Here is a 288,358-nt window from a genome sequence, read left to right as displayed (position 1 = left end):
GTCATGATGGTCTCTTCCTGGTTTGTTTTAGTTACTGACAACTATGCCTTCATTTACCATTAAAAGGATAATGGATAAAAGAATAGCAATATTCCCGCATTCATCCATTTTATTCTGGGATTAATTTTATATATTAACTCACCACGTAGTTAACATTCAGTAGTCACCACACATTTTTTTCTGAATGTGATGTTAGGGTGACCAGATTTTCAAAATTCCAAATTGGGACACACCCGGGTTGGGATAGTCGGTATAAATAAAATTGTCAAAAGAGCTTGTAACATTGTGCATTCTCGTGTCAGTCATAATCTGAGGGACTTCTGTCATGTCGTTTGCAAACATGGTTTTCTGTATTTTGGCAAAACAAATAACAATTTATGCTCCTGTTGGCTGGGATCAGATTGGTCAAATATTGTGATAGTCCTGTTTTAGTCCTGGTTTAGACCTGATGTAGTCCTGGTTTAATCTTAGGTTAGTCCTGGTATAGACTTGGGTTAGATCAAATTGGTCAAAAATAGGGACACCTGGGACATTTCTTGTATAAAACTGGGACAAATCACTGCTTTTGTACAAATCTAATGGGACAGGGGACACAGGGCTCAAAACTAGAGCTGTCCCGCGTAAATAGGGACGTCTGGTCACCCTAGTTTACGGGGAAAATGGGACATTTCCAGGACCAGTGGTGTTGGCAGTCACTGTTGAACTCTTTAAGAGTTCACATGAGGAGTGCATGAAACTTTGTGTTCTTATGATAACATCACAACTGGAGGACAGATCCGTATTTGATTCCAGACTCTTCTGCATTAAAACAGGATATAAGAGTGCATGATCATGCAATAGATTTTTAAGTAAACATGATTCATTCAGTTGAAATTCACCTGTTGGTGTCTGAGATCATGGCACACTCTTATGGTTCCTTCATGGCCTCCAGTGAAATCTCAGACAGGATGACAGCTCTCTACCTCCTGTAAAAACACTTCATTATAAAAGGCATCATCAATTGCAATAAGATATTTTATCTATGTTATGTTAGTAAAAATCAGGGGTTCTGAGTTCAGTACCCAGAGGCGAGTGGTGCAGTCAGAGGAGCAGCTCAAGAAGTGTGTCACTGAGGCAGAAGCGAGCGGCTGTGATGGTGTCTGTGTGAGCCGAGTGTCTTCACTGGGACCTGAATGACAAAAACAAATAGACTATATATTACAGAAGTGTCAATGAACGTCTGATTTTGAAGAATTTGCTTAAGGTGTTGACGAAATCCCAGGCCAAAACTATATAGCCTGTATCTTTGTAACTTTAACAACACACTAAATTTCACCTAGCCTTAAAAACCACATCTAGCATACACCTGATCAGAACATCAAATTAAGTAATTACTTATTTTTAACCTTGCCTCATAACTTTTTATCAGACATTTACTTATTTTTAGCAGTGCCTCAAAACATTTATCCAAATTCAGCATTGCATCAAACATTGTAGATATTTACTTATTTTTAGCAGTGCCTCAAAACATTCATCCAAATTCAGCATTGCATCAAACATTGCATCAAAATATTGCATCAGAAAAATCCCCAACATTGCATTTTGTCAGATAACTCACCTATGATGCCTGGACTTGCTCGTAGTAGGAATATATATTAAAGGGAGACTCAACAAAAGATTTGCCTTTGTCTTATTTTTCGGCTTTGTATTAAGATTTTAATGTGCCATTCATGTGGCTGAGACCACAGGCTAGTTGTCGTGCAAAAGTTTGCTTGCTCGAGGGTAACTTAATAACTTCATCTGAATATCAAGAACCTCTCAATGAAACTAGCACCAAAACCTTCACTTTCTCTTCAGCCGATCTGGGTGAGTCCAGCTGAGGCCGGGGAGGGGTTCACAACAGGTGTGTTAAATTTTCTGGACTGGAGTCCGCCACCTGCTGAATAGAGACATTATTACGTTGCATTTGGTGACAAAATACCTTTAAAAACATTGATTCTAACTGAGCGGGCTCGCTTGGCCTTATTTTCTCCATGGAGACTGATGATCTTCTGCCAGAAAAAGTTACTTTAAGGGATTTTTCATTTTATGCCAAATTTACTAAACTAAAAAACGAAAAATACACTACCACAAGTTTATTATGTAAATAAGGCCGTTTAAAGAAAATTAACTGAAACCAGTTTTATTCTTTGTTATTATGGTCCAGTAGCAAAATTGCAATCAGTTATTTTCATCGATTTTAAAATTCGTCGAACGTAAAAATACGTTTCGTAAAAAACACGAAATGCATCTGTATTTTAAACTATTATTTTAAATACGTATATGTCAAACATGTGGAGTAATTTCTAAATGGATTTTTCGAGATTCTCCAGAGCCCGTGCAAAGATAACTTTTATGTCGAAAGCGCCGCTGCTGCCACCTTTGGACTGAGCACGCACTCGCGCGGCACGGCGCTGACGGTCCTTCCGTACAGGAGTCTTGGATACCAGATGTGTGCACGATTTGCCCGAAGTAGACTCCACTAACAAAAATCGAGACGAAAGAAAATGAAGAACAAACGGAAACATGCCGTACTGTTGTGGATGCTGGTGTGCTCTGGCTTGGCAGAAGCTATTGAGCCCATAAGTACCAGCATAGCCGTGGGCATGGCAGCGGCTCTCACTGGTTTTTTGGCCAGCTACCCCAATATTCTCTACTATTTCCATGAATGCTGTCGACCAGAGTGGATTTCTTTCAACAAAACAGGTTTGTTTTCACAAATAAGAGCTGTTGCCAGTACCACCAAGGAGTACTAGGCTGCGTGTTTTATAACTCCCGTGTGACCTTACTTACGCACAGTGAGCTGCGTTATAAAATAAGTTGTTTATTTGGTGTAATCCCTGTTTACAGCCATTTAGACGTAACATTTGTAAAGTGAAATACTCCGACAGCTAAACTAGCCAAACTCAGGTGTGTCACGTGACCGACTGATGTCAGCAATACGGAAGTTTTGCCTTGGCGGTTAGCTTACTTGGTTAGGTTAGCATTAGCTAGCAACTGTAGCGGTATATCGTAATAATATATGTCTGAACAACTTGAGTCCGATGTTACACCTTCACGACGATGAAAATAGAACGTATATATCTACTCTTTTACGGTATTTCGTTTATCAGTGCACACGTAAACGCGTTTGACCCAATCACAACAACATTAGCAGTGGGGATTGGTGCTACACTTGGGTCTATTTTTAAATACTTTCAGGAACATTGCTCTTCTAAATGGATTTCCTTCAATTCTACGGGTAAGAAAGTCACAAACTGACCCATGAAACAAGAAAACTGCTCGTTTTGTATGCAGAGTTAGTTGTTTTAGTAAATGTTGCATCTTTTTGTTTTGCTCTTGTAACTGTGGTTTTATTCATCCATCACACCAATTAGTGCTATTTTTGTTTTGTTTTGTTTTGACGTTATTTTGTAGGTCTTGAGGTGGACCTAGAAAACAAACTGTTTGGTCAGCATATTGCATCGCGAATCATCTCAAAAGCTGTAAATGGGTTCATGAATAACGACAACCCAAAGAAGCCCCTGGTTCTCTCGCTGCACGGATGGACTGGGACGGGAAAGAACTTTGTCAGTAAAATGATTGCAGAAAATATCTACAAGGAGGGAATGCACAGCAGTTTTGTGCACGTTTTCACATCTGAACTGCATTTCCCACACGCCAGTCAAATTGAGATTTACAAGGTGCGCTAAATGGCATTATTTCTATCCAAGTTTGATAAAAGATTAACTCTGATTTGTTTCACCTTTAGTCGCAGCTACAGCAATGGATCAAAGGCAATGTCACCAACTGTGCCCAGTCCATGTTTATTTTTGATGAGATGGATAAAATGCACCCCGGTTTAATTGACAGCATTAAGCCTTACCTGGATTATTATGACAAACTGGATGGAGTGTCCTACCGAAAAGCTATCTTTATCTTTCTCAGGTGTGTAGTTTAATGCGATCTCGATTGTTGGGAATGCAGTTTGTCACTTGGGTTTCCCTGTAATGTGGGAGGTCACCAGTTCATCCCAATAACCCAGTTGATGAAATCAGTCATAATATGAAAACATGACATAATACCTGTTCTCATTTTATAGCAATGCTGGCGGGGAGAGCATAATACAGACAGCCTTAGATTTCTGGAAGGCTGGTCGTGACAGAGAAGAGATTGGGCTTAGTGATGTAGAAACTGCGCTCTCTTTGTCTGTGTTTAATAACAAGAAAAGTAAGTAATCTGGCTTTTATTGTTGTAAATGACAATACTTTTAGATCATACTAACATGATCTTTTTCTTCAACCAGGTGGCCTGTGGCATACAAGTTTGATTGACAAGAACTTGGTGGATTTCTTTGTTCCTTTTCTTCCATTGGAATACAAACACGTGGTTCAGTGCGCCTTGGCAGAGATGGAAGCCAGAGATCTAGAACCAGACATGTCTATCGCAGACCAAGTGGCTAGAGATTTAATTTACTTTCCCAAGTCTGAGAGAGTGTTCTCAGTCACAGGCTGCAAGACAATAATTAGTAAACTGGACTACTATGTGTGAGTGTCTGGGGGATGCCAAAAGTCACTACATGCACTTTTAAATAGGAGAGGCTTTCTGCCACAGCATCACAAGCCAGTGGACACTTCTGTTCATTGTGTTGAGAACAACGGGTTTTTACTGAACCTTTTTCTTAAGTCTTAGAGCTGATGAAAGAGCACAGTGGCTCATTTTACAGGATCTGTATCTGGGTTACAGTTTCTTAAAGTCTTGTAGACAGCCTTGTTTTTACTGTTATACATTTTTGGTTTACTGGAGAAAAAAACCCTGCATTGTTAAAATTTTTAATCTACTGAATAGTTTTTCGCCAACTACTGACTTGTGGTTGTAACAGAAAATTGTTTATCATTTTGTGTAATAATTTAAATGTGATTGGAGATGAATTACATTTTAAAGCTGATATTTTGTGACAAAATTGTTGATTTTAAAACAGTGGTCTGCATTTTACTCTTCTACACTTGTACATTGTCTTTTTGATACAATTGTCATGTATGTAAAATGCTATTGGCCTTTTATACCATTTTATACAAGAGGGGCCTTGAGAAATAAAAACTATTTTGTGGATGTTAATGTGAACAAGAACCTGTGATGTCCACAAATGAAAATAACATTAAAAAAGTTAACTGTAAACGTTTGATTCTTGATTAAATAAGATTTTTACTATATGGCATTTTATCCTATTAAATGGCTTCACATTCTTGGTTAAAAAAAAAACTCCACAGCAGAAGACCCTGAGCTGCCCTGGCTTCAAATTGAGGACCTTCTTGCTGTGAGGAAAGAGCACTAACCACTGTGCAAAGTGAATTCAGTTTACAGTGATAACAGATCAGTCTGACCTCCTGTCAAGAGAATTCTGAGCTGCTACTGCAAAGCTAAGACTAGTATGTTCACATGCTTCTCATGCAAAAAATAGGACATTAAAGATACCACAAATGCCTGTGTGAATAAATTTTAATAAAATATTAATCACATTTAAGTAATTTTGTGTGTTTCAAACTTCCTCTTAAAAAGACCAACAGTTTGTAAACATGAACAGCCAGTCAACCACAAACACCGATTTTATCTCATGAGTTGTTACAGTCTTTGAGGTGGCAATGGTTACGGTTAGACCAGCAGAACTGCATTAATGCAGCCGTCATTCTCAGGGTTATTCGTCACCTGGGCAAATTTACCTAAAAAAATGAAAAGATTACTGAAGCACAATATAACAGAATCAATGAGATTTTATGTCCATAGTATTTATAACAAAATACATGCTTAGACTGTTATTGCGTTATGAAAATGGAAGATTTTCACATTTCTTTTAATATGAACTTGCATGAGAATAAACTCACCCCAGACCACTTTCCCTCCTTGTGTTACTAATCCCAGCTCGCTGACATTAACCTCTATGACTGTTCCTTTTGTGATCACTCCCAGAGATGTGTAGAGAGGAGACGAGGGGTTCTTCTTTACACCAAGAATGGGAAGGCAGAATGTGGCTTTCAGCTCTGGATGTGTAACGTGAGCCTTTTTAAAGCGCAGACCCTACAATGACGAATGAGAGTGTAAATATCAAATATGCTGATTTCTTTTCTGTCGCAGTTAAATATATAAAATCTTACCATAGGTCTAATAAAACGTTCGTATTTTGGTGGTTTACGTGTGAATCCATCACCAACAAAACACACTTTGGTGACCATTCTCTTCCATGCCTTCTTCTGTCTTTTTCCAGTTTTGATGACTTTGAGAACTTCTGTTTCTCCCTGTGCTCGTACTTTGGGCAAAGGCACTTCCCATTTGCCCTAAAAAGGTTTAAAACAACAGTTCAAGTTCACAAAAATGATGAGAAATGATAATAATAGTATGTACTCACAGCTTTTTCTTTTCTTTTCTGTTTGATCATGTTGGAAAGAACTTTAGCACGAGACTGTCCCTCTCTGTCAAGGAGGTAGGCGGGTACAGCACCTTCTGGAGTCTTGTCATCATTTTTCTGCTTTGTCTTCCTCTGTTCATGCATTTTGATGCTAAAAAATATGATGTCAGTCAAGGAAAGATAGGTTAGGTTAATGCCTAGGGAATATATTGATTTTTTTTCTTTCTTTTTTTTTAACATACGTTTTCTTCATCTGGATCTTCTCTGCATGCCTCTGTTTGTGGTACAGTTTGGCCTTCAGACCTATAAGCTTCCTGGCTTTATGGGATCTTTCATGGGCTTCACGGCTCTCCTTCTTTCGTTTCCTCTCATGGTGGTCAAGGCGGTAACCGTGTCGTTTGCGGTGCAACTCAATGTGCTCATTCTGCGGCTGTAAAAAGGAAAATAATTAAGTCACTACACATCTGCATCATCAAAAGCGCTTCTGCCCTGTTTTTCTGTGTTGAGAACAAGCTTTATCATAAATATTACTACTGAACCTTTTTCTTAAGTCTTAGAGTTGAAAGAGCACAGTGGTTCATTTAAAAGGATCTGAATCTGGGGGGGATTTTACTCTTCTACACTTATACATTCTTTATGATACATTTTTCACGCATGTAAAATGTAAAAAGGAAAATAATAATGTACAATTTCAAGCTGTATGTACAAGGGAGATACAACAGCAAACAAACTAAACAGACAGGAATTAAATACACAAAACACAAAAATTTGATTATAACGTTTTGCTGCATTTACTAAAACTAATGAACAAAGGTGGGACCATCAAGTCATTGTTTTGCAAGTCTCAAGTAACTCTCAATTCTTTGACCTCAAGTCCGAGTCAAGTCCCAAGTCAAATACAGGAAAGACCAAGTTGAGTCTCAAGTCACTGGCCCTTAAGTCCCAGTCAAACCCAAGTCGTCTGCTTTGAGCTTCAAGTAATTTAAAATCTTTAAACCAAAATACCAAATATAGCTTAGATTTTTGCAATTTATGACTTTTAAGCTAAATTGTACTTAAAAATTATATTTATATATTGCTGTAGTATATTTGATGATACCATCTCACAGTACTTCAGTTCCATCCAAAGTAACAAACAGAAGTGGAATTTTTTTAGGAGAAGCATCAAGTCTTCTTAAGTAACAGACCTCAAGTTCGAGTCAAGTTCCCAGTAATAGACTCTCAGGTCCAAGTCGAGTCCAAAGTCTTAGACCATTTTATCAAGTCAAGTCTCAAGTCCTAAAAATAGTGACTCAAGTCTGACTCGAGTCCAAGTTACGACTTGCAAGTCCCCACATCTGCTAATGAAGATAATAAGACTACGTTTTATGACATGGATCATACCCAAGTAACAATAGGAGTAACAAGGATAAAAAAAAAAAAAACTTCAATATCTAATAATAATTGTTTTGCCAGTTATTTGCAACCCACGGCATGAAGTGTCAATGTAAACAAGAAAGTTAGCACATTCAACAAATCACACAAAACGCAGCACGTGAGCCACGCTAAAAGCAAGATGCTAACAACTTTAAACCGTTCCAGTTGTTGTATATGTAAATAAAACAGTAAAAATCTCACCATTTTGTCTTTAACTTGATATTACACGTTTTTCTTGTCTGTTTTTTTTGGTTGCACTGGTGGATAAAGGCGTAGTTTTATGAATTTTCGTAGGGGCTTGGGCTATTCAGATGTTTTTTTTCCAAGGCCAACACTTTAGAGGAAGTACGTCATTGCAGGGAAGGAAGTTCCTCTGTAATATATAAATAATATAGAAATACCATGAAAAATAATGATTACAACAATAAAAAAAATCATCACAGTTTCAGCTATGCATTTTGGATAACACATCACAAAGTCACACTGTAAGGATAATCAATTTATTTTACTAAATACGTTTGTGGTGGAACCAATCTCTGGGGGTGTATTTTGAAGCAGGACCATATGAACACGTGACTATTTGTCTTTTACAACAATATGCACTTAATGCGCTTATTTTCTAATAATTACTTTATTCTGACAAACAGTCTTATGGTGACTATGGTATGGTATTAACGTTCAACTTGTGAGTGTCTTCCCAAAATGTCTTTTATTTAGCTAAATACAGAGTGAACTAGGACCATTTCGACAAATAGCAAAATGATTTTGGTAAGCATTACTCTAAACAAACCTTGCACTGTGCTACTGTGCTTAGTTTTATTTAACAGCTTTTAATGTATCACAGGCAAAGTATCTTTTTACTGCTGGATCTCAGCATAGATTCAGAGTGATCTGGTTTATCAGAAGACATTACAGCTTTCTTTCTGGTGAGTATTGATATCTGCTGTGCTATTTTTTCTCCATAAACTACATGTGTTTTTTTTTTTGTTTTGTTTTTTTTACAATTGTTATGTTATAATCCTAGCTAACCCTCTATGGTATTTTTCTCTAATAGATGATGTTAAATCTGTGAGGACTGTTGTCTCCCCAGACATATCCAAGTGAGAACAAAGTCCATGAATAAAAAACAAATACTTTTTTTTTAAATACGTGTGTTGTTTGGCAGGATCAGAAATATCGGCATTATGGCTCATATTGATGCCGGCAAGACTACCACAACAGAGAGAATGCTTTTTTACTCTGGATATATAAGAGCATTAGGGGGTGAGGCTATTTAAAATGCAGAACCAAATAGACATCTTACTTATAGAATATTACATATTTTTTGTTATTGCTTTCAGATGTAGATGATGGGGACACAGTTACAGATTTCATGGCCCAAGAACGTGAGCGAGGCATAACTATACAGTCCGCAGCTGTTACATTTGATTGGAAAACCCACAGAATAAATCTCATAGATACACCAGGTAGGCTTATTGTAAATCAATGCTTCTAAGTTGTAAATTATGTCTGCATGTTTTTACAGGACATGTTGACTTCACTCTGGAAGTAGAAAGGTCTCTTCGTGTCCTGGATGGGGCAGTTGCAGTGTTTGATGCCTCTGCTGGTGTTGAGGTTTGTTACTGCTACTGAGATTTTAGCATGTCTTAAGATTTCCATTTCACCATGTTAATTGTGTAGTCCACATCTCATAAAGTGTTGGTAATACAGGCCCAGACACTAACTGTGTGGAGACAAGCAGAGAAACATCATGTTCCCTGTATAGGTTTTCTAAATAAGATGGATAAACCTATGGCAAAGTAAGCAAAAAAAAAAAAAAAAGACAAGCTTATAGCATGACAACCTATTATATACTTCACTGCTGGACGATTAATTGCTTGTATTCTCATTACAGTTTAGATCTTTGCATTGAAAGTATTAGAGAAAAGATGCAAACTACACCAGTCCTTATACAGGTAGGCTTAAATAAACAAATACCTTTGCTTGTTCTTTATTTATATTAATCTACATTATATTTTATAGATCCCAGTTGGTTGTGGGAAGAGCTTTTCAGGCATTGTTGATTTATTAACTAATCAGAAACTAATATGGACAATAAAATCAAATGAAGATGACGGACGTTGTTACAAAATTCAGTCTTTAGACCAGTCAGATGAACCAGAGTTGGTGCAGGCTGCCAAAGAGGCCAGATGCAATTTAATTGAACAGGTAAACAAGACACAAATGCACAGATAACATTTTATAACTGCCATAATCATAGTCAGAATTATAATTCTACTTTAATATACAGGTTGCAGATTTAGATGATGAATTTGCTGAACTGTTGCTAACAGACTTCAGTGATAATTTTGATGCAGTTCCTTCCATTAAAGTAAGTTTTTGGATGCCACATAAACAGAAATGTACAGTTGTTTGGGACAATGGTTTGTTATTTCCTAGATTAAAGAAGCTTTGAGACGAGTGACACTTGCACGTAAAGGTGTTCCCATCCTCTGTGGAAGCTCTTTGAAAAACAAAGGTGTTCAACCTCTCCTAGATGCCATCATTGCATACTTGCCTAACCCCAGTGAACGCCACCATGACATCATGTAAATATACCTCAACCACATCTTGTAATGTTTTTATTATCTCTGCTTTTAGGCTGTTCACAATTAAGTTGTCTGTATTGTCTTCTTGCAGACAATGGTATAAAGATGACTTATGTGCGTTGGCTTTTAAAGTTATACATGACAAACAGCGGGGTCCTTTGGTGTTTGTCAGAATATACTCTGGGACTCTCAAAGCACAGACAGCTGTTCACAACATCAACAGGGACAGCATGTAAGCTTTTTGGATTTATATACTACATACTTATATTATAATATTATTATTGCAATTGGAAAGAATACAATACATTTAAAATGCATTTTGGCAGTGAGAGGATGAGCAGACTCCTAGTGCCATTTGCTGATCAATATGTGGAAATCCCTTCAATTATGGCAGGAAACATTGCTTTGACTGTTGGCCTTAAGCAGGTACCTCTTTCTTACATATTACACTGCTAATATTTTCAAATTTGCCTCTCAATCAAAATAATTCTTTAATATTCTGAATGTTTTAATTATCTATGTTTCTCACTTTAGACAGTCACGGGAGACACCATTGTTTCATCCAAGGCCTCAGCTGCAGCTGCTCTTCACCGAGCTCAAAACAAAACTGGGAAAACAGGAGACAGTGTAAAAGTTATTCTGTCTGGAGTGGAAGTGCCTGATCCTGTATTTTTCTGCACAATAGAGCCTCCTTCCATGGCCAAACAGGGAGGTTTGTGGTGTTAAGCTAATGTGTATTTTTATGCTATGCAAAATATTTAATTTAAATGCAATTTATGTTTCCTTTTCAAAGACTTGGAGAATGCACTTTGTTGCCTCCAGAGAGAAGACCCTAGTCTAAAAGTCCGGGTTGACCCGGATTCTGGGCAGGTAAAACCATCATTGGATTAACTTGAGCCTTTCTTAGTCAGTGCATCTGCTGCTGCCACTCACCTAATTATCATCTGCTTTCAATCCATAGACCATTTTATGTGGGATGGGAGAGTTACACATTGAGATAATCCATGACAGAATAAGAAGAGAGTATGGCATTGAAACTCACCTTGGCCCTTTACAAGTGGCTTACCGAGAGACAATTATCCAAAAGGCCAAAACCACAGGTATTATAAACCATATTGGAGCTTCTTTTAAATTGATCATTATATTTTAACACAAAACATTGACATTGTTTGTGGTCTAGATAACCTGGACAGAATAATAGGAGATCGAAGACATTTTGTGACAGTGGAGCTCACTGTAGGACCAACAGATGATATTGGCACCTCTAGTCAATTTAAAATTCAAAAAGAATTACACAATCAACTCACTCCTGATTTTAAAGAAGCAGTTGAAAATGGAGTTTATAGTTCATATCTTCAAGGTCAAAGAATTTAAATAGAATTTAATAATAAATGTTGTGTTTACTGTTAATAATTTAATATTTTCTTTTATTACTTTGATGTTTCACGCAGGTCCCCTGCTAGGTTATCCAGTGCAAGGCGTAAACACTGAAATTGAAAGTATCAATTTAGAGCCAGGAACATCTCCAGCCATGGTGTCAGCATGTGTATCTCGCTGCTTGCAAAAGGTGATTGACTTACACAGGCCCTGATGTTACAAATTATTAACATAAGTTCATTACCCTTTTTAACATTGTCAGGCCATGAAAGCTGCAGGGCCACAGGTGCTTGAGCCAGTCATGTCTCTGGAGGTTACAGTAGGAGAGGATTACCTGAGCTTTGTGCTTGGAGACCTTGCCCAAAGAAGAGGAACAGTCCGTGACATCCAAAGCCGTCATAACAACAAAGTGCTTATAGCAACGGTCCCCCTGGCTGAAATGATGGTTGGTTTCAATATAACCAACAATCATTATTCCGATGGAAAAATGAATAACCAAGATCTTTGTTTCACTACAGGGTTATTCAACAATCCTGCGTTCATTAACATCTGGAACTGCAACTTTTTCTCTTGAGCTGGACACTTACGAAGCCATGAACCCACAAGATCAAAACATCTTACTCAAAAGAGTGGCTGGTCTGCTCTGATTACTACAGTATATCTGATCAAGAAATAAATGTACTTTTTCTTATTGTGTTGTGCGCTTTTATTTTGAATACAAATATTTTTGTAAAATCAAACACTTAAAAATGTAAAATAAGACAAAGTGCAATCAAGAAGTCAGAGTACTCAGAGTAGTATGATCAACCTATTGTACAGATAATGTACAATAACCCGAAAAAATTGCAAAATTTATGAAGTTATTTGAGCATTCAGAATATACAAATCAATAAAAATGCATTTCCCTTTAAGATGAGAGTCCAGTAGGTTCTTTTCTTAAATCCCTTTGTACTCATGAGGGCAATAACTGGTAAATAGTGGTTCTGCTGGGATTCCACGCCTTTGATGAAAAAGATAATGATAATACATATTTTTACTTGGGCACAATGCTACAATTTGTAAAGCTATAGTATATACAGTTAAAATACTCACTCCACCATACGACAACGATGGCTTGACAGTCTGCTATAAGCATCGTTCAGGTCTCTCACATCTTTTGCACTCCACAGACGCTCAGCCACAGCACTAGCACGAGGCCTACAGTCCAAGTAGTTAGAAGCAATTATGAAATGTCCCCAGAAAAAGTTACACAATATCGTTTTAAAAACATACCAGAGTCTTGGTGTCAGGTTGGTGCCATCTACATACTCGCCCCATAGACAGGCTTCTCCACCAATCACAAGCTCCTTTTGCTTATCAGTTCCTGTATTTAAACAACAAACATTTATAAAAATTACCAGTAACAATGATCTTGCGATGCTAAGCAGAAATCAAAAGTTCAACAGGCTTACTCATATTTGCACAGAAATAAGACTGAGGATTGAAGGAGAAACACAACAAAACTAAACTAAATAAAGGATGGATTGAAACTTTATAAGAAACCAAATATGAGTAAATAGCCACATGCACATTAGTCATCAGCAATAAACCAACCCTGAAAATCTTGAGGGTCAGCCTTGTAATGGGTATGCCAGTCCTGGCCATAGGAGATATAATTCAGGTACCATGGAGTGGACAGCAAGGTGTGGTAACCAGCTGATGTAATTTGCGCCATCTCATTCTGGTATTGCTGTTGGTTTCCTTTCCAAACGTGGATAATTGTGTCTGGTTTTAGCTATAAATGTACATACATAATACATAAAACAATAATAATAATTTAATTAATGATATTTTAAATTTAATCTTACATAAATCCTAAGAGTTAAACCCCATATGGCTATCAAATTATCAAACTGTTCATGAAATCTAGACTGTTAATATGTTGGAAATTAATCAAAACACAGGGGCAATTTAGAACAACACCAGACACCCCGCGCCCACGATGGTGCTCATGTTTCATACTGTGCAGTTAGGAGCAAGCCTGCTGAGCAAAAGTGTTGTGTTCCAAATTTAACTAATGGATATGTAAAGATGTTCAAAACTGACCGTCAAAGTTTAATGGCTCAACTTTGTAGTAGTTCTGCCAGTCCTGGCCGTAGCTAATGTAATCTAAGTACCATGGGGCGGAGAGGATGGTGGTGTATCCAGCTGCTGTCACTTTGTGCATTTCTTCCTGCTGCCCGTTGCCCATCCAAACATGCACTACAGTGTCTGGCTTTATCTAGAATAGTTACAGTCCATCCTAATGCAGTTAGTGTTGAAATTTAGCAAGCAATGTATCAAGTAGCTAGTAGCTAATTACCCACACCCACCCACAAACTGAGAAAGTTTTACTAAAATGTTACCTTCACACCATTATCAAACACCTCTTGCCAGATCATGTAGCCTTTATTGGTCTGGCCAACAATATCCAAAAGTCTATCAAAAAAGGATTTTACTTTTAGCAGTGACAAATGTGCAACTCTTTATGTCCTGATGCAAAACCAACCTTTGAATATAAAAGGACTCCAGCTTTGTGAAGTCTTCTCCAAAACCTTGCTGCTTCATAAAAGCCTGAATGTCTGGGTTGGACTTCCTGCAATGTAAAATCAGATTAGCATAGTTACCATTTAGTATCATGCTAAAGCTCTAGATCTAGATCTAGATTTGGAGACTGAACTGTCTCACCAGCAGGTAAAATCCACCTCATCACCTCCGAGATGCACATAGGTATCAGGAAACACAGAGCTGATTTCTTTGAAGAACTGTGTCATGAAATCATAAGTAGTGTTCACAATGGGGTTGACAGGTCCAAAGGTGCCAGACGGAGAAGAGCCAGAGTAACAAGGTGTAAGAAGATCTGGCTGACCTAAAAAGACATTTTTGTAAACAGATTGCAATAACAATTGACACTTTCATTTATGATATAATTACCTCTTCCCCAAGAAAGTGTGTGCCCTGGAGTGTCAAACTCTGGGATGACACGAATTCCCCTGAGACGGGCAAACTCAATGATCATCTTCACATCAGCTGGGGTGTACACGTGTGTGTAAGGATGGTAAGCTCCCTAAACAAAAGCATGGTTAAAGTAGTACTGTGGGGGCAAAAAAGTTAATTATTTCATATGTCAATCAAAATTAACTAATGCATCATACCTTCTGACTTAGTTGAGGGAAGGTCTTGCTTATGTAAGGGAAGGAAGGGTCATCTACTATATGCCAGTGAAAGACATTGAATTTGTTCATTGCCATTGTTTCCTAAAATTAGACAATAAAGTTTATGATGTGCATTCCGAAATTTCTGGATAAACTGTGTTTATTTACCAGGTTGGCCAAGATGACTTTAATTGGTAAAAAGTGTCGTGACGTATCCAGCAGGATACCTCTGTGTGCAAATCTGGGGAAATCGCTGACTGTAGTCGCATTGATGTTCCTCTAAAAATAGTTAGACAGATAAGTGATATGTGAAAAACATAATGTATTGTGTTGAACCTTGTTAAATGTGCACTTACACTCCCAAATTCATCTTTAAACACCAACTGGCTGAATGTTTCTAAACCTGATGAATATAAAGCATGACAACAGCTGAAAATCTGGAACTGCTGCAAATTTTTACTTAACAGTAACAAAGGTTTGAGTCCTACCATGCAAAGCTCCCCAAACCTTTGGTGCCTTTAGCACAGCAACAGGTTGGTCCACGTTTAGTTCATCTGTAATTAGAAAGGAGTTATTTAAATTATGCTGTAATACATAGTTTTACAGAATGTTACTGGCACTGACATTTTAGAGTTTCTACGCTATTAGCCTTGAATTGCTGTGAGCTAACCTTGTTAGTGCTACTAACCTAATAGAGTTAATCTCTACTCTTCACTGGCAACAGAACCGTGTTATGTGTTCCTTTAATTAATGAGACAGTAACAGTAGCTTACACGATCAGTAGATAAGAATGAGGAAAGGACACTCACATGACTCGTCCGTAGACACACTGGGGTAAGCGTCGCACTCCGAGTCAGTTGACGTGATCCACACCTGCAGCTCCCCCAGCTCAGAGGCACCTGTGCGCCTGCTTTTACCTGGCCACTGCTTTTTGGAGCCCTCAAAAATGTAGTCAAAATACCTGTGCCAGGAGTGCACCGATTATTACTGTCCACCAAATTCAAAACACAGACAAATATTTTACTGTACGCACCTTCTATAGGCATTTTGCAGCAAACCACAACTTGCTCCAGCAGATGATTCTTTGGCGTCGACTATCCTAAAGCTGGCGCTGCTCAACTTGAATGAAACATCTGAGAAATTCACCTTTTGTGGAAGAGGCCAGAGAGAGCCATACTTCGAGTTCGCATTTACAAACTCAGTCTCCTCTTCAATGTTATTGAACTGGAGTCCTTGACTTGAATAAAAGGACAACAGAAGAGCGATAAATTGGAGAGAACAGCGCATGTTGATGGAGAGCACCAGAGTCACAAGACCACAGCACAGACGCGGAATCAAAAGCGAGGGGGGCGGGACTTCCCATGCGGAAGTCACTAAAACACACACAACAGCCAATCAAATATGACTGTTGTTTATGCATTTTATACATTTTAATTATATTTGGACTTTGACAGCATTTATCTGGGTTGTTTATGCTATCGCAACAGTTTAGCCAACTTTCAGTAATAGAATAGAAATGTTATGCTGTGGTGCAAATTGCTGTGTGTTGTTATAAACCAATGCCCATTTACCCAGATGTTAAAGGTCTTATATTACACTGAATTGACTCTTGTGAGCTTTTAGCCATGTTAGAATGCTGTTATCTCCCCCAAAACATAAATGGAGTTGTGTTTTGTTTCATTCACACATGTTTGAGTAATTCTTTATTCTTAGTTTGTCTACATGCTCAAAGCTGTAAATGCTCTTTTCCACCTGATGTCATGTAGTGGTAGTTTTCAAGTTAACAGTTACATTTTACCTTTAGTTCAGTAGAGATGGGCAATTCCAGGGCTGAAATTATCCAAATTATTCTAGTGAAGGTGTATGGAGTTTAAAAGCACAGTGGAGTACTTCCTATTACCAACTGACATCAGAAAGTGGAACAGGGCATTTTCTGCTTGAGCAAAGAACCTATCTTAAATATGCAGGGTTTGTGTAAAATGCATGAATGAAACAACTCCCAATATGTTTGTGATGAGGAAACAGCATGATAACAAAGGTCAGAAAATATTATGGGATTAATGCATTAAATTGAATTATTATTATATTTATTCTTAATACATCTTTGATTAATCTTTACTGGACACCTTAAAGATGTGTACCAAAAATCATAAATCTAGGTTACATTTACAGATGTTTTTGTTGTGTAACAATAATACTGTGAAGGAAAACACAATCTATTAAACAGACAGTAGGTTAGTAGGTTATAAGTTTCGCATCTACATCTAGCTCTGCAGTAGTTTTTTCCTAACCACCAAGACCGCTAGATGTCGCTTTTGTACCACGTTCGAGCGGCATCCTTGAGCTTGATAGTAATTACAAGGCGCATGTAGTCTATGATGTACTGGTTATTTGAAAACAAAGGTGTGTGTGAGGAAGATTCTTAAGTTGTTGCCTTTTGTAGACTATTCATAAGAGTTTAATAATTTAAATGATAAGATATATAATACAAAGAAAGTTCTCTCCAGGTCACACGAAAAGTAGTCTCTCTCTCTCTCCCTCTCTCTCCCTCTCTCTCTCTCTCTCTCTCTCTCTCTCTCTCTCTCTCCTCTCTCTCTCTCTCTCTCTCTCTCTCTCTCTCTCTCTCTCTCTCTCTCTCTCTCTCTCTCTCTCTCTCTCTCTCTCTCTCTCTCTCTCTCTCTCCTCTCTCTCTCTCTCTCTCTCTCTCTCTCTCTCTCTCTCTCTCTCTCTCTCTCTCTCTCTCTCTCTCTCTCTCTCTCTCTCTCTCTCTCTCTCTCTCTCTCTCTCTCTCCTCTCTCTCTCTCTCTCTCTCTCTCTCTCTCTCTCTCTCTCTCTCTCTCTCTCTCTCTCTCTCTCTCTCTCTCTCTCTCTCTCTCTCTCTCTCTCTCTCTCTCTCTCTCTCTCTCCTCTCTCTCCTCTCTCTCTCTCTCTCTCTCTCTCTCTCTCTCTCTCTCTCTCTCTCTCTCTCTCTCTCTCTCTCTCTCTCTCTCTCTCTCTCTCTCTCTCTCTCTCTCTCTCTCTCTCTCTCTCTCTCTCTCTCTCTCTCTCTCCTCTCTCTCTCTCTCTCTCTCTCTCTCTCTCTCTCTCTCTCTCTCTCTCTCTCTCTCCTCTCTCTTCTCTCCCTCTCTCTCTCTCTCTCCTCTCTCTCTCTCTCTCTCTCTCTCTCTCTCCTCTCTCTCTCTCTCTCGCTCTCTCTCTCTCTCCCTCTCTCTCTCTCTCTCTCCCTCTCTTTCTCTCCCTCTCTTTCTCTTCCTCTCTCCCTCTCTCTCTCTCTCTCTAGTGCCTGTTCCCTGCACGAGGTGACGAGGTGACTGCCCAGCTCCTCCTCCTCCTCGCTGTAAACACACCCAACGCGCTCTCTCACAGTTGAGACTCAGAGCGCTGCATGAGCACTCGCATATCCAGCGTCTCTGCTCCAGCGAGAATCATCGACAGATAAAGACTCCTGCTTATCATCTCTATCTTTGTTTATGTTAGCCCTTTCTTTGTGGAGCCTTTACCATAGACGCTTCTGTTAGGCTGCGTCTTCCAGTACCGAGCGGTCGTCTGGTGCGTTATCTGAAGAAGAAAACGACTCTGGAGCAATTGGACTGGTCATTACGCGGCGAGGAGTTGTCTGTCTGACTCCAGTGCGCTTCGGTTGCATCGTGGCTCTTTCACAACTGGCATGTTCGAGGGGGACTACGGGCACAGTTGAACTCTTCAGTTCACACAAAGAGGTAACTTAACATTGTGCTGTGAGATTTAGGCTATAGCAACAGGGCAGCGGCAGCCTGTGGTCCATCACCATATTAGCCCAGTGTGCAGCCATTTAAAAAGCCAACATTTATTGAAGACAGGTTAGTCTATTACCATGACATTTTCCCAGTGCCTTCTCCATTTGCGCGCGTGCATGCTTAAGATGCTTTAAATGGTTTAAGGGTGACATCAGGTGTGACAATCTTCTCTCAGCCTTATAAATAGACAGTCAGCCAGTAGCTTACAACCAGCTCACATAGGATGGTTTTGTGTGTTTGGCTTCACCATTCTTATCCCCAAGACTAATGCAGATGTTGACAATAACTGGTTCCTCCTGGTCCTCATCTCTCCCTTTGTTTCCATGCAGAGTAGTGCTTGTGTGATGGGAGGCTGTTGATGTGGTGTGTAGTGGTGCTGTTTACTTTGAACTTAATGGTAGACTGTGGACACCTGGCAATGATTTTAAGCAGATTACATCCAGACCATGCTCAGATCCAAGACTCATACAGTACAGGGAGCACGGAGTTTTATACAGTGTGAGTTATGCACTGACTGGCTCATTATAATCTAGCTCTTCATGACTGGTTATGGGGAACCGTTTTCTGTAGTGGTCAAGGATAGCTGCTTTCCATATGCAGCAATTGTATTAACAAAACTATCAGTTCCATATAGGGTACGTTATAGATAATACATATTTCAGTATGCTTGTAAGCAAAAGCCTTTCCTGTTGTATAACTGAGTACACATGGTGCATCTTTGGTCATATCAGCTACAACATAAACATCCATCAGAACCAGGCCCTACATCTCCAGAGGGAATGGAAGTTATTTCAAAACAGTCCTGGCCAACTACAAAACATAACTTATAATTGTCAGAAACCTTTCATGTTCACAAAGGTTTGAAACATAAAACTTGAGTGCTTCCCTGATGGTCAGAAAGGATTTCATGCCAGTGCTTTACTCCCCGGATATTTACATCATTGCAGCTGTTGTTGACTGCAGCCATGCAGATTAAATAAAGACCTGCCATAATGTTTTGCTTTAACCAGATTTGTGAGATTTCTGTCTGTGACTGATGTTTACAAAATGTCCAAAGAGTGAGGAGGTAGTCTGAGCGTGGACCAATTTTATCAACAGGCTACACAGCTAACAAAGTTCATCTTAAAATGTGTCTGAAGGTGTTGGCCCATTGTTTAATCTATAACAATTTTGTATGAATAAAACATCATGAACAACTATAACTCCCAGTTAATAAAGTGTGGAGTTGCAGGTGAGAAAGCTAGTTCAAGATTCTCATTAAAGCAGAGCCAAAAGCTTCACAGTGATGGCTTACCAGTTTTGTCATTACTGGAATGCAACAAAGCCAGTTAAACCAAGGTTACTGTTGCTCTTGGATCTCATCAGGTTCTAATAACACCCCTGAACTTACTACGCTAGAGAATGACTAGAGGGAAACATTTTAAAGTTTGTCCTTGTGTGTTATATTTATTTAATAAGAATCCAGTACTTAGCATGCAGACATGTTTTAATCTGCTTTACAAAACAACAATAATCGTTAAATAATTAAACAGAGTGAATTTAAAAATCCACATGCTCACTAAATGTTATGGTGCACATCAGGCATTAAAATTTCAGTTTTAGAAACCATGAAAATTATTAGCTAAAGGAAATCCTTTTTAAACTTTTTTGTAAGAAAATAGCATATGGAGAAACTATTTATCCAAAGAATGTACCAAATGTTTTGTTAGTATCGATACAAATTCCCCTTCAAAGTGGCCTGAGTTAAGAATGCATGGCAGGCACTTTGAATACATTAGGCAAACACATGCAGCAGGTTGTGTCATCTACACTGATGTCCCTGCGCAGAATCCACTGTGTCTGTGAGGCTACAGCAGGGCGCAGTAGCCCAAATTGAACTTTGTAATCAGGTTTCATGAGGAAATATCTATATTATTCATTCATTTAGGGGATTTTGTGCCATTGTTCTGTTTACTATTGTATATTTTCATTAAGACAGTGCCACTTTATAAAGATGTGAAAAGCTCACTGAGAGATTTCAAGTTCTAATTCACCAAAAATCCATTTACAATTTCAGAAACTAGCTTTCAGGTGATTTCAAATGACTTTGACTCAACTATGGGAATTTTAGATTATTATATTATTATTATATTAAGGAAAGCTAGTGTATGGCAACCTATTCACTGTTCATAGACCACAGAGCCAAGATGGAAGAAATAACAGTAAGAGGCAGGGATAGTTCTTGACTTATTATCAGCTGAGCTTGTGTAATGGTATTTTATGCTTTAAGCTGTTTTATAAACTCTCAAATAACAATGGAATTCACTTCTGTGTATTCCTTTTGTATTTTCAAATAAAGATAGACTTTATTTTTCTTTGTAGTGCCGTCTTTTCTCTCAAAGCCTTTAAGCCCTGCAGGAAGTTTTGTGCTGCCTATTTTTGAAACCTGCAGAGAAGAGGGAGAGATAGAAAACTTGTTTGTTGTCTGAAGGATTTTTTTATTGTTGTTGCGAATATTAATTACATATGTGCGGTGGAAATTCAAGTTAGAGAGTTCAAATGTTCAGATTATCTTTGTTAGGTAGACTTTGAAGTAGACATAGAACAGCAAGGGCTCTTTATAGGCCAGATGGGGACTGTGCAGGCCTAGAAATTGAGAGCGGGGTGTACTTGACATCTTGAAATAGTATGAAATGAAAGTCAGTTCCCAGTGAAGACAGAACAAGGACAGTTGAAACTTTTTGAAGACTAAAAGAATACATTCTGTGTCTTTTTCTTTTTTACACAGGATTGCAGAGGAATCTCTTGTCTGTCATTTTCTGAACTCTGCAAGGAGCTTTTACTTGCAAATTACGTTTCTAAGTTTCGAAAGCTCTTTTCAGAGATGAAAGTGGGAAAGTTGCATGTTTTCTCTCAGGAGGGAGACAGTCATTATTATCTACCTGACCTTCATAAATCCTTGGCTTAAGCTGTCTGGAAATATGTAATTACTGGATTGATTCCTAAATACTGGTGTATATATCAGGAACTGTTGTGGTGGATTGTAATAGTCAGATAAAGCAAGAATAGTATTATATTTATCCATGGGTTTCAGAATGACACAATATTGGGACCGTTGTCATAGAAATCAGATTTGGTTATTTGATTTTATACATAAAGCAACTGGACTCACTCTTGCCTCTTTCTCTCCTCAGGATTCAATGAAAATGTCCGTGTGCGTCCATGAGAACCGCAAATCCCGGGCCAGCACCGGCTCCATGAACATCTACCTGTTCCACAAGTCCTCTTATGCCGACAGTGTCCTCATGCACCTCAACTCTCTCCGGCAGCAACGTCTCTTCACAGACGTCCTGCTGCATGCTGGCAGCCGCTCCTTCCCCTGTCACCGGGCCGTGCTAGCCGCCTGTAGCCGCTACTTCGAGGCTATGTTCAGCGGCGGTCTTCGGGAAAGCCAGGCTAGTGAGGTGGACTTCCATGACTCTATCCACCCAGAGGTGCTGGAGCTTCTGTTGGACTATGCCTACTCATCTCGAGTCGTCATCAATGAGGAGAATGCAGAGTCCTTGCTTGAGGCAGGGGACATGTTGGAATTTCAAGACATCCGTGACGCATGTGCAGAGTTCCTAGAGAGAAATCTGCATCCCTCAAATTGTTTGGGCATGTTGTTGTTATCGGATGCCCACCAGTGCACCAAGCTGTCAGAATTGTCCTGGGGCATGTGTCTCAGCAACTTCCCTGCCATCTGCAAGACCGAGGACTTCCTCCAACTGCCAAAAGACATGGTTGTTCAGCTTTTGTCCCATGAAGAGCTGGAGACGGAGGACGAGAGGCTAGTCTATGAAGCTGCCCTCAACTGGGTCAACTACGACTTAGAAAAGAGGCACTGTCACCTCCCTGAGCTCCTCCAAACAGTGAGACTTGCTTTGCTGCCTGCTATATTTCTAATGGAGAATGTTTCCACAGAGGAGCTGATCAACACCCAGACAAAGAGCAAAGAGTTGGTCGATGAGGCTATTCGTTGTAAGCTCAAGATCCTACAAAATGATGGAGTGGTTAATAGCCCATGTGCGCGGCCTAGAAAAACTAGCCACGCCTTGTTCCTTTTAGGAGGGCAGACTTTTATGTGTGATAAGTTATATCTAGTAGATCAGAAGGCCAAAGAGATAATCCCAAAAGCAGACATTCCAAGTCCAAGAAAAGAGTTCAGCGCATGCGCCATTGGTTGTAAGGTGTATATCACAGGTGGAAGAGGCTCAGAGAATGGGGTATCCAAAGACGTGTGGGTCTATGATACGGTTCATGAAGAATGGTCCAAAGCAGCGCCCATGCTCATTGCCCGGTTCGGCCATGGTTCTGCAGAGCTCAAACACTGCCTCTATGTAGTTGGAGGTCACACTGCAGCAACTGGCTGTCTCCCCGCCTCTCCGTCTGTGTCCCTCAAACAAGTGGAACAATATGACCCAGTAGCAAACAAATGGACCATGGTAGCCCCACTTAGAGAGGGTGTTAGCAACGCAGCAGTGGTCAGTGTGAAGCTTAAGCTCTTTGCCTTTGGTGGCACTAGTGTTACTCATGATAAGCTCCCCAAAGTGCAGTGCTATGACCCCCAAGAGAACCGATGGACTGTCCCTGCCTCGTGCCCGCAGCCATGGCGATACACAGCTGCAGCTGTGTTAGGAAATCAAATTTTTGTAATGGGTGGTGACACTGAGTTTTCTGCCTGTTCTGCATACAAGTTTAGCAGTGAGAGCTACCAGTGGACTAAAGTAGGCGATGTGACAGCCAAGCGCATGAGCTGCCAAGCTGTTGCATCAGGAAACAAACTATATGTAGTGGGAGGGTACTTTGGGACACAGAGGTGTAAAACTCTGGACTGTTACGACCCAACACTGGATGCATGGAACAGCATAACAACAGTGCCATACTCACTCATACCAACGGCTTTTGTCAGCACCTGGAAGCACCTGCCAGCCTAAGAAGAGCAATCCTCCTGCTTTTTAAGGAGGTGGGTACATTTTTCACTATAAAATGTTATGGTATATGTATATAGCCTATATATACTATACTTTTGACTACAGCCAGTGCAACTTTCTAACACTGTGGCTCAATTTTATATTCTTTGTCCAAATTAGGGCTGCCCAATTAATCACAATAGGATCTAAACCACAATGAGTCAGTGCAATTATCAAATCTCAACAGAATGTCTTCTGTAAAGAATATCCTGTCTTTATTTGGAAACAATCCTGAACCTATAGTCTGGGCCTCTACAAGTCTCTGGAATGTATGGGATTCTTGAAGTAGTTTATCAGTTCATATTTCAGTCTTTTCTCAAATGTCAATGTCCCTGGAGTTGTTTACAATGGGCACCCTGAGAAGAACCCTACTTTTTAAACATGTATCACAAGTGCTTTTCAGAGCTTATGTATGAAAAATCACAATTTGATTTTTCCTAAATATATACATGCATTTCATTAGTAACTCATATTTTCTGTTAAGGTTGGATAGACCATAAACTGTAATTAGCTGGAGACTATAGAATTGAAAAAATCCCTGAAACAGCAAAATAGAAAAGAGTGGTCCTTTTATAACAAGTCATGTCTCCGAAAAATAAAGAAAGGATTCACTGATTAATGCAAACACTGCTGAATGCTCTACTTTAAGCTTTAGCTGACAGGATGTTTGGAGTTATTCCTGGTTTAAGAGGGGGAGGCTTGGGGGAATTCATGGGGTTCCATGCCTTAGTTAAGTGAGTTATGGCTGTGGGGATGGGCCGAAGGACACAGAGGCTAATTGAAAGAGAATAGGATACTTTTATTGCTCCTGCGGGGGAAATCTTTCTAAGAAGGGAGAGGGGCTCTGCCAATTAGACAAGCCACACAGCAGCAGGCTACAACATCTAGGCGAGGCTAATCCACTCTGTGTCACCTCACTTTGATGAGGTTATGGTCTTTTAGGCCAGGGCAGGAGCGGCCATCCCAGACACTCATGTGAAGCTGGAAACTATCTTCAGTTGGGAGAGAAAAGAGGCAGGAGAGAGGGAAGGGGACCATGTTCTGTCCTTCGTGGCTTTTTTTTTTACATGATCCTTCAGAAGTAGCAGGGTAGTTGAGGATTTGTGTGTTGTCTGCGTCAGTGTGAGTCTTTATGGACCATTTCTAACTCTTGTTCTCCCCCCTCATGTTAAGTAATCCTGACACATTTAGAGCATGGGCAGTCAGTTGGCAAATAGCCATGGCAGATTACAGGCTTACAGGCAAATAATTCACGTATTCTACACATAGTGTGTTGCTCATGCAAGACAGTATAAAATGAATGATGCAAATACATACATAAATGTTTGCTTGATTATTGTCGAAAAGAAAATCTGTTTCTGTAGAGACAGGCCTGCTGCTGGACTGAATTGTAAAGGGACTGGTTGTGGAGTAGTGAGAGGAAGGAAGCATGTTAGACCTCACAGAAGGAGAAAAAAATTCCCAGGGGAATAATTCAGATTTAAATTTTTTTTTTCCAATGCCGACATTAGCAAAACCACACGAAAAAATCGAATTGCTTCTCCCTACACTGTTGAGGATAACTGCATAATAATGTTTTTAAACTTTTATTAAATTAATTATGTATTTCTCTATTCATCAAAAATAGTGCCATTTCAAAATGTCTTCTTTCCTCTTCCACAGATTGCTTTTGGATCATCCACTGGACACGAGCTGTGAAGAATGAGACATGCTTTACTCCTGAGCTGCGTTGGACTGTACAGATGTCTGTGCTGTTCTCGTCATGTTGTGACAATTCACAAACAGAATCGCGTACGACTGAATGGACTCTTCGCTGAAACGATATCATCCATCTTCTCTGAGAGCAGACTTGACTTACAGCCACAAAAAAAAAAAAAAAAAAAAACTGTGTTCACGGCTTGCTGCATACCTTTAAAACCCATATCATGCTTTTATTGTGATAAAAGATTTATGACTTGGTTTCTTCAGTGTATTAAAATAATGAGTATTCTTTAAACAGAGTGCCATGTACCACATGAAGGATTTATATAACAGGAGGATGAGTGCATTGCTTGCGCGCTTCTGTTTAAAGTACAGCTAATTTCTCAAAAGCACAATGAAGGATCGAGTCTGCCCTCTATGTTTTTTAATAAGCTCCCTTGTATCCCGTTTTTGTCCTGCAGTGGGACAGGGTGGTTAGTGTTCCTCCCATGATGCTTTGGTGTGACGGTGTACCACACCAGCTGAGTGGAGGGGGAGGGGTGTCATGCTGCCCCCCCAGGTCGAGGTGCCTCAGGGTCACGACCTTTCACATATTTGCTGTTTGGCGGCTCAGTTGAAATGCCTGTAGAGCACTGTTTTAATGCTCAGAGTGCACAAAATGACATGTCTGAATTTAGGACTGTTCAGTAAAACAAGACTAAGTGTTGACTAATTGTGTAAACAGTGGCTCATGCTTGGACTCATTACTGAAGCATGTCCGCTCATTACAAAAACTGGCATGATTTCTAATATGTGCTTACAAAAATATTATAAACTAAGAATGAATAAGTTACATTTTCTTGCGATGTACTTTTCTTAATTAATTTATATGACAGTAGTTATTCTGTTCTAATTTATTTCTTCTTGCCTGCATTCATATGTAAATGAATGTGCTGTTGGAGGGTGTCATGCATGATAAGACACTTTTTTTTTGTTGTGTTGCATTTTGCACAGTTCAGTCTTTTCTGCCTGAAATAACATTTTAAGAACGAGACAGGAGACGTACTAGGTTTTTAGTTAGTTGTGGATGATAAAGGAAGAGTCTCGGGTTACTAACTAAAGCTGTTAAACATATGGTCAAGGCTCTCACAAAAGCAGTAGATCAGTGTTAGACAATACTAGTCTATAGCTGCCTGATACAGATTCCATCTCAACCAACTGTGAGAGCGATGACTCAGAGGGACCAATTCACAGTCAGTGCAGCTGGATATTCTTTAATATGGCAGACCACAGTTAACATGCAGTTTTCTTTACCTTTATACTTTAGAAATGTGGATTCCTCTTGATAAGGGCAGACCGCAGTGCTTTTCACCATGACGTCTCTAAAAATAAGTATAAGAACGAATACATTTCTTGAGACCAAAAATGAAAAAATGTCTTAAACTTGTTCTGATAAAGAAGTCAGTGTTTTTAGTGTTCCTGTCTGTCTCTTGTCTTGTTAATAGAACAATGAGGAATAACAGAATTTACCCAAAATTTTAGGCAATGTTTTGGTAAATTTGTTAAATCATATTGTCTTTCTGCATTTGTGATGCAAGTCTAATCTCCTTAGTCTAACTTCAGTTAAGCCTGAGAAAACCTCTAGACAAAAAATAAATAAATAAAAACTCCTGAGGCAGACCTCTTGCCATAATGACCTCTTCAGCTCCTGCTCATTGCACAGAGCACCACCAATCAGATAGGAGCATTTGTCCCCACAGAATTTACATTTCCTTGGCAATGTAGAATTGAAATGACACTTCAATTTGGATCTAATTCCTAACATTTCCAAATTTTTTACCCACACCCTCCCTTTCCTCTGTTTACTGTTACTTTAAAGTGCTTCATATCAATGTAAATTTAGACAACACTGTCTCTGTGCATTGGTTATTGATTATTTTGTCATGTTAAACTTTATTTTTTATTTTTATGACATTATTTTGTACATGCATTTTTTCACAATGTGAAATTCATGGCTAATAAACATAAGAGTTTTTTCCTCTTGACTGTAAAACTGCCTCTGTGTCCTTTTAAACACATAGAGCTATGATACACACGTGTGCATGTTTAAAGAGAAGGAAGCCTGTGTGCTTTCTCATTATTCTGTTGCACGTATCACATATTTAGACAGCCTTGGAATGAACAGAGCAGCCAGGAGTGTCCTGGGGTATTTAAGGCAGCATATCATACGTAGAGCTTTTGTTCTGTGAAGGAGGGACTGAAATCATCTTATCTCTGCCTCTGGCTTCTGAAGCCTCCTGCACAAGCACAAGACAACACAACCAGATACTTCTCATTCTCTGTCAAGTCACCTTGGCAACTGCAACCTTTATCCGCAAACTGTGGGGGCTGGAGCAGAACATGAAATCTTTAAAAGCCACTATTCTGCAGTTTTGCCCCTCCCCTTTCACTTCCTATAGTCCCAGCACACAGCCTCACTCACTCTTCCTCACTGGAACACTCCGTGCAGCCCCAGGCAGGCACAGCCCCCCCTGTGGACACCGCTGCCTGCTCTGTAACAGCTCCACGTCTCATTAGAGCCAGAGTAGAGTTGCTGTCACACACTGCATTCCTGCACTCTCACAGTGGTCTCTGTTTACACCGTGCACTCACATGACTCCTGCAGGCTGAGGGAAACTGGGGAACACCACTTTTACAGCATGAGACCTGACATTTATGCCAACAATATATGTTTGTAACTGTAGTGTAAAATTGTACAAAGATGAAAAAAAAGCTTTTGCGTAGCTCTACAAGCAAACACCACTAAAATGGCAAGAGCATTCCCATGCGTACAACATTTTGATTTAGATTTCGTTTATAGCACTTCTCTAGACACTCATAGTTTCTTACAATTTCATGCATTTTCCCCTGCCCCCCATACTGGATTCTGATAAGTTACTTTAGGCCTTGGGGTACAGTTTATGGGGTAGACAGAAGTGAAGCAACTAAATCTGTGTGATTCAGCTCCTCCAGCCACAGTATATTTATGGCTGAGATCAAAGCCATTGATTCATTTTGAGCATTTTTTTTTGCTATTGGTTAAATTGTTTGTTCATGTCATCTCATCATAAATACAAATATATATACTGGTTGATCACACTGTTTTTTGTTTTTTTTGTTTTGTTTTGTTTTGTTTTTTGTTTTTTTGTTTTAACATATTTCCCTTCCAAGTCCTTTTTCATGTGAACCACAAATAAGTCCTGTGTCTACAAGGCCCCTCAGGTCCCTTGTGACAGTCTTCCATTAATCGAGACAGGATGTTGAATTTCCTGTCAGCCAGGAAATAGTCTTACCCCCAACAATGACCCCCTCTCCACGGAAACATAGTAGTGGTGTGACCCTTCCACACTGTGAATCTTGTGGGTGCTGTGAGCTTATGCAGAGCTGGGATTACAGGACTTAAAATGGTTAAGATGATCGTTTTGTGTGGGCAGTCTGCATGTGAGGCCAAGTGTGATAAAAACAATGATTTTACATGTCACAGTTGCCCAGCAACCAAGGCTTTGTTTAAACTCCTTCATGTGCATGCTTACAGGCAGGACAGGGAACAACTGCTAAGCATTTCTGCGCTTTTTACATTATTAATTAATTAGGTTACATTTAAACACAAATGCTGGATTATTTCATCTAAATTGTACATTTAAGCTAGGAGTCAAAATAAAAATAAATAAATAAATAAAATGTGTTATATTTTTTCCTTTTAATCATTGAGACAGTCTACAATTGACAATATTTAAAATATGTATGACCAAATTACACTGATATTTTTCCTTTTTTTTCCTTATAAAAATTGAGATGATAGAACTCACAACTGACTCAACATGGTTATATAAAATGAACATACGAAACAAAATTTAAAGTGTAGTGGCCTTTCAATTCCACGTAATCCATAATTAACATCCTAGCAACCCAAATCCTAACGGTGGTTCACGTGGAGTTTCACACGATTTCATCAGCCAGCTGGAGGTGTGAGAAGGTGGCTTTGTTAATGTTACACGCAGTCTCCCTTGTTAGGGTGGAGCTGCCATATATGCTCCCAGACAAGCTCACTAAAACCTCAAGGAAAAGCCTGGACTTTTATATGAACAATGTCATTATAACAGAAAAACAAAAAAAATCAGAACAATGCTCCTTTTGCTTGAACTTTATAGTTATTAGTTAGTATATAAATAGTGGCCGTCCTCTCACACTTTGTAATCATGGAGGAGATGTTTTTGGTCCACTGGGTCATACTTGCTGTGACCTTTGGCTTACATCAGCAAAGACAGGCAAGAGGCTATTGCCTAAAGTAAGTCCAATCAAGTGTCAAGGGCCACTGTGTCAGATTCACATGCAGTCTGTTCAAGTGTCAGGACGACTCTTCATAGGCCCATGAAAATACTATGTTGTAGCTTTATATGCAGTAAATTTTCTTTACTATATTCTGCTATTTTTTGATTTATGTTATAATGTTGTTTCTTTATCAAAGTTGTATTTTGTTTCATTCACACAAATCCTGTAAATTTAGGTTGTGTTCTTCTTTCAAACAGAAAACACCTTGATGTCATAATACAAAAAGTGCTCAGCTGTGTTTTAAAATGCCATATGCCGTCACTAAAAATATTTCTATAATTTCACCTTTGGAATTGCCAGTCTCTATTGAACAAAAGTTAAAAGGTAGTTGTTGAAATGTACCACTTCAAGGTGGGACAGAGTATTTTGAGCTTTGAAGATGTACACAGGCTAATAATGCAGCAGTACTCAAACATGTGTGAATGAAACAAACACAACTCTGGGTATGTTTGGATAAAGTAACAACACTATAACATGGCTAAAAACTCACAGGGGTCCATTTTGATTATTTAGGACCTTTAATAATCTTATGTTTTGCAAATTGGTAGTCTGTTACCGTTAAACTTAAACAAGGCTCACAAATGAGTAAGTTACCCACTCCAGTCAGGCAAACCAGTCCAGAATTTGATGTCTAATTGATCAATATGTTTATGACCTGAATTTACTCACCTAGAATCTTCACTCACATTCTTAAGCCTGATGTGTAATTAAACCACCGTGAGACTGTGCCTGAGTTTGTCTCCTCATATGTTAACCACTAAACCTACAAATGCCTTCTCCACTGTTGAGTCACACAATGTATTTTGTGCTAAGCCTCATGATGCATATTGGATTTTAAATGCTCTCTTCCTAAAACCTCCTTATATTTATGATTCATTTCTCAAAGTAAATGAGGTTTTCTTTGTGAGTCAGTGTCCAACATGCATTTGCAGCCCCTTCCCTCATTGTTGCATCCAGATCCTCTCTAAAAAATAAAAATAAGTCTTGTCTTTGTTCTTGATCCATAATCATTATTTTAACAGAAAAAATAACATTTTTGAGTTATTCAGTTCCCCAGTGGCCACAGACAAATTTCCTACTCAAACATCTCAAGTGATTTGCGGTAGAAACAAGGTCATTTGAAGAGGTGTAATTAATCAAACTCTAGGGGGCAATAATTATGTGTCTGACCTTCACTACCTACCCGGGGTACAATTACGATGCTGGTCTGTTTGACTGTAGTGGTGATGGCAGGTTCAAAATTAAGAACAAAGCTGCTTTCACCCCTTTCTTTTTTTCCTTTGCAAAATCTCAGCTGAAATCCAAAGTGGGAGACAAAAAGCTATAGCCTAACTCCACCCAGTGCTTTGTACTTAATTGTGATTATTCAAAAAATTCCTACTCCATGTCATATAGAGTTCAGAACTAGCAATTTTTCAAGAATAAACACAAGTAAATGAAAAACTACTGCTTGTTACAATGAAGTGCCCCTACATGGAGGCTACTACAGTTTAAAACAAATAGTCTACAACAACAAATAATGCTTTTCCACCTTCAAGGCATCATGGAGCTCACCAGTTCACACACATACACACACACACACACGCATGCACACACATTCACACATCAGTGTACACAGACACTGGGGGAAAGGTGGACTAAGTGTCTTGCCCAAGAACACAATGACAGTTTTCATCTGTGGGAGCTAAAATTGCACCTCCAGCCTGTGGGTCAGTGGATCTGACCATTCAATCAACAATGTTTATGTGGAGAGCGAGATTTGAACTTCCAGCCTTCAGATGATCGGACAAACACTCTACCAACTGAGCTACAGGCATCTAAAACAAGAAAATCATGTTAACAGTTAATGAAATATCAGGGACACTGCAGACTACATGTACATTTATCACTGATACAGACTTTAGGATCAGACACAGGTCTGACTTCTTCTCCTTTAATAAGATGCTTCAGAGTCTGTATGTTATTGGGCAAGTTGAAGTTGAAGCAGACCAGTCATAGTCTTAATATTTTATTAAACTATTTTTTTGTTGCTGTGAATCTCAAAATATTTGTTTTATATGTGCGTGCCTCCCTCTCTCTGAAGAAACACTCCTTTGTGTGTATCGGCCTCTCCACTTGTTGATAAGATGTGTTATGAGGCCATTAGTACACACTTATTAAGCGCTCTGGGATGCTTTTAAAGGCCACTTAGCTTGCCTCAGCCATCTCAGGCTTATCTCACTGAAACCACCACAAGATGAATCGCCGTCCGCATGGTCTCGTAAGGTACACGTAATAACAGTTTGCGGTTGAGTCACTACAGGCTCTTAGCTCATAACATTGTTTACGTTCTCTTTGAAATTGGCCAGCGGTCTTTTAATCAGTGCAGCGCAGAAGCATTTACCCTGCAATTTCTGCTCTTCTATGGATTTTACATGGGTGTGGTTTGAGGGTTGCATGATGGGGTTAGGCCTCTTCACTTAAAAGGAAAAATGTTGGTGTAAGATCTAGCACAGAGTAAACAGTTTTTGAGATAATGTGAAATACAAGACAAGCAACCAATGAACACAAAGCTTATAATTATGATTATGAAAACAGTTTCAGACAACTGCCCCGTGTCAGTTGTCAGCTGGCCTTTTCAAGCAAAGTGTAGACATGTCAGTGGTGACCTATTTGAGACAAGTGAAATCTTTTCGAATAATCTTAGTAAATAGCACACATTGTCTTACAATTTATTGAGAGGTATATATTTAAGCACTTTTCTGTTTGGTCACAACAGATACTGTGCAATGTGCATTCTAAAAGATGTCCAGAACTGTTTAGGAGGACCCTTGTTGAGGACCCTTTGATTAATGTCAGTTATATATAATTGGCAATAAAGGTCTTTGGTATGTAAATGAAGCAAAAACGCCATATACCAATACCAAGCTAAGATTACAATTAGGCAATAAAAAAAAAAAACATATATTCATAATGTAATGTCTGCAGATAAATTTTGAAAACTAGAATGAACAAGACAGCATAAAATGATATGTATTAATGAGGAGGGGAAGAGTGCTTGTCTTGACCACTTAATGTGGTGCACATGCATGAAGCCTGAAGCTGAATCCTATTCTCATTAGCATGGTTCTGAACACAGTGACCCCTGCCTCTCTGAAAATGGCTGTCAGATAAAGGTTATCGGGGCTCACATTCTGAAAGGCATGTCTGTGCAAACAAGCCCTGGTTAAGACCTTAATCCGCCAAGGAAAACAACCTGGCTCAGGGAAAAAACAAGAAAACAAGAAAGAAAAAAGCTGATAGAATGGAAAGAGTATGTTTACAGAGGCATGCCTGCAATTATGATACATTAAATCATGCCTATGTAAGGTGGACTAACCACAGCAAATGAACAAGCACTAGCCTTGCCCAGAACACACACTTCTCTGGAATTTTTATGAGGAGTTGGGCTGTGGTTTGAAGTTTCTTTGTGTTTTGTTAATTAGGGAAGCCTGCCTGATTAAACAGCATGCCTACACATGGAGCAGAGGTGAGGCTGGGAGTGTGGTGGCTATTTGGTTTGGACAGGGAGCAGACCAGGAAACCCACTGAGTTTGTAATCAGCACATAATGCATGACATGTGGCTGCTGGGGAGGATTGTGACTGTTTTTTTTGGTTTTTTTTTTTATCTCGTCTTCTTCCCCCACGGCCGGGAGTATCTTAAAGTCCTATGCCCCGTGACCCCCTGGGGTGCTCTATAGCCACATCGCAGCACAGACAGTGGGGGACTCCTAAACTTTTAGTATTAATGACACAAAGGATTCCTCCTCAACCCCAGCCTGTGGTCCCACAGGTTTAAAGATGAAAGGTTTCTGAGTTGTGTCCGCTTTTGTTTAGCGCAGCCTGGAGGACCACACACATGTAAACGTCTATAAACACAGGGAGACACACGTGGGCTTAACCACAGACACTCAATGTGCTGTGAAAACTTTAAACTGCCACAGCCCTCTCTCTCTCTCTCTCTCTCTCTCTGTAGCTGATGAAAAGTGTCTGGCACATTTCAGCAGTTAACCAATCGCCCGTTATTGTCCCCATCAGTGTTTTCTCTCACCATATGCACAAAATAATAACATACAGATGGCAAAGTATATGGAGCTGAGTGGTCTAATGCTGCACAATGAAAACTTCATGGCTTTCGAAAACAAACGTGTAATATTCTAATAGTACTAATAGTACCTGATAGAGAAATTGCACTGCTGTGCCTTGTTATCTGCCCTATGTCGTCAGAGGTTATAATACTCCCTACAAAGGAAGCATAAACTTCTCCAGCTACAGTTCCAGCTCTTGGGATTCTTCATTTATTCTACAGATTTCTTATACATTGTGTTTTTACTTTTTATTTTAAGTTTTTGCAGTTTTTGCTGCAACAAATCCATAGTATAGTTTTGAAATGGTTGTAATTATGTACAGTGACTGAATAAATATGGGACCTGTCAACCCTGTATAGTTGTTAAGTAGTTAACATGAACAAATTCAACTTGAAATTTGCAACATTAAAATACAACAATTCTGTAGGAGAACTTTTACTTTCTGTAATAATTAAAAATATCCACATATGCTTTTAAAGTTCTGGGTGAATTGCAAAATCCAGAGTGAGGGAATTAGCTAAATAACACTCTGAGAGCACAGTCAATCCAAACACCAGTCCCACAGTGACGGGATTAGCTGGTCCACTTTGTGTTAGCCCAGTAATTATAATTGGCCTATGCCAGCTACTTCTCAATCCCCAACCCTTGTCATCTTAATCTCTGCTAATCCTCCTTTGTGTTGGTAAAAATTAGTTTGTGAAGTGGGCTCAATCTAGGTCAGTCCTTGAGGTATTTTGAGCTTGGCAGTTTTGCGCATGCACTGTGTTTGTGCCCTCTTCATGACAAGTTTGATTGAGATTGCTAAATTGAGAGCCAACTGAATATAGAGTCATACAAGCACAATGCACATTTTGAATGTCAGGTCAAAGGTTAAAGATATATTTTCACCTAGGTTAATTACCCATATATGTATAGTGCCCCTGTTATAGTGTTATCTCATGTGCGCAGTACGTGATATGTAGTACTGTCATAGAAGGAGGCGATTCGGTTCAGTGCTGTGTGTTAATATTGCATGGCACATAACCTTGGCCACAGTGTGCTGCAGTATGATAACACTGTGGAGGAGCCAGTGCTGTGGGTAATAGCACAGGGCAGAGGGGATCCACTGTGATATACTGAAGCTTATCGGGTTAATGTTCTTGAGAGAATGTTCTTTTATCTTGCTTATTTGGCTCTTTTTCCCACCACTGGTTTGACTCATGAGGTTTTCCACTTCCCAGGTCCTCATTTCTCACTGTCCTCCCACAAAAAGCCATTTCAGAACTAACTTATTTATGCCCCCGTGTTTGATGGCTTTAAGACTTCCAAAACTGTATTTGAAAAAAGTTGCTGGGTAGTATATTTGCAAAAACAGTCTGAAATTTGAAAGTCTCTACAATAACTCAGGTGCAGCCAAATCTACACGAAACAAATAAACAAAACCTAGAGAAATACTTTTTTTTTTTTTTAAAGACCACATTCAAAAGATACTACATTAATGCAACTGGAGCATATCTGTACAAGCAATTATAAAAAAGAAAGTTTTTGTTTTATTTTTTTATTTATTTATTTTTTTTAGCAAAAGTTACAAAGGATTTCACAAAATTTCACAGCATTAGCAAAAATCACATTGCAATCAAATGTTATTCACCCACTTCTAATGCATGTAAGCACTGTATTGTTTTTGAATGAGTGAATGATTACTTGAGCTAAAGGTCTTCCGTGTACAGTGAAAACACACATGTTCAGTAGACCTGAAGCCCTTCCTATCCATCTCAGACTGTCTTTCTGCATTTACATGACCCACTTTTCACCCCTTCTTGGCTGAAGACTTCCATAGCAGCAGAAGCAGAAGCAGAAGCAGCAGCAGACCTTCACACAGGGAGGCTCAACAGATCAGTCCTCCCTGACTAATCAGCTGCAACGCTGCCCCCGGTGCACACACATCTCCTCAGTCATGGTGTAACCCTGAAAAAATGCTACAAACATATATGGGTTATTTCGACAGTATTTCAGTGGAGTTTCAAATATCTTATACATTTCAAGATACCATTTAAAAATAATCTTATATAATGTATAATTTGCTATTTACATAATTTTTTTCCATGTATTTGAGCAAATTCTGTCTGGTCCCAGTACAGACATATTGTATAAGTAGTTCCTGAGGTCAAAATAAGTACTGTATGTTTAATTCTACACTGAAAAAACGGTCCGAGAGGGGTTGCTCAAATTGCAAAAACAAATTTGACAACAATAACATCACTTTTTTACGTTTCTCTGTCAAGCATGTTTAAATCTTACAAACATCGCTTGATTGTGGCCGATGTGAGACCTGCAGGTTTTAATCAGGTTGAGGAAACATTAATTTATTATAATTTCTGGTGAGGCTCCTCCCTCTGGAATTCTCCTCCCCAAAACTTTTGGAGGGAAAATTCAAATGTAACAGGACACAGGACAGTGACAGGAGCAGAGGACACACAGTGTGAAGCAGGAGGATTATGAGAACTGATCTGGAGGTGAGACTTTTCAAAGATTTTATTATGTGCTTCTCCGGCCTAGAATGATGTCATTGTTAAAACATGTTTGTGTTGTTTTATTTGAAATTTGAGTTAATGTAAGGACAGCTTGAAACAAATTGTTTTTGACTGTCCATCTACAAGAGTGTGACACTTGTACTAAGATTTGAATGTGTTGCTTCCAGAGTCGTCTACAAAGAGTGACGTCCAGAGCTCTGCTGGAGCTGTGGGAAGTTCATGAATGTTATAGTTGATGTTTCAGAAAAAAGGAAGATGTTTGAGAACCAACAAAACACAGACCACAGATGAACAAAGTAAGTAAACCAACTAAAATTATTTAAAAAAATTTCAAAATGAACTTCCTATTGAAACAGTTTTCGCATTTCTAAAGGGTGATGTGGCACTAGGAGACTTTATACCAGATGCCCTCCCTGTTACTGTGTTTAGAGGAAGAAAAGCAGCACATGGTGAGTTTTGTTTCTGCAGATACAGTTCTAATGTTCTTGTGATTCTGTTCTGGTCCATTATTGTAGTAATAAGTGCTATACGTGTATTTAAACATGTACAACAGAGTAGATCATCAGAATGTGATCATCATGTGTTATTCTGTGTCCACAGGCAGAGACCAGAGCGTCTTCACTGGAATAAATCTTCACACTGTCCAGCTCCAAATTGTGTTTCTCTGTCCCTGTGCTCTCTGTGTGTTTGATTCTGTTTAAGACAATACAGAACTGTGGAAAACTGAAGACTGTTTTTGTATTATTTTACAGTATTAGATCAATTAAATTAAATTATACATACTTATACATTTCATGATAAGGTACCATAAGATAAATATGCATATTCAGCATGATTTGTTCAAATTTCATCAACATGAAAAAGTGATGTTCATGTTCCGAGAAAAATATGTGTAGAGGGGTTCGAAAAAAGTTTCAAAGCCTAAACATAATTTTATTGCGTGCAACCGCTGTCCATAACTTTTTTACGCAAATCCAGCAACTTTTTTTTTTCAGTGTAAAGCATTTTATTGTCTGATACTCAGGAAGTGCGTGCTCTTCATGCTAATTGTTAGCAATACCACGAATTACTCCACTCTGGCCTCTGAAAGTTGTGACAAGTGCTTATGAACTCATTGGGATGAATAATTAGGATGCTCAGAATGCATAAATTAGGTGAGGAATAAGTCTGGACCACTGCAAACCGTGTAAAATGAACTATTTTTGTATTTCATGTTTTAAAACAGGAAAATCTAATACATTACCAGACTGATGTTGAAGTGTTTTCAAAATAGATTAAGGTAAGCAGTACACAATACCTCATTTTAGGCTATGTGACATTGCTAATTAATAAACTAACACTAATGGGTATATACAGGCACTTGGAAATGTTGGCTGATCTTAGTGCTTTGTATTTGTTTCTATTCTCTACACATTGTCAGTTTATGTAATGGAGTAAAAGTCAAGGTCACGATGCCTCTGTCCTTTCTAAGGTCCCCCACTTTTTCTTTGTCTGGGCTACATTTCAACACACAAACATTATTATTTGTGATATTGCACCACAGTCAGAGAGCTCTTTAGTATGCTGTGTGATCTGTGCGTTATCCTACAATGCCCCTGGGGTCTGCCATTCTCTGTGAAATGATGCTAGCATGCTAAATGACCTAGAAATGTGTTTAGCAGTGTCTTCTAAGGGCGTCTATATGCACCTCCAATAAAGATTAAGGCATTAACATCCATTTATTTAAAGTAATTAAATCAGACTCTAGGGAACTGCAAGTCTATGCACTGTTTGCACTTGTGATTACAGTAATTCATTTGAGAATCATTAGCTCACTTACAGAACATTTTATGGGGTATTTAGTGTTAAAGCAACATATTTATACATCATTTGTCCCTGTCACAATAACACATTTTGAAGTACGATATATTGCTGAAGAAAATATAAAAACGATAACGCAAGATAATCCACGTAAACCATTTTTAAATATACTGTACCATTAAAAGAGATGAAATGCAACAAATAATTAGCAGAATTAAAATAATTAGCCATAGAAGTTATTCAATCCTCTACTGTGCAAATCTTACGCTATATTACATTAAAAAAAATAGCTGAAACTTTCACATTTTGAAGTCAGTTTTATAGTCATAATATGTTCTGTTTAAATGCTTTTTGTGTCCAAAAAGGTTGAGGGCATCCCAATATAAAAGTAATTTACGCTGCGATAACTTTCATATAGGAAAACCAATGAGTCAAAGCATAATCCTCAATGATGAGTAAGTATTTGGATTTCTGTCACACACCCTTTAAAGGAATGTGTACCTGATAGTGTATATGCTAGTGTGACTTATACAACAGATCACCTTCAGAAGAATACTGGAACTCTATTCTCCAACACATACCACTATGAACAATGGCACAGTTTCGAATGAACCTGACTAAATTATGAGTCATCTGTGCCAGGGAACAAACAAACATTTTAAAATCGTGTGAATACCTGCCAGCACGAGCTGCATTTCCAGCATGCAAATGAGCTTGTGTTGTAAGGACAGCACTTATCACAGGTTACATTTTAACTCCCTTTACTAAAACGACTGGGTTCTGGCAAAGCAGTTAGCAGCATTACTCCCCCTCTGTGCTACATTTCCACACTAAAATCCTAACAAGCCTATTGCCATTCAGGAGAAGGCGTTTAATTTGCCCCTAAGGCAACATTTTTCCAGCCCGTGTACACTGTAATGAGATTTCCACTGCATTTCTCCGAGGTCTCAAACCATTCTCACCACATTTAAATAAAAAGTAAACTTTATGGTGAATAACAATAGGCTCTGCTGGTTTTGCGTCACTCTGCCAATATTTCGCTCCCAGGACCCAGAAAAGGCTTGGTAGCACAGTCTTGTTTACTCATTACTTGAATCCTCTGCTGAGCTGAAGTAATGCGATTCAGTAAGACACATTGAGACTGTGTGGGCTGAGCGGCTTATTGTCAGAGCCTGTTTATTGTCCTTGTTTTCTTTTTAGAGTAGTGCTAAATCCTTTTCACAGCTAGAGCAGGATATTAGACAACTCAATCAAGATTAGTCACATGAATAAACGCTCACACTGTAACTCACAAGGGTACTGCTAAAATAGTATAAATGAAAATATACTCCAAAGATTTAGCTGTCCACATATGGAAAATTTAAGATTTGGAAAGACCAAGTTTGTTTTATGATCAAGAATTATATATGAGATTTATCAATGAAAAACATACAGTACACCTGTCTTGTGACTGGCTCTTCAGTGCACATAATGGGGGTGATCGGACCGTGTAATTAGAGTAACATTTAAGTAAAGTCAAAACCATTACTATGTCACTGCAGTCCTGAATCTCTTTACATCATTAGAGATCTTTATGTGTGACCCTTATAAAGCAACCCTTTAGCTGGGTATATGCACGTTGCAATCTGCAATCTGGATGCTATCGTTTTTTTCCAAGCACTGAAACCATTCAACAAGAGAATAATAATTAACGCAGATGATTGCAGCTAAAGGTGTTAAGAGCCACTGGCAGTGTCTTCAATGACAATCACATGGTGTCTTACAAAATAACAGTGCCAGATGTGTGTTAGAACTGGACTAGAAGTGAAAGAGAGAAAAAATATATATACAAAAGAAGGCTTGAAAGAATAACACACTATAATAATATATTGACTTGCAATTGAAATGATTTGCTTTTTCTAGACATTAATTAATATCCTAATAAAACTCAGAATTTGAAAGTAGGACAATGTGCAGAATTTATCTCTGTTAATGTTCTTTGGTTGCTCACTCTCCTCCAGCACACCCATTTGAAGAAATTGATGTGCAAAATTCTCCTTCACTTATTTTTTATAGATATTAAATAATTCAAATTTTAAAAAGTGATTTAAATAGTGTCAACATTTCATTTTTTGAGTAGTAGTCAGTATCTCAAAGCTGTAGAAATAAAAACTAAGTAATAATATATGTACAGTAGGTTACTTTTTCTGTAGTGTGTGCAAGGTCCCTCTGTGCATGCTACAGATACAACAAAAACATGATCACTAATGTCACTGGAGTACTAATTATATCATGTAGAATAGCCTATATAGCTTATCATTGGCATACAAACCAAGATATAACAAGGTTTTATAACAATTGATAGTCTATTTCTTTAAATGGGCTCTTGTTGCCTACAGCATCAGATTGGATCTGCTGACACAGCTGCAGAAACGACACTGGGAGAGGTGAGATGCAAAACACCTCACAGAACCTCAGTGTGGCACTAGAAAGAAAAAGGCACAGGAAGACTTCATTCAATCTGATGATGGTAATGATAATATCTATGTGTGGTCCTGAAAGCAGTAGTCTTCCACTGCCAATCTATATGTTTTCAAACCAGTATTAAATTAATTCCTCACACATGTCCTTTGATTCTTAGGACATAGTTGCAAAATTACCTCTAGTCTTCTCTCTGCCCCTACCTCCAGATGTGACCACCAGTGACCCAGCACTGAAATATCTATAGCAGTGTGTCTTTTGATTAATTATTGAGCAAATGTGCCTTATTTGAAATTGGAACAGAAACGCTAGACCCTCTACTTCTCCAATTAATCCAACCGATGGGTTGGATTAATTCTGTGGGTTTCAGGTGAAGGATTTCTTCTTGATTTGATGAAGGATTTTACATGGCATTGGACCTCCATTATAGAAATAGATTTAAAAAAAAAAAAAAAAAAAGAAGATATCTTTTAAATGGGAAAAGGTTCTCACAAAATCCTTCAAATCAGAAATGAATTATTAGACTGAATCCTACTTAACTGGAAAGATATTCAGTTCTGATACAGTGATCATAGATCATTACATTCAAGCACAGTACAGCAAAAAGGAAAAAAGAAAACAATTCAAAAAGGCCAGCTTTGAATCAGTGTTGCAGTTTCCTGTGTCTTATTCTTGTACATTGTGACTGAACTGAATAAACCACATGCACTTGGGAGCCCTGTCTGTAATGAGCTCCCCAACCTCCAGCGGCAGAGGGCGGAGTGAGTCCTCTCCAGCCTCGGTCCGGGTCCATCTGTCACGATCACTCACATGTGTTTTGGGGAAAGGCCTTGGGCTTGTCTTGTAACCCAAGCAGTCTCATCCCAGCTCTGATTAACTCCCTAAAGATATGGTGAGGCGTCACAAACATTATGCTATTAAAGTGTTGATGGGACCAGGGATAGGAAGAGCAGCTCCACCTCTAACCATATGGCTCATTCATAAAAATCAACATGTCTCTCATAAGGTGCTAATAGACTACATACCAAGTGTGAAGAATTAATGTTTACACCATTGATACATTTTACCATTTCCCTTAAGGGGCACTATGTAACTTTTTTCTGGGAAAGAGTCAATCACTGGCTTATCTCCATGGAGATATGTTTGCATTTAACATATGTTATACTGTGAGCGGCGTCACTGCTCGTCAAATCCAACTTGTAATTTGGCCTGGTGGCATCACCTCTTTGTCTCCAGGGAGATAGGCAAGCTTAATGCCATACTGTGGAACATACCAGGTCAAGAAATAACGTCTTCCTGAATGCAAGCAGGTGACAGACCTGCCCCACATGTAAAGCTGGTGTGAGCAGTCAGAAAGATCATGATCAGAAAGAAATTAGGTGATTTTGCTGGGTCATTTAGTCTTGATAACTCAGATGATAATCTTTTTAATTCTGAGCTGGTGTCTAACTGCTGTCAATGATTTCCTTAACTTTTACTGACACAACTTCTAAAAAGACATTTAATTCTTCCACCAATAATACAATAAGTGATTCTGTTTTGCCCATAATAATATACTATACACTTCTCCATCTCCAGTCAGTATGACCTTCCTGTCATTTCTTCCTTTGACAATAGCCAATATTGCCCAAGAACTCAATTAGGGACCTAATCAGTCAAAACATAAACAATTCATTACAGAGCCCGTAGCATTCTGAAGTTTAACACTCAGGTGAATCTTATTGAAAGCCAAACTGTTTGTGACTTCAGCTCTTGTGAGGTACACATATTTGAAGAGCCTTTGAAGCTGGGGTCAGATTTCCCATTGACAGTAATGAGTCAGTGTGGGCAGTGCTTACTCCAATGTCTTCCTGTAAATATGACGTGTTGTGAGTAAAGAGAGCTTTTGTTTCTTTCTCTAGTTGTAAAGTTAATTTATTCAAAAATAACATTATGGTGCCTCAAATGAAATACCAGCATGTATATGGAAAATAGCATTTGATTTGGTGCCCAAATGTCAAAAGGGCAAACTACAGCTACAAAATGCAACAGTACTGATTGACAATCTACAACAGTCACCGTCATCATTGTTTTTATACATTGTAGTTCCTAACATTTCTACACATGGTCTAGGAACGCATTTCTTGGATCCAGAAAGTGCACTTAAATCTAAATGAATGTCAGAATCATAGAATGAAGTGAATAAAATGTCTAAACTCATTTGAAAGAACAGCTCTTTTCAGTTAGAGCATGCTTGTGATTGTGCCTGTGTTGATTAGGAATGTAATAAAAAGAGCTATTGCGTCTCCTCACTTCATTAATTAAGTTGTAACTTGTGTTTACTCTCATTTGGGAAGCCCATAGAGATAACTGTCTCTAATTAAGCATCACCAATTCATCATTTAGGACAGAACGCCCACAGTGTAAAAGTGGAGATTTATTTTTTAAGCTTGCTTGTCCTCATCTTTACTCTAGAAGTGAAATACCTCACCAGATTAAAAATGCATGGATTAGTTGAATATGTGCCATGGCATACTAAGTAATAGACTTAGGAGAGTATTAATTATTTATTTAATTATTTATTTATTTATTTTTAATGGCAAGCAGGCATTGTTTTTTTCTAATGAATTTTGTCGGTGTAAACCAATTATTACTCTGTTTATAACATCCATATATTTCAGAGGCGTGAATTAACACTTCAAAATTAATTTGTCTTTTGACTGATGTTAAAAGACTTCTATGAACTGGCTCAGTTAAAAGGTAGCTTTTCATACTGGTTTGAGGCTTTACATTCTGCAGTGTCATAGGAAGTGGGGCACAAGCCAAAACCATTAACCATTAACCACTCTGGATGAACATCATCTGATAACAGACAAGTCACTGAGGCCAGTAAAAGTTTTTTTTTTCTTTTCCATTTGTACTGAACTACATGTTTTTGGCTACTCTGTTCATAGCTGCTTCTCATGTTGTTTCAAATACTGTAGGAGAATGTTAAATTTTGTTGCCATCAGGTTCAGGTTGTTGCAGCTGATTTATGTGTTCAAATTAGACTGGTGGCAGTTCATCAGGCAAACAGGAAGATAATCCGACAGTGATGCTGACAAAAATCCAAATCTCATTATTCAAAAACCTTTACCGCTCCGACAGCCATTAGTCATGGAGAAAATGTTATGGTCTACATAAAACATTTTAACAAGGTACTTAATATTGTCAAGAAGCATTTTACATCTCTCATAAATCTGATTTTAAATATTACCCAACAGAGGAACATTTATTCACTATATGCCAAAAACAAGCCACTTTTCCATCTTTATTTCCAACAGCAACATCCAGAGTGAGCGTGGCAGGTCCCTGTGCCGAGTGGGCGACACAGCGACTGATGGTCCACTGTCAGGAGTCTTTTGTTGTGGGACGGGCCGGCCAGGTGATTAAGTGGGCTGTGGTGCTTCTTGGGGCTTTAGGAAATTGCTTAGAGGGTTTGAGGCTGACCGGTGACACTTCATTTATCAACCACATCCTCATGGCAGCAAATCACATGGGCTTAGAGCAATGCAGACAAAGCTTAAGGTTCCATCAACAAAGGTGCATGGGACTACGAACTCATAGCCAAAGTGAAACAAAGTGCACTGTTTGACACAAAACAATATGAAGACATTGCATTTTCTTTCTAAATTGATCTTTTAGAATTTTGTATTGTATTTGTCATAAAACTTTAATCAAACAACCATATCCCTGTTCTTTTGAGAAATTTTAAATAGTTCTTTACTAAACTAAACTATGAACATAAATGTGTGCAATGGTAGAATAGAAGTGAATAAATAAAATAGAATAAAAGAGCAATAGGTATTTCAGAACTCAAGTATTGAAACTGATAAATTATTATAATATGTTTTTGTAATGAACTACTGTAATCCATAATTCATGCTAAATCCTGATGGTTTGTTTGGCTGCTACCCTGAGCAGGTTGTTGGAATAAAGTGGGCTCTGTTAGGTCTGTCAGCACCTGTTTACAGCTCGCAGACAGCAGAGTGCAGCTCATTTAGAAGGTGTCATGTCTCCATGTTAACACATCGAGATGAATGGAGATGAACACATGCAGTGTTTAACATCTGATGCAGAAATGCCACTACCGGCAGTGAGACAGGTGCATAGAAATAACTCTGAAGGAAATGGTACAATAGCTCTCTGTGGTTCTTATATTGTAAGGTAAACAGTTTTCAGATTTGGAGATGTCTTTATTTAAAGGTGCACTCAGTTTTCTGTGGCTCTTGCTTGTCTCCATGGAGATGTTATTGCTTTGCCTGGATAGGATAATAAAGCATTTAAACATATCTGTCTTGTAAATATTACATGTCATTGTAATGCTAAAAAGTACCTTGTAAAAATGCATTCTTACTGGGAGGGGGGTTGCCTCTCTACAGATATGACCTGTGGGTTGTTCCATACAAATGAATATGTTTAATGACATGTTGTGGAGCATTTCAACCAAAGCAGTTGCATCTATGGACACAAGCAGGTGGTCAACCCTCTATCAGAAAAGTTACATTGTGCACCTTTAACAGACATTTCTTTTACATTATAAGCAGGCGTGTTTCTTGTTGTATCTATTTGTCCAAATAACAATCAAAACAAAATTGTCAAAATATTGTCCATGACTGATTATACAACTGGAAATCCCTTTAAAGGGCCACTACCTGATTTCAAACCATATGTGAGAAACATGTTTTTGTTAAGATTGTTTAGCCCCACCCAGTTAGTCCTTTCTGCCACTGTCATATTGCACCATGACACAGAAACAACTGGGATATTGTCATTTTCAAGTTCTACAATCATTGCTTTCATTATATTCTTTTTTCACTCTTTGAAATGCACCATGATAGAGAGTCATGTGTCTTGGTTAGTGTCAAGCTACTGGTTTTTGTAGTTTTATAGTAACAATGACTGAAAACATATGGCCGGTAGCATCCGCATTAGTTATTACCGGAGTTGGAAAGAGCATTTATCTTGACAAAAATTAATTAAACCAGGTATGGGCTTTAAAAATGCTGCCACATATCCTCTAAAACAGGCATGTCCAAACTATAGCCCGTGGGCCAAATGCGGCCCTCAGACAATTTTTTCTTGGAACTCAGGCTTCAGGGAGTATTGGCCCAAATTACATTGCATCAATGAAAAATTTACTTTTTAATGCAAGTTTTTTGAAAATCTACCTTGATAAAGCCAATATTTATTATTTAGTGTGTGGTTTTGAGGATCTTAGCATGAATAAAGGACTGATGGCTCATTCTTAAGTGTTAAACATGCACACATTTCAATTATTCACTGTAATGAGTGCTAGTCTACGGCCCTTGATCAGCTCTCTGCTTCATCTCTGTTTAGGTATGTGGCCCTTGATGAAAAAAGTTTTGACACCCCTGCTCTAAAACAAATGACTACATTACAAAAATGATATACAAAACTGCCACAGCTTCCAAAATAAATAAAAAAAACAGTCAGGATTAAACAGCCATTTAGTGAGTAACAGATAAACCACCAAACTGAGGCAAAAAGAAGAAAGTGTGTATGAAGACCACAGTGTCCCAATGTAATCTCTTTCCTTAGCTGGAAATAAAGTGAATCCTCCACCAGCCATTGCGCCACAACCAAGAAGGATCATGCTATAAAAATGACACAGGGCCGGGACAGTGCCCATGGTCAGAGGCATATACATTAAACATACACAAGGCGGCTTCATTACACCTCACAGCACCTCTCTGCACCCCTCTTTATTGCCTCTATATCTCAACCAGAGAATTCATTAGAGATGGAGTGTGTGACAAGTGTGCTGAGCTTAACACCACTTAATGGAAGACACAGATAATGGACAGTGTGTTAGCGGGTTGTAAGGCCAGGAGTTTCTGCTTGTGTTGATTCTTCTATGGACAGGGTCACTTTGTTAGCTCACGTTTTTACACTTTATTTGCACACAGCTCCTCTTCATTCTGTGCTTGTTTTCTCAGCAAACATTGGAAAGGTAGAAACAGACACACCTGCCTCCGATGCCAGAGTGTTCTGATAAGAAAGTTTGAACTATATGGCCTTATCTGGCGTCCACACAGCATCTCTCTGTGCCAACATGTCACATAAAATGACAATTTCCTCATGAAGGGAAAGCTGATGCTGAGATTAAGCTGGGGAATCATTTGTACAAACTTCGAAGCTGCTTGTTAACATTAAGTGCGGTAGCTCTACACATCGGTATAGTGAAGTCCCATTGTGTAACATCCCCCCTGCATTTCTCTATCTGGCCCACTCCCTGGCAGAGCAATTTTGAGCAACAAAACCAAATAAAGGGTTGGTTGACATGGAAGATTCCTGTTGAATTCCACTGTAAATAATATTCTTATTACAGTACAATCTCACTATTGTAGCATTTATGTCAAGCTGCTGCAACACCCTGTTACTAACAATGGCTTTTTCATTAGTTCTCATAGTGTCACAGACCAAGTCAAACACACCCAGTGGTAATTATGCTGTAAAACTGATGCAAAATGCCAAAGGAATGGTGTCAACTCAAGCTCAAATCTGTCATTATATACTACCAAGACACTTTAATCATGTTATCAGTGCACTGCTAACAGTGTTTAATTTTATTACATGTGATTTATATGGAATTTGAAGTCTGTATGTCAGATGGGGCCTGAGGTAAAGCATTAGATTAATGAAGAGTGAGGATGTGTCTGAGGAGGCAGCTCTAAAGTCACAGAGAGCTGAGGTCATTTCTGAGGATGGGAGGAGCAGCTGATAGAACACAAGATTATTTCATCAAAAGTTTTGTCATTTTGGATTTGGTTGCATGGCTACAGCTAAGGTGATAAGTACGTTTAATGTTTCATTAGAAACAATTTAGTGTTATAAACATTCCATTAGGGTCACTCTTGAGGCACCCAACAGGTGACAGACAAGCTGATACTAGTCTCTGATGGTTTATACAACTTTCATGGTCCTGAAGAAGGAACTCGTAGGCAAGTCCCACTCAATAAAGGACTTTTAATGCAGTTGGAGTGCCATAGATGCTTGTTTTAACTGAGATCCAATGGAATACCTGAGCTGACAATAGATCGACCCATTGAATCTTTCTAATCCAAAACAATGTTCATGTTACAATTAGTGTGTCACTATTGGCTTTGTTTTCCATTACTGATTATTTACAAAAGGCATGTCTGCATGAACTGTATGAACCCCTCACTCACATCTTTAAAACATGTTTGTCAGAGCCACTTGAACAGAGCCTCTCTGTGATTTTTATCAGTGGAAAATCCACACACTTCTTACACACACGCAGGGTCCTACAGGGTCCTTTCCTTCATGTTGAGGAATACTATGAAGTTTTCATTGGCAGTGAGCCCGGGATGACCTCTGTGGGTATGCAGCCGGGCGGAGACACTGCCCTAATCCAACATGATGAAGTCCTGAGGTTTCCCAGTGTTGGACTCACACAGACAGGGAGGGCCAGACGCAGCGGAACTAAAGTCATCCTCTGTGATGACGTGTGCCTCTGCAGAGCTCTGAGGTCACCCACTCCTACCAGAGGTTACATCTGGTTTAACAAAACAGTCTCAGAAGATAAAGCATTTAAGACACAGTGTAAAAGAATGACTGCAAAAAGCAAGATATATTTAAATTATATTTTATATTATATTTTAATTTAGGGCTGCAATATATCCAATGCATTTTTCAGTGCACTCTCAAGACAAACCTGAGTGACTGCTTCAGTTGTATATATTTTTATAATTTTCCAACATCTATTGGGGCAGTTGCTGTTTATCACCCATTACTCATGTTTCTCATTTCCATCCACACAACACTGTCAGTAAGACCACATATTTGTTTTGGCATTCTGTAAGGACTCAGCCAGCAGGCCACACACAAGTGTTTCTCTAAAGCACAAATCGCTGATGATTAATGCTCAACCATTACAGCCATTAATATCAAAAAGATGTTATCCTGAAATGTTTTTTGTTACAAGGCACTGACGCAAGAACCCAGGAGACAAAGAGGCGAAGCTTTCCCAAGAAATTCCAATGTTTTTACACAACTAAAAGACCTAAAGTATGGCAAACTTGTGTACATTAAGTGGAAGATGATTTATACATTATTTAAGTGTAGAAATGCAGTGGAGTGTGCCTGGGTGTGCAGACCGATGGCTGCACACTGCTGGAGTTCAAGAGTATAAGCATGCTGTGATTTATGGGGCCTGGGCGAGACACTGCTCTGTGGGGTAATGCATTAAACTCTTATCTATCTCCTGTAGGAGGAAAGCCTCATATCATTTAGGTGTGCTAGAGCCCCATAGAGATTCATACACCCCCAGAGTCCAGGAGAAAAGTGGAACACTGTAAAAATACAAATTGTTTTTGAAAGTACAGAAGAGTGTGTGCATGGATGACCTGTGAAAAGGAAAAGTAACTGAAAAATGGTTTGACACAAAAATAAATATAGATACATACAGTACAATAACTCCACTGGGAGACCCCTGGAAGGAGGCAGACAAATGTGCCTTAACAAATGAGAGAAAAAAAAAGTTGAGAGCTGAACAGTGTGCTGACACAACTGAATCATATTAGCCACTATCAATGGATATTATAAATAAACATAAAAAGGTTTGTATTTATGTGGAAAGTAAACTAACACATGATATTTTTTCCATCTGGAAGAATTGTGTCCAATGGAACAAACAGACATAAAGCATGAGATCCCATGTAGCATGTGTGTTGATCCATAATGTTTGGGAATTGTGTAGGGTTTGTTACATCTATCTTTGTCATGTCTGCTATTTATTTCATTTCCTGTCTCTACCACAGACTTCATACAACCCTCACCACCTCTTCTTGGGCCCTCAGATGTTCTGTATGTATAAACACACACACACACACACACACACACACACACGTGGAAACAGGCTTATATTTAGAGCAGTGTGTCCATCCCTTATGTGCACTGGGGACACTGCTCCTGACCTGGCTGTGTTTCCTCAGAGTGGAGCAGATGTGCAGATGGTGGGCTGTACCTTGTTGCCACAGAATCTGGGTAAACACAGACACAGCAGATGCACACTGGCCTGGAAGGAAATCTATAGTCACAAGTGATCACATCTCACAGCACAAATGCATAGGAGGAGGAGCCGTTGTTTTATTTGCAGGTCATCTATTTCTGACCTCCTTAGTGTGTTATACAGCTGAAAATGCAAATAATAATAAAAATTCAGTTGAACTTGTGCAATAAAATCATTTGCTTTGAAATGCACCTTTTATGTTCAAGTCTGGTTTCAATTCCAGTGGTGAGAAGCAATACAGTTTCTTAGAATGGTGAAGAATCAGCGGATTACCTTGCTCAAACAGAATTTGTTCCAATGTACCAATAGATGAAACTGTCTGACTCTAATGTAAACAGCTTGACTCAGTTGTCTACTGCTGGTATGAAAAGGTATTTTGTTCTAAAATAGAGCAATAATTGTTTCCCGTGTGACCAGTTGTGTTACTTGAATTGTACAATTACTTCTATTGAGAATTTCTAAGCAGGTGAATTCTTCAACAAAGCCAGAGGTATCAAGAGCTTATGCAAACAAAAGCAGCACATGCAGGGTGCTTACATATTTCAGAAGGGCAGAAAATGCTTCTATTGAAGTTTGTGTGAGTAATTCATCATCACATCTGACAAATGTTGTTCTATTTGTTAATCCCATTTCAAAATTCTCACACTCAGTATTTTAGACTCTCTCTCTCTCTCTCTCTCTCTCTCTCTCTCTCTCTTATATATATATATATATATATATATATATATATATATATATATATATATATATATATATATATATATATATATATATATATATATATATATATATATATATATATATATATATATACATGAGTTTTGATATGTGTTATGCTCAATGACGCTGACACTTTCTGAACACAGTCTCACTTTATGCTGTGGTATTTTTGTGGAATGTGCACGAGAAACTCAGATGCTCCCAATGCGTGCAGGGATTTAACTGTGGACTTTAAGAGTGTATTCAGCCATTGTGGTGAGTCACAATCACATGACTCAGCTATGCCTGGAATTTCTTTGTTTTTGTTTAGAGCCTTTTATTCCCAGGGCCACCTTATTCACAGCTTGAACGATTAAAGGAGCGCATCTCTGCATTCAGGCGAGACCATCCATCAAACATCCACAATGCACACGTCTCTTCAAAGTTTACTTTTTAACTTTCTTCAGCAGGTTTTGCTTGCCAAGATTTCACTGTCACATTTTTAAAGTGATAAAATGAGCTGTCTCATTTGTAAAGTAGAAAAGGGACACAAGAGGAACAAGGAAAGATGTGAATACGACCCTTCAAAACACAAAGGAAATGTGATACCTGTGGAATACTAGAAGCTAATGCAATAAACATGAAGGGCTGCCACAGGACATCTAATGAAGATTGGGGCCAAGGTAGATAAATATAGGCATCAGTTAGTATATAGGTTCTCAGCATGGTAATTATTGAGGTTATAGTTAAGGTATGGGTTAAGGTATGGGCTAAGATACACTTTATTGCCCCTCTAGGGTAATATCTGTATTTGACCCATTCTTCAGTCCTGCTGGGGAAACCTGTCAGAAGCAGTGGGCCCTATACTGTAGCGCCTGGGGACCCATCTCCATTTTTTGAGCCTTGGTCAGGACGACCTTAGCTGGAGGACTTTTACCTATTTTGCATGTTTTAGCATAGTACTATTGTGTCTTGCAGTTACATAATTCAACATTGAATACCAGGTGGACTATATTTGACTTCAGGACAATGGTCATCCTTGTTTATTTGCTTCGACTTGTTTGAGTGGAATGATGATGCTACTCCAGTAAACAAATATTTTAGTAGTAGTAGTAGTTTGAGAAGTATTGTGCATAAATAGCTCCCCCCAACACCCTTACTCGTAGTGTTTGAATTTGATAAGTGATATTACACACAGAGAGTTGGCGGTGTTCTTAAGCTAAACTATTTTTATGGAATATTGATGAGAAGAGATAAAACCCAGTTGTTGTATTGTAGCTGCACTGTTTGTTGTGTCTGAGTCGGCTCTGAGTTTATTGTTACTGTGTGTAATGGGTCCCACAGGGAAACAGGAGACACTGCTGCGATCACCTTACTGCTATTATGTATACGGGAATACTGTTTCAGACAAATGCCAACGTCAGGCCTGGACAAAGAAGGGAGATAATACAAGCTTGGCCACATGACGACCTAATGACTTTTATTATTTTTCTCATTTTGGCTGTTCAGTGATCCTAATGTGTCACCCGTATATGAAGCAAATAAATGTGAATGAAAGGATGGGCAAATTATACCTCTGTTACACCCATCTATATAATTAGCGTGAAAGTAAAGTTGGTCTCACACGATTTTCCAGTCTCATTGCTTGGAATTAATAAGCCTTTCCAAATAGTAGGCCACACATATTGTCTGATATATTAAGGTTATATAACTTGTTTTAAATCTCTCTTTCTCTTTCTCTCTCTCCCTTTTTTTTTTTTTTTTTTTAGTAAAATTGTAATCTAAAATGTTAAATTAAAGGGCCCACATTATGCTGTTATTTAAATCTGTTATAATGTTTTTTGCTCATCAAAAATATACCCAAATTTGTGTTTTATTTCATTCACACATATTTAACACACAAACCCTGCATATTTAGGCTGAGTTCTTCTCTCAAACAGAAAACACTCTGTTACACCTTGTGATGTCATGTGGTAAAACAGGAAGTGCTCCACTGTGTTTTTAAACTCCACACACCTTTTGTCAATTTTGCGTAATGTAGGACCTTTAAACTATAACTGTAATGCAATACCAAGTTGTTTTGTCTCTCCTTATTGGCTCCATTATTTATTGTTATGTCTTTTTCACACTAAAACACAGAAATCCCAGGAAACCATCTTATATATTATGGGAAATCTCTCATTTTAATGACATTTAAGCATTTACCTCATCTGTTTTTTCATGAGACTTTCACCAAGGCAGTCTGGTGTATATGTGTATATCATAGTGGTATATTGATTTATTCTGGGGTGACCCATTTTTGCTTGCTAATATGTGTCTGCAGCTGTTCACAGTGAGCAGAGGAGCAGAGGCTCATAAAGTGCAGCCCAGGTGCTTTCTGATGAGTATCACTGCTCATTTATCTCTGTCACTGCACGGCTCCTGCCTCGCAACAGCTCACACAGGCCAGGTGAAACTATTTCAAATTACAATTACATGAGGCAGTTATGGAGCTGCCATTGGACTCTCTAATATCTTTACTCGTGAAGGCGTTTTTTTTTTTATTAAAATTTAACCCATGCTACCCCATAATGATAATAATAATGCACAAGGAAAGCATTTACATCCCTACTACTCCATTAAAGGGACTTACCAATAACACATCATAGGGGCATGCTAATCATGAACTAGTAATGGATTAATAATAAACTGAATATTCATTTCTGTTAGCATATTATTGATTTACTGGAAAATGATGTACAATTTAGAGACTATTAACGTTAATTATCATGACACATTAAAGGGCCTATATTACACTACTGTTTTCTGATCTATGTTATAATGTTGTTCCTTATCAAAAACATACTAAAAGTTGTGTAAATATGCAGCTCTGCATATTTAACTTAGATAGTGTAAAAAGTGGACTAAATGAGTGTGACTTCACCCATAGTGTTCGGCTCCACTCAAATGAACTCAGACAGCAAGAAGTTACAGGGGCTAATTTGCAGCCAGGCTCTGTATTAGGAATAGGATTTTTCTAATAGACAAAATAGCAAAGTAAAATCACCAGAATCATGTAGAGAGGATTAATACAAACATTTTAAGACCAAAATGATGAGGACACAGTTACAATGAGAGGGACCACAATATTCTGATGTAAGTCAATGAGAGCCAGGGTCAGAAGGAGCCAGAAGAGCCCGTATATGAACCTCCTATTTGGAATGTGCCGGCTAGCAGGTTAACTACGTCCACTTATATATACAGTCTATGATATTTCTTCTCTCAAACTAAACATATCCGGTTCCACCTTGAGATGTCATGTGATTGTAAAGGAAGTGCTCCACTGAGTTTTCAAACTCAATACACCTTCACTAGAATAATTTGGATAATTTCAGCCCTGGAACTGCCAATACTGAAGGTAAATGTAACCTTTAATTTAAAAACTACCACTTCATGACATCACAATGTGGAACACTGAGCATTTTGAACTTTGGAGATACAGACAGACTAATAATAAAGGCTTACTCAATCATGAATTAATCAAACAAAGCACAACTCCAGGTATGTTTTTAAGGAGGTAACAGCATTATAACATGACTAAAAGCTCACAGGAGTCAGTTTTGTCACTTGTAAATCTGTATGTTTTCTTTTAAGTAGGTTGCATCAAATGAGTGGTAGATCAATGAAAGTATCTATAATAAATATAAATGACACAAATTACTCATGAACTGATTTTGAATTAATTATGAAATACCCCTTTATGAATTTTAGCCAACAAAGAGCTAATTGTACTTTAAGTTTCTGTTTAGAGGGTTTAAAATGAAGTCAAAGTTTGATTTGATGTAAGTGTGCATTGTATAGATATTAATCAACTTTGTGCGTGGCATCTTATAACAGTGGCATTGTACATGACTGGCTGATGGAAGTAATATAGAGCAGGGTGCCAGATAAAACGCCCTTGACAGCAGATGTGGCACTATCTCCACTCTTCTCTGAGCCATGGAGCATCACATGTGAGCAGTGAGCTGGAAGAGCTATAGGACAAGACAAGGTCAGCGCTTCAGACAGGAGCAGCTCTGCAGGCAACTGTGCACTCCCTGTCAAGTTTACTGGGGAAAGGATTCAAGAGAAACACACATTTCTTATATAAGAAATCTGAATGAAGATAGACAGTGGACTTAGACTTCATTTTGTTTGATACTGACTCAAGTTGTTATGTTTGAGAGGAGAAGAGAAAACACTATGCATTTTTCCTAGAGTTAAAATCATTGACAATACTTAAGTTGACCTAGATCTTTGTATACAGTAGTACTTGATGCACATCTGACAATATTTAGTAGTCCATAATCTCCACAGTGTTTTATAGCCCATACTGTCACCAATTTGGTCCTGATTTGATTATGCTGCTTCACTCTGCAGTGCACTAGCTGCTGCATTCCTTACACCCCCTGCTGACATTTCTGATACATTAGTCCATGTTTATGCACTTCTAAAAGCCTGAATACTTGAATCACTTTAAACTGTAATTGAAATAAGCAGTCTGTTAATGCTTGTTCCTTGTCTATTCTCTTACAGACGTGTGATGAACAACTGTCAGTGTCTCAGTTTACTTTGTGGCTTTATGCTCCAATCTCCTTTAAAGGTGGATTAGACTGTGTTTAAACATAACTTAGCCCTGGGGAAAACAGCAATGAAGTACATTTGGTTAATGGGAATCTGTCCATCATCATATCTCACTCACTGTACATTCAATTACAACACTGCCTGCCTGACTGCCTACAATTATTTACTGATCTAGCCCAGAGAGCCGCACAGTTCAAATTCATGTGACAGAGAGGCACTGCAGAACAAGTGGGTTAGGCACACACTAAATCTTTTGTACTAACTTTTATAAAGAAATTTAATATGACCTTTATCCTATTTATCATCCAGAGGTTTTTTTTTTGTTTTGTTTTTTTTGTTTTTTTTTTTACATTTTCATTAAATCAATGTTATTGAAACATTCAACAGGACCTCAGACTTAACCCACATAGCAAAGAGTATTTCACCTTGTGACTACAGTAGAAAAAAAACATGTATATTTTTATCCCATAGATTTGTCTGTAAGGCAAAAATATTAAACTTTCTTTCCCCATAAAATACATCCTTTCCATTTGAGCCATCTTCCAGTGCTATCTTGACAAACCTGTCAGGAGCAGTGTACTCAACCAGCACCAGTCCAGTACTTTGGACATTTCGCCGCATTTGTAAGGTCTGTCAAATACTGTAACTTATTCACATTGTGTGGTCATGGGGTTTAAACTCTATGACCACAAGATTTATCCCTTAGTGTGTTTTATTGTTTCTTGTGATCTTGTCTTTGGAATTTGTCTTCATCTCTCTCAGTCTTCGTCGCGTCTGGCCCTTGACTGGTCTGGGCTCGTGTGGTTTCTACTCACGACCAGTAAATATGACTTTTTTGTGTGGGGACTTTTGGCACCAGGAGCAGGATTTTGAGGCGGCAGTTGTTTAAATGAAGACAGACACTTTTGACCACACAGTCACCACCCTCTGGTCAGCCTGTCAGCATCAATCAGTCTGGATAATATTTTAATAGACCAGGGTAATGTATAGCCACTAATCTGGAGACCGCTGACATCTCCCTGGCACTGGCCCAAGTGGAGTTTCCCTCGCAAACTCCAGACTTGCCCTGGTCATTCGTAGTCACTTTTTTCTTCGGCTCCCTTCTCTATAGCTTCTCTGTCTTTCAGCTCTCATTTCAATCTTATCATAACTATTAATCTAGCACAAGTAGTTCACTCAGCAAGTCTTATTGTGAGAGCCACCTGCCCAGAAGTACAGGGTAATGAATACGACCCCCATTGGGCTGCTCTCCCATCTCAGCTCCTATTTTCACTTAAGATGATTTATGTCGTGTTCCATGTTCATTTTCCACAGGCTGACCCCAGACCCGAGAGTTGGCAGTACACAGAGGTGACATCATTGTAGTCGCAGTTGTGATGGAGTACACTTTAGAGTTTGTAGGTAATGTAACGTGACTGAGTTTGTCATAACAACGCATGCCTCTTCCAGTCTAACAGATGGTGATGTGAGATACCTTCAAAACTTTAAACAAACAACAATAATCTTAAGAATTCAAAGATGGTCATATTTTACTTTGCCATGGAATAAAAGGTAAATACACTAACATTGAACCTGATCCAGTTTCTATTATTATCTAGACCTAAGAACTCACTGTATAACAACAGTAATATACATTTTAACTATATTTAGCTGCCCTAAACAACTCTAACCCTAACCTGTATTAAAGGGCTTACGTTATTTTCTGATCTATGTTATAATGTTGTTTCCTCATTATAAACTTATCAGAGCATTTTGAGCTTTGGAAATATAGACAGACTAATAATAAAGGGTTATTCAGACATGTGCAAATGAAACAAAACATAACTTCAGGTATGTTTTTGATGAGGTAACAACATTCTAAGATGGCTTAAAGCTCAGAAGAGTATATTTTGCATAATATAGGACATTTAAATATAATTGCTCTGTAAAATGTTGTTATGTAACCTGAAACCTAGCAACAGGCACAACTTTACTATTACTAGGCACCAAGTTTTTGATAGAAGAAAGCAAAATAGAAACTGTGAGGATTTGAGCAAGTCTGAAATGGATTTAGTGAATAAGAAGCAGCAGTTATTGAATATTGCTCAGGTGTGGTTGTCTACTTTAATACTGTACTAACTACCATACAGAAGATGGACACATATGATCGAAGAGGGATAATCATGTTGAGATTCCAGCTGCCTATAAGTTGGTAGAGGTTAAGAAGAAATAGATGTAATGCTAGAGGACATAAAAAGTGTTTATAAAAAGTGTTAAACAGTGAATGTAGAGTGTAGGTTCAGATTTGCTTTAAAAAATAAATGTTTATGTTTTTAACACAGTTCGAATGCAATCTGACACTTTATTAACCCACTTCTTTCAAAAACTGTCAATTTCTCTCTATTTTTCTTACCTGTTTTCATAACATCTCTGATCTCTGACATTTGCTTTAACAAATACCACCCACCGCCAGAGCTTCAAGGCAGATGGCAAACATGTTTTTCTCTTTTGCTGTATTAAAAAGGACACTGGACCTTCATAAAAGCTGTATGAGAACCCTCAGGGTGCAGGTGTTCATTGCCCTGAACAGCAAACAGTAGCACAGAGTTTTAATGCCTTGCTTTTACCTAACTTTGTGTGTATTGTTATATGAGACCTTCAGAAGCGTAATTACCCAAATCTACTCAGGGAGGTCCATAAACAGACTACTGCATATCTTTGTATACTGCAGTTACACTGACTACAGAGGGCATAAACAGAACTGACAGCAGGTATGAGTAAATCTTTTGCAGAGGAAATAAAGTAAGATTTGAGGAAGCTGAGCTTGAAAAACATTGAAATACATGCCTCATTAACTCAAGCATTTTATTTTATTTTATTTTTTTGCATATCTGAGTAGCTTACAGAATTTGTTTTCTTTGCAACCTGAAAAAGAATTATGTATTCTCTGATATGTCTATATTTTATTATTGGACAGTGATAATGCTAGATAACAGTCACCTTTTATTATTATTATTTTGGTGTCTATAGAAAGCCATGCATTAAAAATATGTATTATATTTCAGTATTCAATTGCTCAAATGTCATTCCGCTTTTTCAACTGCATATAAAAACACTAATATTAAGGAACCTGGGCTTTAATTCCTGCCATATCCTGTGGTATTTGCTTTTGTATTTGCATATTAAGCATTGTGTGAAAATGGGTGACCTTTTCCTTTTGACCTGAGGGTAATCGTTTACATTCCAAATTCACAAGACACAGGAGGCACTGAAGAGAACACAAGGAGGAAAAAAGGAGAATTAAAGAGAGGGGGAGGAGCGCTCAAAGTGTTGTAGCAATATATCACTGTCATCTTCAAATCATGCGCACAATATGATGACCTGGACTTTTTTTTCATAGGGATTTGTACAACAATAGAATGGAATGAGTGTTTTGTTTCATAGGAACTGATAGTTGAAGCGTGAGAAACTGCCAAACACTTCCTCATGAGAAAAAAAGCAGGATAAACCAGTTGTTATTAGCACTAAATAAATCACCAAACCTTCAAAGCCAAGACAAAGAGGTGAACAATAATCTCAGTGTAACTCACAGGTAAAGGTATTTACTTTATTATTTTTAATTTCAAAGGCATGACGCTCATTTAAATGGTTATGCTCTCACCACAGAAAAACGCAACCCGTGGGAAGGATTTGCATTTATGAACTACTGGATTGAAAAACAGGCCCTGACCTACTACTGCAGTTCCTCATTCTTCTCAAATCAGCCCTTTCACTCATGCTGTCTGTGTGGGCATGTTAAGCTCCAGCTGCTTTAAACTGCAGCTGAGAGAGGTGATATAAGGTTGTTGGAGTTTGAAAGAAAACCTTTTAATGGTTAGTAGGCAAATTTGATTTCATTTCATTTTGGTAGTTTTAGTAATATATTGTTATAAATAATTACTTAAATGCCATTTGTTTTTTGACTAATTAGGTCAGTTTGTAAACGTTCAACTCAGTGTACTGCGTGCAGACAATTAATGACATTTTCTTACATCTGTTTTACAATGTGTTTGCTTTTACATGTTACTATAAACGTGATTCAGTATGTCAATAGGCCTATAAAGCATTAACATCCTTCAAACATTGTAAAAAATTAGCAAAATGCAGAAAACTATAATGCCTATTTTCACAAAATCTTCAGAAATCTTCAGAAATCTTATTTTGTTTAACTTGGGTAAAATAATATACATAACATATACAAATGTAGCTAAAGCTGTCAGTCCCACCCCAGTGCTTTATATGAACTGCATCGCTGACCTGAGGCAACACATGCCATTTAAAGGGTGAGGCCCCAAACACACGTTACACACTGAAACCTGCAAAAAAGCAAGAGAAGGTCTGCAGACAAAACTGCAAATACACTCATTCACGTACGGATGCATGCTGTGAAGTCAAAAAAGGCAAAAAAGCTATTAACAATATTTTTTTCCATATAATATTATATATGCAAGCATTTACCTTTGAAAGCTTCAGCTCTCTGTTTCCTTTGCTGTGTAACAGTTTGATGTAGCTATATGAAAGGCACTATATGAACACATTTGCAAAAACACATTTAATTGGATGTGTTGTTTTTGCCCCTACAGCAATAACATCCAATTACTTCACAATTAGATTTGACATTAAAACCATATATATGAAAGTATGCTGTTCCTGAAGCACATTATTGATTATTCGTCATGAATGTAAATGGTATGACTTTTATTTGTAGTCAGACTGATTAGGCTTGATCGACTGCATATTCAGTTGCTTCTCTCTGCAGCTTTCTCTTCTATTATTGCCTACATACAAGAGATATCATGTATTTTTTGTGACTGAATTAAAATTTTGCTTATTTTGTGAAGGGAAACAATTTCCAGTGCACTTGTTATATTCACTGTTTTGATGATTAAAATAGATGTATTTCATATTAACTTTGCCCAAGTAATGGTTCAACCAAAAATAGAGTAGAAAATAAAACAGCCACATATCACAGAGTATTGTGTGCAATATATTGATTATTACATGTATCTAATATTATTATTATTATTATTATTATTATTATTATTATTATTATTATTATTATTATTATTATTATTATTATTATTATTATTATTAATATTATAATAATAATAATAATAATAATAATAATAATATCATATTGTGAGCCATTTATTGTGTATTGTATCGAATCTTAAGGGATCCTGCTTCCCAGCCCTACTATATACATCTAGGTTTATGTTGTTTCCACACCTCTGCGTTGATGCATCTTTATTCCACCGTGAGCAGTTATAGCAGTGACCTTTGACCTCTAAAATCCGTCATGTTGCAAGCAGAGTGTGACTGATCCCGCTCTGGTCTACCCTCTGAAGACAACCTGACAGCAGCCGCCCATCGCTCATGTCTTGATGTGGGATCCCTGGTTTAAGTGGTGTGTGCATTAGCATTCCTGCACATTCCTCCTCCGGACCTGTCATGGCTGTGGACCCATACAAGTTCAACCATGTCCAAGGTGCTTATTTTCTCCCACAGATAATTTCCTTGGTAAATAAACAAAAGCTGCATTCCGAAATATCTGGTTAGTAAATCACACCCACCTAAATCTCAAAAAGGCACCTGGTGGATTTTGGAGTGAAATGCATGCTCCTTTTTAAAGTCCAAAGAATGAGGAGTCAGGTTTAACATGGCTTTGTAAGGTTATACTGTGAACAATTAGTTTAATAAATGCCTTGATGTCCAGTTGTCATTGTTTAAGCAATACAAGAATGTAATTGTCTGGTAAAATGATCTGTCTGTACTTGCGGAAGCATGCAACTACAAACAATGCCTAAAGCTAGACTAGGATGTTTTATGTTTAACACAATGAATCAAAAATATTTCCTTCTTTCATGACTGTTTATCTTTCATGACACCAGAAAACCAAACAACATTGTGATCAACAAGATATAGGCAGATGACATGAAGATGGCTATAAATGGACATGAAGGGACTCTACGTAACTTCTCTAGTCCGAGTCACAGGTTAGATCTATGGAGAGGCAACTCCTGTCTCTGTAAGAATGCATGTTTTACAATGAATTTTTGGAGCAATAAAATGAGTTTAATGCCATATTGTGGTAGCCTGATTTATCAGCCGGTTTCACTTCGTAGAAACTGACTGACCTTGCAGCGTTGGAAGTCGTTCATTCAATGCAGGTATTTTTTGTCATTTAACCAATCGCTGCTATTTGGTAGTTACGTACGTAATGCGCCACTAATGGGGCTAACGGTATATTTAGCTTTTCCCAAATCCCATAGGAAGAAGTACAATAACGTCTTTCCCCTTGATGAAATTCACCAAACATTCTCTTTGTTCCGACTTTAAATCTTCAATCTTGGGAATCGTTGACAACACTGAATATATGGCTCTTCGCTAACTGGCTGGTGCCCGAACTTGCACTTCTGGGGTTTTTGCAAACCGTCTATTGTATTCCTGACCTAGTTGCTGGAGAGAAATGAAATTGAGCTAAGGCACACGGTGGCGCCAGCCTGGCTAATATCGGGGAACATTACAAGCAAAACAAGCCTAGGAAACAAGTAGATGGCGGACCCCTAATAGAAAAGTTCCATATTGCATCTTTAAGCATGCTTTTTCTGACCTGCAGCAGGAAAAAGAGAAACGAAACCATAACAAAAGCAAGGGTCAAATGTGTGAAAAATAAACAGAGCTGTGTCCCTCCTGAGCACCCAAAGGAGGAGCGGGCTGACAGAGTGTGCGGAGTGTGTGAGGAGCTGTTGACATTCAGACAGGAGCACAGTGCACAAGGCTGCTCTGTGTGAGGATGCAGAGGGGAGGGAGCAGCTGTCCCACCAGGGAGCACCCCCAGCTGTCAGAGCCCCGCACACAGACTATACATTCACACTCAGGACATTGGCGCAGTGTTCAAGGACCCACTGAGGTTGTGTGTTCCCCCATGGCACGCGTCAAACAGGTAGGGTCAATATGTATGCAAAATAGAGGGTGCAAAACAAGCACAAGGCACATCAATATCAACAAGTGTTTCTCTTTCTTTCAGCTCATCGTTGAAGCATGAGACTCCAACTGTGGGTCTTGTAAAGTAGGCTATACTATACAAAATTGTAGAGAGAAGACTAATTTGTTCATGTAATCCCAAATATGATAAGAGTACACATCTGGTAAACAGAGCTTTTCCACCTTCAAGGCACTCACAGCGCTTTACACCCATTCATTCACACATTCATACACCAGCGGGTTAAATGTCTCGCCCAAGGACACAACGACAACATTCATCTGTGAGAGTTGGATTCACACCGCCAACCTTCAAATCAGTGGACAAATGCTCTACCTGTTGAGCTACTATCATCCCGTGTGTTTACTTTTCCGTTTAATTAGATGATTGGTTCTATAACAGATAAGTGATAAGCACAAAGGAAAGTGAAATGCAATTAACATCACCAATAAAATCAAAGCTTTTCATGGTCGTTAGTGATTTACACTTACTCCGAACAGCCATTCCCATGTTGTTGTCATAGAAACTGTAGTTCATTGACATGTAACAGATTTTTGGACAGTTCCTTTTGGAGGTAGCCTACTGTTACTGTGGTTGATGTAAGATAACAAGAAGCTCATTGATTGTGACAGACAGCTTGGCAGGGTTAGGTTAGGACTGTGGGCAGCATTTTTTACAGAATGTCTGTTAGAAATATATTGCTGACTCAACTATACATTTATTTGTACATATCTTTATTATAGGCCAGGGCATTTTCAGAGGGGTATACACAATACACAAATCTATGCAAATTGCTGCTACTTCCCAGTATGAAGATAAATTAGTTGCAACAGGTACAAGCAGTTAGCTCATTACATATTAGCCCATAAAGCAATTACATTATTGTGCAAATTATGACAAATTTTAGAAATCAGACCTATTCTGCCTCTTGCATCTCTACATTATGTTGTGTGGTCTCTAGCTAAGAAGTATCAAGTGCCCTGTTCAAATTGTGTATCCAGAGAGTAGAATATATGAAGATGAATAACTTGATGATGTCTGTGTTATGAGTTTCCTCCTACATTCGTTATTAGTTGTTTGATTTTGAGAAAAATGGCTATGGTGAAAACTTAAACAAATGTGAGCTGCTACTGAAAAAGTAAATTAGGTAATCTATCTACAGGGTGCAAGAACATCAAAACCCACTGACATATTTAGGTTAAGGATATTTGTCTGTATCAGCAGGTATCACCATGGTAACACAAAAAATAAAATCAACAACCACAAATGAGAAATGTACTGTGGAAGGCATCCCAGTAGAAGGAGACATTAGTTTTAGGAAGACTTTGGCAAAGAAGCACATTTTGCGTCAGGGAAGAGAAGTTATTAAACAACAGAGAGAAAAATGTAGCTGCCAGGGACAGAAAGATGAACGGCTGAGGTCTGGAAATCTGCTTAAAGTCAAACACCAATTAAGCTCCGGCGCATTGTAAAGTTGGGCTTAACAGCTGCCTCAACAGAAGGCAAAACTTTCTTATGAGAAAGTCACAGATGGAAGCGAAATGAAAAATGCAAGTCTTCTGAATAAACATAACATATAAGTCACTCTGTAAAAACAACAAAACATGCATTAAACTGTGGGGCATATCTGCACAGAGCATGCAGGTGTGGGTTTTTTATTACACTGGTACTGGTCTGAGGGAAAATGCCTCTGTGTTGTCATCCCTCCAGGAACATAAAACTCAGGATTTAGCTCAACAAAATACTTCTGCTTTTATCATACATCACACTTTTATTGCTATTTTGCTAAATGCCTTTAGCCTTTGCATTATGAGTCCCCAGCTGTCAAAATAGGAAATAACTATATATTGACACAGAAGTGCCATATTTGAGAAAAGCAGTTGTATTTTATTTAATGTACTTTCTTGATCAATCTCCAGCTATGGGACAAAAGTCAATAAAGTACTTTTTAATACAATTTACATTCAAGTATACTGTAGAGTTATTGTAAAGTGTGTCTATCTCTGTTTGGGTTCATGTTTTTCTGTTTTGTTTTGTTTTTTGTTTTTTTAATCACAGGTTTGTGTATGTGAATTAAATATCCAATAATGTATTTCTGAAACAGGGAGTTTGACAGTTTTACTTCAAAAAAGTTTTGGCTGCCCTTTGTTGCACTGAAAAGTTCACCTGCCTGTCATTATCTGTGCACAGTGAAGTGGTAAATAATGGACAATGGGAAGCCTTAAAACTGAAGCCTTAAAACTGATGCCTCGGGCACAATCTGCCAAAAGAGGTTCTGGGGCCAGCAGGAGATCTAAATGTGAGCGCAGTGCACTCAGTGTACACAGCAGCGCTGGTATGCTGCAGCCTGGCTTTGTGGTTGAAAGGGAAATGCTTCTAGCAAGTCCACCAATGCCCAAAAGGTCTGATAAGAACAGACAACAACTGTCGAAGTTTCCTCCAAAGTCCACCACTTTGGACCAGTGCGCTAAATTACTCATGGAATTGGAAGACAAGCTCCTCTCATTCACTAAACCACTGTAACATCTGTCACCCAGGCACATGTGCAGATGTCAGCAAAAATACTGGTGATTACAGCACGGCTTTATAATTTATTGTAGAACGTTTTCAGGGTTAAAATTAAATTATTTAGCATATTTATGTATAAACAAGGGCAAATACAACTTTATAAGATCCTGCGTGTAAACAACAATGCCTATATTACATTCATAAACATATAGTTTGGGAAACTTTAATTAGCAAACTGACAAAACCAATTCAGGCTGTGTTATCTGGTATATCTTAAAGACATGTTGTTGCCCATTTGTTGACAAAAACACATATTACATATTTTGAATACATTTATATGAATATATATATAATTTGGTTGTATTGTGTAGGATTTTTTACATTATTCCAAGTCTCATAAAATATTTGTTCCAACATAAGACACATATACACATACACAGCTCATGGTATGACCAAAGAATTCTGCAGTTGTTTGGAAAGTGCAAGACAAGGCAAGTTGGCATGAGCCAGTGTCAGTAGTGCGGGGGAACTCCTGCTACATTCTTCAATCAGAGTGGCCATAGTGTCCCAGCTGCTGATGGAGACATACAGGTAAATGCACAAGTGCATCTAGAAATGAAAGAGGAAGGATGTGTGCTGAAACAGGGTTTGTGTGGACACATTTATAACTCTTATCTCACATCAGCACATTAGAGGATTCAAAGGGTGCAGGAGTCTTTTTGAAATCTTCTCACTGTGTTTATTTATGTCAAGCACTCACATGCTTCTGGGATTACATCTTTTCTTTTCCATTCCTGAACTCCCCGTTCTCTACTTCAAAAAAAAATTCACAGCTGACGCCCAGTATTCCCTACAGTTTTACTTAAGTCTGTCGGCATTGTTGAACAGATTATTTCTGGGTGAAGCGCATTCAATACAAAACACTTGTTCTACAAGTTTGAACTGGAAGTGTAATTGATCTGGTTTACAATATGTAATAATGATCTATGTCATCAAAAGCATGTGTTTTCATTACCATTTTATAAAAACCTCAACTTAATTACAATAGAAGTATGAACAAAAACTTGAAGGACCCATATTACTCTCCACACACCTTCACTAGAATCATTTTAGCTCTGGAATTGAACAACAGGTAAAAGGTAGGTGTTAACTTGAAAACTAACACTAAATGAGATCACAAGGTGGAATAGAGCATTTTAAGCTTTGGAGACATGTGGATGTGGACAGACTAAATAATAAAAAAGTTATTCAAGTATGTGTGAATGAAACAAAGCACAATTCAGGAAACACAACTGGTATGCAACAACATTAAAACATGGCTTAAAAGCTCACAAGAGTCCATTTTGTGTAATATAGGACCTTTAATTTATAATAAGAAAATACTTAGGGTTTAGGGTTAGGAGTTAGGCTTAAGATATTTATTAAATATACTTAGTTATTAAGCCTGAATCATTCCTAATGAAGTATTTGTTCATTTCAAATATATGGAGTTCAAGAAGCTACTAAATATACTGGGGCAGACGTTCAAGAACCTACTGAACAAAAAGTTCATTTCATTTTTTAAATAATCTTTGCTCATGGTTTATACAGTAATACAATGTAGGTATAATAAAGTGTTACCGTAAAGTTCAGTCAATAAAAATAAGTGAATGAGGGTAAAATGCTTGTTCTCTCCTCTCCTTGGTATTATGGTGTGTTGCCTAAGTGCTGCAGTCATGTGCTGGACCTAATGGTCAGGCTAATGAGGTCTACAGGGAGAAAAGTGTTGTCAAAACTGTCACACTCGTCACTGCAGGCTGACCCACAGAGACCATGATTGATGCCTGCAGACACTCACTGCTCGATTGTTCATGTGAGACTCTCACAGCAGCATGGAGGCTTGTGTTAGCACAGGTTTCCACTGCCTCACCTCTGCTATGAAGTATGTGGCATTTCAGCTGAGATCAATATAACTCCAACTGCACTGGGAGTATGTTTATTTATTACACTTACACATGCAGGTAGTAAGGATCCTGCAAATATGTTCTTTGCATTTTTTGGTAAATGTTCAAATCAGAATGTATAGCACTAAATGTCTATTTACTATTCAAAACCAACCCTTTCTTGAGTGTTGATATTCACACAGCCTTTCAATGAGTAGCTAGTTCTTAAGATGCAATTTTGCCATTGAGCAGTGTCCTTCTCATAGATGAAACCTCTTTTGATCAATGTTTCTCTGCGTGTGTATTAATATTCAACCTGAATACAAAGCAGAACAAAAAGAAAAGAAAACAAAAGAAAAAAAACGTAAAACTCTTACAGCATATAAGTTCCAATGGAAACCTGACTATCTTGTCATTATGTTTCCCATTAAAGCAATAAGTCAGTGGGCATAAGAGAGGATAATGTAAAATGATCTAACAGACAGTGAGTGTGCAGCGCTGCTGTCCTCACTGACTGGACCTGGGGAGATATTGAGCAGATGATGACGCACTCTGACTCATGCTGTAAGTCATCAGAGGTTAGATATGGAGCTCTGAGCCTTTTCTAAAATGTTCTATATTTCAGCGATCTGCATCTCTTCAGATCTCTAGGTCATGTGGAGGATAATAACCCTGTCTGCTGTGATGAATGCTCTGTTATATTTGGTGAATAAACAATAGTGCAGATTTTTGGACTATTTTCATCTTTTATGTACATGCAATCAACTATTAAATTTTATTCTTAATTAACATGGACATTAATCATTTTTGACATTTTGTTTATGTATTCTAAACATATTTAAACATTCACTTTTAATTTTAAAACATGAAAAACGGTTACTCCTCAGTTACGTTTTGCATTTAGAGCAGCCCAGTTATTCACCACAGAGCAAAGACCAAATGTTGCTTAAATACATGCAAAAATCAGGTACAGGTACACACGAGTCCTAAACCATTGTCTGACCAGCCAGTCCCTTCCACATCCTGTTCAAATCCAGAAGGAACTGGAACTGGACAACAGAGTGTGAAAAACCTCTGTCCAAACCTGAGACGATCCAACTGCAGCTGCTAATCTGTAGTACGTGTCTCTCAAATGTGAGACATATCATTTTGAACATTCTTATAACATTCAAAACAAAATGTAAAATCTCTTTTACGTGAAATAAGTAACAGTTTGGTGTTTCCTTTGTTGAGTCTGCAAAAATATATACTGTTTCTAACTCCTTTGATCTTTTTTATGTGTATGTTTGGTTTTGACAGGAACGGAGCGTGCATCATGATTGGTAAATCCGCCTGTCAATCATACCTTATAAAATCAGGGAGACAGGATGTGGCTCCAGATCCACTTGTCTTTGTAAAGCTTTTTCAAAGTGTGTGGATTTGCCTGGTCTGAGAAACTGTACCACACTTGCAGTGGATGTAAATCCGGCATTACAAGCGTATGGGCCATACAGACAAAATATTTATGTCGCAATATATATTTTTGTATGCCTTAATATTATATCAGTCCAACAGAAATGTATTAAAACATGTCTTTAAACATATTAGCTGAGGTTTAAGAGGTATATTGGTCCTCTAGAGATCTGGATATTAGCACTGCAAGAAGATATTACATTTACAGCTCTGATTATTGAGTCTATGCTTCTCTAAAGGGAGCATTTTCTAACTCTGACTAAGGGAAAAAGTAATTTTTGATTACTTTTTCAGTAGGCTTTACAATACAGTTCAGAAATTGATTTAGTTCTCAATCAATAGTTCTCAAAAATGCATTAATGTTGTGCTATATATAAGAAGATGATCTCAAGTCACCCTGCAGGCGATCTGGGCCAACAGACTCCAAGCAGCAGCAAGGAAAATCTATAAACCATACAAACACACTCTGAAATGATAATGTGACAATCGCTCAATGCATACCCCATAGGTAGCCATTAAAATGAAATACTGCTTTTCTTCTCTTAGTAAAACACTTCCACTAGACAGTAGTAGAAAGGGTGGTGAATATAATTGTTTGTTAGAGCCTGGAGAGAAAGCTGGTTATTTCGTTCAATAGTTGCTGTGAATAAGAATTTATTTCCCTTGCCAAATAACTGCAGGTCTCCTCTGTGCACTCTTCCAAGCTCATTATGGTAACAAGCAGCTCCCAAATCTGAATATATTTAAATACGAGACAGCACTTTTGGGGAAAACAGTCAAAAGAGCAAAACTATTAAACCAATTTAAAAATCACCACTTGAACGAATGCAGTAGATAAAACTTGCTTATGGCTGTGGTATGTTTTCCTGATATAAAATTGGATCTCTTGTTGGTTGTATGTTCTGACAGAGCATCTTGACCTGTAGCTGAGGCTAGCAATCTTGGGAAAAAACAACAAATGGTCAGATAGGGTCACACACAAAACACACACATTTTATGCGTTGGTTAAACCCAAAGCGCTTGTGAAAGAAACGCCAAGTGACATCAGGAAAACCCAGAAGGCAGTTGAGCTATTGATTGCTTTCTTAAAGCTCCTGAAGAGGAATGTATTTTTGGCCATAAATTATAGGTTGACCGCATAAACCTACATCTCAGAGCTATATGGACAGAATCATTTTGAGTTTCACTTGGTCATTAAATTCTGTGTTATCCGCTGTAGTGCAGTAACAAATACAATACATTGTTGAACTGACAGTTACATTTTAATATCAACTTTTTTTTACATCTAAAATTCAGTTGTTGTTTCATTTTTTGATGGTTGTTGTTTGCCATAAAAAGAAAGCGCCAATTCCAGTGAAAGAGAACTTTCATTACTATGCCAACCTACCGAAAAAATATATAAATATTTTTAGGAGCATGCGATCAACTCTCCAAAAATATTAGAAGTGTGTTTCAGTCAGTTTAAAATGGAGAATAGCATGTAGCAATTGCCTTTGTAATTGTTGTATAATTTCTCACACTGCCACTAAAGGTATTGGTATTCATGATGCACCTTGAGCCAAGACTGAATCAGCTATTCATCTGCTTCAAGCATAAGGATTCCTTTCTGATTTGAAGGATTTGGCATGGTAACAGTCCTGCATTGTTATAGCGATTACGCAACTCAAATCATATCTTTTGAATAGGGAAAGGTCCTCAAAAAATCCTTCAAATCAGGAAAAAATAATTTGCCTGAAATCTGAGAAACCATACCCTCTGCAGTGAGAGCAAAAGATAAGAGACATTGTATTGAAATTGTTGCAATATTTCACAAAACTTTATTAGGGAAAAAAAAAAACTCTAAAAGTTGACAACATTTTCTTGGCCATCGCAAAGTCATCTTTTTTGTTGTTATGATAAAAAAAAAAAAAAAACACAACTCAAACACATATCTTTTTTCCCCTGGTGCATTCATGTTGATTCCTATAGTGCTTTCGCAGCCAATATTAGCAGGGATAGAGAGATTTTCTGACACAAAACACTGAACAATGTGACATGTCCCTAAAGCCCGCTCTCTATTTCTGCAAAGGTAATGGGAAACTGTACGTCAAGTCCTCTGCTAATAAAGATACTTGTGCGTTCTCATGTTGTACGCTTATTTAGCTCAAGAGAGGAACTGCTTGCTTTTCTAGGAATCTGGATAGAATTAGTGTCCGACAGTATAGCATGATAGAGTTGATTTGGTTCCTTTAGTGCATACTGAGTCCATATGCAATGTTCGTGATGTCTCCAAATTATGTTGAGGAAAAGTAAGCTCAAATGTCTCTAGTACTAATCTCACATCAATAAACAGCTGCTGGCTATGACTGGGCTGCACAGAAAACCTTCACACAGCATCCCCACCCATGTGCCTTCAGTGTGTTCTCAAGGTTCCATAGTGAGAGAAGCAATAGGAGTTATTTAGACAATAGTGCATGCTCTTTCAATGGTTATTCATGCATTGTTAAATGGGATTTAGTTTGGATTTATATTTGACTTTAGGTGCAGCCACTACACCATGACACATTGGCCATTTTAGAACAACAATGCCCTGAACTCGGACACAATACCATCCGCTTAATGCAACTCCAACAAAAAGAATGGGCTTGGGACCTGTATAAATAATTAAATGGGATTATCAGATCGTCCCTATTATATTTTTTGTTTTACTTGACATAAAGATTTCCAGTATTGTTGTTTACAATTGATTCCTCTAGCTTTTCATTTAAGTCACAATTTGTCTTGCATTGACAAAAAGCTATCCAAATCTCTGCTAATGTGGTGAATTTATATTTGTATTTATAGTTTATAACTGTATGTATGTGTATGAAAAAAAATAAAAATCACGCTGTATATCTAACTATTTTTAAACCAACACGGTCAGTGCTATAAATTACAGCTAGACGCTTCCCCTGACCAAGGTCTACAATATTTCTTGTGCTGAAACCTTGAATTTATCCTCTCACATATCAGCACAAGTCAACTGTCAGAAGTACTCCAAGACATAGCCTGCAAAGCATCACTTTTTGCACATTTTAAACTGTGTTGATATTCATATTTCATATGTAAATCCAGGAAATTGAATAATTGTTATGGAGAATTTTGAGGCAAAATTAATAATGGCTATTGGCTCCATCCTTAACAAGTTGAATGAAATACAGGGATACTGGCGATGCAATTATGCAGGCAGGAAGTGGACAAAATGAACCATGATAAAGAATATCAGTCAATTGCCTAGTTATCGCTGCAGTGATTGAATAGGTGCTCAGCCCGTTGCAATAAATGTTTTCCTTATTTCACATTGTCATTTAGATTAAGAAAATGTATCCATCCTCCACAACTGAGAACTAGCTGCTAATTCACTTGACTACTTGGAACCAATGCAGTGTGGCTGGAATGGGATAGATTGATTTATAGACTTATTTGTGTGAAGCATATTGAATCGTAAAACCCTGTCCGCCATTTGTAATGCAAACACAATGATGCATCCTGTGTTTTATCCCCAGATCAATATTTCCTCTCAGCTGGATTTCTGCTGACAGAGATTCGCTTCCTAAATAGGCTGGTGCAAAGGCAAAACAACTGTAAATCACAACACACGATAAACTGTGCAGGCAATATGTTATGAAACGCTATTTTTATAGAAAGTTATTGTTTAGTCTTTTGTGTGGAAGCGTGCATCATTTAAGATTGATTTCATTATTTCTGATAAAATTATGGCAAAACATTAGACAAACAGCCCCTGTGTGTTTGTTTCCATAGTAACAGCAGCCCCAAAACAGCAGGCCTTCCCGGTGGTCAGCTGATGAGCGTTTTCATCGCACCAACACAGACACTCCCATGTTTACATCAGCCTAATGTCACATCACACGTCTCCTTTAATGACAGGGTTTCACTCGCTTTATGGGCCATTGCACTGGACCGAGCAGCAGAGAACACTACGCAAAAATACCTCTGGTGGTTTCCTGCTACAAAGTACAAAATGCCTCAGTAGTTGGACAGACTTCATTGGCAAAGTAATTAGTCATATGAGAGAAACAAAACAAAGTGAGCATTGCCAAGGAGACTGCTGATTGTATTAATTAATGTATTATAAGGGACATTTTTTACAAGTGTGTTTGGATGGGTAATGTATCTCAGCTAACCAAATGGAAGGGAAGAAGTCAACATAGAAAGAAGGTGTCACATCCCACAAGTATGAGGCATTTGTGAAGTTACAACTGCACAAGTGTATGTCCCTGTGCTGGTCCACATGTTCCTTCCAGTGTCCTTCACTCCTGTGTGTTAGGTGTACATGACTTTGTTTACACTTCTTTGTTTAACACTTGAGGGTTTGTGTGCACAACACACAACACAAATGGATATGTGAACACTGCTAACCAGTATTATTTGTAGAGGTGTTATGTTTACAAACAGCTTCTTCTCTTTACTGTATTATGATCAATCAGTAAAAACAAGTTGGTGAAGTCTTTTTTCATCTTCCATGGTGGTTATTTTATTGATAAGTGGAAACAAGCAATTTTACTAATTTTTGTAAAGGTATACTGAATTTTATTTGTTAACAATTTAACTTAACTGGACAATTAAAGAGAGAGAGGGAAACTGAACAAATGATTGTTGTGGTCAGCAGATGTTGGCCACTCTTATTAATCAAACTCTTTCTAAACATGGTTTTACAATAATAATAATTAATAATAATAATAAAGAACACTATCAACAGTGAGATACTATGGAACACCTCTGTACTGCTGTCGGAGGTGCACCACTGTAAGTGTATGTGCATCATTAGCATGTGCCTCCCAGTTGTTTCGGGATGAAGTTAAGGAATTCAGAATGTGGGTGTGATATTTTCACAGCCTGTGTCAAACCAGTACAAAGTGATTCCTGGAACAGCAACAGCACTGAGATGATGTTGAGCTGGTCTCCATGGCAACATAGTGTATTTTGAGCTGGTCCCAGTGACATATATGAGAGTATATAACCTCCAAGCTCTTGTATTCCTATAAACAAACAAACAAACAATAAACTCAAGCTCTAAAATGATGGTATCAAAAGTAAACTATTTAATCAGGGGGGCAAAAAGGATAATTGAATGTGGACACCATCCAATGCAAAATAAGCACAAGCAGTGTATCTTTATCACATCGTTGAACTGCAAAACAACGGGAACAGGATACAGTTTTTCACGTGTTACTCACCAGAATCTACAGACTAATCTACAACTGCATCTTATAAAGAGAAAATGTATTAAGTGTTACATGAGTACAACCAGTGCTCTGATTTATTTTATGTTTATGTGTAGAGTTAACAGCAGACTTTTCCAAGCTTCTACCATCCTCTCTTTAACCTAATTTAACTAACTAATTGCGCCCCGTAAAAAAACCTAGGCATCCCTAAACAAGTTCTGAGCCCTGGTTAAATAAGGCCACTCGCACTACTACGAGAATGGAGTTGAAAAAAGAATAAGCTTCATGTTTAACATCAAATGTTAGAGAATTTGCTGGTACAACTATCAGAAAATTGTAAAACCTGACAGAAATTTTTATTTTGCTGATATGGTGACAACTGACAGACACGAACCACATGTGCTTTTTAGAAGGGTGAATGCAGCTCTAAATGTCCCCCAATCTGATAGCTTTGAAGCTTCCCCTTTGGTGTGAACATTTTTTGAACTTCTTTATAAACAAGGCTGAGACAAGTAGGGCTCTTATCGGCACTTCACCTGTGGTCCAGTCTGATGTTGTCACATGTCTAGTTTGTTTCAGACACTATCTTGTTTGGAAAAAATGGTCGGGGAAATTAAGCCTTCTGGTTCACCCAATGACCCTATTCCTCCTTACCTGTTTAAAGATATTTTTAAACTACGTTTTTTTTAAGACGTTCCACCATAGTGCCCTTTGTACAGTATTATATTAATTGCAGTCTGCCTGCTAGCCTTAAACATGCAGTCGTCCAGCCATTAATTAAAAAGTCTGGCCTTGATCCTAATGAACCTTCAAATTTTCTCCCATTTTTGTAAAAAACTTTGGAAAAAAAATTGTTTCTAATCAGATGAAGGCATTTTTAGAAAAGCATGAAATCCATGAGGTTTTTCAGTCTGGTTTTAAAAATCTTCTTTTTTCACTGTACCTACTTCCCTAGGATCTGTTCCCTAAGCATGGGGTTTCATGGTATCTGAATGTTGATGACAGCCAAATTTATGTGCCCCTTAAGTGTCACAGTGTATATTGTGCCACTGTTGGATTGTATTGATGATGTTAAAACTTGGACGTCTGCGATTTTTTTGCATTTTAATTATCAGAAAACTGAAGTTCTTTTAATTGGTCCAAGTTGTGCTGGTAGTAAAAAGTGCCCTCAACTACTATAAATTTACCAAACAGACAAAAATGTTCTCAAAGTTTTCACTGTGACAAATGTAATTCCAAAAGAACCCAAATCAGTCAGCACTAGGGCAAAATTGATAAAATGCATCTCAAAGGAACCTAGGATCCTTGGCACAGTTTGTCAAACCCACTGTCACAAACCTGGGAGTGAAAATTGATCAAGAGTTTAAACTTTACCAACAAATTAGTGCTGTGGACAAGCCCTTTCCATTTGAGGCAATTGGCAAAGATAAAGTCATTACTTTCAAGACACCATTTTGAGATTTTGATGCACACTTTTGTGACAACAAGACTGGATTACTGCAATGCCCTCTATGTTGGAATAACAAGCTTGCAGCTAGTACAAAACGGAGCTGCTCGTCTTTTAACTGGTTCACAGAAATATGACCATGTGTCCCCAATCCTGTCTGTCCTTCACTGGCACCCTGTTTGTTTCAGAGTGGATTTTAAAATACTTTTATTTGTTTTTAAATGCCTTAATGGCCTTGCCCCATAACACCTTGCTGTCCTTCTGGTGCCATACTCTCCAATGCGCTCCCTCAGATCTACTCACCAAGCACTGCCCATAGTTCCTCAGTCCAGGATAAAGCTTAGAGAAGAAAGAGCATTCTGTTGTTGGGCTTAAACTATGGAATGAGTTGCCTATTCACATAAAATGACTCTCTTCTTGTCTTTAACATGACTTCTTACACACACACATGTCTTCTTTGGCTTTTAACTAGTTTTGATGTCTTTCACTGTTCAATAATTGGATATATTTTTTCATTGTATTATATTTTATCTGTGTGTACAGAACTTTGGTCAACTTTGTTGTCTTTAATAGTGCTTTATAAATAAATTGGATTTGGACTTGGATTTGGAACTAATTCCTGCAACTTTAGCCTTATGATGGTGTACTGAACATAACAACTGATCTTTAGTAATTTCTCTTTGCAAGAAGATACTATTCTATTTTTGGACAACCAGGCAGAAAATCAAACCTACAATAGATATACTTTTTAAATAATTGTTTTTGTACATCATACAATCCCACATTATAAACAACATTCTAATTCCATTATGTGGGATTTTACCAAGAGTTACACAATATAATTGTGTTTGGAGATCTATTTGATATGGCTTTTAATCACGATTAAAGGTGATTGTGATTTACAATGCTCTGAGGATAGTGAATATTGCAAGGTTTGACCTGCTGCTTCCATAATAAAGCACTTATTCAAGCAGCTGCCAAGAGACTGCAAGGTCAAGGTAAGCCTTACAGTCAAGGTGAATGCATTTATTGTCACCCAGAAGGACAAACACAGTAGACATATATGGCATCAGTCCTCTGCAATGCATAACAGAAAGTAATAACATTTTAATATTCAATATAAGGATGCTGTTACAGATGTAACAATTACAACATTTACCCCAGAACTACAACAGATCTTTGTTCCAGGCACTATTTGCATATACTATATGCATACTATATAATATTTACCATTCCAGCAAGGGGTCAGTACCTATCAATTAATGTTTAACCATGTCCTCTTGTTAATATTTGCTCCTAAATTGTTACAATATAGCTAAATGGCAATTATCAATCACCATTCAGAGCTTCACATTATGTACTAGTGTCCAGTCAGCACTCTGTTTTCCCTCATTCATCAGATCAATCAACTCTCTTCCTCTGAGAACTAGTGCCTGGCCCTGAAATAAATGGCATTTATGGATAAACAAAGGGTCACTACTGGGGGCCATAGAGTGCACAAGAACAGGGGCCAGAGGGGGCTTGATAAATAGCTTTGTGTAGAGCCACTTGTCTGTGACCCTAAAGGTTGTCAAGTAAAGACCCTAGTTAGCATCTACTGTATTCAGAAAATGACCAATGCTGGGAACAAATCCCACTGGTGATTAGAACAAAAGGGCTACTGTATATAGATTTTTTAAATAATGGTCAAGACAAAGGCATGGAATATTATCTAAAGGCACATAGCCTTTGGATAATATTGTGAATGTTGTTTTGAGCTGCTCTCTGTGATTTAATTTGTTGCACATCTTGATAAAACTTGAGGTTAAGTCAGATCTAGTCAGTCCACTTCCATCCACCGCCTTGCACAAGCTAAATGGTCACAGTTGGCAAGCTAGCCATGCACAATCTAGGACAAATTATTTGTTAAAAAACACATACTTTTACATTTTATCCATGTTGCAGTATTACATTGATACATGTTATGTATCCCACTTTAAGTAGCTTTATATCTAGCTTTTATGTCCTTTACAAATGAAGCAATATAAATCGAGTTTTGCAAACTGGTTGTTAACACGCAAGTGTGTACTTCTTCACCAGGGGCGATTCAACAAAAGTCAGAATGTAACATTTTAAATGTTTGTTTTTATATATATTTTAATTGAAACTGTCATGTTACAAGTTTGGCTATAGTAGTTGATGCCTTTATTTATACAAAAATGTCAACTGCTCTCTCTAGCTATTGAGTCTGGAGAATAGTTTGAGTGACAATCCATTAAGCTTTTCCTTGAGGTATTGTCAAAACTGGGAAACCTTTGACCCTGTAGGTTTTTTCTTTCTGACAGTAAATGCAGTGACCAGTGATGTGGAATGCAGTCATCTGAGTGTGATATAAGCTCGTGGTGATTCATGCAGTGGATCCAGGCAAACAACTCAGTGCAGGGAACGATCTGATTACATCATGAAGCAGTACACATCATCCTCACTTTCCTCTCTCCTCTCGGTCTGCATGTGTTAATTTGTCGCAACTGACAGTAAACAGTTAACATTTCAGAAAATGTGTGCCATATTCCAGTAAATTACTTCAGCTGCTAGCATCAGAGCTTATTGCTGGAAACTTGATAATGAAGTCATTATTGGACTAGATTTGATTTAGAGTGGGGGAAAACATGACAGCATCCACAGTCAAAGCAGATTAAAATATGTTTTCCAATAAAGTCATTTTTTAAAAACCCGGTGCATCATGTCTCAGCTAAGGTCATTTTAATTTATAAATCTTATATATTACTGTAATATGTGTGCAAATATGTTTTCTCAATAAATTCAAAGCAAACTTCAGAACCATCAATTATTATGCCATAGCAGCAGGGAAAGACTAACAGCTCACCTCCAACTTGTTTAATTCAGGCATAAACCAGAACAATTCCGACAATGTGCAGCACAACAAATGCATGAGAGCTTAATTCACACATCTTTGTTTTCATTTTGAAATCCACTCACTGTTGGAATCACACAACCTTTTTATTACAAACCTGTGGTGACAAGCATGATAAATAAGACTGCATGTGGGACACCCTCTGCATCAAGTAAGAGGATCATTTCTCAGGCGGTTCCTAAGACCTCTGTCCACCCTGCAGAATAGAACTGTCAGAGGCCAGTATAAAAGTAGAATTACCCAGATATATCCCTGCACTGTGCTCTCAATGATGTGTGAAACTGTAAAGCTCCAGGTCCATAATAACTTAAACTCTGGTGCAAGGCACAGACACCACTCAAAGAATGCCATCTGGTGCAATTTTGATTTTACCATGATGTTATGACAGGGGACAATTTTATACAGTTGTATAGTATTAGTTTAAAAGAAAATACATACAGTAAAATCCCAAATGGACCACATGCACTAGTGTCTCCAGCCAGCACTGACAGGCATCATGTGTGGGTGGATTTGTTATTGTTTGATGAAACTCATTTGAATATGTGGTTGCTGTTTGTGCTTCATCCAAACAGTAACAAGGTCATTTGTTTATGTCTGAGACAGAATGAGTCTGAGCATTCATACTTGTCACTTCAGAGCAGATAATGAAGAGTCACATGTTCACAAGCAGAACCTGTTCACACTGAATATTTTCTAATTAACCACTTCACCTAAGCCATTTAATCCTGCAGAGCTCTCTTATGTAGTGTTGAAATGTGTATTTGGTTTGGGTGCAACTGCTTGTGTCATGGCATGTAATATAAATTACTGTCTATGTTCCCATGCCCTGCCTTTAGTTCTGCAACACAGCTTAATCTAATATAATTAACTTTTTTTTTTCCAGTACTAAGAAAGTAATCTGTTAGCATTAAGTTATTATACTATATTTTAGCATATAAATGTGCTTCACAGCACAGAAACTGAACATGAAACTTAATACAACCTCCTACTCTAATTATTTGCCTATGGAATTCTTTGAGATGCATTTTATCAGTTTTACCCTGGTGCTGACTGATTTGGGTTCTTTTGGAAAAAATAAGATTTGTCACAGTGAAAACTTTGGGAATATTTTTGTCTGTTTGATAAATTTACAGTAGTTGAGGGCACTGTTTATGGCTCTTGTTTATGTTACTTGTGTAAAATAGAGTGTTAATCGCCATACATTTTTTCATTTGGTCAAATAAAAAAATATATAATAAAAACTTACTTGGACTGGACTCCAACCGTAGTGTTGTATTGTAAAGTGTATTTATCTTAACATGGCAACAGTATGTAGTTTGTTTGAGAAGGGTTTGGCGAATCCTCTAAACACTGAACTGAGTTACCACTGCAGTAGTAATGGTATGGTTATATGTGCACCATGGAGTACAAATAACAGCAGCAATTGTCTAAACTCAGTGGTTACTGCATCAAATGTATGTATTTTCCTCATGTTGGATCAATAAAGTATACCTTAAAATGTTTTCAGTTATATTTAATTACACAATGACAACATATTTTTGAGAGGGATTGTATTGAAGTAACTTTCACTTGACAGCATCACTCTAACACCTCCTCCACCTGAGATTTTATCAGATAGAACATTACATACTGAACCAGCCACCACAATTTCCTCATTCTCCACAGACACGTGCACCTGAGCCTTCTTATTGAGCTGCACATTGCTCACACACCTGCTGACATTGTTCAGCAGTTGAGTTTCACAATATTTTCTCATGCTCTGTATGTTTCACTGATCTTCTGTTGACTGTTGACTATTGATAGGAATCAGGCAGTATGGGGACTAAGGTTTCCGTTTAGGCACATTCCTGCTCAGGGCTACATTCCCCATCTGTGTGCCCGCTTGACAAGTCTGACCTCCCTTTCACAGTCAGGAAGCCATGCAGGGATTAGAGGAATCAAATCACAGCCAGGCTTGTTGTGTTGCCTCGCCCGGAGAACCATTTGCCTGTGGGTTAATGATAGAGTCCTTTATGTGCTACTCAATAGTGAGGTGTATTGTTACAGAGAGCTGGTAGGCTTGTTGATATAAAGTTTAGCCATAGCATTTGTCCTTCTTTTAGCAGCACAGTCATAGCCCACAGGTTTTTTCATTGTGTGTTGACTCCTGACCTCAGATCATATTAAAGGACATTTAAAAACAGTCCTGAGGATTTCCTGTGGAATGTGCACACAAGGCTTGAGAAAGAAAGTGAGAATGTAGTAGGACCTATAGTGCAAATTTAATGCCCTGATTTTTTTTTTAAACTGGAAATTGATTTGTAAGATACAAGTGGTCTTTGTATTTAATATTGTACTGATAAGTAATATTTTTTTGTAGAAGAGAACATTTATATGTAAATGGGAATAGTAATAGTCTAATAATTATTTGTATTATTAAGTTATACACTTTTTAAAGAACAGCGATCAGGACAGAGGCAACACCACTGTAATTCTGACAGCCCCAGTATGTGAAAAGAAATGGATTTTAATGGATTATTTTTATGCAATCCTAACTGATCAATTCTAATGCACTGGAGTGTATCAAGTGAGTTTTTACTTTGTTTTATTTGTCTAAGTGCACTAAGTAATGCTATGAATTTGTGTTAAATTTAAACAAATACTAGAGTTTCTTTCTAAATTAACAAACCTAAGGGCTGCTTTGTCCTGAGCCTTTTCCAAATAATGCTTTTGGAAGTTCCATTTATTAGATATCGTACATCTATGTTTTATTTATTTAAACTGGTTACATAAATGCATTATGGGACATAACACCATCTGGGCAAGATTTGAACCAGCAACTATCTGGTCAATTAGCACACTGTGCTACTGTTGCCCAGCTGAGAGTGCAGAAATATTTTTCTACATCTAAACCATAGGCATGCTGAGCAAATTTTACTTGAGTTAACTTTTCACATTCTGCAAGTTACGGTGGATTTATGTAGATTGTTCCGTAGTACAAGTATTAGTTTTAAAGGTTGATGTAGATACTTCAGAAACAATGTGTGTACCATTGAAAATATATGTGTAAATTTACTGTATATTTCTCCATTTACCTCAGCAGTAAAGTAGCCCTGCCAAGTGCACACAAACACTGAAGGTTAGCCAAGGACCGGGCACTATCTGATGCCCACATGCTGTGATTTTTCTTACCTCGATGCTGATTTAACATTGTTTATATGAGAACAAACAGTACACTGGGGGGACATACCGTAAACCTCATCTTATCGCTATGTCAATCCAACATAATTACAAAAACAAATTTATCTCCAAATCAGTGATGTATACTTCAGAAGATATAACTACATTGATCTGAAGCAAGGAATGTCAATTTTTATTCACATGCTTAGTCAGGAGTCACAAAGCTATGGACTGTGCTCACTAAATAACTTTGCCCTGCTTGAACTGCACAGATCCCTCAGATAGACTTTTATTATTAGATAACATAAAACAGAGGCTGAATTACATTTCAACTTTTATATTGCCTTTGTTTTGACTTTGCAGACCCAATAGCCACACTAAACTTTAAATGTGAAACTTTATGACCTCCTCCATATTGGTCTGGCCCCGAGCACTGTAAAAGATGATTCAGGTGTCGAGTGAGAGAATATAAAAACATTTGTCTCTGTCCCCATGAATTGAATTTTAGAGTTGTTCATGTCTTCACAAACTTCACAAACGGTACACAGTTCTAACTCACATTTACTTGGGTAACATTCTGAAGAAATAGTACTTTTCAGAACAGTTTTCAGGCATCATAGAGTATTCTCTTACTTTATTAAAAGTTTAGATTACTCTTCCCATTTTGAGTATTTAAATAGCTTTAAAAAAAATAAAAATAGCTATACACAACAATGATTTTAACATTGTGCTTCCTCAGTCTTACCTTCAGGTACATTTCTGTATTTTTTGTAAATACCATAATCTGTGTATTATTGAATGTGTTGTCTTCCCGGTTATATAAATTCATAAACTCATATTTTAAATACATTTTACGCCCAAACTATATATAAAATGTAGTTTTCCAAGTAGTTTTTTCTCTTCATTTGGTGATTATTTGGGACACATTTTACATCTAATTGACCAATATTATTAATAGAGGATGAAGAAGATAAAACGAGAGAGAGGTCTTTTCAAAGGGTGACAGGTCCAGCCCGGCTCTGTAGGGACAGGTTTGCTGCTGCACCACTAAATTGGTTGTTAGACCTGCCATGGCTGGCCTCCATCGCCGTCTCCTCATATTTCTGCTGTAATATGAACTGGGAGAGAGAAAGGCAATTACAGCTCTGCTTTGGCATGTCATTTCTGTCATGTATGAGGCTAAAACACAGAGCCTCTTGTTACAGTGACTCCCCCCAAACTCATTTTCCACTTCCACATAAGACGGGTGTGTAAGATCCTATTACCCCAACCACTGAAGACTGTCAGAAAGCCCCTGTGTTAGAGGTTATTACTCTCCACTCTGTGTAGGTTTTAATAAAGGCATCTCAAAATGTTGCCTCCGTCTTTAGGCTGCAGGGGTGGAATCAAATCACCAACTTAATGTGTAAATACAGTATAGGTCTGCATATACTGCCAGCATATGCTTGTTATTGCACCAAACAGATGAAAGAGAATAGAATGGCTAAGGTACAGATATATTGTTTTATTTGTATGAGAGGACTCTTTAGTTCACCCTGCCTACCTACCGACTGGGGGTGCTTTCCACATTCTCTGGCCTTTGTTTACTTCCGGGTGCTGTTTTGCCTTGGATTCATGCTTCGTGTTAGCAGATACAAACAATAATCACTAAACTAATATCCGAATTGGCCTTAATGCAAAATCAATTGAAAAGTCAACAAATACTGCTGTGAGCTGCTCAGCTGGTTAGTCGGTATCCAAAGAAACTGTTTTTTCTCTTTTCTAAAACAAGGCAGCGATGGTTCAAGTCATGTCAGGCTGTGCAAAGGAGTCACTGTGTGGGAGCACACATTGGCCACAGCATTCTGGGTGTCCATGTGTACTGTATCAGGTGACCTACAGTGGTGACTCCAGGCCCTAAGCAGCAGTGCAGTATCCATATATGACCTGCCACGCTTAGTTAGTCCAATGTTCTGCAGCACTTCATTTCTTCTATCCGTTCTATCCTCCCGATTCATTTTAGAATAGATTTTAAAATTGCATTGTTTGTTTTTAAAGCATTTCATGGACTTAACACAACACTCCCTACACTCACATTAAGACTGCCCCTTCAGTTGATGCTTTTAAGTCTTGTTTAAAAACACACTAACTGTAACCTGTGATGAGAATTGTGCAGTCCTCTGATTGTTTTTTATATTGATTTTCTTTTCTATTTTTCTATTTCCTATTTTTAGTATTTTTTAATGTTTTTTATTGACTTATTTATTTTTTATGCTTTTAAAATTCATATTGTACTCTGTGCAGCACTTTGGAGACTTTGTGCTGGTAAAATGTGCTATACAAATAAAGTTGGATTGGATTGCAGATGTGGGATTCCTCAGTCACTACATGGTAGATGTATATGTAGAAATGCCATTCAAACACAAATTTGTTATGTTCATATTCAAGGCAACTGCATTTGGTGATAAGGAGATGGACCATGTAGCAAGATTGACCTTGGATCAACAAACTGATATACTACTGTATAAAAAAATACAGGGAGATTTTGGATTTGCCGGGAAACCAATGTGTTTCTGTATACCATCTCTATACCAAATCAATAAAACATGCCAACAGGACTTTAATATACAGTACCTACACAAGGTCTACTGATTTGCATGGAAAGAGACGATTTGAATTGAGAGAAGACAACCATTATATAAAAAGTAATTTAAATCTGACAGGGACACTTATATGCTCTGGATAACAAAGTGATGAATGCACTGTAACATTGTAGGTGTGATAATTACCTTTCCCCAAACAATAAATCTGTTGAGACTGACAGGTGCTAGAGGAGAATGACTGCTTCCCTCAGCCTGTCTGTTTCGCTCATTAAACGCACCACCAAGAGACAGCACAGGTGATGGATGGCACTGTCCTCCACTGAAGCGATTTATCATTTACCCTCGTCTCCAACTTTACCATAAGTCACAGACACACACAGACGCGGCTCTCTCCTTGCTTTTGGCCTATGCCTTCATTTAGATGTACATTTTTATAGCTACAAATGGACAAAGAATATATAGAAGGAAACTGCGTTGTGGTGATCAACCTTTATTGAAGTAAATGGTGCTTGCTAACGTAGTTGTAACATTTTCTCACCAAAAAGGTCCTGATCAGTTCATGGCAGGTGAGTTTTCTATAGGTACTCTGGCTTCCTACTCTGGAGAGATTAAACATATATCAAAGGAGACTATACACTATAGGCTACATTACAGGTCAGATCTGTGGAGAGGCAAGCCTATTCACAGAGAGAGTTACTGTATTTTTGAGCAATAGAAACACCCATAATGAATAAATACTAGATAGATATTTAACGTCATACCATATAGAGGTAATTAATGACATATCATGGAACTTTCCAGGCAAAGCAATAACATCTCCATGGAGACAAGCAGGTGATGGACCTCCCACCAGAAAAGTTGCACAATTCACCTTTAAAACGTGCAAAATAAACAACTTCTGGTAATGTATGGCATTACACTGTGTAATGTAGAAATTACACAGTGAGAGAAACAGAGGTCACACAGTGCACCTAACATATAAAGATTGAATGTCCTATTTCTCCACTTTTTAAGACATTACATTTCAACTTAACCCACTCAACACAGAATTGAACCTGCAACTTCCTGAGAAACTTTATAGCTCTGATCTATCACTTCACCTTTAATCTTATTTTCCAATATAAGCCTTCTCTCAGCGCTTCCACTCTATCTATCTTAAAGTAGACTTGGGTCTGTCACTCATTCTGTCTCCAGTGCATGCCATTCAAGTATCAGGGACATGTTGCTCTCTGCAAGACAGCCTCTTGTGTCAGGTCTTCATGAATACATTACCTTTTCTGGGCAACAGTATCCAATGCTTGCTGCTGTCCCAGGTAAACTCGAAGACATTAATAGAGACAATGGAATCCAGGGCACACTCGTAGCACATGCTGTATACAGAGTTGGCACGATATTTGCTGCTTCCCTTAATGACAATGGCCAGTACAAACACATAATGTGTGCCAGGTGTGTATTTGCATCACATCAAAGCACACAGACATCCAGAAGCCCATGTAAAAGAGTGTACATGCTCTGAGGCACAGCTGCGATTGGATTTCCTTGTTCTCCTTCTCTGTGTAATGAAATGCAGATGCTTTTTGTGCACCTCATCTCTGGCTTGCAGACACTGGATTACATTGTAGGGAAAGGTGATACTGCTGCCAAGTATGCTAACAGAACCATGGAGCTTTGTATGCAGTTTGCACTATTTAAGCAAACATTAGATGATTACTAACGAAACATACAGCTATAACATGACTTATGTTCTTCTGTATTTTCAGTATATAACTCACAGATAGCAAGCTAATTTGTTCTGCCACTGCCAGGCAATGATACAAATTATATTTTAAGGGCTGCTGATGTATTCATGGCACAAATTTTACCCTTTTTTGTAATACATGAGCCTGCTTTGATTTTATTTTTTCAGGTGCACTACTGTGGAACATTTATATAGTGTACCTTAAAATGTAAAGAGTAAAACAAATAGCTGTTTTCAGATCATTCACTTCATTTCCATTCAACAATTATTCGAGTTCATTTTGACAAAGATGACAACAGCAGACTTGAAAACATATGAAATGTTAGAGCAACCACATATTCCATTTGCTGACTGATGTCATGAAATGATGCAGTGCTCTTCCTGATGATAATAGGGCCTGGAAACCTTTACAGCTAATAGTGCTGTCTGATTTTGCACTTCACCGATTTGCCCAAATGTAATTAAACTTTGCTCTGGGCCAGAGGGCTATGAGTGCAGTCACAGTAATTGGTCTATGGCTCTCACTGTTGGCTTCACTGCCTGTTAATTAGAACAAAGCAAGGCCAAGTATTATAACAACATACTGTATTATATATATGTAGTAGTAGCAGCAAACAGATAAAAAGTATGAGCACATCATGTTTAATTGGCAACAATGCATATTAACTCTTTTAAACAGTTCTAATTATTATTCTTAAATGGTTAATTTGGGGGATCAAGCAAAGCCCATGATGCCAGTTACAGAGAAAATATTACTGAAAGTATGATACCAAGTGCAAAGAGTACGCATGCACATTTTAAAGCAAAATGAATGACACAGCCACACCCGCATAGTTATTGTTTAACTATTCTCTGGTTTTATTTCACAGAAGACTGAATTATTGCTTATGAGTATTTATGAGTTTCAAAGCATTGTAGGTTTAATAACACAAATATTAAGCTTTAATCTTTGAATCCCCTAAAATCTCCCAGGTCTGTTTACGGTGGGAGAAAACACTGAGTGACAAAGAATGTGAATCATTAGTGAAAATCCTCTGATGGGAGATGCCAGAACAAGTATTTAAAGCCCACTTTCAAAGCCATGAAGCTTTGAAATCTGTTTTTAATTTCCGAGACATTTTATGATTGCCTCCAAGCACAGCACACCAACATCAATCAGCGTGTACAACAAATACCTGTCAGTAGCAGAAGGAGGGGAGGCAAACACAAGACAGGCTGCAATGGTGAGACTGAAGCTCGGGGCTAAAAAAATACAGTTAAATACTCTTCAAATCTTTTAATGAGACCAAATCATCTAAACTAATACCAGTTCATCTGTGCAAGTGCGTGTGTCTCTCAGGGAGACCAGAAGGAGAAGAAATAACTTCAAAAGGCATGAACAGAGGCAAAATATAGGGAGATGAATATAATTTTTAGGTCAACTCCAGTGAACCATTATAAGCTCTTATTTATTTGAAAAGGGATATTGCACAATAATCAACAATGTATGATTTTTGCACCTGAGATAGCTGATTTGTGCTACAGTTCAATCTGTACTCTCTTTGCTTTTTTTGCATTCTTTCTTAGATACTTTCTTTCTTACATTCAAGTTTAAACTTATCTGTTATTGCTATCTGGATATGCACTTGAGCCGTTACGGTAACACAAAATCAATCCTCTGATCCACTATTACATAGACTTAAGATACAAATAAACCTCCTTACAATAGCATACTAGATGTGCAAGTGACTTGCTAAAACAAATAATGAGCAGGTTATTAGTGTAGTTCTAATTGTGTTCTTTCATCGACTAATTTCTAACGTCAACAATTATGAGACGAGATGTATTTATGGCTTTTCTGGAAAACTTTGTCTCGCTCCTCCTCTCTTCTAATTTCAGACTAATGAGCGTGTTCATTGGACTGCTGGCTGTAATGATGCGTGATGACCCATTTAAGCTAAGGGGGGGCATAACCTGTAAAACATGCCTGATGCACTGATCACAAAGCAGGGGTCCGTGTTGAGTTCATGACTAATAGTAAATGACCCCTGAAAGCTTTAATTGCTTCTCCTCTGAGCACAGATGGACAGAGGTGTGGTGCGACCTTGTTTTAATGAGTGAATGAGGGCCAATGTCTGCCAAGGGTCAAGGAGAAAATATCAGTTCATTTTTCTTGTAATACTAAATGTGCTTTATGTAACTTTTACGGTGGAGGGTCTCCGTGGAGATGTTATTCATTTCCCTGGAAAGTTAGATGTACAACAAGACTTTTCTATCTTTCATTTATTGAATTACAAGTATTTTATTGTTCAGAAATTGCATGAAAAACACACTTTATTACTGAGTGAGGGCGCCTCTCCACAGATCTATTCTATAATGTGACATCACCTGCTTGTCTCCATGAAAATAGACGGGTTTAATGCCATACTGTAGAACCTTCAAGGGAAAGCACTAATATCCATCTTCCCATCACATGCAACATTTTAAGACTTTTTCTTATTCAGAAGATGATGATATTTTGTCTGTTTGTAAATTCTTAATCTCCATGGCAACTGTCCTAATTTGTGATCATTGTGAAACTGTTACCATTTGGGAGAACAACAATCACAGAGCTAACCATCACATCAAAATAAGATATCCCAAAGAACTTCAAAACCTTGGGTATGACTGCATGTTTATGAACTAAAAAAAATCTGAAAAAGTCTTATCTAGTCTAACTGTAACTTACCTTGTATAATGACAAAGGAAAGCATTACTCATATTTACTACTTTCAGACATTTCCACAAAACATCACGTCAAAAGCCCTATAATAAGTTACTTAGCTCCTCACACACACACCCCCACACACCCTCACACACCCTCACACACACACATGCACACACACACACACATGCACACACACACACACACACACACACACACACACCTGGCTATACAGAATTCAAAGGACAAAAGGACAAAATGAGGGTCTTGCAAAGAGACAGCTGGTGGGTGAGGCTAATGAGTGATGTTATTGTTGGGGAATACTCCTGTCATGGTGCAAGATCACAGTGCACAGCTCATCACAACATCGTGTCACGGTCCCATGTGCGTGCACCGCAGCTCTTTAGCTCACTGAGTGCATAACCTCATCAAAAGCTATTAAAAGTGGCTCTACACTGTTTCAAGTCCCTCTTCTTTTTTGTGTTGATCCTCTAATGATACAGTTCTTTCACAGACACAAAAACACATGTGCCCACAGCACAATGGCAGACAACACCACACAAAAGACTGATAACATTGACGACAGAATGAATGGAGCGGTGCTGACAGGCGCTGAGCATGTTTCCACCAGGACAACACATGAAAAATGATACAGCGTCAATGCCCACAACACCCCTGACAGTTGACAGGCGTTCAACAACACAAGGCAAGACAAAACATTCAAAAGACATGGATGGAGGAAAACAGCTGTGTTAAGCACTGCAGTAGATTGGGTTAACATCCAAGTTTAACTATGACAAAAACATACTGACATCATTTTTGTCAAATCATTTTGCTATTAAAAGTGAAAAAATATTTTTCTTATGTGTAAGTAGTTTAGTTTACATATGGGTACATAGCTACAGGAGATCAGTGTTATTTTTAACATCCAATATTCATTCACTATCCACATTCAGTGGTGGCAATTGTCTAACGAAAACCTGGCTACTTTAATAATGACCATTAAAAGAGAGATATAAGGGGGGCTGAGGTAAATGTTAATTTAACGGTTGTTAATATAAGTTAAATATAACATGGTTTAGGAGTTTATACGATTACTATCTTGAGTTTTTCTCTGTCCTGGTTGTTTGATAGGACTAATATATCATGCGGAAAGACCAACTCTGTCCAGCACTGTAAAGACCCTTCAATGATCTATAATGCTTATTACAGCTAGAGTTAAACTTGAGATTACACTTTTCCTTGTCAGCTCTTTTCACATATAAAATGCCATTGGAGATAATCCATTTGAAAACACGGCATCCACTTCTTTGCTTGGTGGCTCTTAACCACAGTTTTATGGGCCATATATCCACATTGAATCTAAATGTTCCAGGATTTTATGTGCCTTTGCTGCTGATAGAAGAGTTCAGCTCAGGAGGGAGTTTATGAGCTGAGCTGCAACATTTCACTGGACAAGAAAATACAAAAGGATTTAATAAAAGTCAAATAGGGTCAAAGGCTTTTGTGTCATCATGAAGGTGTATTTGTTGAAGCTTAAATGACAACTTACAGTTCATACCAAAAGGTTGATAGTAAGCAACACTAATCAGGATCACATAGCTGTTTTTTTGTGTTTTGTTTTTTATTTTATTTTAGTTTATTTTAATGTAACATTTAGTATATTTAATAAATATAGTGCCAGAAACTGTACATTTACAACAACAGCAACTATGGAGAATGTTAAATACACAATGGAGAAACTAAAAGAAATGAAAGTTGTTTGAATATATACAACAATATTATTTAAAGCAACCAAGTGTTTCATTGAAAATGATCTTGTGATTTTTCTAATATACACAAATGTACAAATGAAAGACAAAATTTACACAAAGCTAACCTTGAATCTCTAAGTGCTTAGATGTTTGTCCTTCTTTAGAGATACACAATAGTCTCCTCCTTGGGCTCCTCCCCACTGCTGTCTGCATCAGCAGAAAACAGGTCCAGAGGGTCACTGTGATGTGGAAGCATGAAGCAAGAGTCGGCTGTGGACGACCAAGCCTCTCGGATGGAGCCTTCTCTGTGATCTGTGTGGGTAAAAGGAAAACAACCACAAATTGTATTATGAAAATGTATGAGTTTCAAAAGGAAATTAGAACAGAAACCCAGAACAACATTGGGAGTTTTCTGTTTAATTTAATTTATACATATACAATCTATGCTTCTGTTGTATGGACAATATGGAGTCTTTGGAATCATGTAGTCTTTGGAATAATACAGCAAACTACATTATTTTAATATTATTCAGTGCTAAATAAAATAAATGCCTGAAATAAATAAACACCAACAAATACAAATAAGAACTACTTGTATGGGCTAAGAAATAAGATTCATGAGAATAAAAAAAATAATATTACATCTTATGTTAAACTGCACTTCATGGACATGGCAACAAAGTAGATTTGGTCCTTAGAGTGTTTTCCCTGCAGCATATTATCATTGGTATGCTATACAAACCATATAGCAACATGCAGCATTTTTCCTAGTCTGCAAGGAGCTTGTGTCCTTTATATGGACACAACAATTACCTGGTATTAGTCATCAGATAAAATTTCCTTTCAGAAGATTCTTTCCAACTGGTTCAGCAGTTAGATGACCAAGTACAAGAAGATCACATGAAAAATGAGTGCACATGCATTCATACATGAGAAGCCAATCTGCACACACTTGAGTAGGAATATGCCGAGGTCATTTTCGTTGTCTCTGAACTGCAACACAATGGTGCATTTGCATTTGAAAAGCATTCCTTTTAAGGTCAAAAAGAGAGATTGGCCTGCATACCAGGCTATTTCAAATTAATTTAACAGAATTACTTTGTACATTTTTTGTATCATTATGCATTTCTCTTCTGTATCACTTTACAGGTCAGGTAAGGAACACTGGCCTCAAGACACATGTACACCCCTGCCTGTTATTGGCTGACGTGAGTTGCACTGAGGGCAGAGTGCATTCAATAACAAAGAAAGGTTAATAAGATGATCATTGACACAGAGACTGCACTGTCTACTGTCATTAGTAAACACAAACTCTACATCAGCTGCAGTTAACACTAACCCTATTTTATGTGAGTGAGGGATGGAGAGATCAGTCATACGAAATACTGACTGAGAATGGGGAGATTAGATGGAGGTCTGACACATCTGGGGTTAAATACAGATTAATAAGAGTCGACATTTATCATTTACACCCCCTGCCTTCGCCTGTGTCTTATGTGATGACAAGTAATGCTATAATGAGTTTTATAAAGATTTTTGAAGATCGATGTTGCATCAGGCCATCGATGTCACGTGCTGCTGTCTGCCCTGCCACTCCACAGATAGAGAAACTATTGATTTCTTTACTGTGGCACGCGGCAGCTGAGGACCAGTACTGTGACAGTTTGGGGAATGTTTCTTTTGGAATTAGACACTGATTAACTATCACAGAATCACACTACAGGCCCTGGTTTGTTTGTTTTTCTCACAGGTAGCAGCATGAATTAATGTCTGGAGATGAAGTCCAGACAGTAATTATGACTAAAGGGGATTTGTGAAAGATAATGCAACTACAGAAATAACCTTTACATTAAAGACCAATTAGCACTAAGCTCTTGGATATTAAAGATAACAAAGATTACCTCACTTATCACGCAGCTCCAAGCATTCATTTCATTGCCAACAAGCGTTTAAACAGTTGTTCTTATTATGTGTCACAAATACTTATCTGTTGCAACTTAATCTTGAGACCAAGAAAACAATTATAAATATTTAATTCATGCTAAGTCTGATCAAACACAGATTCTAAAAAGATGGACTAGCATGGGCAGAGTTGTGTTTTAGTTTTGTCACTGTCTGTGTGAATGTTCATATATGTTAAAAAAAAAGAAGAAGAAAAAACAGGCTAAAGGTTTTGTGGCAGAAAAGTTTGCTAAAAGATCATCTAAAAACCTATAAAACACTCATGAAATATAAGTAAAAAATTGAAGTATTTCTTACCAGTGGGTGTGTGCCCATTTCCTTGGCTTCCCGTAGGGGAATAGAAGTATCCAGGGCCCATTACCCAGGCTGCGCTGTCTGACTCTGGGCTGGTTGTACTCAGACCACTGGAGGACCGTCTGCTGTTGGACCGAGCCAGCAGGGCATTCAGGCAGTTATGTGTAGAGGGGTCATTTTCTCTGTGGTGGACATGACGGTTGTTGATGCTGGTATTGGCCTCATTCACAAATACAGAGCCATTATCGTTAGGATCTGCAGACTGAGTCATTGCAGGGGTCTGTGGAAATAAACAAGACAGATAAATTGGAGTGAAATGCTACAGATAAAACAAAGTAAAATGTGTTGATGTGAAAATAATATCAACACTGTATATAATAGCCACAAACTGAGATTTATAGTTCATATTCAAACAAACATAGTGACATTGTTTGTGTGGTAGTGACTGATGTAGGTGCATCACTGCACCAGGACCTTCTTGTATCCTCTTTGTTCCACCTGTCCCATTACTCACCTCAGCGTGGCCTCTCTGTGCTTAGCTGAGGCAGCACAACTAATTAGCATGTACCTCTGTTTGTGTGAGTGTGCGCATGTCATTCGATCTGTCTCTGACCCTGTGAACTCACGCCTTTGGCAACAACATTAGATTACCTTACATTAGAGCACCAGGACCTTAAATGCCTCGGCTGGCTTCTGTTCAGCCATACTGCTCTTGTAATAGAAAGATAAGAGCATGTTGTCTGTATGATATTTGAATCATAATGACCATCAAAAATCCGATATCACTATTCGTGATACATTATGAATTTCAAAAGAGTATGTAGATATAATGTAAATGAGGGAATTAGTACAAAGCAGCAAAGTGTTTATTGCATAGCTGTGGGGCTAGTGGTGCACATTTCAAACAAAGCAGCAATGACTTAAATAATTGCGTTAAAACACAATTGATTGGTCCTGAGACACATGCCTCTGGTTTTAATTATTCTGCTGGAGCAATCATTTGCACTGGTTTCATTATCATCAATCAGTACAATGTCTATTGGGGGTGGAAGTGCTGAAGCTCTAAGACAAATGATGTTGCAACTGCTCTCATTATAGCAGGCTGTACATCATCGAACTGTGTCGTTTTGTGTGTGAGAGAAAGTGCTGACAGTTAGCTGTTTGTATAAAATAAAAACAAACATTTGCTTGCACACTAACAGATTAAACATGAGCATGTTGCTAATTGCTCTATTCTTTTTTTTTTCTTACCTGATGTGTGTCTAATGGTATGACCATGTGTTGTATCCCAGTATTTCTCTGCTGGCTGTGTCTCCAGACATGGACCCTCTTGTTCTGGGCCTCCAGACGTTCACGTTCCTTCTCCACACTCTTTTGGCCTTCTCTGAGCCTCTCTAAGCTCTGCTGGTACTCCTCCAATTGTGTATCCAACTCTTCTCTCTCACGCTTCAGTCTTTCTGCCTCTAGGTGGCATTGTTTCTCTCTTTCTTGTAGCCGCCTCTCTAGCTCCTCCTGCTGGTTCTCTCTTGTTTGGCATTCTCGTTCCCAACGCTCTTTTTCCTGCCGTAGATGATCCTGAAGTCTTTGAGCAGTGGCCACTTCTTCTTTTCGTTTCTCCAAGTTTCTCTGTTTCTCCTGTTCTTGCAGTGTGTTTCCCCGGAGACTTGTGAAGTGAGGGCGGGACTGTGGGCGAGGTGATGGGCGCTCAATTTCTGATGCTAATAGCTTCTGAACTTCGTACCAGCTGTCCTGAAGGGTCACTGCAGCCTGGTACAGCGATGACAAGCAAATACAGCATCTCAACAAGTCTTTAACATCAATAACTTTTTTCTGAATCTAAGATGATACAGACATATCATAGAGTACTAAAACAGAAGCACTATGCAAATGTCATACATACAGTGCACTTCATTTCCCTTTGATTTGCATTCATAATTCAAAACAATGTGTGAACTGTAAGACTGGTGTTAAGTTCCTGAATCTCTGGTTGGTATTGAAAACATTTCAGTAACAAAGGGTAATATTTCAATATGTAATAAGAAATAAATACATAAATAATGTACCTTGAGACTGTAGAGTAACTGTGTTAGACTTAGAACACTTTGAGAAACCTGTAAATAGAAAAAACACATTTATTTTTATTTATTAGCATTAACTGTCATGTGCTCACAGTCAGATGATTTTGTTTTGTGTCCTCTTCCCACCGTATTTCTTCTCCTTTACCTCCCCCTAGTGGACGTTTTAATCTTTGCAATACTGTGCAGTAAAGTTAGAGAATATTTCTGAGGCCAAATGCATTTGCCTCAAATTTAGTAGGAAACTGCAGTGCCCATTCAGCCCAGTGTACTGTGTAAAGTTCCCCCTTTAACCACACCAGGAGAAGTAATTTAACCTCTCTTTTTATTATTACTCAACTATTCATTTCCATAAGTTTGAAATATAATTTACACAATATGTATTGCATTATTCATACCAACCCTGCAACACTTAGAAGATGAGAATGGTTCAAACAAGGTTTAGAGTGAGGCGGCTAGTAGTTTGTAATACATTGAGCATCACTATCAGATGTTTTGCTTTGTATAAATGTTCATTAAATTAAACAGTACATTTAAATGTTCATGACAAAATAATGTACCTTTAAATATATGTCTTTTTTCTGCATTTCCATCATAGAATGAAAATCAGAATCTTCTTTGGACCAGCCCTCCTCATTTTCCTCAGGGTAAGTCACAGATGAGTAAGACTCCAAATGTGAAGAGGGACTGACAGAAAACATGGAATCAACATCGTACTCAAGGTTGCCCCCTGGCAACCGTGAAGATGTCTTTGCTGAGAGAATGGTTTTCAACGTCTCAGCTAAAGATAAAACAAGAAGTTAGAACTACAGACATATCATGTTATTTGTTCAGAGAGGTAAAATAAAATGTCAGTATGAATATTAAAAAGATGTCAATTTAACATCACTAGAGAAAGAGGCTTACCTTCCTGTAGAGCGGCACTCAACAGTAAAGCTGCATGTGGCACATCTTCCTGCTGTTTTCGAACCAACAATCTTGGCTCAGCAATAGAGCTGTCGCTCTTTCCAGTGACAGCAGAAAGCTCAGCATAGATCTGCAGCTTTTCCTCTAAACTTGTGCAAATCTGCTGATCATGGCTCATAAGACTTTCTAAAACAAGGACACCAAACATTTAGTCCATGGTATGATAACTATTTTGATGTATATTTTTTCTTATTTTTTAACCTTGTAATCTATGGATTTTTTGCAAACGAGCATCAGCCGCTCGTCTCTCCTCCTCCGATTCACTTGTGTAATCTTGCTCTTCTTCTGGACAGCTGTTCAAACAAATACAAATAAGATTAGGAATGAAAATCAGCTACCATTTTAACTATGCACAAGCCAACATGCTATTCCAACCTCTCCACTGCCTCTCGGATCAGTCTCATCCAGATGTTTCGTTCATCTTTAGAGCTTGTGTGGACCTCATACATCTCTGGCCCTGCTATGGAAGCACTGATCAAAAACATCCCTCTCTCCTCATTGGCCACTTCTCGCACTATTAGTTTCTGGAGTGCAATGACTGGGGGTTTCTGGTCCTGTTATAAAAAAAATATAAATACATGTTTAATAAGTGAAAGCTTGCTTGTGTGCTACAGGTTAATGGAATGTGCTTACCACGGCAGCAAAGACAAACTTCTGATCTTTTTCTTGTAAGAAGATTAATGTGTCCGTAAGAAGAAGGGCCAAAACATCTGTGAAAACATATACTGTAAACATAACATAACCTAAATAATAACATTAGATTTAATGTAAAAAAGAAAAAAAGCTCCATAAAACTGCAGTAAAATGTCACTAAAAGCAATGAGTATGGGTGTAGATATTGAGCTCTACATTTCTGAACACACCTAATCAACACTGCTTATGGAAAGTGAAACGTGAATAATTAAAAATAACAATAACAATTCTCTGAACTAAGATCTTCCTAATTATATATATTATTTATTCTTGCTTATTAAGTTGCTCTTACTACTGGATAAAGGCTAATAGAGCTACTGTATGGACACTCTCACATTATACCAAATTCAATTACTGCTTGCTAGCACTAATGGGGCTTAGCAGAAGCAAAGCATAGGGGTGTCATTTTTAAAGATTGTTTAGACAAATTTCCATTACCCATTTAAAGAATATGTGCAAAATTCTGTTTTTGGCCCATTTAGGTTTGCCTATTTAGGTGTAATTCAAGAGAATATATCAAGTATATAAAATATTAAAGATTCACATAGATTCACTGTGGGTTTACATGTCAATAGAGTATTCCAAGATTATTCATGTGATATTTCATTGTCTCACCTTTAAGTCGTCCTGTGGCAGACTTCCAGAGGAGCACCCCCTCATGTAAGAGTGTTTGTCCTGGCCTCATCATGTCCTGCTTGCGGAAAGTATGTCCATTCTTCAGTTTAGCAGAACTACGATTCTCCATCCGTGTCCACACCTCCTGTAACTTTCGCTGCCGTTCATATTTACAAACTCTTTGATCTACTGCTATTATCACATCTCGAATCAGAGCAAGTGCTTTTGTAAGATCCCTATGCTCCTCTGTGCCAGCTGAGAAAGAGTGGAAGTGATCAGAGCACTGGAACATAAATAGCAATTCGTCCAACAGATGGCAGCATAGAACCTACCTTGAGTGTATTGCAAAATCCTCTCCAGCAGAACTGGGTACTTAGTAATCCTTTGGGTTACTAGCAAGATGCACTCTGGAATTTCCCTTCTTCGTGCCAAGTAATTATTTCCTTGTTGCTTGAAAAAAAACAATCAAATCACGACCATTATAAAACAAAACAAACAAAACTGCTCACAGTGTTGTCCCCAGACTAACAAACTCCTGCATTTTACCTTGATAAAATTTAGAAATTTCTTGTTATTTAACTGCAGTTCTTTGAAGAAGCTGACTGCTTCCATATGATGACTGCAAAACTCCCCATATAAATGAGTCATTTTCTTTCCATTTTCATCTGAAAACTGCACAGAAAGCACGTGTATATTTTAGTATGAGATAATAACCCTTTGAACAGGTTGGTAGAGCAATCCCAAACCTGTTGAAGTAACACATCTCCAATCCGCTGAATAAGGTAGTTGTTCTGTCCCTGAGACTGTGAGTTCTGGCGTCGTTCCTTCAAAGCTGAGAAGAAGCCATGGTGGAAAAGCAGCAGCTGGTCCAGACAGGGGAAGAGGCGCTCCACTGCCTCTGCATCCAGCTGGACCTCCTCTTTCACACCTCTCCTGAACACCTCGGCCATCACATGCAGGGTCTGGAGGTGGTGGATCTCCGTCTGCATCAGCTCTGGTTTTTAAAGAGAACATAACCAATATTATAGTTGGTTTCAGATATTCAAATGTATGATAAACCTCATTCATCTTACCATAAATAATGTCCTGTCTTTTGACACATTTTTTGTCCTGTTTTCTACAAAATCTGTGGTCTACAGAAGAACTCCATGACTCAGCCTCATAATGTGCCGCATCCACCAAGATGTCTTTGAAAATATATGCATCTACACAATCTAATCAAGAAGGAAGGAGAGATGTAAATTTATATATTTATATTTATATTTACATGTATTTTAAAACATTTCACAGGCAAAAATGTGATAAAAGCTATATAAATGTAATATTACCTTCTCCTGATGAGAAGTCAGTGGTTGACACTGGAGTTATTATGGGGTCTTCTGTTGAGCTGGTCACTTTAGAATGATCAGATTCTGATTCTGAATTTTCACTCTCAAGTCTAAAAAGAGAAGAATTTTACAGTTTGTCACACTAGTATACAAGAAACAAACTTTAAACGACACATGTAATGCATTGTTTTCACCTTTCAGCACTTTTGAAAAGAGGGCATGGCAGTGTTCCAATGTCTTTTTTTTCGTCAGGGGGTATACATGTTGGAACAGGGATAAACTGAGGTGGACTCTCCCGGATTATAAAATCTACAAACAATAATAAAATCTGAGTAATATGCCAAAATCTAGGTACTACAACTAAAATCCAATGATTTTGTGAGTACAAATTTGAAACTCCAGCTGTATGGAGTGCAAAGTAACAATAATGTAAATAACAATAAAGTAATTTATGGGTCCACCGAAAGTAATTTTGAGTAAATTCTGTCAGTCTGTCTGTCAAGTACTGTCATTATATAATTGTCAAAATTTCCTGAACCTTTGTATGAACTTACTCTGTGGGAGAGATGCTGTCTTATTCTTTACCATGGGAACAGCATACTTATTCTGTAAAGTAATGAACGAGATGACAGTGGTATAAAGTATAGTATAGTATACTGCACATACAAAGATGGCAAAGTTGAAAGTAAATCACTTTGAAAGTGACTTACCTTTAAACATGGGGGGATAGAGTCTTTACAGTTTTTATGAACAATGGTAGTGCAAACTGAAACACAATGAACAATCCTTAGATTTTGATACATTGACTTTTAGCTTCACACAAAGTTTTACATGATAAATAAGCAGTGATTTTGCACAAGACACAATTGTTTACAAACTATAGTTTGGTGAAGGCTTAAGAATGAAATGTGAAAATGACCAAAGTCAAAACTTACCAGAGCAATGCAAAATAGCCTTTCCAGTGGCTGGTTTGTCACAAACCATACACATGGTAGGGCCCAAACACGGGCCAGAGGAAAACTGATGTCCATTCAATTGTCTGTCTTTAGCCTCTCTGTCTTTCTTTCCCTTTGAAAAAAATGCCATAAGTATTATGAAGATGACCACTCTTCACAGACAGGTGAAACTGTGTGCCAAAGCTAGGCTTTGTCATTCCACTACAAAGCAGAAGTGATCTTTGTCTAGTTTCTATTTGCAAAGTAAACACGCCTCAATTTCAGGGGATATACTGATTATGAGGATCCTCCGCCTTTTTGTACAAAAAAACTCAGACTTCCATGGAAGGCTGAGCTTCCCACTGGGGATTAATCATTAAAAGGGAATCTATGTTTGGACTGACATTCTGACCTTGAGATCTTTCCAAAAAACATTTCCTCATTTTGTCCCACCACATACATGGATAAAAGCACCAAATGCAATCTACTAATGCTTATTATTGAGAGTGTAGGAGGAAAGGGCTCTTTCTACACAACTTTTTACCTTGGATTTAATGCGTGTGGTAGACATCCTGTTCTTAAGAAAACTGAAAGTACGAATCACTTTATGTTTCTCTGACTCCACCTTCACTGGGGCGTTATACTTGTCCTGCTCCTCCTCTTCAATTCTGTGTAAAAATCACAGCAGTTTGTCAGTGCATTGTATGTTGTATACTCAAATCAACGTTAGAGTTTGTGTTAGTTTAAACAGCGCATCTCTAGAACCTTGAGTGTTAAATGTATGCACAAATTAACCCAAGTCACAAAAGGTGGTGAAAGCATTTTTTAGAACTTCACTGTTTTTGTTAGTGCCATATTTTGTGCAAACTGTTAGTAAAACATGTCACACTTAGTTGAACGAGCAGTTCAAGTTGAACAAGCAATTGATGGATGTTAAGACATTTCTGCGAAGGATTAGTGATAACGGCCAGTTTTAAACCATCACATACTCTTTGAGGAACTCGGACAGGGTGAGATGTTGGAGGGACTGAACCAGCTCAAGGCTGCACTCATCTTCAGCAGACTGAGCACGTTTGCAGAAACTAACCTCCCTGTAAAAACACTCTACAAGTAAATTACATGCAGTAGGCTTAGATGATTGTTTACTCCAGGTGAATGCAATAACGAATTGTGGGAAATAATACACACAGTGTGAAATGGGTTTCAAAAAGTACATCGAATGCCCTTTTTTGACTAATGTTTTGTATTTTAGTATCTCAATGTTTAAGGTATTTCTTAGTGTGCTTGCTACTCTCCACCAGGGGGAGCTGTTAAACTTCTATGGAAATAAAAAGATTAATTACTACATTTTTACATTGTGCAAAAACATTTTGCATTACACAGTACAAATGGCTGAAGAAGGTAAGGAGAAATTGTACTTCTCCTCAGACACAGTGGTTCAGTAGTAAAAAGTCTAAACAAAAGCCATGACTAAATAAAACCTGCTCTGCGCCTCACAAACAAAAGGGCTTCATAAAAACAGCATCAAACTACAAGGAGGTGCTTTGATAACCTAGCAACGTGGTAGCCATGGTGACACACATGTTACTCTCCAGCATTGTGATTCACACATTTTAATTTAATAATAACAGCGTACCTTTTCTCATGTGACTGTTCGGATATAGAGGTTTTTTGCTCTGTGAACAAAACAAAAAGTGGTTAAAATGCAAAGGTAGCCAAAACAGAATACTCATGCAGCAGCAGACATTGTGAGGTCAACAGGCCTATTGTCCAGAAGTAATTAGTGATTTCATAAAAGAAGAATAATTATGATAATATTGCAAGCAACACAATCACATTGCTATTATACACATAAAAGCAGCATGGTTGTGGTATGCTCAGCCAGACGCTTACATATTGATGCACTACTGATGCCCTTGATAAGTTATTAGTACTTACTATAAGGGTGTAGAAGAGACAAAGATTTAGACAAAGAGAGGGCCTGAAGAAGTGATCGGCCATAACTGACGCTGTCCGTGCGATCTACAAAGTTGGAGAATGGGAAATATCAAGTACATATAGAGTACCACTATGTACAGTCAATTTTGTTTCATATATATATATATATATATATATATATATATATATATATATATATATATATATATATATATATATATATACATACATACATACATACATACACACACACACGCACGCACGCACACACACATATATATACATAAAAAACAGAATTTGACTGTATTTAATGGTAGACTGGTACATGCAAAGTAAAACTGAGGGGAAAATCGGTGACTACTACACGCCAAACAGGTTGAGTTAGTTTATGTTAGCTCTAGGCTTAAACGTGAGCTGATGCATACTGACCAGGACTGATGTCTCGGGTGGACTGATCTTGACAGAAACCAATTTTGGAGGAAGAATATGAATAGGAGCGCAGTCTGACGTCCTGTTTTGGTTCCTACACAGTATCACAATATAAGTATATCACAATATAAAAGGATTAATAAGAAATAATAAAAAAAAAAAAAATGATGCTATAGAAAATAGGGTACTTTACTTTTGAGGTGTGTTCACATGAGGAGGCAGATAGACTGCGAGTGCAACTTAATGTAGAAAACGGACTAAAATCTTTTAATTTCACATCGTTTTCTTCAACGTCAGGTAGGAATGGGGACAATAGTGACATTGCATCAGTGCTGTCATCCTCACTGTTCAACTCCAGAGCCACTAGACTGGGACTAGAAAACAACATTGTAGCATGTTTTGGTTTTTTTCAGTTAAAACAAATCTTTGAACATTACATTATGCATACCTTAGATCCATATTATCCATATTCATCAGGGCTTGAGCTGTGTCCTCTACGTCCCATAACTGACTGTCTGTTCTAGTGCTGTTACTTGTCACTCCAGAAATGTGAACTTTGTGAACAGCAGTGTCACCCTAAGATGAAATAGATATAGATCAGTATAATTAATTAAGAAAACATATACAGACATATTTTGGTTATCTCTGGTGTAACTATGACTAACCTCAGATGTGCCCTCTAGGTCATTTTGGATGTTCATCAAACTGTACTTTCCATCAAATCGTAGAGATGTATTTACTGAAAAGACACATACATTTGCAAGTTTAATTACTACAATTAAATACAACTAAGATCATTTCTATTGAAGATTGTGAAGGACTAATCAGCATCTAATCTAAATAACATAATTGTGACAACACAAGGTAAATGCACATCACACATTGACTACAGCCTTCTGTTCTAGGTTGTTCTGTTCTGTGCCTTTCCTTGTATCAATTGATTTTTCATTTCTCATGCTAAGGTTAACTGAAGAAAAGTAACTGGTTGTCATTCTTATTCATTGACCTTTGACATACACCCCATTGAATTCACAGCTGATATAATCAATATATACGGGCTTGTCTGTTCATGGGTTTTAAGTTAGACAACTGTCCTCCGTGATCAAAGCAATTAAGCAATTCAAATTAAAATATTGCTTGCCTGGAATGTTCCACAGTACAGCATTAAACTGGTCCATCTTGCATTTTTCAATTACAGGTTCTTTTACAGCTCAAAAAACACCTTGCATTCTTACTGTGAATGTGGTCAGCTTCCTCCTGATATGACCAGTAACTTGACTTAGTGGCATAATCTGCTTCTCTTCATGGAGATGAACATGTTTAATACTGTGAAACATTTCAGACAAAGCAAAAACCTCTCCATGGAAACTAACAGGTGGTGGACCCATCACCAAAAAAGTTGCAAAGTACAACTTTATGCATAGATTATGAAAAGTGCTTTACCTGTGCTTGCATTAGCTGTAGACTACAATGGGGCACAGTAAAACAATAAAGAAAACCACTTTCTGAGCACTCTACACTGTAAACTTTTCAGCCAGACTTTGATGTCTGCTCCAGCCATGCCTGCAGTAATGTAAGGGAAATCCTGGGCATTGCACAGGCATTTCCTCTCCACTGCTCTCACACAGTGAAGATGTTAACATGGGGCCGTGCATGGCGCACACTCAAGACTTATTTATCAAGGCTCATTTAATATGATGCGTTTCTTCATGCCACTCTCTGGCTTCTGGACAAAATAAGAAATTCATTTCTTTTTTAATTAACAGTTCACAACACTATCATTTACATCAATGAAATGTTAAGAGGTTAAAAAATAACATTTTAAGTAGGGAAATGTAGGAGTGCAATTCATCACCACTTTAACTTTATAGGATCCTCTCAGCAGGCGAGATACTTGCCTTTAAGCGCTTCCTTCCTCACAAACACACACTAAAATACTAGTAACTATGGCAACACTTGAAACATTTAAGAAATCTCCAAGTTTTTACGAGCACTCACAAATGCCACTGTGCATTTTTAAAGTTACGGTATGAGGCCCAACAAAAAATTTCACCTTTTGACAAACTACGACATTGGGGCTTGTTAATGTTCAGCCCATTCAGTCCAGATACAGAGCTCCACTGTCCCACCACAGAAGGGGGGAGGGGCGGCGCTGGGACGACAAGAGGACAGAGAGAGGGCATCTCCACAAATCAGACATTGGAAAGTGGGACAGGCCTGACCCCATTCCAAAGTTTTAGTACCAGTGACGGGGCAGATTACAGCACAACACCACTTAGAGCCTGACTGGTGAAATATTAGTACTAGTAACACCTTTTATGAAAAATGCAAAAACAAATCAGGTTAAAAACTGTTTAGAGGAACATGGGTGTCTGCAATGTTGAACTCAGTTGAATAAGCCTTCCTTTGTAAATTTATATTACATACTAACTTGACAAAGAAGTGCAGATAACCTTATTGCATTGGTCAGACACTGATGCAAACGATATACTATTTGCTATTGCAATAATATAACACAGATTAAGTGATACCTGATAATGAGGATGGGCAAACTTCACAGCTGTCATCATCCAAAGAAAGAACAAGATGCTCTTCAAAACCCTAACAAAACAAGATCAAAGTTTTTGCTTTAAAGATACACATTGTAATTTTTGAGGTGGAGGGTCCACCACCTGGTAGTCTTCATGCACTTTTGCTTTGCCTGAAATGTTTTACAGTATCCATCTCCATGGAGACAAGAAAGTGACAGCAAGTTACAGGTCAGGTCTGTGGGGAGCTAACCAAGCTCAAATTAAGAATGTATATTTTTCATGGTATATGTGAGCAGTAAAAGCACTGTAATTGAATAAGTGCAAGATAGATCAGTAATGCCATACTGTGGAACATTCTAAGCAAGTATGTATAACATCTCAGTAGAGACAAGCAGTGGACAAGCGGTGGACCCTCCACTTGAAACGTTACATAGTGCACCTTTAACAAAACTAGTATAGAAGAAAATCTGTGTACTTACATTGTTTGTCTGGGTCTCTTCCATGCACAACTTCTTTTTCAAATCTGTAAATATTACAGTTGGGTCATTATTCAAAACAGTGTGCTTCACCAGCTTCAACTAAATGTCTTCACTTCCATTTGTTCTCTATACTGAAAACAGGCCAACAAAACTGGCCAGTGAGTTGTTATTCTTTTCCAAAGCAGCAGGCTCACAACAAGCGTGCATACTGCCCACTGTGAACCACCATTTCTCTGAGAGTAAACGGACAGAGGCTAGAGTTAAGGTCAATACTAAGACACACACTTCCTGTTCCCTCCAAACAAGTCGATATGAGCCTGCCATCACCATAGTTACCATAAACTCAGCTCCAGTTTAGGAGACGAATAATGTGTGTGAATGAAGCAGGTAGTTACTTGAGCTAAGGACAGAAAAGGGTTGTCTGACTAAAAGCTATGGTTGCTATGATCTTTATCTGTGTTTGGTTGCATGCCAGATAGTGTATGTCACAAGCTAAACATTCTTCCATTTAGTGTTACAGAGTACAAAGCGCAAGTACCAAGGCATAAAACCTTTTATGGATTGCACTGGACATGCTTCTGGCTTTTATGGTTTTTAAAACTGCAACAGCATTTGTAGGCTAAATCGGTTTGGTTGTTTACTTGAGGTAGTGTGAGCATAGAGATGTGGTTAAAGCCATCAATTATTGAATGAACCTAAGACACTGCAGAACTCCACATAAAAAGAAAGATTTCTGGAGCTGAGTACGAAAGCTTTTAAAGATAACAGGCTGATGCAGTGGTGTGCACCTTACACGTGAAGATATAAACAACAAAAGCACTGAAAAAGATGTTGTTTGGCATTCATTACAACATTTACCTCTTATCTGAGAGAAATAAATCTCACCTTTGTCATTCAAATACTGTTTTTGGTGAACCTCACTGTAGGATTTAAATGCAGTGACCTGAGAAAAGAAATAAATAAAATAATAATAAAACATTTCTAAAAGTAAAGAATGCTATCATGCTATGAGTGTCACTATTGCGACTGTTGTAGTAGACATGTTTTTGTACTTAAGTACCTGACTGTCGTTTGATTTACAATGAATTTTATGGCATTAATATGACCTTTTCTTCACTTCACTAATTAACTAATAAAATGTGTGAACATCTGTGTATATATAGCATATGACACAAATACACTGAAATGTTTACAGATGTCTCAATAACAATAATGCTTTTTAATTAAACGAGTGATGATGGTTTTATTAATAACTTGTACTTCTGAACAAACCAGTTTGAAAGTAGAAGGATCCTTTAGGCGTTCTCGGAGTGTCTGAATGATTGTCTGATGGGAGCTTTGGCCCAGTGAGTGTTGCACAGTGAGAAACAAAGAGTTTAATGCAAGACAGAACCTCAACATGCTTGAACTGTCAGACCACAGGCACCACACACCTGCAGCTGGGTCTGCAGAGCTAAAAGGGAGAGGAAAAGAGAGCTAATAAAAGGCCTGAGTAATACATAATAATCAATGTTTAGAATCTACAGAACATGTTGACTGTTCATTCTTAGATGCAGTAAAGATAGAGGAAGCTTGATGCATACTTTAATAACTAATATAAACAGAGAATGTAATTCAGTTAAAACCATATCCTTATGAAAGCATTGTTAAACTTACTGCTCTTCTCCTTTCTGAACAATCGGAGGAGTGTCCACATCCTGACTGGGTAGAATAAGTGGCCTTTGATTTTTATGTTGATAAGTAAGAAAATGAGAAAGATGAACCAAACCCAAGTGTACAGCAAGGTGCAGAATGGGTTTACTGTTCTGCGGATCAGAATCTGTAAAAAAAACAAAAAAAACAAAAACATATAAAAGCAATATAACTAAAAGTCAAATATAAATGTAGTACTGACACTACATTCAAGTTTAGGGCAACCATTTACTTCTCCCAATTAAGTACTTATTATTGTAGTAGGTTTAAAATATGTTTAAATATGATTTAGACAATACCAGGAAGCACAGGCAGGTCACAAGAACTACATCTACAGACAGGAAGAGGAATAAGAGTAATAGTGGCAGCATACCCTCAACCCAAATGATAGAGTAAGAGAGCAGAGGAAGAATCACATTTGGTGAGCACTAGCTGATTTCACAAGCAGAGTCTACAGACACTCTGATCTGAGGGAGGAGGAATAATGTCAGTAATTGCTTTGTCTTTGTCTCCATGGGCTTGGCTGGTTCAACACATCATGTGATGGGAAAAGAGCAGAGTGGAGACAGATCCTTTAATGAGTTTATAAACACAAACTGACAGGAAATCATAACCTAAAACACGGATGTGATGAATTTCTGAACATAGTTGTTCCAAATCCAATTCTGATTTAGATTCATTTGCAATATATTGTGCAGCCCTATGGCAGATCACAATGTCTTGGGCTTAGACAGCCTTACAAAGAGTACAGGCCCTGTCAGTCACTCACCGGTTTCATTATGTTGCCTAGTTTGAAAGTCTGAATTTGTCCACTCCAAAGGGTAAACAAGGTTTGACATAGCACATGTTATTTTCTCATCCAACAACCTCAGATCTTCTTTAATGTCAGGAAACTCTTCATTTCTCTGGGTCGATTTGCAAAAGATCTTCTGAATGTGAAGGTAACTGTGGGGTCCAAGCTGGTTACTGCTTGATTTTAAGTATTCTGCAATGTCTTGAGCCACATCCTTAATATACTGGAACGAGAATTCTATTCCACAAGGCTCAACATGGTCCTCGGATAATCTGTAGGGTGTAACCAACACACCTTCTGGAAGATCATGGCCTAAGAAAAAAATGACTATTCTTAAGTAAAGATCTTCAGTATCAAATCTGACAATCCTGGTTTACTGATAGAACCTACCTGGAACCACAAAGCTCAATGTGTGACCATCGTCTCCCAGTTTTGCTGCTGTCACATGAGTGAGCCGAGACCCTTGAACAACCACATAAAACTCTGAATCTTCAGAACAGGAGTGCAGTTGAACATGGTGCTCTCTCAGTCCCTAGAGTAAAAAAAAAGTACAATACAATAAATCCATAACATTACAGGGTTGAATAAACTTTTCAGGCAAACTAAAAAGCATTTTGCTTGTCACTCTGCAGTCAGTCAGGACAGTCAACATAAATTACCTAATTTTTTAAATATATCTTTTCAGTTCCCTTTGAATGTCTTAATTGAAACTAATTTCCCTTATAATGGTATGTCATACCATGGATAAAAGTTAGCTTAGTTTTTGACAGTGATCTCTGGCCTCTCCTGCCAGGCTGTGTCTTTGACACAGACTGATCCAGTAACAATAAAATATTCACAAGCTTGTGCTTGAGCTTCATGCCTTCCATATGGGCAGGTGTTAAGTCCCATATTAAGTCTTGTGTTACTCCTGCAAGTTCAAATGTAGCTTTTACTTTCTTCCCTTCTCTGAAATGTATGTAAGGAAACAAACAGTATTACAGTATGAGTCTAGAGGGAAAAAACACAACAAAAGTGCTGCTGATGGTCTCCAGGAAACCAGCAATCATCAGCCCTCCGGTCTCTTGCCATGATCTCCTGAGTACACCGCACAAGTGACGTCAGGGGGCCAGATTACTGTTAGAGCAACAACAACAAAAGAAGCTCGCCTAACACACACTTATCCTACATGAGCTACAGCTTGACAGCAAGATAGGCAAAGATCATTTTATTAGTATTTAGTAGTTGTTTAAGTCATCTTTACTGTACACTGCTTTACACACAAAAAGGCATCTGTGGCTCACATTCACACTTACATTCTTGTCACTTTCCCAAGACTTTACTAGAGACAAATTTAAAGTAAGGTAGCAGCAGCATGTTAAAACATTTTCTCATAGTCAGTAAGCGCATGCCTCTGACCTAATCTACTGTACAAATGAGACACTAATAACTAGTCTCACTGCCAGCTCAACAAGTAGTGGCCACAAGCATGTCTTTTTGAAGAACACACCTGGCAAATACTCCAATGTAGTTACATAATGAAAGAGAGGAAACAAGGAGAGTCTGCTGAAAGCCTGCTACATCTGACCTCACTATTGAATACAGTGTATAGGTCTAGACTTGCTCAAACATGTTTTTCTTTTATATTCTATTTGCCATTGATAAGAACACTAAGTGATATTTAAATAGTAAAAAGCAGAGCAAACAGCTATACTTTCACACAGATATAGGCTTTGGTACATACTGTGTAGCTTATCTGACTCCATTAGTGATGATAAGAACTCGTTTAGTTTATGAGTGCACTTTTTTTAGAACATGAACATGAGTATTGCAAAAAAGTATAGCAAAATCATATCAGCCTGTGGAGTATAATCAAAATGTATCAAAGTCTAAAATGTATTGTGTAGGTATCACTGGATCTGTCAATCTTAACATATCCCCAATGATTAAACATCAACTTTTAAAACTTGGTATGTCAATGTCAAAAATCCAATTTGTGATTATTGTGAGATGAAACATACAATTATAGTTACTCATAATCACTAACACCACACTAATTCACCAGCACCAAACAACATTCCTTTCTCCATTTTCATTCCAGCTTTCTAATAGATCACTCTTCTTCTCGTATGTGACAAGCTTTTTGAAATCTTTTTTTTTTTTTTTAAAGATAAATTCAAGTTATCACATAAAAAGACAGATTAAGAAGCACATATATTGATGTTTACTTTTCTGAAGTACTGATTGAAGTAAAATTACTTATTTTTGCTTCTAAAACTTTTGATTATATATTTCTTTTTTATAACATCTCATCAGTTTTTTTCTTAATTTTCATTTCTTGCATTTGTTCTAGGCTTTCCCTCAGATTTATTTATCCCAATTTAATTTAGTCTGAATTAACAAAGAAAACATTGTCAATATAAATTTTCCATGCATAAATAATAGAAACTTAAAATGATTGCCTTTTCACATTAAAAATGGTCAAATTTGCCTCCCTAAAGTCTGAACTCTAATCACTATTCACAATCTAGTCACCCTATTCACAAACATATTTTTTAAATTTAAGGTAGGCACATGAACCTTTTACACCCCTTTTCTAATTGTAAGATACATCTCTGCACAAACTTGGGGAAAAAACATAGGGTCACAAAAACCCACCTTCTCAATGCACCCATTTATCATGCGATTTCACCAAAACAGGGTCTGGTTTGAGAGTGACACACGCAGCATTTGTGTTGGTTTATCGTTTAAGTGTCTAACAATAACTGTATTCATAAGTTAGCGTGCCTACACAAAGAACAGCATTGAAATCTGGATCTCATTGAGTAGTGAGAGTGCCTCCTATTTGGGCAATGACCTCTGAGGGCGGAGACAAACACTTCCTCCTTATGGTGAGTAGAAGTGACCAGGCAATAGACTGGGAATAGTCTGGGTCTGTCTGCATGATGTAGTATCCACCTCTGTTATTGGTGGAAAAGTGTTTTGTTTTGTTTTTTTCTTACCCCTCCCTTTTTCCCCCAACAAAATCTGGTGGCACAGCAAAATAAGCAGACATTGTGCTTACTTGAAATCTGGCAACACTTGACAAGCCCACCCACGTTTGCACATATACATACTGTATATAAACTAGAATGAAAATGGGAAAATTATAGTTATTCAAGAAAAGGATTATTTAAAAAAATATCCTTATAATAAGATTATTTAAACTACCATTGGACACAAGTGTATTTGAATTCCAAACATTGTACAACAACAATGAGGCGGGAAACATGAACAGTTAGCCTTGATTTTTGTGCATACAAACCAACACTGTTGAGTGAAGCAGTTAATTCTAGGTAATGAAGCATGAGATGCATCAGTATGGGCAATTTGAGCTCTGAAAGAACAGAGTCTGATGAGAGGGTATGGGCTTTAAAAACATGGAGGAGAATTTCCGACATCATTAAAAGATCCAAAGCCTGATTAGCATAATGATTAGGACCTGTAGGACATGTGAGCTAGTAAAAGAAAGATCCTAAAATCTATATTTTGGTTGAGACATGACAGCAGTTATGGCATAGAGCCATAAAGCTTTTATGTTGTAACAGTTTGGTTACCTGAAATGACTTTAACAGCACCAAATATTTAGCAATACAATATAATAACTTACATAAAGAGGGACAAGGTGCACTTTTTCTCCCTCATCCATTGGAGTCCTGCAGAAAAGATTCATTTCAGAACAAAACATAAAATATAGAGATTTACTAAAAATGCCCTAACCAATTAATATGATACTAATATACGTCTTATTTGCTCTATAGGTCTAGACACATAGAACCAACAGAACTAGATCTGCACACACCTGGTCCACACTGGCATCATGTGATGTCACTTTCTTCCACTGTACTTGACTAAATGAATACTGTAGTAGATACTGCAGTCTTTTCTGTCTTTTAATTCAGTTAAATGTATATGGATTAAACTAATCCACAGCACATAGAAATGAGGAGTCTGGCAGATACAAAGCATTGCGTGTCTACAGTGTGGGGCATCCAAACACTTTATCCGTGAGACACAAATATCCATATCATATTTTTTATTCTAAGTTCAAGTTCAAAGGATATTTAACAAATAGGACAGGGGAAGCCACAGGCTTGGGTGTCTCTGTTTAATCCATTCACCTCTGTGGGGCATTGAAATATGTAAAGTGATACCGTTTGTGTTGTCATGTAGTCCAATGTTGTTATAGTAGGAGAGAACATCCCTCTAGGTCTACAAGATGTGAATATAGTGCTCTGTTCATAACTATGATCTCACACACACATCTGTAGCTCATAGCTTCTAGAATAAATCAGTATAGCCTCTGTGGACAAGCTGTCACTGTCTATAGGCATAGGCGCTATGATTCTTCTACCAAAGTGCAAAATGAAGTGTGCCATATACATGGGAATGGAGCGTGTGAAAAAAAAGTTACACCTAACCCACACCCAACCTACACCAAATATAAACACAGCAGTAGGCTAGGTCAGTATACACAGATTAATGTAATTAGAGTGACATTTCAACTTTTATAGACTTCACATTGTACAAGCAAGTACATGACTGAAATTCAAGTTTAGACACAATTTTGGTAAGCCTATACAGTCAGGGTGCATTTTATATACAGGCCTACAGCACAATACTTGGGTAACATAGCAATAAGAATTGAGTCTAGTAGATCATGCAGCCCGGGTGAGGTTTCTGACGCATTTTTTTTAGCTTTATTGAATAATAACCTAATTTTGTTCTACAGTAGATACTTTAACGATGCTAAAGGTCTTTTCAGAGTCTAAGAGTATTAGGCTGGTCTACACCGTAACATGAGTGAACAAGTTAACACAAATCAGTAAGCGTAACAGTTTACTTGCAACAGTTAAACTAGGCCTCCATTTCAGCATTTAATATATTTAAACAGAGTATTTAGTGGCTCTAAAGCAAACTGTGTTTTTCTTGCTTATTGTAAGTCATGTGTACGCGCGCTATTACCTGCTTTTGGCTCTTCTCCCTCGCGGTGTATGAAACTCACAGCTCAAACTTTTCACCTTGAATCCATTTGCAGTTATTCACACTTTAGTGCAGTCCACAGTGTCGCTCGTACACTGCTCAGTCCATGGAGAATGGGAGTTGCAGGTGTCGCAGGAGCCTCTCAACACACACACGCGCGGGCGCACACACACACTCACACGCACGCACACACACACAGACAGCCTTTAGTCCAACCCCTTTTCTAACCATTTCTGTGAACTCAGTAGACTACACGTTCTGCATGGCATCTATAGGTTTAATATATTACCCATACATTTTCATATTTATGTGTGGTGCAAGCAAGCGTTACTTTTCTGCACATTTTTCACTATAGGCAAATCTTTTCAACTTAGAGCTGGGTCACCCATTGCTCTAGATTAGAATCATTAACTGCAAAACAAAACAGATTTTTTATTGTTTTTTTTAAAATATCATATATGTATCATTTGTTATAACTCATTACTTTTGAATGTTTGATAATAGTCTTGTTAATGCACTGGATTGTATTACAATATTGCCCTCTGGTGGACAACAAATATTTAATTTAATTTTTATTGAGGAACATTCCAAGCAAAGCAAAAACAAGCGGGGCCCCTCTCTTTAACCAAAAAAGTGACATACTGCATTTTTACTGTTTTGCCTTGTAACTTGGCTCTGTGGAGATAAATAAGTTTAGAGCCATATGGAGGAACATTCCAGGAAAAGCAATAACATCATCGAGATGAGCCACCCTCCACCAAAAAAGTTAATGTGCAAATGAAAAGTCCTATATTCTGAAAAATGTACTCTTGTGAGCTTTAAGCCAAGTCACACATGTTTGAGTCACACTTTATTATTAGTCTGTCTACATCTCCAAAGCTCAAAATGCTGTTTCACCTTGTGATGTAATACAAAACACTGCTCCCAAGTATGTGATGAGGAAACGACATTAAAACATAGATCAGAAAACAGTGTAATGTGGGCCCTTTAAAACAAACTGGACAAACATTGTGTTTTCTTGAACATATACTACAATATTGCCATGGATTGTCAACTGAAACACAGAAATGTTGCACAATACACTGTTAAAGAGCTTTTTATTTTCCACAGGTTAAATCTCAAACAAGTAATTATGTACAAAATCTGGAATGTTGATAAATGCATATCATTTCACTCACGGTGGATGTGGTCAGACACACCTTTAGCCTACATTAAAACAGGTGCCTCTGCATTTTAATTTATTGCTGGTTTTACAATCGCAAGTCACCAACGCATTAATCTTTTTTTAAATTTTTCAATGTACAATTGGATTAGTAATATCCGATAACTCAGAAGACCACTAAATAAATTAAAATACAAACAAATAAGTTTTAAGACACACTGACATGAATGTTGAGAATGTGATTTTGATCTCCCTCTAGATTGTCAGCTTTTCCAATGTGTAAAACAACAACAAAAGCAAAACAAAACAAAGAAGTACACAACATAGAGAATATAATTTGAGAAACACACAGTTTAGTGATGGTGCAAAACATTTTGGGTGAACAATAACATCAGTGAAGTATTTTGAAACTACCTTTTCCAAATACTAAATAATTCATAGTTTATTTTCCACAGTGTCTTCTTCATTTCTATAATAAACATTGTTGCTACATGTCAAATTAATGGAATGAACAACTACTTTGTTTTCAGACAAAATGCTGGTATGGAAAGACTTGAATGAAGGACTTATTCAAAATAACACAATTGTTTCTCTATTATTTTAAATTATTTAGGGGTATTGTGGAAAACCTATCACTTCCATGGCTTCTGTAAACTCCGATAGCAATTCTGTATGTGTATAAATATTTGTAATTCATGCAACTGACACACATTATAAAAAAAAAAAAAAAATCACATCAAATGGACTTAATATCACCTTTAAAACAGACATTTTTGTTATCCCAACGGTTTAGACGCAGCAGTGAACCGCATAGGGAAAAGTGACCCAAACATTCACTTTAACACAATGCACATTACCATATCATTTAGCACTTTGTCAAACATTGTCAGTGCTATCTCATTGCAAAAGGATTAAAAAACACATTTAAAATCAGGTCTTAATAAAATGTTGTGTTTTCAAAATGTGATTGTATGAGTGAATGGTAGTAATAAAAAAGACTTTACATATTGCTTTTAAACCAGTGCTGGGAAATGTATATGAAATGTGAGTATTGCTTGATTTCTGGGGTTGATCAGTGCCCCTTTCTCAAACAGTTCAAGGTCTATGGCACTTACTCTTCTTCTCCCAATCTCCATTTCTCTGTACAGCACAACAACAAAACAAGAAAATAACTACAACAGTGCTTTAAAGTGGTGAGTAAAAGATACATACAAGGCAGAATGTGGTCATCTATCAAAGAAGTATGTTAGATGATTTAAAAACAAAACAAAAAAACAACAAAGACCTATAGCCTCAGTCCGAAAGATGAAGCCCTTATAAAACGAGGCTTGTTCTTTCTGCTGTAATCTCATACATAGGCAGGTTTTTTCATTTCCTAGCTTGCTTTGGTTAACTAGCATAACCGCCACATTTTATCTATATGATAATAAAACACGTCTGATGAAACTAAAACGAGGCCAAACAAACAAAAAACATCTCTCGGATTTCACAGATATTTGAATTCCATCCCATTGTACTTGTCTTTGTAATAGATCACATACAAGATACTCCTCTTGCACTTTTTGTATCAAGTTTCAGGTATTTTCTGATGAATCTGTCCGTGCAATGTAGCAGCCCAGGAAGGCGGTCCGGCAGATTTTGTGCGGGTAATGAGGATTCACCGAGGACCACAAGTGATCACAGAATAGATGATAAAGGTGGATGATTTCTTCTTGTTGCAATCTCCCAACACCACCTTGATCTACATTCATTTTCACATAAAATGCACATAACACTGTCCTTTGCAGAGTATTGTGTGGCCGACCAAACAATGTCATTGTTAAATTAAAAAGTAAAATAGTGGCTAAGTGAACTAAAAAGAGGGTACCCTGCCCTCTAGTGGTCAGATTTAATCATAGTTCATTTGAAAGTTAAAATCATGCAAAGATGGGATGAAAACTAGAGCAAAAGATATGTCTGTACAGAGACCACAGTAACAATTTGCATTTCATCTGTTCATATTTCACCTATTATTTGTTTAAAAAAAATATCAATATATATACCACAGTGATGGCCTTTAAGGTCTTATACTTGCAGTGTCCATCTCCGTTTCACTTTATCCACTACATCCAGTGGTTCTCCCATCAACTCTTGGCTCTTTAAAAGCTACTATAAATAGTTCAAAGTATCTCGAACCAGGCTGTTAAATGTATAAAAATATTGATGCCAACATCATCAGTCTCATCTCCATGTTAAATGTAAAGTCTATGCTTGCATCTCTCTGACAATAGTCAATTCCACAGTGCTTGGAAAAGTCTTCAGCAGGGAGACAGCATTTCCATGGTCAATGTTCACAAAGCTGTAGCCATTTGCCTACAAAAAACATGCACCATAGTTTAGCAAAAGCATTGCTAATTGTGGAATATGTTACATATGAACAAATCTTAAAAGGTACCTGGAGTATTTTATCCCCTGGCTGAAGAATCTTGGAAGCAGGTCCTTCTGGTTGAACCCTTGTTACAAAGATACCCTATAATAGTGTGAAGGAGAGGTAAAAAAAAAAAAAAAAAAAAAAAAAGAGAGAAAAACTTTAAGTGATAGTGAAGTGAAGTTAAATATTTACACATAGCATACACATTGTGGAGGAAATGGGTCTTGCTCAAGATGTGTATATAAAGGTCAGACAAAGTCAGGGAAATACAAGTCCACAAGGCCACTGGACAACAAATGTAAGAAAACACATCAGTTTTTCATGAAAATGTCATTCTATATGAGAACTCAATTGCAGGTTAAAAGTAAGAAATATAGTCTGCCTTGTAGGTGTGTCTGTGATCTAAATTCATTAGGCCTCATTCATGACACATTTTAATGTAAGAAAAAAATAATATCTTAAAAAAATATTCATCCACAACAATTGTAGAAATTAAAAAACAAAAACTAATGCCCAGGTATATCATAAACCCCTAACTGAAGCTGCACTGCAAAGCAGTAGCTTATTTCAATGTTAGTGACTTGTTTTGATAAATGAGGATCATTGATTTTAAGTGTCACAGTGAGTGAATGTTTACATGCATGTGAATTTACATTGTCATCTGGTCGAAAGGGGTTTCCTCGACCACCTACTCCTCCAGATATGCTGAACCCCAGCTCTGGATTCTTCTCCACTTTCACATGAAACTGAAGGACAGACAAAAATATATTTACATAGCAAATTTTTACTATAGTATAAGACACCAATAGGAAAAAAACAGCAACCTCTTGGTGCAAAGTCTCATGGGGAATACGTGGGTGTCCTTGTGGCTGGTGTGAAACCTTGAGCATTAAGAAATCAATGAGCTGCTCTCGTGAAGGGTGACGGGCCACAGACGCCTGGCTCATCTGAGGACGACCAGGGGGACCCACCTGACCATTTATCAAAGGCACCTACAAGAGAGACATCATGTATAACACTTATAAAATTATATTATAGTATTAAATCCCCTTTGAGAAAAATGAATTAAGCCTAGTCTCAGTTTCAGTTGTTGCATTTGCTTTACATACTTTTCTGTGAGGGTCCATGGTGAAGCTCTGCTGACCTTGGGGAACAAACACTTCATCCTGAAAGGGAACAGGTAAACATCACAGGTTAGAATAGTCTTCAGATCCTTGTAATTTGATAAACAAAAACAAAAACACACTTAAATAAACAGAAATAAAGTGAAATTAGTGAAATATGAACACAGTTACACCTTACATGCTACTTCTGCTTACCTTTAAGCCCCACACACACTTTGAGTGATTATGAATGACCTCTGAAGATGAAGTGAATGTAATGAAATAAAGAATAAATTAAGAAAGGTCTTTATGGAATAGTATGAAGTAGATTAGGGGAACTTGCATACCGCAAATTTGATGGAAGGTCTTGTACCATTTTAAGCTGTATAGTTTTAATTTTATAACATCCAAATCCTTTTGTTCGGAAATTTTGCAGTAGCAAAAGATGGTACAAAACTCACCTCATTTACTAAAACTACAGTAAACACCACATCAACACCAGCACAGGGAGCATTTCAGATATCACATGACAGTTTAAAGAAAAACATAGGAGGAGAGACTTTAGTCTGTCAGTGATCACTTCGACATCAGGGCAAAAAGGAAACAGACATTTCCTTGTAGTCTAAAAGGATGTGAAACTATCAGGAGTGGGCTTAGTACAAGCAGTTACCTAAACTACAGGCAGTACTCACACATGGGCCCAGAGCTGTGTAGGGGTGTCCGTCTCTGACACTTAAGACCAGAGAACCTTGGCTTGCATGCAAATCCCTACAGCTGCTGTAGTGAGACCAGCTCAGTGGAGCATTATGGGAATTATAGGAGCGAGACAGCATGCTCTGAACAGAGGAACCACACCGAGTGGTCATGCAAGTTGTAGCAATTGTGATGACAAAAAAATAAAAAACAGAAAAAATGAACCAATAACAAACAACAAAGAAGAACATGCTGTTGAGTATGTCAAATAGAATACACAGAATATATTTTATGGTTAGTAAGTTTTGGAGAGTAGACTTGAAGAATATTTTCTTTTTGCTTCATTGATTTAAATAATGTGTGAATGTGTCCATGAATGTTTCTATAGCTAATGGTTCTTACAAGGTGTTTTATTGCACTAAAAATGTAATGCAAAATTTTCATTGAAGTATGTATTACCTTTTCCATTTTCTTAGCTTCAATATGCCGCATCACTTGATCTCTCCAGTCCACTGGTACCCGGCCTGGTCCAGTCACTGGTCCATCCAGAAGAGAGTGCTCAGACTTGACTCGGGTGTTGGGCCCTTTACTGGGGCTGCTGTGCTGATAGTTAAAGTCGCTCACGGACATGGTCCTCTCTGGAAGCTCATGAGTCTGTGGTCTGGCACTATATGGTCTAGCACCTCCAGGGACATCTATGCTGTAAGTGCGGGCGGAGAGAGGTCTCTGCATGGCATGGCTCATTGCCAGAGGACCCCTTGCAAATGTGGTGTGAATATCTCTGTAGGTCATGTAGTCCCCCTCGGGCAGCTGTATACGTCTGGGCTCTCCTGTGGACAGAGTAGAAGCACTGCTGCTTTGTCGTTGGAGAGTGTTGCTCCTTGGCTGTCCACCTGTGGATGGAAGTCTGTCTTTGGACCACATGTCCCCGGGGAGTTTGGAGGCCATGGGGAGTGCCTTGTGCTGGGGCGGCAGAGGGTAGGGAGGCACCTGATTGCGATTGGAGTAGTTTGTGTTGGCTAAAGAATGAGGCGGGGGAGGTAGATAACCTTGATGCTCTGGAGGCATACCTGGGGCATTGGGCGGCCTTTGACCCCACATGCCATCTTTTGGCACTGCACTGCTTGTATACTGCACATTGTACTGTGGAGGGGGGGCACCCATGGTCACATTGGAGGACACAGGGTACCTGCTGGAGCTGGCACAGGGTTTGGATGAACACAGCAGATCGGAGGAGGACACTGAAGTGTTTGGGTAGACCTGGAGAGACTGATCATTCAACAGTGAGGCTGATTTACTCCTCACTATGCTCTGACCCTGAGCCCCAGGGCCCACCCCCGGGCCCCTGCTCACAGCAGGACCGTCATAGTGGTCTCCATCTCCATCAAAGGAGTAAAGCTTCATGCCACCTGCTTCTATGTTACTGATACTGTGGGACTTCATGACCTGCGGAGGGTAGCATCGCTTTTCTGGGGAAAGCTCCTCAGTGCTGCGAGACAGATCACTGCTGACTGCCACACCTGTATCAGCTCTCAAGTCAATGACCTGCTGGTTTCCATTCTGTAAGAAGTCCACGTTGTTATTTCTAGATTCATGCATACTATTAAAATCATCTTGAGCATGTCCATTTCTGTCTGTTTCTAACTCATCCATCTTAACAATTTTATTAGCGGTGGAGATATTCATATTGATCTGGTCCCACTTGTTGTATGAGTCCCTCAAGCCGTTATCTATCTCCTTCTCAATAATGGTGAGTCTTGCTTCCACTGACAGATCGTAGTCTCCTGCTTTCTGTGGCTGACTTGACTGAGTTTTTAATAGGGCTGGGAGGGAAGTTTCAGAGCCGTTGCCATTATGGAGAAATGGTGTAGTTTCTGTCGGTTGGTTCATGTTCTCATCTTCTCGCCTAAGGCAAAAATTATTATTATTACTTCCACAAAATATAAAAGATAATCAAATTCCCCCCAACACTTACAGTTTTGGCAGAAAGGCCATCTTAGCTTCTCTTTCTGGTGTGCAAAGAGAGTTGTCCTGACTGCTGTCTGTGGTCAGAGAGACAGAGTCCGACATGCGTGAAGGTGATGAGCAATTACTGTTGTTTTGGTTACTGTTAACAACCGTGTCATCCAGGAGGGAGTCTGCATCCCTGGAGTCATCTGTGAACAATAAATTACTGTTATCCTATGGCTGTTTGGTTCTAAGTTTCTAGTATATGGTCACAATCTTACCTTTTTTATCCTTACTTAATGTCACCACTTTTGGTTGGTTTAGAGAAATTTCAATAAGTGGGGGTCTCATCTCTGCAATTTTCATCTCCTCTTCATCAAAAAGCTCCTCAGAATCCTAGAGGTATTATTACACAGTTCATTTCAAACAAACTTTTTTTTAATTTTATTTTGTTAAATAGAAAGTAGTTACCTCGAGTGTGTCTTCGTGGTTTGTCAGTGAAGCCTCAGAAGATTTAAATTGACCTTTGTAGGATGTGTATGATTCTGAATTGTCCTGAGACTCTGGTGTAGACGCATCTTCGTGTGATGTTTGTTCTTGCTCTGCAGTCATACCATTCGGACAAGGAGCCTCAATCACCTTCACAAAAAACAATATAAGTAAAGTAAATATGTCAGCAAACTAATAAGAGCTAATCACTGTTAAATATTTTTAAGCAGACCTTAACACCAACGTCCTGCAGTCCTATATGGTTCCTCTCCACATGTTTAGCCTCTTTCATACAATTGTCACTTGATTCCTCTTCTTTAAGTCGGTGTGCCACAGACTGAGCTGTCTTCACCATGTTCTTCAGCTCGTCTGGATAAGGTGTAGGGTAGCGCTTCAAGTTTCCCTCCTTTCAAACAAACAATGTTAATTATAGTTATTCATTTTTAAAATTAATTCTGACAAATACTTTTCACTGAACATAGCAATAATGTGTATTAATACAAACCCGTGGTGGAGTTTCTCTCTCATCCTTATCCTCATCACACTCAAATGCCACCTGAGCTCGATGCTTACGTTGCTCTTCCCAAAGAGCAGGGTTGAAGCTCTCAGAATCAGAGTTGGGAATGTCTGAAACAACAGTTAAAATCAAAAGCTGGTAAATTTACCCTTTTGGGAAATAGCCACAAGGGGGCGCATCAAGATAATGACAAATAGTATCCTAAAATGTATGTTTGTTTTTAATGGTTGAAAAATGACAGTAAAAATTACACTTTTGCAGGACACTTAGCTTACTAGTTAAGCAACTAACTACCACAAACTAATATCTGTGACACTAGAAGCTATGCTGTCACCTTTTATGATGCATGTTTCCTCTTTAATAAATGTCATAGTGGTAAGCACACTGTTCCCCAATAAATAAAAATACACTGCAACATTCTCTTTGTAAAGTATTTTCTGACAGTCAATTAATGAGTATGCCTGGATAACAGTTCAAATTGTTCATTCATTTTACACCTGCTATCTACATACTCGATGCACAATATTTACTGTACATATCGTGATCAATCAATCAATCAAACTTTAAATAGAGTGCTTTTCATACAAAAAATGAAACACAAAGTGCTCAGTGACGATTGTAAAATTAAAATGCAAGGTTAGTAGAAGACTAGTGAAATAAGAAACCAAACAAAACAGTTGCTCTACAAGAGGTTAGATGAACACTAGTGTTTCTTGTGTCTCAGGTAACAAGGTCACTTATAAAATATGCACTAAGGGACTCTTGTAGGTCACATGCAAGACAAACTTTCTGCTACGATAAGAGTATTAGTTGTGTTTTGGTGAAGAAATACAGTAAGTGTGAATGTTTATACATCGGTAATAGATCACCAAACTTACAGTCTTCAGCCTTGGTCTGCTGGGGAAACATGTAGTTTGTAAGGACAGTCTTGTGCGTCTCCAGATCCTCTTCTTTCTGAAGTGGAATCAAGGCCTTTGACTGTAAAAGAAAGGATAATATGGAGTATCCTTTAATAAAAAAAAAAAGCCTCAAAATTAGGCGCATGTCATGGGTTCCAAAATGTAGGTGATTTGCATAACTCCTGTGAGACCCATTTGGTTATAAAAACAGACAGAATGGGCACTCTATTAAAGTAATGGAAGTCTGAGTTTACTTTAGCACGTCACAGAGTCTTTGTCTTTTGGCACATTTCGATCAGGTATCGGGGAAGTGGTTTACTGCATTTTAAATGTGTTTTCCTTTCTAGTTGCATCTATTTACACAGTAACCTGTGATACCCTTGAGGTCAGTGAACAAAGTGTGCAGTTCAGACTCAGTGTAAAATTACCCCTAACCCACTTGAACTATGTATACTTTACTGTCTGAACATAATGCAGGATATAAGGATTACCTGATTTTCAGAGAGCCACATAGCAGTCATCTGGTTCAGTTTAGTGAAACTATAGGGAAGATTTTTTAACCTGAAACAAAAAGTATGAAAAAGAACATGTGTATCACCAATGTCAACAGATTGAGAGAATACGCCACTATTGAAATAAACTATTTAGATCATATGATGTCATAATTTTACTCACTTGTTGTTACTAAGATTAATGACCTTCAGCCTCTGCATGTCGCCCAGCTCCTCTGGCAAAGACTCCAATTTGTTTGAATGGAGGAACAGCACAGTTGCATTCTTCCAGTTGCCCATCTGAATTTAGGAGGAAAACCAAGGGGTCAGGATTACAGGTAAAACTACTATAACACTTACAGACAAAGCTGGAAATAGTCACCTCAGGAGGAAGCTGACTCAGGAAGTTGTGATCAGCTGCAAAAGTGCGGATGCTGACACACTGGCCAATGGAGGAGGGCAAGGCTTCAATCTCATTAAAACTGCAGTCAAGTTCTTCCAGGGACACCATTCTGGCAACAAATATTTGAAGCTTAAGATAGGCAAGAATTGTCCAGCAGTAAAATAAACCAAGTACTATTGGCAAATCCATGTGTGGGATTAAGATAAACCAAGGAATTTTAACAAATGGGTTAATAATTATGTTTTGAAAACATCAGTTAGACCAATAACTACAAAATGGCATGAAAGATAAAACTTAATGCTGTAACACAAACTACACAAAAAAGACGTTGTTAACATGATAATCTTAGAAACTATATTCAGTTGCTTACCCTCCAACAGAGTCTGGTAGTTGCACAAGCTGATTTTCATCCACTTTCAATGCAGTTAATTTCTTTAGTGAGCCTAGAGTATAGCAAAGACAGAAGTGGTTTACTACTTATGGCTGTTTATTGATTAAAACTTATAATTGCACCAGCAAACAGAATATTCATTGCATTGGTGAATGGTCATAGTAAATGGTCTGAGATTTTTTAAGAACTTTTTGAGAAGTTTTAAAAACAAACACATGCATGGGGACATGGGTAGAAGCATGCTCTAAAGTCATGTTTTTGGCATACTTCAGCATATTTGTTTAAATAACATTGGACGTAATATATTAAGTGATTAAATCAGATGATAAAACAATTGTGTGTATGGATTTACCAATTGATCCTGGAAGTTGGACGAGGGCATTATTGGAAATCAGAAGATCTTGCAGATTCTCACATCCAGAAATTTGTTCATCAACCATTTCTATATTATTCTTGGATACATCCAGATATGTCAGTTGTTTGAGCATTCCCAGCATCTGGAAAAAGACATGTTTCTTATGAGCATTAATTGTGGAGGGATTAGAGGAAGCTTCAAACAGCAGATGGCTATCATATAGCAGAGTTTTATGATATGGCGTTTTTTCCAAAACAAATTGCAACTAATTGAAACTGTGGCTGATACAGATAAAGCCTTTTGCAATTAGAGCATGAAATACATTAATGGCTTTCACTGCTTGATTATTTTGTCCCATAATTAAAAAAACACATTTCAGCTTAATTCATTAATAGGTCAATTGAGGTTGCAGCCTATCCCTGTAAATACGAGGCAGTGAGCCATTTGTTTTTCATTTGTATTTTAAATTCTTAAGGCTATTTAAGGTCTATAAAATATAAAACATATTAATAAAACATTGCATCACTATAAAGATTCAAGTAATTCTTCTGGAAGTGAATCGAACACATCTCTGTCCTTGACATAAGAAATAATGGGAAGGATATTGTTCTTGTCAAATCCTTAAAATGGTGCACATTATAAAACATGATATTAACTGTAATAAACAAAAATACCCCAGGTAAAAATGTCAGTCTATTTCCATCCATCCAAAGCTCCTTGATTGAAGTCAGCTGCTCTAACACTTCAGGCTGTCAAAGACATTTGGGAGAGAATTTAGAGAGAAGAACAAATACTCAACACACCCTTCATAGTTCTACGTATACATCAAGTCATTTTACGAAAAACTAAGACTAAGAAGGAAAGGTGTGAATTTGATAAGTTGTCAAAGCATGTCAAAATTGATACTCACCACTTCAGTGAATTCATTGCTTCCCAGGTCAAGCCTCTCTAGCTGTGTGAGCTTCTGCATGCTTCTGTCAAAACAAAAAAACAGCACAACAGTTCAACAAGGACAAACTGTTATGAGATTAGGAAGGTCAGTATAATCTAACATAAAGCTATACGAGGAGAAATTATATAGCCCTAACTTTAGTTTCTATGGTTTTCCATGTATTTAAAAAGACCTAATCCAAGATGTGGTCAGCTGGTCGGTAGGTTAGTCGCTAAGTAGGTAAGTAAGTAAGTAAAATTGATTTATATAGTGCTTAGGTCACAGCACTATATCCTCCTTCAAACTAGCGAAAATCTGACAGCTCTCTGTAGTGTGGTTTTAGTTTTATTTGTCATGTTATTGGTGTTTGTGTAAAAGTGTAGAGTGTACATAATAAGCCCTTTGGTTATTTTGCGAGTGTTGGTGCATTTAATTTTAAGTATCTGAGGATTAGCCAGCTTTGTCACATTCTTACCTCATAATTGGCAAGAGTACAAGTGACCCCCATTTGAGCTAAACTAGGGAGCATTGATATGTCCCGTCACTGTACAAAAACAAATAACCGAAAAACTAAAATAAAGAAAGTAAATATGAGCATCAAATTAGTGTTTGTTATCTTATAGTAGTGTTTGTTAGTGGCCTTTAAGAGCTCTGGCCTATGTTACATAAAAAGGAGAAACAAAAACATTTTCTGAGCACCAGTCACAGTAGCACACCTCATTGTCGGCAATCAATTGTGTTTACATGTATAGATTTAATAGGAAAGTTAGTCTTTCTATATAGACAAATAACGATGACTGTCTCTGAGGAGGGTTATAAAACCAATCACAGAAAGCAGCAGAGAAAAGATAGCTCTTATGTAACAATGTGAAACTGAATACTAGTGAGGTGTAGGGAGTTTAGAGCTAAAGGGGAGGAATGAGCACACAGAAGAGATGATGTAGTGGAGCTGGTGTAGGACAGTGAGAAATATGATTTTCACACAGAATGTTCCGTTCATTTGTTCATTAGAATCATCTACCAGACACTTACTTTGGCAACATCTTTAATTGATTTTCTCTCAGTTCAAGGATTTGGAGTTTGGTCAGCCTATAACAATAGAGAAAATAAAAGGAAATATAGCAAGCACATAAAAAAACAACTTTAATTTCAACAATATGGAGGTAGTGCACTCTTGGAACGACATAAACTGACCTGCCAAAGCTAGCTGGTAAGAACTCCAGAAAGGCATCATTCAGGTAGAGCTGCGTCAGACTCAGGAGTTGGGTGAAACCTTCTGGGAGCCTGTCAAAAACCAAAATATCAAATTCAGGGGCTCTAAATGATGCAAGTGGAAAAATTAGGGGAACAGGCATAGTAAACTTACTTTGATATTGGGTTCACACTAGCTTCTACAACAGTTAGGACTTTGCAGTTTTTTATGTTCTCTGGAAACTCCTGTATACCTGAAAAACACATTTTGAAGGGATAAGAGTCAACTATAGTCATACAAATAGAATAACAAGGAGAAAATAGATCACAAAAAAGGGTTGGTACTTGCTGTCCTCTATTAATTTGGGGTCGAATCATAATTTTTTGAAAGCAAAGCTTATAAATATGACTAAATTAACTTAAATTACTTAGCACTATTAGCAAGGACACAGAAATAATTTGATCTAGCTCAGGTTTTATTATCTCATGATACAGATTATAGAATTTTCACATTTCCCACACCGCCTCGCTCTAGCTGCCGCTGTCACTATATATCCACAATGTGTTACATTTAAGTAATGACCAACTGATTAAATCTCATGTTTTATCTCTAGTCTTCTTTGTGTCCAAAACACTTGCTGCTTAGTGAAGACAGATGAGCTGCTTTTACTGTTAACACATGTTTGCCTGCTTCAGAATAACCCCATTTATTCTAAAACATGACTTGATCCTATGGTTTCTGCAGGGTCAAATCCATGCTTTTGAAACATCTCTTTATGCCACTAGTGCGTAGGAGTAACTAACATTAAGAATGTAATGGAAAAATAATAAAAATATTTAAATGTTATTCAAGAGGTTTTAGAGTCAAGTCTCCAATTTCAAGCAGCGAGAGTGCACACATCTCCCTAGAACCTGTCTAGTTTTGCACTGACTATAAACCAGCTCCCTTCTATAGATAGCTTGCTTGTTGAGTCCTGTCTGTTTCTTTCATCAAATACATTTTACCAAATTGTGTAAAAACAAGACGTGGCGAGAACAATTATTTTTATATTTATTTAGGCCATTCTTAGGCACATGAAATATAAAACCATATGCTTAACAATCCTTATGATTTGGTTTAATAGAGCCCTATTAACCTCTGTTTAGGTTAGATTATCAGTCACAGATATCTTGGGCATATTTCTTACTGTTTTTGCTGACGTCGAGCTCCCTGAGATTGATGAGGTTTGCTATTCCAGCTGGCAACACTGTTAGGTCATTATCTGGCAGGCTCAGTCGATGGAGTAGCTGGCAGTTAAACAGTTGCTGTACAGGGGGAAGAGATAAAAAAGCTCAAAATGTATTGTGTAAATTGGCTGAATGTTGCAGGACTTCAAAATTTAAAAAAATAAAATAAAGATACTTACTTTGGGCAGCTCCTCGATCTGGTTAGCATCGAGGTAGAGTTCCTGCAAGGTCTTTTCAAAGCTAAAAATCTCCTTAGGAACAGTCTCCAGGCTGCAGTGAGAGTAGTCCAGCGATGTTATCGTCTCCTCCTCACCCCGCAAGCAGCGGCACGGCACCAGCCGCACAAACAAGCTCCGCTTGGACATACTCAGGCACTGAAAGGGCACAGAAGGGTAGAGAAAATAAAATAACAGTCATTTATGTAAGAAGGAATGACAGCTTTAAAATACGTATGAAATAGCTTAGCATGTTGTATGCATATGTCTTTAAAAAGAGGATGTGTAGGCACAGTCATTACAGTTCTGGGACGACAAGAGAACACATCCCTTTTTATTTATTCTTAGCAACAAGATACGTGTAATGTTGTGATCAAATTACCACATTTATTCAGAAAATAAATCAAATATAAGTTATTCTTTGGGGAGCTACAATTCCTTTCTATGGTAGAATACTCATTAAGTATAGGGTATACTATATTACCTATAATCATAATATAATAATATGGTAAAAGATAATTAAAATATCCCTCAAGTGTTCAATATAACAAAAAAAAAAACAACTATTTTGTCTGATTACCATTTGCTGTCAGCTAGAGCTGGAACCTTCTAAATGTTAACAGTAGGTATTCTGACATGTTGCAAATTTTGTTTATATTGAGATAAGCTAATGAGGGCTTTATCACATACAGCATACTCTATGGAATGTGCTCCGGTCAATAGAAGCATGTAAAGAATGTAACTTCACCTCCCTTCTGGACATTATTTTTACAGTGCTCTCCATAATCTCAATATCGGAATTTTGTAACTCTAACTACAAATAGCCTTGGTCAACTCATTAAGAAGGCATGTTTGGGGAAGTTACTTTGAATGATCTCTGGTGACTTTCAAGATGGGTCTTTTGAATATTTTAATGCCATGGTATTTTGACGTAATTTGTATGGTGAACTGCAGATTATGATGACATTCCAGTTCTCCTGATGAGGGCAGTCAACCGGCATTGTACCGAAACCACAAAATGACTTTGTGTTGTATACGCCCACACATGCATGAGGTATGCACTATCGAGGGGCTGTGAACCTCCCACTTACAGCAGCGCATAAATACTAGGCGTAGGTTATTCATATCAGGTCTATCACCAGAGGGGATGACAGAGGGCTTGGCACTAGTTTCTCCTCATAACAAGCACCGGCTGTCTGATGACGCATGTCAGTGAGGAGCTCTTCAACAAGTACAAGCCTGATATATGGGTTCCCTCACAAGAGAGAAAAAATGTTTAAATGGAAGCAAGGGACCAATTAAAAAAAAGAACTGCAGATTTTACTATGGACCAACAACTATGGGAAAATAATCAATCACTGAAATATATTAACAACACAGAAAAGCAAACTGTTTTATAGTTTAGCAAATGAGAGATGGCAGTGACAGCAATATCAACTCTAAACATCTTTAAATGTACAAAAGTGGCTGAATGACTATTTCAGGCTATTTGACGAAGGTCTGCATCTGTAAGGCACTGACTGCACTAATACAGCATTGCCTAGTGCCAACAACACAGGCTTACATCCACTGACCTAGATGTTACTGGAATGATTGCTGCTCAGCATTAGTACATCAAGAGCCATTCATTTCTGAAGCAAGACATGCTAAGCTCTTGTCTGAGATTTTCTCAGTCTACTCACTTGACAACACACTGACTCACAGCTACACGAGAGTTTTGAAAGACTTGGAAATGAGACAAATGCTATCTTTATTTGCAGACATTTCATGCTGTGTGGGCTTGTGTGAATGGTGGACATGTGACTCCAGCCTGGCAGTGCTCCTTGTGGCCTCTTGTGTGCAGCAGTGAATGAAACAGGCCAGTCCTCGCTGCCAGAGCCAGGAAAGCACTTTGTGTCACAACCCTCAGCTGCAAGTGCCTCCTGCTCTCCTCCTGTCCTCCTCCTGACATATAAACAACAGAGAGACAAGTATGTGTCCCCCAGTCACATGCACTTGTTTAACTGCTAGAACAGTAGAAATGAGGATGACTGTTCTGTTGCAAGTTCTGCAATTCAATTTTGAATTGTGATCATTATATGGATTCCATCTTTATTTGTATTTTGAGTATACCACAATTGTAACCAAATAGAAAAATCTGCATTCTGCCGAGTTTACACTATGGTTGGTTCAATCTGTTGCTCATTCACTCAGAGTAAAACTGAACTTAAATAGGCCATGGAGGAGTAGGTGGGGAGCATAGAGCACATTTAATTTTTACAAATTCACATACCGGTAAACATAAAATAATTCTGAAACACACACCAACACCTTATGTCACTCTGAATTCAGCACTTGATCTTATAACTTATTATATTGCATACATTGACTTGGCTTGTGTAATATTTTAAAACTGAGAATATTTCATATTTCATGAGCGTATAGATCTATGTGCCAGAGGTTAGGTACAGACTTTGACAGTATCAAGCAGGCTGTGTTATTTATAGCAAACGGTAAGTCTGTTGGAAGTGGCAGAATGTGATTAGTTAGGGCTTGCTCTATGAAAGACACTTTTTGATCCACCTTGCAGAGCATGGTTACAGATTTGCAGGGTCATAGCTAAAATCTTTCAGATTAGCTCAAAAAAACAAAAAACAACTGTGGGAATATTTGAAATGATAGGTAAATGAATGTATTTAGTAACATTGCAGAAGGCCAGTATAGTAATTTGTATACACATAGATGTTATTGAGATTTTTCCTATGGGTGAAATTGTTAAGAACAGCGCATTAGTGTCTGGGCCTGTATGCTCCACTGTTTGTTTGGGGTAATCTCCAAAACCACTCTTATACTTTTAGTTGACTGTGCTATGAGCCTGAACATGCCTGGAGTTTTTAGGGTACACATACAATTTTTTAAGTCTGCTAAAAGAGAACATAAATTCTGGACCACAATTAGATCCATCCTGTTCATCCATTTGTACAGACCTGTAGTATGAACAAAAATAAGAATTTCTTCTATTGCTACCAGTCTTTTCCCCATTTTCATGGGCAAACAACAACAAAAAAACAATACACAGTACTACACAAAACTGTGTACACAGGAACTGATGTCTTGGATTACTTCTGAATGAGAGAAAACAAGAAGGTGTCTGTAACAGGCAGCCACTTCGTAGAACCTGAAGTTCCAGTTTCGATTCTCACCAGTGTTTTTTGGGTCTCAGTGGTCTTGCGTGACTGTAGATAACAAAACAATGATTGTTTTCTTTGAATCCACAGTGAAATGAGGGAGAGTAATCTGATCAGTGACATAGACAAAGTGCCTTTGACACAACCAGAAACTTTCAGCCTAAAGCATTACATTCAAAAGACTAGGCTCAAAATAACAGCCAAACAGGAGAGTTTCAACATCCGCATTCCACTATACGGTCTTATCACCAGTTATGCAACAAGATTGTCCAAGCTCATACCTGAAAATAAATATGTACACAACTAAAGCCCCGCACCACGAGCAACAAAACCAAAACAGATTGATGGACAGACAGACAGTTAGACCAGAATTACTACAGTAATACACAGAACTGTCATCATGTCTGAGAAAAGCACACATTTTAAATCACTCATCCATCACCATGAAACACCACAAACCCACACACGCAGACACTAGTTGTAATGCTACTTGTATGTGGTGTGTTCCTCCCTTTGACATTTTGACATGACATTACAGAATAAATCCCATGCAATATAAAACCAAATGGGATATTCAGCACGTCAGAGCTCTGTAAGGTCACAGAGGTCTTCAGAGAAACAAAATGTAAAAAGGGAACAGTGAATGAGTTCAAAAGTTCATGTCCACTAATACCTCATAACTAATATTCTACACACATTTTATTCATATAGGTTCGGGTTCAGTGTATGCATCACACTTTCATCAAGCTATATTACTTTTCCAACTTAAATGTGCTTCTGTAGCATGTCCTATATTTTTATTTGATCATATTACTGTATGTATTTAACATATTTTAGAGAGTCGGATAAGAGGAGACTGTGTTACGTGTAAAAGCCACATCCTGGCTACAGAAAGACCGACAGAAAATTCTGCCGTGGGTTGCAAATGCAAGCACATGATCATTACCTTTCACACACCAAATCTGTATGTTTGATTTGGGGTGTTTTAACAGGCTGCATCAGTTATAGGTCTAGCAGTAAATGTACTTCAATAATTGTAACTCACTTAAAAAAATTGTATTTGATTGCAGACAGGAACCCTCTGGTGAATGTGAATGATACAGATTTTCTGTAGCATGTTTTGACACAGGCCTTTCTTGAAGAGATTTGGGGTCTAGTTCACAACTCGGTTTTCTTAACACACACGTATGGCATTAGCAGGTGATTTTTGTTGTGCTCTTTGTCCAACATTCCCAAGAATTTGAAATCTCAGCACCAAAAAGCTATTATTCAAGTCAAACATATATTAGTGCTGAATCACTGCAGATTAATCACACATTTGCCAGACACATCTAACATATGAAGCCTACCTGTGCTGGAAAGTGCAGATTTAGGAATGACTCATTATGGAAAAATATGGAAAAATGTATGACTGTCAAAGGAAAGAGTTGCTTCTTATCATCTGCTAAGGTTGTTCTGTGCTGCTCATGTCACAAGATATGTTTTTTTCTAGGGTCACTGACAGACTGACTTTGTGCTTCATTCAGTCTAGACTTCAAGAAATGTCTGAGCCGAGTTGTGGTGATTGATAAATACTAAGTGATGAACATTTGATTTGGCTAGAAATAATGTTATAGCCTGAGCTAGGGTACAAATAGAAAAAACTTGTATCAGTAGTAGATACTAATTAGACAATAGAAGTACTGACGCTGAAAAGATCTGACATATAAAATGGACCTAACCTGCTAGCCACTGTGTGTGTGTGTGTGTGTGTGTGTGTGTGTGTGTGTGTGTGTGTGTGTGTGTGGTGGTGGTGGTGGTGGTGGTGGTGGTGGTGGGGGGGGGGGGGGGGGGGGGTGCTCCATCGACTTTGGTTCAAATCCACTTCATCTGGTTGTAGTTGAATTCTATGTGTGACGTCACACTCTATGATCTTGACCTTTATCAGAATTACTAACTACTACATTCACTAAACCTACCGCTTTATTTGTATTATTAGGCTTAGAGCAAGTTAGCTGGTGTTTGGCGAGTTCATATTACATATATGGCATTGATTTTGTGTAAGCTGCCATGAATTTGTGATCTTAGTTTGACCAGACACATGGCAAAATCATTGAGCGTTTTTGTCTGCACCATGGCATGCCCCCTCTGTCTTTGGTCAGACAAGTGTATCTTTAGCTTCCTTATGGACAGATATTGAAATACGCATTGGCTAGTATTCTGTGACATCAGTTCAATAAGCATACTTGTTCCGATCAAAGAAACCAAATATGATTTCAACAAGTTCAATGATTTCAACCCCTCCTGCCGATACTGACGCCGAAGCATTAAGATGCTGTAAGATGTTTTAACTTAGGCTAAGTAATTTGTGTTGATTAAGCTGGAAGTGCACTTTAGCTTGCCTTGTACAATTTGTTGTTATTTAATTATTCTTCGTTGACTGTTACATGTACATGTTTTGTTGATACTTTTCATTATTTTTAGGAAAATATAATGCTTGCCGTTTCTGAATATTATAGGCACAAGCTACAAAATAATTCTTAATTAGTCAAGGTAATACTGTATACCTTGATAAAATGCTGAGAAGGTTAAACAGTATCAAAATTTGGATACTGCCCAAACCTAGTCTGACCATTACATTTCTACACTTATCAGTGAGTATACAATAATTTAGAAGCAGCCTTGGGGGCCAGGGCATGTATGATGATGCTTTTATTTTACATACCTTGTCATTTAGGATTCAAGAGCTTGGATCCCAAAAGATTGTGACGAGAGGTGGCTCCACCAAAATGATTTTCTTTATCTAAATAAAAACAAGGAAACACTGTCAGCGCTTATGTTTGGGCTGTTTCAGAAGAAATCACCCCCATTTCAGTTATGCACAGCTTAATATGATTTTCTTAATGTTTGTTAATAGCCAGTTTAGCTATATATTCTTAAAGACAGCAACACATTAAATATGAAGACCTCACATGCAGCACATCATTTTGCATAGAGACAATACTTCATGCTTGCTATACTGCTAGAAAAGGCATTGGATATAGCTGCTGAAGTAAAAAAAAAAAAAAAAAAGATAGCATTATTGCTCTACAATCATCCCAGAGCACAATGAGGCCAATGACACACAGAAGAGAAAAGAAGAGCAGAGAAAAGGGAGAAGAGAGATTTGACTTATTCATCGGAGCTCCCAATCAGCTGCAAACACACAGCTCATTAGTTTCTGCCCCACTTCCTCCTGTACCCTTTATCTTCATCTCATCAACTGTTTGGGCACACAGATTTTTAGCACACATAACCCAGAAGGAACAGTCAATTTTCACATCCAGGGTGTCAACAATGGGGGATGGGGTTCTAGTGAATTTAGAGCAGACAGATTAAGGGGACTAAGAATCAGCTGAAGTGTAAGAATCAGTGACTTAATAAGTTAATTTCTGGTGTTACTTCCTGTTTTAAAGTTTTAAAAAGCATTGTCAAAAGCAAAACATTTTAATTAAATCAGAGGGATTGGACTATGTTTCTTTTTTTTTATTTTAATAGCTGTATTCCCGTTAGTGTATCTTTCCATTTTTAAATAACCAAGCAATATAAATTTAGTAGCACGATAAGCGTCAAAGATTGGGCACCAAAACTTATCACATGTAGTGCAATTCTAGGTCACGTGTACTGTATGTGCATCACTAAATGGGTCAGAAAACCTAAACTAACTAGATGGGGCACAGGAGCAAGATTTGAGCCCAGTCATTATTTGCTCCACCATCACTCTGTCTGTATTGTGTTACCTTGTGTCAGTGTCCCGTCATTGAGCACACAGGAAAGTGAGCACAAGTCCGAAAGATAATAAATAACAACATAAATAACAACAACAAAAACTGGACAATATTGGGGTTGTTGCTCTGGAGACGCAAAATTAGAGAACCCTGAATGAGCACATACTGACCGTAAACTATTTTTGAAAAAACGTAAAAGTGCATTGTGGTGGCAAATTAACAGTCCTATTGCGTTTTGTGCAAGGATTGAACTTCTAACAAAGACATACAGGTTTTAGATTTCTGGATTGGCATAATATCAGCTGAATATTTACATCTACATAGTCCAAAACATAAGGAAAAAAATGTCAATATTGCTCACCACTAAAACGGGTCAGTGTGAGAGACATAAACTCAGCATCAACAGGCATCATATGAACTGAGTAACTGGAGATTTGAAGGTGAGCGAGAACAAGATCTGGGACAGTGAGCTGGGGAAGGGCAGCAATAAATTTGGTGACAGGAGACTGTTAAGTATTACAAGGAACCTCTCAATACAGGGTATATGATATGTATTCAGATGCATATTCTTTACAAGGTGCACTTTGTAACTTGTAAGGTGGAAGATCCGCTACTTGCTTGTCTCCATGAAGATGTTATGTCTTTGCCTGGAATGTTCAACAGTAGGGTATTAAACATATCTCCCTTGCATTTGTTCAACTGCAGGTGTTTTATAGCTCATAAAGACCTTAAAAACTAAAATTGTTACCATGTGCAGGGTTGCTTCTCCATAGATCTGACAAGAACCTGTCTCCATTGTGATTACCAAGTTTTTTTCCATATCGTAAAATAATCAAAGCAAAACAGTAATATCTCAGTAATATCGAGACAAGCTGTTGACGGATCCTCCCCCGGAAAAGTTACATAGTGCACCTTTAAAACGTGCCTTAAAGAATTTGCCAAGTGTATGTATCATGCACAATTACAAAATGCACTGGAATTTCATGTTCCCAACATCCATTTCAGAAGAACACACTTGATTTATGAATAATTAACTTTTTCAGCCTAGCAGCATAGCCCTAAATGCAGAAGCCAGCAGGTAGTTTGTAACTTGGCAAATCATGATGAATTTTGATTGATTGATAGCATTTATATAGTGCCTTTCAAGATACCCAAAGCGCTTTACAGTTCATTATTCAGTCACTCCACACTCAGTGGTGGTAAGCTACTACTGTAGCCACAGCTACCCTGGGGCAGACTGACAGAAGCGAGGCTGCCAATCTGTGCCATCGGCCCCTCCGACCACCACAATCACACACGCTCACAGCACTTTCATACGAGGCAATGTGGGTGAAGTGTCTTGCCTAGGTACACAACGACAGGTTTTTGCCACTGGCGCCCCACTGTGGCACCTGGAATTCCTAGCGGTCTCCCATCCAAGTACTACCCAGGCCCAGCCTGCTTAGCTTCTGAGATCTGACGGGATCAGGCTTTTACAAGCCGGTATGGCCAAATACACATTTGTGTTGATTAAAAGTATAGCAATACAGCATCATGTATTGATGTAGAGCCCTACTGAGGGATGCTACAACCAAAAGATTTAAAATGTAAAGATGTTGTTATGTGACCTGAATAATAATAGTTATTGATTATGCTAATTTTAAAAGAATACTTTTTGCATTACATAGTGAAGAATATGGCATGTTGCAATATACCAATCATTTCTGGCTTTGTGAATATCTGCTGCCACTTGTGAGACAGGAGGAGGCAGAGACAGATGCTCTACAAACTGGGTCACAGAAACGTTAACACCAAGAGAGAGAAACTCCATCCAAGAATGTTGATCAATTGCACACTGTCTGGATGACAGAAATCAAACACAGCACAGTTACAGTCATTAGGTATGAGCTACAATTGGGGAAGCAACATTGTATAGCATAATAATCACCATTTCAGTGTTAAAATGTTCTTGTCTGTCTCTCTCCTTAATGCTTGAATCCAAAGTTCTGTCTGAGAGAGTCAGCGCACTTGCGTAAAGTGTGTGCTTTACTAATGGTTTAAACAAAGCTGCAGCAGTAGTTCAAACACTGTAACTGTTTGTTGATAGAGCAACTGAAACTGAAAAAGTCTACTCCACGTCTGTGATGTACTGATGTTGCCAAACAGGAATGGATCTGACATACACCAGAACTCATGGGCTGCTTCTTGGAAACATTAAAAACAAAGTTGAGGTATGCCCATACAGAGGACAGGTCTAGTATTCTTGGGTAAGAGTAAATGAGAAGGTTGGGAAGAAAAAAAAGCCTTTGTTCAAAGTCATCTTATCTGACACTAGATAAGTGTGTTGTAAATTATCTCACAAGGAAATGGACACATTTATTCCACACCTTCATAGATACAAGCCAGTGTGCACCTTTGAGTGTGAGAAGACTTCCTAATGCCTATTAATGTCAGTGAATTTGACAATATAATATGAAACCACTGACAACAATGGCTTTATCAGGTTAATCAGGTTTGAAGGCAGTTCTACACGTACTGCAAACTGGACCGAGACGACTGTTTGTCGGACCCATTATAATAAAGCTAAAAGTTTAATTCAAATATTGACGTCAACCGTGTACACCTATTAGAGAAAAAGAGGAGTGAGATCAATAAATACCAATACAGAGTGGGTGCAAGCCCAACCTTCTCTCAGCCTACTGACCAAGGTGTACCTGCTGCTTTTTAAAAACAACAGCTTTGCATCCCATAAACAGGTACATGGATGGATAGATATGTTTATCCCCACATCAAACAATTCTTTAATAAATTAGCTGAACAAAACTTGCACAAATGCACAAACCATAACACAATCACCATCCCCTCAAAATTTTGTGAAAATCTGAAGGGAAATGTACGCTGACAATTACATTGTTAAGGTACAAAGTTCACAATTACATAGCTTTGCGTAAAAATTTATACCAATATTTTGGGGGATTTCTTTTGTTCATAAAATTAACTTAATGTACGAAAATTATTTACCCAAAACATGACCTTATCCTTTAGCGCTAGACGGCTGCTAACATTAGCATCCTCTTTGGGGCCCCACATTTTGAAAGTTGTGAAAAGAAAGACTTACCACTTTGCTTCTTGGCCTGATGAATAATAAGATGGGTTCCCTTATGTGTGGCAAGTTACTATCCCGAGGATGTTTCTGTGAGAGGTATATTTATTTACTGATCTTTCAACTGGGTTGTGCTACTGTTAGCAGCTAGCTACAAGAGCCATCTGAAGCTGGCCCATTACGCACATTCTCCACGGTAGCTGTTCTCAGCTTGATAAACGCTGTACGCTGCGGTTACATCCATAAACATAAGTCTCCGAAATGTCGCGTACAGTAAAATCCAACGGCGTACTTGGAGCAAAGGGGTTCCAGATATTGCAAGATTTTACAAGACACATTTAAAAATCCAAAATGTCCACGACATTCATCAAGGAAATACAAAAGACAAAAATGCACTCGACCTCCGTGAGAACGAAGGGTTTTTCTCACGCATAAGCCGCACCCAGAAGTATATTGTCATTATTTCCTATCTCTTGATGGCGTGTAAATCCAGGTCTGGGTCAAAGAAAGCTACACGGATGCTCAATAACACGGTCGCACAGTGCTGGTGGACCTCTTCATCGCCCTGTGACTGCACTGCATTACCTTTGGAGAGTAGGCTGTCCTACATTAAGCTGATGCTTCACTGCCCCACTCCTTTCTGTACAGCATAACCGTGCTCTCACAATAACCAAGTAGTCTAGTCATTTAGTGGCACTAGAAGATAAATACAGTATTACAGAACAGAAGGTCTGTAGATTATTTGCCCAAAATGTTAAAGGATCAAGCAAAAGCATTATGCCATATTTGTGGGGACGCCTAGCAGGCGTCTGTTATAGGCTTATTTGTCCTCTTTCCTTGCTTAATTTATTTTATTTATTTATTTATTTGTTTTACTGGCGGCAACTGAATACAGTACCCTTTAAGTGCGAAATAGAATAATTTTGTCCATGGTATATGGTCTATGTCTATTGCCTATATGGTATATAGCGGCATTAGAGTAGGCCTACAGTATATTATTGTTTTACTTTACTAAGCTTTCAATTTGGGTTGACGAAACCCTTTTGTTGTTAAATATATTTTTAAGTTATAAACTATGGTGCCATGTATTTCATGTATTTCTTTCATTATAAAAGAAATGTGACAAATGTGTTTAGTCCATCAATACTATCTCATTAAGGGTTTATGTCCAAATAGTTGTGCTCCAGCCAAGAGCTGTATTTTCTCAAATTACGTTTTCGCCCAACGCTGCTTTGGTAGGCTAATTCTTGGATCACTTTTTGCTTGAGTTTTGTTTTGTCTCCCACTACACCCACCCACAAAGCAGCCAACCTCAACACACATTATCCATACCATAGCGCCCCCTTGCGAAAATATCTTCTGACCACATTATTTACCATTCACTTCTAGTCCAGTAGGGGCACAGTCTATCCAGTTCATCCTACATACACTGGACAAACGGCTCTCCATCATGGACACTCCTGCTCACCCACTGCACCAGACTACTTATGGACAGAGGAGCTTGTTCTCCAACAGGCTCCTACAGCTTTGCTTAAACAGTGGGAGATACAGGACTACATTCATGTCATACTCCCTACAACTTTTTTTTTTTTTAATTACTTTTTCTTTTTTTTTTTTTTAAATGAACATAAACATTCATATAATTATGCCTTATTTGACACCTGTCTCTTGCTATCTTTTTTGGTACTTTATAATGTATTATTACCATTTGTATTTTTTACTCTCTGTTATTAAGTTATATAGTGATATGTGAGCTACTGTGTTCAAATAATTTCTCTTGTGGATCAATAGTTAGTCTAAGTCTAAATGCAGTGTTTTTATAGGATTAACCTTCAGAAAAGAACATTTAAAATACAAATAATTATAAACAGTTTCATTAGATGTTCTTTATTTCTACAAAACCTACAAAAAATATACATTACATAATAAAATAAGAACATTTCCAAATATATTAACAAAAACAAAGAAATAGAACAAAGCCATGGTGGTGGTCATTGCAATACCAAATGATGGTAATATCAGGAAAATGGAACATGAGAAACTGGAGAAGTACCAGGGGCTCAAGAGCTGGAGAAAGCCTGGAAGGTGAAGGCATGTGCGCATGGTGATCAGAGCACTCGGGGCTGTAAGCCCCAAACTAGAGGAGTGGTTACAGCAGATTCCAGGAAAAATATCAGACATCTCAATTCAGAAGAGTGCAGTACTACGAAGACACTAAACAGCCCCCATGAGGGTGAGAGGGACCAACCAACATGAAAGCTGAGGAACCCTTTTTGTCTATATCTGCATCTATATATGCATATACAAGCTTCTCTGGAAAATACTTAAATATTGTTAATACTATTTCATGGCAGATGTTTTATGATGTCACAAAGATGGCACAAGACCTTTACACTGGAAAAATGCATCTTGACAAGGAGCACGTCCAAGAAATGTTTTCAGCATATCCATCCCATCCACAGAACCACCAGCTTCCAAAATAATCCTTCTGTACTCTTCACCAACCTGTAACATGTGACAACATGTGATTGGCGTGCCTTACCTTTCACAAAACCAATAATGTGTACCTTTGAATTCATGATTCCTTCTTTTTTAAAACGACTGAAGTATATATCCATGGAGTAGACCTCACTCCACAGGTAGCTGTAATATTGAGCATCATAGCCTCCAGCCAAGTGGCTAAAACTGGCTGTCATGTTAGTACCTGTAAAAAACACAGCAAATGCTATTTATATGTACTTCTGACATTTACAAAACATAATTAAATTATTTATAATTACCTGGTGTTGCTGGAACACCAAGAATCTCCTGGCAGTACTTTGCAAAGACATCTGCAGTTTTTGCACCAGGGTTATGGTGAAGATACTGATCCACCTTACTCAAAACAACCTGACGTAGATTCATCAATCCTATAATAAAGGCAATGAACAATTTTGTTTACAGCATGTGCAGCCCAAATCAGATATTTAAAAGAACATTTTAATATCTGGTAAGAGATACCGACCAGTGTTTGCTACTCTAGAAGAAATAAGTTTATCCAGTAAATTATCTGGGATTGGGCTTCCATCTTTGTAATGGCGAGACAATCTTCTCAGAGGCTCCTTCTCCCACACCCAGTTCTCGAGCATTTGTGAAGGTACCTCTACAAAATCCATCTCCACTTGCGTCCCACTAAATTCTGAAAACTTGGTCTGTTGCATAAATTACAGTTTAGCAATCTCTTACAGTAAGAAACTGCTTGCTCAAGCATAATGACCAATACTATAATAATAAATGTTTTACCTTAGAGCATAATTCATGCATAACATGGCCAAACTCATGGAAGTATGTCTCCACTTCGTGATGTTGAAGGAGCGAGGGCCAGCCTCTTCTGGGTTTGGTAAAGTTAGCAATCATGGCTGCCACTGGAATCTGCCGTTTGTCATCAGGTCTCGTACAACCCGGCCTCAAGCCAAAGCAGGCTGCATGTCCATACTTCCCTTCTCTGGTGGAAGATGTGTTTTAATTAATGAACACAGACAGCAGCTGGATCATCTTTAGATTTTGTACCTTGGATGCAGGTCCAAGTAAAACTGACCAATCTCCTCTCCACTCTGAGTGTCTTGTGCTGAAAAGAGCTTGACATTTTCATGCCACACATGTGCATGTTGGATCTCAGTGAATGTGAGGCCCAGAAGCTCCTGGTAAATACCAAACAGTCCTTCTGTCACCACATCTAGTGGGAAATATTCAATTAACTTGTCCTTGTTCACAGCAAACTTGAACTCTTCCACTTGATTCATATAATAGGGCAGGTCCCATGCATTAATTTGTCCATCGTAGTTGTAGCCCTTCATTAAACACTCCCTTTTCTTTAATGAAAGAATATATTTTCTCTCTTTGTTTCCGATGGGCTTCACCATTTCATAGAATGCATCTGTAATAAACAAAGTTTTAGATTTGGAAGCAAACAATCTTGTGTAAAAATGTATCAGTCATGGCTAAAATACGAAACACATAATTCATTGCATTCTTAATTACATATGTGTATTATCTTGTTACCACTTCAGTGAGATTATGGTGTCCGAAGCCATATAATTTAACATGACAGACATGATATATGGCGGTTGCACATGTACAGTATGTGTGCGTGTGCCGTGTTGGTGAACTTTTCATACCAAGAAAGTCAGACACATTGCTGGCATTCTTGGCCATGTTCATTTCCAGCACAAAGTTTACGTGGCTACTATATCCAAGTAAGCCTGCTGCCTTAGCTCTTAGTTTGATTAATTCTTCAAGGATCTCTGTATTCATCTGGAAAAAGTAAGATTTTATGTAAATGCGATGTACATTGCAGTAATGTTATGCACTATGAAAACTCTTGTTTAAAGAAGAAAGCTTAAGTTAATGAAATTATTTTGCTAAGAATAATAGTTACCTCCTTACACCTACTATGGAACGCTGTCTCCATCCTTCGACGTGTCTCAGGAATGTGACACCTTTTCATTAGGGGGAAATAATGAGGATATTTAAGTGTGACTATATACCGCCCATCTACCGTCTTTTCCAGTCCATTGATATATGTTTCTGCAAGGCCACCTTAAGACATAAAAGTCATAACTCACTTCTCAGCCAATCCTCACACTCAAATAGAGTAAATTATAAATAAACTTACTTAATTCTCGCTCAGTAAATACAAGAAAGGTGTTGTCCTCATTCAGATTCTTGTTAAATTCAATTGAAAGTTCACTAATCCTTTTAGAAATTATTTTAATATTCTTGAAAGGTAAATTAACAATTAATAAAAGACATTACATTTTAAAGACACTGGTGTAAATTTTACAGTATGTGATAAATACTTGAGCTTACTACCTCTTGAATATCTTTAGCCAAGTGTAACCCACTGCGTTTGCCAAGTGTAACAAGTCTATCCACAAACCGTTTTTCCTCAAGGCCGAGATCATTTTGGAACTTGGTCTGCAAAGGATTAAAAAATTAATAATAATAACTGTTTTTATTTATCCTATAGATCGTCACTAAATTGTTGTTTTAAGTGGGTCAGCCAAAGGCTCTTAAGCAGTAACATTTGGCATCTATAAATGATGGCCTCTTAAATTTCTTCTGCAGTCTATATGTGAACTAATGGAGGGATCAAATGAGGTGACACGATGTATCTACAAAAACATGTAGCAATATGAGTGACATAAAAATGTCAAATATATACTACATCATTGATTATGAGTTACGTCAACATGGATGGTGGTAAGTAATTAAAACTGTACCTGCAAGACAATAAGTCTGTTAAAAACATCTTCCCTCATATTTATCTCCACATCAAACTTGGACAGCCTCTTGTCAGCTTGTGTGCTTGCATCTCTGATGTCTTTAGAAGGACACACATATTGAGGGAAATCAAGGACATGCCGGGAGGCTAGAGGAGGAAATTATAATTATAAAGACAAACATGTTTAAAGATTTGGCAAGTAAATAGTATTTACTTACATGCTAAATCAAATTTAGCCATAGCTAATGGTTTCAAGGTGTTCTCAATACACACATCTTCGATCTTAAGAGATCCAATTTCATTGTAAATCTTGCTTATTCTTGTGATTATGTCATCAGTTTGTTTTTTAATCTGTTCAGGCGAGAGGTCCCATCTCATTGTGTACAAGTTTTGTATCTGGGAACAAGTTCGGGCAGGCATCACACATTTACTTTGGATGGTCATTTTGGAAAGAGGTTTGGAGAACCTGCAAAAAATAATACACTAATTATACATGTGTACAGCCTAACTATTACTCTTTTCAGATTAAATTAAACTACTCCTCTGCAAAACAGGTGGAAGCTTAAGTTGTAAATTCTTCAAGACATACTCGGTCACAGGGCATTCTTTCCTTCCTAAGCAGTGACCTTTCTCATGACCACTCAGTATACGGTTTCAATGCAACAGCAGCCTTTCAAAACACCTTTATAGAGCTGTAACTGAAGCTGCAAAGCCACTACATTAAAAAAACACAGCAATTTTGGCTGCTTAAAACGCTTTTAGATAAACACATTAAAATTAGCACTATAATATACATGAACGCTTTTAGTAAGAATAATTTAACCACAACAACAGAAAGATACGCAAAAAAGTGCATCATTAGTAGACTCCACTCACCTGTGTAATTTGTAAAAAGCTCGCAACGCACACATGCTAGCACAGCCATGCATTTCATCCAGTCCTCTTTCTTACTCTAGTGAAGTCTCTTCAGCAAAAGCTAGTACCTAGCACCCTCAGCAGTTGTTTTGGTCTGACTGACCGGTGTGGAAAATGCTTCTTATTTCCGCCGTTTGTGCGCAGTCGCAGAGGATGCACTTCTGGTCCATGATCTGGCTCCAGACTTGAACGAGCGCTCATGACGCGGTAAATGGCAAAGGCAGAGAAGCACTTAGGTAGGTGGGCGGGGGACAAAAGGGCGTCTTTAAGCAACATGCGATTCTTTAGGTATTGTGGTGGTGTGGCGCGCATTGCGTCCATCCTTTCCTCACCATTTAACTCTTTCAAGTGTCTGTTCTGTGCCATCACCAGGCTGCACCATCACCACTGCGCGGATGCAGAGGGATGACTGTATCTTGGCGATTTTACGGACAAGAATACATATGCGCGACCAGGAGCGTTAGTCTTTTCATTTGTCGATGTTTATTTAACATTTTGTGAGCGAATTTCTTTCCACTTTGGATGATGTTTTGACAGCCTATTACATCACGGTTGTGTATCACTGCATTTACGTGTGGCCAAACACACGCCGAGGGAGGAGTAAACTGTGCCAGCTTGGTCCTTGAGCATAACAACGCATGACATGAGCACGTGATGCTAAAATTTGTAGTTTATTTTTATTTTTGTGTGTGTGTACATATATATATTTATATATATATATATATAGAGAGAGAGAGAGAGAGAGAGAGAGAGAATTGCACTGTGCAACTTTTTTATGAGCCTATGGAAATGTTTTTGGATTGCCCGGTCTGCAGTATCTATCTAGCTTTTTTTTTTCAGTTGCAGGTGTTTATTATATTACTACTATATTACTGCAAAAATTGCCTGAACAGGAATCTCTCAACATACTTGCTTTGTAAATTAGCACCAATTTCTCACTATGGAGACTGACATGTGGAGCATAGCGGGAAAGCAATAACATTTCCATGGGGACAAGAGGATGACCCAACCTCAAAATAGTAATCTACTACCTACTGTCACTTTGTAGGTGAAAATGGCTGTGGAAAAGCGTCTGGCTTACTCAATTGTGCAATTTTTACGAGATCAAACCCATTCTGGAACCTTGAATTCTGATGAGCAAGAAAGCCTTGAAGGTCGATAGGTCTACTTATGTTCTTCAAATCTCCATTATTATTTAATAAATGACATGTGTACTTTTACAACAGTGGCAATACAATGTTTGGAGACTACGTTTAAGATCAGCTCTAGAGACAGTCACCTTGCTGTGTCTGAGCCCCTCAGAGAGATTTTTCATAACGCTTTGCTGAAGGTAGTGATGTCAACTCACTTATTAGCCAATAGTAAAATTCTTGGAATCAACATTAAAATATGTTCTTGTTTCCAATAGAATGACAATGTCACTATTCCAGAGACTTCTCCATCTCCAGAAGATATTGAGAAAGCAGAACAACTAAAAAATGAAGGTAATAGAAAAAGATATATGATCATTATTTTACAAGCCTGTATTGATATTATATTCACTAAACCTTATGCATTTAGGAAACAACCACATGAAAGAGGAGAACTACCACTGTGCATTGGAGTGTTACACAAAGGCCATTGATCTGGATTTGAGGAATGCTGTATACTACTCCAATAGGTACGTCCAATTACAATGTCTTTTCTCTCATTTTGTGTATATACTTATTTGTGACAATTGTATGTAAAAGGTGTTTTTCCACATTTCTGGCCACAGCTTTGTCTTGATCCTCCAATATATAAATAAAAAAATTATAATTGTATTGTAATTAAATATATGTATGTTGTTATCCATTTTCAGAGCTGCTGCTCACAGCAAGTTGGGTAACTACATAGAGGCAACTGGCGACTGCGAGAGAGCCATTAAGATTGACCCTACATATAGTAAAGCATATGGAAGGATGGGGTATGTACTTTTTTTTTTCTTGCGTAAGTACAGACCTTATATTGACTGAGTAGTTTATTTTGTTGTATTCATTTCATTTCTTTGGGTGTAGCTTGGCATTGACAGCAATGAACAAATATCCAGAAGCTATTTCATATTTTAAGAAAGCTTTGGTTTTGGATCCAGAGAATGATACATATAAATCCAACCTGAAAATTGCTGAACAGAAACACAAAGAAGCAACTAGTCCAGTAAGTAGAAACATTTAAAATACAATTTTGACTATGACTATTTATTTTTCTATTTCTTTGTGTGACACAGATAGCTGCAGGATTGGGCTTTGATATGGCCAGTTTGATTAATAACCCTGCCTTTATCAGCATGGTAAGTTCTTTAATTTTTGTTCAAACAAGAGGTTATAATATTTAAGATAACCCATTTTTAGGTTGTATGTTTTATGTAAGGTCTAATTTGTGTCTTGTTTGTATCTTACATATTGGCACTATAGTGTCTACACCATTTGGTATGAAGCATGTTTCTTTTCAACAATCCTGACCAGTTTGTTTGTACAGTTTTATAGATGCACATAGCACAGACCTGGGCAAGACTGTGGTCTGTTTTAATGCAGCCATGCACAATTTTTTAAATATTGCTATAGTGTTACGAACTGGTTCAGGGTTCGAACAAGGGAGAGTCCACACATGTTTAAAAAGAATACAAAAATAGATATTTATTTAAAAGCAAGGTGCAAATAAAGTCATGTCCGCGTGGTGGAGAGGAGAGAAGAGAGCGAGCAGTTTCCAGCAGCCAGTTTTTAAAGGTGGTGGGCCACACCCATAATCAGGTGCAGCTCGTTGGTTGGCCCTCCCACTTTGGAATCTGGAAGGGAGGAGGGAGAGAGAGCCCGCAGCAGCACAAACATGCACCCACAAATACTGGGTCATAACTAGGGGTGTCAAATTATCGCGTTAATTGCGATTAATTAATTACAGTCATATTTAGCGCGTTATGTTTTTTAATCGCGTTAATCTCATTTTTAATCTCTAACTTTAGTGTTTCTGTATGTGAGTTGCTTTATTATAAAACCTGTTTTTATGTGTTGTTGGGACAACAACACACACACGCACAAACAAAAAACACATTTATACATTTTTTAATTTCGGCAATTCCACTCATTATCGGAAACCCACACAAAACACGCGCAGTAAGAGCGACGTTTACGGCGTCAGTTGCACAATGGACGAGGTCGAAGAGCCAGTAGAACAGTGGCAGCAGTGCACAGGTAAAAACGCATTCGTGTCTTGGAAATTATTCTCCCGACGTGAAATATAAAAGAAAATAACAAATATAATATCGCCTACAACTTAAATGTCACTGGTGAAAACAACCTGCATAGACTCATGATGTCTGCACTACTGACCTATAGTGACCTGCCACATGAGGGGACACGCACACACGCACGCAAACACACACAAACACACACAAACACACACCTTCATCATCGTCATTAACCTGAGAACGCGCGGACCACGTTTCCTTCCGTAGACACTGCGCGGACACCGACGTGCTGCCGTGAGCCGCGTGTGGATCGTGTTTTCTCGCGTACGCTGCATAAACCGCGCTTCCTCCTGTGCGCCTCTAAACCAGAACTAACACCAAGACTAAAACCAGGACTAATTCAGTCCAGGACTAAACCAGGACTAAACCAGGTCTAAACCAGGACTAAACCAGAACTAAAACCAGAACTAAAACCAGGACGAAACCAGGACTAAACCAGAACTAACACCCAGGACTAAAACCAGGATTAATCCATTCCAGGACTAAACTAGGACTAAAGTAGGACTAAAGCAGGTCTAAACCAGGACTAAAACAAGGACTAAAACCAGTGATCTCATATATAAAGCATTTCTCTATCAATAATATTTTTAATATGGTTAAGGAAAGACTGGACTTTTTATTGTCTTTAAGTAGACAAAAGTTCAGATTTCCTCGTCTTTGCTACTTTACAGCAAACAGTTTCTTATTCATGGAGACTTGGGCTCAACAGCCAATTTGGAGAGATTTGTTAAACAATAAATGACTTTATAAAGTCACTTTTTTTAATCTATATCAGTCTTTTGATCTGCCACAATAATGTAATAATGAATTTAAATGAAAATACCTCAAATTGAAGGCTTTTCTCAGCAATTTTTAGGTGAGATTAAAATGAGATTAATTAGATTAATTAATTACAGATCATAATTAATTAATCTCTCAATTTTTTTAATCGCATGACAGCACTAGTCATAACATATAGTATAACACATTATGACAGTGTTTCCATAAAATACATGATAAAAAAGCCCGAATTAGCCAAGATTCTTTCTTTTTTTAAATTTCTAGTCCCCTGGATTTGTTACACCAATGATCACATTGGTCCAGCCCTTTGGCACATGCCTGGATTCGAATATGGCCCTATGGGAAAAAATAATTGCCCACCACTAATGTAGGCTTTTAGTATTAAGAGTTGGCCAAAGAGAGACTAGACAGATTTCTGTTTGTGTTCATAGGCTGCCAGTGTGATGCAGAACCAGCAGGTGCAACAGCTGTGAGTGGTCTCCTTTGTTTCACTGTACTAATGACCTAGCTTTTCTGTGGACAGACTTGAGTAACTATAAACATGTCACTGTGGGCAGTATGTCTGGAATGATGACCAATGCAGTTGGTAGGCCAGCCGCTGGAGTTGGAGGACTGTCAGACATTTCCAGCTTGATTGAAGCGTAAGTTTATTGTAAATGTTTTTATTGGTTTTAAAGTGTCAGTATTATTCAATTCCTTTGGTTTCATTTGACCCTGTCTGTGGTGCAAAGCATAATAATACATTAATTCATTTGTGCCCTGTCTCTGTCAGAGGGCAACAGTTTGCACAGCAGATTCAGCAGCAGAACCCAGAGCTAATTGAACAGCTGAGGAACCACATCCGCAGCCGCTCATTTAGTGGCAGTGCAGAAGAGCACTCGTGAGCAAAGTATGTATAGTAACTGAGATTAATTCAACCATTATTCTAATTTACAAATTTAACTATATCCTGTCCACAGCAGTCCACTACCTTTAAAGGCAACCCTATGGCGAGGATACAATCTGTAGACCCATTTGTTATTGACAACTTCACTGGAATGAAGAGAGGCATGAAGTTGAAGGCACTTTATTTAATGTGTATAAGTCATAGTGGTCAAGTGAAACTGGACCAGAAGAGACCACATCCCACTTGTATTCTCTTTCTGAGGAAAAGTGGTACATCTGCAAAATTTTCTTTTTCATTAAGCTATTATGCTTCAATGGTTCTTTTTATTGTGTAGACCCGGAAGCTTGTCATAATCTGTGAAATCTGAGGAATATCCTTATCATTAGGAAATATTTCTAATGGCATACGACATTTTAAAAGCATAACTGTTTATATAGTCTGATATTATTTTTGTAAATCTCAATTTGTCAATAGATTTTATTCAATGTCATGTACTGCTCATCAACAAATTTGTTTTAATTTCGTTTTTAGAATTGTACAGCCGAAACCATTCATATTATATTGCACCTTAGTAGAGAAAACTGCTCCTAAACCTAATCTGTCTTTACACTAGTGACAAGAGTATTGGTATTATTTATTTTGCATGCTCTAAAATCTAGTGTTTCAGATAGCAGTAATAACAAGAGTCATGTATGTCGGGATAAATCTTTTGACTTTGTGTAAATAAACATCTTGAAGTCTCATTTCATGGCAATCCAGTACCAAGAAGAGCATAGAAAAGCAAATATACAACACAAATTAGTGGGGACTCCGTCTTATGTGGGGACAAATTTCAAATGTATGTGTGAGAGAGAGAGAAGAGATATATGCACATGTCTGAAGGACAGCACAGAGGCACTGATCCTGGCTGCTCAGGAGCAGGCCCTGGGCACTCGAGCAATAGAGGCCCAGATCTACCAGACAAGACCCACGGTGTAGGCTGTGCAGAGAGGCTCCTGAGACAGTCCAGCACATAACTGCAGGGTGTAAGATGCTGGCAGGGAAAGCATACATGGAGCGACATAACCAAGTGGCGGGCATAGTGTACAGAAACATCTGTGCAGCGTACGGGCTGGAAACCCCAGGATCAAGGTGGGAAACACCTCCAAAGGTTGACCGAGCCAAGATCCTGTGGGACTTCCAGATACAGACGGACAGGATGGTGATGGCGAACCAACCAGACATAGTAGTGGTGGATAAGAAACTGAGCAGAGCCGTGTTGGTGGACATCGCAATACCAAGCGATGGTAATATCAGGAAAAAGGAACATGAGAAACTAGAGAAATACCAGGGGCTCAAGGAGGAGCTGGAGAGAGCCTGGAAAGTAAAGGCATCAGTGGTGCCTGTGGTGATCGGAGCACTCGGGGCTGTAACCACCAAACTGGAAGAGTGGCTACAACATATACCGGAAAAAACAACCACATCTCAGTCCAGAAAAGTGCAGTCCTGGGAACAGCAAAGATACCGCGCAGAACTCTCAAGCTCCCAGGCCTCTGGTAGAGGACCCGAGCTGAATGAGGGTGAGAGAGACCTACCTACCACTGTGGAAGGTGAGAAACACAGTTTATCTATCTATCTATCTAATTATATATATATATACATACATATATATATATATATATACACATACATACATATACATATATATATATATATATATATATATATATATATATATATATATATATATATATATATAAAATATAATATAATCTTTTTTTTTTTTATTAACTGAGACTAAAGTCTATGACATGTAGCAAGATCTATTTTTGCATCTTGCCTGTAAATAATCTTAAAAACATCCAGAAATCAAATAACAAGATTTTGGTGTGCGCAAAACTAACATTTCTTCAGGAGTGCAAAATCAGATCTGAAATACTGCACCAATGCAGCCCCAATTATAAGACACTGACAAATGTACATATAAAATCGGGAACTTTGTCTGATTGCTTTAGATATATTTTAAAAGCAATAGTGAAAACAGATTTTTATTATTTTTACACATACATAATCAATATTTTAAAACAGTATTTGTATTATTCACACTTCATTTTAAAATACAGTGGTAAGAATCCAAAGCGAAACATACATACTCGGTTATATTACTGGTCCTTCAAAATCTAAAATGCAACAAAATAAAATTCTAGCTCTCACTGCCTAAATATGGACAGACCACACATACTTGTGCAATATCATCATATTCATAGGTCCTCTTCAGAAATGTATCAGTAAGCCTCAATCCGGAAATACTCTAAAACAGACATAATAATGCAGGTAGAAGATATTTGTCCATGATAATTGTAAAAAAAAGTATTAGTAATAACCACTATTTTACCTGCAGTCCCTGTGCAGATGTGAGGAGTGCAAGAGGTAGAGACAAGGAGGCTCCAGGGCTCAGTTTGCCGAGCTGTCGTCCAGAAATACCACACCAGTGAATTGTTCTTGTATTGCACATTTCAAGCACCAAGTCCATTGTTCTTTCACTGAAGAATGCAAAGTTAAATATGATTATATATATATATATATATATATATATATATATATATATATATATATACACATACATACATATACATACACACACACACATATATACATACATACATATATACATACATATATACATACATATACACATTATATATCAATATATATATTTATATATATTTTTATATTAAAAATATACACACACAGACACATATATATTGTATTCTTGTATTTACCTGCAGTTAGTCACTTTACAGATAATGTCAAAAGGTTTCTCAAGATTCACTGTGTCAGGAATCATTTCCATTGATAATCTTATATCACCATACCCGGGGGCCTAGAGTCAATTGAGAATATTACTGAACAATAAGATAAAGCTCTAAAACTGTTTAAAAAAAAAAGAGAGAGAGAAAGTTTACAGACTATCTTCATAGAAAAGTCTTGAAATACCATTCTTTGCAGCTGGCTGGTCTGGAGTCTTCCCCTCTCACCGAGATTAGTCTTCCAAACAATATCAAGTTTTCCTATTACAGTCACTCCCTTTATTACTCCAGCCTTCTCAGCATACTCTGGCTTTGGCTTGAGACAATAAAGATACTGCCTTGTATCCATAGGCTGCAAGTATGACATCTTTCCAAATGTAGACTCTCTGGCAGTTGAATAAAGATGTTGGGCATCACCAAATTCACCAAAAACATGTATGTTGCAAGTATGCACAAAATGCATGTACCTGTGGTCACCGTTAGCAACAGTGTTGAGTTCTGTGACATTGTACATAATGGACGGCTCCAAAGAGACCTTCTCCATAAACATGGGCGAGGTGGTGATGTTCTGTATCTGAGCTTCCAGAAATACCTCATCTGTCTTAAAAGGTAAGGTGCTTTGTCATTTAACATGACATCTTATCTGAGGTGCATTGAGCAAATGTTAAGTTTGTTACCCATAAAATTCATTCCAGAGATGTACTATTAGTAACATAGTATTCAAGAGAAAACCAATGATAAAAGGCAAAACTGTTTTGCTCAGTGTACCTTTTAGGACACAGTGTTAATATAGAAGCAAAGTTGAGACTATATTGTGTATAGTGGCAGTTGTAAATCTCCCAGAACATTAAGAAACAATTTTAAAACAATTTAAACATTATAACCAACTATATATCAGATGAAATACAACATTCATTACATGTGTTCATTTGCTTATAAATGTGTGAGCTTCAAATTGTGTGGTTCAAAAAATGTGAGCTTTTTATTTATTTATAGCAACATAAATTGCCTATAAATTTGCATGAATATGGCTACCACGCAGTAATGTACAACCTCCAATATACACAAATACAGCTGGAAAAGCAATGAATCAAACATGCTTTTCATTTTCATCATTGCATTTGAGAATCAGATCAGCAATTCTTGCTCAGAACCATGCAAAGCCAACCATTTTAACTCAATCGCCATTTTCAAAAATAATGCAAAGCATAACATCGTGGTTATTTATCAAATTTTTGCCTGATTACATTATTCTTTTCCACCACAAATTATTATGAACAAAAATACTGAAAAGTGAGTTAATCATGAGTTGGCAAGTGTGGGCATCAAAGAAAGGACAAAATAAAAATTGTGGGAAATGCATTGTCATTTAAATGTTAATGATCTCTGTACTGATTTAAAATAATGCCAAGATAAAACTATAGAGAAGTTCCTCCAATTTTTACTTTGCACTTTTCATTTGACCATGAAGTAGGCAAAGAATGAAAAGAAGCTTATGTTGAATATTGACACAAAATTCAATTACCACAGAACTGAGGTCACTCTAATGGAAATGGAAATGAAATGGAGAAAAACAAAATAAACAAATGTTGTTACATGCCAAACTAATGGACAATGGACTAATTGACAACTACAACATTTTTCAGACGATAAGTCACACTTTTTTCATGGTTTGGGTGGTCTTAAATGGCAGTGCAACTTAATTTTCACACTGACAGCCAAGAGAGGGAACTTTCTAGGCTTCTGCTACTCCTATTACTCCTCATAGAACTATCATAAAATCTGGAAGATAAATCCAAGATTGTGTTCAATGGCCGTGGCGCATGGGCCCAAAAAAAAATTTCACTTCTGCATTTACTTCCTCAAAAGCGGCTAGCACCTCCTGCCCGTGTGACGTCTGTACCATGCACAGCATGAAGCGTTTGAACCAATCAGAGTGAGAGCTGCTGAGCACGGGCTCAGAGCGGGCTCAGAGCGGGCTCAGAGCGGGCTCAGAGCGGGCTCAGAGCGGGCTCAGAGCGGGCTCAGAGCGGGCTCAGAGCGGGCTCAGAGCGGGGCTAGGCTAACTCTTGAAAAGCAAAATTTTCGGCACTTTGAGGATTTCAAAATTTTAAAGTTTAGATTGTGAAAATAGAAAAGAATCCCTACAAAATCTGACCTTTGTGAAAGTTGTCAATGCCCTGTCAGCCGAACACAGGCAGCTTGAATTCCCAAAAAATGCATTACGTTTCTTATGTAAGAATTCTTTCTAGGCCCAAGCTCCTGGGAGCTGTAGTACCAATGGAGCGGCCACTAGTTGGTCTCGAGCCAGGAAAGAGGGGGAATGCCTAATCTAGTTATTATTATAGATCCATGTTACTCCTGTACCACTGTCACTTCGTGCTCTTCGCATATCTCCTGCAGAAAGAGCCACTGAAAATTCGAAGTGAGCGAGATACTTCTGACAACCAGGAGGTTGTACTATGCAACATTCCTGGAAGTCATTGGATGGATCGACAAAACATGGACCATCCTGTCGGGATTCAGAAAGGCCAGAATAATTCTCACTGGAACTGATGTCGAGTCTGATGACAGCTAGACAGTAGAGGCAGTGGCACTCCGTTTACCTCTGGAGGTCGCAGAGTTGCTCAGAAGTGACACCAAGGATGAAGAATTCGATGGATTTAGTGATTTGGAGTGAGATTAAGAGTTTGGTAAACCTGTTATCTTATGTCATTTATGCTATAGTTATCTGAATAACTGTTAGAATGTTACTAGACGCCTACTCAGCCTGTTGTTCTCTATTCTGTTGTTATTACTATAACTTGCCTTTCAAGATGAAATGTCGGTTCCTGGTCACTGATTTTATAAAATAAATTTCCCCCAAAAAGTGTGACTTGATATATATTTTTTTTCTTCTTCATTACTCAATTTTTGGCTGGTGCGACTTATAGTCCGAAAAGTACAGTACTAAAGTAAAACGAAAACAGGAAAAGCCCAATGAGATTTGCAGCTATAAAAAAACAATCTAAATGTTTTTAATGGATACTGGGGGTGTCCAAAGATAAAAACATATGTATTTTATCCCATAGTAAAATTCATCCAAAACACTGCTACAAACTACAAATGACAAAAAGCAATTAAATCATTAGCTTACCTCTGCATTGTAGAACTTTGTTTTAACATCAAGTGGTTTCAAAACCTGGTTAAAAATAGATGGCATACTGAATACTGGTGTTTTGTCTGACTGTCTCTCCATTAGGAAAATAGCTCACAACATAGAAAAACAAAAAGAAGAAAAGAGTGCACTGGGCAAGAGGAAGAGAATGGGGTTTTAAAGCTAACTACTAAATGACTTGCACTTAGGCTTGTGCTGTTATACACGTGTGGCATTTCTCACAGTTATACAAAGTTTCTAACTCTGTTGTTTGTTTATTGTGTATGTATAGCTCACCTGAAATTTAAAAAACTTCCGAAAATAGAGTTTCTCCCCATACTGCGTGGTATAGCTTACAGCACAGACTAGGCTGGAAATTAAAAAGGCACAGAAAGATGAAAAGTTGAAGTAGCATCATGAAGCAAATATTCATGTAATGTAATGTAGAAGATGGATCTCACATGTGTGTTCCAATTTCCTTTACTTCATGATGAATGACATCATCAATACAACATTCTGGTTTGAGTTCTGCCACTGTAGAGTTGGATGCAGAGAGGTTAAGCCTCTGTGAACTGGTTTGTAGATCCGCCTGTAAACAATAGTGAACTGTAAACAGGAAGTAAAAATGTGTTTTATTTAATCACTAACCACATCTAACTTCAACATACCTTCACAAGTATATCCTTTACTACTTGATTACTGTCATTGTGCACACTTATGTAACTGGAAAAGGTCTCTCCCAGGAAGATATTGCTGATAAGTGCAAATGTACAAAAGTAAATAACACATTACAATATTCAACAAAATATAATATTAAGCATTACCCAAAGTTTTGTGGTAGGGTAAGCATCTCTCCCAGCATCAATGTCTCTGCTCCTCTAATAGTTGAGGGGTCATCTCTCATAAGCTGGCTAAACAAATCTCCTATTGAAATTTAAAGAGTGAATTTTTAGTATTATGTTTTACTGTAAAACAAGAATCAAGATTAGAAATCAGCCAGACCCAGACATGTCACTAAAAAGTCAAAACTATGATCAAAGTAAGGTTGCTACAGTTAAGCCCTTAAGTTTTACGATATCTCTTACTTAATTTGACAACAACACTACAGTTGTATAAATAACTATTACTCGGAAATGTTACTGTGATTTATGGCCTGCATGGAGCTCAGTTACCTCTGCAGCCAGCATGTTGGTGTGTTATGTGCTTGGGCCAGAAAAAACAACAAACACTGAAATCTTAGAGTAGGCTTGACTTGATTTGGAAACTCTAAAATCAGCAGAAACCTCCAGTTAAAGGACCGCCTAAAATCCTGTGTGAATTTTTCTAAACACCTCAAAATTGTAATAATAAAATATTATTATTGGGTTCGTATGGTTCTTGGCTATTTGATCTAGGTACCTAACAAGCAGCATGAAAGCCTTCCAATGTCTAGAGAAGTAGTAACCAAATCTCCCCTGATGGCAGGGGGCTAGCCATCTTTAATAGTATACCAGAAATGCCTTCCATGTTATCCGCTTGCCCTGCTATGCTCGCACTGAAGACAGACAAGACAAGATAGACAAGTGCTTGATTTATATTTGGAGACTCACCAGGCAGATCACGCTCCTCACATGTGACTGGTAAATTTGTGAATAGTGTTGGTTTTGTTAAACGCATTACTGAAATATGGAGAAAGTGACAGGAGTAAAGTTAATGTTATGATACAGGTATTTGTACGGCAATATGAGTAATACTGAACCTTGTTTACCATCTACGTTTTTATTATCACCTAATCAATAACTGTTCTACAGGAAGATTAGATCTTATTCTAACAGTAAGACAAAGCACGGGCATTGCCACAAGAATGTTTGTTCATGTTTGCAGCTTGCAGCTTTATGATTTCCATCTGAAGGGTGAGTAAAATGCTGGCTGATGGACTATCACAGCAATAACATTCAAATCCTACGGTCGATCCACTTTTAAAAATATAAAAAATACTAGTCTATCACCATTATCTATTAAGAATAGCAACGTGATGTCGTTATACCTTTTAATGCGAGTAAGTGTTCCTGTTTCGTTTGATTTACATCCATTTTGAAGGAATATCGGCTATCTAGCTAAAATGCTAGTTTGATATGTAGCTTGACTGTACACTTTGACCTTTACCGGAAGTACATTATCTTTTCCTCCTTTTTTCCTTATAGTACAACTATGGATCTGCTACAACTTGCATCTCCCTGATTGGTTTACTTAGGATTGTATTTAGTTTGAGTAAAAATTATTAGTAATTGAACACAATTTATTTTTAATAAAAAGCATTATGTAGAACACGATCCATGCCATACACTCACAACACTGACCTCATGTGGCTAATTGCGGCATTACCAAAAAAGGGTAGACGACGTCAAGTAAATAAAGGCTTTTTTATTAAATTGTACAGAATTATTCTTTGTTTTACATGATGGGCTAGAATATGTGTAAGTGTAAACTTCTTGAAAGTGTTTTTCTTGGTGTCTTGTTCTTTCATATGATGAAAAGGGTGGAGATGTTCATGGGGTGTCTTCACTAAGAAGAAGCTGCAACATTAACACATATTAATTGGGGAATTAAGAAACAGTAAATCTAGACTTACATTGGTAACTTACGTAGGCGTTTTCTGGGCCTTCGTCTTCTGGTCGCTGCCATTTCTTAACAAACAGAATTCCAAAGATTGCCATTCCAAAAGCCATAATCAGTATCCCCAGGAAATTCACAAACACTGCTTCCACGGGCAGTGCATTGTACAGGGCTGCACTTATCCCATTTCTACACCAGGGAAATCAAATTTAGGATTATGAAGTTTTGTATTCAGATATTCAAAAGCTGGTTTGCATACAGAGTTAGGAGCAGTTTCTCATTGATGCCACTGATGCAGGAGGCCAGGCTGAATACCAGAATAATTCTTCCCATCCAAATATGCACAGGTTTCAGAAAACTTCGCATCCATGGTGGAGAACAAGGTAACAAGAAACCAATCGAGCCAAGTATCCACTGAATAATACACACATATGTTAATACTTTTCAGAAGATTGTGTAATGCTATCATAAACATGTGCTTGTTTACCATAGCCTACCTGAGACGCAAACAGGAGCACAGTGCTGATGCCCACCCAGCTGTGCAGGGAGTACATGTGTGGGATGTTGAATCCTCGATGGAAGTCAAAGACAGCACTCAGACCAAGTATTGACAGGAGGAGGGCCACAAACATCATTCCAGCATGGACCAATTTACAAACTAGTTTCCTCTGCTTCCAGGTGAATGGTATGCGATACACAACTGCAGCTGTAATACACACAATAATCAACAGTTGCTGAAACTAATGACTATAATTTCTATTTCTGTAAGAACAGTATATCTTTTTGTCTCACTCTAGGGCCCATGTAATGACATTATGCTAAATGTTTAAAGTTGAAACTATTTTCATCCATTAATCTCATACTTACCATTTCCATAGAGAATGACTAGTCCAGACACCATCAGCACAGGATGCCAGTTAAAGTGTAGTAGTGATCTATCCCAGGCAAACCCACCTCTCCAGTGAAGATTCCAGATGACCACAAAAAGTGCACAGAGCAGGCTAAGACACAGACAGAATCCATAGAAAAAATAGAAAATATGGGTCATTTTCATCCGAATTCTTTGTTAGCAATGATTGGGAACCCGACACTATCTTCTGTCTTCTTCTGTCTAAAGATGTTGTTACACAAGGAGCCATTCTTCTACATTAAAGAAATGTCATTAGTCACAGTTTTGTGTCATTATGAAATCCCAAAAGATGCTTTCATAACAAAAAGAACTCAGATCTTTCATGTAAAATATTGTATTAATTTATAGTAAAGGCATTTGCAAACTTTCTGCTATGTTTTGATAAATTATAGGTGACCCAAATTATCATTAAACTTTTGTAATATGCAAAATAGCTGTTTTATAGTCATCTTTTGTACATTCTTGCTAAGAGACAGCAAACAAACTTAAATGGACACTTTTTATTGCCTTGATGCTGAGTTTAATACAAATATGGGTACTAAACATTGTAAACCAATACACACATGGGAGAAGGCAGAGTCATGTTTTGTATGAGTTGTTTGTAGCAGATTTCTTCATCATCATCATCTTCCACAAAGACCGACACAAAGTGGTTTCGGACCCAGGGCACTTCCAGTGTCTGAGAGGCCTGAACACGGGTGCACTTCATCTCTTTCCTAAAGATGAACTTCTTGCCCCCTGGATACGCCACTGCCTCAGCACTGTCTGACGGAACGTTTGCTGTTGATACAAAGGCATCCATCTCCAGGTTGGTTTCAGTTACATAAACACGCACATTAAATTGGCTCTTGTTGATAATCTGGCAGGAGTCTGTGACATTTCCCATTTTGTACAGATGCTAAGGTCAAGGGAGGACTGTAAGAGAAGGCAGATTACAAACATGATCTATTACAGGCTGATGTGAGTAAAACATTTCTCATATCTAGTTAAGAAGTCTAAAACATTTTCTTGGCAAAGCAGTCACTCCTATTATGTATGTACAAGTTTATGGTGTTGGCTGTCCAGGCAAAAAAAATATATTAAATATTAGAGGTGCCCTACATAACTTTTCTGGAGGAGGCTTCCCCCGTCTGCTTGTCTTCGTGAAGATGTTATTGCTTTACCTAGATAGTTTAATAATGCCATTCTATAACACAATCTCTATTTATGACGACAAGCAGGCAACAAGTTACAGGTCAGATCTGTTGAAAGGAGACTCTGCTCAAGGTATTATTTAGCTGCTAAAACACCTGTAATTGAAAAAAATGCAACATAGATAAGTTTGCTACCATACTGTGAAACATTTCAAGCAAAACAAGACAATTTCCTATAGCACTGCTGGACTTAACAGTGAAATTTTCCATACCTGCTCCTGCTGAACGATTAGTGAGTTGATTATAGCCCAGCCTGTGTACCTGCCTTTAGCCAGCTAAGTTTTAAAGATAACATGCAAAGAGAGCAGGGCCATATACTTTATTGAAGAGCTCAATAATGTCGAGGCAAATGGATGTTTCCTAAAAAAATACCTACCACATTAAAGTCTACTGTACTTAACTTATGAAATAAAACATTAATGATTCATGTATTGATTTATTAAACATTAATGAAATAACAATATGGGGATTTCAGGAGTTAAAAATAACATAACTTAATTATTTTCTACTTTTTAGACAACTTTTTGACACTTTTGTCGCCTGAAGTTCAGGGTAATTTAATGCCCTCCCTTTGTAATACAGCCTATAACACACAAACATATACTGTTTATAATTTTTTTAGGTTGTGAGATCAATACAAAATACAGCCAGAGGATCCTTGGTAAATGTTAATCTTTTTACACATTTGTTTCACTAAATTGTGATTTTCTATAACCCTCTACCTTTGCTCTGCTGTTCAAACACTGTGTTTAATCAGTTTATTTTTGGTGTTACTTAACATGCATGTCCTACTTTTGCATATAATCCAGTGAGGATTTCCCATTCATTATAATAAACACATGGGGCTTTTAAAAGACATCTTTCCTGCTTTGGGCCCTGGTTTACCCCTCAGTCCGACACTTTTTAGCATCCACTGTATTTCTGCATATTCAAAGTACAATGATAAAGAAGAGAAAAGATAAAACAGTCACTCTGTACTGCCACTCTTGTAACTAGCTGCACTATGGCGCTATACTTCCTGCTTCTCTCTGTGCTGTTTCCCAGCCCAAATCCCCAGAAAGACGTCAGATTGGACCAGAGTCACTTCAGCTGTAGACTGTGGAGAAGACCCCACAACGGATATGGTTTTCATACACTTTGGTTGCAGGTTTTTATGGGTTGTACATATGGAGTACAGGAAATGCCAAAGACTTACATAATACATAAAGGGAGAAGAGACATCTGGAAGCCTGATCCATTACAGGTATTTAAACTACTGAAAGCATTATAATAAACAATGTACATGTATTTATTTATTTTTATTTTTTTTTTCAGATTATTTGTAGTATAAAAGGGCATGGAAGTGTAATTGCTGATGCAAACCTAGACTTCAACCCTCATCTCGGTGATGGATTATGGTCAGTCATGTTTAATACCAAAGGAAAATTTAGAGTGGATTGTAAGCAACAAAAGTCTGTTGTATTAAAAAGAAACATGGTATTACCAATTAAAAAACTATTTGGAGTGAAAGAAAAGAAAGAAGCAACAAACATATTACAATTCAAGAAAGTAAACACCAGTAAACATTTTCATGAACAAGAAGTTTCAATGATTCAAAGAAAAGATTCATTTCAGAAAAAGAAAATACATTCAGTTGCTATGATTAAAAATCAAATTAAACAATTTGTACCCATGACACTATTGAAGACCAAAACAAAGGTCAATGAAAATTTGCTAAACAAATATAAAATGCCAATCATGCATATTCAAGCAAAAAGGCAAACAGATCCTCATCAGAAAATACAAACTACAAAGACTATGTATGTAATTGAAAAACCAGCCTCACACAAGGAGAGCATCAAAGCAAAAAGTTTGCTAAGTGTGACCAAACAGAAGGGAAGTGTATTTTATTCAATGAGAGATGTCAGTAAAGCATTGAAAATAAGACATCTACCCAAACATAATATTGTGTCGGACAATATATATAATTTCAAAAAACTGTCAGACAAAACTCCAACTCTGGTCACAACTGCAACTGCATTACAAAAAATAAAGAGTGCTGCAACAAATCTGAAGATGCAGACTGCAGTAATTACAGAAGACTATAATGGTGAATGGGACACACAACCTGAGCACCAAAGCACCAAAACAGAACTGGAGATTGACCCTGAGCTGAGATTTATAACAAAGGAACAAACAATAACGCCTCAATCTACATCTCAAACGCTTGGACTGAGAATGAGAGAAGAATCATCAGATGAAAAAACTGTAGAAGAGGAGGGAAAAGGCGAGGTTGAACTAAAAAATGTAAGAATTGTTTGACTTGTGATTCAGAAATTGGTATGAATGTCTGAGTTTCCTAATGTTTATTGCAGGCTGGAGACAACCCACTTTGTAAAGGACTAATACATCAGACAGAAGCTGGACTGGTGCACTGCAAAGACAGACTGGAAAAATCTAACAGGAAATCTATACACAGAGGTCTTGGTGGTAGAGAATCACAGAGTTTCCACACTGATGAGAGTGATGGTGCAGAGTACGATCACTTCTACTATTTTGACGGAGTCCTGAAGAGAGTGAAAAATAACCCCATAAATCAGCAGTTCTGAGTTGTCTTCAATTTTATGTCCCCCATAATTGTGATAGTCTGTGGGTTGTATTTTGACAGTTTAAGTCAGAAAAAGCTCGAACAAGAGAAGCAACTAGAACTAGAAAAAACAAACACAGACTCATTTGTACAAAATATTTATTAGAAATGGACATAAACAGATTGGATGGCATAATTTATATCTGAACCCAATGAAGCCAGCTTTAACTGAGAGAAATGTGTAGTGGATGTAAAATTGACTTGAATAGCTCAGGACACACAATTGAATTGGCTACAACACAGAAATCTTACAAAAACAATCAAACGTCAAGTGCCACAGAGTAAAAGAAAAATGTGCTATAAAGCTGACTCACTGAATTGCTTCTACTACATCAGGACAGATCAAGAGCATTTCATAGTATAGTGCAATCGATGAGTTACAGAGAAATGGTCAGTGAGACTGAAGTTTGAACATCTCTAAAATATGATGCAGGCTGCATTTTCATAGTCTGTCAATAGATGGCAGTGCCAGCACTGTTGCATCATTCCAATATATATTTTAAACTCTTTTAAACTCTGTACATTACTGCAGAACAATGGGCTCAACACAAGATACAAAAACAAAAGAATTGGCAGACACTCTGGCTGGTGTATCTGTTGTTCTTAATAACTTCATCAGTCACTAAATAAATTCTGGTTTGTTAATAGCCTTGTTTCATATATACAAATACACTTTGCAAAGATGTACACAAATGTTGGGGCAATATGTTTTAGCTTTGTTTATCCAGAAAAGTTTTCCTTCATCTTAGTCTATTCTAACCAAGACAAAATGGTCAGTACCTGCATCATACTTGGTCAGTCGGCTTGCTACAGACATTGCGATTTTTGAAATGACATATTGTGCATTGCTAGGCTGTGTAACTTTCTGATATTTCTGATTATTACCATCTTAAAGAAAATTTAGCATGTAACAAACACAACGATAATAAATGGCACATTTTAACCACACATCTGATCTCAGTCAATTTAGCCTTGATCTAAAAAGCATAATAGGTCACCTTATTTGTGTTGTTCAGGGTGTATAGGTTGGCAATCTTATAAATAATGTTCATTATTATTCACTGCAATAAATATATGAATAAATAAATTGACCTTTGAACTCTAGACCACACATCATTATAACAGAAGTTATCAGGAGAGAGACACAGCTTGTAAAAAAAAAAAAAATCCTTCTCATAGGGCTTCTTATCTTAACATAATTTGGATGTGATTTTTTTCTGAAATGAATAAAAATTTCCAAAAATCTCTTTTAAATGTAATGTTACCATTACTTTGACACTTGGTCTCGATTTGCCACCATTTTCATTAAACAGAAACACCTAAATATACAAACATTGTGGCTTGAATGTAGTTGACATCCTACATGTGCCAGAGGTCAGTGCATTGAGAAGGCACTGTATTCGTGACAAAATCGTGCCACTCCTACAAACCAGTGTATATCCTTGTCCTTAGGTCATGTATAATGTTCTGGAAAGAGAACCAGATACGTGACACACGCCCAGAGACGTCTCAACTTTCAGTATTTTTCGGCTACTGTTGCTAGTACAGTACAACCAAAGTTTTAGCTTGTAGATGTGGCTAGCTTCATACTCAATAACTTTCAAAAAGCATATCAGTCTCTTTAAAAGCAATATGGACCACAATACTTATATTTCATTGTCTTATGGTCCACGCACACTGAGCACTCATCCATATGGCTTCCCCTTTTTTCTTTTTGAAACTACTGGCTTTGAAATATATGGCTGTTTAGCCATAGAGAGGTAAGCCTGTTTTTCAGACACAATATCACATTCTGACAGTGTCTGTGTGCTTTTAGATTTGCTAGTATTCAGTATGCTTGAGTCTTTTTCATGGTGTGTCTGCATGCTTGTAGTAGCCCCTCCTGAGTGCGGCTGATGCAATGTTTTCAGCTGATCGCCGCTGGTCCATGCTGAGCAAAGCGTCCAGCAAGTCATTGATGTCTGCCTTGAGTCCCTGCCTCTGCATCCAGTTCTTGAGCAGTTCATAGACTTTGTCACCAGGGGGCCCATTCTCAGCAATGCGAATGTGGTTGTCACTGACACCAATCATCCTAAAAAACTTGTTGTGAATCCGCACGTCCAAGTATTCGTCAAACAAATCAAAGCTCTTCTTGAGGGATTTTTCCGACCCTGCAAAAACAATGGACTGTTATGCACAGCAATTTACAAACACTGATACAGTACACACTTTTCTAGTTGTATGACAAAGAACAAAAGTCATTATTTTAACAAAGCCACATTCTGTAAAATAATCGAATACAAGAAACATTATGTTTCTATCTTATTACCATGTAAAATAATACTGAACAATTGACTTCAGGGAATGTACAGATAAAATTGTATTGGGGGATTGAAATAACTTTGTTAAGCCACGTGGTCTCTAATTTAGCATGAAGCACAACAAAAAGCAAAAAAGGGAGCATCTTCCAGTCGCCTGAGGGCTTGTGGATGGCCTGACTGTCATGAGATTATTAATCTATCATGCAGTTAATTTGAGATCTGCAGTACAGATTGCTTGAACTGTTTGTGTACTGAGTTGAACCAAGAAAACTCTGCTTTTTCCATGTACACATTGATTTTGGGCACTTTGAATTTTGGCACAGTGAATAACTGCCTAATTCATTGTGGTAAATTGCTTTATCACTATGTATAAATAACAACAAATGAATAAACTTACCTTGTAGAGGCACAAGTCGTTGCTCCAGAGGATTGTCCTGTAAAAATGAAATAGAAGTGTTTAACAGTTTTGACTGTTTTAAAATAAAAAAGAAAAACAAATGACTAAATGAATTTGCCTAACACACCAGGTTTATCTGAAAATATCAAAAGTGACCAGACCAAGCTCAAAACTAGGACAAATAACACACTACACTTGAGTCAAAACAGGACTAAACCAAGGTCAAGGCTGAGAAAAAACTTCAAACTTATGCCCCAAGGAAAATAAAACAGCCACCAGTGATTACTTTGGGAAGCATTTTTTATTAATGGATTAATTAGATTAACATGACAGATGTTAAGAACAGTTCATGAGTCAACAGTAATTGCTCTTACAATGGCAGCAGCTGTGAGCCTGGGAGGAGAGGGGCTTGGATGTGGTGAGCTCCCAGACGAGGCACCTGTGGGCAGGCCTGGCAGGCTGGTTTGAGAAGAGCTAGTAGTGTTGGGTAAACTGTCCCCAAGTCCACGATCCTCATCCTCCAGGGGCGGAGAGGCTTTGCTCAGCCCAGACTGGGTCTCCTGCAGCAGCGGCCGAGACTCAGGACGGGGTTCCTCTCCCTCCAAACCTGCATTCTGGTTGTTTTGTCTCTCCTCTGTAGTGTCCCCACTCTCATCCTGATCCCAGTAACAAGCATTGATTACACACAGATTCAAATTTTATGGAGAAAAAATTAAACAATATAACCTAGGATTCAAACAACAGGAAAAAACTGTTCACTCACAATTGGAATCTTCACAATCTCACTGGATTCACAGTGACTCCCAGAACCTATTAAAAGCAGAGAGCCTTAGTCATGAGCCTAAGCTATTACATAATACAGAATGTAATGAATCAAAACTTACATGGTTTTTCACATGACTGCTGTCTCATTAGAAACCACCAAAGAGCAACTCCAATTATAGCTATGACAATGATCACAAGGATGATAAAAATGGGAATAACTGCAAAACAAGCATTGCACGTGAGGTCCACAACAAATGCAATCACTGATAACATATCAACAACTGTCAGGTGAAGGATTTACCAATAGATGATGGAGAGGTGGTAGTAGGAATAGGGGCAGATGGGGATTTCGGAGTGGGAAATGGGTCCCGTTTTCGGCAAACTGTGTTGGAGAAGGGAGTGCATTGTTTCACTTCTTCTTCTCCTGGTTTGCATCTACAAACACAATATGTGTTATTTAAAAAAACAGGGTACTTGAAAAGGACATGATTAAAGTGATTAAAGGCACTCACTTTGCACAGCGTTTGCAGACCTCACAGGCCTGGTCCGGGACACAGAATGTGCCTGGTTTACACTGACATCTGGTGTCAGTTGTGGTGGTGCAAGAGGCAGTTTCAATCTCATCTGTGGCAAGACAAGAAATAAATAACTCAGTTAACAAAAGAATATTTAGTGTTTTACTCCAAGTAAACATAAGCTATAATTGAAAAAGTTAGACATGCACCTACATTTACAGACATTTGGGAAAAAAATGGCATCAATGACTAAACCAGACGTCCTTTACACCAGGAAGTCCTTTAACAGACTCCACTTCCAATTAGGAAATGCCTGAATGGGCTTTTTCTGTACTGTTATAACTTTTCTTTTTTTAAATTATAATAACTTAACCCTTCTGACATGTAACCGCTACGGGACAAATAAAAGTTTGTATTAGTATTATTTAGTTTAGAGACATATGGATCCAGTTTTTTCAGTTTCAATACCAATTTCAATATTATAGCTTTAAACCAAATATCAACCAATACCAGTGCAAAGGCTGAAAACATAATTTATTACCAAGTGTATTATGTAATTGTTATCTCAGAAATATCTACTGAACAGTTAAGTGTAAATAGTTGCTAGTTGCATGAATGTATATGTTCAACCAGGATATCGGCTGAATCGACATTAACAAGCCAAAATTTTTCAGTAACTGTTCCGATATCCGATACCAATGTCTAATTTAGTTATTATGGAAGACATTGAAACATAGTAGAAGATCAAGCAGTTTCTTGAACAATAAATACAATTTAATTCTGAATAAAAACATAGCAAACATAATTATAAAATGCTCTGAGTTTGTGTATTGGGACCTAATTTGTTTAATAGTTTTAATAGTCAGTGTTGTGGCCTACGGCACACAAGTGTCTTGGGCAATTTTAGAAAACACTATTTCCATTTATAAGAAATTATAAACTTATTAACTGTGAAAGGATGTAACACAAAATGGTTTTAGTTTTAATACAAAGATTCTATTGATTCCTCTCCCTCTCTGAATCATAAAACTAAGCTATCATAAATTAAAAGTCTTATATTTTAGCTTGACAGTGCTAATCTACCATGATTGTCCAAAAAAACTTGTTAAATATGTTGATAGTTAAATGTGACTAATTGTGGTGTTATTCTTCTGTACAGCATAGATACTTGGTTCTAGTCTCTGCTTGGCTGCTGCTGCACATTGAGGAAGCCCTCTCACTCATTCCTTACATATCAGATCCATGAGCTCAGCCAGTGCATAAGTACTGTGACCTTGACCTTTACAAACCAAATCTATCTGTGCCAAGAACTGTCAAATGGAATTCTATTATGGCATTTCTCAGATATCTATTGTTTGATGATAGAAGTGTGGAGGAATCATTCTACAACAGTGTGAAGACTTGATGAGCCTTTGAAACTTTATAAGATTGAGGGAGAATTGTTTTCAACATTGTTTTTGTTATATGACAAACATACAATTCTTAGTAGATATTGTTCTTTTGAAAACATCATGAAACAGTCAGGCAGATGTCCATTTAAAAATACAGTAAAATTTGTTTTTGACTTGAAGCTCTAAGGTTCTATTGCCTGGGGCACAAAGTACTTGTTTACAAAAAGCTTAAGCATTCAAACTCAAATTCAAGTCAATATGTAAATCTCCGAACTCTGTATAAACACGCTTTCTCTGCATCCTGTCTATTTGAATAATTCATGCAGTTTTCGTTCTCCAACGCAATATGAAAAGTACTGCAGCTAAAAAGAAAGGGCACAGATTAGATTTCCTGTTTGTGCACAAGAAAATAATAAATATTAAATAATCCAAATGGACAATGTAGCTAAAGTGCTTTTTCTTTGGGCTGAATAATAATTAAGAAGATGTCAAAAAGTCAGAACTAGCACACAAAGCTCTTTTTTAAGAAAACACAGGACAGGGCTCCAAAACACATCCTATGTAACAGTAGTCTCTTTTCTGTGGCTCCAGCCTTTCACAAGGGCACAAAGACGCCCCAGTGTGGAGACAATGGGACAGCGCCACACCCTGTGCAGCCAGGTAAGACACACACAGCAGCAACTCTACAGGGACAGCTAACATGCTCGCGCAGCGCACTGAGAACAAAACAACAAAGACACTCCCTGCTACTCCGTGTAACATCATAAGATCACATTTTCATGAGTGGGTCCGGCAAGGCGGGGGCACACACAAAAAGGTATTGACTTTCCCAAACAATATAGTATCTTTGGCAAACTGGTTTGAGGAGCAGTCTTTATTGATACCATTTTAAAAGCGCTGGATTGAATTATAGGACAATTCAGTTAGAGAGCTTTTATTTAATTTTGCTCCTGTCTGAACCTGGTGTGTACAACTTTGTAGTGTTTCATTAAAAATGGATCAGGGTCTGATTGTTGTGATTATACCTTTGCTAATTCTCACTGCATGGTCAAAGAGATGCAACATCTTTTAATATCACCAATGTGCAGAGTTAATCACAGGGTGAGTCCCTAGATTATAAACTTTTGGATAAGCTAGCAATACCCACAAAAAATAATAAAATACTGTGGTGTACCTAAGCGGCAGTGAGTACAAGGCAAACAGCGGTTCATCCCATTGGAGTGCTCCGTGTAGGTCTGTCCATGTTCACAAGGGAGGCATGTGCCCTGTTCCTGGTCCCGTTCACAGGCCTTCTGCACAAACGTTCCTGAAAAAACAGTCATGGGTGCCATTGTGTCAGAGTCAAATTAAAGGAATACTGTATACTGATGTTAAGTTAAAATATGCTCAAAATACAAGTGCAGTATTGTTTTGGGAAAGTTTGAAATAATATAAATACTATTGCCAGGAGTTTAGCCATTTCATACAGACTCAATACTAACTGTATAACTACGCATCTATAGTTGTCCAACACTATACACTATACACACACTATAACATTTATTTTGTCTGTTTTGGTGGTTTCAGAATTCTACTATTAATTTGCCCAGGCTGTTTCTGAGTATTCAGTCCTCATGACAATAAGGGCCATTTGATTGTACTTGATTGAGGAGAGTCAAGGCAAGTTGTGATTTTGTCCTCACATACTCCAGTAGTCTGAGTAATTTTAGTTGTAGCAGGCGACCTATCCAATGCCCTGAAATCTGACCTCTTTCACTGGCTTTGTATCATGCTTTCAGACCCCTTGATTGTCATGTGAAGAATGCTACTGAGGGCAAACACACATTTGGTTGAACTTACAAATAAAAGGTTACTATGATTCTCTGCTTAATAAATGGTACAATAAATTTTTTCAACATGCTTTTAGGCAATTTTCTTAGATAAAATACCAACACTGTTATACACTTACTTTGCAACAGTTGAAACATAAAGCAAGATTCAAATATATACCTTAGAGATATTTGTTTCTTGTGTGGCACAATGTATACTCTATAAATGTATATGGAACTGGGTAGGTATGGAATTAGATTTTATTTTGTGATATTATATTATATTGTTTTTTCTTAAAATTTTACTGAAGTTGTTCCATCAGTATTAATCTCACCAGCATGGCAGTTGAGGCAGCACAGTCCCAGGTGAAGATACTGCTCATTCTCTACACATGCACGAGGCCTCTTCAGGGTTAAGTTTGTGAAGTCTTCACTGGACCACTGAGCCACTGGTGCCATCTCTGCTGCATAACCTCCAAACAGCAGTACCATCAGCACCTGGAAGAAAGAAGAAAGCTTTTTAAGATTCAGTATTTACTACACAGAGTCTCTCATTATATGGACAGTAAAAGACAAGAGTCTATCTTCATAAGAAACCTTGTGTGAGCAATCTCTGGTTAATTTGAACCATCTGATTTGAACATCTGCTGTGGGAAAGCAATTAGAGTAGCCAGACACAACCAGCGGCACACAGCAGCTATGTATGTATGTATTTTGGAAGTAAACTATACATTAACAAATAAGAGCAGAAAAAGATGATTTGTGTGTTTTCTTCACTGTGTAGTGCTTCAAGTCCTGATCAATTACTGCAGCATGGTGGCATATCAAATGTGATTCCAGCGCGCGATTTCTCCGACAGATAATAAACGGCTTGTGTAGGTGGGGTACAGAGAAGAATACAGCTGAACACTTTAGTATGGCCCCCAGGCGCTGGTGTTTATTCACACGCTTTTCACCATGTCAATGTGAGAAGGCCCTATTCACAGGCAAACAACACACTTTAGTGGCTCTACTTCAAATGACCCACATTCTTAAACCCCATAGCTTTGAATGCAATGACATGCGACACCACCATGGAGCGCCCTGGTACGCAACACAACACCTCCTGGGTAGAGGAGAGGCCTACATTTGGAGGTTTTGTCTCCACTGCACCCGCCCCCTCTCCACTAAAGCAGCAGATAATGGGACAGGTTGAGAGGACGAAAGGGAAGGGTTTTAAAAGTGAGAAATCGAAGACAGGGCGATGAAGGTGGGGATGATCTACAGGGAATTACTGGTCAAAAAACAAAGTGTGGGAGAATTAGGAGAAGAATGAACACAGAATAAGGGACAGGCTTTAACCCAGGCCGCTTTTGACGCTGCATTGGGCTCTCTGGAGGTCCGCCATGCCTTGTTGTTCAAAAGAACTTTCCCCTCTGCCTTTTCCTTTCTTCCTCTTGCACTGCTCACGTCAGAATTTCCAAAGACGCTGAGAAGCAGGCAGACGGCAGCTAGCGCAGTCACAATCACACCATTTATATCTATCCAAATATTCTGGGGAGGCAGAGGAGAGGCAAGCAGAGCAGAGACTGAGGGGGCTCACAGCTTGTTTGACACAGACTACACTTGAATACTTCATGTGTGTAACTACAGGCCAGGGATACTGGGCCATAGAAATGGCACTAAGCACAAGGCCGTGTGAAAAGCCAAGCTAGGAATCTGTGAGGAACTTGTTCACAATGCAGCGTTTAAATAGATGCAAAAGACATAAACATTCCAAATGAGTTATTATTTGAAAAACATACACTGTAAAAATAATAACAATACTCAAATCTTAAACATTAATTAATTATTTATTGTTTAATTGTTAATTATCTACTGTTTCAGATGCGCAAAGAAAGTGTCAACGCATAGGAGGCACACTGTGACATCATTTCCTGTCTTTGTTTAAGTCAGGATTTGTGATTCAAAACAGTGTCAGGTGCAGCTGCTCTTGTGCCTCTTGAGCGGAACACTCAAACACAAAGTTACATAAAGTACAGCATAATCGCAGCCCAAGGCAACATCAACATTCAAATTTAAAGTGTACAGTATTGTACATTTTTATGAAACTGCAAGAATAATAAGGTTTAGACAAAGTTTGAGACTGCTGATGATATAATCACTCCAGTCCTCAGATCACACCTGTCGACTCATTCTGGCAGACACACCTGAGGGGTTAGAGACCCCACCCACAGTGACCCGCCAAGCCCTTGTTTAGCTGCGAGGCATTGTGTTCACAACAAAGGGTTCTGAAGTCAAAGAGTCCTGTAGGGATGATATTCTCCTTTGTCCCAAACTAATAGTTATGCCTATTTCTGTTGAAACTGCATGTTTGTTACAATGTTTGTGACAAAAAATATATTAACAAAATATCTTATATGTGCTGTAATTCATCTTAACACTTTTCTAACATAAAAACATGAGATAACAGCATGAGATGTCCAGACCAAAATCTTAGAGCTGTGTAAGTGTCTAAAGACTATGGGCAGCCACAATGTGGTGAGATTTTACCTCGAGAAACATTTGAGGAAAAACAGAGTGACCATAACCTCAGTGTACACAGCCCTCTAAAGCCACATGTCCTGGAAAGCCTCCAGCACAGATTCAGTGCTGTCTATTCATTGTACAATGAGAGTTTAGCAACAGATTATTAGCCAAAACAGTATGCTTTTGTCCTCCAATGAGTATTAGAGTGAAGCCCTTTGCCTGTGTGGATGCAAGTTAAACTAATAAACATGACAATAGAATAACGAGGGACTTTCTCTGTATTTGACAGTAGTTCCTCTCCACTTCCTCCAAAGACCTTGGGTTCTTCCCAAGCGCTGTGGCACAATCCCTACACATGCTGGGTACACTAAGAATGCATTTAGGACTAAATAACTGGACATCCTCTCAGTAGACCTATGTTATCAATGGGCCATTTACACTGTTGCACTTTATATGCTTAAGGCTAATTACAGTGCACAGAAACAAATAGTTTAAGTACAGGGTACACAATATAATGCAGGGAAGATCCAAACTGAACATTGAACATTTTATTCCAATCATAGTTGACTGATAAGCCATGGCATAAAGTACTTCATTACATTGCATCTAGTGCAACCTGGCCCTAATACCATGCCTCACTCATGTTTTTGTTTTGTTTTTGTTTCTTTTTTTATAGCAGAGGCTTATTCCAGTGATAGCATAACATCTCTGTATAATGTATTTTCTCTATTAATGATTGCTACATTTATTAATACTACTGCTAATAGAAAAACATAAAAGGAGTATAACCAAATCAGGTACAGAGAGTAGCAGAGAACATTGGATCTGTGAGCTGTATACCAGGCCTAACAACTTTATTTCCATGTAATGTGGAGGAATTTCAGCATTTCATCCTGGTGATATTTAAGGCTGGAGCACATGACAGAGGAGGATTAGAGCAAACATGATTTCCCACTGCTGTTGCTCCTGTGAAACACTGATTTGAACCATACCTGCAATTGAGTTTAAATGTGCCATGTGTCTCTCTGACATGAACATAGATTCATCTTAATGGTACAAGGTCTCACTGAACCACAAGAAAGACACTTCCCCCCTGCACATTTCATACACAGGCATCTGTGCTACAGCTGCCATGACAAGTAGCATTATCATTCCTAGCACTGGGTTTCTGAAATGCACCAGTCAATGTAAAGGTTTACCTTTAAAATTATAATAATAAATAATACTATTATAAATAAACCAATATCCTTAGGCCAATATGGAAAAAGCACAAAAAAGCTCCAGTCTGTTTTAATACAGAATGGTGAACTATAATCTTGTAAGTACTAACATGCCATATACAGCATCATAATTTGCCCAATAGGCATCAACAAATGAAAATATGTCTTAATTAATTTTAAAAAATGTGTCTTATTTTTTTCACAGGATATTATTACTATTTACCCTTTACTGAAAAAGTTTGATCATAGTCTAATTTTAGCACTATTGTGTAGAAACAGTGGGACAATTGAACAGCCCTGTTTACACAGAAGCTTTCTATTATGAGGAGGACAACTTGGTGTACTAAATACTACAGACAAAGACTTGTATATCACTGTCAAACACTTGCACTTACAGTGTGAAAACCGCAACCTTGTGACACTAAAAGTTGATGTGCATACTTGAAGGAACGTGTTCTGCGTACACACAAAATGCCGACACACAACTTACATGTGGGAGCGTGTGAAAAGCACTCGCCCCCTCCTCTCAGGGAGCACAGGAAGCTCAAGACAATACGAGGGCTTCATGCAGGGTTCAGCTCCAAACGGTCCCCCCTTCAGCAGCAGCAGCGTGCCTCAGAGCGGAGCGCTCGGCACCCATTTGAGCCACAACATATCCGCTCACTCGCCCGGATATTTATAACTCAGGGAAGCAGCACACAAATTCTTCAGTTTCCTCGGGAGGTATGCTTCACTGATTAGATGAGTGTGACACCATGTCACAAGCAGGTTCAGTCACATTCAATGTTCTATGTGAAGACAACACACAAACAACATTCGCTTTGACGTCAACAGGAACCACTAACAGTTCCCTCTACATCTTTTTTGGTGAAATAAAGCTGTTGTCAGGTGGCTGACACACACGCTTTCTCTTTTGTTTGTTATGGGAGGTTAAAGTGGTCTTCGTGGTTTCTCAGGGTGATATCACACATTCATCAGGTGAGTCATAGTGTGCTATTGAAGGGGCAGGATTTGAATGTCACAAGCTGAGAGTCTTCAGTGTAAAAGTCTTTAGGTGAGCCTTTTCAAATTCTGATCAGAGAATTTGCACAGCAGCAGGAGCAGCTCACAAGATCGGGGCAAAAACAGTGGAAATGAATGACTAACAGATTCAACTATGCACAGGAATCCATTACCTCGCTTCACAGACAATCGCATTAGCTCCATAAAAGCTCCACTTTGTGTCAAAGTGAAAAGGGCCCTGACGAACAGGCGGTTTACAGCTTTCTCTATAAACACTCGGCAGCAAAAATGTAGAATATGTGGCTCGGAGAGGATCAACAAGAGCCTAAGTGGCCATCAAAAGCTGGATTCTCTATGGGATTTATAGCTTTATAAACATCTATCCATTGTTGTGACAAAGGTTGAGTTTGTTCTAAGACATGCTCATATGACCATTTCATTCCCTTTGAAAGCAGCAAGAAAAGACACATGGAAAAAAATTAAGGTAAGGTGCTACATAGGGAGAGTGATACAAACAAAAATAATATTTCAATATTTTTATATCATACCAATGACCAATGATATTAGGAGTTGTTATGGTAACCAATCAGAAGTGTGCAAAAATATGCAAACCTACGGCAAATATCCTGGTAAAGGTTCAATTCTACTATTCTATTCTTTTTACTTTTAAAAATCTGTTTTGCATACTTCACAGACGGTAAAGTCAATCATTGAATTTTACATGTCTCCAAAAAATAATAGACATATATTTTTATATATCTCCCACCTCATCTTAAACTGTATCATAAACTACATTATGACATCTACAGTAATATATGCACTGAATGTGAGAGTGCAGACACCTGTTCCCACAAAACCCCCACTGGACAATAAAAAGACTTAGAGCTGCTTAGTCTTGCAAGATCTGCAGCTGTGACAGTAATCATACATAATATAGACATGAATTCAGCATGACAATGTTCTGATGGCTTATTAAGTGGCCTACAACACTGAAGATAAGGTAAAGAACTAAAAAAAACAACAACAATATGTTTGTGTTTATCAGACAGGGCTAAGACGTGGGCTCTCTTATTTTATCAGCAAGCATCCTCTGGTAATACTCAATGGTCTTATGCAGTTATAAGTAAAATTTTACTTCAGTTATACTCACAGACTTCAGTTTGGCTAAAAGGTTAAGAATAACTGGTTTTCATTGTAGTGACTTTGAAATTTTATGTTTATTAATGGCTTAAACTGGTGGTACAATAACAGTTTACAGCTCATCTCTCTTTGAAAGTTGTGAGAAACTAATAAAAATGTTAAGTTAAAATTCCCAAACACACTGGAAACACTCCTTATCTTATATTATTAACTTTCCACATCAAATACTTTAGAATGAGTGTTAAAAAAAAAAAAAAAAATCCTGAGGCAGGCCTTGAGAAAACGGTGTCCACCCGCAATCAAATGTCCTTAAAGAAAACTCATGTGATTGACCTATCAGATGACTCAGTGCACGCCAGAGCAATGCATGCTGCAACAACTTCAGCTATTCCTCATCAGATCTCATGAGACCTGTAACTTGTATCTTCACAAACAATTTGGAAAATAAGGAATGGTCTCAACTACATTTGTTTTCTTCACATCCTACATCCCTGTAAAGTTGTCTTGTTGGAAAACTTGTAATGCCAATTAATTGTAATTAAGATGGGCAATATTAACAGAAAATATAACAACTTTTTTTTTTTTTTCAATTCAGATGATTTTTTTAACCATGCAGCAGAAATGTGCTGTAAATGTCTTGGTTGAGGTTCAAGTCATGCACAAAATGTGAATGGCCCATAAAATTAAAAGTGCAGAAATGCAGAAATAGCTTCAATAGCTCTCTTGTTTGGGAGATGACACTTTCGGTTTCTTTTTGAGGGAACTGGTAAAAAGGCATATTCTGAATATTATTATTTTTTTTAATGATTTCCAAAACAATAATTGCTATATTATTAAGTTTTCAATATATCTCCCACCTGCAATTGTAATATAGTTTAAAATAAGGGCAATATGGTTTCTATTCCAATGACTTACAGCAGATACATTGACATCATCCCTGGTCTTATCTCAGCACTGTACCAGGGTGATCTATGGTCTCTGACTGCTCTGCTCAGGTATGCATTACACCTGAACAGGTGGCGCTCCCTTTGTGAGTCAGCACTCTCTAAATACTGACAACACCAGGGGCTCAATATGCTACTAAACAGTACTGAACAAACTAGGCAAAATTATTATAATTAGTTAATTAATTATATGTCTAACAGTTCTCCATGCAGAAAAGCACAGTATAAGAAACTTTGAGTTCAATTTCACCTAATTAAAGGTGATCAATTTCATTATTTATGCAAACAAGAGAACAGTACACAGAACTACAATTATAGCATGATTTTTGCCATCACAATTATCGAAATCACATTTACTTAAATACTGTCACAATTGACCTGTAGAGAAAGTATAGTATACATAGTAACATATAACTCATATAACTTTTTGGTAATGGTCTGTATGTATTTGTGTGTTTGCTTTAAGAGCATACAGTACACATAGTATAATAGTTGCTTTGCCCCAAGTTGGATGGTATAACAAGCACTTACACATTATTAGGAACAAAAGTTAATTAATTGTATTTTTGATTGCAACATATTGTAAGTGAATAGAGTAATAACTGAAACCCTCATTTTAAGTAAGATTTATTGTACAAGAGCAGCCTAACTTGTGCCATCTATCCACTCTGAAGAATCTCATGGACTGAAACGTTGAATACGTCTAATCCAATGTATCACACTGCTCCTGGCAACCTGCTGTCCTGTCTTTCTGTTGCACTATGGTTGCATCAGACAGACAGATGCCACAGACAGGGTCCCACTAAGTTCACATGGTCTCTGTGCAGAATACAAGTCACTGCAACACTCATGAGGGGTTTGTTTGCTGACCACTACTCTCTATCCCCAGTGACATACTTAGGATTGAGCCCGTCCCCAATGTTCGTCCTGCCCTCAGCCTTGTCCAGTGGGACTAAGGGGGATATTTCCTGTGTGAACCAACACCCAAACATACTGTAAGCAACAACAGATTACCATCTAGTGTACATTTGTGCAGCCATGATAAATCTCAGAGGCTGCCTGATGCCACTAATATCAGCCTATCTGTGTACACTAGACAGGAAGTTTACTGGACAGCCCGGCACGTACACTCCAGCAATTTCAAGGGGTGTATGTGTGTGTGTTAGGAGACTGAGTTTGATGGGGGGACAAGTTTCCTCACAGCCTCATAGCAACAGAGCCTTCTGGTGAGGCCCCCAGAATGCACTGTGGTTTACAGAGGAGATAAACATTGACTTTGCCACCCGACGAAGAAAATCTGATTTCAGTAATGGAACACTGCATGACTTAAAAAGCATGTCTGACAATGGCAAAAACAAACAGGAAAGCTCCAGGCACATCAGGAGATGAGGACTGTTTAGTTGTGTGGAGATCAAAACAACTAGCTTCACTGTGGAAAGAAAGAGTTGATAGATAAAACTAGCAACAAGTCCTCCATTTTGTTTTAGTAGAAGTAATATAGGCATATTACTTATTTTGGAACTCTTTCCAAGAGAATTTTGCTGGCTGCACCCGAGTTGTCATACACATTAAAACATAGCGTCAGGATTGGCTACTGCACCATTGGAAAAAAACAGCAGCCACAGAATGAAAAGAAGTCTGAGTATGGAATTAACTTTATTGGAAAAAAACTGTTAAGGGAATTTGCAGCTTTGCTTGGCTAAGTAGGAAGGTGGCAGTAAGCGTTTGAGGGTCAAACTCTTGATTATTACTTGAAAACGGGTTGTTTCCAGAAATCCCAAATTTTTTGCAAATGCACAATTTGTGTCATGTTAAAATACTAAAAGTCCCATTTAGTCATCTTACATCCGCTGTGCCACACAAAAGCCATCCTTAGCTGAATGTCTGAACAGTCTCTGACCACATGATGTCCAACGCAGATGGTGAATGTAAAGTTGAGTGAATGATACAACATATGCAGCTCATACTTCTCTTAGGACAGAGCACACTAACACAAGCGCCAGCTGCCTCACGTCAGTTTGTCTGGAGTCTTCTGCTGCACTGAAATAAACACTAACCTTATTCATCATCAATAACAAACACAATGTTGCTTCCTGTGTTCGAGGTCTTGTGGGACAATGGGCTGCTGTTTCATCTTCACATGGACGTGCATAGGCCTGGGCTGTGATTTGAGCTTCCCATGTGTCCCAACATTGAAATAGGCCTGCCTACTTAAATAAATACAGATCTGCCCAAGTCTATAAAACCAACCTTCATATGTCCTATATAAACTTCTAATGTTGACAGGGCCTACGAGAGCCTATTAAATTTGACGTTTAAAAAGCATGTTTTGTCACCACTTTAACACGTCGCATACATGTTAGAACAAGATTTAACAGGATAGAAAATGTAACTTTACTTCTGTAGGCTACATGTTTGAAACTTTACTTACAACAAGTTTCCCGACCACCGGACCGAAGTTCATCTTGGGAACTTCGAGATGAAATCCCAGACTTGGACTTCGCGTAACGAACCAGTCTTTTAGATCTCCAAAATCGCGTTACATTAAAAATCAACCTGCTAATGTTGTCCCAAAACGTGAAGCTATCCGTTATCCAGCTTCTTTTAAGTACCTAATGATCTTGCGGAGAAAGTTTGGTGGCTTTTTTTCATTGGAAGAGCAGCACGCACTGAAGTGGAGTGAAGTCACTTCTTCAGCTCAGAGAAGTGATACGTGCGTCATGCGTCACAACATCCAATCAGAGCGCGCTATTGGAAATAATACTCCAGCATGTGTAGCCTACCCGTAAAAGTTGATACAGATTTTTAATTGAAGTTAACACGGACTGAAGTCGGGCAACTTTAAATTTGCAAATGTTGCTATGGCTTAATGGCGTTATGCTACTGCTGCTTCACCACTTTATAGAACAAAAACAGAAAAGGCTAGCCGTGTGTAATGTGTAACTAACTAGTAATGGCTGATTAATAAGCAACAAATGGGTCAATAAGTGATCTCTAGCTATGACAAGACTGGATAAACATTCGTTAGACTCTGCAGTGCAGTTAGGCTTGTTTCATTTAAATTAACCTACATTTATTGTGGGATAACCTGGCAAAATTTCTGATATAACGTGGCCCACTCCCCAAAAGGTGGAGGGAATTTGGGTGGAAGTGTCTTATACGATTTTTTATTATTCCCCAAATTAATATTTGATTGTTCGATTGTCATTGTTGGAGACAGTGTAGCCTCTCAAACACCAACCACTCTCATATTTTTTGGACATGTACAAAAGTAAAATCATTCTGGGACAACGTGTTTGGAAAAACAGATACGATCGTGACTTATGTCGTCCCCAAGGACCCAAAGATATTTTTGTTAGGCCTTCTGCATGGAGAGGTGATCGAAAAAGCGGACATTTATCCTTTTTAAGATTCTGACACTGGCATCAAAAAAGCAATAACAAGAAGCTGGTTTAAAAAGGACCCACCTTCAATGAATCAGTGGCTAGACATTATAGAAGAAATATATTCCATGGAACGAGTGCGTTTTTTTCTACGACTCAAAGGACATTTCTTCATTAAACACTGGACAAAATGGTTGAGATATAAACAAAAAGATACTTGATCCGCCCTTCTACATCCTTAATGCAGTGGAACAGTGCCCCAAGCTTTGTATTGGTTGTATTTGTTTGTTTGTTTACTACCCAAAACTTGAAAAACTGAATAAATAAAAAGTATTTAAAAATGGCCCACTCCAGTTGGATTAAAGGTAACTAGATTATTTTGAATTTTTTGAACTCTTAACTATTACTGAACACGTTGTCATCTTACTAGGCCTACACGTTTTCTTCTACTAGTAATCGTGCTGCTGTATATTTGACACCTGAGACTCCCTGAGGCAAGTTTCATGCTAAACACCTTAGTTGACATAAAAATGAAAGCAAGTATTTTAGTTTAATTTACTTATATTTATATTACTTAAGATAGGCTATATAAAAAGGTGAGTTTTAGAAGTTGGTCAAAGGAATAGCGCTCAAACCTGAACAAGCAGTGAATAATTTGAGACAGGAAAAAATGATCAGAGGGAGAAGCAAACACATACAGGAGATCATTTTTAGCCTACTTTATTTTACAGTGTTGGTCAATAAATAATACAGGTACAATATAGAACTACATTTGCCATACTTCACCACTGTACAATTCACCCTTATGTAATAGATAACCTATATCTTGTCAAAATCACAATTTCTTTACATCTTTTTTCTAACCCCACCATTATGTATAGGGATAGCTTATATATTTTATAATTTGTATATTTTATATAATTGTACATGTCTTCTACATATATTCCTGACATTTGTATTGTAATGTGCATGAGCTACTGTGTCCAAGCAATTTTCCTTGTGGATCAATAAAATTTGTCTAAGTATAAGGTACAATCACTGGCCCATAGACTTTTGATTACTGATACTGTTTTTTAAACATACATTGCACTTCTAATTAGGCATCTGCTTAAATAGTTCCTGAAGACAACATCTTATCTGAAATGGCTTGGCTGTGCAAATCCTGTGTCAAGCAGGGGAGGAGATATAGGGAAATGTTTGGCCAGAGGCAGGGCTCCATTCCAGGGTCATTTACAAAACAAACAATCAAAAAACAAACAGGGAGCTGAGCTAAACAAGCAGGACTGGACTTGGCCCCATGTCAGACAAAGAGGCGGTGAAAGACAAAAAGTTACATTTTGAGTCAGTGCTGTCTGTGTCACTGGTTTTGGTTATCAAAAGTATCAAAAACTAGTCATTTGAACAAGTAGCCATACTAAAGATAAAATTGTATAAAGAAAATTTGACATTCTGTGTTTTAAAATGATTTTGAGCTTTATTGAAACTCCTCTAAGAGCACATTACAGTGAGTGTTACATGTTGAAAATGGCATTCTATTGTTTAAAAAAGAGCATTTTTTAATGCTCCATGTGTATGTACATCATCAGTTACATCATGTGCATCAGTTTAGACAGCTGCTGATGTTAAAGGAACTAGACAAAAAGAGGGTTACTGCAGTGTTCTTGTAACAAAATGACTCTAAAGTTAAATATTCACTCATCAGTGCTGTGGCTACATGTTTTTGGGTTGACAGGAAGTAAGAAGACAGAAGAAAAGGTCAACATAAGGGAAGATGAATCGATGACCGGTCTTTAACACGTGTCAAATAAACAACATTATTTTGGATACATCCCAGAAGTTCCTGACAAAGTGAAGTGTCGTTTGAGTTAAATCTATCGAGGAAATTTGTGTCTTCTATTTGGACATCCTGTGCTCCTCCTTCTGAGGTCACCAACTACGTGCTTAAAAACAGGAAATGTATGATTGAGTTATTTGGAGGCTTATCCTGAGACTGTCTGTATTTATGGCAGTTGGGTTGATTAGTTTACAAAAAAATAAAAGAAGAAAAAGAAAAAACATCTCTGATTGGTTAAAGCATTGCACTCATTTTGGATATGAAACATGTTTACTCTTAATTTGCATCTGTTTTGGCTACTCATTATGTAGAGGCTAAGTTGTATTTTTGTGGACTGATGGAATAATTCAACTCAAGACCCTTGATCTTAACGAGAAAGTGATAATATTTGTTGTTGTAGAATATAATTTAATATTGGGAATTAAGTGGTTGTAGTTGTTGAAATTCCCTTTTGACAGACGATGGTTATGAAGTTTAAAGTTTGAATGTTTTTTGAATGTACACACATGTAATTTCACATGTTCAATCTTATGTTTATAATTATCTAGATCTTGTATTAAACCTTCAGAACTGGTGCCACGTCTGGAGTCGACCTGTTGCAGGAAAGGCAGGCGAGATAAAAGGAAGAGAAACTTCGTGACCACCACTGACTTTATCTTGTGACGCTGCTGGCTATTGTTTCGCTTGTTACTCATAGGAACAAACTGCAATCTTTGTAAATATACAGTATAATTGATGTTCCTTTGTTTGGAGTTCTTTACATTAAGAATAATGCAACAGCATCATAAGAAAATACAGGACTGTGTTTGTGGAGCATACTTCAAAGTAATTCATTTTCATTTGATTTTGGAATTATAAATGCATATTTATGGTAGAATATAAGCGCATTATTCCTCAGCTAGCAGTCTACTGTTGTGCTGGGTTCAATTACAATATCATTCCAACATAATTTGAAGGAGAGTAGGCTATTCCTGTATAATAATAATAATGAAGAAATACAATCTACTTTTAACAGCTATTGACCATGTAATATTAGCTATCCCTCATCATTACTTTACAGATTATATATGATGTGATACATACGTGATTGTGTAGTATTTATAAAACACTAAAAAACACACTTTTATTCCCTAGGTTGAAGTGCCCATATATATTATGCTATATTCTGATCTATGTTATAATGTTATCTTCTATTTTGTCTTTTGTCTTGATTTGGATAATTTCAGCCCTGGAATTGTCCATCAATACTGAACTAAAATTAAAAGGTAAAAGGCTGTTAATATGAAAACTACTCCTTCATGACATCACAAGGTATTTTGAGCTTTGGAGATATAGACAAACATTTCTGAATGAACCAAAACACAACTCTAGGTATGTTTTTGATGAGGTAACAACATTCTAACAAGGCTTAAAGCTCACAAGAATCAGTTTGGTGTAGTATAAGATCTTTAAAATGAAATTAAATATAGAATTTGTAGAGTAAAAGTTAAAATGATTTGTTGCTTGTTATATAACAGCAACTAAGTACTATATAAACTAAAACTACTATTAAATATTCAGCATTTAAAAAAAAAAAATTCTTTCCACAAATTAATGATTAATGTGTAAATGGGTTTGTAGGGATCACGAACCTCTGAAGATGAGATTGCTATAAGAAAAACAACAGCAGCAGCAGCAGAAGTAGGGTCATTGCTCTCAAGGTTCACAAGAAAAGTTTAAAAATAAATAAGAAAGCTCTCACCCCTGAACATTAGGAATTAAGAAACTAGTACATTTTCCATGTTTATATTGAGTATGGTTTTATTTATTGTTTTTCCAATCGATATTCTTTATTGGTCAATGTTTAAACATCACTTTTACGTATGTACTTTGGAAAATGGTAAAGAACATGATGAGATCCTATCTGTGCACTGTTCTCATGTTGTAGTGACACCAATGGGAAAAATCTAATTGTTTGACAAAAGCTCAATACAAATGATGCTGCAGTTCCTGGCAAAAATAAGATGGAAACACATTGTCAAGTGTCGTATTGTCTTTGCGACTTCCTCTACTAAACAAAGATACCCCCTCCCACCCCACACACACATGTTGGGTTTCCATGCTTTTTGGAGACATGTTAACATTTGTCCTGGTTTGGTCTTGGTTTAGTCCTCATATTGAATTGGTTTGTCCTCATATAGACTTGGTTTATCCTCATATAGACTTGATGCTGTTTTAATTCTGGTTTATTTCTGGTCTAGTCTAGGTTTAGTTCAAGGTTTAGTGTTAGTATAGTCCCGATTTTCATGTATAGTGTATGTGCAAGTTTAAATGCACCCCTTTTCATCTCCTGGATACTAATCATAACCTTAACCTAGCTACTTATACCTAACCTGTAATTAAATAGCCATAACCTAGCTGAACCCAAAACTTTAAATCATGTTGTTGATCTAATATTAAAGGATTTACATCACAGGGAACTGATTCTTGTCCCCATAAAGTAGACAGATTTCCATAATGTGAGTACATAAACAGATTTTAGTCCCCACGCTGTGATAAATACCAACCTCACACACATACACAGGTGAAGGGTCACAATCAAAGCCCCATCCCTGTTTGCCTGTGCCCTGTGAAAAAGAGGTTAACCTGCAGTTTGCTGAGAGATCGGCTGTTGACTGGTGCTGTCTGGTTGAAGTGGGCTGTACATTAACACGCAGGATTACAATAGAGAGAGGAATGCTGCTCTTTGTTGCACTCTCTGTGATGGCATGTGCAGTACTTTCCCCTGGCACCTGGGCAGAGCCCTGTGCTGCTGTAATGAGGTCTGATTCATCACCTGAGCCTGTGTGTTTCAGGGGGCACTTTAAAAGACAGGCTTCACTCAGCAGAGGAGATTAGGCTGTCGGACTGTGTACTGTGCAGATAACACTGAAGTGATGGCGAAAGGCAAACAAGAAGAAGATTTGACTGGCATTCATAAGCTCTAGTAAAGTTTGCAACATGAATGAAGCTGACAAGTCGCACAATGTCACACATTTTCTTGCAGCAACTACTGAAACTTATTTATAAACCAACTTTAACACGTAAACCCAAGCCTATACAGTGTCCCATTTATTTGCACAAGTGATCTGACTTGGAATCTGAAGAAGTGGAGTAGCTCCTCCATTTCACTTAACTCTCTTAATTATTAAAATAAAATACAAATGAAATCATAAGATAGAATTCTAACAGCATCTATTTTCTTGTGTGAACTGTAAGTCTTTTTTTCTGAGTTGTTTGGGTAAATGTGATGTATTTGTTATGTGTTGTCAGTAGCCTTCTCAGAAATCAGTGTGTGAACCTGATAGAGGAATGTAAGTGGGTGTCAGTGTGTGAGATTCTTCTATGTGAGTTTGGGCAAAATCATAAGGATAAGAAGAAATGAGTGAGGAAGATAAATGGAGTATTTGTGCATTAAAAGCAGCAGACAGAGCGAGTGTGGAGAGAGCGGCCAAGAGTTGGAAAAAACAGGGAATTAGAGCCAGTCTCATGGCAGAGCCCACAGTGCTGATGCTAGCTGTCTGATCCACACAGAGACAGTTGGCAGCAGACGCTCCACCAGCCACAAATGTACAGTAATTCAAAGCATGCGACGTGACGCCGCTGTGTGCTAGCTGAGGCTGCAGCCACCCACTCACTGGATCTGCCACAGTCACAAATGCACCAGTACCCTTTCCACGTGATGCAATTATTCACAGTTCCATGGCAAATTTGGGCTCAAGCTAATCTCAGCTAAATGGCATGGCGCCTCTTGCAGAAAGTCTGAAGTGAAATCAACTAACAAATGGCAAAAGTTTTGCTGGAATTCAGCAAATGCCATATCAACCACCCTAAAGTTGAAATAATCAGTTTATGATAATGAATACAGCAATATGTTTGTTTGCCTCAAGTTGGTATTGACATAATTGAGATTTTGTCTATATCACTATCACACAGTACAGAGGACTATTTTGTTCTTTGCCCCATCTCATGCCAAAAAAATTGCCTCCAAAATAAAAGCCTCTAGTCTCCATGGAAACAGGAAAAGAAGAGATAAGATTAAGAATGTGTCTGTGATTGGAAGGAGGAGCAAACAGACAACAGTAACAGGCCGGAAAAAGAAAAACAAGATTCTAGCTTTTGTAGGTTAGTTCTCATGAGCTTCACATGACTTGCATTTGCCCCCCTCCTCCCCTCCCTCTATACCCCCCTCTACTTCCCCCTCCCTGCCCTCTCCCCTTTGCACAGCACATAGACTTCCTGTGTGTCCTGGCCTGAATGGTATGTGCATGGAGTGGGTGTCTGGGAGGCCTTTCATCCGCCATGGAAAGAAAAGATGTGGAGAGAGAGAGGGTGGGGGGTGGGGGGGTGGGGGTTAGGGGGTAGGATGGAGGGGGGGTTAAAAAAAAGAAAGTGAGAGAAGAGAGTCATCTTTAATCTGCTATGAGTCAGAGCAGTTGTCCAGTGGGCAGGGTTAGAGGGCTCTGTTTATGCGTGTGTGCATGTGCATGGTTTTGCACGCAAGTGTGTGTGTGTGTGTGTGTGTGTGTGTGTGTGTGTGTGTGTGTGTGTGTGTGTGTGTGTGTGTGTGTGTGTGTGTGTGTGTGTGTGTGCGCGTGCGTGCGTGCTGTCTGGAGGGGAAGAGGGAGGCATAGAGCATGCTGGGAAAAGCTGCTGCTGCCTGTTTGGCAGAGTGGGACAGATGACATCCGGCTGGGACACATTTTGCATAGCTGAAAAACATTACTTTAAGCAATGAGAGGACACACAGTGTGCACCCACAAATACATGAAGAACAGGGATAAAGTAATTGTGACAGGAACAATAAAGAAGAATGTGTTCCGCACACGTGTGTGTCTGTGTGTGCGTGTGTACACACACAGAAGAAGTATAAGGAAGCCTTTCACATGTCATGGAAAAATCTGCAGAGCCACAAGTGTGAACAGAACACAAGGTGCACAACACAGTACAAACATCTATCTTTCTATCAAGGAAAGAAAAATAGCCCCCTCTGGTGGTTAAACAATGCTATCATTAAAGTTCAGAATAACAACAAAATAAACTATTAAGTCATTAATAAAATAGATCAATACAGTCTATGTGAAATGAGTTGTTCTTGCAAGATCAGTTTCATTGCCAAAATAATTAAACATCCAGAAATTATTTAATTAAACAAATCCATAAATAATAAAAAAAAAATGTCACAAGCAAGGGCATTTTCATTTCAGCCCACAGGCTATAAATTGGCAATAATGGTGAACAGCTTTAAAATAAAAGAATGGTCCATGGTCTAAAAAGTAATATTTTCCATAGTAACTTAAACTGCCTGAGAATTAAAACAAAACTAGAACTCCCCCAAACAGCCTTGGAGTAGCCTCTATAGGAGAATAGCGGGAGATTTGAAGGACATATCCACAAGTCACTTTGACACACACGCACTCGAATGACAGATCTTATCTTGCCCTTGTTTCTGCAGTAACTCTTAATCTCATTAACAGTTTCAGTAAAGAAATGTAACATTGTTACAATTCAGAAGTTGGTATTTAAAATACATATGATAGGTTAGACTACCAACTAAAACATAGTTATCATTATATTCAAGATTTTGCAAAAGAAACATGCCACATAGCAGATATGACAGTTACCTAGCATGGCATATGATAACACCTTAATTTTATTAAATTAAAACTTGAAAATGTGTTCCTTGTGAGCAAATTGTTCTAAGGTGGATGGAATTCTCTGTGCTGATGACATAGGTATTCTATTACTTCTTTTTTCCCACTTGACTGATGTAAAACTGATAAATATTTACAACAAGTAGTAGGCTCACCAAACCTTGTAATAATCAGAATAGTCATATGCACTTTAAATTGTATAAATCAAACCTCATTTTATTCAAATAAGGAACACAGCAGCTTTAAAGCATCACACACATTCAGATATTCTTACTTGCATCCAAAGGAGACTATAGTTTAGGCTTTATAAAAGAATTAATCAACCTGCATCACTTTAATTAGTAATCAAAGGAGGCACTTTTGCCCACTCTTTGTTCCACAATGTTAAATCAGCATCACAGTCGAGAAACAGTCTTAGTCATAACAAAGATATTTCACCTTAACAAATGAGACATTGTTGGGGGCTTGTGACTTTGATGATAAATGTGTGAAGTAGTTAAAAAGGGAACCACGCAGAGTTTAACACAAAGTCATTTTATTAGCTTAAGGGACAGGTGGAACAACTCATTAGATGGATAACCAAATCCTAACTTTTCTGTTCAAGCATATGCCAACCCTTCTAGAAATGAATAATGACTGTCTGAGTGACTGTGTCCAATGTATTTCTGTTTTTAAATCAACTCACAGAGTAAAAAATAAACCAGTGGAATACAGTGGTTGTATGATTCCTTGGTTTAAATTCAACACCCCCAACGTGTTATTATGTCTTGGTTTTTGCATCAAATTATTACTTCAAAAAATGTGATGAATGTCACTATGTCTTTGCCGTAAGGCAAGTGCCTGATATTTCCGAGCAGTTTGGCAGCCTCTATCCAATATGTTTTCCACCAACAGTAATCTTAGCCAGTGTGCAGAGGAGCAGAAAAAGGCCAACTGAATGACATGAGTGAATGTTTTGACAGCAGAGAGGACTGTGGAAGGGCAGGTGCCCAAGAATCCGATCCTGGAGGGAGATCACCGCTATGGCATGATTGATTGGCAGTCTGTCAAAAACATACTCCATCATATGATATGTGGCAAGTCCAACACACATATCCATAATCCTTGAATACACCATCCCAAAAATGATCTTGTGTCAGATTGACACAGATGCATAACCTCAGAAATTCTTCATTTTAGCTTTTTTATGCAAAGTAAGAGATAGCTTTTCACAAAAACTCCAGTGCAGTTTACTATTTGGTTTGTCAGAAGAGCCCAGGTATTAACAGTTCAACACTTAGTGTTGTCTGTCTTCTGTTTCTTGACAAAAACTCACAGAGCAGTGTAAGTGTAAATATTATCCCAGATGATTGAGGTCTGAGTCCCGTGAGCCGCGCTCCTCCTCGCTGTGGCCTAGTGAGTTCGTCCTGCACGCCTGCACTCTGCTGATCTCCTCTAGAGCACACGCCAGAGAGTCCAGGTCTGCTGAGTCCTGGTGCTGTGCTTCCCACAGGCTCAGGATGGCTGATGATGGGCTCTCCTGACAGGCAAAGTAGCACAGGTTTCTATGGACAGAGTTTAAAAAAAGTCTCACTCAGTATGCTGTTCACAAATGCAATAAGATGATTAATCCTTTAACACAGTGTGCAAAGTCACCCTAGGTGTGTACTGTAGAGTCACACCAAAATGTAATGTTAGGGCAATTAGGGTAATAGATAGAAATAATTTGTAACCTGTTATTGATGTACGTACATAATTTCTTAATATAGATATGCTTGCCAATAAATAATACAATGATGAGTGATTAGGTGTATTCTATAATCAATTACTCACTATACCAATCGTGAAAACTGTGTTATTTACACTTTCATCCAACAGAGTGCACTGTTTTATCAGAATAATGTCCTGAGCTCTTAATGCATTTCCCTATATCTTAAATCCTTCTTTGTTGTAGACTTTCTTACTAATTCAGTTGAATACTTTTGATCAATCTGCTTAACTAAACAGAGACATGCATATTACATGCTTACTGGTGTGTTTAACTACTGGAACCTCAGACATCTTTTCCCAACCCCAAGGCGCAGAGGTCTGTTGTCAGCACTGAATTCTTTAATAATCTACTTGCTGTGCTGGTTCATGTTTATCTCACCAGTTACTGAGAATATGTAGTTTCAACTTAAGGCAATTTCCCACTATCTTTATCTCTTCTCAAGTGCTTCTCGGAGCTGACTGCCCTGATCTAATACTCTTCATGGCTTTAAGCGCTTGATTATTGACTGCATTTTAGAAGCACAAATAGATATCACCATTACCAAACAAGAACAGGTCTCCTCAACCCACGCAGAAGAAGACCTGCTTGACACCTGCTGAGTTCTGCAGCGAGCCAGAGAATGGAGCTCATGCAGAAACACTGCTAATGAGGAACACTATAACATGAACACATTGTCTTGCCACTGGCTGTTGGACCATCCCTCAGATTTCTGTCAAACATGTATAGTTTGTCTGACTTTGTCAAAGTTGGCCTCAACACCTTCTTTTTCTCTGTTTTGCACATTTCTTCTGTGTGCATGTGTTTTCAGATCTATAATGAAATCAGCCGAGTGCTGCTTTACTGAGGGCTGGTTGGTTGAGGATGGAAGATTAGGTCAGACACGCTGCTTAAACTTAAGATTAAAATAGTATTATAAAAGTAAGAGTTCGAGCTTGACACAAAAATAACATTTACAGTGTTGCATCAAAAATAAAAGATTATTATTTTATCTAAGACAACAAATTCATTAACTTCCCATTAACTCCCCCCTTTTATCAAGGGTTGCATCTCTATCCTGTGTCAGCCTGTAATGTAGCACAAATCATGGGCAAACCTTCTGAACAGATTTCTAGTGCTATGTGGTATAATCTGAACTTTAACGTATGTGTATTGTACTACTGTATACAAATTTACAAGCAACTTGGCTGTAGCTAACTTTATAATCTGGTCTAAGAGCAAAATATATATAGTTTTACCTGCTTATTTGGAGTTTTTGAGCCAACAGCTGCCAGTCCTTCCCCTTGGCATTAGCTGAGTCAAAAGTGGCACTAATCCGCTGACGAATGGACGGAGGGATTTTGAAGGCCCTTGACCCTGTCTGAGAGGTGACGCTGCAGTCCGCCTGGCTGCAAAAAGGTACCACTCCCTTTTCATTCTGGTAGAAAAAAGACAGACATAACAAGTGCTTAAGGGCAATCTCTGCAAACACTGCAGGGTTGAAATGTGCTCAACGCAAAGACAAGGACAAGATAGTATCAAAATGGTTTCACAATATGTGCAAAGCCTCCCTGAGTGGCTCATTAAACAGACCTTTAGCAAATCAAGAGCTGTTGTGTGTAATAAAATAAGCCATTAACAAGCTCTCCACTGCCCACTCACCTCCAGCACAGACGTGTAGATCTGGAGGAGCTGCTCGTCACCTTTGACCTGTCTGACGCTGATCTTGCAGGAGAGATGAGTCGAAGAGTGGTGGCTGTAACGCTCCAGAGAGAAGGCACACTGCAGGGGGCGCTGGTGAGCAGTCCACACCTGAGAAAAGCTGAACTCCTGGGTTGTGGATAAAGAACCAGACAGAGAATCATTACATTAAAGACATCTGTAATTTAGATTTCACATCAGTGCCCACTTTTTCTTGATTAATGCCAACGAGGTTTTTAGCCAATCAATGGTGTTACCTAATAAAGCCATTAATCCATCAATTCCCATTATATTCCAGAACTACAAGGCAAAAGTCTAATAAAAATAGAGGGAATTGGAGAGGTTTATATAGACATTTGTGGAGTCAAATTCTGTAACGTGATGATGTTTGATCATGGCAAGACTCAAACTGTCAAATATGGCTGTGGTGGCTTTTTAAATCCTTTCAACTTTGAATCAGTGGTGCCCCAAGCTATTCAGTGTAATCCTTCTTGCAAACAAACTGTGTGTTCAAGTTGAAGTTTTAAGGATGTCTTGACCTATTTTTTTGACTAATCACAATTGTGACCTGATCATTACTACAAAAAAGTGTCAATTTTTTTCTGCTTTAAATACAAAACTGAGCACAATATGTTCTTTTGTAGACATCCAATGGAATAAAGGGTACTGTGATTAAAAGACAATCTGTGTTAATAACCTGAGAGAAGTTATAACTCACTTTTCTTCTTCTGTTAAACTCATTTGCAACCCCAAAGATTGTTCTTGGATTTTTTTAATACATTGCATGTGTTGAATTAACTATAGATGCTGAAATAAAAGCCCGCATGTAAAGTCAATTGAGCTGATGCTGTGTCATTACTGTTCTACAAATAGGTCAGCATTGCTTTTCTGGGCTAACAGTGCCAAAAGCGAGATAATGTTTCATTTATCTAAACCATAGAATCTATTTACAACAATCTGGCAACAAAAGAGCTTACAGTGTATTTGAATGACTAGGGAAAATTCAGATATTCTGAAATTGCCTTAAACGAGAAAATGTAATGTGATTATAAAAGCAAGACGAAATGGTTTAATTTGCCCAAACTAGTGCGACATTTCCCTTGAAAGCTTTAAAAGAGTGTCTGAATTGAACAGCAAAAGGCATCTAAACATCCCATTTTGATATTGACCATAGTGTGACCCAGACAGTGCACACTAGAGAATAGGTCAAAAGTGTTATGGGGTGAGTCATGCTCATTTTTGAATACACCAAATAGAAAGATTGCTGAGTTAGACAGGCTCCTTTTGGTGTGAAATCGAAGGTCCATGTCTCTATACAACAACTCTGTCTTCCTGTATGAAAAGCACCTTGTTGATATTCTGCAGGCGCTGTAGGCTACTCTAATTCTGCTAATAGGATGTCACTGCTGGGATAAACATCACAGGGCAGAGCTGAACAAGCCACATGTAGACCCCTAGGTAGAGAGCTCTGAACCCCAATGTGTGTAAATGTGAACGCCTGGCAGTCATAATTAATTTAGTAAGGTTGTGCGGATAGATAAGATAGCTATAGCCTTAGTGATCCCCTGCTGTGTCCTTGCCACTGTCCTTTAGCTTTGATGCAGCCTCATAAGACATCACATACAGGGGAGAGCTCTAATAGAGGATCAGAAGAGGCACAGAAGATGAAGGTGCACACTTTCTTCCGAGGTCTGGACCCAGCAAAGTTCAGAGTCACTTGGATTACCATTAGTGTCAGACTGGGCCACCCAAGCTCAAATGCTGAGGTGGTTTGTACTGTACCTGGCAGGTGGTGAAAGGCTTGATGGTCCAGAGCAGCTGTGGGACATCCTGGATGGACACCTGGAGACTGTTCCTGTTCCCCCTGAACACCATAATTTTGGGCTCTTCCAGCAGACGCCCCCCTTGGCTCCGCTCCGCCACTCCCAACTCCTGGTAGGGAGAAGGATTTTAACAGTTTTTGAAAGACTGGTTCAAAGGAATACATTAGAAGCATATTATCATGCTAAATTTACATACAAGATACACAGGTTAATTAAGGAATAGGAAAAGTGACTGTGCCAAAGCAGGACGAATAGATGTGTGCCTCATGCCAACGAAGCTTACACCCGGTGGCACAGTGAACAGAATGGGAAATGTAAAGTATTCAGCTGTCTACAGGCTGATCGATTCTAGCTCCAAACTCACTGGGGAAATTAATTGTTGTATGAAGCACAAACAAAAGGGATAAAAAAAACAACAATGTCTGACTGATGGAGAAGAGAAGTGAATTGACTCTCAGAGCGCCCACATCCAATTTTTCACATGTGATTCGACCTCCCAAGTGCAACAATAAGTGAGCAGGCGTACTGAAGCAGCAGAGGTGCACAGGACTGTCCTCATTCAGAACTTAAGTATGTGGAGGTAATTGGGATATTACAAACGCAAAAACTGTTTTGGAAACATTCCCCTTGATGATAAAATGAGGTAATTTCCTCTTTTAATAGCATCTTCATACAGCAGAAAGAGTAGCATCATCATCCACACAGACACCCTGATTTGATCTCTGTCGCAACTGAGAAAGTGGCTTATTTTAAAGAGTCCAAATAGTCAGTGTGTGAAAGGCAATGTAGAAAGTCATTTAATTAACAGAGAGCAAATTAAATTACACAAAGAAAGGGCAAAGAAGCAACCTTGGAGCATCTGTTGTCTTTGTAATTAAAAGCTGCTCTTTGTCTCCTAGTCATCAGGCATCTCCCACTGGCCATGTTAGTGAGCAGGCAGATCTTCAGTGGAGCACGAACACCACACAGAAACTCTTCAAGGCACAAACTGCAGCTCCTGCCAACTAATTCACTTCTCTGTGAATAATTAGCCAGTGATAATTTGGTATTTGATTTGTTTGATTTCCTCTTTCATAGTTTTCTTATTTACTTTTTAAGCTCCAGTTCACATCACAGTTGACTGCTAACTGTTTTACACCTTAACCTTTATTTACCTGGGCTTGGAATTGAGAAAGGAATGGGACGAGAAAGAGTAAACTGCCCCCCTGGAATTTGGCTGGAATTTAATCTTCTTTTGGGGATATTGTTTCAGCAGCTGGGGATCTTAAGATCAAAGACGATGACTAGTTAGTGTCTAGAGACTTAAACCAAACTTTAACTATAATCCAAATTAAACATTTGCATCACTTGTATTGTTATTGGCCTTTAAGCATGCCCTTAAGTACCTTTGCTTTGGCTTCCATGATTTAGAACTTAAAATAATGGCTAATTAACAATACAGACATGATTTTACAGCTTCAGTGCTTCAGAAGCCTTTTTTACAGAGGATTACGGAAACCAGCATGAACAAAGTAACATACAACTCCAGGTATGTTTTAATGAGGGTACAATATTGTAACATGATTAAAAACTCAAAAAAGTAAATTGAGCATAATACTGTATGTGTTCTTTAATTGTTCACTAGTGCTACCTGAAAGGCATGCGGTGTGTCATCCACGCAGTAGACCCTGAGGGTGAAGCCTAGAGCACTGCTGGGGTCAGGGCTTCCAAACACAGCCAGCTGCAACCTCTTTGCTGCATCCTGGTTCAGTGACTCCCCCACCAGAGCATATCGGCCTGGCTGCTGTAGAAGCACATGGCACCTATGAGCCTCCAGCAGACAGTAGCAGCTAGTGCTCTCCTCTTCCACAGACATCACTTCCTGTAAAGAACAGAGCAGTGACCTTTTGCAACATGTATCACAGATGCCTGCATTTACATGGAGAAAAGTACATTTGTATTGGCTGAGGTTGCTTAAAGTTTCAACATAGATTCACATTCAAAACTTTTCATTAAATATTAAATCAAAATGGTCTATTTGATAGGAGGGATGAGAAAGCAAAGACAGGTTAAGTTAAAGTTTAGGTAAACTTGATTGGCCCTCATGGGGAAATTCATCCTCTGCAGTTGACCCATCCTTCAATGAGGTAATCTGTCAGGAGCAGTTGCAGTGGAGCACCCTGGATACCAGTCTCTTAAGTTTGGCTTGATCAAGAAGACTTGCATGTGCAAGTTTTACGCTGATAGGGAAACCAGAGTGCCAGACACGGGATGAATCCCTCCAAGCCACAGGGGGAAAAAGCAAACTTTGCATAGAAAAACCCCACCCAGCACTGCATAGTCCATCTTTGTAAGTCATAAAAGACTTGGGGTAATTTAGTTCCTCACAGCCATCCAAATCTGCCTCATTAGCCTTGGTGACGTGAGACATCTCCATGACAGATAGACAGAAAGAGATGATGGAGTCAAACTGTAAGGCTACAAAGTGCACACAGTAATGGGAATGGCACTGAGAGGCAGTCGGGGCAAAAGGAATGAAAGTGCAGGACATAGACTTCCATCTCTTTTTTATGTCACTAATTCACGACATGAGCAGTTTGAGTAAGCATCCTGCCTGAGATAAAGGGCTCATTATCTCACAGTGACAGAGAAGGGTCAGAGTGTTGCATTTACTTAGAGAACATCTTTTGCTCTTTTTCCAGAATCCATCTGGCTGCCTCATCCCTCGTCTATGTGTCTCTGCCCTATTCTTGTCTTTCTGTGGCATATAGTGATGGCTCCCTTTGTGCCGCACATCTGCTGGTAAATTACATCTGTGTAAATGCCACTCTGAGGGAAAAAAGTGTATGTTGAGGGACTCCGAGCTCCACAAGGTCATGTAAACTCCAGGCCTCAGCACACACAGCTGCAGGCTGGTCCATTACACACCTCTGATGAGCTTTTTTACACATTGGGTGACCAGATGTCTGCTCTTATTGCTCTTATTTCAAGCCACAGAGAAATGAACAGAGGTTGTTTGGATTGATGTTTAAAGAGAGGACAACTATAAATGACTCAGAGGGAGACTTAGGGAGTATAAGGCCTGTGTTTGCCTGAATGAAAAGGTGATAACAAAACAGGACTACTAACTGGTTGGGCTTTGAAGGTAAAAAAGAAATTTAATTGGACTCGCGCCATAGCTATTGGTTGCAAATGCCTCCGTCAGTATTCAGCATAGAAAGCATCCTGGATATTTGGGTTTTTATTTGATTTAGGTTGTATTTTTTTAACAAAAGTGCATTCTCTCACTTACATATACCTATTTGGTGGGATAGTACATATTTATATAACTTCACCAATGTTATTTTATGTTAACTATATTGTAGTGAAATTAGTAATTTAACCTGTCAAATGAACTTTAAATACACTAAATATTTTAAAGCAAATTGTAAAATGTATTAAATATTCTTACCTCCCACTTATCCAGCACATGTCTCTTCAGACGTATGTTCCAGTTGTTAGCAGAGGTCTCTGCACAATGAGCTATGGTCATGGCTATAGGACAGGACAGGTCCAAGCCTGTGGGGCCGTATGTGACTGCTGGACTGAGGAAAATCTCTGTGCCATCATCAGAGAGAGCACTGTAAAATAGCACATTTATCAGGCATAGAACCTCTGAAGGGATGGGGATAATTTGTAAAGACACTGTTTTTTTGCTCCTAATAGAGCAAAACAACTTTGCATAATTCATGCTGATAAACAATATAAATCACCGCTTACATATGCAGAAGGCAGTGTATGTGACCCCATCTTTAATAAATAAAATAAACTAAGCCTTAATGAATCAATCCCAGACTAGCTGACACACAGACATTCAGATAGAGGAAGATTAAAGCACCAAAACTAATGGAGAGTGGGTCTGGGGAGGACAGGCCTTCGCACACAGCGTGTATGCTCTATGGGTCGATGGGGCTTATGAAGCCCGCTCCAGTCGGTCTGGTGACAGATTAGCCAGGCCAAGCTGCTCTTGGCCAGGGGCGTAATCTTGGCTGGAAGCCCTAAAGACACAGAGCAATCGATGGGCCCAGCATCAGTCATGCAGCTGGCCCGGCCGGACACCTCAGCACTGAGGACATGCTGCTGTCGCTGGAGCAGTGGGGACATTTTCTCCACATCATTAATATTAGTGCATAGCAGAGCCAGTGGAGAACATATATACAAACACATGCACTTATGATACTGCTGTAAATACAATATATTATAATTCATAACTTTGAACAATGACCAAAGATGGAAAAATGACATTTGTAGCATAATAACATCTTTACATATTGCAACTGAATGACTTTCAAAACAGCTGTGTGAGTATCACATTTCTTAATGTAGTGATTACATTGTGTTGAGAATCATATGTGAAAAGACGTAGTTCAGCTCAGTTGTTTCAAATCAAGAAAAAGATAAAAGCTTTACAATCCAGTGTCTAAAAATAAATCCTACAGTCAGAGAAGAGTGTGACCCTGCAGCTGCACTTTGTGCAAATCAGCCCTGAGCCCAGAGAAAAACAAGGTTACCTGCTGCTGCAGAGACTATGCTAATTGGGCAGATTGCCTGCGAGCAAAGATTAAAGATGGTTATTTAGCATCTTTGATTCTGGTTATGAGAACAAAGGAATGTCTCTCCAGAATAATGCCTCATATTGGAGCAGTTTAGGGTTATTAGGTAACTTGTGAATGTGTTTTTTTCTCTTACAAGTGCCAATGACGTGATAATCTCACAACATATGGAAATCATATTTGAATACCATGAATTTTTATCTAAAATTTTGAAATACCTAAAATTATAGAAATACTGTAGAGTCTTAAACAACATAATTTAATATAAAAATGCACAATGCTAACCCAGTTTTAGGAGAATCTGACTGAGACTATAAATACGTGCAGTTCCCCAGCAAAGACTGCCTTCATAAGGTTCTGGGGGAACTGTGACTCATATGTCTGTGTATTCTGTTGCAGCCTGTCTGATTGTGTCCTTGGTCTACCCAGAGCCACCAGCTGAGCCTCTCACTACACAGGCTAAAGCCCTGTGGACGTGGAGGAGCTCTTGTGAACGCCTGAAACCAAGCCAGAGTTGATCGATCCCTATTCTTTGCTGAGGCAAGCAGAGTCTTATGTAGATGGCCGGGGTTTAAAGGGGGAGAAAGGATCCAATTTCTGCTCTGGACTCCGCCTTTGTCAGAAGATAGGGTTTGACTGACAGCTCAGTGGTGCGCAGCTCCTGCAGCTCAGAAAAGGACAGGCGGAGGGGTAAACAGAACCAGGCTTATCAGAGCAGAGCAGCAGCCTGGAGGGCGCAGGCCTGGCTCAGCTGGGGAGGCTGTGGGCCGAAAAGTGTGCAACTGAGCTTTGAGCCACAACCTTCAACTGACCCCTGATCTGTATCTGTGCCCACACGACCCTGAGCTATTAACAGACTGAGAGAAGAGGAGAAGGACAGATGTGTTTCATGTGCTGCTAAATGTCACTCCACTGTTGTGTTAATCCAAACTCAAGAAAAGACTTCCAGTGAAAGTCTGGGTACACAACTAAGATCTGGGTATTATTTCATTTACAGACATTTAGAAATGTGTATTTTTACACCATAAATATAACTGAAAAAGTCATCTGCAGGACTAGTAAGGGAAGTTACACGAAGTATCACGTCAGACTTCAGTTCTGAAAAAAAAACCCCAAGCTGAATTAAATATATTTTTAACATTAACTGAAGTCAACAAATAATACACTGCTGAAATTATTGTGGATTTCCCTAAGTAGGATAGAACCTTTTTGGACATGATGTAACAATATACGAATTTGAAGACTATGTATAATTACTTTTGATGCCAACACATGTTGATAACACTGAGGAGGAGAAGGTAGAGGATGATGAGGTGTGACAAGTCAAAAGATTAAAGAGGAGCTACATATGAAGCAGCACAAGGTGTCACAGCCTACCTGCTGTCCTCCTGGTTGATAATCATGTACATTTCCCATGTAGTGTCTTCTGCAATACCCCCGTGTGGTACCAGCAGACTGATGCCTGCAGAGAAACACGAGCAATGCAAAACAGTGAGTGGCACATACAACACACAGTAGCACCTGCTGCGCTGTCAGCTCCCCTCTCACAGGGTGACAGTCACAGAGCTACTGGCCCCACAAAAACTTCACTGTAGAGAATCCCCCTGTACCTTGTGAATCAATGCAAGCAGCACAGTGTGTATCAGAAGCATCTGCTCTCGCAGATGGCCTAATTCTTCGACTTAAATCTATGCAGTGTGCACACAATCTTAAGATGCTGTACATATGACAAACAATTACTGCCAATCTATGCAGCAGTACATAAAACTCCTCGGGTGACAGGATGATGAATGTAGGCCAAGAAGATGTGCCTGAATAATGAGAAGGCATTGCACTCAAGCCTTTGCATTAAACAGTGCACACTTTTAAACTGCTGTGATTATCAGTAATGCCTTTAAATGTTGGTAGGTGAGGCTTAATGTTAGAGATACATGGCATAATGTCACTACACTGAGCTTTCAGTCGCATCTGCTCGACTGAAAATACCACAGCTGTCAAAGTTCATCTCTTTGGTAAATAATATATTCCTGTTCATGTTGCAGGGTCAGTTGAAGGCATTTTCACAGATAACAATGACAATGTCAAACAGATTTAAAAATGCAACAGCCTACATTCTTTGCTCCAGTGTCAAGGACTGATAGCTTTAACATTTAATAACATTTGAGTAGGACTTGTCATTGTCTGGGAGAATATACATATCAGTGAGAAGGCCACAGGGACTCACCTGTGTTTGGGACCATCAGCTTTCCTCCTGTATGGTTGAACACTGCAGATGCTCTGTGCACAGGTTTAGTGGTCCACTGTGAAACTTGTGCATTGAAGGGATTCTTTCCTCTCCGGCCTAAGGTCGGCCCGACTGGTACCCCCCTGTAGTCTGGAGCCAGACCCCTGGGAAATGTCTGAGGATGGGAGATTATGGGGTACTCTGAGCTCTCTGTGACTCCTGAGAATAACATGTTAGTAAAAGTTAGTTAGAAATAAGTGGAAAATGAAGATACTCTAAGATCACTCTTCACTGGACAGACCTTTGACCTTAATATCAGGCATAGGATCCAGGAGCAAGTGCTCAGCCATCAGCTCCTTCTCAATGGAGTCCTGAAAACACATGGGGCTGGTATAGGTGCGCGACACTGTCAGATCAGCCTGCATAGACGAGTTCATGAGGAGAGCGTTTGCTAAAAAAAAATCCAAAGAGAGCAGGTTTTGAAAAATGATGAAAATGTAAGCAATATTATATAAGAAATTAAATATGAATCAGTGTGACTAACACAAAAAACTGGTGAATACGTCATCATTAAACATCAACATTTTCAATAAAACAGCATGTTGCCTCATAACAAGTGTAAAAATGTCAATTGCAATTTAGATTGTCAGGAATTAGGTTAGCTCTTACAAAAGAACAAAAATACTTAAGTGCCAGTCTACTGTGCAGTACAACATAGACATGAGGACATGTGTGGTTTTCTGTAGGTTGGTTGTTTTTGGCCCTGTACATAAGGAAAGAGGGACCAAGATTAAAGCTTCAGATGGCTCCTGCTGTGTTATCAAAATGAACTTTATAACACCCTGCTGAGAACTGTTGCTGTGGTAACCCATTATGCTAGCCTTAGTAAAATATGTGTTGTTCTGGGATCTAACATACCTGTGAATGCTGACCTTTTTGTATGTTGGGAACTGTAGACACTTAAAACTGTGAAAGCATACTTGAAAATTAATGTTTTAACTTTAGCTGTTAGGTAGAGCCCGACCGATATATCAGCTGGCTGATATTATTGGCCGATATGGGCACCTGGCGACATATCAGATATCGGCCGATATGCTTGCTGATATGGGCCGATATTTCACGTGGGCATGTTATACCTCGTTATAAAGCTTAGACTCTCTACATTATGTTCATTTAATCCAATTTACAGACAGATAACTGTCCTAATATGTGGCTCCGCATCAGTATTTATCTGCAGTGTAATTTGTCTGTGTGTGTGTCCGTACTGTCCCTGAACACACCACCAGAGTCACGTCACTTCACTCACGTACTATTGTTTACACCCGCAGCGGTGCGCAACACTGAGATGATATTCTTTTTACGGACAATCGGTTTGAGTCTGGATTAAAAGGACTTTTATTAGTGCAGACTTGTGATGTGAGGAGGAGCCTGTGTGAGCGGTGAGTGTTGGAAATACATCGACTTTGAAGCTAGTTTTGGTTATTTGTTATTAGCGATTAGCTGCTGTAGCTCCCGCACATAAACAGGCTGTTTTCTATTGGCCTATTGTAAAGTGACAATATTGGCCGTATATTTGCTACTGGACCAGCATTGATATGTAAATGAGCTGTGAATAGACGTGTGAATGATCCACATTTATGCATATAATTAATTACCGCAGCGCAGGTTTTTATGGCTAAAGGCTAATAGCGGTAGCTTCTTTACTAGCTAGGAGTTATGGGTCGGTCGCGATCGAAGCGGCTCTTTGAAGCGAACAACGGGAGCATGTTTCTTATTGGGAGCCATGTTTTCTCTTTTTCTCACTTTTTCTCTTCAAGCCGCATGTAGACCGGTAGTAGTTTGACAGCAGCAGCGGCTGAAAACGAAACTTTCAGAAATCTGCATGTGCATAGGATAAATTTAAAAAAAAGTGCATATTTGGCTGCATTTCAGCATAAAATGAATAAACCAGGACTAATCTTGGGCTCGAGTGAGGGAGAGGCCGAGTCCCGACACTCAGTCCTGGTTCAGTTCTGGTTTAGTCCTGTTTTACACATGGTTTAAATCTGTTTTAGTCCTGGTTTAGTCCTTTTTAAGTCCTGGTTCAGTTTTGGTTTAGTCCTGCTTGCAACAAAACAATCTCAAGAGTCGCTTGGGAGCCGAAAGAGCCAGCTGCTTTAGTGAGCCGAGCCAAAAGAGCCGGTTTTCCAAAAAAAAAAACTGGAATACCCATCACTAGTAGCTAGAATGTGATGCAAAAATGCCATTAGGCCAATCTACTGTATGTAAAAATGACGTAAAGAGTCAGAGTAACAATAAATGTTGCCAAAATAAACCCAATTTAGAATCCACTAGAGCCAAATCTAAGTTTTTTAAACAATTCAAGATTTACAGTGAATTTTTACATCTCTAAATATATCGGCAATTATATCGGCTATCGGCAGCTCCAACTCCCATTATATCGGTTTCATAGCGGCCACAACAAAATCCATATTGGTCGGGCTCTACTGTTAGGTATTATTATATGAACAGCTGGAAGTGCCACAGACACAAGTTTATTTGAAAGGATATAATTAGACCTCAAAAATAAAGAGCGTTGACATTTTTAATGAGATGTCTGAACCAATGTTTTTTGATAATTAACCCACATGCATGATCATTATAAAATAACATTTGAAAACCTAATTTGCCCTGAATCATTTTGAATGTATTTGTTAATTTGTAAAAGTTATATCACACAGGGCCTTTTCTAAATATTCATTTTGCTTTCGATTGGGCTCACCTTGTCGAGAAGTTTTGAAGGTGAAAGACTGAAATCCCCCGGTGAGTGCGGAGGAGTCAATGACATCCACCCCATATTCACTCTGGCTCCTTCTGTACAGTGTTACAGCCACGATCAGCACCACTACAGTAACCACACCAGCAGCCAGGCCAGAGTACAGGGCCACATCACTGCTACCTTCCACCCCTGGAAGAACCAAAAATACAGATACGAGTGTGATTTAACCCTCCAGACTAGGAAATGAGATCATGTTCATGGGAGTGGATCTCTCCTTGATTGTGGTTCTCTTTGAGGTTTCTCTATATTGCACTGGGTTCTTTGGAGTTTTCCTTACAGAGAAGGAGGGTCAAAAGACAGCGGATGCTCTGGAACAGTTATCCGTTTGCTTGTTTCCTGTGAATGGTGATTAATCTTCTTGTCTCTTAGTGACCAATGACTGCTTTACTCTGTCACTAATTTTGTAACTTTCTGTTGGTTAAATCAACGATCTTGTGAAGACCTCAGAGGTGACTGCTGTTGTGATTTTGGGCTTTACAACAATAAATTGAACTGAATTGGACTGAAGTATTCTCTAAACTTGCATTGCAGTGATAAAGCAAGCAGTCTTATACAAAAAGAAAGATATGTTTGACACTACTTCAACTTTCAGCTTCCTCTGCAGAGGCTGTTGAGGCACTGCTTCACTGTTCCTTCCTGGAGTGTTAAAGCTACTAATGAGGAACCTCGAAAGGAAGGCGATTATAATCAAGCCAGCACCTGACTATCATCTCAAACACCACTCTGTCTGGCATGGTGGAGGAACACAGCTTTCCTCTGGGATAATGCGACAAAACCAATTCATTAAATTAGCTCATCTGCAATGATTAAGGTCTATCTGGTCCCACAGTGATACACTGGCCGACTACACCAAGAAAAAGAGAGCAGGGGAGAGGGAAAGGCAAAATTGTTCTTGAAAGATAATGAGATCTTTGGTGGAACAAGACATGTCCAGAAATCCTCTCACTAGCCTCAAAGCTGAAATGAGGAGGCAATATGCAAAGTGGCATTAACTGCTACCATAGCAGGTTAATTGGGGGCGTGGAAATTTTTGGCAGTACACAACTGCACAAGAGAAATAATATAGTAACACATTGTGAGGAAAAAAAGCATTATTTCACTTTTTAAAAAAGCAATACATGCAAAAATAGACTATTAGGAATGCTGAGGCATCTGTTTTGTCTTGAAATTGTAATAAAAAATGACATATATATATATATATATATATATATATATATATATATATATATATATATATATATATATTGTGCTGATCAAAACTAAAGTTGGAGGACTCACCTTGGGGCTTTGGGTCATGCAATAACTTTCGATCTGCAAAGAACAAGAGACAAATGGTAACCCTGGGGAACATCAGAAGTGTTTTGTTCTAATGGCTTCTTGTGTATGCATGCGTGCCCATGTTAAGTATATGAAGTGGAGATGAAGACTAATGAAGATGGATGAGTGTGCCGTTAATGAGCGTGATTATAAAAATGATCATGATCTGGGCCTGCGCTGCCAAGAGTGATGATCAGTAAATGCATAATGACACAGTCTCATGGCACAAAGGGTCTGACAGGAGCGCTCTGTGCTCACCCTGAGCGCACTCCCCTCCAGTGCAGTTTTCCACAGATAAGGACACTCCGTCACATAGCCGTCCTCCATGTTTGGGCTCAGGAGCAGTGCACTCTCTGGACCTCTGCCGCTCACAGTCACCACTGCATAGGCTCCACTCACCCCACTCCCCCCAGCCACCATCCACTGAAAGGATAGAAGCAAAGAAAAGACAGATCCAATCAGACTGCTGTTGGACCAGACCTGTGACAGCAAAATGTGTAGTCCAGGACCTTTGGGGGGTGTCAGAGATTGCAAGAGGTCCCAAACGCTTTGTATGTTCTGAGTTATTAATCGTAGGCAGATTAAATCGTCAACATACCCATTTTGAAAATTGTAAAGAAAAAATATTATTACAAATGTTCTTTTGTTTGTTTGTTTTGTTTTGGGGTTTTTTAGCAATAGGATTAGCTTTAAACAATGTGTGTATGGCTTTAGGAATATGTAGCAATATGTATGATATTATATTTACACTGTTTTTGTTCAGTGACTAATTTCACATAATTAAACAAATTCAAGTCAGAGTTTCCTACTTTCTCTTCCAACATAAACTTCACATCCAATGCTGAGAATACAGGAGTGCGAACTGACACCAAAGTTTCAGCATTATCTTCTCTTATTAAAGTAATACCTACTACTGCCACTCGATCTTTTTTTCTTTTCATCTAATCAAATCACTAGATGAGATGTTTTGTTGATTATAATATTTTTAGCTTATTATATTCTTTTTTCTTTACATCAAGGATCTTCAAGAGAACCTCTGAAGATAAATTCTTTTACACTTTATGTGATGTGCAGCAAATGGCATTTCAGAACTGTCTGAGTCACGTTTTTAGCTCAAGGTGCCATTTGAAATGTCCTCCTCCACTTCCTTAAGTTCACTGCCTTATGCTAATCGAGACGCAAACGCACCTGTTTATGTTCAAACCCTGATGCACCAAGGAGAACATTAAGAAGCAGAGGCAGTTGGCAGAAAGTAGATAAGTTTGAGAAGTGCACTGCTTTTCCCTGATAACTTCAGGAAAACCTGGTGAGAAAATGGCCTGATACTGGTACTATGTTGAGAAATATAAAGAAATATATGGGTACAGATTACATGGCCGTATGGATAAGTGCACTCTTTCTCTCACCATTGCAACTCATGCTTTTCCTCCTGTATTGGCTCCACATACTTGTGCTAATAACCTTATGGTTCACTGTCCTTTCCACTGACAAAAATCACATGTTTGGGGTTGAATAATAGCATCACTTTCTGAAGCTGCTGCGAAACAATCATTTCACTTTTGTTTATTTATCTTGCCAGAGAGGGCACTGAACTTTGTGCCAGTGGATAGGCCCAGTAATTACAAAGATATTATTAACTATAAACTAGGTCAACAATGTCATCAGACGACAGTAAATTCTACAACAAAATTCTTACCTGTCTTCTAGTTTTATTTTAAACTAAATACATTTGAATTTTGTGATGTCTTGAGAATGCAACCTATACAGTATCTTCTTCTCGGCGTTTACATGATTTATAATAGTTAGTAGTAGTGCTAGAGAAATACCTGTGCTGTGCCAGCCCCACACTGCCAGCTCTAATCTTGCACTATGCCATCAGGGGTATAATACAGAAGCCTAGCAGATTGGACGGAGTAGAATGGGCAATACTGTCAGAATGCCTTGAGGGTCCATATGCATGAGTGTTATGCCTCACATAGGCCCATTTGCAGAGTGTGTACCTGGGCAGAGGATGTTGCAGGTGCTCTTCTGCACCGACATGCCCTCACAGAAGGTGCCTCCGTTCAGAGGAGCAGGGTTTGTGCATGAGCGCGACCGCTTCTGCACACCACGACCACAGCGCACGTTACAAGGAGACCAGTCTGTCCACATCGACCAGCCCCCATTCACTGGAGGTAATAGTAAGGAATGAGAGATTAGACATTTCTATCTCAAATAGAAAAAAAATGTGGTGGGCCATTGGGATACGGACTTGGGAAATTTAAGCTCACAATTAGTAACTATAAAAACCAAAAATGTTAAGTTTTTATCAGTTGGAACATGCAGAGATTGGGTTAGCAAAAAATATATTAACATATTACAACCCTGCATGCTAGCAGACCTCAAAAGATGATTTCTTTCTTTTTTGACTTTTAGTCATTTCCATTTAACATAAAAAAAAAATATCACAATTGCTTCCTCCAAATCTGAGTTCCACTCCAAACTATGTTCTTACTGACTGTGTAGACCTACAGTAAAAATTGATTAATTGCCCAGTCATATTTCTCAGTAAATCTCACTTTTTATGTAATTCATCTAGCAAGAAAAAGTATAACATTCACTAAATAAGTGGGACATGGGACAGATACCTAAGCCTACCAAAAAGGGTTATATCTGGTCACTCTAGTCCAGGAGTATGGAGACCCCTGGGGGGTACACAACCTGTTGCCAGGGAGGGTACCTGGAATAATTTAAAATAAAAAAGAAGTTGAAATTGAACAGTATTTGAAAAAAATCATGTTATATGTAGTACATTTCACATCCTTACAAGCAAATTTTAGAGGTCTTTGGGCACCAATATCATTTTAAAAATAAATCAATCAATTGTACAATATAGTACTATATTAACAGATTTCTTTGCCTAGCACACAAGTTAGGGAGTGCTCAGAGTGTGACACAAAAGTTAAGGGATACATGAGACAAACAAGGTTGGGAACCATTGCTCTAGTCTATAGAAATGGAAGTATAGTGTCACTGACTACAACTACAGACTAGAGTTTCCATCACAGTGCACTGTCACAAAAAAAGAATCACAAACATGATCAATGAAGTCTTCCCTTCTGCCTGCCAAAGTCCCATTCCTGATTTGTTGTTTGAAGTAATGTAGAGTGATTGACTAATAAGCTCATTTTCTGTAATAGCGGGTGAAGAAATACTAGCGTCTCGGCATGTGCATCTGTTGGAAGAGACTGGGAGCAGTAAGCCTGTCAAAGACTTCATTATCATTATGTAAATTAATGATCGATCGGTCCCAACAATACTTGTCAGAAGGAATCACACAAATTTATGTGGCAGCTAAATGCACGCTCAGAAACCAATACAGCAAGAACAAAGTCATAAAAGGAGCTTAGAAAGACTTCCTCAGCTCAGGCTGTTCACTTAGATCATTTCTAGACAAACTCTGATGATGTCTCAATAGAACATGTGAAGCAGCTCTTATGAATAAAAATGCAGTAGGTTTTGAGCATACAGATACTCTAAAATGACTGTGACTTGAAATGGCTAAAAGGCTAATTTTGCATAATAAAACTTTGCACATTCTTAATTATGATTTTACATACCCTAATTTGTTTACTTGTTAAGTTTAAGCTGGTTTGAAAGCAGCATGTTTTTAAAGTGCATACAGCGGGACTTACAATTGGTTCTGTGGTCCCAGCATGTTGTGACAGCTCATGGCACACTGTTCTCTAAATAATTTATCAGTATAAAATATTGCAACTTCTCTCAGTGTTTAGAAGGATGTTTTGGTCATTATTTGTTCATTAGGAAAGCCACACACTGGGGGAAGCATGTTTTTTTAAATTAAAATCAGTGGGGAATTTGCTTGAGGTATCAAGTTGACAGTCCTCTTATGTAAAATTTATTGTTTAGACCAGTGTGAGTGGTTGAAGCTGTATGATCAAAAATTGCCCTTACCGAAAACAACCACAGTGGCAGTGACGCTCCTCCTCTTCGCCACAATGTTGCTGGCCATACACGTGTAGTTCCCTGAATCTGAGAGCCGTGCCTCTGTTATGATGAGGTTATGGTCCCCTCGAGTATTTATCACTCCATCAGAGCTTATGGGTTCATCATTTTTCAGCCATTCCACCTTTAAAAATATACAATTCTTAAACATGTGGCACAAACAAAAATCCATCTTACACACATTATATCTACAGTTGTTTGCATTTCATTACAAAGTCACAAAGACTGTTCACATTGTTGCATAAAGGTGTTTATTTATACACAATTACAATTAAGTAAGTAATATTTGTATTATATAAAGTACTGCCGCTGCTGCTGTTACTACTAAAAGACAAACCAAATGCTCAATTTGATCATATTTGTCCAACTCAAAAAAAAATAAAAAATAAGCAATACAAAAATTAACCTCATTAAAATATATTAAAATAAATAAACACAGAATACCACACAACCAGACTTAAAACACTCATTGTTGCTACAGTTATCACTTTTTTGTATCATTAGACAGAAAAAAACTTGTGGTAACTTGTGGTACTCTGTAAAATGACTTTTACAAATATGTTCTTAGACAATTGAGCACCAGTTAATTTGTTTACTGAAATGTTTCATTTGATCAACAAAAATTAAAAAGCAACACAAAACATTTTTTTTTAAATAAGACAAACGTATTTCAGAAGATATAAAGGGCGAACATTATCAGAGGTCTGTCAAGCAAAAATGTGACTGACAATCTATTGTGTGGAGCATATTGCATTAGTCAGGTCACCTCTTCATTTGCGAGTCATTCAGCGTGTGCAGCAGAAGAAAGTAATAAGGAATTACAAACTAAAGGACGCTGTGTTGATGCTCCCTTCTCTGCATGGCTGCTCCTATAAATTGCTATTAATGTGCCACTGGCTTGAGCTTTTCATTGAGAGAGACGAGCTGGGCGCTTGGGAGAGAGCTTTGATTTATGACAGTGTATTTGAGGATTAAAAACTCCGCCCAGTTCGAAGTGTGTGCATGTGTGTGAATGCTTCCAGACTGACTGCATTTGCCAAGGGAATAGAACTGCAGCCAACAAACTCAAAAGATTGCTTTGCTCTTTTCAAGCAATCTGTGAAAGAAAAATGAGCAGCAAAATCAATAAATCAAGAATCATGTTGTCATTGGTATTTTCTCTACAGTTTTGATGGCCAGAGTCTTTCATCACGTGGCTCTAATTGAACGTCTTATCATTGGGTGTCACTGGCTTTACACAAACCAATAAACATGAGCTGAATTCTTGGCACTTCTTTTAGATTTTGCCATTCAGTTTCACACCTTCATTAGCTCACCAGGACTTTGTTGCTGTGTACACAATATTTTCCAATCTCCACAGGTGCCATATCAATGCTGTTGACTGTGAAGAAAGCCAGTTGATGCTTTCATGTACTACAAGAATGAACACATGTTTGAGTCTTTGAAAACTCATTTCAAGTTTATTTTATTTGAAGCACACAGAGCTCTTACTTTCAATAATGCAATGTCTCTGCAAGCCCCCTTTCTCTCCAATGTTGCTGAAAAGCAGGTCCAAGCCTCCTTCTCCTCCAGGCTATACTTCAGTAAAACACTCCAAGTTGGCTTCCATGGACAGGCTTGAGTCTCGAGTCCAGATTACTTCATGCTAGTTGTCAGCATGAGCATATGAACCCCATCCACTGCTCAGTGTTTTGTCTTCACATTCAACAACAAATGCAGTAAAAATGGGCTTTTCATTCACTCGAGTCACCATACCTCACTCAAAGCTTCTGTTTCCTAACATCACCACAAGCTGCCACAGTGAGACAATCTACACACTTTAGTAGACCAGGCAGATGCCGATTTAAAAAGGTTTGGTAATAGTAAGCCTAGTATTAGAAACATCTGTACAAACATCTGTACTTATTAAATCTTTTTTGGTTGTTTAAAGGTACAGTCATAGATCGTATGAATGAATGGACAGAGCTAACACACTAGCCACAGCATTCCAAAAGGAAGTGTGCCAGGAGGCTCTTCCGGTTCCTTCTGACCCTGGTTTCAATTGACTTACATTGGGATCTTATTGCCCCTCTCTCTGTAACTGCTGCTGTAAGCTTCGTCATTTTGGTCTTAAAATTTAACCTTTGAATAACAGACCAATCAGATGTCTTCATTCCCCGAAGTTGCTCTTGCTAGCGTTAGCGACAGGTTTGATTGACAGCTAGTGCGTCTCATTGCTAAGTAAGTCCCCCTCCCGTTTTCCAGTGAGAAGGGCAGGCACATTCAATGACCTCAATCATGATTAGCTCTTGTGGTTTCTATGATACTTTTGGTTGCGGAAATGCAACCGCTGTAAGCGTTAGCATTGGGAGCTTCATTTGAATGGGCCTGAACGCTATGGGTGACGTCACACTCGCTTAGTCCACTTTTTTATACAGTCTATGGGTACAATATGTAACTTTCTGGAGGTGGCACATCACCTGCATGTACATTTATGCAGTTGATTTATACAGTATGGCATAAAACATAAGGGGCCCTATTTTAGGGTGACCAAACGTCCGTTTTTCCCTGGACATGCTCGTTTTTTGCGTCCTGTCCTGGGCGTGATGGAAATGTCCGGGTTTTCATGACGTTCATTGAGGCCATTAAATGGAGTGGCTCTCGTAGCTCTCTGTGCACTCAGAAGGAGCATGCAGACACAAACAGTCGGTCAGTCTGCAACATGCCAAAGCTCAAATGCGCATTTAACAATGACTTGTACAAGAAATTCTCCGTTTTCCATCCCGGTTGGGACAAGTGGGAGGCCATGTGCACAGGTTGCGAGATGAGAGTAGCTCACTGTCGAGGCCCCACCCCCGGTAAGGTATCAGGGTTTTCACAAACGGAAATATAGTCACCCTACCCTATCTTGCCCCCGATATTAACGCTAGAGCCAGTGAAAACAAGAGGGCAGCTTTAAACAGTAGAGGTGCCAGGATTCCAAAATTTTGTCCTGGGCCCACAGTTCGCTCCCTCCTCTCCCGTTTCTCCCACCTGAGGTACGAGTTTCCACTGCTGCTACTGCTGATTGCTTGAATTCTCGTCTGACTGGTGTCCACTGCATTTGGTCCCAAATTATGGAATACGTTTACTGTCATGTAAATGTTTCTGATTTTATCACTTTGTGCATGGACATGGGTTAAACCATGAACACATAGGGAAGGAGGTTCATGGATCTATTACAGACAGAGTAAGAAAACACATTTTAGGACAGTGCTGTAAACAGCCTCATGTGAATGAGCAGCTTTTGTATTAATAATGCTGCAGGAGGGCATCTGGACGGCGCACGAATATTCCGGACAGCACACGAACATGTGAATGTTATGCATTTATCATATTTTTAAAACTAAAAGAAAGGCTTTTTATACCTTAAATATGTTACATATAATGTGTGTCTGTGGACCAGTTTGATATTTATTTTTACAATTCTGGCAATTCAGTGAACACGCCACACTCCACTTCACCTGATATTTTGGCACAGCACACCTCTTGTTTAGAGCTCCAAGCCCTACATTTAGCAGCTTTATATATATATATATATATATATATATATATATATATACACACACACACACACACACACACACGCACACACACACCGAGTAATCGATAGATACAGTTGAATTGCAAATTGTAATTGACTCTGACGCCTTGAAGATCTCTTTTATTTTCATCTTCTTTATGTTTTCCCACTTAACAATAAGTGCAATGTTACTGACAGCACACAGAGCAGCGACACAGTTAATGAAGAGACCTGTGACTTTCTGAACAAGTGTTAGCTCAGGTGGGATTTGTCATTTTGTTCTTTTACTGAATATAGTCCCAACAGTATTGCTTCCCAGTCTGATTGTCTGTAAAGGTCGTGTTAATTAAACAAGATGAAGCTATTGGAAACTAGCTGTTTCTTAAAGCCTTTAGACAAAACATTACGTTTTACAAACCACAAACTTATTGTTAGTCAGTGCTTTAAATGCTGGTCACACATTTCCAAATCTAATTTATGTTAACAATTCATAAAGGGTTTCAATTTAAATCAGTTGTGATATTGGTATAGGATAAGAGCATATTATACAGAAGATAATGCAACTAAGAACTTAAGTCATTATTATAATATAATAATGTCTTACATTTGTATAATAATATATGATTATATAATCATATAATCTGTAGGCTACTGCACTGAAAGCCTGATTCAGATGATACCAAATGTGATGAATATTGAGCTTTTGTTGTGCCAATTATATGAAGAGGAAAGGTCCTGTCATGGTTTACAACCTGACAAAACACCCACTAAGGCCTGTTAAATTAATACATTACTTATTTCTTAATGTTATGAAAAGAAATATATCTTTAATCTGAATTTTCTTTTGATTAATATTTGTCCTTCCACCCATATTTCCTCCATTGTGTGTAGTACATAGATCAGGAGTTGTGTGATATTCATTCAGTATACTCTTTAGAGAAAGAGTATGCTGAGGCTGATGAGGAGGCGGAGACCAGAGCAACATGAACATGTATGATAAAACAGTGCCGGGGAGGCCTACTAACTCACTTACTTAATTGGCAAATTTGTTCCACTTAAATAGCAACAGCTATAGTCAGAACACATGGCCCCAGTCTGTGGTGACCAGTACAAAAAATAAGGCTATACACTTCATAAATAAACAATGTGGGAAAAATGGCAATTACCATGACAGAAACTGAGGACTTTTTTCTGTTTTTTATGTAATCCCAATTTCACAATGACAAATACTGGGCATTATTTGTCTAAACTGTCAAATAAAAAGCCAGTTAAATAGGCCCTGTGCATGCAATGAGAAACAACAAATACATAATAAATACACATTAGTGGAAATGTTTAAATTGAACTTTTTTGAATTCATTAAGGGTGATTAACTTATTATAATGCCTTGGTGGGAGGGCTAATGATCTCGGAATGTCTATCGTTTATGGTTTATTTAGCCACTCGTGTTCAATTCATTTCTCTCGGCAGTGGGCTTGGAGAAATGTGATCTGCATTTAGGCTCATTTACATATAAGTGAAGGTGACATCCAGACTGTTACAAAACATTGCAGCAGGTTTTGTTCCATCTGATTTAATTAGAATCATTAACTGCCCTTTTCCTTTTGTGACGGGCTACATGCCTGCACCTTCATGCCTTCTTCTCTGCTGTGTATGGTGTTTTCTCTGCCTTAACAACCACCTCCATTAAATCACATTAAACAAATGAGCCCGCCAATTATGACAGTTGAAATTCTGGAGGCGGGCAGTGCCTAGGACCCTTGTCATGTCCTTGCGTTCTCGCTGTACCGTGTCTGGAAATGTTATGTTTATTACTGAATAATTACATTTTAAGTGCTTCAAATGACTTTGGCTATGAGGCTTGGTGATTAATTAGACTCTGTAAAGAATACTTGGGCAGTTAATGTGAATGTAATGATGGTGAAACAGTAGATGGAGGTATTAGAGATTGTTTACCTGTCCATTTGTCTTTCTTAAGAGACAATCCGTAATAGAAATGGTTGACGAGAGCTTTGTTGTTGACATGTTAAGTAGCTAGTAGTGTATTTTAGTCACTGAGTTTTCCCAATTCACAAAGGCAAAGAAAAGCACAAATATTATTCGTTTATACAATACTACAAAAAAAGTAAGCCCAAAGTTATGCAACTAAGTTACATTCTTGAGACAGTAACGAAGTAACAAGTAATGGGTAACTAACTCATTTTTCAAAGAAACTTCCCCAAAGCTGCAGATAACATGGTATCACTGCTGCCATATGTAATAAGGCATTATCATCCAACATAGCATCCCATACCTCTCTATGAGTGGGATGTGGATACCCTGCTCTCTGTGTGGCCTCTGAGAGTAGGAACAGAGCAGTGACATTAGGGCATTTTACGTGGTAATATATCAGCAACATTCACCTTGAAACAACATGAAAGTTATGTATTTCATTTGCAGCTAATCTGTGAACTGTTAAATGTTTTTAAGACAAATATCAATATGTAGTATGTGCACAACTGAAACAAACCTCCATTTAATAACAAGCAAGGATCAAAAGAAAACTCTGCAGTGTGTCCTCAATTCCTAAAAGGCAAAGCTTGAGTGGCTTTCTGAGTCAATTTTCACACTTGTGCATACAAAAATGGGTTTAACCCACAGTCCCCAAAACAGACACATTCCCAACTCTGGGTGATAGGATTTAGCCATACCAGGGGGAGCAGAATCTGTCCCTACATTATTTACCATTACCATTCTCTTTGTTAGCTGCAGTCACATTAATGAATGCATGAGGACTTGCCTATTTGATGACCACAATGCATGGGGGAGACTTGCGGTACACCGATGCTCCATTTGTGTGAACTGAATCATTCATCATACACACCACTCACACAAAAAAGCACACAAAAACGGTTTTATATGCTTTGGTGTGTGATAGCTATAGCCATAGTCATCTCCAGGAAGAAAAGAGGGGATCAGCAGCCAAAAACTATTGGAGCACTTTTCTCTCTTCTTTTTGCCAGCTCTGTCTTATATACAGTCTATTTTGCCTACAATTATACCACCTCAACAACAAAACCTCAGCTTGGATTATGTACTGAGCCCAGAAGTCTGCACTGGTGAATGAGCTACATTTTAATGAATGAATTTCTTGCAGTTGGAAGAAGTTTGACACAAGAGACTGAACTCTGGCTCAACCGTCTTTAAACAAATACAACCGATTTATTTTAATTATAAAAGGGTATAGATGTGAAGTAGTAGTGCAGACTAATTTTAATACAGATACCACCTATATTTACTATAGTAAAGAAACACTATTAATACCAATATTACAAGGCCACAGTGCCCATAGATAGACCTGAAATAAACTATATTTTTCACTTCCCATTCACTATTTCCACAGCTTTTGAGTTGTTGCTATGTGGATAACAATGGGGGGGGGGTCATCAGCTTTTCTTCCTCTCACTTCCATGCTCAGGCCCTAATGAAGAAGGTAAGGAGGGGAAAGCTATACTATATTGTATGCACTGGAAAATTTGCTAAATTGAAAATACAGCAGAAAGGCCCTATTTTTACAAAGCACAAACTTATACTAATCCATGATTTCTTCCAGACTTTGCATAATTTAAATGGTTTCATATTTGTCCACAGTGATTTTAATATCTGAAAAAAATATATTTTTCTGCTTTGGCTGTATAGTGATTTTGTATATAGGCTATATAAGATATTTACATGTTACATTTGGTCACAGAGAATGCTTTTAAGTAAATGCAGAGGTGCAGATGCTGAGGCTGACAGCCTTTGATATTGATGCATGTGCCTGGTGAGCCTCCACATGAAGCTGCAACATCAGAGTACCACACTCACATGCGAACTGCACTCAGGGACACTCAGCCTCATTTTATGGTGAAAATCTAAACAGCCTGACAGCTCCTCTCAAACAAAAATCTATGCCATGGAGAGGAGCCAGTCATGGCAAAAGTGAAAAATATACATGACAAGTAAACAAGTCCTATCTGCACAGACATTTACAAACCACTAGACGAAGAAGCATCGTTATTTGCGGAAACTAACTCCCAGTATATAGCAACTTCAAGTAGTGAAAGCAATGCAACTGCAACTAAAGAGGTGACATTTTCAGCTCATTAACAGCCTCTCTGGCATATTTCATACTGACTCTGTGTTTTTGAGTCTGACATCCTCACACTGCTCCACAGAAGCACAGTTTGTAAACCTGATGGTGGCTGTTCTTTAAAGTCTGAGACGAGAGAAGAAGAGCTCACCTCAGCCGCGGGCACTCCCTCTGGGGGCCGACAATGCAGCACGATCATCCCATTCAGAGGAACCTCTGAGCCCTGGGGGTCTTGCTCAAAGTTCTTTCTCAGGTCTAGACAGGTAAAATAGAGGGTCAGTACAAAACATATGTGGGTAAGGTTTGGATCCACTTCCAAGAACTGAGATACAAAACAAAGTAAACTGATTAAACCTAATGTGGGTGGGTGTGGATATGTTGACAGGTATTTAACACAGTATACACACTGAATTAATAGGGACCGGACTCCCTTGTGGAGACAAAAATCAGGTCCCATGATTAGATTTATACACACACACACATATATATATAAACATAAACATTATTCTTATATCAGCAACATAGGCTGTCAAAAAACAATAGGTCTAGGTTAAAGGTTAGGTTAAAGTTAGGCAAGTTGTATGTAAATCCAACATGTGTTTATGAACATTCACAATTTCTTTTTTTCTTTTTTTTCAGAACCTTGCTGTTTTGCTCCTTCAAACAAACACAATAAGCATACATAAAAGGGCCCCATGACAAAGCTAGACTAATACAAAGTACAATGGGTCAAAAGTGTCAGGTGATGAAAAAGCAGCTCTTACAGGCAATGCGGACAGTTGCCTTGCGGCTCTTGGAGGTTCCCAAGTGGCTCCAGGCCACACACAGACACCAGTAATCCTCTGGACCATGGAAGTCCTCCACCTGCTGCCGTGACACATTGATCATCACCTCGCGGATCTTCAGGCCTGCACAGAGACAAAACAGTGACAAAATTACATATAACTGAAGGTTTCTGTCAGGTTGAATTTGTGGCACATAATACTATAATTTGAACTGCTTTTACATCATGTGAGTATGACACTTCCTATGCAAAGTGAAATGGAATATTTAATCCCATCTCCTCCAAAGTTGCATCCAAGTCAAATAGTAGCTTGGCTTAACCTGAATGGGTAATAATTTCTGGCATTCTTTTAATTCATAGAAAAACAGATAACAACAAAAAAATAATAATAATAACAAGCAATATATAATACACTGACACACAAAATACCTCAAGAACCTCATCACATGGGTGCAGCTATTGTAAAGTCTATGAGATTCAAATTGTAATTAAACAAACTCACAAGCTTCCCATGGCACCAACACAGAGAGGAGAAGACTGTAATATTAACATTTACAAGAACATAATGAAAGACTGCAATCCTCTTCTAAGTAATACTTATGACTTAAGCGATATGTTTTCATCAAGTGGAAAAAATATGCTTTGAGTTAAGCTCTTCAGTGTAAGAAGTCTGCGTAAACAAAGTAATCACCTTCATAATGAAGCTTGTAGGAGCTTGTAGAGAAAGATCTTTGCTTATTCTCTTTTGGGGTTTGGAGTCTTCCAAGAACTGACTTTATTAAATGTAATATAAAGTTACTTTCAGAGGACCGCGTGGCTTCACCAACCACCACCTATGACACAATTTTCATACAGGCTTGAATTATGCAAGTTGGAGCTGTAATAGAATACCTTATCTTGTGGTTATTAGACAATTACAGCCATTGTCACCCAATCAGACAAGCAATTGGTAGCTAATTACTCTACTGCCAAGATGCCTCTGCTTATAAAGGTCCAGCAATCATTACAATCAAAAAGCAGTAGTTCAGAGACATTTTATTTTTTTAAATGTTCCAGAATCCCTGGAGATCAGCTGTGTGATCGGTGGCCTCATAGTTGGGACTTCACAAAACTAAACACATACAAAGCACTGGAAGAACCTGAAATGATCATGGGACTAAATAAACGGTTGTTGTACTAATATGGCTATATAGATCAATAGCATGCAGGCATTTGAGGACAACACAGAACAAGAGCTAAATGCAAATCATTGGACTGCTCTTGCCCGTTTCCTCGCTTTTCTCTATCTGGCAGTGCATCTGTGTGATTTTTATTCAGTCTGGCCCTTTGTCCCATCTTGGCCAGTCTACAATGCTGGCCTTGGGGGTCGGACTTGTGCCAGGTACTTGTGGCTCCTGATCCAAGCACGGCTAAGCTCAGTTTGGAATCGTCTATAGCTCTGATCTGAGGATGTCCATTTCCTGCTGCAAAAAGGCAAATTTTGCTTTAAGTCTGAGTTACTGGTGGAATCCTGATAGCGAGGCGTCTGGGTGCGTGGTGGGCGACAGAGTGTAGGCTGAGGTGGATGGATATAGCTGGCTGTCTGATATGCGCTGTGCTTGGGGGAAATGTTTGTGTGATGTGACATTGCAGCATGCAACCCAAGCATGTGGAGGCAGTGAGGGCTGGCTCAGGGCCAGACACAGACAGACCCTGCTAGACAAGCGGAACATGCTTCTAGCAACATCTTCGCTCTGGTCCCAGCTGTGTGCGTCAACCTTAATCCTTGGACCAAAGGGACCCATTACGCTATGCCTGAAAAAATATGATCAAAAGTCAGACATTAACTGCACGTAGTCCTCAGTCATGCTATTCCAATGGGAGTTTTGTTTATGTTTATGAAGAAAGCACTATTTTGCTGGAGCCCAGAGACCATGACCTGTATAGTTTTTATTATCTAACCAGACAGCATGTTATAGAACACAGAGGTCTACCTTTTCATTCTTCTTTTATATGGTTCAACCATTTTTATGGGTTTCAGTCATATGACACTGTGTTTTGGAGTTTTCTTGCAGCCTTTTTTGGACACCTAATTTATTTAACACAGCAATAAAGATGCTACACTGTTTACTAACTGATTGCTGTTACTAGAAACTTGTAAACAAGTTAACATAGGGCCAAGCATGTTACCTGAAACAAAGTGTTCACTGCACAGTCTGGAATGAACTGTGGAAGTCACCTGATCCCTACTGATGGCTTTAATCGATTTCTGAATATGGTCTTTGGGGATATATATATATATATATAAAGCTCCTTTCTTGTAGACACTTGGTGTTGGTACCATCCAAAGTGCCAAAGTGCAGCAAGCAGGCGGCATAGCTGTTTCATGACAGTACCAACAAATGTGGAACATCACTTCGAACCATAGACTGAACAAAGAAGTGGACTAAGGGAGTGTGACATCACCTATCGCATTCGGCTCCTCTCAAATGAAGCTCACAATGCTGGTGGTTACAGGGGTAAATATGGAGCCAAGTACCATATTAGGAATAGGAATGCACCAGGATCATATAGAGCAGGTTAATATAAACATTTGAAAACCAAAATGATGAGGCTCACTGCAGCAGTTACAGAGAGAGGGGTTACAGTTTCTCAATGTAAAGTCAATTGAAAATAGAGTTGAAAGAGCTGGAAGTGCCCCCATGAACACTTCCTATTTAGAACGTGGCGACTAACACAGGCTATTGTTAATTTATAAATGCAGTCTATGTTTCATACCCATCAATAGCTACTGCTGTGAAAAAAAAGTTACTGCTGAAGGATTAGTTAATTTCAGGTTGTTTTGTAAAGTTGTTTCTCACTTCCCCTATGTATTCAAAACTAATTAATCACCACAATGAATGTATATATTCTTTCCACCACTCTCCAGTTAGGAGTTTTGCCATGATGGTAAAGCAAAATCCATATAAAGTGGACTTCCTGATTATTAGACAATACAGTGTTTTATAATTAGGCTAGATGAAGACAGTACACAACAGCCATATTTTAACCTCAAGAGCTGCTTATATAATATATCTCACAATATATAAAACAAAATGTACTCAAATACATTGTAAAAAAAATGAGGTATAGGCCCTTAAAGCATGTTGTCAACAAATAAGATAATAATAAAAATCCATATTTATACTTCAATAGGTATTGTCATTGTTTTGGGCATATTTTTATTGGTCATCAGTAATGCACAGTGCTGTATGAAACACTCACTGCTACTGATATATCAGTTCTAGTGACAAACCATTGACAAGCGTGGGTTTATGATAAGCTCTAGAATTCCAACCGGACACCAACATTGTAACTTAACTCATAAAAGTGTTGGCAAAATAGATCCTCTTCAAATACTTGGTGTGATGGTGAGAGACTATGTGGCTTCTCACTATCCCCTCACTGGGCCCCACCTTGCTCTTTTTGTCCTGAATGCCGCCCGGGCAGATGGTATCTTTGGTCCAGTCCGTATCATAATACACAACACTGGAGTGGCTCTTTGACAGCACATCAGCAGGAATAGATATCCATATACTTCCCCTACCCACCTACCATTCACTCCCTATCTCCTCATCTCCCAAATCTGCAGCTGCTGCTCTCCTCTCATTCACCACACAGGCACCCACATATCTGTTTGCAGCCTCTATTTCACTCTCTCATTGCACTGTCTCTTCATTTTTCTTATGTCGTCCCGGTCCCATTCGCCCTGTTATCTCTTTATCAGGGTATCATCCTTTCAGTCCCAGTGTATAGGCACAGATATCCCCACTGTTCCTCCTTCCTATCCTCTGCTCTTCTTTCACCCTGTCCTTCAGCAATCCCACTTGTGTCAGTTATTTTCATCTTCTACCCTTCATCACCAAGGAGATGATTTGTAATTTAAATATAAATAAAGTCACTTTGTGGACCAAGACATAACAACAGAAATAACACATTAAACTATATTAAATTAATTTAAAAGCCTATGTAATTCACTGTATGTGTTCCGTGAAGATCAAATTACAAATGACAAAGCATTGATGTTTACTAATTTAATGTTGTGTTTAAAATATCTAAGTTTCTGCTTTTAGATACACACTACAGAATTTCCATAGAGCTGGGATTTTGGCACATCTGTTGCCCCAATCTTTGTTCTAACACCAATGGAGTATTTGGATTTTTGTTTCAGGATAGCCCCCAGACAGGTTATACAATGTTTCAAGGCCATTGAAAACAGTATGTGGGTGTTTGGACACAGATTTGATTTCAGCTGATATCTCAGTATATAAGGTGGAGTTTGCTTTTAAACATAAAATGTTATTGTTTTAGGTAGTAGCTCATATACAACTGAAAGGAGGACACACGTATTCAAGACAAATCCAGTGTTGACTGAAAAAAACAAAACAAAAAATGTAGCACAGATCAGATCCCAAAGTTAAAGAAAGGTATTCCTGTTAAATTTTATGCTAAAATATTATCATTCATTTTTGTAATGAATGAAAAATGAAGTAAAGTAGACCTTAATGTACATTTCTTGTAGGTTCTTACACAAAACTGTCCGTCATTAGCATAATTTACTATATTTAAACTTTTTTTTTTGTTTAATTATGGACAATGGGGAAAGTTTCCTATTAATACTATAATGTGCAATTGTGTTTTGTGAGCCAAAATGAGATATTCACAGAGGCACAAGGTTTACCATAGGCAGTGGTTTGACACACCGGTATTTTTACACCCAGAGCAGCACAAGGTGAAGAGAGGCACAGGCAGATGGTGGATTTATTTAAATAAAGCAGCACAAAACAAACTATTGGTATTTTGGTGAAGGCAGGGGTCTCAGACATGCTCTGAATATAAATGAGGGTTTGTTTATATAATAACTAACTTTCACAGCAGAGAATGATTGGACTTAATGTAACGTAGCCTAAAAAACAGAAACAACAAGCAGCAGATAAATGTTTACAGTGATCTTTCCTTCTTAAAAAGTCAAAGGGATATGAACATTTTCATTACCCTATCCATGAGTTTCAGAGGTAACAAAAGTTAGGTTCGTTGCCAAAGCCATTCAGCAACAAAATATTCTATATAAAAGGTCATAAGTCCTCAAAATGCAGGAATAGGACCCACAGATATATGGACATTTTACCATTGCTTTTCAGTTTTCTCTCTCTTTTCTCTCTGACTCTATGATCTTACCTAATGTTTTTTTTTTCACCCCAGACATAATTATACAGGCATTCCATTAACCAACCAATGAAAAGTGATTAGTTTATTACCTAATATAAAGGTTTAATTCCAGGCATTTGTCACACATCATTTTTCTGTCAAAACATAAAGCTTATACAAGGACATTGACATGACTCCACTTTAAAATATGTATGCATTGTAAATATTTGATGCTAGGTTGCTAATGACACTTGTACAGCTATGTGTCTCACTTTTCAAGAATCTGTGTGAAACAAATTTTTTTTGACACATTTTGAAGCACATTTTCTTGGTGATGAATTTAAAAAGTTGGGGGACAAGTGTAGTTCTCACTCGCTCATAGTCATGCCATGTTTGTCAGTCTGGAATATTCTTGCTGACAAGATGAGTTGCAGGCATGAAATTTTAAGGCACTACATGAAGAAAAAGGCTCCTTAACTACGATACACCTCTAAGTTATTGGGAAACAACAATATTCATTCAATTGCATGAAATACCTTGTTCTCCAGATTGTCTCCTGCTTGTGGCACAATTGCTGTTGAGGTGTAATGGATATTTTTGCTGTGCTTTTGTGTGTCTTGTTTTGTTTGCTGGAAGGCACAACATGCACTTTGAGAGGGAAAACAACACAATACAAAGCTACAATAAAGTGAAACGTATATATCTCTCCAAAGATAACCTATATGTTTCTTTTGCTCCTGGTCAAACGTTGTTGAGGAGACGTTGTGCATCTAATTCACAGCTTACTGCTTTAATAGCGCCAGTGCCCTGCTCTGGTTCAACCCTGGGGCCAACCCTTCATCTGACTCACTGGGTATTGCTGCTGCCCAGACACAGGCATCACAAGATGGAGCTGAAAGAACAGGGCAGAGTATGAGCACATTATTTAATACACGTGACGCAGAATAGACAGACCTGTGACATAATGTTGTTCTGTAAAATGATGTCCCTGAATTTCAGCACTACAAGGGCAACAGACCATTAAAGTAGTAGTAGTATTAAAGTAATGTAAAATCACCATATTTTAAAGATGCACTGTCTAACTTTACTGGTGTCTGCCACTGTTTGTTCCCATGAAGATGTGTCCCTTTGCTTGAAAGATATAATATTTAGATTTCAATTTTGTAATTGCTATAGCAACAAACACATGAATGAGAAAAGTTGCATACTGCACCTCTAGGTAATAATAGGCAAATCAAACATCAACATAAAGAATAAAGATACTCAAACAGTAGTTATAATAAAATGGATACTGCTGTATCACATCTCTTTGAATCAAAGAATGTCATTTTAAAAAGCCTAATGAAGCCATTACTTCCAACTGAATTCTTTCAGACAAATTTTTCCATTTCACTTTCAAAAGCCATCTCAATTTACCAAAGCAAAAATGAATAAATATGTGATGCAAAATAGGCTCAAACATAAAAAAGAATCATTTACACTGCAGCTCTTTGAAGTGGGCCATGGAGTGGCTGTTTGGACAGAGAATGTATGCCATGTTGAAACACACTTATGCACAAATGATTTGTTAAGCACGAACAGCTTCTGAATACATTTGGTGAGGCTGTTGGACTGTACAATAACATCATGCGTAGGCTGCAGGAGATGGCCACGATACTGTTCTTAAAATCATCAAACTCTGGCAAGTAATTGGGAACGTTTTGTCCCAGCTGGCTCCGTCAGTTGCAGGCAATATATAACTTCATTATCCGTATTAAACAAAAAAGCAACAAACTTTTTGGGGCCATAGAAAATACTGTGCCATCCTCTGTGTCCCCAACATGGCCTCCATACCCCCCTTATTCTAGAAGAAAATGATCAGGAACCAGACAGGCACCGTGCAAGGCAGAGAGAGGCAGTCAAAATACTGGTCCATTGTTAGTTTGCTGGAAATATTGATTGGTTCTGCGTTAAGTGAACCATCAACAGTGTGGCCCTAATGGGAGCCTGGGCAGGAACATAAATATTCACTCTCTACCTCGACCCCTTTCATAAAGTAATTAGAATGAGGTTGTTAGATGTTTACAGCAGAATCACTATGCTATAACAAAAGCTTTGTCTGCACATACAATGTGCTAAAACCGAATTAATAAGACATTTTTCTTTTTGGCCTTTGTAGGGGCACCTTCATATAAGCCATGATCTGCATATGGATTTGTCTTGGCATTTATGCCACACTACCTTTTACATTAAACCTTCGTCATTTATTCATTCTTGGGACCATCACAGTGTGCTTGCACAAGGATATTTGAAGCTGTATTAATTTGACTTGGAAGTAATACCTTGTATACCCCCAAGTGGTACTTTAAGTAATACCCCATAACTATTGTTGACTATTTACATAACACAATAAATGTTGTTAAATGCTTTACTCCTGCTTAATGTACCTGGTTGGATAGTGCAATAAAACAACTAATAGAGTCTTCTTGTCCTTGTGCTATTGTATGAATCCATTTCAACTTAAAACAACAACAACTGAATTTCAAGAAGTTGCATCACTTAAAGACACCATTTGAAGTTCAAAGTCAAATTCCCGAAATCGAACAAGTGCCTCCCTTTCATGGTGTAACAGTTGTCATTTTGCTTTATCAAGCGTGACAAACGGTTAAGGCTAAAGAAGCAAGGCAAATACATTGGTAGGGAGAGACTGCAGCTCAAGGCATCTTTATAAAGTCCCGTTGGCTGTGAGTCCTCAGCACATCAAAACACATACATGGTCAGTCACCATGGAAGGTGAGGGCTCTGTGTGTGCATGTGTGTGTGACAGTGTAGTTGATACAGTGGGTTTAACAGCGCAGGTGATGGGAGAATACCTGTTCCTGTATCAGTGTGCTCCTGGGACATGTGCTGACTCTGATGGACCCATTCTCCATTACACTTGAAAAAGATCTGCAGGGCGGGTCTCGCCTGACAGCGCAGCTTTATGGGGTTACTCTTGACAATGTAGGCGTCTACCGGCTCCTGCAGGAACTGAGGCAACGTCCCAGACTGTCCATGCTGCTGGAACTCACCGCGTGGGCCTGGAAAAACAGATAACTATTGAGTAGGGCTACACAAACATATGGAATTAGTTAGGATGTAACAAATAATACAGAATATACACTCTAAGTCAGATGATTTTCAAAAAGAGTCTACATAGCAATATGAAATGGAACACATCTTCAGGTCTTAAACTGTCAGCTCACAATTGCAATGAATATTAAAATAAACATGTAAGCCTTGGTTAACAGTGTGGTTCATTTGGACTTGTTAGCAGCAGACATAATTTCCTCCTTCCTTGCTTGAGTCAGTGCACGTGGTGCTGTTCTAATGCCCTGCAAGTGTAATTACACTCAGACTAATCCCACAGTTTGCTGGAGCCACTTTCATGCTGGTGTGAGGTTTAGTGAAGCAGTTGTGCTACTGCCCAGCCCAGCACCAGCCTGACAGAGCAGTATGCGTCTCCCTCTACAGCAGTGGAGCACAAGTGAAAAGCCCATCAGGATTACACAGACACTCTCTCCTTTCTGCTAATCTAATCCCCTACCTTTCCAGCGGATGTCTGCTGATTGAGGCCAATAGATAAAAGACTGTGATTCTCTGGCAGTAAAAATGACTCGCTCTGTTCCCTCCACATGACACACTTTCTTTCCTCTTTCCTACAATCGAGGCGTAACAAAAAGACATGCTTTAATTTGAAAATGACTAGCCCCAGGCTTTCCTTGTACTGAGTGCTCAAATTTGTTTTGATGCGGCATATTGACACATTATATTCATGTTTGGAAAGACGTGAGTTTGCCTCTACATAATGAGAAGAAAACATGAATACAGAAAACACACAGCTGACAAAACATCATCCGTCCAGGTCCAGACAGGTTGTGTAGCAGATAACTTTAACCATTTTGAAACCAAAAAATGTCACTTTGTATTTTATTGGCCCATTGTGCAATTAGGATATGTTATAATCAAATTAAAGAATATATACTTTTAAAACTCATCTTGAGATAAGAGCAGTTTTTTTTTCATGTGATTTTGTTTTCACAAACTAGTTAGTACTGAATTTTATTTCAAAACTTGTGAATATATTTACTAAGCCACACTAATGTAATTACTAATGTAATTAAACTAACTGTTTAATTCCAAATTATCAATAATTTTGTCATCTGTGGCTATAGGATGGTCTCTACTCCACAAACGTCTTTATTAACACAGCTCCTTTGCATTGGCTCTAGTGTATTGTAGTAGCTGTTGTAAGTGGCCAGAGGACAGGATGAAGACAAATGTGTGTATGCAGTGTGCTGCCACAGAGGAGACAGCACTGTCCTCACTACAGTGATCTACAACTGCTGCTTGAGCCGCCAATAACACAGAAGGGGCTCGGAAACATCGAGACCAGCCTGAAAGCAAAACAAGGCATCACTGCCACAGGCCTGAGTGATGGCTCTATCTCATATCGCTCTCCTGCCTCCTTCCATCCAGTATTCAGCACCAGCTCAAATTATTATTTTTCCCCCAACAGCCACTCAAACTCATCACATGCAAAATTAAAGGCAATCAGTTGATGTGGTCTCTAATGTCATTTAATGAAATCGAAATGAAATGAGGAAGAAAGAGCCCCAAGTTGACTACACTCATTTATCGGTTGAGGTGGTATAGGCGATTTCAGGAGCTGTGGTTCTGCTGTAGTGGGCACTTCTCATCAGGTCAGAGGGCAGCAGGCAGAAGCTGTGTCCGCATACAGCATGGAGCACATCTCAGAGACAGCAACAGTATCAGCTATGAAACAGTGATTTTGATGTCCGAAACCCTATACATCTCGTGGCAATATGAAGACCATTAATACAAAAATCCCTTATATTCTCTTAGATGTATGATGCAAACTCATGTCAAAATACAGCTGGAATGTGATCACGGTGGAGCAGTTAAATATTTGTGGCTTGTGATGGGAGCTGTGCAGCAGATGGACGGTGCATACAGATCAGAGGTGAGGTGTAGAGGAGGTGTGGAGGAAGGAGCAGATGAAGGGTGGGTGTGAGAGACACCCAGGGCACTGAGGGAGCATCTGTTCTGATCACCCATGAGGAGCACAGCACTAAAATCTAACACAAACCAATCGTATAACTGTGTATTCTGTGAAGTTCATGATAAAGATGAAATCAAAGTCAGTTGCTGCAAGACACAATACATATACGATCATTACAGAGGAGAGAGGCTATAGATTTAAAGCTGCAATACGCCACTATTCCTTTTAAATTAGTGCATTTTGCTGTTTTCCCCAAAGAGTATATTGTAAAAGAAGAACTTTGTAACAACAACACTGCACACTGCCAGCAAATAATTGTAAAACTTTTTATTGATTGCAAATGAGGAAGAAATAGCATAGACTGTCACTATAATGCTTTGGGATAAGAGTGAATTGGCTTTACTGTCTGAAAAACCTATTTGTGAGAGTTTGAACATATTAGAGTCATGCGTAAAGGTCCTATATTACATGAAATCCATTCTTGTGAGCTTTTTAGCCATGTTATAATGTTGTTACCTCATCAAAAACATTCCAAGAGCTGTGTTTTGTTTCAGTCACACATGTTTGACTAATCCTATATCATTAGTCCATCTACATATCCAAAGCTTAAAATGCTCTGTTCCAACTTGCAATGTTATGAAGTGTTCAGTAGAGACTGATAATTTCAGGTCTGAAATTGTCAGATTCTAGTGAAGGTGTATAAAAACACAATAGAGCACTCCCCGTATTACCATATGACATCACAAGATGGAACAGTGTTTTTGTTTGAGAACCTAAAATATGCAGGATTTGTGTGTTAAACATGTGTGAATGAAACAAAACACAATTCCAGGTCTGTTTGTGATGAGGAAACAATATTATAACATAGATCAGAAAATAGCATAATACAAGCCCCTTAAATACCTACTTGTTTTTTCATGGTTGAAAAATAAAGTACATCAGCTTTAAATACTTAATAATTTACTACCTTAAATATCAATATCAATGAATAGAGATACAGAAAATGTGTCAAGAGCCGCCAGGTAGGAACAGTTAAAAAAAATTGATCAAACAAATAATGGAGAATGGGGGGTCGAGATTTGGACACAGATATAGTTAGATACCAGACACACAGCTAGCTAAATGCCTATAAAGCAAATAAGGTGAAGTTATTTCTATTCTGTGCCAATGCTGTAAAAACTCATTCTAAATTTATTGTTATTTCAAATCACATCGCTGCTTCCTTTGTGCTTGTTCTCCTAAAGTGTCCTTAGGCGAGTCTCACTATCACTATTGCAGAAAGAGGCCTCCAGCACTAAAGCTACTTTCCAACTTGTAATTTCTCTGCAACTGGCATCACACAAGCAATACATCTCCGCTGTTTAAAACACCACGACCTCAAAAAAGAAGAAAAGACGGGGTGCATTGTTCAAATATTGATGCAAACCTCTCATCTATCTTCAGAGAGGAACAGGCAAGCCCATGCACACTGATCATTCGTGTGTGCCATGACTGGAGATGGTTTCTTAGCTCACATGTCAGATTTTCTTCCACTCAAAACACAAAATCTCTGATCAGCCATTCCACACACAAGGAAAAAGCTGTATTATCCACTTGTCCAGTAAAGTTGTAGTGCAAGCTTCAAACCAAATACAAGAGTTACTTTTTAAATGCTAGGATTTATTGGACAACCACTTCACCAAAGCCACAGGGGGTAGTCTTGCTTAAGTACACCTGATCTGAGTGCAAAATAAATCTGTTAAAAGCCCCTGTTCCTCCTCAAACTTACCAGATTACTGTGGGCAGCATTGCAACAAGTATATTGTGTTATATCCTTTAGCTTCAGCTCTGGTGTAACACAGATATGAGGCACAAAGTCTTCAAAGCCTTGAAAAAAAAAAAAAGATCCTTATATCAAAAATAGTAAGCAATACAGATTAGACGTTTGCATGGATTTCATAGTTGGGAATTTCTAAGGTAAGTATATTTCTGAGCTTTGGCGGCTCATTTTTAGGATTATGTGTATTGGCAATGAACATATATTTAAAAATGAAACGTCAGAGCATGCTGAAAACTGTTAACTGAAAACTATAAACAAATAATACAGTACTGACAATCTTATCTCAATATTTTTGTATTACCGGTAAGTATTTTTAAAAATAATAATAATAATAATCATCATCGTCATCATCATCATCATCATCCTCATCATCACCACCACCACCACCCCCACCACCATCATCATCATCATCACTTTTATATCGTGCTTTTCTGGACACTCAAAGATGCTTTACAGTGCTTTATTCATTCACTCCACACTCGGTGGTAAGCTACTATTGTAACCACAGTTGCCTGCCCTGGGGCATACTGATGAAAGCAAGGCTGCCACTTTGCACCATCGGCCTCTCCGACCACCACCATCACTCACGCACACACCACTTTCTTACTAGGCAAAGTGGGTGTCTTGCCTAAGGACACAATGACACGGTGGTGTCCCTTCCAAGTAGTAACCAGGCTTGGCATTGCTCAGCTTCTGAGATCTGACAGGATCAGGCTTTAACAAGCTGTCAGTTTTTTTATTTTTCATTTTACTATGCATTTTTTCTTATTAAGCAGGACACAATATGTTTTTTGAGTTGGTCAGCAAATGGTGATGTTGGTGTTGACAATAGTTTCCTAGTTCCCTTCCCATGTGTGTTTTTGCTTCACAACACACACTCTCACTTCTTGCAGTTGTTTAAGTTTAAAGTGATTAGGGTGCTTTTCATTATATATATATATATATATATATATATATATATATATATATATATATATATATATATATATATATATATATATATATATATATATATATATATATATATATATATATATTATATATTATATATAGATATATATAATCATTTAAATATTGCACATGTATGTGGCAGTGGATGTGTGTGTCACCTCGGCACACCCAGGTGGTATCTTCATCTGTGTTGTGACAGCTTGCCAACCTGCTTTTGGCAGCCAGGAGATAGTGCTTCCCTCAGCTCTCCCCATAATCAAAGAGTAAACATGCTGAAGCAAAAGTGGGTTACCTGGATGTCAAACTGACAAAAAGTCTGTGGTCCCACATCCCATCAGCCACTGCTGTATAGGTATAAGCACATTAATATTTATAGGTGAAGTAATTCATCTAAATAAAGGACATACTGCTATTTGCACTCCAGCTTCAGATTTACATGTCACAAGACTCAAACCAACTTAATCTTGCACTATAAACACAAATGTGGCAAATACGTATTTCAGTGAAGTCACTTTCAATAACCAAAATAAATAAATACATAAAAAACTAAAATAGTAAGGAACAAAATCATAACACAACCTCAGCCAGCATAATCTTTATCCCAGGACCGAGCGTAAATGAGACTTTACACTGCTTTTCCTGTAGTACAGAGTCTGAGACAAGCAAGCATGCAAATCCCTGTGCTAATAGTCAGGTTTTTGTGACTCAAGAAGACAACAAAAGAATAAAATTCACTTGAACTAAACAGTAGCAGGCAATAATAAGGTCTGACTGCCTTGTCTTCTGTGTCTGTCCTCTCCCTCTTACTCCGATGAGCCATTTGTTACTTGGCACACTTCCAGGTTCACCAAAATATCAAGTGTTGACAGGGTCATAGAAGCCCATTTAAAAGACTTGTCTCCAATTGCCAACACGCACCTGTTTATTTCGGCTCCAATTTGCATACTAAAAATTTTTTATTTTTTTTTTTAGATTGGTGGAGTTATTATTACCATTTTAGTTTTAGTATAATATTTAAAGTTGTTGTATATACTGAAAAAGAAAGCTTACTTATCCTTTCCTATCCTGAAACTGCAGTAGTATATTTATAAAGTATATTTTCTTTACACAAGACATATTGTGCTTTTGTCTGCTACAATCCATGATACCTGGATCATTATTTTATTATTGGATGTGTCAACTTAAACAACAATAAAATAGAGTGCTGTTCCACCATGCTGATGGCCCTATAGGCCTGGAGAACTACAGTATATTTTGACATATATAAATATGAAAAATGGATTGACCAATATTTAGGCCTAAAATTGCTGTCAAATTGTGTTACTATTAGAATACAAAAAATAAATAAATAAATAAAAATCTATGTTTTTATATGCAAAGAAACCAAAACCAACTCCCCTTCAAAAAAAAAAAAAGAAGAAAAAAAAGATCATTACAGTATTTATTTCAAAGTTAGCTTTATCAAACCAAAACAACATGAGTGCAAAGAAAGGACTAAAGCAGATGTAGTTCTTCTGTATTGAAATGTAATAAGCCTTGCATTATTACCTCATCTATCAGCGTTTCTCTGCTGGAGGTCTAGTGTCATTTAGAAAACGACTCAGCACTGACTGACAGACAAAAGCAGATAATTGCTTTCTCACTTTTTTGCATATACCCTTTGATACATTTTGTCTTTTTTCTGACAGACGAGACAGGGACATAATTAAAGCTATTGTGCGGTCTATGCAATCTTGGCACAAATCATGCTGGCACCCTGACAGCTCACTCTAATGCAGGCACACTTTACAAGAGAGTTTCATAAATAAGTAAAAACACTTGAAAACAATCCCCACTATTGCATTTTCACACGTTTTGCTTCCATTCCTCTTCAAAAGCGTCAACACATGGAACGAATAGAAAAGTGGGTCTCTATTATGAAATGAATATATGAATAAATTAGAACTGTGGAACAGTAAAGTGCAAAAAAAAAAACTAAAATAGAAATTTTACTAGAGAGATTCCTGGTGGTGCAATGAGCAACATTATAAATAATAACACATGGCATTAGTGATGTGTTGGCAAATAATGGTATCATTAATCATGTGCTGTGAAGTGATGTGATTATGGAGAGTGATAGTGCAGATATTAGTTTAGCAAACTGAGATCTCTGCTGTTTTTTCACTATGGCTTAATATGCACAGGACATATCTCATAGCAAAATTACATCAGAACTGATGGGGGGATTATTAGCCCTAAACAAAACCCTTGTTTTTAATGAAAACATCAGTCACATACCAGCAAGCATTGAGTTTCATAGTGAACATCTGTTTTGAACTTCCTCAAATTAAAGTTCTGCAACAAAAGGCTCATCACAAGAATTAATATATCACATATAACATATCATTCAATCTGCAAGCTGAAACAGTATTCTTAGCGTGTTTGCAATGCTAAGAAGTTGAGTTTTTTTTTTTTTTTTTTTTTTGGAGATTGCAGATGCAAAGTGTTTTATTCTGCTAGTTAGTTATTGCAGCTCATGATTTTTTTAACAACATTGTAAATTTAGGATTGTTTTTGTGGTAGTTTTTCCTCTTGGGTTATTGTGTCAGTGGTATAAATTAGTTTTAATATTGTTTATTTCCCATGTTTACTTTACAGCAATATATTGCACTTCAAAATGTATTGTCGTGACAGGCCTATGCAACAGACAAGTAATTTTGTTACAAAATATGTTGTTAATTGTTTATGAGAATTATTTCATTTTTTTTTTCTGGATAATATTCATGATAGTAAATAACAGTGAGGCATATAGTCATTACAGTCATGGCTACAGCACCAGGCTCTGTGCTGGGCTCAGATTTGGAGATTGATTTTAATCTCTGACAAACCGCTGAATGTCTTCCCCAAATCTGCACCCCTATTTTATGCTAAATTTGTCCTGTCCAATAAAGTCTACAAGCAAATGTTATTAAAGTAACATTATGTGGTCATATTACCTGGGCAATAAACATCTCCAAACAAGAAAAGTAGATGTAGGACCCCTCACCTAAAAAGTTACATAGTGCACCTGTAGGAAAATAGATGAAAAACAGAATATGAATTAATTGTGTAAAAAGTTGCACTAATTGAGTAATCATTCAGTTCTGGTACTGTTCCTAAAAAAAGCAAACAAGCAGATACTAAACAGATAAAAGCGTCTAGCATGAGGTTCAGGCTCATGGCCTCTACAACCAGCAGTCTGTGATCTCTTTACATATAATATTCATGATCATCACATACCTGTGCAGTGCTTTCCTGTGTCTCTTCTCATCCTCACTTATATCAAAAGGCAAAGCGCTCTAATGGCCTTGAAAAATGCAAAAAGGGAGTAACTTTATCCAGCTCCTCAGTGACTGCTCTGTTCTTCGAGCTGCCCTGTGATTGTCTGTAGTAGTCCGCAATCTGCCCTGCTCTCCCTCTCCCAAAGGAGGTCTTCAAACGTACTTTTAACTGCCCTGGTAATGCAAGCCGAGTGGATGGTGAATATGCGATCCAGCCAAAAAGCTTTGTAGCTAATGGCATGTGATGTGGACTACATGAATAATACACAAAGAGGTGAGGTTGAAGTCTTATTCAAATCTGAGCGGCTGTGGAAAGGCAGTGGGCCTCTGATCTCCTGATTATTTAATGGGACAAGAACTGTTTAGCTACACAATGACATCAAGCAATTTTTGCCAAGTAAAGTGGATAAAATGCCTCACTTCACTTAATACATTACTAATGAACAAGTTCCCATTTTACTGCTTAATAAATTAACAGTCCCAGTGCACTGTGCTAGGATTTCTATTAAATCTTTAAAGAAACAACAACAGTGAGGACCTTTTAAGGTTGAATACGCACATTTTAAACGCCTGGATGGACACAGTGCTACTATGTCAACACAATCGCTTGGCTATTCACTCATAATTGATGGTTACGTTGCATGTCAAATAAACAAACAAATGAGTGGAGAACAAGAGTGCATGCCAGCTCAGCACCTTTAGCATATCCTCTGTACCCTGTGTCCCAGATTCGTTCTTGCATAACTCTATTATTGTGGATGCCATACAAATTGTCATGACAAACAGAAATGATTATGGCATGTTCATTGCTCAGTGTCTAAAAGGGCTACTTAATAGAGCAGGGCCCTGTGCAGCGTCAGCATTAAGCGTGCCCATGTAGAGGAGTGCTGAGTAAAGCTGGTTACAAGACAAAAGGAGCTCGGAGCATTAAAAACCTTCTCAGACACTTCCTCAGAGACGCGTGCTGATGAGACCTTGACAGACAGCAGCTTGCTTCTTTCAATTCAAATCACCATCTCTCCCCACGACATTCCACTTATGAACTTGACTACACTGAGGCTTTATATATGGCTAAAAGTAAAAGAAAATAGGAAAAAGAAAACAAGAAACAAGATCCAATTGGCATTAAAGGCACTGTATCAATTTTTTAAAAGAGAACCAGCTTGCAGTGGTCCAAAGTGAATCCCTTACCTTATGCACTCTGAACATCCTAATTAATCACCCTGATGAGTTTATAAGTGCATTTCACAACTCAGACACCACAGCGGACTTTTGCTGTGACAATAAAGCTAACAACACTAACAATGCTCGCAGTACATTTTGTCCTTAAGAGCACCTTCTAATATCTTTCCTGGGGCAGCACATATTTTTAGAGATGCGCCGATACCGATATCTGATATAGATGCTGAATCCGATATTGATAAATGTGCTGGCTTCCAAATATCGGTTCAGCTGTTATCCTGGTTGGACTTATAAAGTGATTTAATAAGATTTAGTAAGACTATTCACTAGTTGGAATTTGCCCAGAAAGTTAGATTTTTCATTTATACAAAGGATTTGTGTAGATATCTCAGAGATATAAATAGATGTGGATAGCAGCTACACAACACATTTGGATCAGTTTGTTTGCCTTTAATTTTATTTTACAAGAAAGTATCGGTTGATATCAGGTATTGTCAGATATTTAAAGCTACAGTATTGGAATAAGTATCAGAACTGAAATAGCTGGATCAGTGCATCCCTATATATTTTGCTCAAATACTTTGGAAAAAAATCAGGCACTAGGCTACTAATCAAGAAACTGCTTCTATCAGTCTTGGAATAGGCCTGTCATGATATCAAATTTTGAAGCTTGACATATTGGTACAGACATATACTGTGATAAATTATAATATTGAAACTACTTTATGCCTTTTACACAATAATCATAATGCAAGGTAACCCCAGTAAACCATTTTCCGTATCATTAAAATGCATAGGCTGCAATTTATATATATATATATATATATATATATATATATATATATATATATATATATACACACACAACATATATACACAACAGAATGAGCTATTATTTGTCAATAATTAGCCAAAGAAGATACTTATTCAATCTTTTACAGCTCAAATTATAACAAAAATACCCCAAATCTTCCCCACTTTTACAAAGGAAATGTACACATGATAAACACTGAGCCCCAAAATATATTATTCCAGATTTCATATATTGAACGAAGTCAATATAGTAATTATCGTGACAGGCCTATCTTGGAATATAAATGTGTACTGTAGCTGATATAACATTTAAAGTGGGTTTACCCAATTTTGCATTTTGTGTTTTTCTCCAGAGAGTATTTTTTGCAAAAATACAAAATGACGTGTGCCTTGTTGCATCTAATAAGAAAGTATTCTTAGGTAATAGCTGAAAGCAGTGAATTGGCTGTACTTTGGTGGCTCACTTTTGTTTCACCTTTTCACCTGTCTGAAAAAAACAGTTCTAAAGCATGCACACATACAAAATATATGTGAACTAACATGTATTAACAATGTGCCAAGAGGTCTGTGAGAGCTAAGAACTAGTTAAAATGGATTTCCTCCATTTGCAGTTTGAAAATCATGTATTAAATAAAATCATATTATTTTGATACTCCTTGGCAATCTGTGCAATTGCAATGCAGAGTGCAACAACAGCATGCAAATAATAGCAAAGTCAAGACAGGTCAAGGTGAGGCAACCACTTCATTTTAAAAACATGAGAAGGACCTGGCTGCGAAGGCCAAGCTATAGCCCTATTTATGCAGCTTGTCAGGCATGTGTGAGTGTGTCATTGCATAATATGTATTTAAGTTACAGAGGTGATCTGTGACTACGACCTGAACCTATTGAAGGAGATATCGAGAGAACATTAAACTACAGATGTCAGCACGACTTTGCAATATACTCATCAAACACATTTGATTACATCCCAGTGTTATATAGATTATTTAAATTAAAAATGACTAAATATCAGTATCGGTGGTATTACTGGTGACATTTGTCCACTCCAGCCTAAATAAATGAGACCACAGAGAGGAAGTAAAATGGAAAATAAAAAGTAGGGAGGCCTGGATCAATATCAATATCCCACAGCTATGCACAAACACAGACCACAAATGAATGGTGGTGCTTTATTAGAACCTACCAAATCTATTTAAACACACATTCTTCAGCTAACCACAGCTGTTTCCAGTGACAGCAATTACAATATTCATTAGACAGAAATCTCTTTAGCCCAATCGATGGTCTTTGAGCTGAAGAGATCTGGGCAGATATCTGAGTCAAAATCCATTGGATACAAAGGATCCAATTGCACAAGCTTTGTGACTTCTCCAACCCTTGAAGAAATCAATAGCATGGCCCCTCCAGTGGATTTAGCAGCTTGTTAGCAGTCCTGGAACAGCTGTCTTTCCTTACGTTTTGTGATGTTCTGGTCCAATCTATTTGGGCCAGTGTTTCAAGCCTTTTTTAGCTCATTGTGGACTTGTGGTGCGCTCAGGTGAAGTGAACACAGCCTCCATCCACTTAGGCTTTTCAATCTCACTGTAACACGGTCAAATAAGAGTGCACAAGATTAAATCGATGGCTGGCCAGTTGACTGCTTGACGCAGCATTCTTTTCCACACCATTTCCTTGCTTTGACCATCTATCACTCACATTCTCAACAGTGCTCCTCTGCCTCAGCCTTATTCCATTATTCTTATTCCTGATGTCTTGCTGACAATGTGTCATCACCTTAAACGGACCACATACACATGGACATGTCTGTATTCTAAATGCTTTCTCCAGAGGACATTAGCGGAGGAGATGACAAACTGTGACATGGGAATGTACAGGAAAGGAAATCTAATTTACAGTGTGGCCTCTAAGGTCAGCCCAGACAGATCCAAGACATCTTTGAGACAAATCTGTTTTTGGTCTCCCACAATTTACTCACCTTGGCAACCATTAGCACACTATGAGAGTAGAACGTGACAAAGCTGTGACAGGCACTCATATATGTTGTTCAGATACTCATAAAGGAAATGACTTTTTGCACAAGTAATGTTTAAGCTGTCTTGCAATTGTTAGCTTGATTTTTTTTTTCTTTCCTACATGTATATTTTGGGATTTCTGGCAATAGAAACTTTTAACAAGTACAAAGAAGAACCTGTCTTTAGTTTCACTTTAAGATACATTCATACAACCACATTAGGATTTATGTGAGAAAGCTGTACATCTCTTGTGAGAGCTTCCCTCTGTTTTTCTCATTACTAAGCACCAACATGAGTAACGACAGCTCCACACACAAAGCCTGTCATTATCACTGCTGTTCTGAGGAACAGCCCAGCGCAAACATGTCACATGTCTCTGTTTTCCTGTGCTCCTCAAATGCACCAATTAGGAGCTTTGAGCAGAGTGTCACTCGAGTTGCCTCATTGACCTTTTGTGGGCTCTGCGGGTTGCCTGCTCTGACAATGTCTTTATTAGCTCCTTCACACGTGAAGGAGAACGCACTTAAGGACACCACTGACCGGGTGTGCCTGTTTGGGAAGCTTGATGGTTTGTCAAATAATTGAGATATTTTCTGGACTAAGGGAATGCTTAGGCTAGGTTAGAGTTTTGATTTTATCACAAATCATATACACTCATGCAAATGCTGGAAATGAGGAAAATAGGGAAATGTTGGACCAGCCTAGATGTGCACTCCCATAGACATAGTAAATGCTACAGTCTGAACACAACGTTAACGAGGTTAGCCAGTTGGAGTTGTATTACACTGAGAAAAAGGGAATGATGGTATGACAACATGACCAAAATAGTAGATAATGATTCAATTCAATCACCATATTGCCTAGCCCTACTTAAAGATGATTTAAACTCACACAGCATCTACTGATTCCCCAGTTCACTAAACTTGTATACACACTCTCACTGTATGCAGGCATATCTCAGCAGAGAGAGGTGACCACTACATGACTATTAAAGTGTATATATAACACATATTTTGTGATACAGTGTCCACAACAGTAACAACACAGGGAGAAGACACATTACAGCCCAAAACTACATTGTGGATCTATTATACAACGCCTACACTATAGGAATGCAGTTCTTCCTTTGCAGCATTGAACTGAGGCCAAGTAAACACCATATGTGCACGGGGAAAACTTAAAGTGGCTGATTGTTTAATGTAGGAGGTGATCGCCCAGATGTAACTTTACAGGAGTGTTTTGATTATATAATTCACTTGAACTCCCTTTACAATATTTATGCAAAACAAGACACCACAAACTTGTTAATGCAAGAATGTAGGTGGATGCTTCTAACACATCCTCTATCATTTAATTTTAAGTCCTAAAAATACATGTGTGAAGGAAAAATGGGTGTCTGATTATTTTAAAGATGCAGCAATATACAAACGTCTATGGGAAAGTGACTCAGTTTATCTAGTTCCATGGAAACAAGCAGGTCACGCCACCATATTGTCATACTGTGGAACATTCCAGGCAAGGCAATATCATCTTCATGGACACAGGTAGCAGACCCCCACATCAGAGAAGTTAAACAGTGCACCTTTATGAAATATATGGTATATAATGTGTTCTGTGTGCCAAAAACAATGATTCTATTCTATCTATGACATAAATATACTGTATTCAGTCTAAAAGTTGTACACAGTGCTAAACCTGTGCAGAGGAATATGCCAGTGAGATATGTTGGTGATGGTGTATGTTACTTCTCAGCTGTGGGCCCCTTGCACTTCCTTCTCACACATGGCAGAATATGAGAGATGTTTTATGGCTGACACCTCTCCTGCACCCCACTCACCCCAACACCAATCCCTTTCTCCGAACCGCAGCTCCAACTGCTGCTCCCTCTAAATCATGTCTCTTTTTCTTTCATCTTCCCCTGTCCATCTTTCTCAATCATCTTCTTCCATATTGCTCTGGATTCCGACAAATCTCCCACTCTATACTCCCGTCCACCGTCCATTTCTTCATTCACTCGCTTTTATAATGGGCTTCTCCTACTACATTCATTTGCAGTCTCAAGAGTGGCTATGTTTATGTCGTAAAATCACATTAAGGAAAAATGTAAGGACTATCATAGTATTACCACAGTATTACTGCCGCATTTCAGGGACTAATTACATATGATAAAAATTATTTAATTTATCAAGGGAAAAATCTTTTAAAAACCTTAAAAAAAATTCTATTCCTTTTACACCTGGTTTTATTTCCGAGATTTGGAGTCTGTCCACTTATTGATCGACAAAGCAACCACAGGCAGAGGCTTGTCGTAATACATTGTAATTAAAGCTATGAGACTGTGTACAGAGCAGAAACAATGTTGGCTGTCTCAAAAGAAAACAATAAAAAAAAAAAAACACTTTAGAGAGACTTTATTAGACATAAGCAGTTTATTATTATGTAAACTTCTGTTGTAAAGATTACTTCTTTATCACGAGTCTGACCTGAAAAGATAAGACTCAACTACTTGCAGCTACTAACGTTACACAATACCACGAAAGCATCTTTACTCAATCCAATTACTGTTATGAAAGCTTTAACTTTGCAAAGTTTAGTTCTAAAAGCAACATAATTATGAGTTTGACATGAAAATCAAAGATTAAAAGTCAAATTGTAAGCATGAACATACAGTGTGATTGCCAAGTGGAAGAAGTAGTGAAGAAAAAGTCATTTAGAGGCTTCAATTGACAGCCATTATGACCACACATCCTCTCTCAGGGTCACACTTGTAATGTTCTACTATAACCTATAATTCAGACTGAGCTCCAATCATAGTTGTATTCTCTTTGTGAACAGACTTTTAAAATCCCCCTGATGAATGGAGATATTTCTCTATCCCTGATTCCTGCTTATTCTTCTTCAATTGATGCAAGAAGCTGCATCGCATTTAAAGACTGAAGCCATCCTGCCTATCAATGAGATTAGTTTCTTTTGTATAAATTCACGTTAGCACACTTATGAATGACTATATAGAGTAAAATGTGCTGACATGGTTGCAAGAGAAGCACGGATGCACGTTTGTGTGAATGTTAGATGTAATTGCGATGGGGAAAAGAGCAGAGTGGGCAATGCGGCATGTTTTACAGAACATTACCCAGAGAGTTGAGTCAGAAATATACAGAGCACAATGTGGGCAGATGTCATATAGAGTTAGGGGCACAATGACCACTCTTAAGATGGACACATGCGAGCGTGCACAGGCCTTTTCATGGACCATTTCCCCTCACTTATCTGGTGACATGGAGATAATCGCCATTTTGTCATTCTAAATGGTTAATGGTCGGGAGTGGACTGCAAGACTGGCAGTCAATCATGAGGAAAGGCACAAGGAAGAGGGAATAAGTAAATGTAAAAAATTAAAATAATTAATATAAAAATCAACACAATGCCCAAATACACAATACAAAGTTAATTGCATATGACCCTCAGTGTAAGCATGGACAACACTAATTTTGAATCTTTCAGAAAAATATTCATGAATGGCTTGGGTGGTCCCAGGAGGTGAGCATTACCATTGTTCCTCTTAAGGGGCTGAATTGAGAAAAGCTAATACTTGCACTAACATAGCCTATGCCATCTAGCTGATTAAAATTATATTATAGGAAGTAAGGAAGACATAATTGGAGGCTCCATGAGATCAGCTTAATCACTTCCCTTGTGCAATACATCTCCATCAGTACTAGTGTACAGATGGTCTGATATGAATCTTTTGGGTCAATACCAATATCTCATATTTGTCTGTATCCTTTCATTTCTTGTATGTTTGCACACTGTTTATGTCTTTTTATAAGTTATGACTGAAGTAAATAGCAAATAAAAAAGTGAATGACACAGGAGGACACACAAACTGGGACAGTGGAGAAAAAATATTGTTGTCAAATATCAATGGAGCGTTTGTGTAATCATAATGCCTCTAGGATCCAGTCTGTCTATCTCCCCTTGGACCTTTCTCTCTAGGGTTAAACTAGTGTCTGGACTTCATTAACGTACCAATACAGTGTGCATGTGAGCCTCTTCATTTATACATATACTACACAGATGATATTCACCTAATGATGTGTTCAGATGGAGACCGAACTGCGGCTTTCCCCTTGTCCTTGCTGGTAATGAGGAAGGCTTTAATTAAAGGAGAGAGGAATTTTTTGACTGCCTAACATAAATGTTTTGTTTGAGTGGGCTTGTGCTTTCATAAGTTAATAATGAGATTGTGTCATGCCGCAGTATAGACTCGAGAGCATAGAATGACTACTAATTATACTGAACCAAAAAGATACAAACCTCAAAACATCAACTATTTTATTTTGTTATAATTAGTTTTAACCACTGATCAATACACAGAGCTTTTTAATCATCAAATTTCATCTCCTGAAAACAAATGGTTAGAAATAATGTGAATATCCTACTAAAGGATTCATTTGTAAAAGAGTCCCTAAAATTATATCTTGGCTTTCTCTGACCATTCAAAGATGTCACTATTATGTATTATCACAGAATTTATTAATGAAATACCATATTAACACCTGCCAGTTAAAGGAATAAAACTCATCTTTTGTCTGCCATAAAGGTATTTAATTTCTCTTCACAGGTTCTGAGAACATTGGTGCTGCCAATTATTGCAGTATATCTGTTTCTACATCTGTGTTTGAAAGTCCCCTCAGGGTAAATCTTGTTTATAATGGATAAAATTGGTTCTATGCTGTCAGCCTATAGAAGTAAAAAGACAGCCGACTCTTAAGTGCCTCCCCAATGATCAATTATGTGAGATCCAAATCAATATGAGAGCCAGAAAAATGCATTTATGTGTCTTTGGAGAGAGCAAAATGAAAGACTGGGGGCAATGGCTTATGTACACACATTTTGAAAAGACAGTGTGCTTAGTCAATGTAAAATAATAAATCGTTTTCATTTTGACAGATGCTCTTCACCTTATTGGAATGCATCTGGCAAATGTAATGCTGTCAATAGACCTGTCAGTTAATATGCTTATTAGTATCCTTCATATTGAGTACCTATAAATCAAAACTCCCCTTCATCATCTTTGAGCACATGTAACTACAGCAAATCAAGAATATATTCACCATGAAAATACTATTACTAAAGGGAAACACACTACAGAAAATCCCTAAAACAAATACTAAATGCTATACCATCTGTCTCCCAACACAAAGCTTGTTCAGGTGTTGATGCCTGGAGTGTATAGTTCCCCTATTGTTCAGAGGTGAATGTGTGTACAGCAGGAGGCTGAGGTGTTATTTGATGCCCATACCTCTACAATGTTCTAAATGCAGTCTAATAAGAGAAAACTATATCTATAATTATTTTTAATTGCCCCATAATTTAAGATTTTAATGATGATATAATTAAGCAGAGACCAAATGATGTGATGGGCACAATGTCTTACATGAGTCAAAGCAGGTGCTTATGGCAGCTGATCAAGTGTGTGCAGAAATTCTGCCATGACTAATGAGAAAGCAGACAACAGACCTATCAAGTCACACACTATTAATTTCACTTAATACAAGTAAGAATATACTTCAAGAGATATGCTGTATTATTATAGGCAATTCATTGAAAAGGGAATAACACTTTTGTTGTTTTTCTTCCTATAACATGTTTAGCAATAAAACAAATGGTCACATTCACCTGACACCTGAAAAATGTGCTAATTCTAAATCTGTTTCTAATCTTCACACCTCACTTCAGACCTGCCTAAAACCAATGAAAGGTTTCATTTTAGAAAAGAAAACAAAGTTGTGCTCCATCTCTGTTTTTAAGATGTTCACATGTGTAAAAGTGCAGCTGAGCACTGAGGGGGTGCACACATATGCCAAAGATAGTGATGCCCACAGTTGGTCCTCATCTGTCACTGCAGAGTCATACAGGTACTTTTTCATTGCTGTTAACCTGAAAACTTTCAGTGTGACTCAAAACATAATTTTTGTGTTATTGGGCCACTTATCAGATTGTCCTTACTTTTTAGTATAAGCAGTTTAAAATTGGTAACAAAAGTAGAAATGAAAATGTAACGCTAAAAATGTCTATCAGAGGCATATTGGGGTGTATTTTTTAAATAAAATATCACAAATTGTTTCCTTTTATTTTCTAATTTTGATTTAATAAGTGCTATATGATAACATCTTTTATAGTAATTAGCATGTGTTACAGTCTGTTCATACTCAAAATAATGTTTAACAATTATTGTCAATCACTAGTCACAATTATTCTGATGAATCATTGCAGGACTATTCAAATTCACTATTTTCTCATTTAAAAATGTTTAAAACAGCAAAGCAAACGTGGTAGGGGGTGGGGGTGTGCTCATATCCATAAAAGGCTCAAAATGAACATGTTAAGTGTGCATCCCTTTGAAGAACTTAGCCCAACTCCAACCAAGCTCCAACCAAAAATGACCAGGGGTCATTCTTCACAAGGCTATATAATCACCTGCAGTGTCTGACTTATGCACATGTTTCAAGGTTTATGGTTTGAGTCCTACCTTTGAGAACATTTGCAGTGTTTACAAGGACATTTACAGCAGACTTGATAATGGGAGCACTGATCTGGCCTGTGACCTGACATGCTTGTACACACTCAGCCTTGGAGGGTTCCTTATAAAAAGCCATACACCTTATCTGTATCGCTACAAACAGCAGCTCATCTCATGATGGTCTCCTCATCACTCATCAAACCTGACTTTATCTTTCAGGTGCCAAGGATAACAATAGCCACAAGACACTGTCGATGACCCATGTGGCAGCAATGCATGGATGATGATGGCCAGAGAGGTGCATCAGAAACATCCAAATAAAATGAAAAATATAAAACCAGATGCGCACATGTGCGTTCGTGTGTGTGACAGAGAGAGAGGGCACAAGCGGCACAGTGATGGAGGAAATTCTATTAAAGGTAATGAATGTCAGTCTGTCATTCATGCTGTATGATCCAGGTGCCTTTGCCAATTATCCGCACACAGAGGTGTGCTGCCTCTCTGCTCCCCACAAGGGAGGAGCAGGTTCCAGAGCCAAACGCTGGCCTCGTTAGAAGCATCTCCAGGGACAAGGGTTCCATCCAAAGATCATCACTTCTCACATTTAGAGTGGCTAGTGCACAGAGATCAGACCATGGTCCATTTGGCAGGAACCCACTTGTGCAGCGCACGGCCTGTTTACACACTGATCTTTGTCAGTACTCTGACCTGACACCATGTTTATTGCACTAATTTATGACATAAAACATGTTTTTAAATATGGTATGCTGAATCAGTTTTAAACATGTTTGTTTATAGATCAGAGCTCATTTTAAATAATATCACAACAATTGCAATGTGAAGGATCTTTTTAACACAACAAAAAAAATATATACACAAATGGCCAAATAAGTAAGCCAAAATACCTAGCCAGTCTATATGTATATCTTATACTCTGGCTTTTGTATCATTGAACTAGTGCTGTGCAATTGATGTCATTTCCATTTTTATTGCTTTTAATAAGACAAAATAAAACATATATATATATATATATATATATATATATATATATATATATATATATCAATATGAGGACAAAAACATTATTAATTTTTAGTCCCTACAGTCCTACATTACACCAAACCCAAGGTTTCCAACAGGGTAAAGGCAATATAAGCAAAAAAGGCATAAGGCCATAGGAAATTAGCATTTTAATGGCTTGATTTCTAATAGATCAATGCAAAATCCTCCTGATGTGCCTGTGTGATGTGCTGCCATTCTTTAGGGGTTTGATGAGATAGGATGCCAGTGCCTGAGCCAAACTGCCTGCGCCTCCCCACTGAGTCCATCTGTGCACCCGTCCTGCAGAGAGCCACAGGGGTTTGCACAGAGGAGAGGAGGCCTGCTTGTGGCCAAAACATGTGGTCAATACATAAATGAGGCAGTGCTCAATATCAAGGGAACCAATCAACAACCAGCCAACACTACTGAAGCCATGATAGTGCAAGGACCAAGTGACAGGGACTTTAGAGCATACACACATACACCACACAGTAATATAAAGTCATCATTATAATACTGAAATTGTTCAGTGAAATTAAGACAACGAGTATTTTGTTTGTGTTGGCCTACGGGCCGAACAGCAGTGCAGAGTACCTGGCCTTCTTGGAGTCCCTGGGAGGGGTACAGTGCACCAACCGGGGACTCCGTTGTGGGGTGATTGGGAGGAACGGCCTCCCTGATCTGAACCCGAGTGGTGTTTTGTTATTGGACTTCTGTGCTAGTCACAGTTTGTCCATAACGAACACCGTGTACAAGGGTGTCCATAAGTGCACGTGGCACCAGGACACCCTAGGCCAGAGGTCGATGATCGACACTCGGGTGAAGACAGGGGCTGAGCTGTCAACTGATCACCACCTGGTTGTGAGTTGGGTTCGCTGGCAGAGGAGGAAGTCGGAAAGACCTGGCAGGCCCAAGCGTGTAGTGAGGGTCTGTTGGGAACGTCTAGTGGAGCCCTCTGTCAGAGGGCCTTTCAACTCACACCTCCGGGAGGACTTCTCACAGATTTCGCGGAAGGCTGGGGACATGGAGTCCGAGTGAGCTTCGTTCTTGGCCCCGATTGTCGATGCGGCCGCTCATAGCTGTGGTCATAAGGTCTGTGGTGCCTGTCGCGGTGGCAATCCCCGAACCCGGTGGTAGACACCGTAAGTAAGGTATGCCGTCAGGCTGAAGAAGGAGTCCTATCGGGCCTTGTTGGCTTGTGGGACTCCTGAGGCAGCTGATGGGTACCGGCGGACCAAGAGTGCTGCAGCTTGCTCGATTGCGGAGGCAAAAACTCTGAGCTGGGAGGAGTTCGAGGAAGCCATGGAGGAGGACTATCGGATGGCCTCAAAGAGATTCTGGCAAACCGTCCGGCACCTCAGCAGGGGGAAGCAGTCCTTCACCAACACTGTTAACAGTGCAGGAGGAGAGCTGTTGACCTCGACTGGGGACGTGGCGGTTGAAGGAATACTTTGAGGATCTCCTCAATCCCACCGTCACGTCTTCCGAGGAGGAAGCAGAGACTGGGGACCCAGAGGCGGACTCGTCCATCTCCCTGGCTGAAGTTACTGAGATGGTTGGCAAGCTCCTTGGTGGCAAGGCTCCGGGGGTGGATGAGATCCGTCCCGAGTACCTTAAGTCTCTGGATGTTGTGGGGCTGTCTTGGCTGACATGCTTCGTCAACATCGCATGGCGGTCAGGGACAGTACCTCTGGACTGGCAAACCGGGGTGGTGGTCCCTCTGTATAAGAAGGGGGACCGGAGGGTGTGTTCCAATTACAGGGGAATCACACTTCTCAGCCTTCCCAGTAAGGTCTATGCCAGGGTACTGGGGAGGAGAATCCGGCCGATAGTCGAACCTCGGATCCAGGAAGAGCAGTGTGGTTTTCGTCCTGGCCGTGGAACACTGGACCAGCTCTATACTCTCCATCGGGTGCTCGAGGGTTCATGGGAGTTTGCCCAACCAGTCCACATGTGCTTCGTGGATCTGAAGAAGGCATTCAACCGTGTCCCTTGTGGTGTCCTGTGGGGGGTGCTCTGGGAGTATGGGGTCCAGGGCCCTTTGCTAAGGGCTGTCCGGTCCCTGTATGACCGGAGCAGGAGCTGTGTTCGCATTGCCGGCAGTAAGTCAGACCTGTTCCCGGTGCATGTTGGACTCCACCAGGGCTGCCCTTTTTCACCGGTTCTGTCAGGGGCTGGAGGGTGTCCGGTTTGGGGACCACAGGTACTCATCTCTGCTGTTCGCAGATGATGTTGTCCTGTTGGCTTCATCGAATCAGGACCTGCAATGTGCACTGGGGTGATTTGCAGCCGAGTGTGAAGCGGCAGGGATGAGGATCAGCTCTTCCAAGTCCAAGGCCATGGTTCTTGACTGGAAAAAGGTGGCTTGCCCTCTCCAGGTGGGTGGAGAGCCCCTGCCTCAAGTGGAGGAGTTCAGGTATCTCGGGGCCTTGTTTACGAGTGAGGGGAGGACGGCGCGTGAGATTGACAGGTAGATTGGTGCAGCGCCTGCAGTGATGCGGTCGCTGTATCAAACCGTTGTGGCGAAGGGGGAGCTGAGTCGAAAGGCGAAACTCTTGATTTACCCGTCAGTTTTTGTTCCTACTCTCACCTGTGGTCATGAGCTCTGGGTAGTGACCAAAAGGACGAGATCGAGGATACAAGCGCTCGAAATGAGTTTCCTCCGCAGGGTGGCTGGGCGCTCCCTTAGAGATAGGGTGAGGAGCTCATTCACACGGGAGGAGCTCGGAGTAGAGCCACTGCTCCTCCATGTCAAGAAGAGCCAGTTGAGGTTGCTCGGGCATCTATTCCGGATGCCTCCTGGGTGCCTCCCTCGGGAGGTGTTCCGGGCATGTCCCACCGGGAGGAGGCCCTGGGGAAGACCCAGGACACGCTGTATTGACTATGTTTCTCGGCTGGCCTGGGAATGCCTCGGGGTTCTCCTGGAGGAGCTGGAGGACGTGTCTGGGGTGAAAGAAATCTGGGAGTCCCTGCTTAGAATGCTACCCCCGCGACCTGGCCCCGGATAAGCAGAAGACAATGGATGGATGGATGGATGGAGTATTTTATTGATAATATCTGTAAAAGCTGCAAAATATCTCACTAGGCATGGGACAAGACGCAGTGTCCACAAGATGCCAAGACACAAGATTGGGTCTATGAGAACGAGACAATCAACATTTTAATATAATTTGTAATAAATCATGCACAATTTTGGCCTCACACTGTTTTATTTATTTCATTTCATATTTTAGTTGTAGCACTGGATCTAAAATTTCTCAGGAATGAAACTCGTCACCACTTAAAAACCTTTTTTGTTTAATCCAAATCTAATCATGTGAATCAAAAATCTTACGAGATCATATTTCTCATGTGCAGTCTTGTGGCAACCTTGTCTCGTGAAATCTTGTGGCACGATATTATGTCCAATCCCTATATCTCACTAAAAATAAAAAAGAACAGAAACTTGCTACAGTGCAATTTCTTCACTTCTATCTGAAGTATAGTGACTAGAGATATATTTAAAACAAAACAAAATAAAAAAATATGACAAACTGCAAATATTTCAGTTTTGCAACCTGATAGAAGTTACTTTTTGAGCTACTGACATGGGGACTTGTTAATTTTCACCCATCACACTGCAGCATGTAATTTTATTTGTCAGGTGATTATTACTACCAATGTGAGAATTATACACCTGGGATTACTTATGTCGACCTTATTTTAGCAACCCACACTGCACCTTTGTCATTTTTCTTCTCGTTTCGTTCAATTTGACATGCTGAAACTTCCAGATAAGTCCCTCTTGTAGCTTGCATTCGCACATCAGTGTATTCTACAAAAATACATTTGGGATAGCACAGACACTGACACTATCAACAAGCCCTGAACTGCTGCCTAATAATCAGTGTTGCCGGTGTATCTCGTCTCTATTAGAGGAACACATTCTTCACCTGCACCACCTGAGAGCACAAAGCAGTTCTGAGAAAAACCAACAGAGAAATACAACCAGCCACCCGCCTATATCAGAAATAGTCCCCCTGCTACATACTCCCCAAGATGAAACAAGTATTCTTTTAGCTGTCTCATAACAAACAAGCTCTCATGTCTGGTGGTTGGACGCAAATGTTGCAGCAAATATTAATGGACTAATGTAATTTTTAGATACAATCAGAATATTAAGGGACAAATAACTAGAGATTGACAATTAATTTCGTTTCATTGTAAAATAGACTTTGCAATTATGTCATATCACCATTAATTCTCAATTAACCGATTAGTAAACCAGTCTTGTAGAAGTTACATTGGTGATCTTGAATACTCATCGTTCTAGTGCAGGGGTTTCAACCTGTAGCTCGGAAGCTACCAGTAACTCTCCACCCCCTTCCAAGTAGCTTGCCAAGGGATTACTGAATTATACGTTTTTAGCTGAATAACTAAGATCTGATTAATTAAATGCTTATTATCGTTGTAAATGCATGCTTTTAATTCCTAAATTTGTGCATTAATACATGGATAATGGTTTATGCTTTATAGGAATCTAATTGTCCTCATCTAAGGCTCACAGTGGCTCTTATATTTACTCCATTTCTTCCAACCTCTAAAATGAGTAGCTCTCTGGCATTTTTGGTTTTTAAAGATAGCTCAGCAAAGGAAAAATGTTGGATACCCGTGTTCTAGTCCAAGTCAAGTGTGAGTCATGTCTTAAAATAAAGTTTGAGTCCAGCCCATTCAAGAAAAGATGATTTTTTTACTAATGGTGTTTACTCAAGTGGGCCTACCTGTGAATTCCCAAAGGTGCACTGCGTAACTTTTCTGTTGATGGGTCTGCCACCAGCTTGTCTCTATGGAGATGTTATTGCTTTGTCTGGAATGTTCCATATGGCATTTCCATCTAACATTTATTCATTACAGGTGTTTCAGTTGCTCAGAAATACATTAATTCCTTCTGTGAATAGGGGCGGCTCTCCATAGATCTGAACTATAATGTAGCATAGTGCTGTAACCTGCTTGTCTCCCTTTTGATAAGTAGGTGTAATTTATGCTGTGGAACATTTCCACTGAGACTTTAGGGGGACCCTACTCCAGAAAAGTTACCCAGTGACGCTTTAAGCAAACTGTGATTTTAAAAGCCATAACTTCAAAACATGTGTGTATGCAGAGGACCAAGGTTTTTGTAGTTCTTCGAGCCCTGTTGCCTGACTTTCAAGTCGAGTTGCAAATCACCTCCAAAAAATTACAAGTCCAATTCGAATCCCAAGTCATCAGTCATAAGTACTACAACTACTGTACTACTACAGTAAAAAACAACAGGAACTTTTCTATGCTAATCTATGTTTGAGTGAAAGTATTCTTCAAACTGTGTAATAATCTGTTTATCTGTGAAAATCTAGTAGTTGAATGAGTTGTTGTGACACTCCTTGTTTTATTTTTATTTTTTTTTAGCTCACACTCCATTCCTCTTTAGAGGGTCAGCAAAGGTCAGTTAAGCTTTTACCATGGAACAAACCCTTTCTGCCAACTAAAACATGATAGGGCCAGTGCCAAGAGTCTGCAACCTTCTTCTGACAACTTGTTCTTTCTCCTGTGACACTATCTTCACTGTGCCTGGGTTCCAAATTGCGGAGAAAAGAGATATGACCAAAAGGGAGAGGAAATATTGCTGTCATGGGATCTCGGGTGGCCCCTCTGCGCTCATAGTGAGACAGGTTTTAGTTGTGTACACACTGGCAGCAGGTCTCCACATCGCACTGCCAACTCCATCTGGATAGATCTCTGCTATTGTTCACAATAATTGCATCTAAGAGCTGCCACTACAACTACGTGCCATGTAAAAAGTGTAATTGACAGCCTTGTGTAAAAATGGCTTTGAATTTGAGATTTGAAATGATGTGTTTTGGGCTTGCTGCACAGTACTTCATTTACGTTTATTAGGCCAATACTTTTCTTCATACCCATTATGTAACAAACAAGTTATTCAAAGGAGCAAAAAATGGTGCTCCACAAAATTAATAGCATAAATACTCAAGCAGCCGTGATCAAGTGTCTTATTAGGCTGGACAAAATGACGACGTGTCTTGTTCATGCACAGTTGAGTTGTAATGAGCAGTAAGTGTGTCAGAGTAAATCATTGCTCTCTGGAGATAGCAAAACATCACTTCAGAGGAATATGAAGTGCTTTTGGGCAGTAAAAACAAACCTTATTTACAACAGTCTCTCAATATGGTAATAACACTGTCCATTAAAGAGCTGATTAGGACTTGTGTAAGAAAATAAAAAAGAAATGGAAGAAGAAAAAGAAATGTTCCAATTTAAAACTTGATGAAAATCACTTTTTGTTCTTTCCAGCCAGCTACTAATTATGTAAACAATTATTCTTTTCAATACTTGATGTAAAAACTTTAATTATATTTCACTAGCCACATGGGATTTTGTTTATGAATTTTCTAAAATAGTGTGACTTAAAAAGAAGGAAAAATGCGCCACAAACTGTATTTGTGTGTATAATGTTATTCTGATTATGACAGATTAAAAGTAAAGATAGACCAATATATCGGTTGGTCAATATATTGGACAGATATTTGCACTTTTAAGCACATCGGCTATTGGCCTTAAATCTCCAGAAGATGTCGATATATAGTTTGGCTCAATCAGCTGCTTAAATATGCATAAAGAATATATGCATAAAGCTTTATCTGAAAAGTTTAGGTACGCTGAAATGTAAGTACACTACCCTCTTATCCAGTTTATAGTAGGATTGTGGATAAATTTATAGGAAATTCAAACTATATTGGCCCAAAATATTAGCAGAGTTTATCATCAAGCGGTTGCTCTGGATTCTAAATAATCGGCCATTAAAAAATAATAATAAAATCTGTCAATCTCTAATTAAAACTATTATTAATGTCAATTAATATTAATGTTTGTTTTCTCTTTATTTGATTTGGTGCATCATATACATGCTATTTAATTGTATCCATTGGTGGAAATACTTCCATGTGAAAATGCAAATGAGGCTGTCAGGTTGACCCAGGGAGCGCAGGGGAGCATGCTGTCAGTCATTCAGTTCCAAAGCCTGCCTCCTCCTTCCAACCCGGAGGCTATTTCCTGTCACTAGAGGAAACAGGGAGTTCCTATGCAAATGCCTAACCCACCATCATTACCTTCAGCATCACTGAAGAGGGCAAATGTACATACAGGGGGAACGGGGAAAGTCAAAGAGGGTGCAGCTGCTCAGTACCTCCTGTTGTCTGCGCATTTTATGCCAAACTCGACAGGACATGTTGGTATAGGGTAACGGATCCCCTCCCCCTGTACCTCCCATCTCTCCACCACACACCCCTTCATCTCTGAACTCAGGCCAGTAGTCCTCTTGGGTCTGCTCTATTGTGCCTCAGGAAAATTGCCAATCCAGGCTCTGCTGATTGAACACTGAAAGCTGGAGTTTTATAAAGGGCCTGATTTGCTATTCATTACCTCTCACTCCTCCTTCTCTACACTCCAACTTTTTTTTCTTCCATCTTTTCTTAGGGTGTCTTTGTACTGTGCTCACCCATTTCCTCTGCACTGATCTCTCCCTCAGAGACTCCAAAAGTTAGCCAGGAATCCTGTGCAGCTTTCTTGGTTTTCCCATTGTGCAAAGTTGCAGCAGTCAGATGATACAGCAAATAGTATAATTACCTTCTGGTTTGCTATGGGATTAGCACACACCTGCGCAGATTATCAAGATATGGCTGTGTTTGAGTTGGAAAACCACAGCACAGAAAAGAGCCCAGACTGAGCTAAGGCACATGATGGTGTACTGACACAGTAATGCAGCCCGAGTCAACGTATACATGGGAACAGATGGAACAGTAAACAATGTACCATAGATGCACAGACTGTTGGGTGGTTTTCAAAAGGTGGTTTTGAAGTCTTCAATACGGTGTAATATAAAGCTGGGGAAAATCAAACATTCAACAATCAATAAATGAAAACCTCCTATGGGGTCAGAAAATAATGTGTCCGGCCAAGCCAGTAAAAATGGTATGAGCAAGAGATCTAGCAACTAAATGGTTTCTAAAATAAAAGTTAATTCAAGTGTATACATATTAAATTATAAATGTGGAAGATGAATTAATATTGGGACTTAAAAGCAAAGTAGTGATTCATGAGAAAAGCTGTGTTTTGTATTTAATAATTATCTCTTTAATTTGAAAGGGGACATTAGTAATATGATACACATTATACAATGTTATGTGCCCTCTAGCTGATTGAGTTCATTTTCTTTAGTAAAGCCTTTTTGTCAAATGTTAGAAAAAAAAACAACCCGCTAAAAATGAAACAATGAAGTAAAATCATGGGCACATAATAGATATAAAAAATTGCAGTACTTTTTTTTCCAAGTTTGAGAACCAATGATCTAACAACACGGTTGTTGCAAGACATAAGAGAAAATTCCACCTGCTTCCCAATATGCAGCAAAACTGTATGTTCAATGAGCAGCTGCTGTCTTTATGGTCAGTCCACACTGGTGCTCCAAATGATTCATTCAGACTTAAGGTGCGTTCGCTTGCTCATAGACAACATCAAATTGGGAGTAAATAGCTGATAAATTCAGAAATAATCTTGGACTAGAACAGGAATAAACCAAGTCAAACCAGGACTCACTAAGTGTGAGTACATCCTGAGACACTTTGAAAATGCCCTATTGGATCGGTCTCATTCTGTCTCTTAAACTCTGGGGGTGTGTTGTACTGAGCGCTGTCCCAAACACAAACTGTGCGGCAGTGCACCTGGGGGGCATGTGCAGACGTGAGATGAATGCCTCTGCTATTTTTATCACTTTAAAGCTCGTTTTGTCATGGGTGATAATCACTTAAAAATAAAAACCTCTTCAAAACCAAATAGTTAAGTCAGTTATAGTAATTGCAGTTATTGCAGTTATTCCAGATCTACACAAACAGGACTTGCTCATTAGATTGATCTTTGTTTCTCCATATGTTCAATCACATTTACGCATTCCAAGTTACCAAGAACCAAAATGCATTTAATGACAAAGACAAACTATGACGACTTTTCATAAAGTCCAAAGGTTATCTCAGTAAACATAATTTGGGTCAGTTCAAAATAAAAAGATACATAACTTACATATAGAACTTGACATTCACAGTTTTAAACATCTTATATAACACAATGATTAAACCACATTTGAGTTCATTTTAATACTGCTCAATTTTTCAGCAGTGCATATCCCTCATTATTCCACTTTTTGTGTGACTCTCTGATCCTGTTGATCATAGTATTCAAATGGAATTTCTAAAATGGCATGTGGCACTGTTGAGTGGGTATTTTTGTGAAGAGATTTATGGTAATTTCATGTTTTTGTAATTTGACTTCCTCCCATGTGGGTTTGACAAGTGAGGAACAGAAAGGATGTCTGGGCACACCTCAATTTCCGTTTCTCCCCTGTGGCAAAATATTAATAATAATCATAATAGGAGTTATTTTAATACAAATGTCATTTGTGTTGATTTGAATTTCTACACACTATTCATTACACCTATAGCATGGTGCACTGTGGAGTACTTCACATTTAGAGGGTAAGTAAAATGTCCATCTATCCTCCAGCCTCTCACCTCTGTGTGAGAGCCTGTTCTCGGGTTCAGTATTTTTAGACAACACTACATGAGTGGGTTCATCTGACAGCAATCCAACTCAATGACAGAGAAGAGGGCCACTCCACATGTTGTTAATAAGATGACCAAAAACACTTCTTGGCCTCTTCTGTGATCAGAAATAAATTAAAACATTATCATCATAATAACATGAGATTATATTTTTCTGTAAGATCCTGGGATTTTTTAATGTAAAAATATCAGCACAGTTTTCATTCATAATGCACAATAGAAATATAATAGTATTGGAAATGCAGATGTGTAGAATTGGTCAAATCTAAAGCTAATCAAAGCTAAAGTAATATATTTTGTTTTAGATAAGAGATTTTAAATACTCCTGATGTTATGCATTTAACAACATAAAAATACTAAAAATAGTGATATTTCAGTGTGTTCATGGTGGAGCGTCCACTACCTACTTGTCTCCACAGAGATGTTATTGTGTTGCCTGGACAGTTCTATTGTATGACACTGCACATATCTAGTATTTAGTCATTACGGGTGTTTCTATTGCTCAAAAACACAATAATTCCTTCTATGAATATGGGCTATTCTCCACAGATCTCAATGGTAATGTAGTGTAGTGCTGTAACCTGCTTGTAAAAAAATGCATAGCACACTCAGATGGCTGATGTCTAAAACTTTTTTGATTCTAGATGATTAAAAATCTAAAATAAAAAGATTTTGGACATAGGTCATCTGAGTGTGCTACGCGTATTTAACTTAAGTTGCTGCTCCTTGCATTTGCACCTCTGTTTCATTTGATTGCAACCTTCTTGTCTACCTTGTGATAGGTAGGTTCAATCTATACTGTGAAATAACAGTTGTTTGTATTGTTAATTTGACAAAGGAATAGATATAACATGAAGAACTCTAATGCTGGAATCACAGTCTTGGCTGCTTTACAAAACCAGTCTCTTTGAGGACTTTTTGGTTGGGGTTTAAGGTGAATCTACATCAAGTACTGTTCAATCCTACAATTTACAGGTTAGTAAAAATATAAAAATAAAGTACTCTATAATATCACAACCTTGTACATATATTTGTCATACATGTAATTTTTTGGGTAGAACATGTGTATTGAACTCATATCTGCAATCAAAACAAAACAACAAACAAACTCTTTACAGCGTGAGAAGACAAGGGTACAGAATAATGCCAAGAAGACCTCCTGCTCTCATTTCCCTGGTATGACACACCTCACGGATTCACTGAATTAAAATCCAATAAGATCTGTTCATTTCACCAAATGTTTTGCACCACTGAGCTGTGATATCACTTGTATTCTGTAATCAAATCCTGGCAGTATGCTTTTCCTGATATTCCATCCAATCACACCAGTTGCAAGATATGGGTTTCTGACTTATGGCTGATTGTAAACTGGGCCAGCAAGGTTTTAAAAAACATGCAGTATATAGTTTTGAATAGGGCAATAACTACATGACTGTTGATATTTACAGAAGCCTGTTTATAAATAGGCTCCAGTATTACATTTAACACCTACTTGTCTCCATGGAGAGCTCTGCTTTGCTGGAATGTTCCAAATTTTGACAATATCTTCTAACATGCAGCCCAGCAAATTATAGGCCAATTAACAGATCAGAATGGTGGAAAAACAAGAACACTCAATTTTCAATGTACTTTTAGTGGTAAACACACTTGAAATTGAATGAATGCATATCATGGAACATTCCAGAAAAAGACCCATCAGAAATGTTGCATAGATCACCTTTTTTTTTTTTTTTTCAAATATAGATAACAGATCCACAGCAAAGTCCTAATGGGATAAAAAATGAAAAGAAATACCACAAAAATGCCACCATCAAAAGCCATTGTGACTTTTGACTTGCTCTGTACTGCGCCTCACTCACACAGAATAAAATAGGATGCGCTGGATGACTTTGTTCCAGGCTCTCATTATGCAGGGAAGGGAGATATGTGCTTTGTCCCATGAAAACTATTACATTAATTAATGGGTGAACATCTTTGGCTCTCCCCTCCATGTCTCCAATCAGCTCCCAGGTCCATTCAGCACACACTAGAGTGATTCAATATTTAATAATAATAGCCCTTCTCTTTCCTTTTTACCAAAAAGACCTGCAGCTCATTTTGATTGGCCTGATAGATTTGTACCATTATAATGGCAGCTTAATAAGGTGGAGAGGTAATCCAAAGGGGACAACATTAAACCGATTTTGTTCCTTGCCTTTCTTTCAGAGGAACATTTAAGCACACAGGGGTTGTTATGTGTGCATATTTGTATATCTCAGTTTTCCTAGTGTATTTCTTGTATATTGTGAAAATATATGTTGGTCCCAACACTGATTAAACAAGAAATGTAGATATAGCATATTATTTTACTTTCATCACTATGGAATATGTTTGAAAGATGTAATTTAACTAATCAATTAAATTGGTGTTACTGTTTAAGAAAACTTTTAAGATATTTCAAACTTAAGTGTTGAGAGCCAAGAACATTGACAAGTTCTTGCATAATGGTATATGTAAATTTATTTGGAGTTGGACATGCTGGTGGAATAGCGGCGTTTGTTGACTACATGTGCTATGCCCTCTGGTAAATATGTCCATGGTGGCCGGTGAGGAGGAGCTGATGGTTTGTGCAGCTCTGTGACATGTGATGAACGGTGCTATGCAGCGAGAGGGCTGATCAAGGCCACCTCTATCACTCAACCAGATAATCTGCACCACCAGGAAAAACAAATGATGGCTGCTGGCGAGCCTCAATAGCCTGTCTCACATCTTCATCCTGCACTCCCACACTGGTATCAATACGGCTCCTATTCTCTCAACACTGCCTTGCACTGAATTACATTCATTTTTAAAGTCTTCTTAGAAAGCACCAGTGCGCTTTAAACACTACAGCGGCTTGTTCTTGTGTGTAACTAAATGTGATTCGATATCACCTCTAGCCATGAATAGTACAGAAGAACCCATAAGCACATATGAACAAACACATTCTGCTTTCAAATTACAATACAAGAAAACTTAATTATTTCAACACAAGATAATTGTAATTGACTCATTTAGTAAAATACATGTATTTTACATTTTTCAAAAAAAAAAAAAGAAAAAGTGAATTAAATATTTCGACTGTTTGGCATATTTCCTCTTTTCTGTTTGTTCTTGATTTCCTTATGGTGACTTTATACTTCAGCAGTACATAGCTTTTTACAAAGAGTGGGAGATGCAACATTATGCCATGTTTTTCCTTTAACTAAACATTAAAGCTAAGCAACGTTGGTCTCCTCATACAGAAATCTTGACTTTTCCTGCCTCTGTGATTCATACACTCATATTATGTAGGTTGCAATGAATTGAACATAATCCAGCTTCAACATCAAGCTGTCTTGTGGCCCTCATTAGATCCTACATGCTATACAGTGCTGGTGTTTGCAGAGGCTATGTTTATAGGATGTAATGAAAAATGGAACAGAGTGCAGTGTAAAAGGGGACGCTGTGAGTACCAGAGCTCCCACTGGTCTGCATGTAATCTCCGCCAGTCAGGCCAGAGAGCTGCAACTTTGATCAGAATCATTCTGTGCAGTCCATTTGGGGCGGGCCTGGTTGTGCACATGTGTGAGTGTGTGTGTTAGTGTGTAAAGTAGAGGACATAAGCAGGTCACACACACACGCCTCATTCCCCCACAGCAGACCCCAAGGATTCATTTAACGAGCTGTCCGACGCTTGTCCTATGTGGCCCTCGTTAAGAACATCATGCACAATCTTCATTTGACTGCTGCCTGCCGTGACTAATTGACTTATTTTGCAGGCCTAAGCAGTACTGAAAGCTCTCATATTTCATATTTATGTCTTTTAGGCAAAGTCAGGGGACTTCATTGGAAAAAGGGCAATATATACTTGGGAATAGCAGAGCGCCCAAGGGATGGATGATTCCCACTCTCTGACCACATTCAAAGTATATACGATCTTAATGTTCATCCATTTCAGCAAATAACTTACTGATTTTGCATCGTTGTCTGCACTTTTGCCTTCCAGCAAAAATGTTCCATTTGCATGGATTCTTTTTAGTACTTAAACATATGTGCAATTCAGCTTTCACTGCTTGCATTTGTAACCAGCCCATACTGGTAATAGGACAAATAAAAGATAGATAGATAAGAATAAATTACACTTTAACGCATAAAAAAGGCATGTCATTCAAACATCTTCATAGGTTGTCTTTTCTTATGTCAAAAATTATAACTTATGCAATGTATTCATGTTCTGGCCAATTTAAAACATTATGGTCAGAAAATGCTGCAAACCCAAGTTAACCCAACATAAACATATTATTTAAAATAAAATCAGATTTTAGATGCAACATAAAGGCAATGCCTACATCAATGGGACTTTACACCTTTGAACTGAACTAATACTAAATCAAATGAACTTGTCATTTTTTTCTTCTGTCATTTTATTGTATCTGCTGCCTCACGCTCTCCCGATAACATACTACCGTTTATATACATTCACAGTGCAAGTGTCAGACGCACACTGCTCCCTGGGGCCATACAGTGAGCCTTTTAAAAGCTCTCTTATTGACTTAAGTGCAGTTTCATTTGTCTGCTGCACAGCAAAGTACCAGTATTAGCAGAGGGGGAAGTGTAGCACTCACATCTAACTTCATTTCAATGGGAAACTCCAGCAACTTGTCTTAGTTAAGTTGGAAAAAAGAAGTTGTTCACCTGCTTTTACCCATTTAGAACGCCTCCACACCAATACAGTGCCCCAGGCTGATGTACTTTGCTCATCATTGATGGACCAATATATTTAAGTTAGGTGCTGGCAAGAATCAGCTCCAGGAATGGACTGAGAGGGGCCTTTATTGGATCCATATTGTGTCTGCAGACATAAAATAAGACAGGTAAATGGGAAAGGATGGATCATGTCTTGGGAAAAACAACAACATTTTCACGCTGCATCAAGTGGAATAGGCCATAGCAACAGTGATTAGCCTCTAGTGCAGGAAAAGGTGTCCTCATTCCATACTGTACTGGTATACTTAAAGGGTTCATATTTCCTGATCTATGTTATAATGTTCCTTCATCAAAAAAATACCCTGAGTTGTGTTGTGTTTTATTCACATGTTTAACACACAAACCCTGTATATTTAGGTTGAGTTCTTCTCTCAAAGAGAAAACACTTTGTTCCACCTTGTCAAGTGGTAATACTTGAATATTTGACTGTGTTTTTAAACTCCATACACCTTCACTAGAATCATTTGGATGATTTCAGCTTCAAATTTGCTAGTCTCAACTGAACCCTAACCCTAACCCTAACCCAATAGATAAAAGGTAGCTGTTAACTTGAAAACTACTTCTTCATGACAACACAAGGTAAAATAGAGCATTTTGAGCTTTGGACATTAAGACAGCCCATTAATGCAAATTTAACCAAACATGTGTGAATGAAACAAAGCACACCAAATCCAGGTATGTTTCTGAATAGGGAACAACATTATAATATGGCTTAAAACTCCCAAGAATCCATTTTGCGCAATATAGGACCTTTAATTATCAAATAGAACAGATTTTGTACTCTCCTTTCCTCAGTTTCTTGCAATATTACACTCTAAAATCCAAAGCCACGTTAATGTGGTAAAGAGCCAAGATATACTGTATATATGGCTACATTACAGCCACACATAAAGCTAAATGTCTAGATTCATAAACTGTAAGCACACATCTCAGCCCATAATAACCTCAAACCTATAGTGTAATTTCTTGTGAATTATTCAGCCATTTCAACTTCAACTACAAATTAACATATTTGCTAACATGCTGTGATTGCAGGGTTGCTTTTTCACAAATAATTATACGTGTTTTTTATTTGCACACTTGCTTAGGGCAGAAAGTTTAGGCAAAAAGTTGATTAAATTAAATGATGATGCACTCCCAAGGACATGGAAAACTTTTGAACAAAATACTACCAATGGAGGTACTGGAGAAAAGGTGTGTTTCTGTTTAATATGATATTGAACACACACATCAAATCACAGCAGATCAGATGAAGACTACTTGTGCCTATAGGTAAACATTTTTTTCTAATAGTTTGAACTTTGTATGGGGTTGGTAAAATGCCCAAACACTCCAATGTAAGTCATAGCAGTCTGTTGCCCATGTCTGAGAGCTAGCTGTTGTGATTTGTGTGAGTCCCTTTGGACCAAGGCAGATGCTGTCTTTGCTCGGAGCGGGGGAAGCTCATTTAGCCCTGTGCCTTTGTCTACATGAAAATGATAGATGAGACGTGCAAACAGTTACAGGCGAAGACACATTAATTCGGACAGATGAATTGCAGGTGGCGCAGCAGTCTTCTATGCTGCGATTCTGCTCTTGGGAAGGAGAACGTGTCAGCTTTAAGGACTTGTAAGTGAGCAATGTAAAGACAGAGATGACAGAGATGGAGGATAGGAGGAGACTGGCCAAAAGCTGCTAAAGGATTGCACTGTGCTGCGTGTTGACAGTGAGCCCCGACAGTTCATTAATCCGTCCAAATCCTCCCAAAGTTACTCAAGTGTGGATTCTATTTTCAAATTTCCTATTAGTTCCTCTTTGTGGATTAAGCGGCGTGGTTCACGAGTGAGTTGCCAGCTCCAGCCGCGGCCCAGCACACATAATTGGCTTGTAATGGATTTGGGGGTCGTCTTTTTGCATCGGTGATACAGATAGATCTGAGGCACAAGCCAGCTCTTCCCCACTCTCTTTCTCTCTCAGACAGAACATCTTAAGGCACTGAGTTTGGTATAATTCTTTTTTCTTTGCAGCATATAGTCATTTCTGTGTCACTGTGGAGGGAGCGGCTGCATCCAACGCTGCTGGACGGTGGCAGTGGACGTGACATGGCTAGAGATGAAACATGTCAGGTGTCATGCAGCCTTAGGGGCCCTGTCATCATCACCAACCCTCATACACCAGGAAGCGTTTCTGCACTCACTGTTTTTCCATATATTCTACACACAATCTACAAATTTGTATTGGTATATTTATGTTTGATTAGAAAATTTGTATGTCTAATGGGAAAACACATCAGTATTTTTTTCTCTAATTTAAGGTGTCCAGTCACCTGTGTTTAGCAGTATCAGAACCTGTAGTTTATGATCCATTGTCACTGCAAAGAATTGTATTGTTATTTTGATTACTATGTTGTTTTTTGGGTGGTTATAAATTTTCCATTTGCAAGTGGAGCCAGAGCATAACCAAACCAACAGGGTGCGTGGAGACGCCTCATGAAGAGTAGGGTCCAGCTGGGAATACATTTCATAAATCTGAATAAATTAATTTGAAGTAATTACATGCACTGTATTGTCCACTGCACCTTTGAGCCTTGAGGCTTAATGAAAATAGCAAAGTCCAACTCAAAGATTTCATAAGATCTTAACTGTTAGAGTATACTTCAAGAATAACTGTGCTGTAGCTTGTAAACACTATATGCTTATTGGTCTAACAGGGGCGTTAGCCAAACTCACCAGGTGGGTGTATGCCTCGGACAGTTTGACAGTCACAGTCTAATTACCACCCCATAATGAACAGCTCATATGACGGCTTACTCCCATTTAAGACGCAATGCCAACGCAGAATGTATGTGTGCTTTAATGTATGTGGCTAACTTTTATGAGAGATGTTAAGAACAAGATACAAATACTGAAAAAAACAACTGCACTGATGCTCACACACACACATACAGTAGGAAAAGTGAGTGAAAAGTGCATGTGGTTGTGTATATATTTCTGTATATTACAGAAAACACAGTATTATATTATATAATACAAAAATATGTAAATTCCAAATGAATTGTGATTACATTGAATTTGTGAACTGGCTTTAACAAAAGTCTGATACAGATTTCTAACATAGATAGATGCATGTGCCATGTAATTTGAATTATATGAACTATGTTTGTTCCTTTTTAGCATCTGTTATATTCAGGGATACTTGCTATTATTACTTTTGTATTTGTTGATAATAAAAACCTGCATTGTTGCAACTGTTTTGTGAATTTGAGCTAATTCTTTTGTTTATTTTTTACTAAAGCCATTCATCATTAAATATGATGATTAAATCCATATTTTTTACTTGACTGACCAAGCAGTAAATATGTGTAGTTGTTAAGTACTTTCAGAGCATGTGTGGCTCTCTGCAGAATCTTGTTGTCCACCCCAGCTTGCCCTCTCCTTCTTGTATTGATCCATCCATCCTGAGTCTATCAAGACCGGATATACTGGACACATAATGGCTTTTCAACAAACTCAGCCGCTGCTGCATTGGACTCTAATTATACCATTAATGTGCCAATATCAACACATTATATGGACCAAACTGTTAGCCACTGTTCATTTTATTGCTGATGCATGGCCAAGCCCCAAGACTGAATGAAGCACATACTGGCACACTGTTACATCAATTTGCTTCAGTATTGTGCATAACATTTTTTGAAACAGACTAGGAAAATGACTAACTACATTCAAACATTTCTGCACACATAATTAGTGTCTGTAGAACAATGTTATTTAAATGGCTTCAATTTAGATTCCATTAGGCTCTCCAGCTTGCCAGTCCCAGTGGTGGCTCTATTTTATCCACCCAAAACTCACCATTTGTAAATGAGAAATGGCGTGATAATAAATAGGCCATTTGTTATCGTCTACATTAAATAAACATTACAGCACCTCAGTCGGTCTGTAATGCACTCAGGTAGGTCCATTTTGGACAGGTAAGCAGCAGTCATTTACAATAAGCATGTAAGGAGAAAGCATACCTCTAAATGGTAATATGCAGCTTTAGGGGCTGGAAACATGACAAAAAATGTATATCACGATAGTGCCAGATCACAATCTTGATTTTATCACCAAACATAACACCATGTTTGTTTTGCCTTTAGTAGGTAACTAAAGCTACTATATGCTGCTCTTAAGAGTTCACACTTTACTGTGATTGGTAACAAAAAACTGCCAAAATAGCATATTTTAAAAGGCACCAGATCACAGTGTGATTTTTATCACCATACTGCCCAGCTTTACCATAGTCTGTACTCATCATTACTCCTGCTGGAGTATCATATTATTTATTTCAAATAGTCAATAAAACATTACAAGGAGAAAAGTAAAGTTTAAAATTTGGATCACTGCTGTATAATGAATGTATCATTGCAATGCAGAGTATTCCATTTCATCTTTATTATTATTTCAAGTCCTTTTTTTGTTTAGAAATTTGCAACACTCTTAGTTATCCACACACACATTTTTTCACTAACTTTTTGGAACAACTTTCATCTTCTATTTTCTGCTTCTTCGTGAGTTTTCCACATAGAGCCCAAAGTTCACATAAAAAGACTAAATGAGCACAAGTCTGCTCCAATGTGCTGCTTTTTGCTATGGTTATTAACATATGATTATTGGTGATGGACAATTGGCCTCAAAGACGTTTCATTATAAAGGCGCTGCTGGGATCTCATTAGCACTCTGCCTCTAAGGGCTACTGCACAAGCCCTACTCACTTCGGAGAATTACATTTCGATCACTGGTGCTAGAGTTAACAAGGCAACATTAAAGATGTGTGAAGGTAGAACGGCCAAAAAGAGACACATTAGAAAACTATATGCACACACCAATGCACTATGACTGTAAGTAAATAATTAGGTAGGAAATTAAAACATGTATCGCTATGTGCTCTCTCTCTCTCCCTCCCTCCCTCCAGGAGCCTAATTTGGACCAGCACACAGAGATACACAGAGACAGATAATATTAGAATTAGCATTTATAGAATTCTCATTCCAACATCAAATTAAACTTTTTGTGTCAGAAATAATTCTAAATGGAAGATCAAAATATCATATTACGGAACATTTTGTTGCTTACCTACAGTATAATGTTCATAGAAAAGTCAAGTGTGATGTAGTTAAAAAGACTGGACATTTCCAGAGCCATTTATTTTGTTAAGTCAGTCCTACTTAAATAATTCAGAGTATGCTCAATAGTGTTGCTTTAACTTAGCAGTCCTTATTTACCTCCATGTGCAATCATATTATGGAATGTAGCAGCTTGTTCTGTGGGGAGGCAGTTTTCCCCTGACAGGGGCATCCATCAAAAATTGTAATTTCATTTTTTGAGCTGTTGATAAAGTTGCTGACTTGGGCCATACCCACCACAGCACCCCAGGATCAATAGCTCTTTAGACAAATAACATTGGAAAGCACCAGCCACCACCCTGTAGCCATTGCTGGAGGTGACTCCCTCCAAGGGCAGCTGCAGCGGTGTGCCGAGTAGTTCCTATTGCGCGTACGCCTTTATTAAACACATAAAGCTTAAGGTATGCTCAGGCTGTTTGGATACACTGACAGCAGAGGTTATTACACAAGTAACACAACCGTTTCTCTTCATAATTGTTTATTCATAACCCCAGAACTATTACATGACTTTTAGGCAGCAGTCTAATCACTTTATTACAGTTATCAAGTGAATGAGGAAATTAAACCTTCTAAAGGCCCTTAGGTGTTTATGCAGATATATATATGCTGACTATTGATCACAAGCCCCATTACAATGTGTCTTGTTTGTTTCTTGTTGTTAACTTCAGATTCAAATGGTAAAAGCCTTGTTGTTTATTTAGAAATAAAAGACATGCACCTGTGAGGAAAATCTAATTTGAAAATTATACAAACAATACGTTCTACATTGTATGATACAAAAGCTGGATATGTTTTTTTATTTATTAGTATACAGTTCTGGCAGTTTCCTTTAGATTTTGTATATTTATAATGCTAACTTATTATGGTAATATTTATCTTTCTGCTGTTATGTTTTTTTTGTTTTGTTTTGTTTTATTTAGTTTTTTTGGATTAGCATGTCACGTTTTCTCCAGCCAAGTCAGTCTTCAATAAATCTTGAAATCTCTCAACTAAAAAGCAGTAGAATCTATAAGGGCCACTCTATGTTCGTTTCCCACTATGCCACCCAAAGTTCAAGCCTGAATGAAGCATCTGTTCACTTGGCTAGTGATTACAATTTATACGCATTTCAAGGTGCCTGCACACTTCTTCAAAGTAATGCATTTTGAGGCTTTACAATGCCGTGATTTTCTCTTCACAACCTGCCTCCCACACAGGCTCTCTGAAATGTTTTCCAGTTGAGCAGATAGAAAACAATCCCACCTGCGAGAAGAGGAACTGCATGGCCCCCATCTCCCACCTTCTCCTCTCCACTCGGACTTTCACACTTCTAGCTCTGGAGGCACAAGTGCAGCATGTGAGTGTGTCCAGGCAATATTTCCCCCCATGACAAGAGAAGTAGTCGCGCAGCGTGAGTGAGAGAGGGGACAGGCGGAGACAGTAATGATGTACTGTAGCCCTCCACAGCACAGAGATGGACACATCACTTACACAGCAGCCTCCTCAGTCTGGACACCTACCACCAACATTCACTATTTCATGTCAGGTATTGTGTTTTGTATGTGACCTTGTTTACAAAAATCCTTTCAAAGTAATATCGCTCACTATTGCTGAAAAAATTATATATTGTCATGGGTTTCAAGCAAATAATTCCTTCCCTATTTCCCCATCAAAAATAGTGCTGTACAATTCTGATTGAAATTGTAATTTTTCAAATGATTACACAAAGCATTGCGATATTCCATTAATTGTATTCTAAATAATTGCACCATAAATAATTTAGTTTATAACTGATAAAATCTTGATTTTTTTATTTATTAGGGGTGTATGAAAACATTAATTCAATGATCGTAATAATTTATAGCATGATTCTTCTATCTTTTCAAAATGCACCCAAATCATTTTATTTTTTTTAAGGTCATGTTTTTCATGAAAAATCCATAAATTCCATTAACTGTTCTTGTGATTTAAAGATTTTTTATTTTTTTTTCTCGTGAAGTTGTACTCAACCATAATATTATACATAATTATTTATAATCACAATATATTAGGGATGTAATGATATCCAAATCTCTCGATACGATATTATCACGATATGCATCTGACGGTACAATATTAATTGTAATATTTTGGAGAGGCTGATATAATTGTAGATAGGACACTTTTTTGCTTTTAAAATACCTTGACAAGAATTTTATGTGAATTATTACTGTCATAATCTCAAGAATTCAAGTAAATACATATTTCTCCATGTTGTCTGCACTGAAATGAATCATGGGATATGTAGTTCATATTTATTAGTTGTTGCTACTATAAAACTGCATTTAAGAAAAGGAACTTGTAATTCGATATATTTTATTGTCCCACAATATTATTGTGAGACTTTTGACGATACAGTATCAAGATATTTCGATTATTGTTACACCCCTACAGTATATAGTCCTTCATTTAAGTATCAAGATGTATTGAATCGTGACAGACAAATCATGATATGTATCGTATCACTAGATTAATGGCAATGCACATCCCTATTATTTATAGCTATAGTGACAAAGATCATCGGTAATAGCTGAGAGCAGACTTCCCTTTAACCAGGATTTGATTTATTAGTGCTAAAATGTAACAGTAAGAAAAGATAAAAATCATAAAAACTAACGATATATCCATAACTATCCAACATAATCAAGTTCATGATGAATATTTAGCCACATTTTCAGAAATACCAACTTGCAAAAGAAAAAAGACATATTTAATATATTTCATTGTTAGAGAAGTATTTTTTATTCCTGGCTGACACAGCTGTAAGAAAACTCATGCACTTGTAAGAAAAGGGCTCCACTCTTAGATGACTCAATCCAATGTAAGTATGTATCGGACAAGGACAACATGGTGGGCTAGTGACAGGCCAGAGGGGGGAGAACAGAGGAAATCACTGAGAGAAAAACACAAAGAGGCTATATGTCAGCTCCAACTTTCTGCATTGTTGTGAGCCGAACTCCAGAGTGAGAAAGAGTAAACAAGGGTCTACACATTTCAAAGACAGCCAGAACAGGAGTCTTTTTCAGCCGAGGCATTCATAAAACATTAAGGCAGCTATTATTTATTTAATTATTAATGACACTGGCTTTTTTCCCATGAAAGGGATATGAAGCCTGGAGGAGATGTGTGTAGATACAAGCAAGTGCTGGGACAAGAAAAGAATATATATGGGAAAGCGCCAGAAGAGGGCACATAAGAGAGGAAATGTGTTTTGCTGCAGTATCAAAATGGTTTTGTTTTCACACAAGTTTAAGTATTTAAGTAAATTCATAAAACATTGTTGATTGGCAATTAGCACCACTCTTGTCCAAAGGCGATTAATGAGCAGATTGCTGAATGGAACCAAAACACTTTGAGGTTTTGTTGTTATCTTATGACTAATACCATAATTCGCTTTCTGTGTCTGTGCAATAGGCCTACATGTATATTTCATAATGTGTTGGTCAAATGGTGTGAGTGTCAGGGCTATGAAAGGTAACACTGCACAATGTACTTAAAAATTAAAACGTCAAAAAGTCACAAAGGGAGCAACTCAGAACATTGACCATCTGTGTTTTCGCTAAACAAACCCAAAACTATAGAGAAGGCATTAGGCCTGTCATGATAATTACAGTATCGACTTATCTTGAAACCTGTAGCAATAATTTCTGGGCGTCAATATTTAACCTGGGTTCTTTTTCTTTGCACTAATGGGAAAACTTTGGTTATTTTTCAGCACAACAAAGATATTTGAGCTGTTGACGGTTGAATTCTGAACTTCTATGACTCATAGTAGATGCAAACTATTTACAAAAGTGTTTCATTCAACTATTTATTTATTGCAGCACATGTTTGTACATATAGAATAGTTTCTTGGAATAATTCTGCTTTAATATAATTTATCGTCTATTAGGGATGTAACAATAACCAAAATATCGTGATATCGTATCATCAAAGTTCTCACAATAATATTGTGGGCCATCACAACATATCGAATTACAAGTCTCTTTGCTTAAATTAAGAGTTATGGTGCAGCAATAGCTAAAATACCATGATCCTTTGCTCCATTTCAGTGTAGACTACATGAAGAAATAACAGTTCTAAGCACTTTTTAGTCTTTGTTCTTTGTATTGGCAAGGCATTTTAAGAGGAAAAAGTAGTATATCAACAGTTTTGTTAGCCTCCACAAAATATTGCAATAAATATTGTACCGTGAGATGTATATCATGAAAACATTGTACCAAGAGGTTTGGATATTGTTAAATCCCTAATCGTGAGCCTCCCCACCATATCGTGAGGTTTCCCACGATATCGCAATAAATATCCTACTACTTCGTACTGTGACAATATCCTATCGTGAGACTTGGATATCGTCACACCCCTATCGTCTATGTTACTTATATTTACACTTCAAAATTTGTTATAGTGACAAGCCTAGTATGGAGACACTATCACAAATATTTTTCTCCTTACAGTAAAAATATGGCCATTCTGTACAGAGTTACATTTTACCCTCCATCTCAGTTCCATAATTATACTTTTACTTTTTACTTAAACTTTTTATGTGTAATGACGAGTAAAAGCCCTTTTCCATTACCATTACATTACACAACCCTTATGCACTACTTATATAAAAACTATTACAGTAAATTCCAGTTGGCCTTCTTTTTGTCAAATAGAAGCAATGCCACAGAGACACATAATTTAGCCTATGGGCCAAAGTCTGCCATTTAATTTAGTGTGGACAGCATACGTGTCCAGTCTGGACGATGGTGGCCCACTTTCAGCCACTGATGAGAGTAGAAAAATAGAACACTTGATTACCCCTGACACCGCTCAAACGCGCTCCTGCCAATGAAGGTTAGCGGGCCCCTATACTCCGCAGCGGTCAGATTTAGGACACAGTTATGGTCTGGTTTGGGGGTCTATATATTTGCTGTGAAGTGACCAGGTGTGATTAATGATACATGTGGTCAGATGATTGTGTTGGTAATGAGCCCCCGTGAACCCCATTAGTGCTTCATCAGATTCACTCCAACCTACATCTCCATTGTTAGCACTGGGGTCATCAGCATATTTAATTAATATCACCACTGTCACTCATCTATGTATAGTGCTACATCAATTTTAAAGATGCACAATGGAACTTTTCTGGTGGATTGTCCACCACCTGTTTATCTCTGTAGAAATGTTACTGTTTTGCCTGGAATGTGCTACAGTATGGGATTGAATATAATTTATTTCCATGGAGATATGCATATGAAAAAAAAAAAATAAACAGATTATATAAGTTATATAAGTTTATTTATGTATTTATTTTGAAGATTTTTAGGTTTTATTCAAATAGTTGAACAGACCCCAGTCCAGAAGTGCATAAGACGTTAAGTAAAAGTATTGCTCTAGAGAGAAAGAAATATGTTTTATGCCATACTGTGAAAAAGGGATGGGATAAGATCAAATTCTGAGAAACAATCTCACAAGATTTTATCCTCCATCTTTACATTTGGCATTGGCATGAAAGGGTTATGCCTCACTCAAGCTCTGGTAAGCTGTGTATCTTTGAGCAGCTAAAAGCTAAATAGCTAAAAGACTTCTCCAGATAAAGATAAAGATTTGTTTTACACTTTACACTTTAAACTCTGTTCCAGTTCATATTTCTTAGAGATAGTACCAATACTGATTTTTTATTGATTTAATAAAAAATGTAACCAATTAAAAATCATGTGACCAAAAATGTGAACAGAATTGAAAAATTGTGAATTGATCCAATTATTTTTAGACTTAGACTTAGAGACACATTTTATTGATCCACAAGGGAAATTGTTTGGACAAGTACCTCATCACAATATATTATAATAACAAAGAGCAAAAATATTAAAATAGCAGAAATATAATTTTTGTAAATTATTAGTTAAAAATCTCATTATGTCACCTTCTTGTGGATCCTATATCTCATCTCAACCCTACTGTGGAACATATCAGGCAAAGCAGTAACATCTTCATGTAGCAGACAACAAAGGAAAAGCTGCATAGTGCACCTTTAAGGACATCTACAAAGAGTGGTTACAAAAAAGACACAAAATGTTCAAATCTAAACAAAAACAACATTCACTATGAAAAAATAAAATGTATTGTCAATGTGTAAAAGCACTTTTTATGCCACACTAAAACTTCAGTTGAATCCTGCATTTTGTTATTGCTGTTATAATTGTCTCGTTCCCTGTCCCTCATGGGCAATTTCCTTTTCGAATTCCATTACTTCCCGTTCCCGGATAGCTCGAAAATTGAGGCGAGATACAATTCATGCTTGTCCATATTATTCTTGCCGTTTTTCTATTCAAACAGGCGTTGCAGACTTACAGCAAAGGCCGTGAACAAAACACTCCCCGAAGAATGGCGCTCCTGATGGTTTTTCTACTGTGTAATGAATAAAAAACAGAATGCTACGGCATTTTGCTGCAGGCTGCTACAAAAACGAAACTCGACAAGTCCCCGGTATCCCTCTCTTCAGCCTACCGTTACCACAGAGCTGTAGAAATGCATGCATTTTATAACTAACAACACCTGTCCAACTATGTAACCATAACAATGCATCACCTAAATGAAATCCACCATAATTGGAAACATAGCTTTTGTTCTGTGAAGCGGAAAAGGCGGATGCCGGATACAAGTCAACAAACAATATGCAACCATAAAATCAATCTTTCTGACCAGTAACAGTAACATACAAGCATCGAAGAGAGGCCAAATATTGTACTTATGTAGAGAAAATAATTCTACCCATTATCACGGCAATGTTAATCCCATCTGAATCATAATTTCTTCTGCAAACAAGTAAATATCCTGTATAAGTATGCATAAAACCTGCAACCTTTGTGGTTTAGATCCCTGCAAAACATGTTCTGAAATGAATGTGATTCACTTAAAACAGAATCCTTCTATTGCAATCACAATGCAGGTCAGAAAACTAGTTAGACCCAAATCATTATACAGGAAATGTTTTGATGGGAGAGAAAAAAAAAAACACTACTTGAAGAGGTGCACTTTTTCCAATTAACACAAAATAACTATCCAAAAATGACTGATATTTAATATATTTTTTTACTTTCTTAACTTTTTTTTTGATAACTTCTGCTGGTCAACTGTATGTCTGCAAAAAAAGATTTTCCCCTTGGCGATGATAAAGTAATTCTGATTCTGATTCAGATTTCATAGAGTAGGCAATTCACAAGTATTGAATATCTTGATATTCTCTAGCTCATCACTGCACACTATTTTCACCATTAAACATCTATGTAATGAGGGACAGGTTGGACTGTAATTTTGGACGTTCGATATTTTCCGTCTTTTTGATTCTGAATGTAATTACCCTTTGAAGCATCCGCTCAGTCTTTTCACTGAATGATGTAAGACTCAAATGTGCACTTCAAATGTCCTCTTCCAGCCATCACACTCCAATTACCGAGAAACTTTGTGTAAGCTCTAACACCTGATCCAATTCTCCACCACAGGGTCTTTCTCCTTCTCCAATACTTTGATATATAACATCTCTGCTTAGATGAACATGTGACCACTTTACCAGCATGGGCATCGCACCCTCATCTTATTTCAACACACTACCACTAATGTCAGCAGTACAGGTGAGGAAGAGGAAATTACATTGTTGGGTGGTACTGTAGCAATTAAAACACACATCTGAAACGAAATGGGCATCTGGAAAAGTGAGAAATAAAGAAATATCTATAGTCTATAATTATGCACCTGTATTTGTTCAGAAAAAAATTAAAGCATAGTCTAATGTCATCAAGAAAAGCAGTATAGCATAGTATGAGAAAGTGAAAAATAGGGCGTAGACAATATTGAGACTGTTTACTGGTCATAGTTGGCCCAGAAAGTCTTCTGTTGTAGTTACTTCTAATGATAAAAAAAAAAAAAAAAAAACACCTATAAAACATTTGGATCAGTTTTGTTGGGAAATAAATGCTGTTTTCAGTCTCTTCACTGGTATCTGTTGATATTGATAATAGTCAGCTGCTTAAAGCTATAGTATTAAAATCTGTATCGGAACTGAAAAAGCTGAACGGGAGCATTCCTACTCGATAGAGGTTTGGAAATCTACTAAGCAAGACTAATACAAAAGGCTTATGCAACAACAACAAAAAAAAAAAACAATAAAAAAATTATCTTTGTTCTGAAATTGCAGCTGATGGGGACAAAAAAGGAGGAAGTGTGTTGGTGAGCCTTAAATGTCAACAGTTTATATCCAAGTAGAATGTGCAGGGTGTGAAAAAACAAAACAAAGTCATAATATTAGACAAAGCTGCAGTGTAATGTAAAAGTTCTGGGATGGGATGTTCTTGTTGGCATTTGGAAAAGCGTTTGCAGATAAGTGCTGTCAGCAAAAGTCACACTTTGCATTTTATTGAGAGCGCTCCAGGATAATACAGATAAGATTACAGCACTATTTCTTTATCACACAGTCTGTCTGCATTCATCAGCATTTTATTAGTTTTAAAACAGGAACCTTATATGACATGGCTAACAAAAAATTATAGCTGTACTCATTATAATCACTGAAGCTGTGAATTCTGTTTGTACAATGTAAGATATTTAAAGTAAGTAAAATATTACGTGAATTAGAGCTTTGGGTTCGAATTTTCAATATAATTTAAAGGTGCAATGTGCAACTTTTCTGGTGCTGGGTCCATCACCTGTTGTCTTCATGGAGATGTTATTACTTTGCCTGGAATGACATTAAACACATCAGTTTAGCATTTACTCATTTCATTCATTTCATTTATTCATTATGGGTGTTTTTATTGCTAAAAAATACAATAATTCTCTCAGTGAATAGGGTTGACTCTCCACAGATCTGACCTGTAATGTGGCCTATAGTTGTCTCCCTTGAAGTAGATGATTTCTACTGTGGAACATTTGAACCAATAATATCTCCATGAAGACAGGTGACGGACTTTGCACCGGAAAAGTTGTGCAAGGCACCTTTAAGAAAATGCTGGACTACTTCCAGCTGTTTCTGATGGGAAATGGAAAATACTGTATAAGCTAACTACAGTATTTAAACATCTATGGGAACTATAGCTCTTTCAAATAAAAAGACCAAAGCCAAAAAATTCATCAGAAAATGTCTGTGTGGTTATTTGTGCAGCATTCACCTCCTCCTCAATCTCCTGCAGTGCTGAAAACTCAAATGTTTAAATAATGCCCCTAAATTCTCATGGAAATGTATTCAAGCCTATTCTAGCTCTCAACACATATGCCAGGGCCTCATGCATCAAACAAATGGGCTGACTCAAACAATGAAAAATTACAAATGAATGGGTGATGCTATAAGAAATGTATGAAACGCAAGCCACATGTGCAGTAATGTGCAGTATACAAGAGAGAAAAACACAAAAATCAAACTATGAAATGATGGCACTTAGTGAGTTATTAGAGGGTCCATATTACTCTATTTTCTGATCTGTGTTGTAATGTTGTTTCCTCATCACAAACATACCAGGATTTGTGTTTTGTTTCATTCACACATCCTACATATTTGCGCTGAGTTCTTCTCTCAAATGGAAAACTCTGTTCTTTCTGTTCCACTTTGTGATGTCATATGGTAAAACAAGAAGTGCTGCACTATGTTTTTAAACTCCATACACCACTAGCATAATTTGGATGATTTCAGCCCTGGAATTGGCAATCTCTACTGAACAAAAGGTAGCTGTTAACTAAAACTACTGTTTCATGACATCACAAAGTGGAACACAGCATTTTGAGGTTTGGATATGTCGGAAGACTAATAATGCAGAATCACTGAAACATGTAATTGAAACAAAACACAACTCCGGGTACATTTTTTGTTGAGATGACAGCATTATAACATGGTTTAAAGATTACATTTTGCATATAGGACCTTTAATTCATATTGAATCAAATGTAATAAATATTGTCGTAAATACTGAATTAAATAGTATTCCACCTTTAATTGCAATTTTATACCTTTAAGCTATGTGGTTGGAGGGAGTTATGCTAGGAAATTAGGACAACGTGAAATAATGATTCAGTCCTTGTGGGTTTTTTAATGTAAAATGCAAAGTCTAACCACAAGTCTAAAGGGAAAGCATATAGCTCAGTTCTCCTCTCCACTGCATTAATTTGCTAGGTATATATATATATATATATATATATATATATATTTTTTTTTTTTTTTTGAATAACTTAAATTAAGTATAGCTGAATGAAACGGTTTATCAATCATGTAATGTATTTCATTCTTAGTGGAACTGTGTTTAACTAACTATATACCATCAATCAATATAGCAAATTTCACCTTTAAAGGAACAGTTCATCATGAGAAGGTGTAGCGCACAAATGTACAAAGCTGCTCTGTGCCCTCTGCTGCTTCTGAACTAGTGGGATGAAAACAGTTTGGCTCAAATTACGACAAAGTGCATGTCAGTCTAGAAAGGGGAGTGAGGAACTCTGACACTCGAAATTTAAAAAAAGAACAACTAGAAAGGAGTATCCAGGAGGTGTGCAGAGGGCTCCCAGTGAAATGCCTGCAGGACAGAGAGACCTTACTCATGCTTGCAACAGAAAGACAAAAGGAGGAGGAGAAAGTATTACAGCAGGGAGGAGAGGGCATATGGCAGACCCTTGCGCACCCAGCTAGAGGAGGTAAGTGGGCTGAGTGTGGTTGGTCTGAGGGGATTTCAAACATGGGTCACATCGATTCACGCCCGCGGATCAGAGCTTGACAACTCCCTCTGGTGATGACATTTTTGAAAGAACAGCAATTTTACATCCCACGCACAAGTAAATAGAATCTGAAGTATTCAAACTCAAAGAGGTTCAAATGAGGAGAGGAAACAGTCAATACTGTAAATCGCTATGGGGATTAGTGATTAATAAACGAAATCACACATTTGTGGATTTGTGATGCGAGGCGAGTACTGTTCAGGTTTTAAGAAAAATAATATTAAGCATGAAATGAAAACCGTAATCTACATCCTTGTCATTGTTTTTAACAGTGTTGAAAATACAAGTGATACTCGTTAAATTGATTAGCACAATTGAATTGAAGTTCTTAAATTAATAAAAACAATTCTGCATCTGACATTTTACCTGTGACTTTTTTATTCAGTTTGGGACTCTGAGTCACATCTACTGTAAATAGTGCATGGAAGCAGTCTTTTTCCTCTCACCAGATTTAAAGATTTATTCCACCTCAGTTGTGTTTATTGTTAGAGATGCACCGATCCAATACTGGTATTGGATATTGGTGACTCAAAAAATTTGGTGTATCAGATATCGGCTTACAAATATCCACTCAACTGATATCCTGGTTGGGCCAAAAAATTATGTAATAAGACTATTTACATAGTTGACCAAGACAGCTCCATAACACAACTGTATTTGGAATTTTATTTGTTTTATTTTGTTTAAAGGAAATCAGTGCTGTTTTCAGTCTCTGCTCCGGTATCGGTTGATATTGGGTATTGGCAGGTACTTGAAGCCATAGTGTCAAAATCAGAACTGAAAAAGCTGGATCGGTGCATCTTTAGTTATTATAATTTATGTGGTTTATTATTATAATAGTTTATATTGTGTCAGTCAAATCCAAAATAAGAGTCTTGGATGTCTAAGGAGATTTGCTGCTACCATTGGTATTTTTTCACGGCAAAACAATTGCACCTCTTCAAGTATGTTTTTGTTTGACAACAAAGTGAGGTGTAATGCGAGGAGGGCCATTGTTGTATGAACAGAACAGAACACATGTGGCTGTCTGCCTTTGTGGTACCAGCTATGGCGTGAGTACAGCTGGAGGGGGGTGAGGGGCATGCCAGGTGGTATTTTAGGCCCAATTACCCATATGTTTGGGACAAGTGACCTTTCCATATTGTGCCCTGTCTGACTGTTGGTGTAGTGTGTGCTCCAGCCATCAGAAATGGTTTATTGAAGGGTTTATTCTTAGCCTTTCCCCAAAGGTTAGACTGAGATCTCACACTCACAAGCCTTCCTCTTGTTTTCTAAAGTGAAAACAAATAACCCTCCTGAATCAAGATGGACCAGATGTCTCAGAGCTACCTTCATAATTTCATCACTTTTATTTCATGTGAAATATTAGGAGCTTGCCCAACTGTGACACACTTATGGGCCCACTGCTCCTTCACTTCCTGCCCAAATGAAATGGTATTGCTACATTTAATTCAGCAGTGGTTCATGCAGGTTTCAGAGGCAATTAAGAGCCAATGGGACACTCATCCTAAATCTGAAGCAGGCTACTTTTCATTATTAGCATAGGGTCTCTGTGGGCAAAGGAAATCAAAGGAGTCAGTCAACTAGAGAAAGCACAATGGAGGAGAAGGGTGATCCAGGTTTTAAATCAGGCTAATATGTACACTATTTCAGGCAAATAGTTTAGATAGGTATATAATCTTATGGTGGTACGACCTAGCTGTACATATGCTAATCTACACATTCATCAATTTTTACTGCAGAGATTAATTTCACAATGCTAAAATTTCAAACTCAGTTTGGATTCTAAAAAATAATTGATACCACTTTTGATATAATAATGATAAAACACACTTACAATAGAATGTGACTGTATTAATGTAATGTAGTTTATTTAATATGATCTTATAGCCTCTAGGTATGACAGATAAGATCCTTCTAAAGCTCTGGAAAAGTCAGGAAAGGTTTGATTTGAACAATACTTGTTTATGAGAATATTAAGTAGTTTCAATACTTTGTTTTAGTATCAATTCGCCTCTACAAATGGAAGCACATCAGTGGCAAACAGACATACAACCTGTCTGCCCAGAAGAGCGGATCTCTCCTCCACTGTGATTCTCCTCAAGGTTTCTCTTTTTTGCATTCTGTTTTTGGAGTTTTCTTTGTAAAGAAAAAGGATATAATGACAGTGAATGCTCTGGGGCATCCATTTGCTTGTTTCCTGTGAATGTTGGTTAATTTGCATGTCTTTTATTTACCAATATTTCATTGTTTGATTTTCTAAATTTCTGTTGGTTAAATTAACAATTTTGTGAAGCCTGTCAATTTGACTGCTGTAACTGTTGTTAGGGTTAGGGTTAGTATATGAGTAAGAATATTAATATTTTTTAACAGAAACAAATATTACAAATATGACAAACAAACAAGTTTATAGGTAATAATAAGTATTGTCAGTGGTGGTCATGTTCACTGTAGACTGGAGAAGGTCTATTCTGGTTTCTAAACACTACATGCCAAATATAAACTCTGTAACAACAAGAAACCTTAGCACATTATTATCATGCACCGAAGTCACACATTCATTTCATTTCCTCCTTTGCTGTTGCACTTTCTATTTGATGTTATTGACTTGCAAAATCTACAATAATTTTTAATTAATGACAGAGCCACAAAAAAGTTTTCAGACTTTAGTAGCTACAAGAGCAGTTACAACAATAAACCAGCTGTTCTATAATTTTCTCCACACAATCCTATCTTTGTGTTATTTAGTCAAATGTAAAAGGATAATCAAAACAAAACTAAGAGGCTACTCAAAATACATAAAACATAATCATATAGTCACAAATTAAAATTAATTTGTAGAATTAGTCTAGACTACTTATTTATTAGTCATGTGTTGTGATTCATGTTTCAAAACCATTGAAGGTTAGCTGTGCCCCAGGTTCAGGTTCAACACAATTTAATATACACTTTGTTGAAAGCTGTTACTTTAGATTTGTAGAATAATATCTCTCCTAACTTTGACTCATCTGGAGGAACAGAGGGTGATAGCAGTAAACAGAGCCCCTTTGCGATGAGCTCTACATCACGGCTTTATGTATTCTCCTGAGAGAGGCCTCCATTAGGCTAGACAAATAAGCAGGCTGCTCCGTAGGTTATCATAGCTTGTAGGTCAGAGCACAGAGGCTGAATGTCACCAGTCTATTCCCTCAGAGTTTGCTGCTACGATGAACAAGTTCAGAGAAAGAGCAACAAACTTCTCAAACAAATCTTATTGAGTATTATAAAGACACATACACAGAGTTTATGCACAAAATAATTTGAATGAGGCAACAGAGAAAATATCCAAACTGCAAGATATTGTGTCATGGCAGAATAAACTACTGAAAAAAATGTCCAGGTATGCTGGTTTAGCCTTGTTTCATTCATTTGAAACTGTCAACTAAAATAAAAGCATTTTATTGCAGTTTAAAATACAGAACTAAAAGTATTATTTCTTTAAAACCCTTTTGTAGGACCACCAAACCGCCTGTCTTCAAATGCAGAAATTTAGTAAAGATCTATCATTTCTAGATGAAACTCTCTTGGCGCACTAGCATTTTAAGAAGAAGAAATTATTTTCATATACACTACCAGTCAAACGTTTGGACTCACCCTCTCATTCAGTGTTTTGTTTCCTATTTCTTACTACTTTCTACATTTTAGATACAGAGAAGAAAAAAAAATACTGTATATAACGCAAATATAGAATTATTAGACACTTTTTCTTTGCCACATAATTCCATACATCTTACTTATTTGATGTCTTCTGTATGTATATCAATATTAATGTAGAAAGTATTAAACATAGAGAAAAAAAAAACAGAATGAGAGGATGAGTCCAAACTAAACAAACAGTGATTACATTCAGTATAAAGCCTCATTGTGCATCCTTCAAAATGATATGCATTGACTTCTGGTGCTCTTTTCAGTTCAATTGCCAGCACTTATTGTCCAAGACTTGAGAGACCGGTAGTATTGACTGACTATAGATCAGGTCCACTCCAGCTTTTGTGCTATTAGGAGAGTGAGCGGTTCAGGCCCTGCCCCACTGCTCTTTAATTGGTCCCCTCAGAAGGTGCACACAAATTTCACCATCACAGAGTAAGATTACGCTCAAGAACGAGAGGATTCCTGTGTGCACTCTGCTAGCCATCGATTAGCTCACTCTATCAGCATTGTTTCAGCTTCACTTTTTTATCGCATTTCTTTTCAGCCAGTAGATTACGATCTTACGAGGTGGTCCTTGGGTAAACTATACAAGGTGAGATAAAGAGAAGGAGACAGAGCAGGAAAGTGGTTGAAATAAATGGGAGATGACTCTGGATTGCCAACTGGGTAAAAGGTTTTATGCTCACATTTAATCAGACAATTATGGTACTTATTAAGTTCTATAAAGTCATAATTTCAGACAGAAAATCCAAACTTGTTGAACTTCATAATTATTTTTTGGATTAACTCCACAAAATTGCAATATTCTTATGTTTAAAACTTATATCAGTTCAACAGAGTCTCTGTCTTTGGGGTTGAAGAATGGCACCACTTTCTGAAGCCATGGTGAGAAAACAAAATTTCACGTTTTTTGTTTACGCTGACAGATAAGCAGTGGAACTTTGTGTGAATGTCTATTTCATGTGAATGGTCCTGTAATTATAGAGATATTAACTATACTAGGATGATATAAACAGAAAATGAGCACCATAAGACCTATCCTCCAGATCTATCTGTGGGCTTTCTAGAATGATTACAAAACATTTGAGACTGTCCACAGCAAATTTATTATCAGGATATTTTTAAACATTGAAGGCATCAAATACAATGTAGAACTGTTGACAGTGGCATAAAAATGGGTTCTATTTCTAATTCATGGTGTGCTCAATTCGACCTGACATTTCAGTTCAGATGTTTCTCCAAGTGACTGCATTGGTCTTGTCAGAGCATGTGTACAGTGTGGTTGGAAGGAGACCACAGGCATCTGACAAGAGCAAGCAGGAGTCATCCACTGACAAAATACACTGTCATAGCACCTATGTTACTTGTTGAAAGGACTCAGATTATTTGTCTTTGCTTCACATCGGCTGATTTATTTATCATCAATACTGCATGCATATTTGCTTCATAATCACAAATCACAAAAAATGACAATAATAACAATATTGCAATATTTGTATTGCAAAAATGTTGAATAGCAAAGCATATAGAGAGACATAATATTTTGATTTAAATTGTTAATCGTGATGGCAACAGTCCTAGTTTTTATTTCAGTGTGAATCTTATTGAATAGCTTAGTTGGCCAAATATGTCATACTGTAAAATGTAAAGCAAAAAATGCATTTAATGAACTCTTTCTTGTGTCTTGTGTTCTTTTGTATCACCCGAATCATGAATTAGAATTGCATTACACTTTGTAGTGAGCTGAAGTGTGGACTGGGCTCAAAGTGTGCTGTTAAACAAATACCTCTCAAAACCATATGGCAAAAATGGATCATTATTTTACATTTTGGGCAATTAAAATCGCAATAGAGATCTAAAGCGCCTTAATAAAAGAAAAAAGTTTGCTGACTTCTGGTTGAAAATTGCTGCACTGACTTCTGCCTGCCCATTTGCCTTACGTCATGGTAAACGTCAAAGCAACAACGTGAAGCACTGATGGACCGTGCTGTGGGGTCCAGTTCACACTTGCAAGCAGCAGAATGTTTTTAATTTGTGCCAAAAAGGCCATGTGATGCTGTTGAATCCATGTATCACCGATAAGCAAAAAAGTGGGTGGTAGTGTATGAGGGGTCAGTGAAAACACGCAATTTCTGAGCAATGGTGTCTCGATTGCAAGAAAATAAAAATTACTGAACAGGCCTGAATCATTTTAAATGCAACCAGAGGGGGTAAATGAAAAGTGAATACAATTATACAACATTTCTAATCAATATTTTGATAATCAGCCCACTCTATTACAATAATAGTACTCTGCAATATTCCTGAGTTTCAGTTTCCTTTATACAGGTGCCATTTTGAGTACTTAAAGAATATTTTAATTTGAGTTGTTAATTGCTAAAGCAATGGTGCTCATTTTTCATCAATCTGAAAACCATGGGTAGTTTAAAATTTACTGTACGGCAGGGTCAGATCGTCTTCTTTTCTTGTGAGCTGGAGTAGTGGTTTCATCAGAAAAACAATGAAAAACAGAAGGCTTCTTCAAAGACAAATGAAACTCCTTGTGGTGCTCTGTTTTATAAGTGACAGACAGGCCTTTGCTGCTTTTACATTGGACATATGCTCAGAGCATTATGTAGACTTCTGTCAACAGAGACCTCGATATCCCAGACTATACCATTCTTGACCACTTCACACACAAAGCACCCAACAAGCTCTGAAATATGTAAGGAACAGTATCAAGATTCTATGTGGTTTTGAACAAAGGATTATTATATCCTCACCTTTCTACAGATTTGCATTTTAACAAGACTATCAAAGAAAAGTCACTGCAATGCCCTTCAGATCCGACTTTTGTATAAGACAACTTATGATAATAATGTTGTCTAAATGTATTTGATTGTGCTTTTATCACATTTTCTCATCTAGAATCCACATTGCAGCATGTTTGCTTCTTCAAATCAAAACACTAAAGCACTCACCCCAAACACAGAGCACAAAGAGCAAACAGCTTTAATCCAATGTCATCAAATATATATTTGCTTTTGATTACTCTTGGAATCAATTCATCATGGGCAGGGGAGGCAGTGTGCGCTGTACTGACAAGATGCTTACATGTCCCACACAATCACTCTCATTTGGTCTTTTTGAACATGTACTAAACTGAACAACGTTTGAAATATTTGTCTGAAGACAAAATAAAAATGATGAAGTGGATAAAAAGAGAAGGATATTGCATGTTTGGCATTGAGCGGTCTGTGGCGTGGCTCTTTCCTTTGTGATGATGTCCTTGAGTTGGTCAGTGAGGCATTGAATAGTGCATTGTGGATGGGCTGTTATCTCCAAGGCTTCTCTTTCAATGTTATTAAGAAACACATAGACAGTGCCAGAGCCAAGGCCAAAAGCTAAACCCACAGCCGCAGAATGAAATAGCAACATTTCCAGCATCAGTCCACACACATTTGACAAGCGGACATCACTGTAGGATTAAGAGGATTGAAAACAATAAAACCAGACAAATTTGGAGATTAACATTTTGGCCATAAGCACATTCGGTTCAACAAGCTACTTTGACCAGATGGATTTTATTAATTTTGTATGTCTGACTGCATGATGACCGTAGCATCTACATTTATTTGGCTAAATAGTTAATAACTTAGGTCTTTTAACATTGAGGATATATTTTTTGTTTTAAATGATTATTGTTGTAAAACCTGACAGAATGTTCTGTCAGTCTAATTAACAGAGAATTTGAAGATTCTAACTATTAAACTTTATTCAAAAGAGTTTTGTCTGTATAGAGTGTTAAATTTATTTATTATCAGTCATCCATGCATCAGCTTACTGGGTTTGTCAACAGCTCTTTTGTTTACTTTTTAACATTGTTCTGGCAAATGCATTTCAATGGATGTTTGCACTGTGCACCCAAGAAAGGCAGATTTTGACAATACCGTCGTCTAATAGATTTTCTATACCTTCGTGCATTATGCAGTTTTAACGCACAAAAATATGGAAGCTTCCTCCATGAAGTGATGCATTAAAACTGCATAACTGATAAGAATCAGATTAATTTAATCTGCATATACCATGGTTCTACAAAACTGAAATAGGTAATCTATGAGTCTGACAGCAAACTGGCCTATTGTTAGAGCCTATAGTATAAGTGCTATGAAAAATGTTTTTTTTTTTTACTAAATAATGCAGTGAAACCAACCATAGAGTCCTACACCACTGATGATAGCAGCTGGTCTGGTCATATCATTTCATATGACATGTCAGTTCAATCAAAGCTGCAGCTTCAGAAGAGTTGTTTGGGTTAAATAATACATAGCTCCAATGCCTTTTATTCCACTTTCTGATCACTCATGGGTCCTCTCAGAGGATCAGACAGAAGTGAGCTGCTTTTGGTAAAGAAAGAGCTAGTGTCCAACAAACAGCAGGAGCAGTCAGCAGCACACATAATAGCCATTAAAAAATTATCTAGCTGATTATTTAGAATGTATATAGCATTTCTCTGTGAACAGACTAAGGGTGGCTAACTTATGTTATGGTGATCTGAAGTCAGTCAGACATCTGTGATGGAGCTCAGCATAGAGCTGCAGGCATGCGGCTCACTTTGACTCAAAGCCTTGACCTGTCTAATGTGTCTGTAATAGTCAAATTAACACTGATATAAGAAATGCTAACCCTTCATCAAAAAAACGTAATCTAGATGAAAGCTTCATCTTGCAAGCTAAGTGTTAGCTGGCTCAAATGTAGTGATCAGTTGAGACTGGTGAGTTGTTTGTCAAGGATGGGGCTACATGTCCAGGTATTATGATAAGTTGTTCAGTTCATATTAAATAATTGTTGTGCAGAAACTGTATTTATTAATTTAGGCTATTTATTAAAACGTAGGCTATTAGTCCAACAAGGCAAGTCCCAGTAGTAGCCTACTTCTGGGACTGACTGATATTTAGGCTACTAAATATGCCGCTTTGTTATCACAACATTGAGACGGGTTTGAAACATTAACTGTAACGCATGCCTACCGTTCTCATTTAAGGGTGTTTTATGATCTGACTCAACACTTCGCCTTATTATTTAAAATGAAGATCACAGGGAAATCACCAAAATTAGAACGAGAACTTTTAGCGATAACTAGGAATACAGCCAGTAAAAAGACTTTACACGTGGGCAACTAGCTTAAATCTAATATTTGAGTGTATCTTACCTCTTGCCAGCGCAGGTATAACTTGTAAAGTGAGCAGTCCGATGACAGCAAAACTCCAGCAGCATCCTCCTGAAAACTGTCCCATCACTGTTCCGCTGGGGTCCCTCTCCGGAGGCTCTGGACGCACCGGTGTTGGGTTTGGGGCATTGGTAGTGCACAGAGGACCGATGTACACTGGTCCTGGTCCTGGCCGTGACCGGCGTGTGTGATGCCGCTGCCGCCACCGGTGCTTTCGCAGTGCGGCGAGGAGAGACGCAGAGTTGTGTGGAGCTCTCGGCGGCTGCCACCGTACTGCGCGCGAAGAGGAGAGGCGCTGCTAAAGAGCGGGTCGGGGGTGGGGTGGCGCGCCCGGACCGCATGGACCTGTTGAAAAGACACCGGTGTCCGACATGAGGCGTGGTGAGATCAACGCTGTTATCAGCGCAGCGTGCAGTGCGTGTTGTCAGTTCCCATGATTATCGCAAACTCCTTTTATTTACTCCGAGAGTCTTTATGGACCATACTGTAGGCTACAGTGATGGATCAGTGTCCTACTTGAGTCCTACTTGTATCGTTTTACCATATTTTCCTATTTCTTGTAGTCCTGTTCGGAAGTAAAACAGGCCAAAGACTCAACAATATTGCATAGGCCTAAATATATGGATCAGGATAGTCTTTGCAAAAGAACTAAGCTCGTGTGTGGGGAAGAAATGCATATTCTAAGACATTCCCAGAAAGGCATGATGCATGCAATTATTGAGCTAGCTGCTGCACCTGTCCAAAGGAGGATTATGCAATTTGTGCAAAGTAGCATGTGCCTTTTAGTTTTTACTGCACAAAGCACATTTGTTCTGTGTAAAACTAAATCACAAATGCATGGAAACTGGATCTACCATGGTTTACTTCAGCACCAAGCAGTGGTAAATAAACAAACCAGGGCAGGAATAAAACTGGCACTTTAAATCAAGTTAAATTATGCCATTTAATAGGAGCAGCCCTGGATCTGTTTTGATGAGGCAGCCAGAAGACAGCCAGGGCACAGAGGTTGTCTTTACAAACACAGCCTTTATGTTGAAGAAGTGATTGAAACATTTAACCAACATGTCCTTGGCTCTCTCTGTGGCCTGTTCTTCTTCAGTGGCCTTCAGGCAGAAACAATCCAACAATATAAGAGATATAAAATGACACAGAGACATTGTGTGGGAGGCCTCTGTAAGCTTTCGATTGTTGTGGTAAATGAACTGCAGAGTAAACAGCAAAAATGCACTGAGGAAAATGGATTATGTACTTTTTGAAGAAGTTTAAAGATTACTTGAACTGAATGTTCAAATATAGCACAAATTAAAGTAGAACTATGCAACTTTTCTGTTGGGGGGTGGGGGGTGGGGCTGGAGTTACGTAGGCTTGTGGGCTGAGATTTATACAGGCTTGTTTTGTAAAACATAAGGAAGGTTGAAATAGTGTTCAAGAGAAAGCAAGATTACTCAAACATGCATGATGGATGCCATTTAAAACAACTCCAGGCATGTTTTGATGAGGAAACAATAACATGGAAGAAATATCCAAAAAAAAAGAAAGAAAAAAAAAAAAACCTTGGGAAGCCATATGGTGGAGCATTCTTGTCTTAGGTATCTCCACGGAGACCCCCACCAGACAAGTTACAAAATTTACCTTTAAAGGAAGCCAGTGTAGACAGACATAAATCAGTGCCCCATCAAAAACCTGAACAGAACTGAAGAAGCCACTTGGATGAGTGGTGACGCTTCTTCACTCTAAACCTACTTACCTGAACATCTGTGGGATTACATAGACTTTATGTGACACACTTTAAACTCAATATTCATGCAATATTTATTTTAATAAACTTAATTAAGTCAAAGTCAAAAATACAATTAAGAAAAAGGCTGCTTTGATGTGATATTTCAGAATTGGACTTGCATGTGTGCACACTTACAGTGTACCTCTGTGGTACACTGCAGCTCTGCCTGTAGATGTATGTGGTGCAGCACAGAGAGGTGCTCCACTGCACCCCTCTGTGACAGTGGCCTGGTGTGTGGAGCTAATCAGACTCCTGGGATTCTCTGGGACACTGTGTCTGGGGCTGCTGTGTTAATACTGTACTGGGCATTCACTCTGAGAACTCAAGCAGAGCTAAAGGAGCTCTTCCACCTCACTGCAGAGACTCCTTCGAGAACAGTTTATCGAAATGAAGTTACCATACCATCTAACTTAAAGTTGAAACCATTCTTAAATTCCATTGTATACCTAAATTAAATTATCTTAATAAGATTAGATTTGGTTATCTATATATGTGTACTTTATTATCACTTTCAGACAAACCTCACATTACGCATTTCTTCTGAGTTTGGACATACAAGGATTTGCCCTTCTGCTGTTGGAGCAGCATGGAGAAAGCTGAGCATCAGTTAATAATTTTAACAAACAGACTTGCTCATGAAAATCAAATGTCAAAATTGATGAGATGGATCCTGCAATGGTAATCCCACCCTGAAGCTGCTGACATCAATATTGAAGTATAGACAAGCTTTCTTAGGCGATTGGTGCAATTTTCCTTCGGGGGAAAACTGTCAATTAGTAATGTTGCAGTAGCAGTACATCCAGCAGTCTCATCTGCTTTTCCTATGAAACATTAAGGTTAATTGGTTGGATGGTACATGCATACAACCAATAAAGCAAAATTTTGTAAATGATTGGAAATGTGCAATAATCAAAATCATAAAATTAAAGGTGCTCTGTGGATCTTTTCTGGTGGATTATTTATCTATACAGAGGCAGCAGGTGACACCTGGGTTAATAAAGTTTTTGGTCAATAAAAATCCATGTCATTGAGTAAATGCACGATAGATATGTTTAATGCCATAACGAGATATTCCAGACAAAAAAGTCTCCATAGCATGTCCATGGAGACAAGCAGTTGGTGAACCCTCCACCTGCAAAATTACACAGTGCACCTTTAAAGCGGTATGATTACAGTGTCACTGGATAGATTTTCTCTTCTTACAGTTAATACAAATATGTTACAATAAAATAATACAAAGGACACAACATGGTTTGATTAGTTCTCAGTGGATTTACAGTGACAAATACAAAGTTCTACACAGTAAACGTTTTGTCTGAGCTCATTTTTGACACAATTGGGTAATTGTGGTTTTGTTATATCAAACTGAGCTGACAGCCAAGTTGCTACCGGCAGTTTACATTTGAAATCTCTACATAATGATATCTGGGCACAAAGTTCAGATCATGCATAACATCCTCTGAGACCAATTATCTATTTGCCTCATAAGTACTTCACTCTAAAACGTCTGCTATTTGAAGCTGTAACTACAATAAGATACATGTGAAGAAGAAATTGTGCAGAAATGTGAAAGCTGTGAATAGAACAATACAATATTTTAAATTTCTCATAAATACTCCTTTTTTACCTGGTTAAAGGATTTGTTGTGTACTCTACTTAAAGTTACAGCAAATGCTGAGCAAGAGCAGTGACATGGGAATAAAAGAAAGTATACTTAAAAGTGTATGCATTTCCTTTTATCTGCTGTTCTGATTTTGTAGTGGCAGTGTATCTTTTCCCCTTGGTCCATAGTCGACCTTGTCTTAAAGCTAAACCTGAATAGTCACCTGTCCTCTCCAATCAGTCAGGGCTTCTCTCTTACAACATGGGTGGAGAAGTGGGGGTGTAGGTGTTAGTTAGGATGTTTTTGCCCTTGTAGAAAGCACTTTCTTTCAAGAGCTTCGTCAGGATGGTCATTAGAAGAGCCATAAGTGACACTTTGGATAGCACTTTGAGGCTTTCTCTTCTGTTCATCCTGAAATATACTATGCAGGCTTCACTACACTTCCCTTTAAAGGACAATGGTGTTTTCAGTGTTTATGTTGTCCTGAGGCTCTCACAGGTAGTGGAGGTGAATTCATGCCATTCATCTGAATGTATATTTTTCTTCAAATAAATAGCAGTGAAAAGATATACTCATTATTGTAATGATATTGGTAGAAACACAAAATCCATATTCTATGCAGCTTGTGTGTGTGTGTGACATTTTAATGCTCCATAGTAAGCTTATGTTTGCTGTTTTACTGTTGCACCTGTTTTGTGACAATACTTCAAAAGTCATAATCAAATACAACACAATTGGATTCTTTACTCATATACTGGACTATTGTCATTGTGCAGTAGTAGCTAGAGAATCTCAAATTTAGAAACACTGCCATATTCAACCTTATATTCCACAAAAGGAACTGAAAGAGGCTCAAACAACTAGACATATGGTTGAGTGGACATATTTAGTTTGTCTTTTGTTTTCTTGTCATTAATTTCCCTTGGCATGAAACAGCTGAATTCAAAACAACACTCAAAAGTGCTGTATTTGTTTCAAATTGCACCTGTATGGTTTAATCCCCTGTTTGTCTATCACTTTTGACTCTTATTTTGATCACATCAGTGTGCTCAAAGACAATACAAGTTTTGGGGTGTTTATCTCAACAAACTGAAACCATGATGCACATGGGTTTTGTGGAAGAGCTTCAACAAAATGGCCAAGCAATACATAGACAGAACCACTATTTAAAGGTACTGTTCCTAAAAACATCAAAGTCTATAAATATGAAAAACAGAACTAAGTTATTTAAACTGTTTGCACTTTACCTTATTCTTATATCCTAGTTATTCACTGTACTATGTTTATAAGTGCCCTGACAACAGAATGGAGTTTAGATGAGACAGAAAAGCTAATAACAACTAGCACGCTAATGTGCACTTTCTGATTATTGGATTATGCAGACAGCAAATGCAGACATTTTTGACTCCAAGAGCTGCTTGTACAATATGTCTACTTTAGCATGACAAATTTTGCTCAAATACATGAAAAAAAAATGTATATAGTGCCTTTAAGCAGAGAAGTTGCGGTTCAAATTCAAATTATAGCTGTGTATTTATTTATTTAGAACACAAACACTGTTAATCTGATGTAGCTGCCAGTAGCCCCGTGTGTTGGCCTTGTTCTGGGCTGGAGCCTCTTGTTCACATGTACCCATGAGCATGCCAGGAATTAGACCTGGCTGCAGTACCACATACTTCCCTGTCTGACCATCATTGTGTGAAAAACAGAGGAGATGAACACTTTCCTGTTTTCAAAATAGTTGTTAAATTTCAAAAAGAAAAAGTAAATAATTAACCATACACATTGTCAAAGTAGGAATTTAATATTTTTATTGAAAATTCTGTAGTTCCTTAGAAAAATGTAATTTACCTATTTACCATAAAAGTGAACTATTTTGGTCCTTAACAGCTCCACTATTCAGGATCAATAAAGTATTTATTTATCTAGCTATCTATCTATCTAGTTTTAATTATTTCAAATATATTCGTTTTTTTGTTTATTTAATACTGACCAGCTATATAAGTAAGGTAACCATAAGTTATGCTTTAGCATTCTGATGTAATCACAATACATACAGCAATGTTGTTAAGAACTGTAAGTGAGCTCTATGACAATGAAGCTGCATTGTGAAGTTTAAATACACTCCTAACTGTTGGGTGTATTTGGAGCATTTAGTCTATCACAGAGAGGACCATGTGTTTAAATCAGTTCATTAGGACCGTACATTATCTCCGTATCCCAGTAGGAGATATGTCGCCGTTAAAGGTAACCATGCTCTGTAGTTCTTGACACTTCACGTGTATGTCAGAGATGTGGTAAGCAAAGAGCAAACAGATTTACAATTCCAGAGTTTGACAGTTTTACTAAGAGTGTGCCTCCATCAGAAAAATGTTGCTCGATGAGTCCTATGATGACAACTGCAGTGGCATGTAGAGAAAGTTATCCACACATTTAAATGTGTCTTCTTCTACCTGACTGATATGCAGCTGTAAAAACTGCATTAGCAGTTCAAACACAGTGTTTGTAAGGGCAGGGGCTATGGATTTATAGTATGTCAGCAGTTCATTTCTGACAATATTATTGTGTTTGTTAGTCACATAAGCTAAATTAATCAATAGAATTTGATCAGCTTGATATAACACTAAAACATTAAACTAAATACCACCCATAGAGTTTATTGCCATAACATATATGTGCTCAGATCAGCTGGCCATCGGATATGATTGCTTTCTATATAAAACATCAGCTAAAGGTCAAATGCTAACATCAAGTGTTTGCATTAGGAATTACTATCTCCATACCCCTGGTGATAAATTAACTTTGGAGTCTTCTTTTCTGTTTTTATCTCTCACATTTGATTTCTTTCTCATCACATACGGTAGTTGACTCTGGCAGATAAAGCAGATGACCTTTTCATAGTGCACTGTGCAGTGGTTTTGAAAAATCAGCTGAATTCATAATGCAAGACTTACCATTTGTAATATAGACCTTGTAGTTAATTGCAACTGCATATATCATTGGTAGTGTGCACTGAAAACGTGCAGAGGATAGATGCAATAGTACTGCTGTAAACAGTTAGTATCTTGTGTTAAAAGCAAAGTTTAAAAACTCTCTTGGTGGTCACATGGCCCTTGTTTTATCACCCTCAACAGAGTTAAATCCAGTCTGTGAATATTTGTCACCTAGGCCTCCCATGACTAATGGAAGTCCTTAGAAGAAAGTAGCATGCCACCAGCTACTGTACACATAAGTGTACAGCATGGAGAAGAGGGTGCGGAAAATAGAAAACTTAATATTTGACTGTAACTATATTGAATAATAATCTATTGAGTTTAGTATTTTGGTAATGTTTTTCTAATTATAAATTATATAATCATTGTTTGCCTTTTTTGGTAATAATTGGTTCTGAAATTTATTATATATTGTAGTGCAGCAGTGTTTAGACTAATGTTCTACTTTTGTAAATCTAAAGTGATCTAATACTTCTTTAGCGTGTTCATTTATTTATTTTTAACAATATAAATTAATAATTAAACCCCCAATCAGAGCTGATGGCCCTTACTATCGTGTACACATCCCTCCCATGCGGCCACCATGGACTCACTACCACTTCTAAATTGCAACTGCCTCCAAATTGCAAACCAATCAGGAGCAATGTCCCTTGCCAGTAACAAAGTAATTTGCCAATTAACTGTAGTTGTTGAATTTAACTAATTATTAAAATTCAGTTTTGTGTTAAAATATGTATATTTTGTGACCTTAAACCTTGAATATTCTGCTACACCTCATAATTATGTTATAAGCTCAAATTGAACTTTGTTTTAATTTCTATCCATTTGCACAGGGTCCCAGAGTGCTCTATTCTTTTATCAGTGGTGCAGCAGTGGTCCCCCTGCTGTTTTCACCTCCCTGTTTGTCTCTGCTTGTTCCACAGCACTGCCTGAACCAATCCAGTTTGCCACAGCCACTGAATTGGTTTAATTAAATCCAGGGGCCTTTACGCAGCGATGAATTTCAAAGAGCACACCGTTGAGTGAGGAGGCAAATGCCAAAAAGAGCCTTGCACCAGCCCAGCCCCTCAGCCCCGCGTTTGATCGTCACTGGTTGATATTCATGCAGTGCACACCCAAAGGTCAGAAATTGAATTAAATTTCACATTGTATTGCTGTATTCACCAACATGCATATTAATCAATCCAATTCATGTGAACTGATTTGTGTCTAATAGAATGAATCATATATTCCTACAGTTTCTACACTTCATTTTCTCAATTTAAATACATTCACCAGAGAATGTAATTAATGCATAATGTAAAACTGATCATTGTTTTTTTTAACCTGCTAAAGTACAACATTTATAGGTCTGGACCACAAGATAATTTATTTATTTATTTTGAATTGTGATAAATATGTTAATGTCAACTCTTAGAGCCATTGTCCTAAGTATTTCAAACATAACCACAATTCTGAAATTTCTGAAAACTTTTACATTTATATAAAATACTTGTAATATATAGTATCTTA

General features: G+C 38.1%; 14 protein-coding genes, 1 long non-coding RNA gene and 1 pseudogene across 23 annotated transcripts in view; 5 read left to right on the top strand and 11 right to left on the bottom strand.

Moving 5' to 3' along the window:
- LOC129408895 (uncharacterized) overlaps nt 1–2,413 on the bottom strand; it is a 5,634-nt gene extending 3,221 nt beyond the window's left edge. For both annotated transcript variants that reach the window (XR_008632139.1, XR_008632140.1), the window contains exons 1-3: nt 1,598–2,413; nt 1,062–1,168; nt 879–965 (exon numbers count right to left, since the gene is read on the bottom strand). This is a non-coding gene — a long non-coding RNA (uncharacterized LOC129408895). The remainder of the gene's footprint in view (nt 1–878; nt 966–1,061; nt 1,169–1,597) is intronic.
- Nucleotides 2,234–5,175, top strand: tor1 (torsin family 1). 2 transcript variants are annotated; one of them, XM_020921728.2, is made up of 5 exons: nt 2,234–2,724; nt 3,436–3,701; nt 3,770–3,945; nt 4,100–4,227; nt 4,304–5,175. In XM_020921728.2, exons 1-5 carry the CDS (start codon nt 2,526–2,528, stop codon nt 4,546–4,548), a joined length of 1,014 nt encoding a protein of 337 aa, XP_020777387.2. In that variant the 5' UTR covers nt 2,234–2,525; the 3' UTR covers nt 4,549–5,175. The 2 variants fall into 2 exon arrangements, with proteins under 2 accessions (XP_020777387.2, XP_020777388.2); XM_020921729.2 differs by lacking the exon at nt 2,234–2,724 and adding an exon at nt 2,904–3,259.
- Nucleotides 5,176–5,478: 303 nt separating this feature from the next.
- Nucleotides 5,479–8,179, bottom strand: nsa2 (NSA2 ribosome biogenesis homolog (S. cerevisiae)). Its single transcript, XM_020921730.2, has 6 exons — nt 8,018–8,179; nt 6,643–6,830; nt 6,401–6,551; nt 6,150–6,329; nt 5,880–6,072; nt 5,479–5,717 (listed from the first exon to the last, which is right to left on the bottom strand). Exons 1-6 carry the CDS (start codon nt 8,018–8,020, stop codon nt 5,650–5,652), a joined length of 783 nt encoding a protein of 260 aa, XP_020777389.1. The 5' UTR covers nt 8,021–8,179; the 3' UTR covers nt 5,479–5,649.
- A 97-nt stretch (nt 8,180–8,276) lies between these two features.
- On the top strand, nt 8,277–12,472 carry gfm2 (GTP dependent ribosome recycling factor mitochondrial 2). The gene is made up of 20 exons (XM_020921836.2): nt 8,277–8,584; nt 8,661–8,742; nt 8,871–8,916; nt 8,982–9,079; nt 9,157–9,282; nt 9,342–9,430; nt 9,527–9,615; nt 9,711–9,771; nt 9,839–10,024; nt 10,107–10,187; nt 10,256–10,404; nt 10,496–10,636; nt 10,731–10,830; nt 10,939–11,116; nt 11,198–11,274; nt 11,366–11,504; nt 11,585–11,764; nt 11,856–11,971; nt 12,044–12,226; nt 12,300–12,472. The coding sequence occupies exons 1-20, from the start codon at nt 8,576–8,578 to the stop codon at nt 12,426–12,428; spliced, it is 2,259 nt and encodes a 752-aa protein (XP_020777495.1). The 5' UTR covers nt 8,277–8,575; the 3' UTR covers nt 12,429–12,472.
- Nucleotides 12,464–16,292, bottom strand: hexb (hexosaminidase B (beta polypeptide)). Of its 3 annotated transcripts, none has more exons than XM_020921663.2 (14): nt 15,988–16,292; nt 15,764–15,915; nt 15,443–15,508; nt 15,311–15,357; nt 15,123–15,233; nt 14,955–15,056; nt 14,734–14,866; nt 14,488–14,668; nt 14,309–14,395; nt 14,166–14,238; nt 13,375–13,555; nt 13,054–13,144; nt 12,874–12,978; nt 12,464–12,781 (listed from the first exon to the last, which is right to left on the bottom strand). In XM_020921663.2, the coding sequence occupies exons 1-14, from the start codon at nt 16,239–16,241 to the stop codon at nt 12,718–12,720; spliced, it is 1,647 nt and encodes a 548-aa protein (XP_020777322.1). In that variant the 5' UTR covers nt 16,242–16,292; the 3' UTR covers nt 12,464–12,717. The 3 variants fall into 3 exon arrangements, 2 of the variants coding, with proteins under 2 accessions (XP_020777322.1, XP_020777323.1); XM_020921664.2 differs by lacking the exon at nt 13,375–13,555 and adding an exon at nt 13,867–14,041 and having other exon boundaries at nt 15,988–16,290; XR_008632138.1 differs by lacking the exons at nt 12,464–12,781; nt 13,375–13,555 and having other exon boundaries at nt 15,988–16,291.
- Nucleotides 16,293–18,338: 2,046 nt separating this feature from the next.
- On the top strand, nt 18,339–27,454 carry enc1 (ectodermal-neural cortex 1). The gene is made up of 3 exons (XM_020921718.2): nt 18,339–18,673; nt 21,904–23,714; nt 25,384–27,454. Exon 2 carries the CDS (start codon nt 21,910–21,912, stop codon nt 23,683–23,685), a length of 1,776 nt encoding a protein of 591 aa, XP_020777377.1. The 5' UTR covers nt 18,339–18,673; nt 21,904–21,909; the 3' UTR covers nt 23,686–23,714; nt 25,384–27,454.
- Nucleotides 27,455–89,278: 61,824 nt separating this feature from the next.
- arhgef28a (Rho guanine nucleotide exchange factor (GEF) 28a) lies at nt 89,279–111,225 on the bottom strand. The gene is made up of 36 exons (XM_055154147.1): nt 111,106–111,225; nt 109,751–109,796; nt 106,513–106,654; nt 106,099–106,434; nt 105,294–105,456; nt 104,910–105,090; nt 104,523–104,580; nt 103,638–103,681; nt 103,159–103,228; nt 101,293–101,366; nt 101,076–101,203; nt 100,821–101,001; nt 100,628–100,721; nt 100,199–100,282; nt 99,897–99,936; nt 99,250–99,351; nt 98,805–98,928; nt 98,261–98,393; nt 98,036–98,091; nt 97,880–97,931; nt 97,520–97,634; nt 97,326–97,435; nt 97,071–97,211; nt 96,744–96,991; nt 96,544–96,669; nt 96,330–96,447; nt 95,998–96,252; nt 95,323–95,399; nt 95,065–95,243; nt 94,891–94,982; nt 94,630–94,815; nt 94,284–94,504; nt 93,712–93,759; nt 92,900–93,484; nt 91,652–91,928; nt 89,279–89,704 (listed from the first exon to the last, which is right to left on the bottom strand). Exons 2-36 carry the CDS (start codon nt 109,787–109,789, stop codon nt 89,553–89,555), a joined length of 5,031 nt encoding a protein of 1,676 aa, XP_055010122.1. The 5' UTR covers nt 109,790–109,796; nt 111,106–111,225; the 3' UTR covers nt 89,279–89,552.
- Nucleotides 111,226–112,203: 978 nt separating this feature from the next.
- Nucleotides 112,204–136,143, bottom strand: erbin (erbb2 interacting protein). 3 transcript variants are annotated; one of them, XM_020921600.2, is made up of 27 exons: nt 135,558–136,143; nt 131,419–131,496; nt 125,512–125,706; nt 125,293–125,410; nt 124,281–124,359; nt 124,109–124,198; nt 123,947–124,003; nt 122,894–122,957; nt 122,658–122,732; nt 121,981–122,125; nt 121,608–121,680; nt 121,217–121,346; nt 121,019–121,134; nt 120,835–120,904; nt 120,323–120,422; nt 119,433–119,554; nt 119,160–119,333; nt 118,910–119,077; nt 118,720–118,834; nt 118,467–118,647; nt 116,951–118,397; nt 116,491–116,634; nt 115,805–115,861; nt 115,520–115,687; nt 115,349–115,441; nt 114,720–114,794; nt 112,204–114,637 (listed from the first exon to the last, which is right to left on the bottom strand). In XM_020921600.2, exons 3-27 carry the CDS (start codon nt 125,695–125,697, stop codon nt 114,530–114,532), a joined length of 4,155 nt encoding a protein of 1,384 aa, XP_020777259.1. In that variant the 5' UTR covers nt 125,698–125,706; nt 131,419–131,496; nt 135,558–136,143; the 3' UTR covers nt 112,204–114,529. The 3 variants fall into 3 exon arrangements, with proteins under 3 accessions (XP_020777259.1, XP_055009374.1, XP_020777260.1); XM_055153399.1 differs by lacking the exon at nt 131,419–131,496; XM_020921601.2 differs by lacking the exon at nt 116,491–116,634 and having other exon boundaries at nt 135,558–136,140.
- LOC129409071 (5S ribosomal RNA) lies at nt 133,840–133,956 on the bottom strand (annotated as a pseudogene).
- A 1,270-nt stretch (nt 136,144–137,413) lies between the features above and the next one.
- Nucleotides 137,414–141,900, bottom strand: nln (neurolysin (metallopeptidase M3 family)). Its single transcript, XM_020921883.2, has 13 exons — nt 141,682–141,900; nt 141,024–141,271; nt 140,804–140,952; nt 140,394–140,498; nt 140,197–140,299; nt 139,960–140,120; nt 139,700–139,835; nt 139,092–139,458; nt 138,825–139,026; nt 138,547–138,733; nt 138,323–138,451; nt 138,110–138,246; nt 137,414–138,047 (listed from the first exon to the last, which is right to left on the bottom strand). Exons 1-13 carry the CDS (start codon nt 141,732–141,734, stop codon nt 137,910–137,912), a joined length of 2,115 nt encoding a protein of 704 aa, XP_020777542.1. The 5' UTR covers nt 141,735–141,900; the 3' UTR covers nt 137,414–137,909.
- Nucleotides 141,750–147,341, top strand: sgtb (small glutamine rich tetratricopeptide repeat co-chaperone beta). Its single transcript, XM_020921581.2, has 13 exons — nt 141,750–141,956; nt 142,093–142,179; nt 142,769–142,874; nt 142,947–143,050; nt 143,129–143,204; nt 143,281–143,380; nt 143,561–143,665; nt 143,757–143,895; nt 143,966–144,028; nt 146,194–146,231; nt 146,320–146,403; nt 146,535–146,651; nt 146,722–147,341. The coding sequence occupies exons 2-12, from the start codon at nt 142,126–142,128 to the stop codon at nt 146,644–146,646; spliced, it is 981 nt and encodes a 326-aa protein (XP_020777240.2). The 5' UTR covers nt 141,750–141,956; nt 142,093–142,125; the 3' UTR covers nt 146,647–146,651; nt 146,722–147,341.
- Nucleotides 147,342–148,657: 1,316 nt separating this feature from the next.
- trappc13 (trafficking protein particle complex subunit 13) lies at nt 148,658–154,712 on the bottom strand. 2 transcript variants are annotated; one of them, XM_020921579.2, is made up of 13 exons: nt 154,600–154,712; nt 154,163–154,231; nt 153,398–153,497; nt 153,242–153,326; nt 153,035–153,162; nt 152,871–152,943; nt 152,574–152,618; nt 150,963–150,980; nt 149,905–150,038; nt 149,625–149,823; nt 149,411–149,511; nt 149,023–149,170; nt 148,658–148,938 (listed from the first exon to the last, which is right to left on the bottom strand). In XM_020921579.2, the coding sequence occupies exons 1-13, from the start codon at nt 154,643–154,645 to the stop codon at nt 148,831–148,833; spliced, it is 1,254 nt and encodes a 417-aa protein (XP_020777238.1). In that variant the 5' UTR covers nt 154,646–154,712; the 3' UTR covers nt 148,658–148,830. The 2 variants fall into 2 exon arrangements, with proteins under 2 accessions (XP_020777238.1, XP_020777239.1); XM_020921580.2 differs by lacking the exon at nt 150,963–150,980.
- Nucleotides 154,713–155,055: 343 nt separating this feature from the next.
- Nucleotides 155,056–156,216, bottom strand: LOC110157488 (lysosomal membrane ascorbate-dependent ferrireductase CYB561A3-like). Its single transcript, XM_020921834.2, has 5 exons — nt 156,036–156,216; nt 155,666–155,874; nt 155,428–155,582; nt 155,198–155,357; nt 155,056–155,128 (listed from the first exon to the last, which is right to left on the bottom strand). The coding sequence occupies exons 1-5, from the start codon at nt 156,214–156,216 to the stop codon at nt 155,102–155,104; spliced, it is 732 nt and encodes a 243-aa protein (XP_020777493.1). The 3' UTR covers nt 155,056–155,101.
- Nucleotides 155,660–159,986, top strand: LOC129408887 (uncharacterized). Of its 2 annotated transcripts, XM_055153255.1 has the most exons (6): nt 155,660–155,772; nt 155,847–156,886; nt 156,974–157,038; nt 158,316–158,514; nt 158,586–159,557; nt 159,626–159,986. In XM_055153255.1, exons 3-6 carry the CDS (start codon nt 156,974–156,976, stop codon nt 159,857–159,859), a joined length of 1,470 nt encoding a protein of 489 aa, XP_055009230.1. In that variant the 5' UTR covers nt 155,660–155,772; nt 155,847–156,886; the 3' UTR covers nt 159,860–159,986. The 2 variants fall into 2 exon arrangements, with proteins under 2 accessions (XP_055009230.1, XP_055009229.1); XM_055153254.1 differs by lacking the exon at nt 155,660–155,772 and having other exon boundaries at nt 155,815–156,886.
- tnfrsfa (tumor necrosis factor receptor superfamily, member a) lies at nt 159,980–176,573 on the bottom strand. The gene is made up of 10 exons (XM_020921668.2): nt 176,319–176,573; nt 167,409–167,571; nt 166,440–166,571; nt 163,872–163,983; nt 163,661–163,794; nt 163,479–163,577; nt 163,358–163,404; nt 162,969–163,250; nt 162,595–162,631; nt 159,980–162,047 (listed from the first exon to the last, which is right to left on the bottom strand). The coding sequence occupies exons 1-10, from the start codon at nt 176,349–176,351 to the stop codon at nt 161,746–161,748; spliced, it is 1,341 nt and encodes a 446-aa protein (XP_020777327.1). The 5' UTR covers nt 176,352–176,573; the 3' UTR covers nt 159,980–161,745.
- An 8,507-nt stretch (nt 176,574–185,080) lies between these two features.
- On the bottom strand, nt 185,081–280,566 carry LOC110157487 (netrin receptor UNC5D-like). Its single transcript, XM_055153602.1, has 18 exons — nt 280,453–280,566; nt 221,416–221,622; nt 213,378–213,521; nt 212,765–212,868; nt 204,911–205,085; nt 202,957–203,124; nt 201,215–201,379; nt 200,918–200,950; nt 199,583–199,768; nt 197,123–197,272; nt 196,822–197,040; nt 195,975–196,059; nt 193,457–193,625; nt 191,657–191,887; nt 189,986–190,135; nt 188,165–188,332; nt 187,762–187,940; nt 185,081–186,320 (listed from the first exon to the last, which is right to left on the bottom strand). The coding sequence occupies exons 1-18, from the start codon at nt 280,535–280,537 to the stop codon at nt 186,113–186,115; spliced, it is 2,826 nt and encodes a 941-aa protein (XP_055009577.1). The 5' UTR covers nt 280,538–280,566; the 3' UTR covers nt 185,081–186,112.
- Between the last annotated feature and the right edge of the window lie 7,792 nt (nt 280,567–288,358).

The sequence above is a fragment of the Boleophthalmus pectinirostris genome, unplaced genomic scaffold (genome assembly GCF_026225935.1).
Source record: "Boleophthalmus pectinirostris isolate CB_2022bp ecotype Guang Dong unplaced genomic scaffold, ASM2622593v1 HiC_scaffold_18, whole genome shotgun sequence".
Lineage (NCBI taxonomy): Eukaryota > Metazoa > Chordata > Actinopteri > Gobiiformes > Gobiidae > Boleophthalmus > Boleophthalmus pectinirostris.
Note: the sequence above shows the minus strand (reverse complement) of the source record. Positions and strands in the feature narration are given on the sequence as shown.

What these genes read in the sequence shown, in the direction of transcription:
- LOC110157487 (XM_055153602.1), bottom strand. Translation starts at nt 280,537, where the DNA reads ATGGGACAGTTTTCAGGAGGATGCTGCTGGAGTTTTGCTGTCATCGGA. An exon ending in GGCAACTGTCCGCATTGCCT is followed by an intron (nt 212,869 to 213,377) that starts GTAAGAGCTGCT and finishes TTACCTGTCTAG; the next exon opens with ACCTGAGAAAGAACTTTGAG. An exon ending in GCCTGATATTAAGGTCAAAG is followed by an intron (nt 197,041 to 197,122) that starts GTCTGTCCAGTG and finishes TGTTATTCTCAG; the next exon opens with GAGTCACAGAGAGCTCAGAG.
- nsa2 (XM_020921730.2), bottom strand. An exon ending in AGAAAAGAAAAGAAAAAGCT is followed by an intron (nt 6,330 to 6,400) that starts GTGAGTACATAC and finishes AAACCTTTTTAG; the next exon opens with GGCAAATGGGAAGTGCCTTT. An exon ending in AGGAGGGAAAGTGGTCTGGG is followed by an intron (nt 5,718 to 5,879) that starts GTGAGTTTATTC and finishes TCATTTTTTTAG; the next exon opens with GTAAATTTGCCCAGGTGACG.
- nln (XM_020921883.2), bottom strand. Translation starts at nt 141,734, where the DNA reads ATGCATGGCTGTGCTAGCATGTGTGCGTTGCGAGCTTTTTACAAATTA. An exon ending in ACAGACTTATTGTCTTGCAG is followed by an intron (nt 140,499 to 140,803) that starts GTACAGTTTTAA and finishes AATCCTTTGCAG; the next exon opens with ACCAAGTTCCAAAATGATCT. An exon ending in TCCATAGTAGGTGTAAGGAG is followed by an intron (nt 139,836 to 139,959) that starts GTAACTATTATT and finishes TACTTTTTCCAG; the next exon opens with ATGAATACAGAGATCCTTGA.
- hexb (XM_020921663.2), bottom strand. Translation starts at nt 16,241, where the DNA reads ATGCGCTGTTCTCTCCAATTTATCGCTCTTCTGTTGTCCTTTTATTCA. An exon ending in TTAAAGATGAATTTGGGAGT is followed by an intron (nt 15,234 to 15,310) that starts GTAAGTGCACAT and finishes AACTATTTTTAG; the next exon opens with AGGAACATCAATGCGACTAC. An exon ending in AACCTGACACCAAGACTCTG is followed by an intron (nt 12,979 to 13,053) that starts GTATGTTTTTAA and finishes CTTGGACTGTAG; the next exon opens with GCCTCGTGCTAGTGCTGTGG.
- trappc13 (XM_020921579.2), bottom strand. Translation starts at nt 154,645, where the DNA reads ATGGATGTAAATCAAACGAAACAGGAACACTTACTCGCATTAAAAG. An exon ending in ACCCTACCACAAAACTTTGG is followed by an intron (nt 153,327 to 153,397) that starts GTAATGCTTAAT and finishes TGCACTTATCAG; the next exon opens with CAATATCTTCCTGGGAGAGA. An exon ending in TGTAAAGTGACTAACTGCAG is followed by an intron (nt 149,171 to 149,410) that starts GTAAATACAAGA and finishes TGCATTCTTCAG; the next exon opens with TGAAAGAACAATGGACTTGG.
- LOC110157488 (XM_020921834.2), bottom strand. Translation starts at nt 156,216, where the DNA reads ATGACCCATATTTTCTATTTTTTCTATGGATTCTGTCTGTGTCTTAGC. An exon ending in TGCTCCTGTTTGCGTCTCAG is followed by an intron (nt 155,583 to 155,665) that starts GTAGGCTATGGT and finishes TGTATTATTCAG; the next exon opens with TGGATACTTGGCTCGATTGG. An exon ending in AAGGCCCAGAAAACGCCTAC is followed by an intron (nt 155,129 to 155,197) that starts GTAAGTTACCAA and finishes TTAATGTTGCAG; the next exon opens with CTTCTTCTTAGTGAAGACAC.
- LOC129408887 (XM_055153255.1), top strand. Translation starts at nt 156,974, where the DNA reads ATGCTAAGGTCAAGGGAGGACTGTAAGAGAAGGCAGATTACAAACATG. An exon ending in GGAAGCCTGATCCATTACAG is followed by an intron (nt 158,515 to 158,585) that starts GTATTTAAACTA and finishes TTTTTTTTTCAG; the next exon opens with ATTATTTGTAGTATAAAAGG. An exon ending in GCGAGGTTGAACTAAAAAAT is followed by an intron (nt 159,558 to 159,625) that starts GTAAGAATTGTT and finishes TGTTTATTGCAG; the next exon opens with GCTGGAGACAACCCACTTTG.
- tor1 (XM_020921728.2), top strand. Translation starts at nt 2,526, where the DNA reads ATGAAGAACAAACGGAAACATGCCGTACTGTTGTGGATGCTGGTGTGC. An exon ending in GTCAAATTGAGATTTACAAG is followed by an intron (nt 3,702 to 3,769) that starts GTGCGCTAAATG and finishes TTTCACCTTTAG; the next exon opens with TCGCAGCTACAGCAATGGAT. An exon ending in GCTATCTTTATCTTTCTCAG is followed by an intron (nt 3,946 to 4,099) that starts GTGTGTAGTTTA and finishes CTCATTTTATAG; the next exon opens with CAATGCTGGCGGGGAGAGCA.
- enc1 (XM_020921718.2), top strand. Translation starts at nt 21,910, where the DNA reads ATGAAAATGTCCGTGTGCGTCCATGAGAACCGCAAATCCCGGGCCAGC.
- arhgef28a (XM_055154147.1), bottom strand. Translation starts at nt 109,789, where the DNA reads ATGGATGAGGGAGAAAAAGTGCACCTTGTCCCTCTTTAT. An exon ending in CTGTCCGAGTTCCTCAAAGA is followed by an intron (nt 98,929 to 99,249) that starts GTATGTGATGGT and finishes ATTTTTACACAG; the next exon opens with AATTGAAGAGGAGGAGCAGG. An exon ending in AAGACAGGACATTATTTATG is followed by an intron (nt 96,992 to 97,070) that starts GTAAGATGAATG and finishes TTTAAAAACCAG; the next exon opens with AGCTGATGCAGACGGAGATC.
- sgtb (XM_020921581.2), top strand. Translation starts at nt 142,126, where the DNA reads ATGACTGTATCTTGGCGATTTTACGGACAAGAATACATATGCGCGACC. An exon ending in TGAGCAAGAAAGCCTTGAAG is followed by an intron (nt 142,875 to 142,946) that starts GTCGATAGGTCT and finishes CTTTTACAACAG; the next exon opens with TGGCAATACAATGTTTGGAG. An exon ending in TTCATAACGCTTTGCTGAAG is followed by an intron (nt 143,051 to 143,128) that starts GTAGTGATGTCA and finishes TGTTTCCAATAG; the next exon opens with AATGACAATGTCACTATTCC.
- erbin (XM_020921600.2), bottom strand. Translation starts at nt 125,697, where the DNA reads ATGTCCAAGCGGAGCTTGTTTGTGCGGCTGGTGCCGTGCCGCTGCTTG. An exon ending in AGTGTGAACCCAATATCAAA is followed by an intron (nt 124,199 to 124,280) that starts GTAAGTTTACTA and finishes GGTTTTTGACAG; the next exon opens with GCTCCCAGAAGGTTTCACCC. An exon ending in CAATTAAAGATGTTGCCAAA is followed by an intron (nt 122,958 to 123,946) that starts GTAAGTGTCTGG and finishes TTGTTTTGACAG; the next exon opens with AAGCATGCAGAAGCTCACAC.
- gfm2 (XM_020921836.2), top strand. An exon ending in AAATCTCATAGATACACCAG is followed by an intron (nt 9,283 to 9,341) that starts GTAGGCTTATTG and finishes ATGTTTTTACAG; the next exon opens with GACATGTTGACTTCACTCTG. An exon ending in TGACTGTTGGCCTTAAGCAG is followed by an intron (nt 10,831 to 10,938) that starts GTACCTCTTTCT and finishes TTCTCACTTTAG; the next exon opens with ACAGTCACGGGAGACACCAT.
- tnfrsfa (XM_020921668.2), bottom strand. Translation starts at nt 176,351, where the DNA reads ATGAACTTCGGTCCGGTGGTCGGGAAACTTGTT. An exon ending in CGGTGGTCGGGAAACTTGTT is followed by an intron (nt 167,572 to 176,318) that starts GTAAGTAAAGTT and finishes TCTTTCTTCCAG; the next exon opens with GTGCTGATGGTACTGCTGTT. An exon ending in GCAGTCATGTGAAAAACCAT is followed by an intron (nt 163,405 to 163,478) that starts GTAAGTTTTGAT and finishes TGCTTTTAATAG; the next exon opens with GTTCTGGGAGTCACTGTGAA.